Source organism: Pteronotus mesoamericanus, unplaced genomic scaffold (assembly GCF_021234165.1).
Source record: "Pteronotus mesoamericanus isolate MK-2021 breed Mesoamerican mustached bat unplaced genomic scaffold, CSHL_Meso_final contig_124, whole genome shotgun sequence".
In the NCBI taxonomy this organism is placed as follows: Eukaryota; Metazoa; Chordata; class Mammalia; order Chiroptera; family Mormoopidae; genus Pteronotus; species Pteronotus mesoamericanus.
In genome coordinates, this window is record NW_026555051.1 from 4,424,198 (window position 1) to 4,712,555 (window position 288,358).

At 35.8% G+C, this 288,358-nt stretch overlaps 3 protein-coding genes and 1 pseudogene across 4 annotated transcripts; 2 read left to right on the forward strand and 2 right to left on the reverse strand.

Annotated features, from left to right (window-relative positions):
* Positions 1–14,424: 14,424 nt before the first annotated feature.
* Positions 14,425–111,948, reverse strand: IFT74 (intraflagellar transport 74). 2 transcript variants are annotated; one of them, XM_054588118.1, is made up of 20 exons: positions 111,763–111,948; positions 107,651–107,792; positions 104,394–104,526; positions 102,573–102,621; positions 100,802–100,900; positions 100,579–100,639; positions 98,411–98,470; positions 97,230–97,291; positions 76,695–76,833; positions 75,385–75,447; positions 70,869–71,012; positions 69,520–69,560; positions 67,151–67,230; positions 43,324–43,377; positions 41,799–41,896; positions 40,620–40,746; positions 21,422–21,585; positions 20,824–20,949; positions 16,337–16,397; positions 14,425–14,704 (listed from the first exon to the last, which is right to left on the reverse strand). In XM_054588118.1, exons 2-20 carry the CDS (start codon positions 107,771–107,773, stop codon positions 14,586–14,588), a joined length of 1,803 nt encoding a protein of 600 aa, XP_054444093.1. In that variant the 5' UTR covers positions 107,774–107,792; positions 111,763–111,948; the 3' UTR covers positions 14,425–14,585. The 2 variants fall into 2 exon arrangements, with proteins under 2 accessions (XP_054444093.1, XP_054444099.1); XM_054588124.1 differs by having other exon boundaries at positions 111,749–111,948.
* A 2,145-nt stretch (positions 111,949–114,093) lies between these two features.
* Positions 114,094–149,222, forward strand: PLAA (phospholipase A2 activating protein). Its single transcript, XM_054588132.1, has 14 exons — positions 114,094–114,478; positions 121,685–121,878; positions 125,108–125,208; positions 125,293–125,413; positions 127,303–127,470; positions 127,876–128,011; positions 130,656–130,825; positions 133,805–133,962; positions 134,642–134,861; positions 136,610–136,681; positions 139,468–139,536; positions 145,097–145,198; positions 146,722–146,886; positions 148,195–149,222. Exons 1-14 carry the CDS (start codon positions 114,129–114,131, stop codon positions 148,758–148,760), a joined length of 2,592 nt encoding a protein of 863 aa, XP_054444107.1. The 5' UTR covers positions 114,094–114,128; the 3' UTR covers positions 148,761–149,222.
* Positions 149,223–156,216: 6,994 nt separating this feature from the next.
* CAAP1 (caspase activity and apoptosis inhibitor 1) lies at positions 156,217–209,417 on the forward strand. Its single transcript, XM_054588139.1, has 6 exons — positions 156,217–156,598; positions 161,180–161,380; positions 162,149–162,233; positions 162,725–162,800; positions 182,053–182,126; positions 207,900–209,417. The coding sequence occupies exons 1-6, from the start codon at positions 156,317–156,319 to the stop codon at positions 208,244–208,246; spliced, it is 1,065 nt and encodes a 354-aa protein (XP_054444114.1). The 5' UTR covers positions 156,217–156,316; the 3' UTR covers positions 208,247–209,417.
* Positions 209,418–252,682: 43,265 nt separating this feature from the next.
* Positions 252,683–270,906, reverse strand: LOC129082226 (exonuclease V-like; annotated as a pseudogene).
* Between the last annotated feature and the right edge of the window lie 17,452 nt (positions 270,907–288,358).

Below are 288,358 nucleotides of genomic sequence, written 5' to 3' on the forward strand. Positions count from 1 at the left end.
CTAAATGATAGCTTTGCTGAATAGAGTAATCTTGGATGTAGGCCCTTGTCTTTCATGACTTTGAATACTTCTTTCCAGCTTCTTCTTGCCTGCAAAGTTTCTTTGGAGAAATCCGCTGACAGTCTTATGGGAACTCCTTTGTAGGTAACTGTCTCCTTTTCTCTTGCTGCTTTTAAGATTCTCTCCTTATCTTTAATCTTGGGTAATGTAATGGATCAAGGTGATGTGCCTTGATGTGTGCTTTCTTGGGTCCAACTTCTTTGGGACTCTCTAAGCTTCCTGGATCTCCTGGAAGTCTATTTCCTTGGCCAGATTGGGGAAGTTTTCCTTCATTATTTGTTCAAATAAGTTTTCAATTTCTTGCTCTTCCTCTTCTCCTTCTGGAACCCCTATAATTCGGATGGTGGAACGTTTAAAGTTGTCCCAGAGGTTCCTAAGCCTCTCCTTATTTTTTTTTAATTCTTGTTTCTTCATTCTGTTCTGGTTGAATGTTTCTCTCTTCTGCTCCAAATTTTTTGAGTCCTTGGTTCCTTCCCTTCACTGTAGGTTCCCTGTACATTTTTCTTTATTTCACTTTGCATAGCCTTCACTTTTTCCTCCATTTTGCAACCATACTCAACCAATTCTGTGAGCATCCTGATCACCAGTGTTTTTGAACTCTGCATCTGATAGGTTGCCTGTCTGTTCATCATTTAATTCTACTTTTGGAGCTTTGATCTGTTCTTTCATTTGGGCCATATTTCTTTGTCTCAGCATGCATGCTATGTTAGAAGGGGCAGAACCTTAGGTATTCACCAGGGCAGGGCAACCCCAGGTCACTGCATTGTGATGCTGTATGTGGGGAAGGGGTGCAAGAGGGAACACTGCTGCTGGCTTGGCTCCCGCCAGCTTTCAGTCACTTTTCCCGCTACGCTCAAGCAAATTGGACTCTTCTAGTGCTGATTCCCAGGTGGGTGGGTTTGTGTACATTCTAGGACCTTTTAGGTCTGTCTCTCCAATGAACTCTCCTGTGAGGCTGGGAGTTTCTCCCGCCACTGCAAACCCCACAGGTTTTTACAGCCAGAGGTTTGAGGCTTTCTTTTCCTGTGCTGGAGCCCTGGGTTGTGAAGTCTGTCTCACTCCCCAGCTGTTCGTCCTGGTTTATCTGCACACAAATGTGGGACCACCTTGTCCGCCAGCCTCACCCACCTGGTCCTCCAGCCACCACCTTGCCACACATCCTCTCCACCCCTCCTGCCAGTCTGGATGAATGTTTCTTCTTTAACTCCTCGGTAGTTGGACTTCCACATAGTTCAATTTTCTGGCAGTCTGGTTATCTTTTTGTTTTTAAATGTGTTGTCTGTCTTTTGGTTGTGTGAGGAGGCAAAGTGCCTCCTCGTCCATCTTGGCTGGACGAAAATTTTAGACTTACATATTTGGCTCACATATTTCTACTAGACAGCACCATTCTAAATTATTAGAGCACGATTTCCTCCTAGAGGATCAGAGAACTTCACTCCTTAATACATTTTTTTAATGAATTATGGTATATTTATTTATTAAAATGTCTTTAATTCAAAATATTTGTAAAGCTTTGTCTATTTAATCACTAGCTCTCTGTGAAAGAGTTATGTCCTCCGTTTTCCAAATGCAGCTGCAGAGAGTATTAAATGACTGACAGTTCTGCAAGGCGTGCAGGTGATCTAAATCTGTACCCAGATTACATTATAATGCCCTCACTTTTATTTTTCTTTGTATACTTTCTATTTTATTTAAAAAATCATGCCTAGAAATAACAAAAATATTGACCCTATTAAAAAAAAGTCCCCTCATCCACAGTAAAAGACAAAACTAAATCAATTGCAACAATTGTCAAAAGCATTATAATAAAAAGTTATGAAAATTCTCCTCAATTCTAATACTCCACAAAAAGAACTCTTTCTAAATTACATTTACAGAAGAAAAGTTTTGTAGTTATTTTTGCCCAAGTACAATATAATCATCTCTTTATATATCAACCTAGCTATCATCTATCTATTGTCTATCTATTTATCTATATATCTTTCTATCTATACATCCCCAGAGGGGATAGAAACCTGGCCTATCTTTCAATAAGCTTCAAAAAGATCCCCAGTTTTATAATATTGGTGAGAGACAAGAAGAATGGTTTTAGGCATTTCTGCCTCTCAGCAGAATTAGAGAATGTTCACAAGGCTCTTGAGTAACTATCCCACAATTCCCATGTCTACACCTCTACTTTTTATTTATTTAAGTATATTTTATTGATTATGCTATTACAGTTGTCCCAATTTTTCCCCTTTGTCCCCCTCTTCCCAGTATTCTCCTTCCCTCCAGCAATCTCCCCTGCTTTAGTTCACATTCGTGGGTCATGCATATAAGTTCTTTGGCTTCTCTATTTCCTATACTATATTTAATATCCCCCTGTCTCTTTTGTACCTATCAATTATGCTTCTTAATCTCTGTACCTCTTCTCCCATTCTCCCCCTTCCTCCATCCCACTGATAACTCTCCATATGATCTCCATATCTATGATTCTTTTCCTCTTCTAGTTGTTTGCTTAGTTTGCTTTTGTTTTTGTTCTTGTTTTTTAGATTCAGTTGGTTGATAGTTGTGAGTTTGTCATTTTAGTGTTCATAGTTTTGAACTTCTTTTTATTGGATTAAGTTCCCTTAATTTTTCATATAAGGGCTTGGTGATGATGAACTCCTTTAGCTTTACCTTGTCTGGGAAGCACTCTATCTGCCCTGCTCTTGGTTGTAGGTCCTTGCTTTTCATCACTTTGAATACTTGCCAGTCTCTTACAGCCTGCAAAGTTTCTTTTGAGAAATCAGCTGACAGTCTTATGGGAACTTCTTTGTAGAAAACTCTCTGCTTTTCTCTTGCTGCTTTTAAGATTTTCTCTTTATCTTTAACCTTTGGCATTTTCATTATGATGTGTCTTAGTGTGGTCCTCTTTGAGTCCAACTTGTTTGGGACTCTCTATGCTTCCTGGACTTGAATGTCCATTTCCTTCACAAAATTAGGGGAAGTTTTCTTTCATTATTTTTTCAAATAAGTCTTCAATTTCTTGCTCTTCTTCTTCTCCTTCTGGCACCCCTATGATTTGGATGTTGGCACATTTGGAGATGTCCCAGAGTCTTCTTATTCTCTCCTCATTTTTTTGAATTCTTGTTTCTCCATTCTCTACTGGTTGACTGTTTATTTCTTCTTTGTGTTCCATGTTGTTGATTTGAATCCTGGCTTCCTTCCCTTCACTGTTGGTTCCTATGGATTTTTCTTTATTTCAATTAATGTAGCCTTCATTTCTTCCCTTGTGCTTTTGCCATACTGGATGAGTTCTCTAAGCATCCTTGTCACCAGCGTTTTGAACTCTGCATCTGATAGGTTGGCTTTCTCCATTTCGCTTAGTTCTTTTTCTGGAGTCTTTGATCTGTTTTTTCATTTGGGCAATATTTCTTTGTCTTTTCAATTTGTCAGCCTGCCTATGTTTCTTTCTGTATATTAGGTAGAGCTGCTTTGATTCCCTGACTTGGAGCACCTGTTACTGTTGGAAGGGGTGGAGCCTTAGGTTTTCACCAGGGCAGGGCTATCCACTGTGCTATTTTGTGGTGGTATATGTGGGCAAGGGGTTGAGAGGGAACTTTTCTGCTTGCTCAGCTCTCACCTCATTTACAGTTACTTCCCTTACTCCCTGATTGTGACTGGCGTCCTTCTAGCTGCTGCCCTGCTGCTGAATCGCAGAATGGGTGTGTTTGCTTATATTCTAGGACTCTGTGGGTCCTTTAAATTGACTTTCCCAAGAGACAGGCATTTTCTTCCGCTGCCCCAGCTGCCACTGGTTTTTATAGCCAGAGGTTAGAGGCTTTATTTTTCTGGCACTGGAATGCTGGGCTGCATGGTCTGTCCTGGAGCTGGGATCACTTTTTCCCTAGGTGTCCCTCCCAGCTTTTATCCACTACACATGAATATGGGACCACTGATTCTACCACTTGTTGCTGTCACTGCCTCATCACTATCACCTCGCTGTTCCCACACTGCGTTCTCTCCACCCTGGTTCCCCATCTCTTTCTCTCCTACCTGTCTGGATGAATATTTCTTCTTTAAATCCTTGGTTGTCAGACTTCCATACAGTTCATTTTCCTGGCAGTTCTTGTTGTTTTTAGTTTTGAGATTAGTTGTAATCTTTCTTATGGTGTGTGAGGAGGCAAAGTGTGTCTACCCATATCTCCATCTTGGCTGGAAGTCTTTAAATATTTTGGTCACCCAAACATAAACCCTCTACATTTAGTTATTACCTGCTCAACTCTCCTTTCCCATCCCTAGGCAACACTGATCAACTTTCTCTCTCTATAGATCTGTCCATTCTGTATACTCCAATAAATATAATAATATAATATATAGCCTTTTGCAACTTGTCTGTTATTCAGTTCAGCATGTTTTCAAGGTTCATCCATGTTGTAGCATATGTTAGTACTTCAATCCTTTTTATGGTTGAATAATGTTCCATTGTATACACAGGGTTGGGAAAAAGTAGGTTTACAGTTGTGAGGATGTAAAACAGGATTTATGTACAGTGGAACTTTGGTTCTTTAATTAATTCTGGAAGGCTGTTTGAGGGAGATTTGTTCAAAAACAGAATCAATTTTTTTGCATTAGAAATAATGTAAATTGAATTAATCTGTTTCAGAACACCAAGTGATACTCTGTTTCAACCTTTCTTATATACAGGGGTCTGATGTACTGTTTAATGTATAAATACTTTAAGAACAAAAAGGACATGAAATGTAAATGATTACTTAACAAGGAAATGAAATGTACAGTATAAAATGAAAATTTATGTACACACTTGAGAGGTATTGATGAATGAATATGCAGTAGAAGGATGGAGGGATGGAGGGATGTTATTGTTTGGAAGACGAAACCCCTTCTATAAAAATGTCAGGTGCTTGTTCTTCTGGGCTTCTTTATCTCTTGTCTCTTCACTAGAACTTGCTTCAGGCTCACTGAACATCTGTCTCAGTAAAAACCTATCCAGTGATGTTTGTTTTGCCTTCATTTTGATACTTGCCTGAAGTGAAACATTGCATTGTCAATAGACAAATTTATTGCATGGATTGCCTCTTCTTTGTCAGGGTGATGTTTCTCAATAAAATTTTGCACTTCTCCCCATTTATCAAGCATTTCCTTGACTGGTAAAGTAGGAATATCCTGCTTTCTCCCCCGCTCCTTCCTCTGAAGATAGCTCTCTTCAGCTGCTATCTTTTGCTGCCCCTCTGAAGATCTGCAGATGTTAATAATGCAAGGTTTAGCAGTAAACTGACTCATACTCACACAGCCTCTCCATTGTTTGTCATCTGAGAGATGTGTGACTGATCATACAGGTATCAGCATGAAAGGGTTGTTGGGTCAAGATCTGAAGTTTTAATCAACAACTGAGACATTTTTTTCCATGAACAACTTGGTTGAGAACCGAATTGTTTGAGATTGGAGATGTTTGATAAATGAGTTTTGACTGTATTGTTATTTATTAATTATTGTATTATTTTCCATGCAAACAAGTGTAAACCTGCTTTTGCCCATCCTTGTATATACCACCTGTTATTTATCCATCAATCAGTTGATGGGCATTTGGGTTGTTTCCACTTTTAGACTATCATGAATAATGTTGCTGTGAACATTTGTTTCCAAGTTTTTGCATGAATATGTTTTCAACTCCCTCAGGTACATACCTACAAGAGGAATTGTTAGGACATATGGTAACTCTGTGTTTAACTTTTTAAGAAATTTTCACACTACTTTGCAGAGGCTTCCATGCCTTTTCAGTTTGGTTTACTGTATTCCACCGAAACTAATTCAATTCATTAAGTATTCACTGTGAGCTTATGCGCCAAAGATCTGCTTGGCAGAGAGGACACAGATGACTAAAATATTGCCCCTGTCTGTAAGTAGCCCACAGCCTGGTGAAAGACCTCATAGCATAGTATAAAGAAATAAGTAAGTTCTTCCTACCACCTAGTACTTGTCTTAAAGAGGAAGGAAGAACATACTGTGGCCAAGTAGTACTGGGTGAGGATGAGATGCTCAAATGACCCTGGTACTTCACAATTACAAAACTAGCATTCAGGACACATTTAGTAATAGGGTTACATTGTTTTTATTGCTGCTACTTTGGCTTTTCATACCTTTAGATGAGGTTCGCACTAAACTCATGTTATTAGCACTTACTGAAAATTATCTACAACTAGTAACATTTCAGAAGCCTATGGGAAATAAGTAGTCTTGATCCAATTTTCATTATATTGAATATGTGGTTATTCCTGCCACAAAATCACTATCACAGTTTGAAATAGTCATAAGGAGGTCTTTAAGATGATTCCATTAGCCAAGGTGAATTTATTTAATTTGGCAGCTAAAATTCCCTATGCCTCTTGTAAAAACAGAAAAGAATAAATGCCCAGGGAAAATAAGAGTGGTCAAAAGGTAGAAAGATTAAGTGAAAGTGATGCCATAAAATGCAAAAGAAAAATATTCAAGGAGGGTGTGGTTAATAATGTTAAACCTCTTAAGGTTTCTTATAGATGCATCTTATGACCTAACTGGCTACCTTGTGTGTCATAGGAGAAGGAAACAAGGCAACTGAACTCTTACAGTTTCACCTGACCCCCTTCTCTGACTCTGATATTTCTGGCAGGGAGGGTCGAGGCCCTGAGAAGGGCAGGTCCAGCTGGCAATGTCCATTTTGCCTTCTGGTAACCACCACGAGCAAGGGACAAGAGTCTACATCACTTTATAAAGCAAGAGCTTCAGTACACTGCAAGAATGCAGGCCTCATCCATCCATCTACTATTTGGCACTTTTGTTATTTCCTCCCAAGGGATGCTTGCTTTTCTCTGTAGGCTACACGGGAAGTTAGAGAGCTGGAAAAGCAATTTTCTTTTCCTCTCCTTCTTAACTATTTCCCCTAATCCTGAGACAAGGTCCCTGCTTTGTCCTTGGCAGGGGGGATGGGGTGGGGCTGGTCAACATCTAAGGCGGCCTTCCCCTACTCCAGTAAACTAAGGGAAAGTTCATTTTATCAAGAAGCTAATTAAAGATTGAGAGAGGCTTTTAAAAGTGAACTAGAGTTTCCTTTGATAAAATTGAAGTGGAGCTTGTGGACTGTATTAAATATTTTCACCTTCATGTCAATCTGGACTTCCTCTACTAGGGTGAGTTTATCTGTTGAAAACAATAACACAGAAAATGAGATATTTCAGTTTGGTTAATAGCAGTTCTTTCTTGACCATATGCCAGATATAATTTTAACTAATTAGGTCTGCCATTCTTCCATGGTATTACTATGTTGTTATCATTGCATGAATACTGTTTTACATAAAGATTTTGCAATAACAAAGAAGCTAATTTTGAAAATGCCATTTTAGTTTTTATATTTCTCTTGTAAAAGGCTTACCTACTTTGTCTAAACCTCTCGTAACCAATAGAATTGTTCTTAGTCACGTGAATTCTTCTGACTCATGCTTTCTCCAAACTCTCGTATACACTGGACTTCCAGTGGGTATTAGTGTCCCTCCTGTGACAGTTTCCCTTTTTGTGTAATCCCTCTGACTTACAGAAATATAGGGAAAATGACCAAGCAGAACAGCCTTGATTATTGAGTAGGTTACTCCTATTCCCTTTAAGGTTATACAGTCAGGTTTGCAGAGTAGCCGTTCATATAGAATATTACAAGAAGATATTGAGGCAACAAGTATAATTGGGTATCTTCTAAAAATAAGTAGTAAGCATTAAGTTTGTTATTACAAAGTTACTGTGAATATTTTAAAAGTGGAATTTTAAAAAATTGGACTTTTAGTATGAAAACACATTCTATACACTCTTAATTAAAACACAATAAAGTTTCTGATTATAGCAATGGAGGAGATTTGGTTTATTTAAAAAAAACTAAACTAGCCCTGGCTTGTGTGGCTCTGTGGATTAAGTATCAGCCTGAAAACAAAAGGTTGCTGGTTTGATTTCCAATCAGGGCAAAAACCTGGGTTGTGGATTTGGTCCCTGGTCAGGTTGTGTCCAAGAGACAACCGATTGGTATTTCTCTCTTACATTGATGCATCTCTTCCTGTCTTTCTCCCTCCCTTCCTCTCTCTCTAAAAATAAATACATAAAATCTTTTAAAAAATTATGTGGGGTTTTTCAGAAAGTATTCCTGTAATAGAATAATATGCAGCAATTTAACATGTTGTACAAGAATATATAAACAGAGACCAATGTTTGAAAAATCATACATAGCCAAAGTAAGTTTAAGAATGTGATCTTAAATTTATTAAAAATACATAGGTATATATATCAAACAGATATATGTGACAAATATATAGACGTACATTTAAAGAGAGTGGTGAGATCACAAGTCAATTATTTTCTTCATTATGTTTATCTTTCTTAAATTTTCAACTTTTGTATTAAATGTCATTTCAAAGATGTTCAATCTCATATCTCATCCTATGAATCTGCAATTTAAAGACACAGCCTACTTTTATTTAAAAAGGAACATGAAATGGATGATGCAGAACTAATTTTAAAATAGATTGCTATAGGCTTCTGGTAAAGATAGCAAAGTAGGTAAATGCAGTATTCATATCCTCCCACAAACATATCAAAATTAAAATTAAAGTACAGAACCATCATTCAGAACTGCCTTAAACCTGGATGTACAGAAGTCCTAAAACTAAGGATACAAAGAAGAAGCCACTTCTAGACTGGTAGAAAGGGTGGAAACATGGAATGGGCTTGTCTCACACCCATGTATGGTGATTAAAAATCAGGAGGGATATCTGAAGAGGTATCCCATGAGGAGCAAGGGGTTCCAGCCCCACACCAGGCTCTTCCAGCTCAGAGTTCCAGTGCTGGAGAGAGAAGTCCCCATAACTTATGGCTGTGAAAAGCAGTGGGATTGTGGTTGAGTGAGACAAGTGCTTCTGGAGTCCCAGGTGTTCCTCTGAAAGGGCCCTAACATGGACTTACTTGGACTCGCCACCTGTGACTTCCAGTGCTGTGGCAGCAGCTCACAAGGTGCCAGGGAGATATGGAGAGTAATTGGATTGTCTGGCGAGATTTGGAGGGATAGATTTCTCCCGGACAGAAATGCTGTCAGAGGCCATGCTTTCTTTGCTGAGCCCTCCCCCAAACAGCGCCGGCAGGCAGGCCCCATACCTGAGTCTCTATCAACCTGGCTAACATGTTCACCCTGGTAATTCGAAGAGACCCTGACCCAACTTTTAGACCCATCCAAGCCATTCATTTTCAGTGACCTTTCTGTACAAACAGTCTGCCTTGGTTTATGCTGAAAACTTTCCTTAAAGCTCTTAAACAAGCAGCATCTAGTGCCTGAATGTCTGTAACTCTTTCTAAGTGGCCCTGTAGCTTGGCCTTACCTGGGCACATCCAAACCCAGCACAGGTAGCAGCCATCTTCAGATCGCTTTGTAACTCATGCCAGGTGGCCCTGGCCAGGACACAGGCAATGGCTGACCTTGGCCTCAACCTCCCAGGAGGCTCCAGGGTCAGTGCTCCCAGTAGACATCAGACCATGCTGAAACACCATTCAACCACTTCCATGAACAACATCCAAGATGTGGACTTGGCTGACAAGAGAGCCTTACTGAAGCAACTCCTGCTTTGTGGGGTTGGGCTCTGCACAGCACATCCTCCACAGTGGTCATGACGTGTCCTTGAAACCAATTGGCCTGGGGGTAAATCCCTCCCATTGAAGTGTCAAAGGCAATCAAGGCTCAACTACAACAGGAGGATGCACACAGACTCACACACAAGGGGGAGACTGGGGAGGCTGCGACACTGGGACCTACAGGACACCAGCTACCTAAGACCACACTTCCAAGATGGGGCAACACAGAAGCTCTATGTAATACATAGAAACAAACACAGGAAGGCAGTCAAAATGAGGAGACAAAGAAATATGTCCCAAATGGAAGAGCAGAACCATACTCCAGAAAATAAGTAAATAAGCAATTTACCAGATGCAGAGTTCAAAACATTAGTATCAGAATGCTCAATAAACTTAGTGGAAGAGTAAATGAACTTAGTGAGAATTTCAACAAAGGGATAGGAAATAGAAAAACAGATAGTAAACATAAAAAAGAATGAATCAGAAATGAAGAATATATTACAGGAAATCAACAGAAGAGTAGATGAAGCAAAGGATCAAATCAGCGATTTGGAAGATAAGGAAGCAGAAGGCACCAGATTAGAAAAGCAAAAAAGAAAAAAAAATACAAAAAATGGGGCTAGTTTAAGAAGCTCCGGGGTCAACTTCAAGTATTCCAACATTCGCATCATAGGGGAGCCAGAAGGATAAGAGGAAGTCAAGGAATTAAAACCTATCTGAAAAAAATATGACAAGAAACTTCTCTAACCTGATAAAAGAAAAGCATATTCAAGTCCAGAAAGCACAGACTCCCAAACAAGATGAACCCGAAAAGGCCCACACCAAGACACATCATAATTAAAATGTCAAGGTTAAAGACAAAGAGAAAATCTTAAGAACTGCAAGAGAAAGACAGTTACCTACAAGGTAGCTCCCATGGAATTGTCAGCTGATTTCTCAACAGAAACATTTCAGCCAGAAAGGATCAACATGAAATATTTAAAATAATGAAAAGCAAGGACCTATAACGATTATTATTCTTTCCAGTAAAGCTATCATTTAGAATCAAAGGACAGGCAAGATCTTCCCAGACAAGAAAAAGCTGAAGAAGTTCATCACTACCAAACCAGTATTATAAGAAATTTTAAAGGGTATTCTTTAAGAGAAAGAAGAAAAAAAGAAAAAAATGAATAATAAAATGGCAATAAACATATCTAGCAATAATTACTTTAAATGCAAATGGATTAAATGCTCCAATCAAAAGGCATATGGTGACTGAATGGATAATAAAACAATCCTTACATATGCTGTTTCCAAAACACTCACTTCAGTTTGGAAGACACACATAGACTGAAAATAAAGAAATGGAAAAAAGATATTTTATTTCATGAAAATGGAAATGAAAAAAAGAAAAACCTATGGTAGCAATATTTATACCAGAAAAAATGGACTTAAAAAAAGCTACATAGCAAGAGACAAAGGGCCCAGCAATTCCACTTCTAGATGAATCTGTTGAATCCCAAAATGTTAAATAAAAAAAGACATACACATCAGATGTTCATTGCAGCATTATTTACAACAGCCTAGATATGGAAGCAAACTAAGTGTCCATCATTAGATGAATGAATAAAGAAGATGTAGTGCATAAATGGAAAATGACTTAAGCCAAAAGAGCGAAATGCTGACATCTGCAACAACATGGATCTAGGGCCATGGATGGACCTAGAGGGTATTGTGCTGAGTGGAATAAGTCAGAAAGAGAAAGAGAAATGCCAGGTGATTTCACATATCTAGCATGTAAAAATAAAACAATGAACAGAAACAGACTCATAGATACAGAGAACATTTTCATGGGTGCCAGGCGGGAGGGGAGCTGGGAGATGTGTGATAAAAGTGAAGGGATTAAGAAGTACAGATCAGTAATTATAGAATAGTCATGAGGATGTCAAGTACAGCATAGGATTATAGTCAATAATATTGTGATGACTATGTATGGTGTTGATGGGTACTAGATTTATTGGGGTGATCAGTTTGTAAATTACATAAATGTCTAATCACTGGGTTGTACACACTTGAAACTAATATAATACTGTATGTCAGCTGTAACTGAAAAATAAAATTTAAAATAAAAAATAGATTACAGTTATTTAGTAATGCATCTTGATTTCTTCAAGTCTAAACAGTCTCATTTACAAAGGCTGTTTGTGCTGCAAACCTGTAGCGAAAGGAAAGGGCTACAGAGAAATTGGACAGGGGGACAGCCCCTGCTTCTGGAGCACCTACTGTTTCTTCTCTAGTGTGAATGACATTACTCCATGCTCTAATCCTGTAACCCTGCACTGAAATTTGCACTTTAACATGAGGCCAGAATATGGTTCAAATAAGAGATCCCCTGGTTAGTGAAAAAGAGTATCAAGAACTCATGCTTATTTATTGATAAAGGATAAGGATGGGAAAAACAAGACTTGCTAACCTTCCCTTGTTGATCTTTTAAAAAACTACTCAGAATGTTTGTTCAGTCTGCAGTTTCTTTTCATATGACTTACAAGGTGTTATTTTAACAGGAATGGAACTCACTGAGCAATGTGACTGACTGAGGAAGAACCGGTTCATGCAGATAGTAACTTCCAGCTCTATCCTAGCAGAGAGAATATTCTTGTTGTATTTGTTGAAAAGCTCCAAGAGGAAGGAAGAGACATTAGTGAGAATTTCCCTCAGATAACACATGTTTTAGTTTAAAGAAATCCTGCTCAATTATGTTCCCCAAATATCATATATGAGTAATTTAGAACGGAAGTTGGAAACCTTGCTTTTTTCAAGAAATTTTCATTTTTTCTCTGCCAAACTTCCCATTGTTATAATGCAAACACATACTGTTTATTTAACAAATAGATGATCTTTCTCCTTTTTATCTGAAGATTGGTTCAGTTGTAGCTCAAAGATTACACAGTTGTCTTATTATCATAGCTCCTTCCTATAAGTTAAAGTACTAACTTATTAGAATTTTTAATGCATTTCTAAGTATTATACGCACATCTTAGATAATTTTGAAAGTACCAGAAGTCCAAGGAACATTACCGACAACTTGGGAAAGAAATCCTTACTATTAATAGTATAATTAATAGTATATACTCTTATTTAAGTTATTGCATATTAAGGGCTCGGAGCAGCCAAGAATTTACCTTTGTTTTAAACATTGTTTCCCAAACTTCTTTGACCATGAATTCTTTGGTGGCATAATAACTATTAATAACCTGAGTAACAAAGGATCTGAGGAACATATTTTAGGAATGCCAACTTAATGGATATATTAAGTCCAGGATCTTCAGGTACATCAGTAACCCAGAATTCACCAAACTCAACGATGTTCGCCACTCCACTGAAACTCACACAGACTAAAGCTGAATAATTTACAATGATAACTTTACTTCAAGAAAGCAACATGAATAGATAATTTTATATTATGTAAATTGTATCTCAGTAAAGCCTTTTCTTTCAAACACACCAATTTGCTTGTGTTTTAGGAATACTGAGAAGCAGAGCAACCTGATGAACATGAGAAACAGGCGATTAGAGCCAAAAAAGGATAATTTGAAGGAGTATTTTATAAGGACCAAGGTGATTCATCCCTGCCCATGAGAGAAGATTCACCTTTAGTTACAAGACATCTCCCAGATTCATACTTCATAATGGTATCTCTTCTAACTTTTCCTTTCTAATGTTCTGGCAAATGTTTGCAAATTAATCTACTTAAGGCCTCTGACAGTACAAAAGAGTAAATGCATATACCAGGGTAGAAATAAACAGTAGCAACCATATTCCAAAACAGCCCACAGTAAGTATGGCATTTTTTAAAAAACTTCATGTCTTTTCTCACATGTGAGGAAAAGTTTTTAAAATGCAAAGGTTATAGGTTTTCAATTTCAAATTATTAAGTATAACTGAAAGATAAAGAATATGTGTTATACATTTACCTGTGATTTTATATGCCTTAAAACACATCAAATATACTCTATTTGAGTATAGCTCAAAGCTAAACACTTCTCATCTTACCATCTTTTTGTAGAAGCAAACATCAACAAGATTGATGTAAGCACTAAATCAGAATCACACTCTACGCATTCCTTCTACAGCTGACACATGAAAAGATCTCATTTGCTGCCATGGATCAGCAATTTTCATTCCATGTGCTGCAAGAGTTTTTAAAGCATGCAACACCTGACTATTTAGTTAGGGGCACTAACTTCTTTTCCCTTGGATTGTCAAATAAAAAAATGACAACAGCCAACACAATAGCCATATGGTGTCAATGCCTTGTCTTGAATCATAAATATACATATAGGTCATATAATAGAGTTGCTCTTATTGGTCACATCACATAATAAGGTTGCATCTGATTAGTTTACTGGTACCAGAAATCTCTATATACAAATATAAGGCATCTGATTTCTTAAAAAGTCATTTTGGAGCAAAAGGGTAGGTAATTACTATTTTTTTTGGTAAATCAATAAAAATTATACCTACTTTTTGTTGGATCAGCAAAATACATATATTTTTGGTGTGCTGCACAATTTTAGTAATTAGTTTATGTGTGCTGTGAGATGAAAAAGGTTGAAAATTGCTGCCATAGATGGATTATACAGCTAAATGACGCTCAATGAACACTTTTGGCTTGATTATCTCTTGGTGCTTTAGGACATTTTTATCACCCACAGAAAACAAAAATACAAAAGGAGATGATACTTTTAAAATGCAAACTATTTATTGGACTATTAAACTATTATATTTAAAACATTACTCTTGAAACAGGCCACAAAAATTAGAGCACTCAAAAATCTTAGGGAAGACTTTTTTTTTTTCCCCAGTCAGCTTGTATAAAGTTTAACAGCAACAGGGTACTTCTTTGGAAACTTGCAGCTGGTTCAGACTCAGTTTCTGCTCATGCTATGTAGAGCATCCATAATGGTTTTATTGTACTCCGCAATCTGCTTGGTCACATTCTTCATAATTGACTGGTAATCACTCTCTTGACTCTTGGTTGCTATGACTAATTACATGGGTTAAGGGGGAACACTTGATAAAAATATTCATCTAACTGTGTGTCAGAAAGGAAATAAATCATACTTTTTCTTATTGAAAACTGAAACTGGTACCAAAAGAAGCACAATTAGAATATTTTAAAAAAACAGTAAATTATTTTAACAAATTGAACATCAATTGAAACCTAAAAGGCCAAGCAAAACTTGTTTCAAAAAAGTTCACTTAAATATAAAGTTTTTTATGGTTAGTATCTTACGCATCTCAAGTGAATCCTGGTCTCAGAACAATCAAATGGTCAAAAGTATCATGTCCTCCAGAGTATCGCAAAGAATTTCAGGCAAGTGTCTAGAATCCACTATGTTTGAAAATCACCTACTTGAAGTTGCACAAAACTAGAGTGCTATACATTAGCATATTGTAAATGGGAGTCTTTTGCTTTTAAACTACGTTGCATGACCACTGGGAATAGAACTAATGCGCCTCCTCTGGAGGTAAGCTGTAGTCCCTGCCAGCCCTGAGCTGAAGTTTGGCAGTGTCCTAAAGCAGAACCTATGCTTCAGTGAGTCAAGATCTAATTCTCCAAGCAGAGATGTCCTTGAATGGGGTCAAGGAAGGGAATAGAACACTACTTTGGGGAAATGTTTTTTTACAACGCCATATAATATATGTCCTTAGCAGTTGCTTCCTCTATAATTACACAAAAAGATAAGCAAAAGGATGGGCCCTAGGTAGAAATAAGAGGAAAGTGAATAGGCTGAAACACAGATGAGCTTGAAGGTCAATTTTCTCATAATATTACTTAGTTTCTCTTCCTTTGCTGCACAGATATTCAAGTACAGCAATATAAACAATAATAAACAACCATACATACATACATATGGTTATATATAATCCTCCCAACAACTCTGTGAGAGGAAATATTAACTATATTTGAGATGATAAAACTGAGGGTTAAACAAATTAATTGTCCCAAGTCCATGCCTATAAGAAGTAGAGTCAACATTTAAAATTAGATGTACTGACTTCATATCCTGTGCACTTAGTCACTATGTCACACTATGGCTTTATTTATTTTTTATCCTCACCCAAGGACATGTTTTCATTACTTTTAGAGAGAGAGGAAGGGAGAGAGATATTGATGAGAGAGAGAAGAAATGGATTGGTTGCTTCCCATAGGCACCCAGATTGTACATGCTTGGACCAGAGATTGCACACACCCAGACCAGGGATTAACCCACAACCCAGGCATGTACCCTGACTGGCAATCGAACCCACAATTTTTCCGTTACAGTTTTGATTACTATAACGGAAACTCCGTTACAGGATGATGCTCCAATCAACTGAGCCACGCTGTCCAGGGCCACACTATGACTTTATATACTTTGCTTTCTATTAGTAACTTTGAGAGAGAGAGAGAGAAAGAGAGAGAGAGAGAGAGAGAGAGAGAGAGAGACACTCCCCTCCCAAATATTGTTCAGTGGAAATTAAGTCTTATTCTTTTATTCCCCACATAATTTAGCTCAGTATTGTACCTGTTATGTATTTGACATTTGATGAGTGTATTGAATAGTTTATTTCAGTCTGTAAAGAAATTCCTAGAAAAAAAAGTCAAGTTCATTTGCAGCTTTTTAAAGGATACATTCTTTCATCACAAAATTATTTTGTTCATGGTGTTGCCACTTCCTCTCCAAATTTGTAAGCTAAAAACACAAAAGAAAAATGTTAACCAGTACCCATAGTCACAAAAATTATTATACACCCTTTTAAGAGGATAAGGAAAAAAAAAAATCACTCCATTTTAAATCTTATCACCTCCTTGCACGAGATAAAATTATGGTAGACAAAAAAGAAATTCAGGAAATATTAAATAATAGTAAATTCACTAATAAATACAAGGTTGATTTTGACAACAGATTTACTCTATGTTTAGTTTAATAGAAAAAGTTAAAATATTTATTATACCAATGAACATACCACTGGAAGACAATTTATGGTATTTTTCTTTCTTAAAAGAACTTAAAAAAGAAGAATGGGACATGATAGGGATCTCTCCTTGAAATCTGGAAGTCTAATGCCACAAATGTAATATATATTCTAACGCTGTCAAAGGTTCAGCTATATAGAAGAAACTTCCTTATTTCCAGGGCTAAATTTCCTGTCTAATTCCACAAGCTGTGATAAGAGCAGAGCTGCAGTGTGAAGATTGTAAGAGGGCTGGTGAAAAGCTGGCACAGTTACAGTAATTTCTGCATCAACAGGAAGCTAATGTGAATATTATATTGATGGTTGCTTCCTCAGAAGACAATTTTACTGTTATAGAATTAAATTGTTTTTCTGATTTAATTAACCTTGTAACTGTGGGCTACAGTCTTTCTTTTTTAAGATGCACATAGTTTTTTTTTTCCTAAGCAAAGTATCATCTGAAAAATGAAACATGAAATGTTCCACCTGGAAATTTTCAAGAAGTAATGATTATTTAAAAAAATCTGATCACTGAAGTAGCTTTAGTTAATATTTCTTCATACTTCCATATTAAAATCATTTTTTGGGCATAAGTTCAGATTTAATGTAACATCCACCCTATTGTTTCCTCCAAAAAGATAAATCTAGAGATTAGGATAAATCATAACTAATAAATTATGTGAACTTTAGGTGCTGTGAGTTAACACTATTAAATCAGATCTAGCTCCCCCAGATAGGACCTTGAAGTGAAGGTGGACTTAAGGAAGCAGTCAGCACTTTTTGACAATAAATCTCTAATAACCTTTCAAAAAGTCAAGTACCAAACTTTTCCCTCTTTGTTTCACACAAAGAGGTGGCCTTCTTATAAAGCAGCAGACCTCTTAAGTGCTATATGAATAATACTGGAAAAGCAACACTAGGCCAGATAGTCAAATTCCTTCTATGTTATACATCTGTATTAGACACTTGCTTTTAAACCTCTGAGGCTACCATGAAGCACAAATCTGTTTATTTCTTACAACTTATTTAAAACATCTGTTAAAAGTTAATTGATATATTTTGGATCTTCACACCTTATCAGATACATGATTTGCAAATATTTTCTCCCATTCCCTAAGTTGCTTTTGCATTTTGGTAATTGTAAAAAGGAACAGATCCTTCTAGTTTGATGTAGGACCACTTATTCTGCCTTTGATGCTTATGCTTTTGTTGCCTATGCTTTTGTTGCCATACCAAAATATTGTTGCTAACACTAATGTATCCTATGTGTTCATCTATAAGGTTTACAGTTGTTCTAATATAAATATATTTAAATGATTTCAAATAACTAATAACTAGCCATTCATTAAAAAAAAAACAGTCTGTGATGTAAAATTATTTATGGATGTCAAAAACTAATTTTCCATAAAATAGTTGTGAAAGATAGGGAGATCAAAACTGGGTTTGATTATCTGGTATTCACAAAAGGCAACAAATAATACAGGGGAGAACTGTACACTGTGGCTTATGTTATGAATTCCTACTATCAGTATATGAGGTTAAGAATATGATTAGTACTTAATGAGGAAATAAAGTAGCTATAGACTGTCCCTAAGAAATTGTGTTTGTCAAGTGTTTTCCTTCTTACACCATCTACATAGTGGAAGAAAATGGCCAATATTCCATAAGAAATATCAATATTTTTCGCTTAGAACCATTTAAGATGATGACCCTAAATTTTTAGGTTTCTTCTCCAGCATCCATCCCCACTCTAAATATCTTAGGATAATTTTACCACTTACAGGTCTACATCAAAATTTGCATATTATAGAGACAGATAACTGATAAATTTGAATTATGTAAATTTGTGATTTCTAAGGTTTTAGCAGAGGTCGCAAACTTGGGTGAGCCTCTACCCCATTCAAGAACAATATAAGGTATTTTTTTTTAATAGTACACTCATACAATGAAATAGCTGTTGTCATAAAATATCAGTACAGAGTTTGAAAATACTTAAGAAAACAAATGCTTAAAAATTGTATGCATAGAATGATTTCATTTTTTTATGGAAAAACAATGTAATTAACACGGGTGTATAATTGCAAAGGTAAAAGTTTATAAAATGCTATAGCAAAATGTTAACGACAAATATCTATCATGACTATATTACTGTATAAGAAAAATTGTTAATGCATTTAGTATAATAATAATAGTTGCAAATTGCTAATACAGACTAATTAGCTGTAAGAATCACTAATCTTTATAAGACCATAATTACTGATTTTGTACATGAAACACATACTTCATTTAATGCTTCAACAAATACTAACTAAACACCTATTATGTGCCAACCACTACCACAGTGCTAGGGAGAAAATAAGTGGAACAAACATAATCTCTGTCCTCTCAGACTGAGGGTCTCAGGCTAGAAGACCTTGGACAATGCTCAGGTAATTATTAGTAGAATAAGTGATATGAAAAGGGAGCTTATTTGTGCATCCTGTGTAAATAATCATAGATGTAAATCAAGAAGTTCAAGAATAGGACTGTTCATTACAGCATTATTTGAGTGGTTTTAAAAATCGGAAATAACCTACATTCCCATTAATACAGAATTGGTTTAGTAAATTATGCTATATCCATGTAGTCAAATACTGTATTATAAAGAATATTTTTAAAATATCTACAGACAAGGATAAGTACTTGTAATGTATAGTTAATAATGAAAAACAAGTGTGAGGTGATAACTCATTGTAGTTTTGAATTGCATTTCCCTAAAAGTTACTGAAGTTGAGCATCTTTTCATATATCTGTGGGCAATTTGTATGTCTTCTTGGAAGAAGCGTCTATTCAGGTCCTCTGCCCTTTTTTTAATTGGACTGGTTGTTTTTTTGGTGTTGAGTTGTATAAGTTCTTTATATATTTTGGATATTAATCTCTTGTTGGAGCTGTTGTTGGCAAATATCTTCTCTCATTTGGTTGGTTGACTTTTTGATTTGCTGGTCATTTCTTTTGCTGTACATAAGCTTTTTAGTCTAAGATACCACCTCATACCTGTTGGGATGGTTATTATTAACAAGACAAGTAATAGTGCTGGAGAGGTTGTGGAGAAAAAGGAACCCTCATTCACTGCTGGTGGGAATGTATACTGGTACAGCCACTAAGGAAAACAGTTCGGATGTTCCTCAAAAAATTAAGAATAGAGTTACCATATGACCTAGCAACCCCTTTTCTGTGTCTACCCCAAATATTTTAAGACATTTATGTGCAAAGATACATGCATCACTATGTTCACTGCAGTGTTATCCACAGTGGCTAAGACATGGAAAAACTGAAGTATCGTTTGATAGATGGCTGGATAAAGATGACGTGGCACGTATATACAATGGAATACTACTCAGCCGTAAGAAAAGATGAAATACTCCCATTCAAGATAACATGGATGGATCTTGAAAATATTACGCAAAGTGAAATAAGTCACACACAAAAAGTTAAGAACCATATTATTTCACTCATATGTGGAATATAAAACTGAAAGCAATGCAGAGACACAGGCAACAAATAGCATGGTTGTTACCAGAAGGAAGGGGGGCCGTGGTAGCAAAGGTTAGAAGAGGTGAAATATGTGGTGGCAGAAGATTTAACTGTGGGTTGTGGGCACATAATGCAATCTACAGGTCATGTATCATAGAAATGTATACCTGAAACCTATGTTATTTTACTAACCAATGTCACCCCAATAAATTTAATTTAAAAAAATGAAAAAAGTATCTAAATAACAATGTATAAAATGAGAACACTTCTATAAATATATAAAAATAAAGGTGTACATATATATGTATAAAGTGTGTGTACATATAACATTAATAGAGATGAGAAGGACCCACACACAGATTTTACTTCTGCATTAAAAATGTTTTATTTTTGAAAAATTTCAAAGCTAATATCTGTGCCCAGAACAGCGCCTAGCATAAAGAAGGCCTTTAATATAGGTTTATAGAAGGCAGGAAAGCAGAATTTGTTCTGAGTGGAGATTACCTGGCTATCTATAAAACCAAAAAATCTGGAAGATAAATAAAACAGGTGAAAATATAAGAAAAGGGTAGTTTTGGGGTTCAAGGATCAAGAGAACATGACATATAACCTAAAGATAAAATTGAATTTTAGAGGTTTTTTTCTTTTTACCTGAGAATGCGTCTCATTTTCTTGCAACTGTGTTTTTAGTGTCTCATATTCTATGTTTAGCTTCTCCATTATTTTCTTAAAGGTATTTCTGCGGGTTGATAATACTGTTCTCTCCTGATGTAATTTCTAGAAACAGCCAAATAGAAGTAACAGGCTTTAGCAATATCTAGTAGGCCAGTATAAATTAAATTTGACAAATAGTTTCTGTGTTATTCTGATAAAATTCTACCAAGGTTATAATTACTCTAAAACCCTGTTTGTAAAAATATCCTTTGAATTATCATTTGCTAAATTAATATTAACTATGTTCATAACTCTCTTAAGGGTACCATATCTATTTCTGCCCCACCAAATTTATATTAATGTAAACGGTAATGAAAAGCCACTGACAAGTCTTAAGTAGGAACTTAAAAAGTTTGTTGAAATGTACTATCCCTTGCTTTTCAATTATTGCCTTTGGGTTAAAACTTAAATCACTCTAAACTCCTAATATATATATAAACAAACACCTTTATTTTCCCCTATAAACATGTATATAAAATTTGATACAGAAAAAACAACTTGAATTATAACTTTGTAATACTCTTATACCATTTACCTTTTTCTTTTCTTCACCCAATGATTTTAAAGCTGGCAAATCATTAAATGTCTCTAGATCAATCATCATTTGCTTAATTTTGCTTTTTAGAGAATGCTGTTCTTCAGTCATCTTACTTTCCAGAAGCTCCATTTTCTGTAGATCCAATTGTAGACGTTGACTGTCTGAAACACAGAAAAATTCAAGTCCATAATGAGTCAAAACTTTATCCCTTTCACAAAAGGAAATGCAATGCAACTATTAAAAATCACACTTTATAATATTATTGATACTAGAAATATATTCACTGCAACCAGTGAGACAATACAAAGATATAGCAAGAAAAAAATATTCATCCCTCAGGTAATCAATGTAACCTTATGTATAGCATATTAGCTATACTTGTCTCCATGTTCATATGAATATATGAAGGGGGACCCCATCTAAAATGGAATTATCTTCTGGAGGGCAGCCTCTTGTAGCATAGGCTTTCCCATCCAGGTGAGTATTCTAGGAACCCATCTGTATTAGTGTACCAGCTGGCATTGTTGTGAGAGGCTGCTTTTGGCTTCGATGAATTTTTTTTTTTAATACTCTTTCAATATGTGTGCCTATTTCATGATGGTTGCACCTGCCCATACTGCACTGAGTGTTCAACAACTTTTGATGAAAAACATCATGACCTCCATGCCCCACCATTCCCATTCACTCAATCTCATCCCAAGCAACTTTTTTTTTGTTTTCCCAATGAAAAAAGTCCTCAAAGGGAAACCTTTGCCATTGTGGAAGAGGTGAAACAAAAAAAACAGCAGAAGCACTAAAAGGCATCAAAATCGAAGAGTTCAAAAACTGTTTTGAGCAGTAGAAAAAATGTTGCTAGGTGCATTGCATCAAATGGAGAGTACTTTGAAGGTGACTGAAATTTAAACATGTAAGAATAAATACACATTTTTAAAAATAAATAAATTCCATTTTTTTGGTCCCCCTTTGTACAAGAAGACACAGGTCTCTTCTTAATAATATAACATATATTATGAGATAAAGAGCCATTGTTTTAAGTAGGAAGATGACCCCTATAGAGTTATGTAGGGGGAAAGTGAGTTATAAAACATTGTATATAGTTGAGCTTAATATTATAATTGCATATATAGTCAATTTTCATCATTTGTGGTAGTTATATTCCATAAAGTCACCATGAACACTGAGTTAGTCCATACTAAACTATTGCTCCTAGGCAAAATACAGGGTTAGGTTCCAGTAAGTCTCTGGTCACAATATTTTCAACTGATTAATATACAGCCTTGCTTTATGTGCTTCTGTTTAAACACACTGTACTTTATATATTTGTTGATTTGTTAACATTGAACTCATTGCCAGCTTATACTTGAAAAAAGCTTATCTCCATAAAGCACATCATATCACATCCTTCTTGTGCTCAAGAACACTAGCCAACACTTATGCACTATGCTTGGAAGTCATTTTAAATAGCAAAATCACCAGAGAAGGCATAAAACTATGGAAAAAAAATGGCACTAAATATACCACAAAAGGACTCATTTATAGTATGAGAACTAAAACAAGCTCTTCCCTTATTTCATCTCCACTTGAAATGCACACATCAGACAATTCAAATTCTTCACCAGCCTACACATGTGCATAAATGACTATGAAAGTGCTGCAAGTACTGATTTTGGGGTTACAAATTAATTTTAGTGAGTAGGTAAATTCACAAATACAGAATCCATGAATAATGAGGACTGACTGTGCATATGTTCATGTGTGTGTGTCTCAATTCTTCGTTTGAAAAGTATTGAGCATCTACTATGTAACAGCTGTTGAGGATATAAACGAAACCAACAGAGACACTACTGTGCTCACAGAGCTATATTCTAGAAGTTGAACCAGGTGGTTAAATAAGCATTTACAATAAATTGGATAACTACAATAGTCCACCCTTATTAGTGGGGAATATATACCAAGACCCCTAGTGGCTGCCTGAAACCATGGATAATACCAAATCCTATATATGCTATGTTTTTCCCTCCACACATGCATACATACCTATGATAAAGTTTCATTTTTAATTAATTTAGAAATTAATCTATAAATAATAATAATAATAAAATATAATGATTATAACAATAAAATAAGGGTTACTTGAACAAGAGCACTGAAATACCAAGACAGTTGATACGATAACAAATGATTAAGAGGCAGGTAGCATATACAGCGTGGCTATGCTGGACAAAGGAATGATTCACATCCTCAGACAAAGAAGAACGGGGCAATATTTCATCATGCTACTCAGAAATGCATGCAGTTTAAAACTTAGGAATTTGTACTGTCTGGTATGTCTCAGTGGGTTGGGCACTGGACTGCAAAGCAAAAGGTTGCTGGTTCAATTCCCAGTCAGGGAACATGCCTGAGTTGTGGGCCAGGTCCCCTGTAGGAAGCGCATGAGAGGCAACCACACATTGATGTTTCTCTCCTCTTTCTCTCTCTCTCTTCCCCTCTCTCTAAAAATACACAAATAAAATCTTTAAAAAAATAAAACTTAGGAATTTTTTATTTCTGCAATTTTGCATTTAATATTTTGGACCACAGATGGCCATGGTTAATTAAAACCACCGAAAGCAAAACTACAGATAAGGAAGGACTATTATAAACAGTAATATAGCCCTGGACAGGTGGCTCAGTTGGCTGAAGCACTTCCCTGTACACCAAGAGGTTGCAGGTTTGAGCCGTGGCTAGGGCACATACCTAGGTTACATGTTCAAGTCCTGGTCTAGGTGCATGCAGGCAACTGAACAATGTTTCTCTACTTCCCTTCCTCTCTAAACTGCATAAACATATCCTTGGGTGAAGAATAAAAAAAAAAAAAAGAAGAGTATACAGGGTGCAATAAGAGCATGGTCAAAAGGGCTGTCCAAAACTGTGCTTTTTAACTGAGGCCTTAAGGAATGGCACGCAAGGAAACAAAAGAGGAAGTAAAAGTGTTTCAGAGAAAACAATCAACATGTGAAAAGTCTAGAGGTCAGAAAGCATGGTACTTTTTGGCAAATAACAGAGGAGCAGTAAGACTAGAACTCGGAGTTCAAAGTGGGTGGTGGTAGGAGAAAAAACTGGAAAATTAGAAGGATTTCATTTCAGGAAGGGCTTTTAAAATCAAGATGGGACACTAGGACTTTATCCTAAGAGCTAGGGCAAGTCATCAATGAGTTTTAAATTAGAATGTGGCATAATTAAGTTTTAGAAAGTTCACTCTGCTTGCAATGCAGATGATTAATTGGAATAGTATAAGTACATGCAGGAGAAGCAGTTACAAGCTGATTCAGTGACATAGGCAAGACATCTTAGATTGCTTTAGTCAATCTAGGAATTTTTTAAGTTAAATAATATTAAATGCTTTCCCAAAACACCAATTCAAAAGAACTTATGCACCCCAACGTTCACAGCAGCACAATTTACAATAGCCAAGTGCTGGAAGCAATGTAAGTACCCATAAATACATGAGTGGATCAAAATACAATGGTACATTTACACAATGGAATACTACGCAGCAGAAAAAAAGAGCTACTGCCCTTCGTGGTATCATGGATGGAAGTGGAGAGCATTATGCTAAGCGAAATAAGCCAGGGGATGAAAGCAAATACCACATGATCTCACCTATAAGTGGAACCGAATCAATAAAACAAACAAGCAGGAAAAATATAACCAACAACACTGAAAGAAAAAACAAACCGACAGTAACAAGAGGGAAGGGGGGTAACAGGGAAGTGAAGAGGAAGGGTCAAACCAAGGAGCATGGATAATGGACCCATAGACAAAGCCAAAGTGGAGAAGGATTGAGGGTGGGAGGTAGGGGTAGGTGGGGCAGGAGAAAGTGGTGGTGGGAAAATGGGAGACAAATGTATTTGAACAATAAAAAATAAATAAATGCTTTCTATGTGCCAAAATTCTAAGCCTGGGGAATATAACAATGAATAAAGCATAGGATTATATTTATGAAATATACAGTTATGTCAGGTGGAAATAAATGAGAAAATAATATAGGAGAGATCCCGAGGGACTCAAGACAAATTAGAGATTTGGGATTGATGAAACGATTGATTGGACACAATGGTTGATCAAGGAATCAATACAGACTTCTATTCCAACTTGAGTAAATGTATGGATGGTGGGGTAGGCAGAGAGAGATGCAACTTTTGGTTTAGGGAAGGGAGTGACATGATGAGTTAAAGTCAACTTAAGATATGTTGAGTTTGGAATACCTCAGAAACATCCAAACAGAGATAACATGTCCATGTATGGGCCTGTGAAGTCTGAAGATACAGACTTTGAAATAATCAGCATAAAGATGACTTGAAGCTATGCAAATGGCTGAAATCATTGAGAGAAAAGGATTCATTACAGAACCTATGTGAATAAATTGACATGAAGGATCCTATAAAAGAGAGAATAAAAAATGACCAAAGAAATAAGAAGAAAATCAGAAGTCTCAGGGAAAAACATTTCAAGAATGAAGAAGTGGTTTGTAGTGCAGAATACTTCTTTTAAAAAGACTGCAAAATATGTGTTGGATTTACCAACCAGGAGGACTGTGATGTATCTGTTGAGAATTGATTTCTTAGGAAAAAAAAAAAGGCCAAAAGTCAGAGGAAGCTTTTAAAAAATCTGGCTGTGAAACTTTTGAAAGGGAATGATGACAGCTAGGGAGAGAATATTCAGGAAAGGCTTTTTCTTTTTTCCAAGATGGGATAAAATATAGAAAACAAATTGGAGATATAAATACCAAAATTCTAATAGTAATACACTCTTGAAAACAGGATTATATTTTTAACTTTCTTATTTATGCTTTTCTGTATTTCCCCAATCCTCTATAATAAATATGAATTACATTTATAATTGGAAAATATTTTAAAAAATAATCCATCTAATAAAATTATATGACACCTGCCTTCTATATTTCAAAAACTTCTTAACTTTGTGATTCTGACTTTAAAAGTCCTTTATTAAAGGGAAATAACGGTAAAAGAACTAGTGTTACTGAGTACCTAAAATGTGCCTGGCTTTAATTGCTATCTGATTATTTTTATAATAGCCCTAGCAGATAAACATTATTATATGAGAAAACTAAAGCTTAGACAGGTAGTTTGCCAAAGGCCACACAACCAGTCAGGTGTTGGTGCTCAGTGATATTATCATCTTATGAAATGTTAATTTTTAAGATAGCAAATATTACTTTATGACCAAAAAAGACGCTACTATGAGCAACAGTGAGCTATAGAAGAGAAAAAATAACACTTGGTCGATTTTGCTACTTCAGGCTTCATCAAGGCATGATTCTTTGGCTTTCCTTAGAGATACCAAAGTAAAATCTGATTAGATGTAACTCAAAAATGGATGCTAATATGGAACTGAAATACCTACCCTGCATATCCAATGAAGAAATCTGAGTTCAAATCTGCCTTGGCCAAATTCCTCTCTTGTGTTCTCAATTAAGGGTGCTAATAATCCTACACATCCAGTAGTCACTTATTGTAGACAAAGGCATATAGTAATACATTTTCATGTTAGAACATTTTGCCTTCACTATTTCTTTATTTTAAAGTAGAACCCTGGCCAGTGTGGCTTAGTTGGTTGGAGCATTGCCCTGTAAACCGAAAAGTTGCAGGTTCAATTCCTGGTCAAGGCAGGTACCTAGGTTGTGGGTTAGATCCCCAGTTCAGATGCAAACGGGAGTCAACCAATCAATATTTCTTCCTCACACTGATGTTTCTCTCTCTCCCTTCCTCTCTCTCTAAAAGCAGTGAAAAAAATGTCCTCACGTGAGGATAAAATATATATTTATATATGTAGGAATATGCCCTCAGAAAAATTATGGTGGTATTTCAAAGTGTCAGAACCAAACAAACATCTTCCTTTTATAAGGTGCAGATTTGGTAAAGATTTTTATATTAAAATAGCATATTTTAGAGTAAACTGTAAAATTAAAATTAATTTTTAATGATAAAATTTAACCTTCTAGTGAAATGTTTGTTTCCCATATTTATTTCTCAGTCTCCTTTCATTGTTTTCTCTTTATTGTTGCATTTCAGCAGTTTGACTATGATGTGCTTAGGTGAGGGATATTTATATTAATCCTGTTTGGGGTTCAACCAACTTCGAAGATCTATAAAGTTAAGTTTTTCATCAAATTTGGTAAATTTTTAGCCACTCTTTCCTCAACTATCTTTTCTCACTCATTCTTTGTCTTTGCTCTCTGCCTGGGACTCCTATTACATGTATGTTAGATTCCCTGAAATTGTCCCACAGGTCATTTAGGCTCTGTTCTCTTTTATTTTATTCTCAGATTGGATAATTTCTATTGATTTATCTTCAAATTCACCAATTCTTTTTTTCTGCTGTCTTTAATCTTCAATCAAGGTCATTCAATGATTTTTTTTTTTCACTTTGCTGAAATTTTCAATTTACAATTTTCACTTGGTTCTTTTTTTAATATCCATTTCTCTGGGATTCTCTATTTATTATTTTATTTTCCTTTAAGTCCTTAAATATATTTATAACCTTTTAAAGTCTTTGTCTTTTAATTTCAACATCTGAATTATCTCAGGTTCAATGCAAAGTGACTGCTTTTCCCTTGACTTACATTTTCTATTTTTTCACATGTTTAGTAAGTTTTTATAATATAATGGGCATTTTTTTATTTTTTCATTTTTTAATTGTTATTCTATTATAATTGTGCCAATTTTCCCCCTTTGCTCTCTTCTATCTAGCCCACCCCCACTCCCATAGCCAATCCCCACACTGTTGTCCATGTCTATGGGTCGTTACATGTTCTTTGACTAGTTCCTTCATCATTTTCCAACCATTATCCCACTCCTCCCTCCCCTCTGGTCACTGTCAGTCTGTTCCATATTTCCATGCCTCTGGTTCTGTTTTGCTCATTAGTTTATTTTATACATTAGATTCTTTTTATAGGTGAGATAATATGGTATTTGTCTTTCACTGACTGGCTTATTTCTCTTAGCATAATATTCTCCAGTTCCATCCATGCTGTCGTGAAAGTTAGGAGTTCCTTCTTTATTTCTGCTGCATAGTATTCTATTGAGTAAATATACCATAACTTTTTGATCCACTCATTTACTGATGGGCACCTTAGGCTGCTTCCAGCACTTGGCTATTGTAAATTGTGCTGCTATGAACATAGGGGTGCATACATCCTTTTGAATTGGTGATTCAGGATTCTTAGGATATAATCCCAGCAGAGGAATTGATGGGTCAAAAGGCAGTTCCATTTTTAGTTTTTTGAGGAAATTCCATACTGTTTTCCACAGCAGCTGCACCAGTTTGCACTCCCACCTATAGTAGGGTTCCCTTTTCTCCACATCCTTGCCACCACTTGTTTGTTGATTTATTAATGATGGCCTTTCTGACAGGTGTGAGGTGATACTTCATTGTGGTTTTAATTTGCATCTCCTTGATGGCTAGTGGTGTTGAGCATCTTTTCATGTGTCTATGGGCCATCTTTGTGTCCTCCTTGGAGAAGTGTCTATTCAGATCTTTTGCCCATTTTTCAATTGGATGTCTTCCTGGTGTTGAGTCATATGAGTTCTTTGTGTATTTTGTAGATCAAACCCTTGTCCGATGTATCATTGGCAGATATGTTCTTCCATACAGTTGGCTCCCTTTTCATTTTGATGACAGTTTCTTTAGCCAGGCAAAAGCTTTTTAATTTGATGTAGTCTCATTTGTTTATTTTCTCCTTTATTTCCCTTGCCCTAGGAGATATATAATGAGCATTTTAAATGTTATTCCCCCCCAGGGGTCCTCAACTTCTGGGCCACTGACCAGTACCATCAGGGCCTGTTAGGAACCAGGATGTACAGCAGGAGTTGAGCTTGACTATAATGCACTGGAATTATACCAAAACCATCCCATATGCTCAGTCTGTGGAAATATTGTCTTCTGTGACACCAGTCCCTGGTGCCAAAAAGGCTGGGAACCTCAGTTATAGAGACTCTGCTGCTCCTTTCAAGAATTATTTGTATTATAAATGAGCAACAAACTTCACTGAACTAAAACTCTAAACTTTTCTCCTTTGGAATGGACAGCATCTGAAATCACTGTACTCAGGCCTTTCAATTTCTGGCTACTATTTCTTTCTAGATCACCTAAAGTCTACCCAATGCAAATATTTTTCGGTAGTCAGATCAAAATTTGGGTAGAGTTTATACAAGCATACCTTAGAGATACCACAGGTTTGGTTCCAAACCACTGCAATAAAGCAAATATTACACTAAAGTGAGTTACAAACTTTTTGGTTTCCTAGGACATATAAAATTTATGTTTACATGACATGGTAGTTTAAGTGTGCAGCAGCATTATGTATTAAAAAATGTACATACCTTAATTATAAATATGTTATTGCCAAAAAAAAAAAAAAAGCTAACCATCATCTGTGCCTTCAGTTAGTCATAATCTTTGTGCTGGGTGGAGGATTTGCCTAGATGTTGATAAAAACAGTATCTGTGAAGTGCAGTAATGCAAAATGTAATAAAGCACGGTACGCTTGTACAGAAGATTTTGGCATTCAGATTCTTTCAATGTCTCCCTAATATGTGGGCTGGCAATGAGTAAGTTAGTTGGTTTCTTCATGTAAGATTTAGCAAAATTTACTTGCAATTAAGGTTTATTATCTGTACAGATTCTCAAATTGAAACATGAAATAATAAGCTGCTATAAAACCTTCCTCTTCTATCTAATGAACCAGAATGATTACTGATTAAAATATTCTGGGAAGGTGAATTATAATAAAAATCTCCTGTTCAAGGGTTGGGTGACTCTACTTACAAATATAGTAATTATTACACAGGGTATAAAATACCAAACAGTTTAAAAAAAAAAAAAAAGGCTTCACAAAGACATTGATTTAAGAAAGAAGGCCATTAGCAACCAAATCTGTTTTAAGTTTCTATAACTAAACTTGAACATTTTTTTGTCCCTTTGAGAGTCTTCATACTCAATCATATTGATGTATGTTATTAAAAAATGTATATGAACTTAAATGTTGACAGGGTTTTGTTTGGTTGGTTTCATATCTCTCAGGTTGAAAATAACAGGGGTGACATTGCTTAATAGGATCATATAGGTTTCAGGTTTACATTTCTATGATACAAGATCTGTATCAAAAAATTTAATACATTTTATAAAAAATTAAAGAAAGAGTCCTGGCTGGTATGGCTCAGTGGATTGAGCACCAGCCTGCTAACGGAAAGGTTGCTGGTTTGATTTCTGGTTGGGGATCATGCCTGGGTTGTGGGCCACGTCCCCGGCTGGGGAAGTGCAAGAGGCAACTGATCAATGTTTCTCTCACATTTTGATGTTTCTCTCCATCTCCTTCTCCCTCCCTTCTCCTCTCTCTAAAAATAAATAAACTCTTTAAAGTATTTTAAAAAAGAAAATAGTTAAGATGAGAATTAAAGTGCTAAAGAAGTCAACTTAGGCTTATGGTTTCAATGCTCTGGTAAGAAATGTACTTAGCTTGTATATTTTGACTGTTCAGTGAAAACAATTATATAAATCTCACTACAAGTTTAATTTGAAGATAGGTTAGGGAAATACATTTAGGAGCTATACAAACTGCTCTTATTAGTGAAAGGGAGAACATGGTTGACTGGTATAGGGTAAAGTTTATCTTCCTTTCACAGCAGGTCCTGATGAAAAGCTAAAATCTTCTCCCAGGGAAGAGACAGGAAGAGGATGCAGACCAGTTCCTTCTGATAGGCTCTGAAGCTGCAAAGTTTACTGAGCAGTGTGTACACAGTAGCAAAATCTCAGAAGGAACCACTTTGACCTGGGGAAATGTTTCTCAAATATTCTGCCATCAGTGCATTTGTTTATTCCCTGGAGTTTCCTTTCCAGAAATACAAATAAAAACTATTGCTGACAGATTCCTTGCCTCTTTACTCATGCAATATACTAGTATTTCCCGAACTTTTTAAAAAATTTTATTGAACTCATCAGAGTGACACTGGTTAATAAAGTTATATATTTCAAGTGTACAATTCTGTACTACATCATCTGTATATTGTATTGTGTGTTTATCATCCAAAGTCAAGTCTCTTTCTATCACCATTTATCCCCCCTATACCCTCTTCTATCTCCTCCCATCTCCCTTCCTTCTGGTAACCACCATACTGTTGTCTGTCCATGAGTTGTGTTTATTTTCCTTTGCCTAACTCCTTCACATTTTTCACCCAGCCCTCCAACCACCCTCCCCTCTGGCAGTTGTCAGTCTGTTGTCTGTATCTATAAGTCTGTTCCTATTTTGTTTGTTTATTTTATTCATTAAATTCTACATATAAGTGAAATCATACAGTATTTCTTTTTTTTCCAACTGGCTGATTTCACTTAGCATAATTCTCTCCGGGTCCATACGTGCTGTCACAAAAGGTAAAGACTTCCTTCTTTGTTATGGCTGAGTGGTATTCTATTGTGTAAATGTTCCACAGCATTTTATCCACTCATCTACTGATGGTAACTCCAAATCTTGGCTACTAATTGAACACAGGGGTGCATATATTCTTTCCAATCAGTGTTTCCGATTTCTTCAGATATATTCCCAGAAGTGGAATTGCTGGGTCATCAGGCGGTTTCATTTTTAATTTTTTGAGGAAAATCCACACTGTTTCCCACAGTGGCTACACCAATCTAAATTCCCATCAAGAGAGCACGAGGGCTCACTTTTCTCTGCATCCTCACTATCACATATTGTTTGATTTATTGATGACAGACATTTTTACAGGTGTGAGGTGATAGCTCATTGTGGTTTTAATTTGCATTTCTCTGATAATTATTGATGTTGTCCAACTTTTCAAGCGTCTATTGGTCACATGTATGTCTTCTCTGGAGAAGTATCTATTCAGTTCCTTTCCCCATTTTTTCACTGGATTATTTTTGTGGGTGTATTGAGTTTTATAAGTTCTTTATAAATTTTGTATATTAACCTATTATCACATGTATCATTGGCAGATATGTTCTTCCATCCAGTGGGCTGTCTTTTCATTTTGTTAATGGTTTCCTTTGCTGTGCAAAACTTTTTAGTTTGATGTAATCCCATTTGTTCATTTTTTTTCCTTTTGTTTCCCTTGCCTGAGGTGATATATTAGAAAAATACTCCTATAAAAAATGTCAAAGATTTTACTGCTTATGTTGTCTTCTAGGAATTTTATGGTTTTGAGTCTTACATTTAAGTTTTTAATCCATATTTGAGTTCATTCTTGTGCATGGTATAAGAAGGTGGTCCATCAAATATATCAAATCAGAAATGGAAGAGGAGAAGTAACAACTGACACCACATAAATACAAAGGACTGTAAGAAACTATTATGACCACCTATATGCCAACAAATTGCACAACTTGGAAGAAACGGATAAATTCCTGGAGACATACAATATTCCAAAACTGAATCATGAAGAATCAGAAAATTTGAATAGACCAATTAATGAAATCTAAGTAGTAATCAAAAAACTCCCAGTAAACAAAAGGCAGCCCTGATGGTATGTTAGAACACTGCCATGGAGGGGTCTAGACTCAGCCCTGATGCATGAGGTCCTTGTGACAATGGAACACAGAGGTAACAGAGGGAGGCCCAGGTGCTTTTGTTGGGGCCAGGCTACCACTCCGATCCCACCCAAGCAGCCCAATGTCCTGTCCCAATCTGTGTGTGGAAGGGGGTTTCATGTGGGGAGGGCCTGCCCTGAGCAGGAACAGGCTAATGAGGGGCCAGAAGACTGGTGGGCAGGTGATGTTCACACCTCAGGTCAAGGCTGGCTGGGTGGACGTGGAGTGTGGGCCACGCCCTGTGCTTGAAGTTTATCCCCAGCTCTGGAGGTGAACCTCATTTCCTCTGAATGGAGGTCTGTACAAATACAGGCCTGGGCCTGATCAGGGGAGTAGAAGGTCCAGTGGCAAAAGTAGCAGCAACTAGGGTGGGACAGGCCTTGAGATCTCCCAAATGGCTGCCGGTCACTGTTATTGCAGAATTCAAGCCTGTTCTAGATGTTTTCTATAAATGGAATCTTATAATAGGTGTCTTTTTTTTGTGTCTGCTCACATATTTTTGTTTTTACCTGAAACCGTACTTCCATTATTGGAAAGGGAAATCCCAGATGGATTAGAGACCAGATGTAAAAAGAGAAGCCCTTTTAGTAAATTTATGTATCATCCCAGGTACAGACAGCTATGCTAAGTGTGACCCCACGGCCAGAAGCCAGTCAGGCTGGCTATTCCTATGTCCCAAACAAAAACAAGAAAAATTCAGAAATCTGAAAAGACAAACCACAAGCTGGAAAGCATTGCTCACAACCCAAGACCTGAGAAAGGTTAACATCCCTGTGGTGCAGAAAACTCTCAAAAGGTGGTGTTTTCTAAAGCGACAAAGGGCAAACATATGTACTTTCAGTGAGAGGCAGTGCACACACCTCTACATGTCAGAGATGCCTGATCTCTTCAATGAGGACACACACACTACAAACACTGGGGACAGAGAACCATCACCATCAGACCCCAGGCTTCTGGTCTGGTTGTGACCAGCCCCGGGGACAAAGTGAGGAAGCAGAGGTCCCAGCAGATCCTCTGGAGAGAAAAAGGAAAAGGCCCCTCCTCTGGGAGAGCAGTGTGTAGGATTTGTCAGAGTCCCACAGGTGCACAGCTTCACCTGGCAGTGCTCAGGCTAGGAGGTTACCCCACAGAAGTTCTTGCATGAATTTTCAAAGACTTATTTTTGAGACTACCCATCAGAGCACTGATGAAATAGTCGGGAATTGGAAAAAACACTAATGTCCATGGAGAGGGGATGGGAACCACACATCCTGGTCCACGTGGACCAGGGAAGCTGAGCAGTCACTAACATGGGTGCAGGGTCTCTGCCTTATGACAGATAAAGACCTGAAGGGTCCTCTTACATGAGATATGTAGACCAACTGTGTGCATCTAGGGCCCTACCTGTTAGATCATATATCTGTGATTTCAATAGGCATATATGCATATTTGAGAATGAGTCTGCATGTGCAGAGGTATAAAAACAGAATAAGACAAGTAGAGCCTGAAAGATACCCACAGAGCCACTCATACTGGTCATCTCTGGGGTGGGATTTGCAAATCTCACCTTCTCCTTGAAGTGATGTCTCAATTTTTTTACAATGCATGCATGACTTTGATAGCTCTAAAAATATTAAAGTCTTTTAAATTTTAACAGTGAACTCAGTGAACTTTTAAAGTCTCCACTGCTTGGTATTTCCCATACACACAGAGGCACAGCAAAGGCAGCCACAAATTGTGGACAGCTTTGTAGCTCCAAACAGATTGCCCAGGGCCAGTCACAGGCAGCACCTGACATTGACCTCCACCAGCATTCCTCTCAAGAGGCCCCAGAACCAACACACCCAATGAACAGCTTCAGGCAGTGTCAGAACAGGATCTAATTAACTTCACAAGCGGCATATCCAAAGGGAAGTCTTGGGAGGCACCAGACCCTGCAGAGGCGAATTCTGCTTTTGTGGCCTGCCATACACAACAGCTCAAACACTGTGCTTGAGGCCAGTCCTCACGGTCAGCCAGCCTGAGGGTATAACCCACACACAAATCAGCCAATAGCAGTCAAGACTCAATACAAGATGAGGGCTCACATAACCCCCACAAGGGACATTGCTAGAGCACCCAATTCAGGTGGTCAAGGAGACTGCACCACTGGATACCAAAGGACACCTACCGACTTAAAGCCATCATACCGAGATTACGAGACATAGTATATCTAGCTACCTAATATATAGAAATAAGCACTAAGAGGCAGCCAAACTGGGGAGACAAAAAAATATGTCCCAAATAAAAAGAACAGGAGAAATCTCCAGAAACAGAACTAAATGAAACAGAGGCAAGCAATTAATCAGATATAGAATTTTAAAAAAATTTGTCATAAGGATCTTCAAGGAACTTAGTGAGAACTACAAGGAACTTAGTGAAAACTATAACAGCATGAAAAAGGACACAGAAACCATAAAAAATAACCATTCAGAAAAGAATAGAATGTATGAAATGAAGACTTTCTAGAAAAAAATTAACAGTAGGTTGGAAGAAGCAGAGGATTTAATCAGTGATTTGGAAGACAAAGTAGCAGGAAACATCCAATCAGAGCAGCAAAAAGAAAAAATACATATAAAAATGAGGATAGTTTAAGGGACCTTTGGCATGAAATGAAGCATAACAACATCCATAGTATAGGGGTACCAGAAAGAGAAAAGAAAGAGCAAGGGATTAAGAACCTATCTGCAGAAATAATGACTAAAAATTTCCCTAACCTGGTCAAGGAAAAAGACACACAAGTCTAGATAGCTAAGAGAATTCCAAACAAGATGAACCAAAAGAGGCCCATGCCAAGACTCATTATAATTAAAAGGGAATGGTTAAAGACAAAAAGAGAAACTTAAAAGCATCATGAGAAAGACAGTTACCTACAAGAGAGCTCCCATAAGACTGTCAGGTGATTTCTCAACAGAAACACTTATGCCAGAAGGGACTGGCACAAAATATTCAGAGTGATGAAAAGCAAGGACCTACAAATGAGACTACTCTACCTAGCAAGGCTATGTTTTAAAATGAAATGAGAAATAAAGAGCTTCCCAGAAAGAAAGAGTTAAAGGAGTTCATAACTACTCAAACAGTATTTAAGAAATGTTAAAGGTAATTCTTTAAAAACCAAAAAGAAAAAAAAAGACAAACATAAGGGATAAAATGGCAATAAATATGTACCTATCAAAAATCATATTATATATAAATGGTTAAATGCTCCAGTCAAAAGACACAGGGTGGCAGAGTAGATTAAAAAAAAAAGACCCATATGCATGTTGTTTACAAGAGACTCACCTCCAATCAAAAAATTCACTAAAGTAAAGGGATGAAAAAAGATATTTCATGTAGATGAAAATGAAAAATAAAAAGCTGGGGGAGAAATACCTATATCTGACAAAAATAGACTTTAAAACAAAGGCTATAATAAAAGACAAAGAAGGACACTATCGAGTAAGTCCAACAAGAAGACATAACCCTTGTAAACATTTATGCACCTAACAAAGGAGCACCTAAATCTGTAAAGCAAATCTTGATGACCATAAAGAAAGAGATCAACAGTAATGCAAACATACTGTGAAATTTTAACAACACATTGACATCCATGGAAAAATCTTCCAGACACAAATCAACAAGGAAACTGGTCTTAAATGACACACTAGATAAATCTAATTGATGACTTTATAGCATTTTACCCCAGAGCAGCAGAATATACACTCTTTTCAAGCGCAGTGGAATATTTTCTAGGATACCACGTTAGGACACAAAACAAGTCTCAATAAATTTAAGATTAAAATCATATCAGGCATCTCTTCTGACCATAGTGGTATGAAACTAGAAATCAATCACAAGAAAAAAACTGAAAACACATAAAGACATGGAGGCTAAATAACATGTTACTGAAAAATGAATGAGTTAACAATGAGATCAAGGAAGAAATCAGAAGATACCTTGAAATGAATGAAAATGAGAAAACAACAACCCAAAATCTGTGGGACACAGCAAAAGCAGTCCTAAGAGGGAAATTCATAGCATTACAGGACTACCTCAAGGAATAAGAAAAATTTCAAATAAACAAATTAATTGACACTTACGAGAGCTAGAAAAAGAACAACAAAGCGAACAGTGATAAGAAAGGGGGAAATAATAAAGATCAGAGCAGAAATAAGCAAAATAGAGTCTAAGAAAATACAAAAGATCAATGAAACCAAGAGCTGGTTCATTGAAAAGATAAATAAGATTGACAAACTTTTAACCAGACTCATCAAGGAAAAAAGATAGAGGACCCAAATAAGTACAATCAGAAACAAATGAGAAGTAACAACTGACACCAAAGAACACAAAGGATTGTAGAAAATACTGCGAACAACTATATGCCAACAAATTGGACAATTTGGAAGAATGGATAAATTCCTAGAAACATACAATCTTCCAAAACTGAATCAGGAGGAATCAGAGAATCTGGACAGGAAGAATACACCTAATGAAATTGAAGCAGTAATCATAAAACTCCCTACAAACAAAAGTCCTGGACTGGATGGCTTTACAGGAGAATTTTACCAAATATTCAAAGAACTAACACCTATCCTTCCCATAGTGCAACAAAAAAATTCAAGAGGAGGAAAGACTCCCAAACTTGTTTTACAATGCCAGAATTATCCTAATTCCAAAATCATATAAAGACAGGACCCAGAAAGAAAATTCTAAGTCAACCTTTGTTTTCAAGATTGTCCACCTAAGGAGACATTTTTAGAATATATATATCTTTACCCTATTGCCTCCCTCTCATAAAATTTTTAGATTAGAGATGTAATTTTTATCTGTTTATGTAAGTGACCCTTTGAAGGGCCATAAAGCATAATAATATGCAATATTTTTTTTTTACCCTTCCCCAAGAAGTAATTTGCCCCCTTGGTGGTCATATTGACCCATTAAGAAACATAGAGTATACTAGGAAAATAAGGTGAGTTCTGATTATAACCTCAAGGGCCAAAAAGGGAGGCAACTCACAAAAGATAAATGTAAAATTCAGTATCTCTGAAAAGTGAAAAAAATATAAACCTCCAACTGTGATTTTCAGATACAAGAAATTTCTTGTGAGTAATGGTGTTAAGGAAAGAGGAAAAATGATTTATATGTTTGGTTTAAATTAACATAAAAAAATAACTGAGTAAATGAAATTAATTGCAGGGGTAAGAAAATTCCAATCTTAATAAGGGAAATTTTCAGGAAAATTTTTATTATAGTAATCAGCTAAATTCTTATCTTCATTGAAACCTGTCCCAATTCTTTTTCAACTCTACATCTCTGGAGAAAATATAATGTATAGTTTTTAAAAGAAAATGTAAACACAAAGCATAAAATTATGAAAGGAATACGAAGTCCTGATATTTGAATTCATTCCTCGTACTGATATTTACTTTTTTAAAAATATATGTTTCTCAACAGTCATTTACATAGACGGCTTCAACAAGGCAAAAACTTGAATTAATATGAACCTTAGATAAATAAAAACTTAAAAAGTATGGTCTAAAACTCAATAAAAGATATTTCCTAGAGGAAGTAATGAAACATAAAATGCTTTAGCTTATAGAAAAAGACAAAAGAGGTAAAAATATTCAGTCCTATAAATCCGAAAGAATTGAAAATAGAATTTCAAAGAGATATTTGCACATCCATATTCAATGCAACATTATTCACAATAGCTGAAAGGGAATAATGTAAAGGTCACCAATAAATAAATGAATAAATAAAATGTAGTGTGTAAATACAACAGAATATCAGCCTTAAAAATGAAGGAAATCTTGTTACATGTTACAATATAGATGATTCTGAAGGACATTATGACAAGTAAATGAACCATTCACCAAAAAAAAAATTGCACAATTCCATTTATATAAGATATCTAAAGTTGTCAAACTCATAGAAACAGAAAATATGATGTGGTTGGGGGGGGTTGTTGTTTATTGGTATAAGTTTCAGGTTTGTAAGAATGAAAAAGTTCTAGAGATCTATTGCACAAAATGTGCATATAGTTAACAATGCTATACTGTATACTTAAAAAGGTTGAGATGGTAAATTTTATGTGTTTTAATCACAATTAAAAAACAACTGTCATCAAACCAATAGCAGGTAATAATCCAAATTAGAATTACCTCCTCTAGTTGTTTTGCATATAATTCAGATATACAAATAAAACTATGGTAAACAAACTCTAAACATATCAGGGCAGATAAAATAAATGTGTAGAATAATAACAAATGTTCACTTACATCAATTTAAATTCAACTGTATATTAATAGCATTCAGTGTATATTTATAGGTCCATAATCCCTTAAATCTCCTAGAGAGTTTGCATGTTAGAATACAGAATTCTTCTGATTTTAGAAAAGTAATACAGTACATGTACTGATTATTATGTAACTTCCACTGCAGAGTCTGAGGCAGCAACCTATCATCAAGTCCATGAACACTACTGCAGCAAAACATATGAACAGTCACACTAGGTAGGATACTTAAAGACTATAAATAGCTTCATGTCAGTCCAGGTCAGATTAGGTTTTGCTGCCAAGAGCTTTTTAGATTTTTGGATTCCAGATAAATGGACATTATGGATCCATTACTATAGTTCAAGATTCTGTCAACATTTTTAAGTGAGCAAATATTTAGTTTCATTCACCATGATTTCACTAATTGCCAAGTAATTCCAAGTAGACAAATAAAAGCATAACTAATTCAATGTTGCTACCTGTGTTAGTATAAAGAACACCCATAGTTAGAATCCAGTAGTTCAAAATTGAAAGGTTCCATACAAATTTTTACATGAATTTATCCTAGGCTCTTTTAGATCAATTTTGTGTATTTGTTTTTAATATCAGCCTATATTATCCAAATGACAGCTACTACCCACAAATGGCTTTTGAGCATTTGAATGTGTCTAGTCCAAAGTTAGATGTGCTATGATTTAAAAATGCCATTGACCATTTTTATGTTGATTACATGTTAAAATATTTTGAATACAGTGGGTTAAATATGTTATTAAAATTCATCTCTCCCTTTTTAATTTTTTAACATGGCTACTAGGAAATGTAACATTATATATGTGGCTGGCATTACATTTCTGTTAGACCGTGTTGCTCTGTTCTTGTGTTAGTCATCATGGTTGAAACTAATTATAATGAAAACATTGTCTCCTCTAGGATACCTCTCCAAATTACCCCGACTGAGGTGACTATGAGCCCACTGCATGTACTTTCATTGCTCCTATGCTTCTATCATAGCAATATTTCTTTATATTATAATTGTTTACTTGTTATTCCCCCAGGTTGAAAAGAGGCAGGATTTTTTTTTATGTGGAAATATCCAAGTTATAGCAGAATATAGAGGAAGACTATCCAATGAAATAGTATTAAGTTGATGTGAAAAATTAGACAAAATTCTGAGACCATAAATAACTGGAGCAATTGATATTCATAAATTATATCCTCAGTGTTTAAAAAAAAATCAAAGAGAATAACATTAGTAGATTTTAAAAGTTCCATTTTGTTAGAGAAAAAGAAAGAGATTTTTAAAATCTAGGTTGTTTTCTCACCTGAAGTCAAATTCCTAGCTGTACTTTGTGATTTCTGCATTTCAGTAGATTTAAAATTGAGATCATCCTGCATTATCTTCAGTTCTTGATTGGTGATAGAGGATATCTGTTTCATACGATTTATATTCTGTTTTTTCAGAGAAATAAAAATGAAAAAATTGTACCAATTTAACTCTCCAATAAACCTCTTAGGGAATACTGCTAAAGGACTGAATGCTTTGACTGGATATTTTTAAAAATACATCATTTATTATATATATTTTATAGAAGAATAAAGTGAGATTCAAATCAAGTTTTCTCAGTAAGAATAGGCTAAATTAAAATTTAAAATTTTTTTACATTTGCTTTATTTAGTTGCATAAAGAATTCAACAACACTATTTTAAGAACTGATCTGAGTCTTAAAACACTAAGAATATTGAAAGGAAGTAACGCATTTTTCCCCCCATGTTACCACACACTAGTGGCTGCTCGATAAACATGTTTTGCAGAATCAAGATACTCATTACAGTATCTTGTTCTCTTGTACATTCTTATAAGAACAGAATTCCTTCTATTTATAATACAAATTGCAGTGTAAAAAATATATTAACATATATATTAACATTTTCCAATATAACATACCCTGATTTTGCAGTTTATCTGTGCAAATGCTACCTCTGAAAGTTCACATAGATTAACAATGGAAGAGAATCTTAGTAATTGCTCTGAATTAGTTCTTCAGTTACTGTTGAGTATTGGTATCGTATACATATATATAATATTGACATACGCCATCTTTTCCCCCATCAACCAACTAATTAGCTAAATTTTGATAAAAAGATAAAAATTAATAGCTTAAGGAAATAAAATAACAAGAGAATTTAAAGGAAACACTATTTATTTATTATTTAAAAATTTTATGCATTTATTTATAGGGAGGGGAAAAGGGAGGGAGAAAGAGAGGGAAAGAAACATCAAGGTGAAAGAGAAACCTACAACCTGGGCCTGTGCCATGATCAGAAATCAAACCAATAACCTTTGACTTTGCAAGACTCTGCCCAACCAACTATGCCACACTGGTCAGAGTTAAAGGAAACAGTTTGAATGTAATAGTAAACTGCTGCATTTTTTAGTTTTATTGGAAAAGGTAGTTACAGTAAAGATAATGAGGACACAAGGACAGATACACAGTACTTACCCGACTACTGTGCTCCAAAAGCACAACAATATTGGCTTCTATCTGTGCCTTCCGTTCCAATTCCTGATTCTTAGTTTCCTCAAAAGTCTCAATAAAAGCTGCCAATTGAGAAATATGATGACGGGCTACTGTTCACATACTTAACATTATATAAACTCTGATTTGTAGGCCTTAAGAGTACATTTTAGAAAAGCAAATTTTAAACTATCAGTGTTTAAAATTTTATTAAACCAAAGTAATTACTCAATAAGAACATTTCTGCATACTTTCAAACTTTTACTGTTTTTTATTTTCTATTTTTTAAGGATTTTATTTGTTTCTTAGAGAGGGGGGGAAAAGAGGGAGAAAGAGAGGGGTAGAAATATTGATGTGTGAAACATTGATCAGTTGCCTCTTGCACACCCCCAACTGGGGCCCTGGCCTGCAACCCAGGCATGTGTCTTGACCAGGAACAGAACCAGTGACGTTTTGGTTCTCAGACCAGTGCTCAATACATTGAGCCACACCAGCCAGGGCTATAAACTTTCAAATGTTTAAAAGCTTAATTGTTATGACCTTTTATGATACAAGTAAACTAAAAACTTATATAGGTCCAGAAGTAAGAGCTGATAAAAAGGTGATCAGAAAAAAAAATTTCTGTGTTTACAGAGGATCTATTTGATACATCTACAATTATTAACATCTATAATTAGCTACTAACTTTACTTCTTCAAATAATATTAATAATTACCTATATTATCTGAAAATGTGTTTTACTTATAATGCTACATTAATCTCAACTAAGTTTAATAATTTATTCAGATTATAAATATTCTAAGAAATCATTCTTTTTCTTGTCTAATATAGAACCACTACACAATATGCTTATTTACATTCTTAAAGTATTTCTATGGATCTTCCAAAAAAAAAACTTACAGTTAAAAATAATTTTACTGTTAGCATAAAACAATGAATTTTGATATAATTTTTGGTACTTACTGAGATTTTACAGGAAAGATGGGATTTTGTTAAATCAGAGTTAGCAATTACTGTTCTATAGCATACGTCTATGAAGGTAACTATTGACATCAGACTTAGGGAAGGTACAATCAAAGGCTACTAAATTTCAGCTAGTTACAGAACCAAGTAACGATAAATAATTAAATAAATATTGTAAAAGCTACAAAAAAGGAGAAAGGTATTAAAGGTGAACATAATGAAGCAGGTGAAAGAGACTCTTCAATATTCAATCAGTAAGTGGTCTATAGGTTCATTATGCAGACTATAAATACTAGATTTCGAATCTATTCCTAACATACACTCATATAAACACATACCTTTTCCGAATTCTTTACCTTTTCCAAAGTCTTTTCTTATCCCCTAACTATGCTAGATATTTAGTAATCCTTCAAGGCCAATGCTTTGAATGTTCACACTTCTGCATTTATTAGCCATTGTATCCTCCCAAAATGAGATCTCTGATTTGGTATAAATGAAGAGCTACTTGAACATACATTATTTTCATATTTATAAGACTAACACTTACTGTCCATATTTTCCTCTCTTTTTTTTAGCTCCTTGTACTTCTGATTCATTTCACCTATAAGAGATACAAAATATAACATTAATTTCAAAAACTCCAGATACAATGCTCTAAATTAGAAATATCTCCAGGTGCTCCATATGCCATTAGTCATTGAATATTCAATATTTTCAATTAGGTGTAATTCTTGTACACTGACTTAAAGAATCTTTTAAAACAGCAATATTTGCATTTTTGACTACTTGAAAAAAAGGAATCTCCTGACTGGAAAGGACTTAAACACTTAAGTCCTTCTCTATATCAGTTCCAACTTGGAGCTATTCAACCTACACACGAACACTACAGGTGATGGGAAACATAAACTCCCAAGAAAGTTCATTCCATCTTTGAGTAGCTCATATAAACAAGCAAGACAGCAGGTGACTTCCCCCACAAAGTTTAAAGTGTAGGCATTTAACAAATAATTTAAATGAAAATGTACTAAGTGCTATCACGAAAAATAAAGGGTATTATATATAGAAGCCCAGGGCAAGGAAAACTAATTTAGTTGAGGGGTTCAGGGAAATTTTCTCTAAAGAAGTACTATTAAGACTTCATTATAAAGAATAAATGAATAAGAGTTACTTGGTCAAAATATAAAAGATTAATTTCAAAGTCAAAGCATTACAAGTACAGAAATTTGAAGGTGAGGATGGATATGATAGAACAAAAACTGAAAGAGTGGTATGACTGAGGCAGAGAATGTAAGTGAAGAAGTGGCACAAAGATGAGCTAGGTTATGAGAGATCTTAAAAACACACATTAGAAAAGTTTGGACTTCCTTCTATGGACAATGGTAAAATTACTGAAGAATTTTAAGCAGGAGAAAAAATGGTCAGTTTGCATTTCTGAAAAATATTTCTAGCCTGAAGAATCAAAGGGAAGTAAGACAGAGGTAATAAGCCTAGTTAGGAGACAGTCACAGTAATCTGGGTGAAAGGTGAAGGTTTCCTGGAGCAGAGTGGTAGCAGATGAGGATGTAAGGTTGTGAATATTTGTTTGAGACACTTAAGAGGCAGAGTGAATGGATTTTGGTGATGGTTAAACAGGGAGAAGTCAAATATGATTCCCAGGTTTCTACTTGAGTAACTGAGAACATGGTGGTATTATTAATTAAAAAGAGAAGTAAGTTGAAGAAGCTGCTGTTTACAGCCATTTTGGATGTTTCATTTAATATATGTAAAAGACATGTTTAAAAGGGCAAAAATCTGAGAGCCAGACAGATGGATGAAATCTGACACTGTAACTGCATAAAGGGACCATCAGCAAAGGTGGATCACAATTACTTTATGACAACCGGATATTCAGTGTAACCAAAATTGAGTTTTGGAAGCACATGGTATTTTTTTGGACTTGTGAGATAGTTGCAGCCATGTTCCACCTGGGCCCAGGTAGAGTAAGCTGAATAAATTTGTGTTTGCTCTATTCTGGAGAGGCTAAGGAAGCTTGTTAAGTTAATGTCCAGCAAGGGGAGAGGGAATAATAGGCTACAGATTCCTAAGGGGGTTTCTAATGAGGAACCAGCATATGGAAGAACTTTAGGAAGAAGAGTTCAAAGAAAATGGGGGAGCCAATGGTTAAGAGTCCAGAGGCTAAAACCCAATGGTTAGCCTGCGTTCCATATATCCCTCTATAAGGTATATCATTTTTCCAAGTACTGGCTATAGTAGCAATAAAGTTAGGGTAGAAAGGAAGATAATTGGGTAGAGCTCCTAATTATATGGAGGCATGGAGTTCTACTTGTATACAGACTTTCTTGGTAGGAAGAGAGACAGGACTACATAAAGGTGAAGGCAAAGTCAGAGGCCTTGGCCAGCAAATAGCCATTTTTCTTTCTGATCTGAAAATATTTTTCTGAAGCTCATTGAGGACAGCCCTGATACAAAGAAAATCTTGTCAAGGCCCCCTAAACCATACTATTAGTAAAAAGTGGAAAATAAAAGCCACTGTCTAAGGATAGTAGAATGATTACCCAGCGATCATGAATTCCTAGCCATGAAACATCCAGAACCAACAGAAAACATTGGGTTCACTCAGACTAAGGCTTTGAATGCATTAACAACTTTAATGGACTACTATTCAGTTCAAAAGAAGAGCAATGGTCTCAGAGCAAACTAAAGCATACTTATTTGTGAGGGGGTGGAAAGAGTAAATTTACAATAAATGACAAAGTTTGTAAATGACTGTTTTAAAAAAAAATAGATTATAGACAAATTAAGGTTGGTCCTATAATGTCACCATTCACTTACCTTATGGCAATGTATTTTGAGTTGGCAACAAAGAGAAAGAATTAGCGACTGTAGCACACATGATCTGGAATGCCCTCAGAGGAGGGTAATGTGCATGTAAATATTATATAACCTACAAGAAGCAGCAGAAAATTTAGTATCTGCTGAACCTGCCATGGCCTAGGTTTCTAAGAAAATCTTAGTTTCTTGTTGTGGCTGTCTAGGAAGTTGCACTCTTGAGAGATTAGTCAGGCATTGAGGGATTAGGAAGAGGCGTCCAACCTAGGCTTTACAGAAATTTAAGTCATCTTTCTTCTCTTTTAAAAATCTTTTAAGGATATGTTTATTGTGGGGGGAGCGGAGAGGAAGAGGGAGAAGGAAAAGGGGAAAGAGAGAGACATTTATCAGTTGTCTCCTGCACACCTCCCGAATGGGGGGTCAAACCCACAACCTAGGTACATGCCCTGACCCAGAATGGAACCCCGAGCCTTTAGGTGCATGCTGTAACCAACTGAGTCATGCCAGCCAGGAGTCCTCTTCTAAACTTAAGAGAATTTCCTACACATGTTGTTTCCAGTTCCTTATCTTGCTGTTAGACCAGCGGTCCCCCAATATTTTTGGTACCAGGGGACACTTTGGTGGAAGCCGATTTTTCCACAGGGGTGGGGGATAGTTTTGGCATGATTCAAGTGCTGTGAGGCCTGGTTCCTAACAGGCTGGACGGTTACCAGTACTGATCCACAGCCCAGAGGTTGGGGACCCCTATATTAGACCTCAAGACAGCACAATGAGGCTTTGCCTCCTGCCATTCCAACGAAGTTGTTCTCAATAAGATTATATGACTCCTTACTCAATTATCAAATTCAGGGGCAGTTTCCAACTCTTACCTTACTCTGCATTATCTGACACTATTGATATATCCTGCCTTCTTTCAACTTTTCTCCTTACATTTTCTGTTGAGGGCAGCTTTTCTAGGTTTTCTTATTTTCAGATAATTCCTTCTCTGCCTTCTCTTCATGGTTTTCTCTTTTTTCTTCATTTAAATTAATTGGTTCTGCTGTTTTCTTCTTTTAAATTAATTGGTTCTGCTGTTTGTAGCATTAGTTGACTTTTTAATGCTACATTATATCCAAGGAAATCCCACTTATTCTTGTGGTTTAAGAGCTCCTAAATTTGACCTTTTCACTAATTTTCAGATTGTTTTATCCAATTACTTACTAGATATATTGAATATTCATCTAGATATAGTTTAGGACATCCTAATACTAGCATATCCATAATTAGACTCATCAGTCTTCCTCCTCACACTCTGCAGCCCTCTGGATTCCATATTACATTTAGAAGTCCTTCACCATACACTTATCATCCAAGTCAGAAACCTGTGATCTTCCTCCCTTCTGCTCTCTCAAATCCATGTTCCTAGTTGCCATCAAATTGAGCTGAAGACATACCTGGTCAAAGTCTCCAGCTATAGAGCTGCCAGCTGGATTAGTTAGGACAGAGCTCCCATACCTCTTAACAGATTCCCAAGCTTTATAAAACCTCTTCCCATACACTGATGTTAAGGAGAAAAGAGGTCAGGGCACTAGTGAACTGTTCTATTTTGTGATTGCTTAGTTGGAGGATTAATATGTGAGGGACTCATTGTTGGGAAATGCCCTGTTTGGTTTCAGGAACTGTAACCTCACTGGCAGGCGGGAGGGCCCCAAGGCTGGAAATAATCAGAGAGGCCTTGGAGAAACAGGCCCCTGAGGAGACAAAACCTGTCCCCTCTGGCAGGGTCATAACCCCTGCCTCCCTCGCATCCCCCTGCTTGACCCTGTTATGGTCGGTGATCCATGGCAGGTAAGTTTTTTCTCATGCGGAGAAAAACGACCTAAGACAGACCTCGGCCGGTATGGGTAGCAGCCATAGGGATGGGGGACACGGAGAAAGGGCAAAAAGGCCCACACCCCTTAGCTCAGCTTGGACATGGCTGGATTTCTCATTCTATCTGAAAGAAGTCTCCTTGTCTCTTGGCAGTTCCCTGGCTTAGGCTCGAAACAATACCAGAGACAGTCCTAAACTGAACCTGGCAGTTCCCAGGGAAATCAGGCCTAAAAGTAAATTATGTAAAGTATGCTTTGTTTTTCCCTCAGAAGCTATAGCCAGCTCATACTGGCATGGAAATTTACATTATTCACAAACCTAACCCTATACCCTTGGGCACTCTTATGTTTACTACGCTCTCATGTTTAGTCCTCTCACTTGTGTACTAGTCTCCTCTCGGACCCAGGTAAATCAGTGTGTTCATGCCATTTGTTTTCTTTAAAACATCACCTATTCTCTGTAAACATTAACACACTGATGTAATGAGATAACCTGTGCATTTCTCTTACCTAGCCCCACTGATAACCCTTTCAATAAAAGCCTCTGAACAAAGGGACTTGGGGCCTTCCCGACTAGGGGGACATGCTACGTCCCCTCTCCTGGCAAACAGAGAAGTGTTTGCGACGACTTGTGCTTATTCCTCCAATCTGTGACACCCTCGGGACGGCTTTGCAGGATTCAGAGTCCCAGGTCCCATCTCAGCTGGCCCCGGATGGTAATCCTCAGATCCTGGAACACCATGCTCCCCGAGCTGCACTCTGTCCCCCACTGCAGTAGTTGCCTGGACTGGGTGCTACCCCGCGCACCACGCAGCAGCTTGTGGAGGGCAATATTCAGGTGTGGGGTATCCTAAGGATTTGCTAACTAAGGAAGGGAGTTAGCAAATCTGTCCTTAGATTTGCAATCACAAGAGAGGACAAGATCATAGATATGGAGAAGATGATCAGTATATACTACTGGAGGTGCAAAGAATCTACTGTAGTAAAATCAAGAATATGAAGACCAAAGGAGAGGAAAAGGACACGGGGTGATTTCAGAACTACCCTCAAGTTCTGAGCACTTGACCAAATTTACTGAGTACCTACCATGTGCCAGATACTCTAACAGTTGCTATGGATATCAACATGAACAAGATAAGCTACCAGTCTTTCCTAGAAGGGTTTACAATCTATTAGGTGTTTAAAAATAAAAAGTTACAATGCAACACAAATACTATAACTGGGGTATGCATGAAATACTATGGTAACTAGATGGGTGAAAAGGGTCCAAGGGGTTTTCATAAAGTATACATCAGCATGACACTTTAACAGGCAATGTAGAAATTACAGAGATGCATAATATATTTTTCCTTCAAGAAATGTATACTCTATTAAGTACTTCAAAATTTATACTATTAATTTAGGCCTTTCTTTAGAGGAAGAAAAGAAAACATGGGAATGGACTGTTACAAACCAATCAGGATATTTGCAGAAAAGATACTATTGCTTTTTGATACTCTGCTAGCCAGCCACTGGAGTAAGAGAAATATAATCTTTTTGTACAATCAAGGGGCTGAGCATCACTACAACCACCTTTGTCCTCACTGTCAGTATGTTCATCTGACTCTTACTTTCCTGTGACCAAATGATGTTCTTATAATTCAGGGATTACAGAGCTATCTATTTTTTTATCATATTTTTTCCATTACCTTTATCCTCCTTATTCCCCCCTGCCACCCCGCCAAATTAACCACACTGTTGTCTATGCCCAAGATTCCTTTTTCCTCCATCTCCTCACCCTGACCCCCAGAGCTGTCAGACTCTAGGACTCTTGCTTCTATTTTGCTTGTACAATCTCTTCATTCATTAGACTCCACATGTGAGTGAAATCGTATGGTATTTGTCTTTCTCTGACTGGCTTATTTCACTTAGCATAATGTTCTCCAGATCCATCCATACCGTCACAAAGGGTAAAATTTTTTCCTTTGTTATGGCTGAGTAGTATTCCATAGTTGTTATATCCATTTATCTATTGATGGACCCTTGGGTTGTTTCCATATCTTGGCAATTGTAAATAATGCTGCACATAGAGGTGCTTATGTTCTTTCAAATTAGTGTTTCAGGTTTCTTAGGATAAATTCCCAAAAATGGAATTGCTGGGTCATAAGGCAGTTCCGTTTTTAATTTTTGAGATTTCTCCATACTGCTTTCCATAGCAGCTGCACCATCTGCATTCCTACCAACAGTGCAAAAAGGTTCCCCTTTCTCCACATCCTCACCAGAACTTGTTGTTTGTTGATTTATAGATGACAGCCATTCTGACAGGTGTGATATCTCATTGTGGTTTTAATTTGCATTTCTCTGATTAGTGAAGCTGAGTATCTTTTCATATGTCTACTGGCCATCTGTATGTCCTCTACAGAGAAGTGCCCATGTTTAAATTAGAATGTTTCTTTTCTTGGTGTTGGGTTTTGTAAGTTCTTTATAAATTTTGGATATTAATCCCTATCAGAGGTATTGGTGAATATGTTCTCCCATTCAGTGGGTTGTCTATTTATTTTGTTAATGGTTACTTTTGCCATGCAAAACTTTTTAATTTGATGTAGTCCCATTTGTTTATTTTTTCTTTCGTTTGCCTTGCCTGAGGAGATAGATCAGAAAAAAATATTGCTATGAGAAATGTCCAAGATTTTACTGCCTAAACATGGGCAGTAAATTTATTCTAGAAATTTTATATTTTTGGTTCTAACATGTAATTCTTCAATCCACTTTGAATTTATTCTTGTGTGTGGGGTAAGAAGGTGGTCTAGTTTCATTTTGCATGTATCTGTCCAATTTAACCAACATCATTTATTGAATAAACTATCTTTAGCCCATCGTATGTACTTGCTTCTTCTGTCAAATATTGACTATAAGTGTGTGGGTTTATTTCTGGGCTCTCCATTCTGTTTCATTGATCTATGTGTCTGTTTTTATGCCAGTACCATACTGTTTTGATTACTATGGCTTTTATAGTATAGTTTGTTATTAGGACGCATGATTCTCCCAACTTTGTTCTTCTTTCTCAAGGTCTCTGTAGACTGTTCAGGGTCTTTTGTGGTTCCATATAAATCTTTGAAATGTTTGGTCTAGTTCTGTGAAATACATCTTTGTTATCTTGATAGGAATTGCACTGAATCATGTGGTTTTAGCTTTCATTTTGTTTATGTAGTGTATCATCACATTTATTGATAAATGAATATTTTACCAAACTTGCATTCCCAGAATAGAAGTATTTATTCTGGGACCATTATGGTCCATGGTGTATGATCTTTTTGATGTATTGCTGCATTCAGTTTCTGATATTTTGCTAAGGATTTTAGCATCTATGTTCATCAGGGATATTGGTCTACAATTTTCTTTTTTTTGTAGTGTTTTTATCTGGTTTTAGAATTAGGATAATGTTGGCCTTGTAAAATGAGCTTGGGTGTCTTCTTCTTGAATTTTTTGAAATAGTTTGAGAAGAAGAGCTGTTAGTTCTTCTTGGAATGTTCGGTAAAAGTCACATGTGAAGCCATCTGGTCTATGGCTCTTGTTTGTTGGGAGTTTTTTGAGTGCTGCTTCAATTTCACTAGTGGTAATCTGTCTATTCAGATTCTCTGATTTTTCCTGGTAGGTTTAGAAGGTAGTATGTTTCTAGGAATTTATCAGTTTTGTCCAGATCATCTAATTTATTGGCATATAGTTTTTTATATTTTCTTAAAATCTTTTGTATTTTTTTTCTTTGGTGTCAGTTGTTATTATACCTCTTCCATATCCGATTTTATTTATTTGGGTCCTCTGTCTTTTTTTTCTTGATAAGTCTGGTTAGTTGGTCAATCTTATTTATCTTTTCAAAGAACAAGGTCTTGGATTCATTGATCTTTTCTACTTTTTTCCAGGTCTATTTAATTTATTTCTGCTCTGATCTTTATTATTTCCTTCTTTCTGCTCACTTGGGGCTTTGTTTTTTGTTATCTTTCTAGTTCCTTTAAGTGTAAAGTTTGTTTATTTGAAAATTTTCTTTTTTCTTGAGATAGGCCCCTAAGGCTATGAATGTCCCTCTTAGGATTGTTTTCTCAGTGTCCCTCAGATTTTGGGTTGTTGTGTTCTCATTTTCATTTGTTTCAAGGTAACTTTTGATTTCTTTCTTGATCTCTTTCTTGATTCATTCATTGTTTAATTACATGTTACTCTGCTTCCATGTCTGTATATTTTTCAGTTTTCTTCTTGTGATTTATTTCTAGTTTCATAGCATGGTAGTCAGAGAATATGCTTGATATAATTTCAATCTTATTAAATTCATTGAGACTTGTTGTATGCCCTTACATGTGGTCATACCTAGAAAATGTTCCATGTGCACTTGAGAAGAATGTATATTCTGCTGCTCTGTGTTGAACGCTCTGTAGATATCAGTTAAATACATTTGATACAGTGTATCAATTACGGCCACTGTCTTGATTTTCTGACTGAAAGATCTAGCTATTGACGTCAATTGGGTACTGGAATCCTCTATTACTGTATTTCTGTCAATCTCTCCCTTTATGTCCATCAAAATTTTCTCTACGTATTTAGGAGCTCCTATGTTGGGTGCATAAATGTTTACTAGAGTTATATCCTCTTGTATATTCCCCTTCATCATTATGTAGAGTCCTTTTTTGTCTATTACTATATATAGACTTGGTTTTAAAGTCTATTTTGTTGGCTATAAGCATTGCTACCCAGCTTTTGCATTTCCTTTCAACATGCATGAAATATCTTCTTCCTTTCCTTTACTTTTAGTCTGTATCTTGCAGTCTAAGGTGGGACTCTTAGACATAGCACATACATGGGTCTATTTTCTTATCCATTCAGATAGCCTATGTCTTTTGGGTGGAGCATTTAAGCCATTTACATTTAAGGTGATTATTTATAGATAGGTATTTAGTGCCATTTTATTTTTTAGCTATTTTCCCCTTTTTCCCCCCTTTTCTTTTTCCTTCTTCTTCTTCTTCTCCTCAAAGCAAGTCCTTTAACATTTGTTGCAGTACTGGTTTGATATTAACAAACTCCATTAGTTTTTTTTTGTCTAGGAGACTCTTTATTTCTCCTTCAATTTTAAATGATAGCCTTGTGGGTAAAGTAGCCTTGGTTGTAGATCCTTGCTTTTCATCACTTTGAATATTTCATGTCAATCCCTTATGGCCTGAAATGTTTCTGTTGAGAAATCAGATGTCAGTAATGGAGTAACCTTGCAGGTAACTAGTTGTCTTTCTCTTGCAGTTTTTAAAGTTCTCCTCTTGTCTTTAAACTTTGCCATTTTAATCATGGTGCATCTTGGTGTGGGCCACTTTGTGTTCATTTTGTTTGGGACTCTGTGATTCTTTGACTTACATGCATGTTTCTTTCACCAGGTTAGGGGAGTTTTCAGCCAGTATTTCTTCAAATAGGTTTTTGATCTCTTGTTCATTCTCTTCTCCTTCTGGTATTCCCATGATACAGATTTTGTTACGCTTCATGTTGTCTCAAAAGTTTCTTAAACTCTCATTTTTAAAAATTCTTTTTTCTTTTTGCTGCTCTGCTTGGGTGTTTTTTCTACCATGTCTTCAAAACTACTGATTTGATCTTCTCCTTCATCTAACCTACTGTTTTTGTGCTTTTTTTCCTTCACTGTATTATTTATTCCATATATTGTATTCTTTATTTATGGCTGGTCCTTTTCTTTAATGGTTTTTATGTCTTTTTTTCATGCTGTTGCATATCCTTCTAATAATCACTCTAAACTTTACATTTGTTAAATTGTTTACCTCCATTTCATTTAGTTCTTCTTCTGGAGAATTCTCTTGTTCTTTCACTTGGGGCCTGTTTCTTTGTCTTCCCATTTTGGCTGCCTCTTTGTGTTTGTTTCTTTCTGTGTATTAGATAGACCTGCAGAGACTCTGGTATAGACCTAGTCAGATGCTGCCTATGATTGGCCCTGAGCAACCTGTTTGAAGCGATCATTGATCCACAGCTTGTGGCTCCCTCTGCTGGGTCTGGGTGTGTGTAGAAAGAACAAAGCTGTGCACCAAGGCTGGCTTTTAACTAGCACTGGTCTCGGGGAGGGTCAACTAAAGTCTCAGATCTCCCAGAGATCTGCCTTTGTCTACAGGCTTTCTGTTAGGCTTTATCATTGATATAACTGCCAACTGTACTCGACAGCAGCTCAGCTTAAGATCCACAGGAGAAGGCGAGAGGGATTCCTGTGGGTGGCATTATTGATTCTCCCCAAGATGATTCTGCACAGAGGGGATTGCTCTGCCCAGGAAAGATGGCTTCTGTAGTATGGGAGGTGACTCAGCATAGTGATCCTGGTGGCTGAACCCTCTGCTCTCTCCCCAGCCTCCAGTTGTACTCCTCAGCAGCCACCTTTAAGCTCCACAGGGCAGGGTGAGAGGTATTCCTGAGGGTGGGGCTATTGCTTCCCCTCAGGCTGATGCCACTTGGAAGGGAGTGCTCAGTCATGTGGTGAAGTGGTTTCTTCTGTAAGTCCTTGATTATAAGGTCTCTCTCTGGCTAGCATTCAGTTGGCTATTCAGGATGATTTTTCCATAATTTAGTTGTAATTCCAGTTTGCTCCTGGGAGGAGGTTAGTGTAGCTTCCACCTACTTCTCCACCATCTTGGAGCTCTCCTCAGAGCTATCTTTATTTTTATATTCTGAAAAGTAATTCTGACCCTAGAAAAGGTCTGATTGCCATTTTATAGAACAAGTAGTTACCCCAATCTGTCTTTTGATCAATATCCAACAAGGTTTGTGCTAGTGACTTTCCTAGCTTCAAAAGCCCCCAATTTGGCAGGCCTGCTGATTTCAGAGGTGAAAGGGTAGCAGAAAGTAAATAAAACTAGAGAGGTGGTGTAGAAATAAACCCCAAAGGACTTTTATATATCCAGGTTCTTTCCCTTCCAGGACTTATGGTCCTTCTGAGGCAAGTGAAGTCTCCCATTATCTTTGAGTGTTCTTTATGTAGCATGGTTTCACTCTCTTTATCATTCTGTTCAATCTATTTGGTGAGTTGCAGTTCTTCGTTATCCCTTTTAAATATGATGTCAAGAAACTTAGGATTCCATGGAGACTATCACTTCCCATAGTCTCTATATTCATCTTTTTGTTAATGTAGTCTAGGACATTTTCACATGTTTTAGTAAGCCAGGACACTTTCTCCTCTCCTACTCCTACTTCAATTTTAATTAGTTTGAGGTCCTATAAAATTCTCCTTTTACATTGTCTCTCTCTCCCACCTACTTCTCACGTATCTTTCATTATAGCAGTAAATAGTAAACTAGTTTACCAACTACTAATAGACTGGTATGTTAAAATGAGTACATATAAACTTAATGTTTTAAACTAACTTTTGTCTTTAGATTTAAGCCAATTACCAATGATGCATTCTCTCCCAAATGTTTTAAATTTTATCAGGGAAACTTCTTTACAGCTATGCAGACAAGATTTCTATTCCTACACACTGAAGGCATTTTAAAAATATAATAATTTCTAAATATGTAAGAATTAAATGATTGCTAAAAGCCTCATAATTTTAAAGAAAAGAAAAAGGACTATGTAGAAGTTGTGTCAATGGAGTAATGTCAATAATATCAGATGTTATAATGAGGAGTCCTTGGCATGTACTAAATAGAATACAAAGCCTTAGTTACTGCAAAGAGTAGTGATTATTAAACTTTAACATGCATTAGAATCACCAGGAGGATTTGCTGAAACAAATTGCTAAGCCCTATCCCCTACGTTTCATACTTAGTAGTTCTGGGGTAGTACCCAAGAATTTTTATTTCTAATAAGTTTCAGATGGTGCAGATATATGTGGTCTGGAGATAATACCACCATTATAAAGAAAGATATAAAATGTAGTTTATCCAATCTCAAAATTGGACAATAAGCAATGATCCATTCTTCTTCACTGAACGTATATTTAGAAACTAGAATAGCAATGAATATATGCCATTTGAAACTCAGATATCAGAAGTTAAACCAAACTAAAATTAAGTAGGTTATTTTTATGTTATGGGGAAAATGTTAGTGGGAAAATACTTTACAAAATATGTTTTGGGAAAAATCACCAGGAAAGTTATACACACACACACACACACACACACACACACCCCAATCTAATTTTCACAGCAACCCTAAGAGATATGTAGCTACTGTTACTACCTCCACTGTAAAGATGAAAAAACTAAGGTACATAAAGGTCAAATAGCAATTCCACGATCAGACAGTAAAATAGCACAACCCAGATCTGAATCCAGAATCTGTGCTCTAAAATAAAACTATTCTGTCTTTATAAATTCCATTTCATCTGAAATAACCGAAGAATAAAAACTTTCCAACCTAGGCCTTGGAACTCTGAGTATAAAGAAGTACCCTACAGACAACCAACAAAAAGAAAAGTGTTATGTTTCACATTTTTACTGCTCTTGAAAGAAACATATAAATCGTAGAATAAATTGCAATGAGATCATTCAGAGTTTACAACAGTAACTGAAAGATCCTGTAGCATTTTATGTATACTTCTATTATGATATTTATCACACTGTAGCAATAAGATATTTAGATACCTGTATATGTTATATTAATAATCACATGATAGTTTTATAATTTAATCAACCTGGGAAGATCTATTCTCTGAAAATGAAGGAATAATTTATAGTAAGTAATAATGCCCAAAATACTTCTTGGGGAGGTATGTGATTATATTTTTATTAACTATTCATCAAACTGTATCTGTGTATGTAGACATCCAGAAAACTAGCCCCACCTTGTGGATCATGATAGTACCACAAATTCAGGCTTTTGAGAACAGTGAGTTGTCAGGAAAGTGTATATTATCTTGACTGACAAAAACTAAGAAATTTATAACAACTAGCACTGGTGAGGAAGAATTTCATATACTGTTGTGGTTGTATAAAACAGTACAACTTTTCTGAAAATTTGCAAAAGCAATTAAAATAACTTTTGTACATACTGAACATAAGTAATATTTTCCTCAAAATTTCACTTCTAAAAATTTTTAAAAAGATTTTAATTCTCAATTGCAGTTGACATACAATATTATATTAGTTTCAGATGTCCTATATAGTGATTAGACATTTATATAATTTAATAAGTGAACACTCTGATAAATCTAGTACCCATCAGACACCATGCATAGTTATTACAATCATACTGACTATATTCCCTATGTTGGACTTGATATCCCTGTGACTGTATAGCTGGAAACTTGTACATCTTAATTACCTATTAGAAATATGCAAGTTAAAAAACATGCATGTAACAAATATACATGCAGCATTGTTCTTGGTAGTTGAGAAATTAGAAGCAACCCAAATGTCAATGTAGATAGAGCAAATACTATTTAACAACAATGACGGCAGCTAATAGTTGTTGCAAGTGCTTGATACGTACCAGGCACCATTCTTAGTCTGGCTTTAAAGCCACTATGCTATCCTTTTTAGAATGAAGTACACATCCTCATATGGAAGAATGTACATTACATGTGATTAAATGAAAAGACTCAACCTTAGAAGAACTATACAGTATTAGATATATTTTTAAAATATATGCTTGCAGATGTACAGAAAAAAGTCAAATAGGCTAAACATTAAATTGTAAACAGTGATTACCTCTGAAGATTAGATTGAGTGTGAGGAAAAAGGAGGTGATTTTTACTGTACTTTATAAACTTTTGTACTACTTAAATTTTTCAGATTAAATACATACCAGATTCATATATAAAAAGCAAACAATTGTAAAAAGTAAATTAATCAGAGTTTTTAAATATTAGTTAAAGAAAAGTTTTTAAAAAGCAAGAAGGGTTAACTTCTTACATGCTGAGGCTAATTTCTCAGTTAATGAAAGCACACAAAAAACTCATTGGAAGCTAAACACACGTGTGTGCACACACACACGCACGCGCACACACACACACACGCACACAATGAAGTACGTTCAAGGTTATTCAAAGAAAGTATGGGTAAGTGGAGTTGACAGCCAGTAATTTCCTGATAAAGATGGCAGATTGAACATGAACATCTAATTCGAATCCCACTCCCCTCTGCCAAACTGCTGAAACTACAGAGCATAGAATTTTTAAACGTTAAATTCCCAGCAACAAGGTAAATAAAAAAGACAAAAGTAATACATTTTTGGAAGCTAGAAGCAGATGTACAAGTGATAGAAAGCCTGTCTAACACTAAGCCAGAATTGGGTAAAGCTGAGAACCAACCCAATTTCAAAAGGTTCAGGAATTCTGCACGGAAGTCTGATCACTTATTTTGTCCTCCTATTCCAGGAAAGATTTTGCTATGTCTTAAAATAATAATACTATTCTTCATAGGATTTAATGTAAAATAGTGAAGAGTAAACTAAGGGCCTGATTTAAGTGGACTAAGAAACATTTACTTTGAAGGACCTTAACTTTCTTACTTAACAATCACCTTATCAAAAACAAAAATTACTCAGCTATATAAGTAAATGGTGAGGTAAAAGAATTTTTATTAAAAATTATATGTACTGAGTGAGAATATAAGCTATTATCTATTTTTTGTTATCTTTTTTGCCCAGAGCAACAATGGTTTTTCCATCACTTTACCTTTCTCACACAGATGCAACATTTTAAAAAGCAAGAATTAAGCAAATATTTAATGACTGACACTTCCTCTGAGAAAGGAAAAATCAGGATGGGTTTGGACTCTTCTAAAAAGTAGCATAGCACCTTCCCAAAATGCTGTGCTTTAATAATGAAGCAGTTTGTAGCTAAACCATATAACAACTTTCAACAGAGCCAAATTCTCATTGCTAGCTAAAAAGAGTAACCACAATTCCTTTGCCACTAACTTGCAGGGCAGTATACACATTTAAACCTAAATATATTTAAAACCATATAAGAAAATTACCTTATCCATCAATAAAGTAAAACTACTATATGGATGAAGTCTAGTGAACATGTAACATGACAGAATTAAATCCCCCAGCAACTTTAAAAGCAATGATCTCTTATTATGAGTATTTTCTGTCATGGGATTATTTTATTTTTTAAAATCACTTAGACTAAGTAAAGATTTGAGAGCAAAGAAACCCATCTAGAATCAGTCAAAAGTCTAACTGTATTATTATGATTTTTTTTCTGTTTTCTTCCAGATTGTGACAGGACTGATAACTCAGCATCAAGAAACAATAAAGATTTTCATAGAATAGTAAAAAACAAAAACAAAAACAAAAAAACTCTGTTAACTAACTGTAAGACATAATTACTTAATTACTCAATATAACTTTTGTAAATCATAACTTTAAAAACTTACTGAAATGAATATATAATGCACTTGAGGATGTTGTTGGACTGTAAGGCCACCATTAACACCTAGCAGAGAACATTACTGTACCTTACCCAATATCTAAGGATGCCTTTGAATTTAGAATGAATTATGTAAACTTTTCTAAAGTTTATTTAAAACTAAAAGGTTGAAGCAGCTACTATCAAAGTTAGGCATGTATAAACATCATTTATGGTTTCATGTTATTTTAACCACAACCCCTACAAGGTAAAGGTGGCCCAGCTGGGTTAAAAACAGGTACCATAAATGGAAGAAGCCAGGTGGTAGCTGAGAAATTAATAAAGAGGGCCAGAGGGAATAAAGCCAGAGGCAGAGATTAAGTATGGACCAGAAAGTCAAAAGAATTTGATTATCCTCTACATTGCAGGAAGTAGACTATCCAGAATTTTGAGTCAAGGACTACTGATAAAACAGATATAGATAAGTACCCACCAATTCACTGGAAATCATCAATCCAGGATAGAAATTCCCTAGAAAGTCATAAAATCTTTGCTAATTAATCAAACTTTGAGGAACTTAGAGGGTCAAAGAACTGACTAGAGACCAATTTTTACTTTAGTTCATTCTAGAATTCTTTCCCAGCTAACATAGAGGACTGTTTAGTTCATTCCACAAACACTGAATGTTTATTTTCCCAGAAAGACATAGTCCTTCTCCTTTAGAACTTTGAGCCTAAAGGGAAAGACAAACACCTGAGTAGACAGTGCTATTATAATGTGGTCAGTGTAGTGATACACTTGTGCACAACATGCTCCGATAACAGAGGCCACTCACTTAGTCCGGTCCAGAAGTAGGTTAGGGAGAGAAGTTAGGGTTATTATACTAAATGAAAGAATATCTGAGCTAGATCTTAAAAATAAGAAAATGGTAAGGCAAATTACAGGGGAAGAACATTTAAGACAAGGGAACAAATAGGAGGAGCAATGGACTGAGCAGGAAACAGGTGTATGGTAAAAGGGGTGAGGTATGGGCCACCACACGCAGGTTATATTAAAATGTAAGGATAGAGATGATGAGGGTTGGGAGAGGAGGCTGACAAAGTATAGAACAGATATCAAAGGCACTAGAATGCCATGAAAAAATTCTTAAACTTTATCTTGGAAGTCATGGGGACCCACTGTTAAGCAGAATGACACAATCACATTTTGCGTTAGTCGCTCTGTCAGTAATGTGGTGGATGAATTTAAGAAGGGCAAGATTGGAGGTATGGAGACCAGTTAGGAAGCTACTGCAGGCAAGAAATAATGAGGTTCTGAAGTAACAAGTAACTTCTAACAAAATCCTCTTTGTTGTTGTACCAATAATCCTGAATGATCACAGTGTAGCAAAAGAATAAAAAACTAATTCAACTATATATATATATATATATATATGGATGAATATATGCATAATATTTATATATATTTTCATATATTCTTATATGTAGATGCTATTACAGTTTACAGATTGTCTTTTTCTACATTAATCAAAAAGACAAAGAATGTTACAAAACAAAAGGAAAAATGGAAGCCAAAATTCAAAGTGGGACTTCCAGTCAAGAGGTAGTGTAGGCAAACACAACTCACCTCCCCACACAACCACATCAAAATTACAGCTAAAATATGGAAAAACCATCATCACTCAGAACCATCAGAAATCAAGTTGAAAGTATGTCTGACAACTACAGAATCAATTCAGACTGGTAGGAGGGGCGGAGATGTGGGATGGGCTAGACTCATATCCACGTGTGGTAGATAAAAATTTGGGAGAGATATCCTAGCAATCAGGAGCCCCAGCCCCACCCCAGGTCCCCAGCCCAGGGTTCCAGTGCCAGGAAGATAAGTCTCCATAACTTCCAGCTGCAAAAACCACTGGGGATTAAGTCAGTGGAAGAAACTTTTGGAGTCCCAAGCAGTGCCCCTTAAAGAACCACACACAGACTTACTCAGACTCACTCCTGCTGAGCTCCACAACCAGGGTAGCAGCTTGAAAGGCACCAGTGGCATACAGGAAGGAACAGAAGTGTCTGACATCAAGGCAGGACCTGGAGGACTGTTTCCTCTCAGGCAGAAAGGTGGGCAGAGACAACTACCCCTTTTCTGAGCCCTCCCAGCACAGAGCCACAAAGCTGACAGGCCAGTACCATATCTGAGACTCCATCAACCTGACAAACACTGTTTGCCCCACCAAGGAGATCCCCTGAGACTCTGTCCACCCAACTTACAAATTCAAGCAAACTGTGACTTTTCCATATGAAGACTGGTCTTGTCCCATGCTTCACAACTTCTTAAATCCTATTAAACAAGCAAGAGCTGGACTCAGTGAGCCCCCAGTCCCCATACCTCTTGCTAAGTGGCCCCAGGCCCAGCACTAACAGCAGCCAGCCAAGATTCACAGCTTGGATTCATTTGGGAACCTCTAAGCACAGCACAAGTAGCAGCCATTGCAGATTGCTTTATAGCTCAGGCAGGGTGGTCCTGGGCCAAACATAGGTGGGCGCTGACTTTGGCCTGTACCACCCGGGAAATCCCAGAGCCTATACACCCAGTGGACAACTACACCTACAGACATCAGAGCACCACCACCCTGCCGCTGCATAGCTGATACCCCAGAGGGCAGAGGCTGGTGGTCAGTGGTCACAGCCAGTCCTTGCAGCTGACTGGCCTGAGTAAATCCCTCCCATTGACCTGCCAACAGCAATCAAGACTCAACTACAAGAGGAAGGTATATTCAGACCACATGGATGGCATACTCTGAAAACCCAGCTTGGGTGACAGGGGAGGCTGTGCCACTAGACCCTACAAGACACCTACCTCATTAGGCACACTACCAAAACAGAGAGGCATAGAACCTCTATCTAATACATAAAAACAAACACAGCAAGGCTGCCAAAACAAGGAGACAAAGAAACATGGCCCAAATGAAATGACAGATCAAAATTCAGAAAAAGAGCTAAATGAAATGGTGACAAGCAATCTGTCAGATGCAGAGTTCAAAACACTGGTTATAAGGATGCTCAAGGAACTTAGTGAGGACATCAACAGCATAAAAAAGATCCACTCTGAAAATGAAGGATACAGTAAGTGAGATAAAGAACTATTTACAGAAAAAACAACAGTTGAGTGGATAAAGCTGAGAATGAAATCAATGATTTGGAACATAAAGAAGAAAAATATAACTAATCCAAAAAATAAGAAAAAAGAATCCAAAAAAATGAGGATAGCATAAGCAACCACTGGAACAACTTCAAAAGGTCCAACATTCATATCATGGGGTGCCAGAAGGGCAAGAAATTGGAACTCTATTTGAAAAAATAATGAAAGAAAACTTCCTTAATTTGGTGATGAAAATACACATGCAAGTCCAGGAAGCACGGAGGGTCCCAAACAAGATGAATGCAAAGAGGCCCACTCCAAGACACATTATAATTAGAATGCCAAAGGTTAAAGATAAAGAGAAAATCTTAAAAGCAGCAAGAAAAAAGCAGCTAATAAACTACTGGGGTGCCGCCATAACACTGTCAGCTGATTTATTAAAAGAAACTTTTTGTTCTAGAAGGGACTGGCAAGAAATATTTAAAGTCCTGAAAAGCAGGGACCTACAGCCAAGATGCTCTACTCAACAAAGCTATCATTTAGAATTGAAGGGAAGATAAATTGCTTTGGAGGCAAGAAAAAACTGAAGGAGTTCATCAACACCAAACCATTATTGTATGAAATGTTAAAGGGACTGATTTAAGAAAAAGAAGATCAAAACTATGAACAATAAAATGGCAATAAATACATATCTATCAACAACTGAATCTAAAAAACAAACTAAGCAAAAAAGAATACCAGAGACAGAATCATGGATACAGAGAATGTTTTGATGGTTGTCAGACTGCAGGGGCATGTCAGGAAAATGGGTGAAGAGGTTAAGGGATTAAGAAGTATCAATAGATAGTTATAATATAGCCTTGTAAAGTACAATATAGGAAATGGAATGACCAAAGAACGCATGACACATAGACATGAACAATGAATGGTGTGAAGACTGCCTGAAGGAGTCAGGGTGCTGGATGGAGGGAGCCAACGGGGAGAAATTGTGACAAATGTAACACCAATATTAATAAAAAAAATAATTTAAATAAATGAGTAAAAATAAAATTCAAAGCATTCTCTTTATCTTAGAACTAGCAATTTGTCATTGTTATCCCCCAAATGAGTTATTTTACTAAAAAAAGAAAATAAATGCAATGTTGCTAGAAATTTAAATTTGTAAAGAGGAAAATTACTTAAAATATATCCTATAAAGTACCTAAAATCAAGAACACCATTAACTTTCCCAGAAAAAAAAAGATATTAATGAAGAAAATCTAGAATACTAAATCTATATAACTTAAAAGTAAAAAGAAAAGAAAATAACATGATCCTAGCCTAATATTGTGAGCTTACCTTGACATGTATACCATTTAATATTCATAAACCTTAAGTGGGATGATTATATTCACTTTGCAGATAAGAAAATGAAATCTCAGGTAAGTTTACTTACCTAATAACTAGACTTTAAAGATGCTTGCTTTAAAGGCATTAGTAGCCATTTGTAAATAAAACTATGTAAGCATTTCATAAGAAACGAAGAGCTAACCCCTGTCCTTCTCAGACTATTCCAAAAAAATCCAAGAGGAGGGAAGACTCCCAGACTCTTTCTATGAGGCCAGCATCACCCTGATCCCAAAACCAGATAAAGACCCCACAAAGAAGGAAAACTACAGGCCAATTTCGCTGATGAACATAGATGCTAAAATCCTCAACAAAATATTGGCAAACCACATCCAGCAATACATTAAAAAGATTATCCACCACGATCAAGTGGGATTCATCCCAGGGATGCAGGGATGGTTCAATATACGCAAATCAGTAAACGTGATACATCACATAAATAAAAGACAAAAACCACATGATCATCTCAATAGACGCAGAAAAAGCATTTGATAAGGTACAGCAACCATTTATGATCAAAACACTCAGCAAAATGGGAATAAATGGGGCATTCCTCAATGTAATAAAGGCCATATATGAAAAACCTACAGCCAATATCATACTCAATGGGCAAAAACTAAACACTTTCCCACTAAGATCGGGAACACGACAAGGATGTCCGCTCTCACCGCTTCTTTTCAACATAGTATTGGAAGTCCTAGCCACAGCGGTCAGACAAGAGAAAGAGATAAAAGGTGTCCAAATAGGAAAGGAGGAAGTAAAGCTATCATTGTTTGCAGATGACATGATAGTGTACATAGAGAACCCTGTAGCCTCTACCAAAAAACTCCTCAACCTAATAAGTGAATTTGGCAAAACAGCAGGATACAAAGTCAACATTCAGAAATCAAAGGCATTTTTGTACACCAGCAATGCAACAGAAGAAGAAGAAATCAGAAAAAAAAAATACTGTTCGATATAGCAAGAAGAAATCTAAAGTATCTAGGCATAAATTTAACCAAAGACGTAAAAGACCTGTACGCAGAAAACTATACAACACTGAAAAAAGAAATTAAGGAAGACACAAATAAATGGAAGCATATACCATGCTCATGGATTGGAAGAATTAATATCATCAAAATGTCCATACTACCCAAAGCAATTTATAGATTCAACGCAATCCCTATTAAGATACCAATGACATATTTCACAGAAATAGAACGGACATTTCAAAAATTTATATGGAACCATAAACGACCCCGAATAGCCTCAGCAATTTTGAGAAAGAAAAACAAAGTAGGAGGGATCACAATACTGGACATCAAACTCTACTACAAAGCCACTATACGCAAAACAATCTGGTACTGGCACAAGAGCAGACCCATAGACCAGTGGAACAGAATGGAAAGCCCAGAAATAAGCCCAGGTCTCTATGGGCATCTAATATTTGACAAAGGGGGCAGAAGCATAAAATGGAGCCATAAGAGCCTCTTCAAAAAATGGTGTTGGGAGAGTTGGACGGCTACATGCAAAAAATGGAAATTGGATCATCAGCTGACACCATACACAAAAATAAACTCCAGATGGATAAAAGTCTTAAATATAAGTCACAACACCATCAAAGTCCTAGAGGAGAACATTGGCAGGAAACTCTCAGATATCCCACGCAGCAATTTTTTCACTGATATGTCTCCTAAAGCAAGGGACATAAAGGAAAGAATAAACAAGTGGGACCTCATCAAAATAAGAAGCTTCTGCACGGCGAAAGAAAACATCAGCAAAATGAAAAGGGAGCCAACCCTATGGGAAAATATATTCGCTAATGATACATCAGATAGAGGTTTGATCTCCAAGATATATAAAGAACTCACTCGACTCCACTCCAAGAAGGCGAATGATCCAGTCAAAAAATGGGCAAAGGACCTGGGCAGACGCTTTTCCAAGGAGGAGATACAGAGGGCCCAGAGGCATTTGAAAGGATGCTCTGCATCACTAGCCATCAGAGAAAGGCAGATCAAAACCACCATGAGGTACCACCTCACACTGGTCAGAATGGCCATCATAAACAGATCCACAAACAACAGGTGCTGGCGAGGCTGTGGAGAAAAGGGAACCCTAGTCCACTGTTGGTGGGAATGCAGACTGGTGCAGCCACTGTGGAAAGCAGTGTGGCATTTCCTCAAAAAGCTGAAAATGGAACTGCCTTTTGATCCAGCGATTCCCCTGCTGGGACTATACCCTGAGAACACCAAAACGCCAATACAAAAGAACCTATGCACCCCAATGTTCATAGCAGCACAATTGACAATAGCCAAGTGTTGGAAGCAACCTAAATGCCCATCAGTAGATGATTGGATCAAAAAATTATGGTACTTTTACACAATGGAATACTACGCAGCAGAAAGAAAAAAAGAACTACTAAACTTCACGACAGCATGGATGGAACTCGAGAGCATTATGCTAAGCGAAATAAGCCAGGGGGCGAAAGACAAATACCATATGATCTCACCTATAAGTGGAACCTAACCGACAATACAAAGATGCAAGGAAAATATGACCAGCAACACTGAAAGGAAAAGAAATCAACAGGGACAAGAGGGAAGGGCGGGGGCGGGGAAAAGGAAGGGAAGGGGAAAGTCAAGGAACATATAGCAAGGACTTATGGACAAAACCAAAGGGGAAGAGCTGAGGGAGGGGAGGAGGGAGGGGGCAAGGGAAAGTGGTGGGGGATAGGCAGAGACAAATGTATTTGAAAAAATAAATTAAAATAAAATTTAAAAAAAAAGAATATATTTGTTTCACAAATGCACCACTTCATATCAGAAAACCAAGATTACATTTGGGCAATAGAATTAAAACTTTTGGGTCAAAGTGAACTTGGTTTATATTTAGATTTACTCCTTACTAGCTGTGACAATTTGAATAACTTCTCTGAGCATCAAATGTATAAAGGAGGTTACAAGGCTTCAAAGGGTTTTGCAAATATCAGGTAAGTAATCAATCAATAGTAGCTACTCTGTTGCTCACAAATAAAGAAAACATAAATAATACACTGCATTTAAAACTGAAGAAAGAAAATATTGAAATGGAATAATCTTTTTCCCTACCAGGAATGTTTCTTTAGCCATAACAGATATACATATACTTGCACACTGTTTATGATACAACACCTAACTCATAAAAATATAGCCAATTCTTGATAATCCAAGGGCATACTAACTGATTTGTATTAATCTATGACTAAAGTGCTATAAGAAACCCACCCTTCCCTCCCTTACTAGAGAGAAGCTGGTTAAGAAACTGTAATACTTAACTTCTTTCACTGACTATACCTATACTATAGATCCCAAATCCTCATCACAGAATTTCTACTTGTTTAGATCCCAAGTTTCCCCAAGGGTTCTGGTTCCTGCTTTGGCTTTTCAAATCTCACTGCTAGAAAAAGCTGGAAGATTTTCAGGAAAATCAGTACATGCTACCTCATTACTGGTTTCCCTAGAAAATTATTTCTTTCTGGATTGTGACTTGACCTTTATTCCCCACTAACTCTACCAGTTAACCCAGTTAATTAATAATTGACTATATTGAGAAAGTATAACTAAGAAATCTCTAACAGTAAAATGAAACCATTTTACTTCATTTTTTAAAAGAAAATACATGTCATATCATTATATAATCATTTTAAGTTATTCCAAGTTTTTAACTGGTTTAAATGACAATATTAATTATAATATTTAGTATTATAGTTTAGTATTTTAGTAATTAATGTTAGTGATGTCATAAAGAATTAAATAATAAATCCTAGGTAAATAGTCACTGAGGCCCAAATTAGCACTCTATCAATACTGCTATGTAACTGTTAACATTCTTTATAAAAATACCAGAAAAATTACCTTGGTGTTCTTCTAAATCCATATCAAGTTGTCTAATTTCTTCATTAAATTGATTTATTTTTTCTTTTAAATCTGTTAACCTGTTGAAAATGTTATTTAATAAATTTATGACAAATAATGTTATTCAGTGAAAAAACTTAATGATAATATTAGAAAATCTTAAATCTTTCCTAAGTTTTCTAAACAATATCTAGAAATAATATGCCTTATTCTGTGGATAATACTACAAATTTAGAGAGAAAATTTTTTTCTAGATCTTTTGTTTCATGATTCACATTTAGACTGCAAGTATATTCTGAGAATATCAGGTTGTCTGACTTCAAGAATAGACTGTTCCCCACATTACTTGTAGCTTGATTTAAAACATTAAAGAAATGAAAAGTGTTTAGTAAGTTTCTTTTTATAGGTCTGTTTACACTGAACTAAGTTGGCAAATTAGTCTCAAAAATTAGAAAAAGAAAATTTACCATTAAGAGAAGATTACATGGGTTAAAATTCCAGCAAAAAGCAGTGGTATTTATTATGAAGCTACAGTAATCATAACAGTATGGTTCTAGAATAAGGGTGGGGGTGTGGGGGTGGGGGTGTGTGTGTGTGTGTGTGTGTGTATGTGTGTGTATGAATTTTGAGTCCAGAAATAAGGCCTTATGTCTATGTATACTTGATTTTTTTAATCCTTACCCAAGGATATTTTTTAAATTGATTTTAGAGGGGCGGGGGGGGGGGAGAGAGATCGATATGAGAGACAAACATCGATATGAGAGAGAAACACCAATCAGTTGGCTCCCACATGTGCACTGACTGAGGATCAAACTTATTACCTACATGTGCCCCTCCCCAGCAATGGAACCTGTAACCTTTTGGTGTGTGGGACAACACTCCAAGTAACTGAGCCCCCTGGCCAGGGCTATATTTGATTTTTGACAAAGGTGCAAGACAATTAAATGGGGAAAGAATAGTAATGTTTGTTAAAAGAATATTTAAATAAATGGTGCTGGGACAACTGGGTATGTACAAAGAATAAAATTGGACTTCTACCTTACAACATATGTTAAGTCAAGTCAAAGTGAAGTCAAAATGAATGATACATCAAAATGTAAGAGTTAAATTATAAAACTCTTAGAATAAAACATAAACATAAGTCCCTGTGACTTTGCATTAGGCACTGGTTTCTTTGGTATCATTTTGGATATGACACCAAAAGCACAAGCAACAAAAGAAAAATTAAATAAAATAGACATCATCAAAATTTAAAACTTTCGTGCTTCTCAAAGGATACCATTAAGAAAGTAAAAAAAAAGAAATCTACAGATAGGGACAAAAATTTTGCAAATCATTTATCTGTTAAAAGTTTTGTGTCTGGAATAAATGAAGAATCATTAAAACTTAATAATAAAGGTAAATCACCCAATTAAAAAATGGGCAAAGGATCTGAACAGACATTTCTCCAAAGAAGATATACATATGGACAATAAGTACAGGAAACGAAGCTCAACATCCTTAGTCATCAGGGAAATGCAAATCAAAACCATAATGAGATACTTCTTCACACCCACTAGGATGACTATAATCAAAAGAGAGAGAATAACAAGTGTTGGTGAGGACATGAAGAAATTGGAACCCTCACACATTGCTGGTAGAAATGTAAAATGGTGCAGCTGCACTGGAAAATAGTCTGGCAGTTCCTCAAAAAATTAAATATAGTTACTATATGAGCCATCAATTCCACACTTACATATATACCCAAAAGAAGTGAAAACATATGTCCACACAAAATCTTGTCCATGAATTTCTTATCAGCATGATAATAGCTAAAAATGGAAAAAATCCAAATGTCCATTTATGAATGAACAGAAAGATAAATATGGTATATCCACATAATGGAATATTTGGCAATAAAAAGAAATGAAATACTGATACATGCTACAACACAGATGAACCTTGAAAACATTACGTTAAGTGAAAGAATCCAGCCACACTGGACCATACATTATATGATTCCATTTATATAACATGTTCAGAATAGGTCAATCTACAGAAATATAAAAGAAGAGTGGTTCTCTAGGTGGAGGATGGGGGATGAGAGTGGTGATGATTAAAGGGTATGGTGTAAAATTGGGGTGACTGAACTGTTCTAAAATTGAGATGATACTTACATAATTCTGTGAACATACTAAAAACCTCTAAATTACATGCTTTAAATATGTGAATAGTATGAAATATAGTTAAAGCTGTAAATAAGATTGAAAGTTGTATCAATATTATCAATATGAACCACAAAAAATTACTGTAACAATATACACCTCTTATATATTTAGAATATAAAAGATGAAAAAGGGATGCAAATGTCCTAGTATAAATGTACTTACTGTCTCTCCATGCCAGCTATTTCCTGATTATCTTCTTTTACCTGAGAAGGCATAAAAAGAAAACACCACTAGTTTTTAAAGAATTACTCATTGTTAGGCTATCTTAAAGAGAATTTCCTACTAAGGTATGTTGTACTAAAATGTTAATCTTGTCTCTTTCTTGAAACTTCTTAAAATTCAACCTCTGAATTTAAAAGGAACATTATTAGGAACTATTCACACAATTTTATTTTTTCCTCAAAGGGACGGCAGTGACATATTTTTGTAGTAATCCTCATGGTACCACGAGGTTAACATGGCTTCAGGACAGGATCAATTTGCATAAACACCTAGGATATAAAACTCCAGCACACAAGGTGGCCTTCACAGATTTAGCAATCCCACTACATTTGAATTTCAGATACACTAAATAAATTTTAATACATATATATATCATGCAATATGAAAATACTTATTATCCATACATATTTATTCTAAGAGATTATTCTTTGCTATCTGAAATTCAAATTTATCGTATTTTACCTGGCAATCCTATCCCAAGACAATTCCTTCCCTGCCTCCAGTGATCTCTTTCCAAGGAACTTCTGGGATTCTAGGTTTTAATGCCTTTCTAGAATGATTCCAACTCTTAAATAGCTCCTGAATTGATCCCTAAGGTCCTCCAAACCCACTGGGTTCAATCTAAGATCATAAAAGAGTCCCATTTGTAGGCTCCTAACTGGAGTCATTCCCAAACACATATACAGTTCTCCTAAGGGCCCTTGTAGTTAGGGTATCTCAGGATAAATAATAGGCTAATTATAACTTAGTACTAAATTAAAGCCAATGTTGGTGTAGTAAGAAAGCTACTGAATATATGTGATATGACCTAATGACATTGTGATTTCATAGGAGAGTTTTAATTCCATTCACTTCATGGAGGCACTGATAGTAATAACCATAAAGTCATTAGCTGTGGGGCACTTCATTTTCTAAATACGAAGCCCAAAGCAAATAATGGAACAGATCTTCAGTAAGGTTATCTAATTATTTACTAACTAATAAAGAAGAGTTTTTAAGTTTTCCTTGTAAGAATCCAAAACATGAAAAAAAATGGCCAAGAAATACATGAACATCACATAAAATTAGAATTTAAGTCAAAAAACAGTTTATGTGAAGAATGTGTTTTACTAGGTTTTCTTGGTCAAGTAGTTCATAATAATTTAGTGAAGCTCACTTTTCACTGTCTTTTTTTTTTTTAGGACAATAAACTGACTGCCTTTCTGTTCAGTTCATATGCCTTAAATAAAATAAACCAACACATTTATCAAAACCTGACATATTAAAATAAGTATGTTTGTTTTTTCTACCTGCTTAAGTAATCTCTCTCTTTCTTCCATTGGAGATCCCATGCTTTTGTCTTCAGCAATCATGTGATCTCGGTGGGACTCTAACTCATAAAGTTTTTCATGCAGTAATACAGCCTCTTGTTTTACCTGAGAGTGGGCTATTTCCTGAAGGGAACAAAAAAAAGGAAAAATTTATTATTTTATCAAAAGCTATTTCAAATAGGTTTCAGTTTATAAGAACAGAGACAAATTTAAACCACCAGCATCTTTAAGTAGAGATATTAAGTATTTAGAGTCCTCAATAATGGGACAAGACACAGTTGTAAACTAGAAGAATAAAAAAATCCCTTCATATTTTCATAAGCTATTTTCAGTCTGAGATTCACAAGAAGAGGGTAAGACTTATTTTACTTTTTAAATATAGGTCCTGAACAGAGATAAGGATATCTCTACCAATGGGAAGATAATAAAGAAAATGTCACAACGCATGTATCCCTTTAACTACAATATCCAATTCAAAGAACAAAGAACTCATTTCTAGGGAAGCGATATTCAAGTTTTTCGTTGTATGGCACACATAAGCTAATTACTAAAATTCTGCAGCACATCAAAAATGTATTTTTTGCTGGTCTGATAAAAAATACATATAATTTTGGTTTTTTAAAATTTAGTCTTCTTTATGGTGGTATAATTTTGATTCATTCATACCAGATGGTTATTGTTGTTGACTGTTGTCATTTTTTGATTTAGCAACCTAAGGGAAAAAGGATCAGTGCCCCTGACTAAATAGTCAGGTACTGCATGTTTTAAAAATTCCTGCAGCACACTGGTTGAAAATCACTGCTCTAGAGGAAAGATATTTTCCCCTGAATAGGTTATATATATACTTTCCCACAATGCTTTTGGTAAATTGTATCCCCCCAAAAGATATATTTAAGTCCTAACCTCCAGTACCTGTAAATATGACCTAATTTGGAAATGGGGTTTTTGCAGGTTTAGTCAGGTTAAGATGAAGTTATTAGGGTGGATCTTAATTCAGCATGAGATTTATGTGTCCTTATAATAGATAAAAACAGACACACACAAGGAGAATACCATGTGAATGTGATGACACAGGCACAGATTGAAGTGATACAGCTACAAGTCAAGGAGAGAATGCCAAGGTCTGATAGCCACCACTAGAAGGTAGCAAGGAAGGATTCTATCCAGAGTATCAGAGGGAGCATGGCTCTGCTGACACCTTGGTATTTCACTGGGTTGGCCAAAAAGTTCATTTTTTCCCCCCGTAAGTTGGCTCTAGTAGAGTTTAGTTGTCTTTAACTTCATTCGAAACGATTTTGTTAGATTGTATTGTGACAGCTGTCATATCAATGTGCATTTAAAAAAAAATACCAAAATTGGTAAATTTTTTGTAGCCATTTTAATATTGAAGATGGAAGAAAATAAGCAACATTTTCAGCATATTATTCTTTATTATTTCAAGAAACGTAAATACAAAAACGAAATGCAAAAAAAGATTTGTGCACTGTATGGTGAAGGTGCTATGACTGATTGAACGTGTCAAAAGTGGTTTATGAAGTTTCATGCAGGAGATTTCTTGCTGGATTATACTCCACAGTTGCGTAGGCTAGTTGAAGTAGATAGAGATCAAATTGAGGTGTTAAATGAGAACAACTAACGTTATACCGTGGGAGATAGCCAATATAGTAAAAATATCCAAATCAGTAAGTTATTGGTGAAAATGAAAAAATGTGTCCTTTATTTTATGAAAAACAAAACAAAACAAAACTAAACAGACATTTTGGCCAACCCAATACTTCCAGCCTCCAGAAATGTTGAGAAAATTTGTTGTTTTAAGCCACCCAGCAGAACTAGGAAACTAATACACACAAGTAGAATAGTTATGGTGTATTTAGCACTGTTCTACTGTAACAAAGAGAAAGGGAATATGATGATTTTATTGGATGACCAAAATGGCTAGGGATATTGTTGTTGTTGTTGGTCTTGGTGGTGGTGGTTATGGTGTGGTGACAGTGATGGTAATGATGATGAAAATGAAAAAAAGTGACATTTGAAGCTGTTACTTATAGAGCACTGTTCTATAGCAGGGACTGTACTCCATATTCTTTATACACTATCTCTAATACTCTAAACAACTTTGTAAGATAGTACTATCATCTCTGTTTCACAAATGAGGAAACTGAGGATCTAAGGTATAAGTAATTTTTCTAAGTTAACAAAAATAAAAGTGAATGATGCTATCTGAAACCAGGCCCTGAATCATGAATGAGATCAAATTTTTAAGTGGGAGGACCTCCTTTTTGAAAGCAAAAGAATCAAGGCGGGGGGTGGGGGGCGGGGGGGGGTGTGTGTGTGTGTGTGTGTGTGTGTGTGTGTGTGTGTGTGTGTGTGTGTGTGTGTGTGTGTGTGTGAGATGGATCAGGTATCCTTTTATACAGTATCTTCCCCCTTCATTTCACTTAACCATCCTATAGATTTGTCCAAATTGCATCTCCATAAAATTGTTCCTGAAGACTCAAGCTCATGTTGATCCTTCACCTGATTTTTCACACAGTTGTGAACTGAATTAGTAATACTTAGCACAGTATTAGTAAGCCACAGTAGATACTCAAATACTAGTTGACTGGTATTTGATATAACGTTTTCTTGAAGAACGAGTTAAAAAATATAAGCAGTCTGGCAAAAGTTAACTAGAATTAGTGACCTACATTTTCTTGATTTGAGAATACTGTAAAAATTCATATTATTTTAGGCATATATGTACTGATGCCAAAAAAGAGTGGCATCAATACAAACACTAAATCTAAGGTTATAGCTTACACCTTTTCCTGTGGAAACTAAATTTGCCAGGAGAAATATAACTTGACTCTCTTCCACATGCCCTGAAAATACAGTAGGACATCCTGCAAGCCAGCTGTGTTAATACTAAATGCTGTCCTTGTTCTTTGAAGCACATTTCTATCACTATAGAGATCCAAGAAAGTAAAATTTGTGTGTATCCACACAGGGTAATCTGATACCAAAAAAAATCTTAATACTTTTAAGAAAACGATTTTTTAATAGCAAATTTCCAAAATAATGATTACAAAATACTCATATATATTTCTTTTGCAAGCTAAGTGACAAAAATCATGTCAATCTACAATTGTTACTAATCTTATCATCATTGTATCTACCTGACTCCATAGGAAATCAGGAAAGGCAGGCAGTTTGAAGTACAGAGTATACTGAAGTGCAACAGACATGAAAAGGTAGTTCACAGAAAAAGAAATACATTGATCAACAAATATAAAAAGAGATAACTCCATGTATAAATAAATGAAAATTAAGATATAACAGTAATTTTTTCCTATTAAACCAGCAAAAATGGAAAAGGTGGTTAATGTTTGCTGTCAGTGAGAGTAGGTGAAAATAGGCACTCTCATATTTTGGGTCTAGGAATAGAAAATACAACAACCTTTTTGGAAAGTAATTTGGCAATCTCACATTTTAGAAGTATATAATTTCTAACCCATTGCAAAAAATTTATCTTAAGATATACTCATATAACTTTGCATAAAATGTATGTTTTCATTGAAGCATTATTTATAATCCTCCCAAACTATAAACAACCTATTCATCACAAGGCTATATTATAATATAATGTAATATAATGCAGAAATTTAAACATAATGAAGGAGCTTTATAAGAGCTGATATGAACAGATTCAAGAGAGAATGTTAGGTGGAATAAAAATGCTGCAGATGGCTCTGGTTGAGTAGCTCAGTTGGTAGAGCGTCATCCTGATACACCAAAGTGGTGGGTTTGATCTCACATCAGGGTACATACAAAAAGCAACCAATGAATGCATAAATAAGTGGAACAACAAACTGATGTTTCCTTGTCTCTCTTAAATCAATTTTTTTAAAAAGCTGCAGACAGCATATTAAGCATGAATCCCACTTAAGGTTTTCCACAACAGTAAAAGCAAGTTAGGATTATAGGATTCTTGTGAAGGTTCAATGACAATGCTGGTGATATATGTCAAAAAATGAGAAAAGCACATAGGACACAATAAATATAAGGGTAGTTCTGTCTGGAAAAAAAGGCAAGAAAAAAAATCAGGCATTTTACTTTCATCTTATTCGAATTTTTTAAATTATAAACATGGTTTGTGAATTAAAATTGCTTTAAGTAAACAAATAAGAAAATGAATGCAAGTTTTTTTATCTGTAGTGATGAACTGACTTCTCTTGCTCTTTAATTGTTTTTAGTCCCTTGTTCATGTCTTTAAGTTACTAGTAGACTTTACGTGCCCCAGAAGACCAAATGGCTTGTTTTATATACAGTAGGTACTCAATAATTGAATCTAATTTCTTACTAAATTAGGAAATTTATGGTCCTGAATGGGAAAAATTATTACACTGCTGTAAACTGCTAAATAAATATGTACTTGAATGTGTTCCATTAATATATTTCATTGAATTATCTTTTTTATTTGAATAATATAAGAACTCTTATTTGATTTTATACTTACAGCTTCTAGGCTCTCTTTTTTCATGTTCAGTGAATCTAGTTGTTGTTGAAGTGTATCTATTTCCTAAAAAGAGGGGAAAAAAGCAAATACATATGCAGTTACATTAAGACTAAATTTGTTTTTCGACATTTCAAATATGTACGTGACCAAGTAAATTTTGTAAATATCAACACATATCTTGCAATTGGACTAAATTTTATTAACATTCATTTCTATTTTTGCCAATTTCTTTCATTATTTCTAAATACTGTCCAATGATCCACCTTTAAAAATACTTTACAGACTTGTCAGAGGTAGCCAGAACTTTTCACACTGAATCATCGTATCGCTGTAATCATCACAGTATTAGAGCCTTCAAATTTGTTTTCTTAGTTGCAATTTTTAATTTTGATTTTTAACCATGTTTTCATATCTTTTGCCTGATTCCTTTTTGAAAATTAATCAATTTATATTTAAAAATTTTATTTTAGTGTAGTAAGAAGACTTAACATGTCCCTAATTTCTTTTAGGGCCAAGACCTATAACAATTTATGTGACTCACTCCTTTAAGGGATAAGACCCTTAAACTAATTATTACTCGTTTGAAAACCCCCATGCAGGATCAACTATATTTTGGCATTTCTGTAATAGTCTTTCTTCATTGTTTCATTGTATGTTACAAATCCTATCTAAAGTAAAAGTTATATTAAACTGTCAATGAATGAATGTCTGAGAAACTAGAGTTACTTTCACTATTGGCATTTGTGGGGACTAATTCTCTGTCAACTGGTTAAAGGACACCTGGGCATGAAAGAACACTGTCTTCCAAATCTGAGTCACCACAAGATTGAATGCTGGGAAGATTCTCAATGACCCCTCAGCAGGCACCCAAATTGTTTATTTAAACATCATGATTGGGGGCAATTGCTGTTCAAATCAAGAACATAGCAGGTAAAAGATTTGCTGCTTATTAGACAGGAAGAAAAGGAAAGAAAGTAAAATAAATACTCACGTGACTCAGCTATATGCGGTCTTTTAATGTTGCCAATAAAAGTTCATTAAAAAAAGTGTTTTCACGTCTTTATGACGTTAAAAAATGAAGGATGCATAGAACTGAATAAATTATATAGTAAAAGCTAGGTCAACACACGCGTAAGAAAATAAGGTTTTCTAGATCAGTCTTTCTCAAATTTCAATGTCCATACCAATCATCTAGGGACCTTGTTAAAATGAAGACTCATCAGCAAGTGTAGTTGAGCTCTCAGGGGATGCTGATGCTGCCCACAGTAGCAAGACTGCTATATGCTTGGCTCAAAGTACTAATTTATTACCTGTAATAATTTCTCATTGGTGGTTTTCATTTCTACATACTTGACTTGTTTTTCAGGAGACATATTTTTGATAATGCCATCTGCTGCTTGTTTTTCTTGTTCAATTTCTTCTTCTACACTTTGAATTTGCTTCTCCTTCCTAAAATCAAAAGTATGCAATATTCCTTACTATACTGAGGGGGGAAAAATCAATTAATTTTACTCAGTTCCTGGTCTCAATTAAATAGGGTACTTAAATTCATTCAGTCATAGTTCATGATCTGAAAGTTCTTACAGATGTACAAAATAATTCTATTTGACCTGTACATAACGTGGCCCCCATCAGCACAGACTTATTTTACATCTTCCTCTTCTCAACCCTCAAATGCTTGTATTTCTTAATTCTCCATTTTACTTAGTCTTGTACGAAAACACAAATATAATCACATAAAATCATCAAAGTTTTCCACATATAAGGATGTATTTACATTTTTTGCTATTATACTCTCAAGAAAAGAGAGTTAAATTTTAGAATAGTTGCTTTCAAACATTTTTTAGCCACAGAATTCTTTGATTAAATGAAATCCTGTATGGAAGTTTACCATGTAAATCATATAAAGTAACACAGCTCTGTCTGAACTGGGAACAGGGAAACTTATATTGCAATTTGATCTTTAAAAAGTCATAACTTTAGATTAGTAAGTTTTGCTTAAATTCCCTGTCATCTGCTTTAATTAAAATTGGTATTCCACATATTATCAACCATATTTTAGGAAAATAATAGTTTTCCAAAAAACAAAATAATAATCTTTATTATATAACCACAAGAAATATCAGTGATGTGACTCTTATTACCCTATGCAAGGTCAATTATAAATAGGAGAGGGAAAAATTCTGAAAAGATAAAAAGGTAAGATGCTAGTTATCATGTAAATACTTCAACATTAACATATAAAAAGCTTTCTTGAAGATGAATTTTAGTCCTAATGTCATAAATTTCTATTTTAAGTTTCAAAATATGACTATTCTACTGTTTAAATCTATTTAATCTCTTTAACATGTAGATTCTAACTTCTACAGTTTTCACAATCACTAGCTAAGCCACATAGATCCACACATTGCCCCACAATCTTTACACACTCATGCCCCATTAAAGTAAGGTAAACTCAGAAATCTTCCTATAAACATACGATAATAATTGAATAATGAACACAATGAAACAGACTACCTAAAATTTTTATTTATTTTTGTCTCACTGCAGGACAAGGAGTGATGTCTTTACTTTGAACCTCAATTATTACAGTGTTTGAGGTTATAAGTATGTTTGCTGCTGCTACAATTTATATGGGTATAGGGGCCGAAAGAACTTTGAGGCAGAAAAAATTACTATTTCAATCTTTTTGTTTCATAGATTAAAGATACTGAGGCCAAGAGGAGCTAATCTTTTGAAATTAACTCATTCTGAACTCCATGATTACCCACCTCCAACAATGACTCTTAACCATGGTTTTGCCAGGTATGTCTCAGTATAGTTAGATGGGAACTAATGTTGTACGGTATTCTATCTTACAGAGGAAAGGTTAACAGCACAAGGAGAGTATAACTGATTTTTCTGAAGGCCATAGAATGGCTAAGGGTCAAATGTTTTGATGTTTTGAGTACTTTGCTCGTGTTACAAGTTGGCAGTAAATCACCAATGATGGTATCATAAAAATGAATAAATAACAAAGTTGAGACTTGGAAGAGTACTGAACTTGATGGTATCTTTTCAAATTGTATCTTTCTAAATGAAAAATAACTTTAGGCCTAAGACTTAAATCATTTTAGTTGTATGTCTTTAAAAGTATGCATTTTCAAAATTATATGCTTTAACTTGTAAAGTAAATTTGTTAATACTTAAATTTGTTAGGAGTCATTAAATGCAAAGGTTACACAAACCACCTTACTTATTACTCTAAAGAAGTCAGAGGACTTTAAGAAATTATTCTTCTAGTCAATCTTTTGCTAAGGAAGCCTAGTTTTTGTCGTTTTTTTTTTTTTTTTATCACCTGTTCACTGAATACAAAGGTTAAAACTAAGTGAAATGCAATCATATGACATACTATTCTTTTTAATGGTGCAGAAGAAATAGAATAGATTCCTTAGCACATCAGCCTCAGAGAGAAAAAAACGGTAAGATCTTAAGTAATTACAGGTTTGTTGAATTTTTTAAAAAATCATATTTGTTAAATCTGTACAAAAACTTTGCCTTTACTAAGTGATGTAAGAGCAGAAAATGTGCTTATATTTTCACACATTCTAGAAACAACCTTAGACTGGCCAAAAAAATTTTTCCAAATTAAGTTATAATGTAATAAAAAGTATTTTTCTTTTTCATTACAGTTTCAGCTAGCCAATCAAATTTATGAGATTTTTTATTTTGAAATATGTTAATCACAGAACATTTTGAAGTGGCATTAAATTAAAAACAAATTTGTGAGATGAAAACATACTGGCCACCAGTAAATAATTGTTGAAGTTAGATGATGACTATTCTCTTTACTTAGAGGTTTTTCCCTTAAAATTTTCCATTATGAAAGTTTTTAAATTGCAAAACAATGTATAAAATGGTTAATCACAAGAGTGAAGTTAATCATTAATTAACATCTTACTCCAAAATACATTGATTTTTGGCATAAATACCTAAAATATTTAATGACAAAACTATATATACATTTAACAAAACCAAAATAATTGCAGCATATTTTTATTTCATAGTATAAGTCATATAAAGCAAAAAACCAAAAACTCCTAAGAAATTTGAACTTAAAAACTGCACTAAGAACAGCACTGCTGCTTTTTCAGTATCTACCACTCCTCCTGTGTAAAGCTTTTTTTCTCTGTGTAGGTCATCAGCTATGTAAAAGGGCACTTTGTGAAATAATTAAAAAAAAACCCTGATATTCTATATGTTCTTTATTTTTTAATCACTAAATTTAAACACAAATTTCAAAATAAATTTCAAATTGAGGGAAAAAATCCTATGGGGGAAGAAAGTAGTAACAACTCTCATCTATTTAAATCAATTTTTGAAGTGGGGTAAATAGATTGAAACAATTTCTTCATAATCAACTGAGTAGCTATCCTGCCAATCTCATTTCTTCAAGATAGCCAATAATACTAGTAAATGTTTTTCCTGTCTAAAGATTTATCCATTCTGTATCATGATGGTCAAAATCCACCCTCTCTCAATCCCTCCTATCTCAAAAGACACACGAATATACGAAATGCCCCATTGAACTTGGGGCTCAATCAATTTCATACCTTTAGATCTAATGCTTTAGACTGTTGAATGCTTCTTGTACAAAACGAACTTAAGCTCTGAGTATATACTGCTTCTAACTTTCAAATTTATCAACAGAAAGAAAAATAATATTTCTTTTCTAATCCTGACAATTTTATTTCTTTTAACACCCTTGAGAAAATAATTATTAGTATAAAATAGGTGATACAGCTAATAAATACAAGAGGACCCTATACCTATTTCCACATAGGCTACAGTCCTGCCTGACCTCCATTACCTTCTTCAGCTAGTTCTATTCCATGTCAACTCTTCACTGAAGTTCAGTTAATTTTCTTTGTAACCTATTTGCTTCCTTTAATGATCTCTGTTTTACTTATTTCTGCAAAAGCAGTACTTCTCCCTTATCAATCACTACTTTACACACACCTGCACCCTACATGAAACATCAGTAAGATGTCTACACCATTGAGAAATACTGAAACATGCCAATGAAGAGGCTGCACACATTCTTGGAGATCACTAAACATGGTAAAATGTCTTTTATATATGATTTAGAGATCCCCTTTTGTGGGCAATGGTCTAGAATAAGTGATAACCTGAACTCATTTCTGACTCTAAAAGAGATTCTATTGTGATCTACAATCAAGTTGTAAAATCCTGGAGAAACAGTGCCTTTTTCCTAACATATCTGATTTAACTACAGAAAAGGAGAAAGTGGAAGGGGAATAAGCATAAACAGGTAAACAATTGAAGAGAAAGAATATATTAACTAGAATAGTTTGGAATCAAAATAAGTACCTCATTGCTAATGAGGTAACAGACTTCAGTAAAGTAAAATGAGTCTTACTCCTTCTGAATAGTTTTCTACTTCCTGCGCTGGTAGAATAAACTTTGCCTTAAAAATTGTAAGTAACGAATTGCAATATATGCTGTAAAAAGGCTGAAAAATAAGACTCAAATTTTAGAAAACCACGAAGGATGACACTAACAGCATACATTCATACCTTTCAAACAGATCATTTGATGCAGTGTAGTTTTTAGTGTTGACTTTAAAAACAGAGATAAAAACAAAAAACATTAACATCAGGTGTACAATCATTAAATGGAAAGTAATTGTTCAGAAAAAAAGAATTTACTTAAATAAACAGCAACTTCTAGTGAAAGATGGCATACTGAAAGTACCAGTTAACATTGACTTCTGCCCCAAACCTGACTAAGTTGTAAATAAAAGGTAGTAAGAAGTATAAATTCATAAGAACAAAGATTGAAAGATAGGGCAAAAGCAATAAAACCTAGAAACTCAAAGTTAATAGTTAAGTGGAAACTGATTGAGAAAGCAAAATTTTCCCAAGCCAGCAGTGTGGAAAGCTGAGGAGACACCAGATTTATTCTGGAAAATCACCTAAATTGCCCAGAAATTGGAAGCACCAGGTGTTCTGGAAGTAGAGAAAGAGGGGTTAACACATACATAGTTGAAAGTCTTCCTCCTTTCCTCTGCTCAGTCAGGTAAAGCCCCTCTCCTACATAAACAGAAGATTAAGGCTTTTTTCCTTTGCAGAGAATAAAACAAAGGGAATCTGGGCACTAAGCACAAGTGAGTGCAGGACCTTTATGCTCAGAACAGGAAAAATAAGTTAAATTTAAATACTAATTATTGAGATAAATCCATCACCACTCAGCTCTCAAAATGCTGGCCATCTGGCCTTATCTGTTCATACAGTAAATTAGAAAAGTCATCTTGGGGAATCCAAGTAGCCCAAGAGAAAAGATGTAAAGATAATGGCATTTAGGGATTCCCAAAGGAAACAATCCAGTAAGTTTACAGTAAGGTTTGAAGTTAAAAAGACCTACACAAATGCAGTTTTCAATTCGTTCTTTTGTGTTTGTCTGTTTCCCAGTCTTAGCTCTAAGTTCCAAACCAAACAGTAACAGATATATGAAGACAGAAAGTAATAAAGTATACTGGCCAAAAAAAAGTGGAAAAGCGTAACAGGAAGACATACAGGCTATTCGAGGAAAAATAAGACAAAAGATACAAGAAGACAATAAGAAAAGATAATTTGTGCCATAGGACACGATTAAAGAAAATTTTTGGACTAAAAAAAAAAGAGCTTAGAATTAAAATGATTGGAAACAGAAAATTTTGAGTTTAAAGATAAAATTGAAGATATCTTCCAGAAAGCAGAGTAAAAACACACAGACAGTTAAGACGAAAAATTAGAAACTTATGCCAGGAGATCCAATATCCAATTAAAGGAGATTTATGAAGAGAAGTGAGATTTAAAAAAGAAAAATGAGGAAGAAAATTATAAATATCATCAATGAAATAATTCAGAAAATTTCTCAGAACTGAGGGACATAGCTTCCAGATTGAAAGCACCCACCAAGGACCCAGTTTCATGAATGAAACAGAGTCTCACAAAGGATCATGAAATTTCAGAATAATGATTTTAAGCTTTGAGGGCTAAGAGGCAAGTTACATAAAAGGATAAAAAATTAGAAAGGCATAACATCATAGTTCTTAACAGTAACACTAGAAATCCAAAGATAATGGGGCAATGTCATCAACAATTTGAGGAAAAATTATTTCCTAGCCAAATTATTTTATTTCTAGCCAAATTATCTTTCAAGGTCTAAAAAAATTTCCCACCTATAGACCTTCTCAGGAAGCTATTGCAGGAAACTCCATTACAAAAAATAAAGTAATAATCCAAGACAGGGCATTCCGGAAAACAGGAATCCAGTAATAAAGACAAAAGGGAATCTCTATGAAGAGGGTAGAGGGAGAGTGGAAGTCAACAGCTATGTAGGGGGCCCAGACATTAGCTCATTTAGGTTACAGTATGGCAGAAGGCTCTGGGAGAGATTTTTTTTAAGCAGAGGAAACAGATTAAGTATCTAAAATGCACAAACTATTGAGTAATTTGTTAGGTAAGAGTTTGGGTATAAATTCATTTTAAAAACACTAAGCACATTAAAAGAACAGTACAAGTAATTTAGTGAAAAAATGTGAGCAGGAACAAAAATGTAATTTTGCCACATGGTTCAGTCATTGACAGTGTTTACACATTCGTGATATACTGAATACTAATCTAACCCAAATTACAAGTAACTATGTTTGAAGAATGAAGACACAGAAAGTTTACATTTGTTGTGTAAGAGATGAAGGTAGAGAGCGTTTGAGAGAGCTAAAGACTCTCATCTCCCACACTCTCATCCAGGTAAATGGATAATACCAATAAAGAACACCTAAAACGATCAAGTAGTAGCAATGTAAGAATATCCTTAAACACATATACATAAATACATATTTTTCTGGACTTTATTTTGTGTATATACATTACAATTTTAAAGTGTACAACCACTTCAATTGTTTTAAAGTTCTTTTCAGTAGATCTAGGAGCTTATAAGACAGTAAAAACTACTGATTTTCATCCCACAGGAGCTTTTTAGCTTGTTAAGATTAGAGTACTGGGAAGGTGAAGGGACATGTAGTGCTTTCACATTTTCTATACCTTAAGAAAAAAATAGTATTAAAAGAAAAAGGAAATCAAAATGTCCTCAGTAATCTCTAATGTTCTAGTCACCTATTGACATTCAAGTACTCTCTTCTCTATCAGGCCCGCGATATGAAAACCACATGCATCCCAATCTTATTTTGGCCCTTCTCCATGCCACTGTTCCTGGATGAAAGCAAGACTTCTAAAACAGTAAGTTTTTATAATCAAGATAGTGAAAATATTTTCAGAAGTACACTTTGAATATCCAAAAATCAGGAAAAGAAAGCAAAATAATAACAACTCTTTAGTTAGCTGTGTATATTTAAAATCTCTTCTCTGTGAACCAGATTCTAATTTGGGAAAAACAGTCTTCACTTTTTTAAACTGAGTCTGTTAAAAGTTATTAAAGAAGAAATCTGTATAATTGCAATGTAAAATCAAGGAATTTGTTTTAACACATAAAAACCACACTTACCATGTAAGAAAGTTTAAAACACATTTATGAGAAAAATTAATTGTTGTTGCCATTATTATTACTGGGAGGACATTTCAATAGCATAAACAGTCAAAACAACCATTTCTCTGAATCTATATCCGCATAAGGAAAGCACTTCTTCATGTTGTCTAGCACTTTAAATTCAATACATAGCCCAATCTGTTATATTTTCTTTTAAAACACCAAATTTTGAGCTATTAAGCCTCTAAAGTTATGTATTAAATATTATTTCTTAATGGCCTTGTGTAGTAATGGTAGCTCTACTGATTTTTTAAAATTACATATTTTAAACAATGTATGGTGTCAGATGGATACCAGATAGGATGATCACTCCTTACTTTAATTTCTAGTCATTATGCTGTACATCCAAAACTAATACACTTTTGTATATTAACTGTAATTGAAAATATTAAAAAATAGCAGATTTTTAAAAACTACATATTTTAAAAACAATTTCTTCATTATATATGTTAATACTGCACACTGAAATACTAAAAAAGTTAACTGAATTATTATTCACTATGTATTTCCACATATACAAATGCAAATATACCAATCTTTCTTTCTGTATTGACTATAATACTTAAAAGATAACTGTATGACAAACTAGAATCTCTGTGCTCAAATATATATATCAACATTTCCTTAATCTTCAGCATTTCATCCCAATAAAGGAAAAGCATTTGCTTTTCCCTTTTCAAACTATCATATTGAGAGATTAGACAGTAGTTTTCTAAATGATTTTCTTCCAATGTCCAAGAGCCATTGAAAATTCTGTTAATATTTTCTGATTAATACATTTCTATTTTTCTTTTTTAGGAAGTCAAATGTAATTTCACTGAAAAGAATTATTCTTTTATTCCAGTGGGTATCAATAAAAATGTTACTATACTTGATCTCAGCTATAACCAAATTACTCTGAATATTACGGACACAAGTGTTCTACAGATCTATTGTTTACTCACTGAGCTCTATTTGAGAACAATGTCATTATCTTATATAATAGTAGTTTTGGTAACCTCACCAACTTAAAAATTTTAAATATCTGGAGAAACTCCATCCACATAATTCAACAGGATGCATTTATAGGCTTAAATAAACTAAAACAGGTAACTGTTTTTCTTTGCAGTTTTTCAGATTCTTTGTATTTAACCTTTGGCATTTTATTTATGATGTGTCTTGGACTGGGCCTCTTTGGGTCCATCTTGTTTGTGACTCTCTGTGCTTCCTGGACTTGTATGTCTACTTTCCTGACCAAGTCAAGGAAGTTTTTCTTTCATTATTTTTTCAAATAGATTTCCAATTTCTTGGTCTTTCTCTTCTCCTTCCAGTACTCCTATGATGTGAATGTTGGTATGCTTGAAGTTGTACCAGAGGCTCCTTACAATATCCTCACTTTTTTAATTCTTTCTTGTTCTTGCTGTTCTGATTGGTTGTTTTTTGCTTCCTTATGCTCCAAATTGCTGATATCCTTGGCTTCATCCACTCTCCTTTGATTCCCTGTAAATTATTCTTTATTACACTTAGTGTATCCTTCGTTTCTGAGTGGGTCTTTTTTATGCTGTTGAGTCCTCACTAAGTTCCTTGAGCATCTTTAAAACCAGTGTCTTTAACTCTGCATCTGATTAGACCACTTTTCTCCATTTTGTTTAGTTCTTTTCCTGCAAGTTTTTTGTCCTTTCATTTGAGCCATGTTTCTTTGTCTCATTTTGGCAGCCTTTCTGTGTTTGTTTCTTTGTATTAGGTAGAGGTACTATGTCGCCTAGGCTTGATAAAGTAGCTTAATGTAGTAGGTGTCCTGCAGGGTTCAGTGGCACAGACTTCCCTATTATCCAAACTGGGTTCTCATGGTATGGCCACTGTGTGAGTTGTGTACACCTTCCTCTTGTACTTGAGCCTTGATTGCTGTTGGCACTTCCAAGGTCAGCCACCACCTGTTCTGACCAGGGTCCCACAGCATTAGCTATAAAGCAATCTGCAGATGGCCGCTACTTGTGCTGGGCTTAGAGGTGCCTGGGTGAGGCCATGTTGTGGACCAAGGCCAGCTGCTGCTTAGTTCCATGCCTGGGGCAACTTAGTGAGAGGTATGGGGCTTGCTGAAGCCAGATGCTGCTTGCTTGAGAGAATGTAGGAAAATCTGAAGCATTGGCCAAGACATGCCATTCATATAGAAAAGCCACCTCTGGAAACAGCTTGGCTGGGCCTAAAAGTTGGGTGGGGCACGGCCTCAGAGAATCACCAGCATGGGCAAACAGTGTGAGCCAGGTTGATGGGAGTCTCAGATATGGTACCTGCCTGCTGGCTCTGCAGATGGAAGGCTCAGAAAAAGAACAACGGCCTTGGCCTGGAAGCCACTTCTGTATGACAGAAAGCTGCTTCCCACCTCTTGCCTTGATTCCAGAGAATTCGGTTCCTCCCCATGTGTGTCTGATGCCTTTCAATGTGCTCCCTTAGCACTGGAGCTCAGAGGGAGTGAGTCTGAGTAAGTCTGTGCATGGGCCCTTTAAGAACAACTGTCTGGGATTCCAGCAGTTTCTGTCTTCCACAGTCTCAACTCTTGCTAGTTTTTACAGCCAGAAGTTATGCAGACTTACCTTCCTGGTACTGGAAACCTGGGCTGGGGACCCTTGTGTGGGGCTGAGACCCCCTGCTCCTTAGATATCCCTCCTGATTTTTATCTGCCACCATGGGTGGGGCATCAGCCTTGATGTGGTTTCTACTTTAATTTTGTAGTTGTAGGACTTCCATTCGGCTCAACTTCTGATGGTTCTGAGTGATGGCTGTTCTATAATTTAGTTATATATTTAATGTGGTTGTGCGAGGAGGTGAGCCATGTTTACCTATGCCGCCATCTTGACCAGAAGGGTCATTTCATTTTTAAAGAAAACTACTCCTGCTTAAGGGAACCAGGAAGAAACACTGAAAAGTAATTGCTGAATAGATGCTCTCCCTCTGCCTCTCCAGAAAAAAAAAAAAATAGAAAAAAAGAAATTGGTGTTCTACATATGTGAGATGATACTGTCCATTGGGTATTAAGTTTACATTTTCAATACTTGAAAATAAGTTTTTCAAGTACTTACATTTTTTAGGATATCTCGCCAGAGAGTAGGTGAAAACAGATGTCCTTTCTTAACTGCAAATGATGCTCTGTCTGAGACCCAGATTTTTCAACACACTCTTAATCATAACATCTTTACTAACACAAACTAAACAATAAACACTTTAAACAATAAATACTGCACATTAATCACATTTATAAAATAACTTTATAAACAGGAATGTGCATCTTTCCCTTGTGTTGCTAGGCAATATAAGAGTTACTTTCTTACAGTATCCAATAATCACGTATGTCAAAAAAATTCAGGATAAAAATAATTATAAAATGTTAACCACAATAATTTTATTCTCCATAATAAATCTTAATTTATTCCTTCTGATTTACTAGAAAATGAGAACATCACCATGTGCAGTTACCCAGATATCCTAAAGGGCTACAGTATCAAAACAGTACCTTATAATGCTGAATGCTACTCAAAATTTCCTTCATCTATAATGGAAGACCTTTATATTAATTTCCAGTCCATTAGTAATTCAACATTTAATAGCTCTTTGAAGAACTTAAGAAATTCAGGTAATGTACTGATTTTGAGTATTATTGTTGCTGAAGATAGCATATTAAATAAACTAAGGTAGTTTTAATTTTTTTTCTGCATTTTAAGTTACTAGAAACAATGTAAAAGTACAATTTCTCATATCAACAAGATTTAAAAAATACTGAGTTTCCAAACTAGGCTCTCCTAGTTACCAGCCAAATGATTTAATTTCTCAGCCTTAATTTTAACTAGTCAAGTCACAAATCTTTTTTTTATTTTTTAGAGTATATTTATTTTTAGAAAGAGGGAAAGTAAGGGGGAAAAAGAGGGAGTGAAACATCAATGTGTGGTTGCCTTTCATGCATCCCTAACTGGGGACCTGGCCCACAACCCAGGCATATGCCCTGACTGGGAATCGAACCAGAAACCCTTTGGTTTGCAGGCCAGCACTCAATCCACTGAGCCACACCAGCCAGGGCATACAGTCACAATTCTTAATAGGTATCAATACTGTTCCTAGGGGAATGGATAAATGATACCTGCAAATACAGAATTTGTTTAGAAAAAAGGTATCCTTTCACCACTCTATGAAATATCTTTATATTGTAGTTTTAGTAACTTTCACTTAAAGAAAATTATAAGGTACATTTATTTTTAATACCAATATTAGGGAGTTATGGGGATATGTAATTTTTTTTGGTCAATTTAACAAAATGTGTCCCCTTTCTCATTCTCCCTCTCTCTCCCATTTAAGGACATGAACCTCCTGGAAAAAGCTGGGCTTTTCTTGTTGGTGTTGTAGTAGCTGTACTGATGACTTCACTCCTCATTTTTATTGCTATCAAATGCCCAGTATGGTATAATTTTCTGCTTAGTTATAATCATCATCACCTGGAAGAGTATGAAGCTGAAACCTATGAAGATGATTTTACTGAAAATCCAAGTTCTCTTTCACAGATATCAGATCGGATCTCTGAAGATACTACAATAATATTTGAACAACTAAATTCATTCACAGTAGATGAGGATGGGTTTATTGAAGATAAATATATAGATATTCATGAGTTATGTGAAGAAAATTAACTTCTTTCAATGTTTGATTCTTTAAAAAATGTTACCAATTCACTCACAGTTTAGACAGAGATTTTTGCATGTAACATACCAAACTATATCTAATAGGCCTTCATATTAATTGCAACATACATAAATATCATAAAATTATGTTTTTCTAATTGTTATTGAAAAAGTCCAAATACAGTGACTGACACCCCTTGGTAACTAACAGTTACAATACTAGCATTGTTATTGTCAGCAATATTCAGGAAACCATACATACTAGTAAAAATAATGCCTCAAGTAAATTTTCATGAATTAAATGCTTCTCATATTACAAGATATTTGATATAATTCAATTAGAGTAAGGAATGGAGATAGCTTAAGCTGATAATACCCTTGGATTGATTTTTTTATGCCCAGAGAATGAATTCATAGAATGGAAAAAAACACTTTTTAAATGCTTCCTGAATTAGCACAATAAATTTCCTGAAAATTTAGTTGCAATTTAAAGCACAGCACAATGTCCAAGCACAATCCCTAATAAGTTATTACGATTTGAGTTATAAAGAAAGATTGTCACCATAATGCAGAATTGTCACAATTGAATAGTATGGTTGCTTCCTAAGTGGGTACCATAAATTATCTATAAATCTCATTTTTAAAAATACATATTTCTGCCTCTTTTGGGGGGATTTTTATTCAAATGAGTCTGTCTTGGGACTGAGAAATCTTCTGTTGGTCTGTGAATAGTTATTTGGGATCCTAGAGATGAAGAAATATTATCCAGATTGTTTTCCAGAACACTAATTTCCAGAGACATTCAGAAGTATTTATGGGGCGGGGTGAGGTGTGGGGGGAAGTTAGATGGTCAAATTACTACAGAATTACTATAGGAAATGCTAGGTTTAAACAAAGTGAAACAAGATTCTTTACTATAAGACTCATCTGAAACTTTACTAAGCTAAACTACTCTTTAAAAGCAAAGTATCAAGAATTTTCCAACCTTACTTCAGAACAAAATCCTTTTTTTCAAGGTATGTCTACGAAGAGCTCATGATACAATGAGGAGCCAAAGAACACAGTCTGGAAAACACTGGCCTTGAGACTGTTACAGAAGAGTCTAAAAGTGAATCATTTGCTAATTCCTTATAATCAATTGGCTATAATCATAATTTTATTAAATTAATGCAAACAGTGACATTAAAAACCTGTAACAACATTTATCATATGTGGGAAGGTTAAATGTATTTATCTATATCTTTTATAGGAAAATTTCTGTAAAACACTAAAATATATTAATGGGTTAAATGATAGTTTTTATTTTCTTCATAATACAGAAAAGGGAAATGACTAAACGTGCAGATGGAGCCGGGTTGGATATTTGAACTGATGGAGCTAGAACATGGGTACGTATATAGTACACTTTTATTTTTTTATGTTCAAATTTCTCTATAATACAGTTTTTAAAATGTGTTATCTACTTGGTACTTTCTTAGTAAAAAGAGACTAAAAATAATATAGGTATATGTTACATTCTGCAGAAGAGTTATTTTAAGGGTTATATCAATATTAAATTCAGTTCAAATGTGTACTGAGGAAAATAAAAACTGTTTAGGATGATACACCCTGTGAAATAGAAAAAGAAACTCACTTATTATGCATATTTGCTTGTGTTTATTGAAACAAGTTTTCAGTAAAGAATATAATAAGCGCTTTACATGTAGTATTTCCTAATAAATATTAACAATTACAGTTCATTGTTTTCTATCTCAATTATGAGATAACTGAAATATGAAGCATCTTTTCCTGAATAATCATTTTATCAAAATATCATTTCATAATTTAAGAGGCAAATATTAATATTTGAGAAACAGTAAAATGAAATATAATTATAAATCAGCAAAGACTATTAATCTTATGTTCAAGAGCCTCTTATAAATGAATATTGCGTATTTGATAAATACCTAACTAAACAAAATAAACAAATGGGTTTAAAATTATAATTACGTATGTTTTTAAAAGATATCTGATTTTGATTAATACCAAACTAGAAAAGTATAGACATCATAACTGGAAAGGAATCTTTAGTTCATGCAGCTATCTGAAACTGAATTAAAGCCAGGTGTCTAAGTATTTTAGTAATATATCAAGGCTATATATTATAACAAACTTATTATGAGTAGGTGTTCTATAATAAACTATGGTCAAACTATACTAAATGGTGGCTCTAAAATAGAAGAGTATTACACCAGAAGATTTTTTACACCTGCCTTCGTAGTATGGCACTTTCTGCTCCCTTTGAATGAGGAGTGTAAAGGTAAATGCTTGTGTTATTGAGATTTGGTTATCTCATTAACATAAAATAAATCTCTCTTCCTGCTGAATATAAAAGTAAACATCTTAAAAATAATTTTTGTTGTTAATTTAAATTTCTTCTTAAAAGGGTCATGGGAACATATTTCACTCAGCCCCAGATACTAAGTTTTGAACTTGCTGACATTTTCAGGACAAACTATCATATTTTAAGAACTTTTTCTTTAACCAAATGAGCCAAACAGACATAAAAACCTATGACATGTACCATATAATATTTATAAATCTGGCCTGGGTATTTTACAACTTTGTAGATAAATGATGAAATAAATCAGGACCTAAATGTTATAAATGCTATAAGGTCTTCAATGAGTCATAGCTTATTGTTTCTTATTCATTAGGTACTTAGGAGAGTATTTTATATACAATAAACAATAAGTTTTTATACTAAGTTGTTTAAAACCAGAACAACAACAAAAGCAAAGTTTTCCTGTATGAGTTTGGTCACCATGAATATGGAATTTCCTTTGTAAAAGGGAAGAAACTTCCAGTGTATGTTAAGGCAGCACTTTACAGCAGCATCAAGTAATAAATGAAGAGAGATTTGTTTTTAATTAACACAAGAACTATATTTATCTTTCAAATGTTTTATCATTACATTCTGACATCCTGTTCTTCATCAAACATATACTGTCCATGCAGAGATAACGTGACAGTATATGTAGTGTTACAGAATTTGGGTAATTTTGGTTAACTGTCATCCTTGCTCTCAAAGAGATTACTGTTGATAAATTTTTGGGACAAAATGTATGTAATATAGGTATGTACAAAATAGCTCATCTGCCCTGGCTGGTGTGCCCAGTGGACTGGGTGCTATTAATATTTCATATTATTGCTATTCCAAATACCACGTAACACCCTTCCCTGGTCTTACTCCGTTTTGCCGTCCTACTGACCTTTGTTATAAACTTTATCTTCTCCCATGCCACATTCCTATTCCTTACTCTATTTCTACACCATCTATCCTTGCAAAACTCTCATTCTTCCTTGTCAGTTCACACTCTTTCCCCCACCTCATACTAGTCTTATTTCCTTTCCACCTTTATTAATTGGGGCCAGTTGGGCAAGGATATTATTGTTATTGCTGTTCTTCTCCAACAGAACTCCTATTTGTTCACCATTTGTCTGTACTTTAAATCCTGTAGGATAATCTCCCCTGTCTTAATCCATTTTGCCTTTCCCCTGCCCTTGATCAGTTGTTAGGAATTAAATTTTTTTTCCGTTTTCTTGGGTTTTAACTCTGGACTTTACTCCTTACTTTTAGTAGTTTTCCTCCCCTATTCTCTCAGAATCATTTTCCTTTACTGTAGACATTTCATATTCACTTTTCTCTTTTGTACAATATTCTTATTCCCTTTCCATTCTAATTAGTTGTCATTGCTATTGACCCTGCTGTGGTTTTTCTGCAACTTTGTTCCCATTGGCTCGGTATCTTTTTAATTTCACTTTAAACCTCATAGTATACTTTTCCCTTTTCACACTCCATTTTTGCCATCATTCTTCCGTGTATTACTTACATTTTAAATTTTTTTTGTCCCTTTCTTTGCCTAATTTGTATTCCCACTCATTACTTCTCTTCCTCCTTCCCACTCAAAATCATTTTTCCCTTCTTTAGTCATCTCATAAACCCTTTTCCTATTTTATAATATTCTTAATCTCTTTCCACCTTATTAATCTTTGCTCAATTGCAGTTGATACTGAGGGTGTGAAAGGAGGCTTTTCTGCTGGCGTGGGTTTGGTTTTCTGGTGATGTTGCTTTCTTAACCAACACCTGTACAACAGCATACGAAATGCAATGAGAGTGCTGACTACCAATAAGCCAGCTGGAGAGAACACCAATGAATGAGCTACCAACAAGCAAGCCCAAGTACAAGAAAAGAGTGTACACAAACTGAAAAAAGGGTAACCTCAGAGCATCCAGATAAAGAAATCAAAGAGACTGTACCACTGAACCCCACAGAATTCCTACCACAAAAGTCCACCCTATGAAGACTGGAAGACAAAGCAGAGCATCCTGACAAATAGAAACAAAGAGTCACCTAAAATGGGGAGACAAAGAAAGAACCTCTAATTGAAAGGAATGGAGGAATCTCCAGAAAAATAGCTAAATGAAATTGTATTCTATCAGACATAGAATTTTTAAAAAAATGGTTATAAGGATGCTCAAGAAATTCAGTGAGAGGTATAAAGAACTGAGTGGGAATTATAACAGCATGAAAAGGGAAGTAGAAACCATAAACAAGAACAAGAAATGAGGAATACAATATCTGCAATCAAAAATATACTAGAAGGAATTATAAGCAGGACAGATGAAGCAGAGGACCAAATCAGCAAGCAGGAAGATAAGGTAGAAATACCCAGGTAGAGCAGCAAAATGAAAAAAAAGACTCAAAAAGTATGAGGATAGTTTAAAGGAACTTTAGGAAAACATGAAATATAACAACATTTGCATCACAGAAATGCCAGAAGAAGAAAAGGAGCAATGGATAGAACACCTGCTTGAAAAAATAATGCTTGAAAACTTCCCTAACTTGGTCATGCAAGTTCAGGAAGCACAAAGGGTCCCAATCAGGATGAATGCACAGAATCCTGTTCCCAGACACATCATAATAAAAATGACAAATGTTAAAGACAAAGAGAGAATCTTAAAGGCAACAAGGAAGATAGTAACATACAAGGGAGCCCCAATAAGGCTAGCAGCTGATTTCTCAAAAGAAACACTAAAGGCCAGAAGGGAATGGAAAGAAATATTCCAAGTAATGAAAAGCAAAGGCTTGCAACCAAGACTACTCTATCTAGCAAGGCTGTCATTTAAAATGGAGGGCAAGGTAAGAAATTTCCCAGACAAAAGAAGGCTAAAATGATACACCTCCACCAAACCAGCATTGCCAGACATGATGAAGGGACTGCTTTAAAAAGATGAAGGAAAAGAATGAGAAAGAGAGAGGAAGACAGCTACAAAGCAGAAAATGGCAATGATTAAGTACTTATCAATAATAAGCTTAAAAGTAAATGGATTAAATGCTCCCATCAAAAGACATAGGGTAGCTGAATGGATAAGAAAACATGACTCACACATCTGCTGCCTACAAGAGACCCACCTCAGAGCAAAAGACCTACACAGACTGAAAGCAATGGATTGGAAAGAAATATTCCAAGCAAATGGACAAGAAAAAAAAGGCAGGGTAGCAATATTTATATAAGACAAAATAGATTTCAAAACAAAGGCCAAAAAAGAGACCCAGAAGGGCACTTTACAATACTCAAGGGAAGAATCCATCAAGAAGACATAAACATTGTAGACATATATGCACCCAATATATGAGCACCCAAATATATAAGGAAAATCTTGGAGGACTTCAAGAAAGATATAGGCAGCAACACATTGATAGTAGGGGATTTTAATAGCCCACTGTCAACAATGGACAGATCTTCCAAACAAAATATCAGCAAGGAAATTGTGGAACTGAATGATGCATTAAATCAAATCAACTTAACTGATATATATAGAACCTTTCATCCCAAAGGAGCAAAATACACATTATTTTCAAATGCACATGGAACATTTTCAAAGAAAGATCACATGGTAAGATACAAAATAAGCCTCAACAAATTCAAGAAAATTGAAATCATATCAAGCATTTTCTCAGACACTGGGGCCTAAATCCAGAAACCCATCTCAAGGAAAAAAACTTAAAAACACTCAAATTTGTGGAAATTGCAGAACGCTATTAAACAATGAATGGGTTAATATAGAGATCAAGGAAGGAATCAAAATACAAATGACATATTTCACAGATCTGGAACAAATATTTCAAAAATTTATATGGACCCGTATATGTCCCCAAACAGCCTCAGCAATTCTGAGAAAGAAGAACAAAGTGGGAAGGATCACAATACCGGATACCAAATTATACTAAAAGGCCACTGCAATCAAAAGAGTTTGGTACTGGCACAAAAACAGACACATAGACCAATGGAACAGAATAGAGAGCCCAGAAATAATCCCATGTCTCTATGGTGAATTAATATTTGACAGAGGGGACAGGAGCATAAAATGGAGTAAAAATAGCTTCTTCAACAAATGGTGTTGGGAGATCTAGACTAGAACACGCAAAAAAAAAAAAAAAAAAAAAAAATGAAATTAGACCACCAACTTACACCACACACAAAAATAAACTCAAGATGGATAAAAGACTTAAATATACAATGTGACAGTATAAAAGTCCTAGAGGAGAACACAGGAAGTAAAATTTCAGATATCCCATGTTGCAATATTTTAACTAATACCTCCCCCAAAGCAAGGGATATAAAAGAAAGAATAAAGAAACAGGACTACATCAAATTAAAAAGCTTCTGCACAGCTAAAGAAAACATCAACAAAATGAAAAGGGAACCGACCATGTGGGAAAACATAATTGCTAATGATACCTTGGACAAGGGTCTCATCTTCAAAATACAAAAAGAACTCTCATGACTCCACATCAGCAAGACAAACAATCCAGTTAAAAACTGGGCAAATTGTTTTAGTGAACAGACACTTCTCCAAGGAGGATATGCAAAGGTCCCATGGTCACATGAAGGGATGTTCAGCATTACTAGCCATCAGAGAGATGCAAATTAAAACCACAATGAGATACCACTTCACACTGGTCAGGATGGCCATCATTAACAAATCAACAAACAAGTGCTGGCGAGGTTATAGAGAAAAGGGAACCTAGTACATTGTTGGTGGGAATGCAGACTGGTGTAGAAAACAGTATGGAATTTCTTCAAAAAACTAAAAATGGAACTGCCTTTTGATCCAGTGACTCCACTGCTGGGATTATACCCTTAGAATCCTGAAACACCAATTCAAAAGAACCTATGCAATCCAATGTTCATAGCAGCATTATTTACAATAGTCCAGAGCTGGAAACAGCCTAAATGAGCTGGAAATAGCCTAAGTGCCCATCAGTAAATGAGTGGATCAAAAAATTGTGGATCTTTTACACGATGGAATGTTATGCACCAGAAAGAAAAAAGAAACTCCTGCACTTCGTGAGAGCATGGATGAACTGGAAAGTATTATGCTAAGTGAAGTAAGTTCAGCGATGCTCTGGCTGGTGTGGCTCTGTGGACTGAGTGATGGCCTGTGAACCAAACGATCATGGGTTCAATTCCCAGTCATGGCACATGCCTGGTTTGGAGGCCAAGTCCCCAGTAGGGGGCGCATGAGAAGCAACCACACATTGATGTTTCTCTCCCTCTCTTTATCCCTCCTTTCTCCTCTCTTTAAAAATATGTAAATAAAATCTTTGCGGGGGCTGGGGAAGCCAGGTGGTTAAATATAAATACCATATGAGACCATAAGTGGAACCTAATCAAAAAGGCAAACAAATGAGCAAAAACAGAACCAGAGATATGGAAATAAAGAACAAACTGACAGTGGGAAGAGTGGAGGGAGACAATGGGGGAAAGTAGGGGAAGGGTAAAGTCAAGGAGCATGTATAGGGGCCCCATGGGCATGGACAATGGGGTGGGGATTGACTGTGGGAGTGAGGGGGCTGGGTTAAGCAGGGCAAGGGAAAGCAATGGGGAAAAATGTGAGACAACCGTAATTGAATAATTAAAAAATTTTTTAAAAAGAATTTTTCAATACACACACACACACACACACACACAGACACACACAGATACCCAGTCTATGATATTTTGTTACAGCAGTCTGAATGGACATCTACTTATTATTTTGAAGGCATTACTGCCACTGCCACTGTCACCCCGATATTTGATCTTTATATAAAGATGCACATATAATCTGTACCTATGATGTGGATTACTAATATAACAATTAATTATCAATTAATAATTGGATAATGTTTAAAGTAATGAAATACTATAAATAATTTGCCTTTCATTAGATCGGGGCTTAAATCTCATAAGTCAAATCAGTTAAAAAGCCCAGGTTAAAATTACAAGTGTTAGAGATGATGTTTTTATCCATCTTAAATTTTTAAACTCCGAGAAGCAGAAATTTTATTTAGCTAATCAATATAGTACTTTTATTTGTACAGAATTGGGTACTTAATGGTAAATAAAGATAATAGATAATAAAATTCATATTGCAATATTTCAACTTTTTAAAATAAAAAAATGTAACAGGGAAAAACAAGAAAACGTGTAAGGAAATAAATGACTCAGAAGTTTAAACTACTTCATACACAAACAGGCTGACTTATAAATCTGTTTTATTTCTGACTGGATTGTACTTACGCTTGTCTTTCAGTGAATATGATATCCATACTTTGTGTTTCTCGATCATTTTGAGCTTTAAGCTAAATAAAGAGTTAACACAGAAGTCAGGGATAAAAAATTTCCATGAAACCAAACTATTTCTTTAAAAATTATTCTGGTTATGAACTATGAGAGATTATTATAATAATCCTAATTCCACATGCAAAGTTTTTAAAAATAAGTGTTTATTTCAATTAACAAATCACCATAAAAGATAAAATCTTTTTCACAGGCATGGTAATCTCACATCAACAATATTCATTTTGTCAAACAATCAAATGTAAACTTAATTTATGTATGCAAAATTTCAAGCATTTACTGGTTGTTCAATAGTTGATTTATAATGTGTTAAATTTAGACCCGACACAAATTTTAATCTTTAGTAATTCAGGATTTTTATCTGAGTACTCTTAGTTGACTCTGCCTGTGCATATTCAGGCTAGAATATGGACCTATCCCAAACAAGTGACAAGACATATAAAGAAGTTTTTACTTTTTCTATGTGATATTGAAATAGTTTTCAAATTGGGAATTCTCCTATGTTCTAAAAGCCAAGGATAATTTCAGTAAATTAACATGCTTTTAGAATCCCAACTTAGAAAACAGTAATTTTATAAATTCTATGCTTTCATAGAACTTATGTGATTGTGTAAATAAATTATAAACTATGTAAGTTATAAGCTGTATGTTATTTTTATCCAAGTGTTTATAGTCAAAATAAACTAGCCACTAACATCTCATTTACCAATCAAAAGTAGTCATTTGTAACTATTTGCTTTTCTCCCTTTCTTGTAAAACTCTGTACAAGTGCCATAGTATGTCTATTGAGTACTCAGCTCCATTTGTGCAAATATTAAACCAGATTGCAAACTAATTTTTATGTAAGGAAATATAGATGAGACTTCCTAATGCCAAGTCTAGGAGCAGTTGAAACATAGCCTTTCAAAAGACAATAAAGTATTCACTTGAGAGAGTCAATGAACAGGAAAAAATTTTTAAAGCACAACTAAAGAACTTCAATTATAATAGTGGTATTTAGGATTAGAGTAATACCTTTCTCTAAGGTCCATAAAGTTTTATCAAACTATTTCTAGCTATAAATGCCTTGTTTTGGAGAATATTATCTTCTATATAGCTCTATTGTTTATACATCTTCTTACCATGTTGTAATCATTCGTTACTTCTTCCATTTCAGTATTGGTGTTAAGTTTATCTACCAACTAAAAACAAAAATACAAACAAAAATCACACATTCTATTAGTCTGTAAATTTTCCATAATCCATAATATAGGTATTTAATCTTAAAATAATGAAATCATTTAACTATTAATATTTAGAAGTATTTTATCTTCTAAGATAAAAACAAATATTGAGCTACCCAAGTAAGCATATACTGTGCATAAACTACAGTTTTGGGAAGGTTAAAAAGTGAGCAGTAATGAACTAGTACTGTTCCGGCAGATTGTACCTTGAAGAGGTTTGTCTGCTCTGAGGAGATGTCTGAGCTTATAAATAACGGTCCAGAGAAGACAAAAGTTTGGGGAAGATCTTTCTCTCTCTATCTCATCCTCCCTCCAATCCCCCACCCCCAGGGAAAATGGGTGTTAACTGATTTACAAATTTATTCCAGTAAAAATGTAAAATGATTTTTGTGGTCATCTGAAAAGTAAAAAATATCAACAGAATAAAGCGCAAACAGAACATTGGGTATGATGCCCTGGCTGGGTAGCTCAGCTGGTTAGAGCATGGTCCCAATACACTAAGGCTGTGAATTCGATCCCTGGTCAGGGCACATAAAAGAATCAACCAATGAATGCATAAATAAATGGAACAACAAATCAATGTTTCTCTCTCTTTCTCCCTTCCTCTCTCTCTCTCTCTAAAATCAATCAATCCATCAATATTTGTTTTTAAAAAGTTGGGCAATGATAGCAATAGCTAACATATTTTGTGCCAAAAACTGCTCCAAGCCTGTTATATGAATTACTTCACTTAATTTTCGCAATTACTCTATGAAGTAGATATTGTCCACATTTTGCAGATAAAGAAATTTACTAAGTTGTGGAGACAGAATTTGAACAAGAGGGCTACTAACACTGGCTACTAAAAGCAAACTACTTTGGTGTAATTGATTCTAAAAGACTAATAATCTTTATTAATGTAATATATGTCTATTAGTATATATCTCATTTTCACTTGTGATATAAATAATAAAACCTAACACTTATTAAGTGCTTACTATACATTAGGATCCTGGCTAAGTACTTTCTGTGTATCAGATGTTAACTCATTAAATCTATAAACAGCATATTTTACATATTATTAATATTTTTATACTAAGTAATTTGCCTAATGTATTTTAATAAATAGAAATACCTTTCATCTAATGTCATTTTACATTTTATAAAAAACAAATTTTCTCATATTTAGAACAGAACATCATTTACTAAAAAGAAGAAAAACTATACTGCATATTAAGCTACACAAAATGTATTTTATGGATTATATCATCCAACAAATGTAAGAATTGCAAAATTTTGTTTGTAAGGACAATATAACAATATCCAGTAAGTATATCATAATTTACCTAACCATTGAAAAAGAATGTTCTTATTCTGTGTAAAACTATTTTTTAATAGCAGAAGCGAGATAAACGTTTTTCTCTTTCATTAAGTCCAGATATCACTGCTGCCAAAATCATCTACAAGGCTGGAAAAAAGAAAATTCTAATACTAGAAATTTTCATGGGGCCAAGATCACCCCAGCAACTGGGGGAGTTATCAATACTTCCAAGAGAAATTTTTTTGAGAGTTCCCATTAGGAAGTATTCTTGGGGAAAGTATATTTATGTTACATACTTTAATTTTTGACAGAAGGCAAACATCATATTTTGAATGAAACATATGAATGGAGGTACTGCATACTGAAAAACTAAATTTTTAAAATTTCATGATGACAACACTACATAGAAAGATCACATGTTTTTAGCTGACATTTTAGTACTCAATAAATTTAAGCTACTTTTAAAATTATTACTTTAACATTGTTGGGGCAAAATAACATGTGTGTGTATTGGTAGTTGTAAATAGTTGTACTTTTTAAAAAAAGACTGGATGAATACTTATCAATCTGTTAAGCCAAATTATTTCTTGGCAGGGAAATAAGGGTGAAAGCAAAGGGATGGCTTAATCTCTATACAGTCTATAATTTCCATCTTTCACAATATGTATGTAATCATGTATTATTTGGTATTTAAAATAATATATTTTTAAAGTAGTAAAAAGCAATGAAAATATTCAAAGAAATTTCTCTATGAAAAATCAAATACCATGTTGTAATCTGCTAGTTGTCCTTGAAAGTCTTTGATTTCAACAGCTAAAGTCTCCGCTCTGCAAGCATAAAATAAATACATTCATAAATTGACACATAAGCAAATCAATATTATGAACATTACTGATAACTATAAATTCAATATTAAACTCCTGAAACATATAACATTAAATGTTACTAATAAAAAAGATACTGCATATTTTACCTGCAAAATTACTCACCTCTTTTCGTATGACAAATATACTGAATTCTCTTGATTGTACATTTCTATTTCTTTCTGAAGTTTATTAATTTCTGTTGTAAGTTCATTTATTTTACTTCTAAATGAAAACAAATAAGTCAGCAATACTTCTAATAAAGAAAAACATTCTAGTCAAACTTCATAAATGTGTAACAATAATATAAGTGGTTTTGTGAAATCTGTCTTAAAAATACTTTAAGTGGCTCATTTGATTAAGAATGAAGTATATCCCAACTGATAAGAAGCTGACATAGATTCTTGAATCATTAGAAAGATGACATTAAGACCAGAATGGAAATTTGGTCCAACTAGTACAATCTGTAGACCGAAGTAGGTGCCTAATTGTCATGCTCACAGCTCCTGCTACACTCTAGGACAGGGTATCTCAAGAGTGACATTACTAACATTTTAAGTTACTGAATAATACTTAATTGGGGGGTGAAAGGACTATCCTGTGCATTGTAGGATGTTTGACAGCATTTCTAGGCTGGAAATTAGTAGTATATCCTCTAAATCCCAGTCATGACAATTAACAATGTCTAAAAATTGCTAAATGTTCCCTGAGAAGCAATCACCACCAGGTGAGCATTGCTCTAGAGTTGAACAATTACACAAACAGCTAGAACTACTCTTTGATGCAGCATCAGAAATCCTGAAGGAGAGAGGCAATGCAATGATGACAAATGGCTCTATTTTGTTTCCTCCTTTTGATTAAAAAGTGGCTGGATATCAAATGATGCCATACAACGCTGGTCTTACTATCTTTCCTATTGGATGTTAACTTAAGGATAGATGGGGAAGACCTACACTTCTCTTTATTTATTTGTATAGGTTTGAGAATAAAACAAAGTCAAGTAACTGAGAAACAAAAGAATCAAGAAGGACTAAGAAAGAAAAATGAACTTTTAAGACACAATAAAAGGAAGGATTAAATGAAGTGGAAATAAGATAGAAAAAAGATATAGATGAAGAGCCAAGAAGAAAATAATGTAAAATGGGAAAATGCAGATAAGACAGTAGGATATCAGCGGAGAAAAAGGTAGGCAGAAAATAAGAAAAAAATTCTTCATGTAGAACTGCATAGTCCTGGCTGGTATGGCTCAGTGGACTGAGTGCAGGCAGGGCGCTCAATCCCCAGGCAGGGCACATGTCTGGGTTGCAGGCCACATCCCCAGTAGGGAGCGCACGAGAGACAAGCACACATTGATGTTTCCTTCCCTGGCTTTCTTCCTCCCCTCCCCTTCTCTCTAAAAATAAATAAATAAACTCTTTAACAAACAAAACAACAACAACAAAAAGAACTGCATAGAGGTAGATAATAAAGCTTACGGATTAATTAAAATGAGACCATATTTGTACTCAACTGACCAAATATTTACTTAGGTAAAATTCTGCATTAATATTCATAAATAAATATATACATATTCCCTTTCTTATTGATGTAACGGGTGATATTTCAATAGTATAAATATTTCAGAACAATCAGTGAAAAAACCATAAAAGGTTATATTTATCATGAAACATTTAAAAAGTGAACTTGAAATAGCTAACATACATGCAAATATATAAAATTTAAAATCTCAGCCTAATTTCATTATATGTCTATTGTGTAGTATAGCCAAATTAACTAAAAATTATGTTAGAATATAAAATAACTGTTAGAAATCAACATATATTTAATTATCTAAGTAAGTACCATAGTTAAAACTTTATAATCATGTATAGGAAAAAAACATGTTTATTTAACATACCGAAGAAGCCCAAGATAATAAGATTTGTCTAAAATTTGCCTCTGGGGACCTAAAAAAATTTTTTTAAGTATTAGTGTTTAAGTTAGAAATAGCAAATCAAAAGTACAAACAGAATTACACCATACAATTCTCTGACAGTCCTCATGTATGCCCCAATAAATCTGATAATCAAGAAGAATCATTGAAATGGAAAAGAGAACTCATAACTTAGCATCATGATATAATAGAAGCTTAAATTAAAACTGCAAAGATAGGACTAGAGATGTGGCTATTAAGATAGGCTCTACAGGTGAGGTTGACTAAATGGAAACTGAGTAAGGGAGTCCAGAATAGGGATATTCAAGACAACTTTCTGTAGCAATAAAAATATTCTACATCAGCACTGTCCAATAAACGAACTACATGGGATTATTGAGCACCTGAAATGTGCCTGGTGCTACTGGGAAATTAAAATTTTATTTTAATTAATATTAATTAACTTAAACTTAAATGGCTATTGGCTATCATAATGGACAATGCAGATGTAGACTATGAATTTCTTAGTGGAAGCAAGAGGTTATGATTTTTCGTAATGTCTTCGAGGCTTTTTTATAAACATGATCTTATATTTCAGTATGACTACGAAAGTACTCCTATGTTAAATGTCCCATATCTTGAAAGAGATGAAGTACATTGCAAGGTGTGAGAGGTAAGGCAGGTCTAAGTGGAGAAAAGGGAGAGGATGCCTTATTAAAATAGGAAATGGGGCACTAGAACAGGTAAGAACAGAAGTCATAGATAATGGTGCATAATGATAACAATAAGAACTCTCTTATGTAAGGTTTTGAAGTATATTGGTAGAAACTGACTAAGCTATGTTTTTTTTGTCTCCAAAATCTAAGTGATACTGGAGAAATTAATGCACTATAAATAGTTAGTAAATTCTTTATTGAATTACAGTATGTTTCTTCCCTTTATGTTTAATATGTAGTATTAAACACATAAACATTTCCATGAATAGAGATTTAAAGACTATAAACAATGATGTATTTTTGATAAATTTTTCTCATGGTATTCATAATTATTAACCAAGCTTTTCTAAATAACCTATAAGTTTGTAGTATTTAGTGAACTAAGTGTATTATAAGAAAATTTAAGTCTCCTGAAAGGCATGACATGCTATATTAAGAAGGTAGTATAACTTATAATTGATTTTGTACCAGTAAAATATCTTCATTCCTGATAGGCATTTGTCACAAATACAGAAAACAAAACACTCATAAAACAGTTCACCATGCTTTGATTCATATATATACAGCCAATTTTTTGAATCACAACATATAGTATATTGTTATGCCTTTCTAAATACATACAGAGAAGCATAATAAAAGATGTGGTATAAGTCTGTGTTAGCCTTATTTCCTTATGTAAATATTACATGCAGTGTTATTAGAAAAAGTAACACTTTTTGACTTTTCATAAATATACAAATATCTTAATAGTGTAATTTTGATATAGAAACAATCAAAAAGAATTTCAAAATATTTCCATATGGTGCTAGAAATCTAATTTTCATTCTTGAGCTTTTCTTCAAATTTCAAATTTCTTGGAGTTGTAGCAAATCTCCATGTTCAGAAAAATGAAGATCAAAATATATGTATATAATTCTCTAATTCACAATGTATTCTCACATTTATTCTCTTATTTAACCCTCAAAACAATTTTGTGAATCAAAGAACAAGAATTGAGTAAAACAGCCTCTTCACTCTGTAACTGTGATTTAGTAACACGGTACTATAGTACTTCATATACAAAATATAGTCATCTTCTTAAAACAGATACCTTTAATTCCAGTTTTCATTCCACTCAAACCTTGTTGTGTTACAGGACGATCTGCAACTCTAATCTGAGAAGACAGAACTCCTGTCCCCATGGAGCCACCACGAGAGCCTGGTCTTGCTGTTCCAGGTGGTATCTAAATAACAAACAAGATTTCAGTTTTAATAAACAAGAAAAACACTGTACCTCTACTATTATTAAGACTGCAAAGAGAATATTTTAAAAATTTAATTTGACATAATTTATAAAATATTCTTTTATTTTTAATGTTTGAAATATGAAGCATTATTAAATAAAGTTTTTTAAAATTAAAAATTATGCATGTAGACATTATTTATAATACTCCAAAAACTGGAAAGGAGTTAAATGTCCACATATTTTTCCTCAAATAACCATAGAAAATGGTTAAGTAAGTTGTAGTACATAACAAAATAGTTTATAACACAGTATCATTTCATTATGTAAAAATAAAAACTTGGATTATATAAAAAATAGTAACAATGTTTATCTCTACATGATATTATAGTTCATTCTTATTTTGCCATTTATATAATTTGGTGTTTTCAGTATTACTTATGGTAAATATAAATATAACCTTTAAAAATCAGGAAAATAAAACTTTATTTTGAAAAAATTACATATAATTCCATTACAAGATAGCCATGTAAGTATTAAGGGGCTTACATTATTCAGCAAGCATTCATTACTTCAGACCCTGAGGAAAGTACAAGACTCACCTTCTTGTCAGTTCATATACAATAGTATGTACAGGTATGGGAAGGTATAAAAGATAACTTGAAAATATTACAAGTGATCCTTCTCTTATCTTCCTTTTCCTCTTTAATTTTTTTCCCTGACTTCCACAGAGTAAAGTAGTACATTAAATTAAATTGTAGTAGAAATTTTATTCAGGGGTTGTATACAACCATTGTCATTCATTTTGATAGGGTTTTTTTGCTGGTAACCTCTAATCCTATCAGCTAACATAGTTATTTAGTGAATCTGAGAATTACTTGGCAATTATTTTGAGTACGGCAGACCCAGAAACAGTGACATTTTCCAGAGGAAATATGTTGGACACAGAAACACCATCAACCCCAAATTCAAATGAAGTGAGTTCAGGGTTATTCTGAATGATCCTTGTGAGAAAATCCTGTGTCTCCCACAGGGTAAACTTCCTAAATAATTTCCTCTTTAGCTCTATGCAAGCATAATCATGACAGCTACTCAAATAACTATATTACTTTATTTAAAAAATTATTTAGATAAAAGTACAGAGAAGAAAGCATAAGTTAAAAATGCCCATATTAAAAACAAATATGTATGTATTCACATGGAAATATATTTATATTACTGAAAGTAAAGGCCAAGAACATACATATTATCTTCATTCTGTAAAGTGCTAAAACCATACAATTATACATGTGTCAGTGTTTGAAAACAGACGGAAAAAAGTCTGAAAGAATACATGTCACACTGCTGACAATGATTATACCTGGGGTAGAAGGAGGGAATTCTGACATTTCTTTGTTTGTATGTTTTATAATTTTAGAAACAGCAAACGTTAAATAGGTAAAGCTCCACGCAAACAGTTGGTGGCCAATGTCCAACTTCTTTTATAAATACTTAAATAACAAGCATAAATTCTTACTAGAATAATAGAAGAAGATACCCCAGTTCAGTAGTATCTATGAATTTAGAAAAATCATTTCAGTATAAGTTGATGATGATATTGATAATGTTACCTGAAACTCTACAAAAATCTCAAAAATTTAAGAAAACTGACTTTAACAAAATTATTCCCTCCCCAAAATGCTGCTCTTATTATGAATTAAGCATAGGACCCAGCATTGTCTCTACTGTCTGAGCTTGAACACCTGATATGCACCTTATGAGGTAGTCAAAACCATTTGTTGCAAGCATCAGAGAAATGACTATGAATATTTTGGTTTATTCATTTCTTTCTATGTACATATAAATCTACATTTTATGTTAAATTGACACCACACTGGTTTTTTTGCACAGTGCTTTTTGCTTTTTTCTCCACTCAATACTATATTGTATGTATTATTTCCTCAAATATTCTTTAAGAGAATTTTTAATGGCTACCTAATAGTCTATGATAAGGATAGACACACAATTTTTTGATGACTCATCTGTTGAAAGGATATTTAGGTTGTATTCAAATTTCACTATTATAATGAAAATGTAATAATTACCTTTATAGCATATTATTTTGCTTAGAATTATCAGTTTATAAAGTTTATGCATTTTGTTTTAATATGGTATATTTCTCTTACTGATTCACTAATTTATGACACTCTATCTTACATATAACCTCTTAATATTTATCAGAGTGTGTTCTAGACTGTTGTTGCAATCAGAACATTGTTTTACCTATTACGTATATTTTATACTATTGTACTTCTTTGTTTTTTTATTGTTTTAGATAAATTTTAGTATAGTTTTATAATAACATCCACACCCCTGACACACACACACACACACACACACACTGTCCCCGCCCGAAATCTCATAAAATTTAGATTAGTTTGTACCCTTAACATAGAAAAAGCCCGTATAGACTCTGAACTCTATGTATGACATATACATTGTAAAACTTTTTTTTACCAGTTTGTCATTTTTCTTTTAACTTTTTTCTGGTACTTTCAATTTTGTAAATTAAAAATAAAAATAGCCTCTTTTTCAGTATTTGGTGTTTCCGTAATCTTACAAAGCCCTAGCCCACAACAAGTTTATATGAAACACTTGCCTATATTTTCTTCTAGTACATTTATGGTTCCTATTAAATATAAAGTTTCTTAAATATCTAAAATTCTATGTGAGGGAGGGATCAACTGTTTAAAAACAAATGGTTTTCAGTAACTTGAGTTCACTACTGAATACTTCATACTTTTCAAATAATTTGAAATGCCACCTTAATCATTAATTAAGTTCTTACATATTTCTGATTCTGTTCCTGGTCTATCCATTTCATTTGGTTTTGACACAAATACACTCTACCACTTGAATAATTCTAGTTTTAAAATACACTTGAATATCAGCATGAGCATACACCTTCTCTCTATGGCGTCTTTCAGACATTCTCCCGCATTTATACTCCACAATGTTTTCAAAACACAAACATATAGTATGCTCAAAGAATAAATAAATAACAAAGAATTTCTTATTATAAACAAGTTTTCCAACTTCTACCAACATATATGCACAAGATTTCAAGAGATTTGTTTTAAACTTACTCCCGTTGCCACTCGAATATTTCCTGATGGAGGTCTTATTATTCCAGAAGGCGGCCTTCCTGTCAATCCAATTCCACCTCGTGAAACAGGGCGAGCTGCTGAAGGTTTGTGATTGCTAGCCATTGTTTGTTCACTTTAATCACTGTTTGGAAACAAGAAATAGTTCAATTCTCCTTTGATATCTTCTATAACTAGACACTAGTGACCCACATACCATTCCTTCAAGCATTTAATCAACAATGGTTTTTCTTGTAAACTGTAATTCCAAGTACCACTAAAGGCTGAGCCTGATTTAATTTTGTTCAAATTTGACATTAATGTCTCATTTAGAACCATGAAATCATTTACTAAAACATGCCTTTCTCATTTCCTTATTATCTTATCAAAAAAACAGCCCCTCTAGTTATGCCTCCTGTGCTCTCATCTCGTACTCCAGAAAGTTTATTCAGCATCTTTATCTTCCAATCTTTTCTCTTTGATTTCTGGTCCATGATTAACTCCCTTATATTCTTAATTCTGTTATTAAATGCAGTGGTACCTTGATACTTGTCATTAGTTCATTCCAGAACTTGCGATGAGTACAAAACCGACGAGTACCGAACACAAGGAGATGAAGCATTTTATCCTGTGGGGCAGTGTCTTCACATATACAAGCTCTATCAAGTGTGAGGAGTCCCAAGTAGGCACCCATTGCTGAAACAGTTTTTCTCGTCAAAATGCTATGGCATTTGATGAGTTCTAAAGCTGACAAGTACCAAGGTATGACTGTACTTCCTTTTACTCTTCTAACAGAACACTGGTTTTCCCAAAAAACACTTTCAGTAACAAAGGCTGTTTTAGCTTCAAGAGCTACAATTCCAAAGCAAAGGGGTGTATGGTACCCTCCTTGCTCCCTGATGTCACTTTCAAAACATTCTGCCTCCAACACTTTAAAAAATAAACAGAATTCTCTTTCTCTGAGGATGAGGTTATACAACCATATTACCTTAGATCTCTTCTGGTTGCTTTTAACTAGGGACCTCTTAATCTCTCCCTCATTTTCACTAAGGTCTTTGTACCTCTAGTTTGGTCTCCCTATTCCAGTCAAACCAACATCCTGAATGACTTTCACATAGATACTAGATTCAATATCTAAATTCTAGCTTCAGTTCCCTAAACTAAATTACAGTAACCATAATCAAAAAACTAAATTTTGAACCATTGGGATCAAAATCCCAATTCAGAGAGCCAAGGCCAGATCTTGAGCTTGTCATCATCTGGAATTGCTTCATCTCAAATATTTTAAGTGGAATACTTTATTTTCTGTCTTTAATCTCCTCCCCTTCCTCACTTCTTTATTCTCACTACCCTCTTTTTAAACCATTTCCTTCATTCATTCATTCTCTCCCAGGTTATCAGCCTCTTCTTTTATGCATCACAATATTAACTTTTATTTATCACAATAAGGACTTCTGGCCAAGATGGAGCTGTAAGTAGATATACTTTGCCTCCTCGCACAACCAAAAGGACAACAAGAAATTTAAAAAACAAAACAACCAGAACTGCCAGAAAATCGAACTGTATGGAAGTCCAACAACCAAAGAGTTAAAGAAGAAACATTCATCCAGACCAGTAGGAGAGGCAGAGACAGGCAGCTGGGAGGCAAGGACGCCTGCAAGGCAGTGGCTGAAGGACTGAGTGGGCAAGACAGTGGCTGGTGGTCCCACATATGCATGGGAATAAACCAGGAGGAACAGGGGAGTGAGACAGACCACGCAACCCAGTGTTCCAGTGCAGGAAAAGAAAGCCTCAAAACCTCTGGCTGTAAAAATCTCTGGAGGTTGCAGCAGTGGGAGAGACTGCCAGCCTCACAGGAGAGAGTTCATTAGAAAGACCCACAAGATCCTAGAATGTACACAAACCTACCCACCCAGGAATCAGCACCAAAAGGGCCCAATTTGCTTTTGGGTTGCAGGGGAAATGACTGAAAGCAGGGTGAGAGCCGAGCAAGTGGTATTGTTCTCTCTCTGACCCCTCTCCCACATACAATGCCACACAGTGAAGTGGGTTGCCCAGCCCTGGAAAATACCTAAGGCTCTGCCCCTTACAATGTAACAGGTATGCCAAGTCAAAGAAATATGGCCTAAATGAAAGAACAAATCAAAAATTCAGAAAAAATACAACTAAGCGATGAAGAAATAGCCACCCTATCAGATGCACAGTTCTAAACACTGGTAATCAGGATGCTCAGAGAAATGGCTGAGTATGGTCACAAAATAGAGAAAAAAAGTGAAGACTATGAAAAGTGAAATAAAGAAAAATACACAGGGAACCAAAAGTGAAGGGAAGGAAACTGGGTCTCGAATCAACAATTTGGAGAAGGAAGAAATAAACATTCAACCAGAACAGAATGAAGAAACAAGAATTAAAAAAAAAATGAGAGTCTGAGGAACCTCTGTGACAACTTTAAACATTCCAACATCCAAATCACAGGGGTGCCAGAAGAAGAGGAAGAGCAAGAAATTGAAAACATATTTGAAAAAATGGAGAACTTTCCCAATCTAGCAAAGGAAATAGACTTTCAGGAGATCCAGGAAGCTTGGAGAGTCCCAAATAAGTGGGACCAAAGGAAGCAAACACCAAGGCACATCTTAATTACATTACCCAAGATTAAAGATAAGGAGAGAATCTTAAAAGCATCAAGAGAAAAAGAGACAATTACCTACAAAAGAGTTCCCATAAGACTATCAGCTGATTTCTCAAAAGAAACCTTGCAGGTGAGAAAGATGGAAAGAAGTATTGAAAGTCATGAAAGAAAAGGACCTACATTTCTTCCTTCTTCTTTCTAGAATTTCTTCCCACATGAGGGCATTGCCAACTACACAAATGTACTAAATTATTAAAAGCGAAATGAATCCTTTCTTCAACTAAAATGGTTTCCCATCTTCTATATTCCCTGCCCTGTGCTTGGAGTGCTTTCATTCTCTTTATAATCTTTCATCTTTTTTCTTATAACTCCAACTATGTTGGTGACTCATAAATCAATGTCTGCAGGTCTGTCCCTTAAACTGGGTATCGATTCTAAATTTTAAATTGTTTATTGGAAATTTCTACTCGGGTATCCCATTGTCACTTCATACTGAATATGTTCACACCAAAACTTAAAATTTTCTCATTCCAACTAGTTCCATGATTCCATTTCCTTGCCGTTTTGAACTCTGTGGACAAAGTAAGAAATTATTACTATTATTATTATCTCAAATGGAAAAGGAAATTTCATGAAATACCTTTTTGAAAGGCAGACAAGTTCATGGTTTCTCCCAAAGAAAACTAACAGAATAAACCTTTGTTTCCAGCAACATCGGTCAATGAGACTAGTTTTCCTGATAACTTTAAGAAAATGTACAATATATCAAATTTCCACTTCATTTCCTTTGCCACTGCTTTGCTATCATGGTAAAAGCACAGTATTAGATCAGTTCTAGGGGGTAATATAAAAGGGTGCAGTACTAGCAACAAAAATGCCGCCAACTCAAGGGTTATTCACATAACTCAGTGAAGCACCCTGGCCTTTGGTTCCAGAAAGATTAGGGATACAAACTTTAGCTCTGACAGTTACCAGCTCTATAATCCCTTTTGGAGGTGCTTCCTCATCTGTAAAACAGAAGTGTGATGATAGCCTATCTTGCAGAACTGTTGTGAAGATTACAGACAGCATATATAAAACACCTGGGTCTTAATTATTATTACTATCGTTATATTCCCTAAACCAGCCATTTTAACATATATAAAGAAGTGAAAAATTGCTAAGTCCCTTATGCTATAAACAATAGACAGAAAGCAATTGTTATTTCGAAAAAACCTCTCAGTCCCTAGTGATTTTTTTCTCCTGAAGCTTCTTGAATCCTTCCCTTTGGTCTTGCCTTGGCTGGTCTGCCCCGGGGACTGTTAAAGAGTTCTCAGCGCACGTTTTGCTGGGCTAAAGTTTTGACTTCCATGCCCTAACGAAAGGCCTGAGAAGAATAGCTAAGAACCGAGTTTGATTTGTTTTGTTTGGAGCGCATCGGCACCTCCAAGGTGAGAACTTAAGGGACAGAGGGAGGGAGGGAGAAATAGCACCTGGGATTTCTCACCTCCGTCAGCGCGGAAGGAGGGAGGTCACAGCACTCGGGGTCACACCACAGCGGAGCTCACCAGTCACCTTCACGTAACTGTTCGCTGACTCGCGACTCGCGACTCGCCACTCAACACTCCAGCAGCTTCTCTGAACCCTGGGGCCTAACCACTAGAGGCCACAAGCCTCCGTGTATCCCGGCAACTGGGGCGGGATAGAAAAGGCCCCTCCTCCTCATTGGCCAATCCTCGGCCTTAGCTCCTACTACTTACTCGCAAAGCGAGAGTAAAATGTTCTCGCGATACTTGAGTACTTAAAGGTTTTCCAGAAGGGAATGGAAAACGGCGAGTTGACCAGAAAAGAACACTTTATTTGAAAACCTGGTTTCTTTTTTAATCAGAACAACGCCTCTGATTGTGCCTGACCAGTACGCACTCCAGCGAGTTTTGTTATATCCCTATGTAATCTCCCATCTGCTGCGGTGTAGTACGTTGAGAGTTTTTATTAAGAATTGTTTGAAGTTATTCCGTAGTAAGGCAGCATTGTACATTTTACTTATAATTAGTAGTAGTTTACTTTCTGTTATGACTCCACATGTATACAGTACAGCATGAAGTATGGATGCAATTCTAGTGCCGTCTGTTCCTCCTCATTTTCATTGGAAGTTTCATATCTTTAAGCTTCCTTTCAGAATTGTTTTGATTCAAGTTTGTGAGAAAGGCTGAATTAGATGGAAAGTGGCTTTACAAGAATTATTTTAAAATTAGTGTTTAAAAAACAATATAAGAACTACTGCATCTCCAATTCCACCTCTCTAATAAAGTAACTTGCAGTTTGTTTTTTTTTCCAAGTCTTCCTACTTATAGACAGCACATAAATGTTACTGCAGTTACAATCATAACACGTACACATTGGACTTTGAATATTTTCACATTATTTCCAGCTTACATACATTATTTATATCCAAATTTAATCTCTCATGCGCCGTCCTGCAAGTAGTTTAAAATCAACGCAATACAAAATAGTGTTATGCGGCTGAATTCTCACTTAAGTTTGTAAAATATTTTCGTGAAATTATAGCGCTTGATCCCAACTTATTTGTAGTGCTCATTTTTCCTTTTGTCATTGTAGTGGCGAGTAGTAGAATCTGCAACCCCAGAATACGTCACTTTGGTATAAGGATTATTTTAAGATGAAGGCAATTGAAAAGAAGCAGATAAAAGAAAAGCTCTTTACGATTCCTCTATTTGCTTAAAAGAGTATGTAAATCTTTAAAGAATTCCCTACTTATCTCTCTACCAGGAAGGACAAAAGTGATCATTGAAGACAATTTTATACCCATCATTAGCCTGGAGACTGCACAGGAGGAACCTACATAACAAATTTTACTAAGTGGTCCTTATCTACCATTAGTTTCTCATATATTTGCCTTCCCATAATTTGATGTCTCTAAAGATTTAAGGTCCTTTTCTTTTTATGACTTCCGTAAAAATGTATTGTGCCTTTGTTTAGATGCTTTATAACCGGTTCTAGCCACCTTTGTGAGTGATTTATCCATGAGCGCTCTTGTACATATGATATACATATTAACAAACTTCTGTAAATTTTTCTCTCGTTAATCGTTTGTTACAGAGCCCCAGCAGAAAACCTGGACCAGTAGAAAAAAATTTTTCTTTCTTACAATCTTTAACTGTCCAAGTATTACATGTATTTTTTCTAAGAGGTTACTGATAAACAGACTTCCCCCCTCAATTCTTTTAGACATACGGGAAGGGGAACTAGGTTCTGTCATTTGTACACAGATGTGAGAGGAGAAACCATTTCAAGTCTTTCAAATGCTTAACACAAAATACATATTTTTTAAATTACCAGGAACCCAGTTTAATGTTCACAGAATTTAAAGTAAGCAATTGTTTCCAGTATGTCCCCAAACTCCCTCGTTTTAATAAAAACAGACTTGTAAAACTATCAGGAGGGTATGCAGAGATTTGAGGAAATCGGAGTAAAGCTGCTCTAACAGACCATTCTAAGCAATCTGAGTAAACCACAAAGCGGCTCATAGCCCGGCACAAAACGATTTAAAATATCCGGATTCTGCGCGCCTGGGGCTTACGTCCCACTGGCGCGTGGCATTGTGGGATTTGCAGTCCCATCCCGCATCCCGTATTATAGTCAACAGTTCATCCAGGGCTCGGAAAAAACTCGGGATTGAGAAGGACCGCGATTGGGGCGCCTAGGCAGAAAGGGCGGTGTCCTATCTCCTCCGCGATCGGCGAGCCTGAGCGCAGGAAGGAAGCGAGCCTCAGCTCCACGTCGACCTCAGCAGCCGAGACGCACACGCTCTGCGTCATGGCGGGCTGAGACCGATGATGAATTCCGGCGTGCATGTCCTGGTTGCTGTGTCACTCTGCCCGCTCGGCGCGCCCCTTCCCTGCAGCCCTTACGCACGGGCTCTCGGGATCTTCCGGTCTCTGGCCGCCTCTCACCTGCAGGCCCCTCTCCCGCCGCCTCCATTCGTACACCCAGCCTCCCCTGCGGACTGATTTCGCTTGGTGTCCGGCCCCGGGTGCGGGACCGACGAGGGCCATGGCGAGCGGCGCCGCCAGGTATCGGCTGAGCTGCTCGCTCCCGGGCCACGAGCTGGACGTGCGAGGCCTGGTGTGCTCCTTCTATCCGCCGGGGGCCTTTGTATCCGTGTCCCGGGACCGCACCACCCGTCTTTGGGTCCCGGACAGGTGAGCGCTGCGAGCCCGGCAGCCGCCTGGCTGTGTTGCAAGCTTCCTTCCGCGTGTGGGAAGAAAGTGACCCTTCCCTGTTCTGTCCTGCTCTCTCCCTTTCTTCGCGGCCTTGATTCAGGTCTTCCTTGCCTCCCCATTCTAAGAGCTCTGACACTCTGGACTCGCAGTGTCCGAAACCAGTACGATTTGGTCGGAAGAGCACCCGATTGGAACAAACAGATCTACGTTTCTGTCCTAACTTGACCACTAGCGAGTGGGTGACCTTGGCCGAACTTTATCTTTGGGGGCTTCAGTTTTTGGATAGTGATTTCCGATGTTTCTTTTAGATTGAAAATTTATTAATGCCTGGTGCACCCTCCTACTAAATGAGGCAGTGTGAAGGCATCCGCCATGTAATTGAACTAAGAACCTCCCTCCTACCCCCAGTATTTGCTTCCTTCAAGTTCGAGAACCTTAGTTCTCAAAAATTGCATTCCAGAAAGTTGCTTTACCTTCTCTCGTCCAATTCAGTGTTTCTTAATCCGGGGTCTGTGGTGGGCTTTAGATGGAGGGGATGAATGTTTTATGAATGTGTGGGGGATGTGGTGTTTTCTTGAGGAGAGAAAGCCCATTCATTGACTTCTAACCCCCCTTCAAAAAAAAAAAAAAAAAGATTAAGAAACAAGATTAAGCTCCAGTCAAAATCTAGTTCAATAGCCCAGGCCTGATTTGGCTGATTGCAACACGAAACTTAGGACCTGGAGGACATATCTCAGTTCAGAAAGAGAAAAATTAAGATGAGTTACTTTGTTAGCCATCCATCAAAGGTTTCACTCAGAGTTTGGGTGATCATCCGTCAATTCAGATAGCTAGAGTGCCTCCTATTTATTTGGGATCCTGAAGAAGAATAAGAGGACAGAAAAGTTTTCTATGTTTATAGAACTTGATTACAGTGTGAGAGGGAAGATGGATCAAAAAACAATAAAAATACATATTTGGCACGAGTACTGTGAATAAAACAAATACTGATATAGAGTTGAGTGGAGAAAGATGTGAAGGAAGCGGCTCTGAGGAGTTGTTTGTTTGTTTGTTTGTTTTCTTTTTTTAAGTTTAACACTGGGATGGAGCTTGTCATGGGAGCAAGAAATGAGGAAGGTTGAATTGGGAGAATCCTGTAGGCCATAGGAACAAACATATCGCGTTCCCCCCCGCCCCCATTGAGGAAGAAGAAAGCCCTTATATGCAGAAGGGAATGAGCTGTCAGGTGGGGCAAGTCTCTGAGGGCTAAAGAAGAGAGTTAGTAGTTAGAATCCTTTAAAGGGTTTCCAGCAAGGAGCAGTATGATTTGATTTACCTGTTGAGAATTTTCTGCTAGCTGCTGGTGAAAATTTGGTTGCCAACGGGTTAAAGTGGAAATAGATCTGTTTGGCAGCTTTTGAGTAGTGTAGCCAAGACATGATAGACTAGACTAGGGATTTTGTATGTACAGCAAACTCCTATATTGAATTGGATGAGAGAACTTCTAAAGGTCTCTTCTAATCTGTAATATTACAAACCACTTAGTAACAGTAATACATAACTTTTTGTGTATTATATGCCCAGTGGGCAATAAACATTGCAGTAAGGAATAGCTAAAGGGGATGCCCAGTTGTCCTAGTGGAATCCTGTCAGTAAACTTTCACATGTGTGTGAGTATTCTAGGTTGACAAGAACTTTAATCACTGGAATGGTTGCATTTACCAGGAACTTGAGGAACTTTGAGCTGCAACAATCATCTACCTGAAAACTGGTCCTTTTCATTGAACTCATGTTGTCTTTTTGATTTTCTTTTTCAAAATTGATTTATTTATTCACCTAACTGATTGAAAGCCTGCATTGTGCCAAGTGCAGGGCTAGGTGATGGATGGTTAGAGAGACAAGATAGATAGCATTACCTCCCATTTCCAGTTGCTTAGGGTAGAGCACCTCATAGTCAGTGGATGATGAACCTCTGAGGCATTTCGAACTGGAGTGACTTGACCATACTTTTAGTGTTATAAAAGTGTCCTCAAGACTGATACCCTTTGTATGTTAATGCAGTTAATGAAGTGCTGTAAATGTTTGGAGCTAAGTAGTAAATGAAAATTGCTTTCTGTAGGCTTCTGGGTCAGGGTAGTTAGTGTAGGGATGGCCGGGAAATGATGGGTGATTTAGTTTTAGGGAGGCAAAATAATTCTAGGATAGACTAAACTAGATACCTCATCTTTCACAAAAGCCATTGAGAACCCAAGAAGTCTCTGGGACTTCTGAAGGTCCTTCAGAAGACATCTTCTTCCTTTTTTGTTGTTGTTGTTGTTGTTGTACATTAAATTGAACCAGTCAGCATGCCACTTTTTGAGACTGCTTCAGACCTGTATAAGTCTGCTTCAGTTAAATTGGATTTCTCAAGTCTCTCACCAATTACTGCGCAGCCTTTGGAAACTACCCACATTTGAAAGACGCAACCTCAGATTTCTACATTGTGCATTAAATCTTCTCTGACCATGCCAAGATCTTCTAAACACTCAGCACTTTGGGCCTGTAGTCATATAGTTCTATGGGGTTTGTTAAGAAATCTGCCAGTCCCTTCCCACTCCCTATTTCTCTTTCTTGGAGGCAAAATTTTCTTCTCTTCACTGCCTATTTTTTATTTGACTTCCCTATCTATGTATATAAAATGCTGTACAATCTTGTGCTGCTTAACTAGGTTGGTACATTCTGAGGAATGTGTCAGTAGGTGGTTTTGTTGTTGCGTGAACCTCAAAGTTCACTTATGCTAACTTAAATGATACAGCCCACTATACTTGTAGGCTGTATAATGCAACCTGTTGCTCCTAGGATACAAGCCTGTACAACATGTTAATGTACAAAACAACATCAGAGTAAATCAAGCACAAGGGAAAATGGTACACTTCAGAGGAGCAGTCAGCAGGCGTTACAGAAAGCTCCTGCAGTGTAATACAGCATTACTGTTTTACAGCAGACTTATGTTAATAAGTAGAAAGAGTACAGTCTGACATAACCATAAAAAGCATAGTATAGTAAATACATAAATCAGTTACATGGTCTTTTATTATGATGGTTGAGTACATAGTTATATGTGCTGTACTTTTATACAACTGGCAGCATAGTAGGTTTGTTTACACCAGTATCACCACAAATATGTAATGCTATGACATCACTAACAAATTTTTCAGCTCTATTGTATGCTTATGGGACCACCATCATATATGTGGTCCATTGTTGACAAACACTATGCAGCTCATGACTGTATTGCTATTTTTTTTAAATATTTTATTTTAGGTATTTTATATCGTTCTTATTGTGGAATATGAGAATTTAGCTCTCTACCTTCTACCAAGCCCTATCACATATGCACTCTTTCTAAGCCCTTAAATTAATTTAAACTGAATCAGTATTTTGTAGTTCTCCAGAGTCTGTACATAAGCTGTGAAATTTTGATAACTTTTCCTCAACAATTTTATGATCTCCCTGTAGCTACTAATTGCCTTGTTTTTTTTCATTTGCTTTTCTTCGTTATATTTGCTTAATTTTCTGTGTATTTACCACTAACTTAACTTTAAATTCATTGCTAATTGTCTCACTCAAGACCTTTAGACGTATTGGATATTTTACAGTTTCATTTTTATTTTAGTGAAAACTGACCTGGTCTGTCTGCCTGAGGTACACAACTAATCCAGAGGATCTCCCTTTATTGTCACCTCCTCGATTTCCTTTTGGACCTCTTGTGTTGGATTTCTGTTATTAATTTCCTTTTACCTTCTCTTCCTTGGTTTTCCTCTTTGATTGAGCACAGTCAGGAGCCTTACTGGAGCCCAGCCTCCAGGACCTTTTTGAAGTACAGTGCATTGATAATAATGTATCAAGACCTTGCAAGTCTGAAAAAGATTTTCTAATGCCTTGCTGCTTGAATAATTTAAATGTTTGTAGCATTCCAATTTCCAAATAATGTTCCTCCACAATTTCAAAGCCGTTGCCCCATTGTATTTTAACCTCCAGTGTTACAGTTGAGAATACTGAAGCCATTCCTATTCTAGACCTTTTATTTTATTTTATTTTTTCTGTACAAAAAGCAGTCAATATTCGTCCATTGTTCAGGACCATTAGTGGATCCTTTTAATATGAAAAATCATACCCCATAAGTTCTGGAGCATTTTCTTATATTAATTCTTTGGTTTCACCCTCTTCATTTTCTCTTGGCTTCTTTTCTGGAACTTCTTATTCAGATATTGAACTTGTTTCTAAATTTCTTTTTTATTTGCCTCACGGTTTTGTTTTTTGGATTTTTTTTCCTACCTTGTCTCAGAAATTGCCTTGACTTTTTGTGAAATTATGTTCTTGTTTCATGGCTGAAATGTGATTGTCTATTTTTAAGTTACTTTCTCGTTCGTGGTGTGTTTCCTCCAAATTGGTTTTTTACCCCCTCCCTATTTGTTTTGGTCCCTGAATTTCCTGCTGGAGGAGGCTTTCCCCTTGTGTCTGATAATCCTTACTCTGTGCTCCCTGTTAAGGGTGGAGAGCTAAAGAGCTCCTGGGAAGCACTCTGCTCAAGGGTGGGGCTTCCCAGTTGTGAGCTTCCCTGTAGGATTATCTGGATTATCTAGCTGGACCTTTTCATTGGGTTGATCTGCCTAGAGGATGACTGCCTGGTCTCCAGGGTTTTGTTTTTAGTAGCCTTAGCCTCCATTATAAATGTGCATGTTCCTCATACCCAAGGGCTCACCTTTGCTTTGTGTCCCCACAAAGACTTTAACCTTTCTGATGAAAAAGTTCTAGAATTTTGCTGGGTGCAAGAGGGACATTTGTCTGGTGGAGGTGTCTGGCTGCTTTTTTTTTTTTCCCTTAATACTTTAAATACTTCTGATTGATTCAAGAAATACATAATCCTTTCCATATAGAATAGTGTGCTGGGAACTTGAGAAGATAAAAAGAAGATGCATGTCTGGATTCTGCCAATAAGAACTTAACAGACCAGTAGGAAAGATGCACACAAACATCTATATTGGGAAGTGTTAAGGGATACACATAGGTAGATTTAGTGGTTTACATAATATGGACTTTTTCAATCATGTGCTATCTTTTAAATTTCTTTGGGCTTATTGATAAAATGGTTTCTAAAAAAACATTTTATAAAACCCACCAAAATGAAGTGGACAAGTTAAAAATAGCTACTACCAAATACCTTCTTTTGAGGATTTTTTTTTTTTCATATGATTCACTTCTGACTGATTCTGAAGACTTGCAACTAGTTTTCCTTATTGGTTTTACTTCCTGCCTTTTTTTGTCCCCGTTTTTAGAGGTACATATGTAGTGCTGCTAATTCTTGAGATTTTTGCAATTCATTGGTAGGTTAGGTCTTTATTTTCCCTGCTGCCTACATAGTTACATACATACATACGCATATATCTATATGTGTATATAGATATTTTTAAGGAAGACATAAACCCACAGGCTAAGAAGAATGAGAAAAAAAGAACAAGATTGTAACTTTCAGTGCTGAAGCTCATAGAAAAGTAGTAAAGGTCTTGGGAGACATGAGAAAAATGAGTTCTAAGCAGGTAGCAGGAAAAGTAGAGAACCAATTTACCAATGAATCTTCAAAGGGCTCAAGAATTAGCAGCACTACTTGCCTCCAGGAATGTGTCTGTACACACATGCAAACATACAGACATACCAGGTCTGTTAAAAAGCCCAGCCATTGTTAACCAGTATGGTTTCCTTGGCATCAGTGTAACCTGGCAGTTAAGGAGAGTAGACTGGAATATGCATGCATGAACAATGACGACTTCACAGGATGGGTCAGTGGGCGCAGTAGGTGCCATTGAGTGAGCACGTATACTGTGACCATCGCATTCAAAGTGACTGAGGGAGAAAAGCAATGAATCTGCATCAAATGTTGCATTAAGCTTGAACATTCCTCCCTGGAAACTATTCGGGTGTTTCAGAAGGCCGCATCTCTGGGCAACTGGTCATTGGCAGCTTCATCACGACAACACACCCGCTCACGCATAACGTCTCATGCAGAGTTTTTTTGGTGAAACAAAATCACCCAGGTGACTCAGCCCTGCTACAGCCCAGAATTGGCACCCTGCAACTTCTGGCTTTTCCCCAAACTAAAATCACCTTTGATTTTAGTGAAAGTGAAGTGATTTCAGACTGTTGATGAGATTCAGGAAAATATGGCAAGGAAGGTATTGGGGATTGGGGGAGCTGTTTGAGGTCCCAAGGTGCCTACTTTGAAGGGAACTGAGGTGTCATTGTCCTATGTACAACGTTTCTTGTAGCTATTTCAGTGTCTCTATTTTTTGTATTATATGGCTGGATACCTTTCTGGACAGACCTTGTATATTGTTTTAGTGGTGTTGAGGAGTGAAAATAGATGAGTATGTTCAGTTTTTACACAGGAGTCTTAATGTCTTTATATGTACTTGTCTTATCTATTTCAACTAGACTGGAAACTCTGATTTGCTTCAGAGGGATATAAATTTTTATATCCCTCTCATCAACTAACTGCCTTCCATGTAGTAAATCATAATCTGTTGTTTGACCTGCTATGGAAGGCAACAATGCTAAGTGACTGACATATATAACAAATTGGTAATCATTCTAATCCATAGGAAGTTGATGTGCTGTGTCCCTGGAGCAGTCATTTATACATTGCTGTACTAGTTCCTTTAGTTTGCATATTGAGAATGATTGATGTTCTATGTACATACACACACTATACTAATGAGTACTAGCTTAATGTTGCATACTGTGAAAATATACTCACTATCTATGGTTAAGGCTTATTGATAGAGGATTCTGTTACCCTAATCACATGAATGTTTCACTTCACCTGGGATTTCTTTGGGTCACAGTTACTGAGAAGTAGAAGTGAAGATAAAGGATGAGGAAAGAGCTTAAGATATGTTTCCCTCCCTTTTCTTCCTTGTTCTTCCTGTTAATTAACATACTATTATCGATGGAAACCTAATTAAACTTTTCCTAATTTGATGTAAACCTTTGTAGTAGCTGATATAAATTAGGTATTAAATATTTTATTTAAAACAATAGATACTTGACATAGGGTGTACTTTCTATAATAAAGTTCAACCTAGACACTAAATGAAAATGAGTACTTTGGTACTATGTCCCAGGCTAAGTTAAGGAAGAGACTGTGCCTTATTTGTTATGTCTTTCCAGTCCTAACAGGGGCTTTACAGAAATGCACTGTATGAGTGGCCACTCCAATTTTGTGTCTTGTGTATGCATCATACCTTCAAGTGACGTATACCCCCATGGACTAATCGCCACTGGAGGAAATGACAACAATATTTGCATTTTCTCACTGGAGAGCCCAGCACCACTTTATATACTAAAAGGTCACAAAAATACTGGTGAGTATAGCACTTTAGTGTTTTTTTATTTGAAAAAAATTCATCCTTTTGAAAGTAAAATTTACATATCCATTTTCTCTGGTTTCTATTATGTTTGTTTACCTATAGCTAATTGGCTTGATAGTAAAAATCTTTTTGGATCAACATTGTTCTACAAATTCTGTTACAGCTTTCTGTAATGCTCAGCAGTTTTTCATGCTTATACAGGATTGGGCAAAAGTAGGTTTATGGTTATAATAAAAACAGTACAATTGATTAATAATAATGCCTAAATAAACTCTGTTCCTGTACTCACAACCGTAAACCTAATTTTGCATACCCCTGTATATTTAAAAAGTAAAGCATTCAGTTATAAAAGAAAGAGGCTGTATAACTTTGATACACTTGGTGATTTTGGTTTTTTAGCTATTTTGTGAAAGGAACCTACTCAGGAAAACAGAGTGTTTCTGTATCTTCTGACTATTTTATCTGTATTTATACAGCAAATTGAATGCGTTTAGAGCCCTGGTATTATTTTTAAAGAGGAATGCTTTTGAATATTCTTTTTTTGTGATTTATGTATACTATTTCTGACTCTCCTGATATTCCCAGATTTGTGAATGGCTTAGCAGCTCTTTGTTATAAAATGTTACGCTTAATCAGTGCAGTATGTGTCCTTATTTTGTAATGTCTCTGGAATACTTGAGGACATATGTAAGCAAATAGTATGGCCCATAAACATTTTAAATTGAATTTCTTTGAGGAGTTTATGAAATCCTTTGTGTGTATGTATGTGAAATCTTCAATACAGAGTGATACAGATTTTTTAACTTTATCATATAACTCTTCAATATATACAGAAGTAGAGACAGTAATTTATATTGAGTTATATATACACCCATATCTAGTAGGGAATAATGATCTCTTCCCACGTATTTTACATTGCTTCAAGGGTTATCCACATAAGCTCTATCTTGTTTCATCTTTCCTCTCTTCCACAACATTATTTTAAAGGAAAATTTCAATATGCTGTTTCATTTGTAAATACTTCAGTATGCAGCTATAAAATAGGATTTGGGAAACTTTTTCTGAAAAGAGCCAGATAGTCAATGTTTTAGGCTTTACAGGTCATATGGTTGCTTTCACAACTACTCAGTTCTGCCATTGTGTTCAAAAACAACCATTGACAAATAAATGAATGAGCCTTTCTGTGTTTCAATAAATCTTTATTTATGACACTGAAATTTGGAAGTTATATAATTTTCACATCAGGAAGTATATTTTGATTATTTTTTCCTAACCACTTACAAATGTAAAAACCATTCTTAGTTTGTGCACTATACAGAACAAGTGGCTCACAGGCCATAGTTTGCTGGCCACTCTAAATGATAAGGATTCTCTCTCTCTCTCTCTCTGTCTCTCTCTCCCTTTTTAAAGAAAAACAATATCATTATCATAGCTGAAAAAAAACAAAACCTCACTTTTTATTATCACATATCCAGTGAATGTTCACATTTACCCAGTTATCTCATAAATGTATTTTTATAGTTTAGTGACCAAAGGAAAGGTCCACATGTCTGTCTTTCAATCTTTCAGTTTCTTTTTCCGCCCTTTCCATTTAAAACCAGCTTATTTTACCTGTAGAATTTCCCACAATCTGAACTTTGCTAAATAGAGCCTTTTTTGTTCCCTTTAACATGTTCCTTAGTACTCTGTATGTCTTGTAAGCTATTAGCTAGATCTAGAAGTTTGACCAGATTCAGATTCAAGTTTTTAACATGAATACTTTATAGGTAGTATTGTGTACTTTTGTGTTGCACATTAAGAGTCACATGATACCTCTTTTTTGTGATGTTCAGATTGATCAGTGGGTTCAAATGTTGTGCACCCATTCATTATAAAATTTCCATCAGTCTTTTATATGCTGATTTTTAACATCTGTTGATGGTCATTGCATAGATCCAATATTTCATTAATATTTTCAAAATGATTATACTCTAATTCTACTGTTATTTCTGCATTTAATAGCTAGTGTTTTTCTATATAGAACTTTCCCACATCAACTCTTTGGTTATCATGTGAGTGTTTCCTTGCCCCCTCTCCCACATCTCTTACTGAGTTTAAAAATGAGTTGGTTCCCCAACATCTATTTTCTTTTCTTTTTGATTCTCATACTGTCTTGTATCTGGCCATTGGAATCCTCTTAAATTGGCTCCACTGACCAGAGAGTAAATCTCCATTTTCTGCAGTGGGTGAGGATGCACTTTCCTGATACTGTAGGCTGAGAGGAGAGATCTAGTGTTCCACTCTTTGTTATGTAGACTTTGACTCATTTTAATTTTTTAAGGCCTCTGCTTAGCTCCATCCTTCATGAAACTGGATGGCTCCATCGACACTGAGTCTCATAGTTGTGGGCCCAGTCACTGTGCTTCTGAATTTGTCTCTGTGGGTGATTAAATTATAACCTTCCTCCATTTTGCTAAGTCAGTTATTTTATTTTCAGTTGTCTTCGTCCTTGTAGACTAATACGATTTATAACATTACTGTGAACAATCTGCCATTTTTAATGAGAATTCTGGGGTTTTTTTGTTTCCATATTTTTAGATAATTTTTCATTTATAATTTTTAGCCTGTATAATTTTACACCAATAAAACATTTAACTAACCATTCCATTATTGAACTAGTGCTTGGCTCTGTTTTTCTGTCATTTTAACTGAAGTGAAAAATATCTATATTAATAGCATTTCAAAATCATTTAGCCCTGGTTATGTAGCTGAGTTGGTTAGAGCATTGTCCTGATATGCCAAGATTGCAGGTTTGAGCCCCCAGGTCAGGGCACACACAAGAAACAACCAATGAATGCATAAATAAGTGGAACAATAAATCAAAATCTGTCCATCTCTCCCTCCTCTCTAAAATCAATTTTTAAAAATTTATTAAATCACTTAACATTGTCTTCCTATGTAGTTTCTTAGGACTAGAAGGGGTTGTACAACCCACTTCATCCTGTTCCCTCTTTCTGCAGCTGAGGAATCTAAGGTTAAGTAATGTCCTCGTGGTCAGACCACTCGTAAGTGGCATCCCTAGTACTTGCATCCAGGCAGTCTGACAGCAGAGTCATAAACACTGTACACACTTCTGCATCTCCATTGAGTTAAGTGTTTTTAAAATTGCAATGCTTTAATAACTAACAAGGTTGAACATTTTTCTATATGAAAATGTGTTCACTAATGCCTTTTTTTCCTTTAGTTTGTAGTCTTTCATCTGGAAAATTTGGGACATTACTTAGTGGCTCATGGGACACCACTGCTAAAGTGTGGCTGAATGACAAATGCATGATGACTTTACAGGTACGGTAGTTCTGTGTGACTACTTTAGATAATTAAATATGATGACTCTGTGTCAACTTAAATTAATACCCATTTTACTCACAGGGTCATACAGCTGCAGTGTGGGCAGTAAAGATCTTACCTGAGCAGGGCTTAATGTTAACTGGATCTGCGGACAAGACTATTAAACTGTGGAAAGCTGGAAGATGTGAGAGGACTTTTTTAGGTAACATCAGAATATATATCTCTTACTATCTCATTGCTTCATATTTACTAAAATGGTCTTTTCCTCAAAGGTTTAGAAGCTTGAAAGTAGTATTTGAAAAATGTCACCCATGTATCTTTTTAAAAGATATATTGAAACCTCTCATTAAAAATCAGATTGCACTAATAAATAGGTACCTCATAGTCTATAATATGTGTATGTGCTTCTGTGAATTATATATATTGTAACTTGTGGTGTGCAGTTATGTTTTTGCCTGTTCTTTGGACGCATTCAGTCTGAAACTTGATGCATCAGTAGTGTTATCTTCATATATCAAGGAAAATATAAGTGCTGTTAATAATATTGAAGTATGTTGTTTAATAATACATTTCAGGCTCTATTTATTTAGTGGTTTAGGTGGGTAGTCTTTTTAAACCACAGCTATTAAATAACTCCTACACTGGTGTGGATTTTTTTGTTGGGTTTTTTCCTTTTATTTACTTTTTTAAAGTTGATTACTGCCTTGGAGGAAAACACTGAGATGTCACTATGTGAAGATAAAACTATCAATAGGTGGAAAATAGACAATGAGTTCTAATAGCGTCTTTCTGCTTTTGCTTCCATGCATACATATATGCATTAAGTTATTGATTTGATAGATAATTAAATTAGCAAATATTGACCATTGGAAAGGTTTTGACTTCTGATTTTCTTTATTAGATCACAAGCTTCAGAGAATGTTTTGTCCTTAAAAAAAAAATTGTAGTGACAATTTCTACAAGGCTTCAAGTGATATTGAAAGAAATTGAATTTTGTCAAGTATATCTCCAGTTACATAATTAAGAACATTATGTAAGAAATTTATTCCAGAAATTCTTGCCATTTAAAAAAATCAGTAACCATTAGTTTTTATTTTATCTTTTAATGCTTGTATTTATATAAGTTATGAAATGTTCCCAATGATAAATCAGCGATGTTTGACTTTATATTTGCATTTTGGCTGAATCAAAAGAGGGAGGATAATGAGTCATGAAACTTGAATTTTTGTTTTAGCGTTGCCACTAATTGGGTAGTTGTAGAAAAATTAATCTCTCAACCTAGTCTTGCATATTTTAATAAAGTTTACTTTTCTGTGATGTCTTTAATATTTCAAACTTAAATAATTGCAGTCTTTTGTAATCTTAGTTTTTCTTAATTTTCTCTGGTGTTTTATAAGTATTAATTTTAGTATCGTGTGGTAAAAAACTTAAGGGATATTTATTCCTTGTTATTATCTCAGTTATATTTGAATATTGTGGATGTTATGAATTATTCTTGTTATTAGGGAAGAAAAATTAAATTGTTGAGTAAAAAAGAATTGTGGAGATCAAAGTTATGTTTCTGGAAGGTTTTAAGGAAGAAATTAGGGAAGATAATATAAAATACTGTATTGTACCATGTATAATACACACCCATGTTTTTGGCCCAGACTTTCAGAAAAAAAACTTCTGTTTTAATTTTTTAATTCAATTTCTTATTTAGAAACAAAACTATCTTATTCCAGGGTATTATTTTGCTACGGATATCATTATTGCTTTCTAGAGTTATATGTTTAATGCATAAATATAAATAAAGGAATTTGTTTATATAGATACACAATTAGTACTACCCATGTATAATGCGCATCCTTATTTTTCCTCAAAAATTTGGGCAAAAAGGTATACATTATACATGGCAAAATATGGTAACTTCTCAAGACTGGTGATAAAGAAGATATTGCCAAACCCAATTTTGGTTACCAGGCTTTTCTACAGGAAAAAAAATGAATTTCTCAAACTTGCTCACTGATGTGTTTTACAATGTTGGTGAAATACATAGAACCATCAACCAGATGATCTACTTTATTGATTTACTGTATTTTTTTAATACAGGGCATGAAGACTGTGTAAGAGGTTTGGCAATTTTGAGTGAAACAGAATTTCTTTCCTGTGCAAATGATGCCAGTATTAGAAGGTGGCAGATCACTGGAGAGTGTCTTGAAGTATATTATGGACATACAAATTATATTTATAGCATATCTGTCTTTCCAAATTCTAAAGGTAAGATTATTTTATACCGTATTTTAGTCCTGGCTGGTGTGGCTCAGTGGATTGAGCCACAGGCCTCTGAACCAAAAAGTCACCAGTTTAATTTCCAGATAGGGCACATGCCTAGGCTGACCAGGTCCCCAACTGGGGGCATGTGAGAGGCAACTGATCGATGTATCTCTCATATATATCGATGTTTCTCTCCCTCTCTTTCTTTCTACCTTCCCATCTCTCTAAAAATACATGAATAAATGATTTTTAAAGTTGTTATAGAAGTAACAAAAACATAACACTTAAAACTATAATTTTAAAATACTTTAGGATTAAAAAAGATCAACCTATTCAGGAAGATGGTATGTCACAATGTACTTAATTTTATTTACTCAAAATAATTTTTCTTGAATTTATTAATTTTAGATTTTGTAACAACAGCAGAAGACAGATCTTTGAGAATCTGGAAACATGGGGAATGTGCTCAAACAATCCGACTTCCAGCTCAGTCTATATGGTGCTGCTGTGTGCTAGACAATGGTGACATTGTGGTTGGTGCAAGGTATTTACGTTCTAATCAATTAATAAACAATGTGTCTAGGATTTGGGTAGACTTTAGAGTGCACCAAGATAAGCCATAAGGAATTTCATGTGAATTGGAGAGACCATATGCACAATTCTATTACTGAACAAAATAGTAATAGGTATAACAACTTTTACACTAATAAAGCAGGATATATTATGCCGGTATTGTTCTGCAAGTTGTGCAGTTGAAACATTGAATGCGAAAGTAGTTGGGGAAGGTAAAGATTGGTGGGGGAGACTTTCTGGAGGAGAAATTTAGATTGGATTTTGAAAGATAATGAGTAAGAAGGGAAATGAGAATTTTTATCAAAAGGAAGTATAAGTAAAGATGTGGCATGGAAATGAAAGTGATGTTTTAGGAAAAGATGGAAAATAATGGAGGACTAATGCTGGGGAACAGTGGATAATGGGTAAGATGAGGCTTAATTATGGAGAACCTTCAATGCCAGGCATTACTTGGTTTCAATGGTTGGGGTTAAAGGGTTGTAGTTCTTGAACAAGAAATGATATGATTAAAGCAGAACTTTTGAATTATTAAATATGTAGGTTTTATTTAATTGGTGGTGACAATGGGAATGAAATCCAATTAGAAAGCAATTGCAGTAGTAAAGGTGTGAAATTATGAAATATTGGCCTCACAGTGCTACTGGATAAGAGACCAAAAATGAGATAATACCAAGGAAAATGATCAGAAATTGGATGAAAGAAAAGGGTAAAGCTTCAAACTTTTGGTGACTGTAAGTCTGCACTAATAAAAATGGAGATGTGGGAAAATTAGTTGGGTGCAGAAGGTGCCGACTTTGGATTTAGATGTTGTGAATCCAAGTGATCAGCCATGCTCATGCCCTTGCATCACAGGCAGTTGGACTGGAGCCTAACAACTGACACTGAAGATAAGGATTTTCACAAAGCTGCCGAAGTCAAGTGGCGGACCACCTTTCTCTGAGGAAGGCGTGGTGGGGGATGAACAGAAGACTAAACACAGAACTTTGTGACATGGTGTGGGGGGAGAGAGAGAGAAGCTAGTAGCTTAAGCAGAAAAAGAAATCCAGATGTTGAAATTCAGAGATGATAAAGGAGAGATTTGGGCAGAAGTTGTGATGAGTATCAACAAGTACATGAGGAATTAAGGAAGGAAAGTTGGAAAAGCTTTTGGATTTGGTTTAAAAGATGTTATTAGTGACTTTTGCATCAGATTTTCTTAGAAAATGATAGAAGATAACTAAGAGGCAACAATGGATGAAGGATTGTAGACTACTACTCTGGCATTGAAGGCAAGAAAAAAAAGCAATAAGGGATAGAACAGTGGTCCCCAACCTTTTTTCACCAGAAACTGGTTTCATGGAAGACAATCTTTCCACAGACTGGGATGGGGGATGTTTATAGCCTGCCACTAGATGGCAGATTAATTGTTACCTGCCACTCACTGATACAGTTGTGATATAAGTCTGCGAACAATTGATTTATTATTGTCTCTGTGCCGTCCGACCTCTCTGCTAATGATAATCTGTATTTGCAGCCCCAGTGCTAGCATCACAGCCTCAGCTCCACCTCAGATCATCAGGCATTAGATTCTCACAAGGAGCTCACAACCTAGAATCCTCGCATGTGCAGGCCACAGAAGCTCAGAAGCTCTGAGATTCTAGGGTCTCTGCGGCTGATCTGACAGGAGGGGGAGCTCAGACAGTGATGGGAACAATGGGGAGCGGCTGTAAATACAGATGAAGCTTTGCTCACCTCCTGCTGTGCAGCCCAGTTCCTAACAGGCCACAGACCAGACAGTGGCCCTGGAGGTGGGGACCCCTGGGTTGGAGATCTAATAAAGTGGAGCTGTTTTGCTTTCTGGCCTGGTCAGTTGATTTATTGGCTTATTCTGTCCCCCCCCTCCCCGCCCCCAGCCCCTGGCCCCTGCACTTAGCATATTTAAAGTTGAAAAATAAATAAATAGAAAGGGTGAAATTGCTGTTAGTGGAAGGTTATGTAAGAAACAAAGTTTTCTGTAGAGTTGAAAGTTGTGAACTTGCCTCCCACCCCAAAATTTAGAATTGAGAACTCATGGAAATGAAGTCATTTTTCTCAGAATAGAGGTTGGGACTGTCATGTAGTCCGAAGGAGAAGCTGTTTTTTCCCCAACTAGGGTTACATTGCTAGTTCATGGCATATTAAAGCCAGATTCCATGGTTCCCTAAGAAACAGATACTGAGCCTCTGCTCTTTTATGTCTTACGTTGCGTATTTGAGCCCTAACAAATTAAACCAGACCACTACCCTTCTTTATATCAAAACACTTAATGTAATATTGACTTTTAAAATGTACACTTTATCACTAGGTTATTATGGTAAATATTTAACTTGGAATTGAAAATTGTGTTAAATATATATTTCTCTGTCCTTTGCTAGTAACTTTTCCCTAGTTTTTTTTTTTTTCACCCTATACATTGCTTTAGAAAATAACAGAGGACAGTGTGTGCTTAAGTCCACATGGTGCTATATTCAATGATAGGTATATAGCAATGTTTCTCATATTCACAAATAAAGATTATTTTTGCTTTGAATCGTTCAGGTGTGATAATGTTAATAGATGATGGCCAAGACTTAAAATCTGTTTGTTTTTCCTTGTAGTGATGGTATTATTAGAGTGTTTACAGAATCGGTGGATCGGACAGCGAGTGCTGAGGAAATCAAGGCTTTTGAAAAAGAACTGTCTCAGGCAACCATAGATTCCAAAACTGGTGATTTAGGAGACATTAATGCAGAGCAGCTTCCTGGGAGGGAACATCTGAATGAACCTGGTAAATATTTGAGTGTATCCAATAGTAAAAATTGTTATCAATTTTTCCAAAATTTTGGAATAATTAAAACAAAAAAATTTTGATTTGCTAATTACTTAGTGTAACAGTCAAATAACACTGTAGTAATGATTGCACTTGTGCTACAAAAGCTATGGTGGGTAAAACTGCTGGCTCCCTAGTACCCAAGTCAGGGCAGTGGCGTAAAGACTGTCCAGTAGTCCTGAATTCTTTACTGATACACAGTCATAGTTTAAAAAAAAGAAAAAGAAAAGCCATATGCCCTCAAAACTGTGCTTAATGAAGCATGGAAATTTGATTTTATTACATCTACACCTCTTCAGTACATTTAAAAAAAATATTCTGGATGGCAATGTAAATTACACGTATGGTATACCCAAGCACTCTGGTGTCTGAATGATATGTGCAGTCACTTAGTTTGCAGGCTGAACAAGTCTCTTTTTCATGGAATGCCATTTTTATTTTGCAGAATGACTAACTGGTTATTCAGGCCTGGGTATATGGCAGACAATCTTTAAAAATGAACATAGTGAGCTTGTCACTTTAAGGAAAACAACTGATGATATTTGTTGCCAAAGATATAATTCAAACTTTCAAGTGCAAATTGAAATTTTAGAAAATCTGTATCTGCCTCTAGGAGTTTGATAGTTTCCCAGTACTTACAAGACTGTTCTAATGATATCAGTAGCACTATTAGCAAGTGTGAATTTTTTTTTGTTATTGAATAATAAAATGTGTAAACATGTGGAAGACCTTCATAGCTCATTTAATCAGTATTTTCCAAATGCTAGTTCATGGTGCTATAAACTGTTCAAAGTATAAGATAGACCAATGAATTTTAGTTTGATAGTGCACAACAAATTAATAGACATGGTTTTAGATTCTAAATTATAAGGACTTACTACTTATATAATCACATTTTTTTGAAAAGGGTATTAAATTAGTCTTCTCTTTTTCAACCTTTTCTTTAAAATATACTTCAAGCAAAACAACAGATTGCAGCAGATTGAATGCACAGGCAGGTATGGTAAATCCAGCTGTCCTTTATTAAGAGAGACACTACAGTGATTTATAGAAACAACAATGCCAGTCTTTTCATTAAATTTCTAAAAATAAAACTTTTTTCATTAAAATATTTATTAAAAATGTAATGGACCTATTATTGTTTTCCATGAAGTAAATATATTCTCATTTTTAATTTCAAATCTAATAAATTGATATAACCCACATTATAAAAAGCTCTTTGGGCTTCTGAGTAACTCTTACAACTACAAAGAGGTCTTGAAAACAAAATTTTGAGAACCATTGCACTAATATCATGTTTTAATATGTTTACAATTCTTTACAAAATATAATCTTTTTGCCACTGTGTATATACATACAATAAATATTTTTACTAAGGGCTTTATGTGTGCCAGGTATTGTTCTAAGCTCTGGGGAGTACAGCAGATAACAAAAGAGACAAAAATCTGTTCTCACACATTTATGTTCATGAGGAGACAGATAATTAAAAAATAAATAATATTTAACTATGGCAGATAAAGATAAATACTAAAGGAAAAATAAAACCAGGGTTGTGACTGTTTTATCTTTGTACATACAGTGGCTAGGGAACGTGTAAAATAGGATAGCAGTAGCTGCTGTAACACATAAAAACAGATCGATCCAAAAATCTCAGTGGCTTAACATAAGAAAAGTTTACTTATTGCACATTTAAAGTTCAGTTGATGACAGGGTATGCTGAAGCACGTATGTAGAGTAATTTTGCTTCTCAGGGCCGTTCAGGAACCCAGGCTGATGGAAACCACTGTTCTCAACATATAACTTCAAAGGTTCCTTGGGTGTAGACTTTCATCTGCCGAACAGGGTAATGGGGAGGACAGAGGATGATAGAGTAGGCCTTGAAATGGCCTATATCACGCCCACCCAGATGCTACTGAATGTATACTCAGTATGTAACATCCAGGGACTTCAAGGTACAAGACAACTAAATAATGTAATCTCCGACTAGACAGCCACAGCTCTACTGTATGGAATAGGAAGGAACATGAATCTCTGGAGGACAGATGGTGTCTTTGCCGTTGAAGGCTTTGCTGAGAATGTGACATTCAAGTAAAGTCCTCAAGGAGGCAAGGGAGCAAACCTTGCCAGCACCTGTGTGAAGAGTATCAGAGGCAGAATAAATAGCTAGTCCAAAGTCTCCATGGCTGAAGTAGGATGATAGGATGAGGGAAGGAGAAGATGAAGAGCAGGTAAGAGAGGATGGTACAGGCAGATTCTGTTTGGCCTTGTACACCACTCCAATGAACAGGCTTTAATTGATGGTTAGTTTGGAAGTCATTGAAGGGTCTCCAGCTGGATGTGTCAGGAGCTCCTTAAACTTTTGAAATAATTTCTGTGATTGCTGGGTTGAATGTAGACTGCAGGGCCCAGGGTAGGAGCAGGAGGCCATCAATCATTCCGACTGAGAAATGATGGTAGTTTGTACCAACATGTAGTGATGGAGATGGTAAAAAGAGGTAGTTCTAGATATATTTTAAATACAGAGCTGATAGAATTTTCTAAAGGATTGTTTGTGGGATTTCAAGAAAGAAGAATCAGACTCTTCCATATATTTTGGCCTGAGCATCTAGAAGATTGGAGAATCATTTACTGAAATGAAAGTGCTGTCAGAAGATACTCAGTAATAAAACCTGTTTTAATTTTGATGGGCTAGCTACTTTCTAGAATCGCATTTTTTAACCTTCCTTTATTTAATAAAGTTTCTTTTTAATCCCTATTTTTTACACCACTATCCTGTAGAATTATATTTTAAAATCTTTTGTTTGATAAAATTTTCTACTAAACCAAAATACATACTCTCTTTTATATATAAATTTTAATGTTAACAACTTTCTCTGTAAATGTTTTTGAATTTTACTCTGCCTTTCAATCTTTGATTCTCAAAATTTTTACTTTAAGGTACTAGAGAAGGACAGACTCGTCTAATCAGAGATGGGGAGAAAGTCGAAGCCTATCAATGGAGTATTAATGAAGGGAGGTGGATAAAAATTGGTGATGTTGTTGGCTCATCTGGTGCTAATCAGCAAACATCTGGAAAAGTTTTATATGAAGGGAAAGTATGTTGACTTCTGCTTTCTAATTACCTTAATCTTAAAGCATTCGACAAATTAAATGTTTTCTCCATGCTAATAAAATTTTCTTTGGTGTTTGATATTTAAAAATACATTTCTATGGGGGAAATTCTCTCTTTTTCCCTGTCTTGATTTAGATTTTTTTAACAATCTTTCCATGTAGGGAAAGCTGCATTTCATAGAAAGATTAGGCATTATTTGTCTTTTAGTAGTTAACATAATCTCTTCCTTTCCATTTTGGATTAGGAGTTTCTGTACCACCTTTCATTTAATGCTTCATGCCTATATTTCACTTGACAAGACATGAGGGACCCTAAGGGGAATGCTTATAATGCCAGAATATTGGTGAGCGGGGCATGGTAACAGCTAATATATTGACCTTGAGATCAAACAATTGGAAATTCTCCTTTGGCCTTAGAATTAAAATGTAGTGTTAATTCGTCCCCCACTTCCACCTCCCAGTGAAATACTAATCTTGTAGCACATGCAAGTGGTTGCCATTAATTATTATATGCCAAATGGAAGATTTTAACATTGTACCTTGGAGAAAGTTTAAGTACTATAATTATTAAAATAAACTATAACACCTGACTATATATGTCATTAATACATATGAACAGATAACTTAGTAATTATTTATCTCCTTTTTATATTCCTATCAAAGGAATTTGATTATGTTTTCTCAATTGATGTCAATGAAGGTGGACCATCATATAAATTGCCATATAACATCAGCGATGATCCCTGGTTAACTGCATACAACTTTTTACAGAAGAATGATTTGAATCCCATGTTTTTGGATCAAGTGGCAAAATTTATTATTGATAACACAAAAGGTCAAATGTTGGGACTTGGGAACACCAGTTTTTCAGATCCATTCACAGGTAAGTTAGGGTTGGTATTAGGTCTTAATGTGCTTTCATCAATTTTGGTTGATTTTCATTGTTTGATATGTCTAAATGCCCATTATGATTATCTGTTTAAATAAAAACCAAGATCTACAATAGGTTTTTACTTCACATTCATATTTGCAAGCCTCAAATTACATAGTAAATCTGTATTTATAAAAATGATTATAAATTATTCTGTTACAAAAATGTAGTCACACTGTAAACTAAATAAAATTGAGATTTTAATTTAGTCATTTGAAATAAAAAGAAACTTCTGTTTTCCTTTATATAGTACTTCTTTTTAAAAATATATTTTTTTGTGAAATTCTGTTTTCACATGAGGCTAAATTGGTTAGTTGTGTATCACATCTAGGACTGAACTGTGGGTAGTTTCATTTTAAGTTATTTATATTCCACATGTTCATTTTAAGTCAGCTGTTTGTAACATACAGTGTCTAAATTTTTATAAATGGGATTAGATTCTCATGCCAGTCCATAAATTACAATCCTAGTAGTATTAGGCTGAGTCCTAGCTCATAGGAAATAGATTATAATTCTAGCAGTATAAGCCTGAGTTCTGGGCCCCAGGAACCAACGCCATGGTACAGGAGGAAATAAAATGCTTCCTCTTAGGTACAGGGCAAGCTCTAAACAAAATTTTCAAATTGGTACTTTATTATTAATGTTTTACTGTTGTCAGTTTTGACTCTATGGCCTTAGATTTTTTTTTTCTTCCCTGACTCATACTTCATGCTCCCAAATTATCTCCTCTTTCCAAATTTCCATTGCCAGTTCACATAATAAAGCTAATATCATGCGCATGTTGACTTAAAAAGAATTATCAGGCTGACTCACTACTGAACTCTAAATGATGCAACCTTCCCAAAAGTTGCACTTTACAAAAAAACGAGGGCCAGGAATGTTTTAATTATCTGGACATTTCTGTTGGTAGACTTCCAGTCTGCAGTTCAAAAGAGTGAACACACGATCGTAGTATTGTGTAAGTTATTTTATAGGACCGAGGACAGATATTAAAGCAGCTGGTTCCATCTGGAAGTATAACTATTTGGCTTTTTTGCTCTTCTAAAGCTTTAACTTCATAAGCATCCTTACATACATCTTCATAGATGTCTGCAATTATTTCACTAGAGGTACTAACAAAACATACATGCACATACACCACACATTTGTAAAGGTATAAACATAAGTCAGTTTCCTTTGTAGCACTCATCCCCTTTGTGATTCTCTTCTTTAGTAGGTTGTAAGCTTCAATGGATACAAGCAATCATGTTCTCTGCTGGATCCTTAGCACTGAATGCACTGTTTGACACATGAATTAATGAACTCAGTGGTTCTCTAAAAGATTAACATTTGATGCCTGTGGTTTTTATAGCAAAAGCATCAGCAGGAATTCTGGTGAATTTGTATAGGAATAGGAATTGATTGTATGTATACTATTTAGGTCGGAGACCACCCACAATTTCTCTTTATACATTTCAATTCCTAGTTATTTTAATATTTAAATGCAAGGGCTAAGATATAATAAAGTGTTAAAGTTAAGAAAACAGAGCTTGGAGAATCACTGAAATTTTAGTTTCTTAATAGTCTTTTTTGACTGTAAGTTCTGTTATCTTGCTCTTCTGTTTTCCTCCAAGCTTAGAGTCTTCTAATGTAAGTGTTGTGTTATTTGTGAAATTCAAAATTGTGGCATACTTCAGTCTTCCCTTTGTTTGCATGCACAGGTGGTGGTCGGTATGTTCCAGGCTCTTCATCAGGATCTTCTAACCTACTGCCTGCAGCAGATCCTTTTACAGGTGGGATGCAATTTTGATTAATGTATCTCCACTAAATGTATATTACATTATACGGCTTTTCATTTTGGAGATACCATTCAGTAACTGATACTTCCCTTATCTATATGTCCAATATTGATAGATCTCCTTTTCTTTAACTTCTAATTTTTGCTTTTTCTTAGAGTACCTTTGTGATTTTCCTCATGACTTTTAAATAGCATGTTATTATAACTTACCATTTTCTCCAGTGGTCCTTCCTGCCAGGAGAGTCATTAAGAGCATAGGTTTTAGAGCCAGACAGACCTTGGTTCAAAATTTGGCTCTCCCACTTACCTGCTATGACAAGTTGGCAAGTCACTTAACCTGTCTGAGCCTATTTTTTTTATCTGTGAAATTAGATAATAGGGGAGCCCACCAACCAAGACACAGCATGAATGCTGTCACTGTCGAGATGCTACCGATCATGAGCAGAGAAGGAGCCATGTGAGTCCCTGATATTGGATGGAGCAGTACAGTCAAGAAGTCTGCTCAGGCGTATTTGCCTTAGTGTGGAAGGAGACAGTTCACCAGCTGCCCAGGATTAGTCTTCCTAATCTAAGTTATTAGTTGCCTTCCTGAAGCCCTGAAAGTGTTCATGTGTCTCTTCAAAGTGACTATTTACCAAGGTATGCATGCCTCAGCATCAACAATACTGGAAAAAATGGCCAGACTTGGACTTTAATGCTGCCGAAGAAGTCTCTGTTTTCAGAATAGTTTTTGATATATTTTATGATGCTGTTGTTGGATCTTCAACCAGAGTTCCTGGAAAATATATCAAATTTGGGAAGACATTTATAGTGTTTATGGTATCCATTGGCCTTGCCAACATACAGTCCTCTGTAAATCATAGATTGGACCAACACACAACCTTGGGTCAGTGTCATGAGGTTATGAATTGCTCTCATGAACTTTCTCCTGTGAATGAATTGGTGGACCAGATGCAAGTAGCTGTACCCCATGCATCGATAACTAGTATACTGCAATAACCAACTATCAAGCTAAATCTTGTGATGGCACAGTGGCTGTTAAGGAAGTATCTGATGACAAATGCAATTTGAGAAGGTAGTAAGGATCCGAAGAGTAGATAAGATGATGACTTTATCAGCACATTTAGGCACATTAATGCGCTGAAACTTAGAACACCAGAGTTACCGAATCTCATTGGTAGATCTTTTTTGGAACAGAAAGAACATACCAACCTTCAAACAATAACAAAACCAAGAGAACTCCATAGTAACTGGAGCCTGTCTCACTGTTGCACAATGTCAATAACTCAGAAGATGCAGTGATTATGGAGATATGTAAGATAGCATACTAAATGTCCAAGAGAATTACAGAATTAAAAGGACAACTGAACCAACTATTATAAAAAAATGGACAAGAGCACCTACCAAATTGAGATATTATGCAAATTAAATTGTATAATACATGTAAAGTATTCTAGGAGGAATATACTTAAGCCCTCAATAATATGTTAGCTGTTATTGTTGATGTCGTTCCCCCGGTTTTACCAATATCACTGGGACCAAAAGGTTTGCCTATCTGTCTTACAACATAAGGTCCATCTTTTCCTTATTTATGTGGTTGCCAAACTTCCACTGATCATTAGAATCATCTGGGATGCTTGTTTAAATTACTTACTACATGGTCCTTCCCACAGATTTAGACACATTAGGTTTGTGAGACAGTTAAAAATACCATTGCCCTGATCCCTCAACCATGAATTCTGATTAAATTAAATAGTCTAGGGTGTGGTTTGCTGTTAGGTTGTTGTAAAAGCTTACTATAGGTTTGTAACATGAAGCCAATTTGGTAAACCACTAGGGTAAGATGCATAAGTGCTGGGAATCTGCATATTGATCAGGTGACTCTAAATGTCAGAGAACCATATTTAGAAAAGTGGAACTACACTCTGCCTCATAATGCTTTGAGCAAGTTATTTAGCATTCCTGTAATAGGTATTGTGAGTAATAGTGGTATCTAATTTTTAAATGAGTACATGACTATAAGATGGCTAGCATGCTAGCTGACATATAGTAAAAACTCAAATCCTTTTATTTTGTGTTCTTTATTATTTTAATTCTATTGATATTTACATCTGAGTGATTTTTTTGTATTTTAGTTTTGCTTGCTTTTTCTTCATCTTTATTCTGGTTACACCAACTCCTAGGTGTTAAATTCGGAGACTAAAACGATAGTTCATCTTTCTTCTTCCCATAAAGGCTGCTCTAGAACTCCAAACTTCTCCAAATTCTGCTTATTCTCTCTCTGCACTTGTTTCTCATATTCCTTTCTTTCCATTATCAATGAGACTGCCACACATATAACTTAAAATGTGAGACTGAACTATTGTTCTAGCATCCCTAACTCTTACCGAGCCTCTTTTCTCTGTGTTGTATGTGTTAGATAATCCTATTTCTCAATTTCAGTAGAATGTTTTACACATTTCATTATGGAAACTTTATTTCTTTCACCAATCCCCGAATGCTTTTGTAATTCATGTAACTTCTATAACTATAATGCATAAGGTATCCAATGTTTCTTTTATAACTTTAGGAGTACTTTCCTCGTTAACACTGGGCACTAACTGCATGACAGGCACTGTTCTAAGCATTTTTCTGTACTGAATTTACAGCTCATTTTTTACCTATAAAGATACTATTTCAAAATGTGACTAATAATGAAAATAAACTATTTTAAGTAAAGAGGGGCAGTTCGAACTTTACAATTTGTGATTACCTTTGCTTACTCGGACTATTGCATTTTAGGTGGAGGTCGTTATGTACCAGGGTCTGCAGGTGTGGGAGCTTCCATAGCTGGAGTTGATCCATTTACAGGTATATACTTTTCATTCCTTTCTTTTTTTTTTTTTTTAAAGGTTTTTAAACTTTATTGAAAGTTTTATCTTAAAAAAGATTAAGAAAATCGGTGTTGTTTTAATTGCTGGAGAACTTTTTATGTAGTAAATCAAGACCAAACTTCTTCACTTGGCTTTTACAGTGTTTTCAGCATTGTTATTACTGCACATGAAAATCATCTGAGGAGCTTTAAAGAAAGTACTTGAACCTTATCCAGAGAGATGCTCACTTGGTCTAATACTGCTCTGGGTTGGTGTCCTGGCAAGGGCAGTCTTGTAATTTTCCAGTGTGAGTCTAATGGTGCAGTCAAGATTGAAAACTGCTGTTATATTTCTCTTTTGCTCCCCCTGGTTTCCTCAGTACCCTTACCAAATGAGGGTTTATTTCAGTCTCTCCTTCATTCATTCTTAATATGTTGAAAATGTTACTCACTGTGGTGTTCTCTCCCGGGGATGCTGAAAGGAATTTGCTTTTCTAATTTAGGCCTGCATATTGGGACTTCTCCTTAGCAAATAATTTTTTTTTTATCCCTAGTATCTATCTTAGAGTCTGCCACATCTTACTTCATCACCTTTGAATATATGCAGGCCTTCCTTCCACCATATTGGATAGCAGTAAAATACAGAGCTAAGTTTGCAGTTTATGTCTTGCAAGGTTAACAGATACCTTAGCATATATTTTCCCCTATTTATTTATTTATTCAAATACATTTGTCTCCAGTTTCCTGTTACCACTTTTCCCTGCCCCACTCACCCCTACCTCCCACCCTCAATCCTTCCCCACTCTGGCTTTCTCCATGGGTCCTTTATATATGTTCCTTGATTTGACCCTTCCCCTTCCCTTCCCAGTTACCACCCCCCCCCTTCTCTTGTTATTGTTGGTTTGTTTTTCCTTTCAATGTTGCTGATTTTATTTTTCTTGTTTGTTTGGTTCATTACAGGTGAGGTTATACGGTATTTATCTTTCACCCCCTGACTTATTTCGCTTAGCATAATGCTCTCCAGTTTCATCCATGCTGTCACAAAGAGTAGGAGTTCCCGCTTTCTGCTGCGTAGTATTCCATTGTGTAAATGTACCATAGTTTTTTGATCCCCTCATTTATTGATGGGCACTTAGGTTGCTTCCAGCACTTGGCTATTGGAATTGTGCTGCTATGAACCTTGGGGTGCATAGGTTCTTTTGAATTGGTGTTTTGGGATTCTTAGGGTATAATCCCAGCAGTGGAATCACTGGGTCAAAAGGCAGTTCCATTTTTATCATTTTGGGGAAACTCCAAACTGTTTTCCACAGTGTCTGCCCCAGTCTGCATTCCCACTGACAGTGGACTAAGGTTCCCTTTTCTCCACAACCTGGTCAGCACTTGTTATTTCTTTATGATGGCCATTCCGATCGGTGTGAAGTGGTATCTCATTGTGGTTTCAATTTGCATTTCTCTGATGGCTAGTGATGCTGAGCATCTTTTTATGTATTTCTGAACCCTGTGTATGTCCTTGGAGAAGTGTCTGTTCAGGTCCTTTGCGCATTTTTCCCTTGGATTGTTTCTCTTCCTGAAGTGGAGTTGTGTGGCTACTTTGTATACTTCGGAGATCAAATACTTGTTTGAGGTATCATTGGCAAATATCTTTTCCCATATGGTTAGTTCCCTTTTCATTTTGCTGACATTTTCTCTAGCCGTGGAGAAGCTTCTTATTTTGATGTAGTCCCATTGTTTTATTCTTTCCTTTATGTCTCTTGCTCTAGAGGACATATCAGTGAAAAAATTGCTGCATGGAATATCTTGAGAGTTTCCTGCCAATGTTCTCCTCTAGGACTTTAATGGTGTCACGATTTATATTTAAGTCTTTTCATCCATTTTGAGTTTATTTTTGTGTATAGTATAAATTCGTCTAATTTCTTTTTTTTTTTTTTTTGCATGTAGCTGTCTAGATCTCTCAGCACCATTTATTGAAGAGGCTGTTTTTACTCCATTTTAAGCATCTGTCCTTTTTGTTGAATATTAATTGACCATGTAGACATAGGTTTATTTCTGGACTCTGTTCTGTTCCATAGTAATATAGTAATATTACTAGTAATATAGTTTGATGTCAGGTAATGTGATCCCACCTACGTTATTCATCTTTCTCAAAATTGCTGTACTTATTCGGGGTCATTTATGGTTCCATATAAATTTTTGAAATGTTTGTTCTATATCTGTGAAAAATGGCATTGGTTTTTTAATAAGGATTGCATTGAATCTATAAATTGCTTTGGGTAGTATGGACATTTCAATGATGTTAATTCTTTTGATCCATGAACATGGTATGTGCTTCCATTTGTTTGTGTCTGCCTTAATTTCTTTCAGTGTTGTATAGTTTTCTGAGTACAGGTCTTTTACCTCCATGGTTAAGTTTATTCCTAGGTACTTTTTTTCTTGTCGCTATAGCAATGGGAATTTTTCCCTGATTTGTGATTCTGATATTTCATTGCTGGTGTACAAAAATGCCTGCAATTTCTGGATATTGACTTTGTATCCCGCTGTTTTGCCAAGTACACTTTCTAGGTTAAGTAGCGTTTTGGTGGAGTCTATAGGGTTTTCTATGTACACTCTTATGTCATCTTCAAACAATGACAGTTTTACTTCCTTCTTTCCTTTTATTTCTTTTTCTTTTCTGATTGCTGTGGCTAGGACTTCCAGAACTATGTTGAATTGAAGTGTTAAAGTAGAAAACCTTGTCTTGTTCCCGATCTTAGTGGGAAAGCTTATAGTTTTTTCCTGTTGAGTATGATGTTAGCTGTAGGTTTTTCATATATGGCTTTTATTATATTGAGGTATGCTTCCTTTATTCCCACTTTACTGAATGTTTTTATCATAAATTGATGCTGTAACTTATCAAATAATTTTTCTGCATCTAATGATGTGATCATGTAGTTTTTGTCTTTCCTTTTGTTTATGTGATGTATTACCTTTATTGATTTGTGAATATTGAATCATCCTTGCATCCCTGGAATGAATCCCAGTTGATCATGGTGTATGATCTTTTTAATGTATTACTAGGTGTAGTTTGCCAGTATTTTGTCGAGGATTTTAGTGTCTATGTTCATTAGTGATATTGGCCTGTAATTTTCTTTGTTTGTTGTGTCTTTATCTGGCTTGGGGATTAGGATGATGTTGGCCTCATAAAAAGAGTTTGGGAGTCTTCCCTGTTGTTGGATTTTTTGGAATAATATGAGAAGAACAGAGGTTAGCTCTTCCTTGAATGTTTTGTAAAATTCTCTTGTGAAACCGTCCAGTCCAGGGCTTTTGTCGGCCGGGAGTTTTTTGATTACTGCTTCAATTTTACCCACTGTTAACGGTCTATTCAGGCTTTCTGCTCCTTCTTTGTTCAGTGTTGGAAGATTATATTTTTCTAGAAATTTGTCCATTTCACCTAGGGTTTCAGCTCTCTTGGCATATAATTGTTCCTAGTAATTTCTTTCAATCCTATGTATTTGTGTTATCATTTATTATTTCTCCTCTTCCATTTCAGATACTATTTATTTGAGTCCTCTCCCTTTTTTTCTTGATGAGTCTGCTTAAAGTCTTGTTGATTTTGTTTATCTTTTCAAAAAAACAGCTCCTGGATTGGTTGATCCTTCCACTTGTTCTTTTAATCTCTATGTCATTCTATTCTGCACTGATCTTGATTATTCCTTCCTTCTGCTCACTCTGGCCTTTCTTTGTCCAATTCTTGTAGATGTAGGGTGAGGTTCTTTACTTGAAATGTTTTTATCTTTTTTAGGTAGGCCTGTATTACTATGAACTTCCCTCTCAGGACCGCCTTTGCTGTGTCCCATAGGTTCAAGACTGTTGTGTGTTCATTTTAGTTGTTTCCAGAAACTTACTGAGTTCTTCTTTGATCTCATTATTAACCCATTCATTGTTGAATACCATGCTATTTAGTTTACATTAATTTGCATGTTTTTGAGTCTTTTCCTTGAGGTTGGGTTCTAGTTTCAAGCCCCAGAGGTCCGAGAAAATGCTCGTTATGATTTCAATTTTCCTGAATTCATTGAGGCTTGTTTTGTGTCCCGTCATGTGGTTTTTCTTTGAAAATGTTCCATGTGCATTTGAAAAGAATGTGTATTTTGTTTCTGTGGGATGAAAGGTCCTATATATATATATATATATATATATATCAGTTAAGTCCATTTGATGTAATCTATTACTCAGTTCCACAATATCCTTGTTGATGCTTTGTTTCAAAGATCTATCCATTGTTGACAGTGGGGAGTTAAAATACCCCCGATCAGTGTGTGGCTGTCTATATCTTTCTTGAAGTTCTCTAAGAAAGTCCTGATATATTTGTGTGCTCCTATGAGGGGTGCACATATATTTACAATATTTATATCTTCTTGATGGATTCTTTCCTTGAGTGTTATGAAGCGACCTTCGATGTCTCTTTTTATGCCCTTTGTTTTGAAATCTATTTTGTCTGATATAAGTATTGCTACCCCGGTTTTTTTTTCCTCTCCATTCTCAAGGGGATCCAACTGGCCATTTAAACATCCCTCTGGCGCTTCCACCCACGGGCGCCCTGCCCTTCTTCTCGAGTTCCTACCACACTCTCTACCCGTCAGGTTGTGCTAAAGTCGATTCTTCTTTCTGTCAGACATTATAAGGCACTTCTCTTGCTGTTTAGTTGCTTTTTCCAGGTGATTTCTCCACAGTTTTGTTGTAATTCCAGATTGGTCCTGCAAGGAGGTCAAAGTGACCTCCATTCATTCCTCTGCCATCTTGGCCTCTCCTCCCCCTACTTTTTATTTTATATAAGAGAATATATATGGCATATGTTACTGAGCCTAATAAAATAAATACCAGTAACCTCTACTTAGGAGCTAATTTGGTGTGTGTTTCTGTAAGGTGTTTTTTCATTGTGAAAGTACCATTGGCTGGCAGTATTGAACATAGTAATTAAGATTAAGGACTCTGGGGTGAGGAATGCTTAGATTCAAGTCTGAGTTCCATTACTTTTTATTCTGTTTGACCTTGAGAAAGTTACTCTATTTCTGCATCTGTTTTCTCATTTATAAACTTAAGATACCTGTCTTAGAGTTGGTAAGATCTTAAAATTATAAAGTACATATAAATCACTTTATACAGAATAAGTGTTTAGTAATTGTTAGCTGTATCTGTTATATTTTCAAAAGAGTCTGAAGGTAACAGTGCTTCCTCCCATTTACAGAAATCTTTAATAATCTTTTTACTGTTTGGTATTTATTACTGGAACCATATTTACTTTAGTCCAAGCTACTGTCATCTCACACTAACACCAATGATAATAGTCTCCAAATTGGTCTCTTCCCGGTTCATACTGCAGTTAACAATCTTTTTATAGTCTAACTTGTTAATGCCCATTCCTTCATTAAAGGATTTTTCCTCTTTTTTTGTTTTTGAGGTTGCTTGTTATTGCATGCACTGAGTAGTTACATATCTTAATTGTGAAAACAAAGTCATATAATTAGAAAAATCTCATTTTTGACCACGGCTTATGATCTTCAACATCTTCTGCTTTGTACATAGGGAATAGTGCCTACCAATCAGCTGCATCTAAAACAGTGAATATTTATTTCCCTAAAAAAGAGGCTGTCACTTTTGACCAAGCAAATCCTACACAAATAATAGGTAAGTATATTTTAACTAAAAGTTTTGTCATGTATCCAGACTCGTTACCATGCACTCAACACCATTTCTCCTCCTAACATGAGCTAGGAACTGGGTAAGTTTCCATGATAGAGACTTCTGTTGTGGTAGTTCACAAATGTATAGACTGTGAATGCACAATCTGATAATGGGCCCTTAATACTTTGAAAGAAGCCTTATGCAGATATAAAGTAAATGCTGTATGATGACTTTAATGAGAAGACTACTAAAGGTAGGAAAATGTAAATCCCATCCCCTAAGCTCTTAAGATTTTTTTTAAGAATGAATAAAGCAGTTACAAAAATAAAAATCTTAGCTTTAAAAAATTAATAGTTCTTAGAAGTAATAATAAAAGGCTGTTTAAATTTCCCATTAAAAATGGAACTTCTCAGTTGACTTTGAGTGCTTTTTCTGCTAATTTGTTTTTCTCAAAACAAAAGCACAGGTTTTGGGGGGAACTTTTATGGACCAAGAGTACTATCAGCTCTGTTGGCAAAAGATTATGAGAGAATTATTTCAGATAACATACATAACTGAATGTAAGACAGGGATTTTTTTATTTTGTTTTGTGTCAAAATTATCCTTCATACTACCTTTATAAAAATCGTGTTTTCTTAATTGCTTTATTTTGAACAGTAAAGAGTATGTGTACATTTATGAACAACTGGAAATTTTTCAGCTCACATACAATACATACAAGAGGTCTCTTTTTGCATTTCTTAAATAAACTTTGTTTTCTATATTCTGATAGTGTTAAAATTTTCAACACCAAAAATAGTGAAACAGATCTAAGTGTCTAGTTATGATGGATAAAAATTTGTAAATTTGGACAATTTTTTGTTCCTAATATTTTTGTATTGGGAATTTGGGCTTTTTTATAGAGATAAAAATTTTTGAGGAAACAATGTTTGGTGACTCAAGGTAGCATTAATGATAACGAGGATGCTTATATTGAAGATGCCTGTGACAAGTTTAAAAGAAATTGTTTCATGAAATATGATGGCAAAAGACAATTATTTCCATTAAAATGTTTAAAATAATGCAATGACAAAGGTACATATGGAACTAAGTCAATAAATTATTATAAATAAGCATTTAAGTTTCACATGTTTTGTTTACCGTCATAGAAATTAATATACTAGATAAGTTAGTTAAAAGTTACAAATTTTCTCCTTGAGAAAATTGGGGGTTGACTTATAAATGGCTATATATGACGTCATGCTGCTTTGAAAACCATTCAGAATCATTACAGATATGATATACTTTAAAACGTATTCAAAGCAGAAAGCTTCAGAAGATGTTAGAAAATAAAAATCATCACAATAACCTTTCAGTTTAAAAATACTCACAGGCCTCATCCTTGTTATGGTCTTGAGTAATTGTCATGAAAAGTCTTAACTTGTCCATAGTGTATGCTAGAGTACTAATTTGTAAGATTTGCATTTATATATTTTATCTGACTGATTACAGTTAGAGAATTTTGAAGGTTTGGTTTTGGGTTCTAGGTAAACTGAAGGAACTCAATGGAACTGCACCTGAAGAGAAGAAGTTAACTGAAGATGACCTTATACTTCTCGAGAAAATACTTTCTCTAATATGTAATAGTTCTTCAGAAAAACCCACAGCCCAGCAACTTCAGATTTTGTGGAAAGCCATTAAGTGGCCTGAAGGTAGAGAAACACTCTTTAAAATATAACTAGAAAGTAAGAAGTGTGTCTTTTCATGTCTGTCAATATTATTGGTGTTTCTAGGTTAAGTAAAAATTAGCCTCAATAGTTGTAATTCACATTATAAAAAACTTTACAAAAAGGATGCAGTATATCACTATAATTCATAGTCTTGTTTTGCTCACATGTGTTGTGAGAATCTGAAGGAAATGTAATGACCCCAATACAGATACCATTTTGTATTCCATTTCAGAGCATTTGAGGATCCCCTGCAAGCCACCTAAGAAACTCTTTATGACCTATTAACCCTAGACTACAAACATACGCTATAAGGATTTTTACTTTAATTTTTTTTCTTTTTTTAGTAAATTCATTTAATTATTTTTGAAATTTTAAAATTTTATTTTTTATTGAGGTAATATTGGTTGTTATAACATTATGTGAGGTTCAGATGTACAACATCACAGTTCAGTATCTCTGACACTATAGTGTGCTCACGACCAAACAGCTAGTTTCCATTCATTACTTTACATTTAATTTTTAAGACTAAAAATGTCGTCTTCCCTATTTTTTTGTGCTGTTGAGATATTGGAGGAAAAAATCATTAATCCTACAAAATATCCCATATTGTGGATTTGGCTGATCACTTAATTTAATTGAATGTGTTGCTCTATTTCTGCGGTTTCTGCTATACGTAATTAGATTCTGGTTCAGGGGGTTTTTTTGTTTGTTTGTTAACGTGAATACTCTTTATAAATGCTACTGCAAACTACCTTTGTATCACAAGGCACATAATTTCTAGTTTCCTTACTTTTAGTGATTCTTAAGATTGTTTAAGGAGTGCATTTCTTCAGATGGTGTCTACCCAGTCCCTTGAATATAAAGCTCTCCATCAATTTGTAAGCATCCTTTTAGCATTTGTCAACTGGAATTCTTCTATAAAGAACATTCCCTCTCCAACTCTTTGGTCTTATTATGCAATGTTTAAAAGCAAGGTCCGAATCCCATTCATTCCGCAAGGATTTATTGAAAACTCACTGTGTGTCAGCTGATTGATAACCCAAGAGAGTTACATTATTATTAGAGCATATATGATATTGTAGCAATAAGTCCAATCTTTATAAATATGAAAAATCAATTAACACAGTTTTAGAAATATATGCATTTTAAAGCAGGCACATGATTTTTAACAATTTCTGAAATAAGCATGTGTCAATTTTGTAACAGGAAATAAAATCCTTAAAAATTGAGTAACAGTCGTAGGAATTTTCTGGATTTCCATAATTATTGATGAATTTTTCTTCTTAACAGATATCGTCTTTCCTGCACTTGACATTCTTCGGTTGTCAATTAAGCATCCCAGTGTGAACGAGACCTTCTGCAATGAAAAGGAAGGAGCTCAGTTCAGCAGTCATCTTATCAGTCTTCTGAACCCTAAAGGAAAGCCAGCAAACCAGCTGCTTGCTCTGAGGACCTTTTGCAATTGTTTTGTTGGCCAGGCAGGACAAAAGCTCATGATGTCCCAAAGGGAATCATTAATGTCCCATGCAATAGAACTGAAAGCAGGGAGCAATAAGAACATCCATATTGCTCTGGCTACCTTGACCCTGAACTATTCTGTTTGTTTTCATAAAGACCATAACATTGAAGGGAAAGCTCAATGCTTGTCAGTAATTAGTACAGTCTTCGAAGTTGTACAAGACCTGGAAGCCATTTTTAGACTTCTTGTAGCTCTTGGAACACTGATCAGTGATGATTCAAATGCTCTACAATTAGCCAAGTCTTTAGGCGTTGATTCTCAAATTAAAAAGTATGCCTCAGTATCAGAACCAGCTAAAGTAAGTGAATGCTGTAGACTTATCCTAAATTTGCTGTAACAATGGAGCAGGGGCTGATATTTTAAATTGGCTAGTGTTTTTCTTTTTTCCTCACATTTTACATGACTGATAACAGAACATTTTTTAAAAATGCTGTAGATTAAGTAAAATTTCAGATCTTGTAATGTGGGTGGGGGGGACAAAGGAGAAATAAAATTTTTACACTGATGAACTGTGAAATTTTCCTGTATAACATGGATAGGTTTTCAAGATTTAGAAACAAATTAAGAATGAGCTGTAGTCAACAACTATGGTGGCATAATTTCTGTACTTTAGCCACAGAAGAGAAGACAAGTGCTTTTATTTATGTATTGTTTTTACTACTGATATACCCCTGATTATTAATTGTTGATAGTTTTCTTTTATTCAGTTTCTACTCTACTCATTTTTCATTGCTAGGTTTTTTTAATAGCACTGATAAAAAGTCTTGTTTTAGGGTAACTACTTCAGAATTTTTTAAAAATGAAGTTCATTGTAAATGATTCCATATATTGAAAAGATATAAAACAACTTATTCATTTAAGTTATTTGTAAATGGAAAGTGAATTTGTTTGATGGCTCATTTTTAGATAAAGTAAAAGCAAAATACTAAGCGATGTTAGGTTGTCAATCAGTTCAGACTGATGAGGCCCCAAGGTAACTCAAGACTTACGATACAGTTTCTTTTGCCCTTCACTATTTGAGATAACTTCATTATTCATTCCAGTTTTAAAATTTGATTGTTTATTTTTGGTCATTTCCATGATCTTAAAGGGAATTTGGGATGCACTGAATTTTAGGCAATTGTGCAAGCAAGAGTATACCAATCTATGTTATTTGTAAGTCCAGAGCCAAGTTTGAGCCCCAGACATGGTCCAGGCATTGTGCTAACCACATTGATACCTATTTCCCAAACCCTTTAAATGAACTATGGTGCTATCTCTTTATTTTCAGAGGTAAAGATGATGGGATGAAGCATGATAGAGAAAAAGAAAAGTGCATACATACTCTACTTCCTAGAGAGGGAGTCAAAAATTTGTGAACATCCTAGGAATACAAAAAAGGAATCCTATTACATGATATATTGTGTCTAAGAGAACTTCAATTAAGATAAGTGTAACTGCCTAGTTTAAAAAGTAGGAAAGATGTTTTCATAAAAAGGACTTTGCTTAAAATAGCATTACTCTAATTTGTGTTGTATAAAACCATGAATTTCCTGGCTGTCATGCCAAATCATAGTCAGAGAAGAAGAGTTCCCCAATAGAGGAGGGAAACATTCTGATTTGTCTAGATTAATCCAAGGAAAAACTTGGAATGTCAAAAAAAGAACGGATAAACTATAAACAGAGGGGACATGTTTTTTGTTAAGTATTAAGTTGCAGCTTTCTGGTGTATACCAAGACTTGATTCTGTTTGCTGGTTCCATTATGAACCTGTGCTGCACTATGGTTGAGTTGAAATTTAGGGGTTTAAATCAAAGTTAAATTCCAAAGTTAAGAGTTTAGCCCTGGTCAGCCTGGTTCCACTACATTACAATGCTTTCTTAGCATGTTAAAAACAATTTATCTACAATATTTTGAAATACTAGTTACCTATGAACATACAGTCTTGGTTAAGAATATGCATTTACTTTTCACAATGTAAGGTGACATATTGTAAAGACTGTTTTCTTCCCATTAGTATATAAATCTTTATAAGAACTTTTTATTATACGAGTATTTAATGTTTATTGAAAAGATACAGAGTACAGTTTAGCAAAAAAAAAAAAAAAATCCCACTTGAAAAATGAGTGTTAAATGGTGGTTTAGTAATATTTTAAATATTTTTTTTAATGTTTTTCTCTGAATATAAAAGTACATATGTGTTGAATATGACACACACCAATAAAAACTGCCTGTAATCACACTACCCAGAGAGAACCATTCTTAATACCTTATCAATAGGTATGTAAACGTGGTTTTTTTAAAGGAATGATATACACTGTTAAATAACCTGATTTTTAAACTTGACATATATTAGTATATTTACTTCTATCTTAATAAATATACAAGGGTACCCATTTCCTATTACCTGGCATTGTTTTCCAGTGTTTTTGCCAAAATAATTATCAGGTTTTGTTTAATGTTTAGGGTGATTTTTTTCTGGGGGTACCAAGAAAGGTAGGATCTTGACCTTGAAGGCAACAAGTAAACCATTTTGGTGCCTTTTCTGGAGGAAAATAGTCTTCAGAATACAGTGAGTAATTCAGACTTTAAAGAGAAGAAAGTTGACAAACACCATTCTGCAGAATAAGTATGCTCATATTGGTCCTAGGCCAAAGGTGAAGTTTTGGGACTTAAAACTTGACCTTGGAGTTCCTGGACACATTGTAATAAATCAGAAAAATAAAATGTCCAATGGCAATGATATTTTTATCAAATTTAAAGTCATAAGTTATAGCAGTGTTTATTCAATGTTTTGGAACTGGATTTAAAGAAAATCAGTTAAGTATCATGGTGAAGAACAGACAAGTTTAAATAAATAGATTGCATGCATTAAACTATTACTTTATACTCTTAAGTTTATCCTCATTATCCCTATGCTATAAGTAGTTAGTAAATCTTTTCTTAATTTTTAGTCATGTTTATTCTATTAGAGTTGTCTCAGTTTTTCCCAGTTTTTCCCCTGTTGCACTCCCCCCCGCCACCCGCTAGCTCCCACAGTCAATTCCCACTCTGTTGTCCATGTCCATGGGTCAATCCTGCATGTTCTTTCTCTTGTCCCTTCCCCTTATTTCCACCATTGTCCTTTTTCCCCATCCCCTCTGGTCACTTTCAGTCTGCTCCATGTTTCCTTGCCTGTGGCTTATTTTGTTTGTTAGTTTATTTTGTTGAATAGAGTCCACTTATAGGTAAGATCATACGGTATTTGTCTTTTCACCAACTTGCTTATTTCACTTAGCATAATCTCCAGTTCCATCCATGTTGTCACAAAAGGTAGGAGTTCATTCTTTCTTTTTTAAATACAGATTGATTTTATTTAGTTTTTTAAATGTCAGTCAATTACAAAATATTAAAAAATTGAAAACCATTCTAAAGTCTCTAATTAAAATGACATTACAGAAATAATCGAGTAGATCAATGAAATATAATGAGCATTCTAGAAACAAACATATATATCTAACAATGTAATACAGGATTAAATTGATATTTCAAATGAATAGAGAAATTAACGCTTATTCAACAAATAAGGTGCATGGACCACTATTACTTGAAATGAAACAAGTATAGAGCCCTATTTCACACATTATACAAGAAAATTCAGGTGAGTTAAAATTCAATATGTAGAATCTAAGGAGTTTTAGGAGAAAATACAAACTAATATTTTTGTTACCCTGAAGTAAAATATTCAAACCCGGAAGCTATAAAGTAAAATATTGAAAATAAGATTTTATTAAACATTTAAGACTATATAGTAATATATGTGTGTGTGTGTGTGTGTGTGTGTGTGTGTGTGTGTGTGTGTGAAAGGACAAGTAATAGAATGGAAAAATATTTGCCACACATCTGAAAAGGGGTTAATAGTTGTTTGTTTTTTAGGGAAAAAAATTCTACAAACCTTTAATCGATAAATGGATAAACAATACCAAACAGTCATTTAAAGCTTTTTAAAAATAATTGAAATAAGCAAGAAATATACAAAAACAGGTTTTGTTTCAACAAATAATAAAGGAATAATTAACATCATTGTCACAATCAGATTAATATGTATTAAAAATATTGGTAATATCAAGTATTGGCGATTGTGAAAAGAATGGGTATTCATAGACACTTTTTCTACATCTTAAAGCAGCCCCTTTAGGATATTTTGAAGTGCTGTTTTCGTGGAGATGTATTCTTTTAGTCTTTTGTCTGGGAAACTCCTTGTTTCACCTTCCATTTTAATTGAGAGCCTTGCTGGGTAGAGCAGTCTTGGTTGCAGGGTTTTGCTTTTCAAGACTTGGAATATTTCTTCCCATTCCCTTCTGGCTTGCAGTGTTTCTTTTGAGAAGTCAGCTGCTAGCCATATTGGGGCTCCCTTTTATGTTACTACCTGTTTCTCCCTTACTGCCTTTAGGATTCCCTGTTTCTCTTTGATATTTGCCATTTTAATGATGTGTCTTGGAGTGTGCCTCATTGGGTTCCCCTTGAATGGGACCCTCTGTTCTTCCTGGACTTGTGTGACTTTTTCTCTCTTCCAATTAGGAAAGTTTTCCATCCTTGCTATTTGAAACAGGTTCTCTATCCTTTACTCCCCTTCTCCTTCTGATATCCTTATTATACATATGTTATTACATTTCATGTTGTTCTGCATTTCCCTCAATGCTTCTTCATTCTTTTTCAGTCTTTTTTCATGTTCTTGCTCTTTCCGGGAGTTTTTTTCTGCCTTGTCCTCCAGCTTGCTGATTCAGTCCTCAGCTTCATCTAGCCTGCTTTTGATTCCTTCTACTGTGTTCTTCAATTCAGAAATTGTATTCTTCATATCATCTTGCCTCTTGTTTACAGTTTCTATATCCTTTTCCATGCTGATATAATTTACAGTGAGTTCCTCGTAGTTTCCCTGTAGTTTTTGGTAATTCTCTCTGAGCTCATTGAGCTGCCTTAGAACCATTGTTTTGAATTTAGTCTCTGCTAGTTTACTTGCCTCTATTTCATTTAGTTCTCTTTGTGGGGATTCCTCCTTGCCCTTCGAGTGGGGAGTGTTTCTTTGTCTTCCCTTTTTCTGTGAGACTCTTCTTTTTTGCTTCTGCTTCTTAAATTGATCTCTCTTGATTTCCTGACTTTGTGGTGTGAACCTCTAAGGTGGGAGACCACTGTTTTTACTTTCTGGATCTGCCTCTGATGATGTCAGATGTTGACCCTGTCTGACCTTAGATTGTCTGTTGGAGACTTCCAGGAATCCACTATCTGTGGCTGTCCCCTTCTGCTTTTAATCTAATCACTCTGCACTCTGTAGGTCAGCTTAGGCAGCTCAGGGCGGGGTGGAGTCCCTACTGAGGCAAGGTTTTGGGTCCTCTCATGCTACTGCCACTCAGGGAAGTGGTCTCTGCCTGAGCCAGAAGGCTGCTGCCATTCAGCAGTGGGATCCCACTGGCTACTCTCTCTGTTCTCTCCCCAAAGCCTCCTTCCCCAGTCTCCTCAAGTGTCTCCAGACCTCTCTGCACCTGCTTTAGCCAGGGATCTATTATCTCTTGCTGCCACTCTGCACTCAGCCGGCGGCTTATAAAGGGCAGGGCAGAATCCCTTCTGGGGGTGGGGTTATTGGGTCCTCTGATGCTGCTGCTGCTCAGTGGAGTGGTCTATGCCTGAGCAAGATGGCTGCTGCCGCATGGGGCATGAATCAAGACTGAGATCCCGCCGGCTACTCTCTCAGTTCTCCAAAGCCTCCTTCCCTAATCTCTCCTCCCCTAGTCTCTCCTCAGGCGTCTCTAGCCTGCTCTGCCCCCACCTTTTCCGGATACCAGGGTAAGTGGCTGCAAATAAAAATTTAAGAGTTGGCTCTTTAAACCTCCCTTTGTGTCTCCAGCTGCCTGTCTCTGGCAGAGAGCAACCCTGCCGCTTTTCCCCGATGGCTGTTATCTTTGTACTTTTTGGGCTCTGGTGCTGTAGGCTGGAGATTCCCACTTTTGGTTTAGACCCCAATCTTCTCAGGGGGCTACAACTGGTCCTTTCAATATCCTGGTGCTGCCGCCATGGGCGCCCCACCAGCCTTCTTGAGTCTACTGCACTCCTTACCAGCTAGATTGTGCTGAAGCTGATTCTTCTGTCTGTCGGAGGTTATAAGGCTCATCTCACGCTATTCTTCAGTTGTTTGTTCCAGGTGATTTTTCTACTAGTTAGTTGTAATTCCAGATTGATCCTGGGAAGAGGTCAGTGTGACTTCCATTCACTCCTCCGCCATCTTATTTCCTCCTCAGTAAATATTAATTTTACGGGTGAAAAAACTGAAATAGGTCAGGTAAGTAACAAATCAGTGGTAACAAAACAATGGAGAAGAGAATGATATCTGATAAATGATGTTGCTAAAATTAGAAATCAGTATGGAGAAAAATAACAATTTGTGGTAGTCACGTCACTTGAACTACTAGTAGAGACATGTAAGCTGTATACATAGAACAGACGGTGGCTTTAAGCAATCTTCCAAAGCACATTTTTTAAATCATTCTTTTGTCCTCAAAGGAACTAATAATTCAAGAAATGTTTACTAATTTTTACATCAGTTAAAATTTCAATACTGAAAGCCACCAGAGATGCAGTATAATATAGTTAAAGAGTACTGGCTTTGATGTCAAAAGGCATACCATACCCTTCAATGACATCTCCACCACTTGCTAATGAATTAAGTCAAGTTCCTTTACTCAACCCCGTTTAATCAGGTACATTGGAACTTCAAAAAAAAAAAAAAATAGAACAAAATAAGATATTTATATAATATCCTAGCAAAAAGTGTGCCACATAAAGCATTTCAAACAACACAAGTCTACCATCTTCATTAACAAAGTGCTGTATACAAAAAAAAACATTCAAAAGGTAAAAATGATAGGAAGACTGATGCCAACTATTTTATCCCTGCTCCCTTCCTCATATCACCAACATAATTACTGTATATTTATATAGAAACACATTTCAGTAAATTGTTAAACTTAATACCAGATGATTTGATGATGAATAAAACAGTGTTTTAGCCAGTGGGGAAGCATTCAAGATTGCAAATCAAAAATTGAAGTTAAAAGTTTATATTTTCATATATTACAACAAACCTCTATCACAAGATTTCTGTGTATGGGTGTCATTTTAATTTTGTTCAGACTTTCTAGGAATCAAATAAATAGAACAAGAAAAATATGTTGATATACTTCTATCAATTTCTTTTGGGAGGGTACAAGATATAAGGAAATTCAAATTTTTTTCTTATTCTGCTTATACCTTCATTTTCTGAAATATGACAGGTCAACGACCTAAACACCAGAATTTGAAAATTACTAAATTGAGAAAAGAATGAAATACTAGCGCCAAGTGCCTTTAGAAATGAAAAGGAAATCATGCTTAGAAATTAGTGTTAATAGGAAAAACAACGAAACACAATTCGTGTACAACTCCCTAAAATATATTTTGTAAAACTGTGTGTGGGTGATGATATTTTCCTTAAACTCTGTTATAGTGTTAATTTGCGTCAAAAATTGGAAGAGAAATGAAGTTGGAAAATCAAACGTACACCTTTACCTGAGCATTTGTATACTGTCAAAGATTACAAAGCAGTATCAGTAAGCAAAGAGGTGTTGTAAAGGCCACCTTCCAGCCTTTGTACAGGTGAAAAAAATGAACAACAAAAAACTGACTACACACCTAACCAACCCTGCTGCAAACAGACCCACCTCCGCGACTTGTGGAGGCGGTGCGTTAGGACCGGTACTGCCTGCAGAAATGACTCGCGAAGTCTGCGACGAGATCGGAAGTGACGTAAAACTGCGGCGCAAGTCCCTGCTGCGGCCACTCTGCCACCGGAGGGATCGCTTTTGAGAGGGTGGGCTTCCTCCTGATGGTTATAGCAAAAGAATCATGACGGGGAAGAAATCTTCCCGGGAGAAGCGGCGTAAAAGAAGTGGTCAGGAGGCGGCCATGACCCTCGCGGCGCCTGACCTGGGACCCACGCTCGCCAGCAGTGGCAGTGCGAGCATCGGCGGTTGCGGGAGCGTCGGCGGCTGCGGGAGCATTACTTGCTGTGGGAACACCAGCTTCAGTGGAACCGTCGCCGGCGTTGGGAGCGGAGGGGAGCGCAGCGAGCGCCGGAAGCGAAGGAGCACTGAGTCATCTTCCAATGTCTCAGGCTCTGTGCAACAGGTGCGTGGGCGCCCTTCTTGCTCATCTCCCAGCTGCTGCATTTTCGGAGGAATATGGGTGACAATCGGCAAGGGCTCCGGCTGTAGTTCACTTTTAGCGTTGCCAAACCACGATTGCACCCGTGCTTGAGGTTCATGTTCCTAAGTCCCGGTGAACGTCACACTCCCATGTTTTGAACTTCCAAGTTCCTGCATTTGCTGGTAGCTAATTCATTTTGCTTTTGGCCCCCTCCACTCCTGTGGTCTTCTCAGTCTCCCTAAAAAAGTATGAGTAGGGGCCAGCCTTTAATGCACTTGCAAACCACGCTTTATTCTCTTTAACAGGTTATGGTTAACTCCACATTACAAGGTGAGAAAACTGAGGCTCTAAGAGTTTATGGAAGTTTACCCACAGTCACGGTTTATTACAACGCATAGATTTGTATCCTATATTTGGCTATATAAAAGACATGTTCTTTATGTCCCATCACCTGCCAGATACCGCTGTTTAAAAAAAAAAAAGTTTGCTGTAAAGTATTATAAAACATGAATAAATACACACTTAAGGTGTTATAACACAGAAATAAAGGGAAAAGGGTGGCAGTCTCTTTTTAAGCCTCTCTCCCCATTAATTGATATGTAGTCTCTTCCTTAATTCTTATCAGATATGTGTATTTAAGTTTGTACACATAAGCCTTCTTGTGACAATGCCCCCATTCAGTTGGATAATCTGGCTGCATTGTTGGGATGAGGTTTTTTTATACATGCAATGCTTTATTTTATAATGACTGCACAATATTTCATTGTATCTTTATTGATGAATATTTAGGAGTCCAGTTTTCTTTCTGTTGCAGATGATACAAAAGTGAACACCTTTGTACATGTCTTGTGCAAGAATTACTTTTACTTTAGGTTGGAGTCTCAGAAATGAAATTAGTGGGTCAATGTTTATGTATTTAAAAAAATAAAATTGACCGGTACTACCAAATGGTTCCCAAAAAGGTGTAACTGATTTATAAACCAGAAAATATATAAGAATATGTATCTCTGCAAATTTTCACCACCTCCGGTTTTTAAAATTTTGTTACCTTAGTGGGTGAAATCCCACTAATGTTGCATTTGTTTTAATTTATTATATTTTTCTGATTAATCATAAGTTTAGCATTTTGATATTTTTACTTGTCCATTTATTTGTCAATAAATTGGATATACCTACCCTTAGAGATTTTTGGTTTTTTTTGTTTTCAACCTTTTACTGATAGGTTACGAATCTTTCTACATAAGGACTTGGTTCTAATGCTTTGTGTAAGGTATATTGCAAATGTTCCTAAAATTTTGGCCACAGTGTACTGAAGATTTTGATTTTGTTGTGGTCAAGACTCATTATCCTATGATTTTTGGATTGTGTGTTTTTTAGAAAAGTCTTTTCTAATCCAAAATTATAAAACTATTCTGTATATTTTAGCATTATATTTTTAAATTGGGAGTTGTGGAAGCATAGAAGGCCATTTATTTTTATGTATTTTCTTGTATATAGCCACACTATTAGTTTAAAGTTGACTCATAGAAGAAATTCTTCTAACGGTGACAATTTTGTCTCTTTTTCAGCACTGTACAGGGGCGACAAAAGTAGGTTTACATTTGTAATACAAGTAATACAATAATTAGTAATACAAGAATAAGCTATGTTTCACAGACTCACAACTTTAAAACTACTTTTGCCCACCTCTGTATTTCTCATTTCTTGTTTTTTGGCATTGTGTAGTGTTCAACAAAAGCAGTGATAGCAGACATTCTTTACCCAATCTTTTTTTTCAATTGGAACATTTGTAATGTTCTACCAGAGTTTATTTGCCGGAAGTTTTGAAAGATACCTTTGATAAGGTTAAGGAAATTTTTTTCAATTCCCAGTTTGATGAGGAGTTTTATCAGATGCTTTTATGGCACTCGGTTGAGATGATCACATTGTTTTTCTCCAGTAATAAGGTAATGTAATTTTATTGATACATGAACTAATATTGAACTGCTTTTGCAGTCTTGAGATAGACCATATTTGGTTTATTGGTATGGTTGTAGCTAGGCTGGAAATCAGTATTTTTACTTTTAATTCAATCTCTGTTCCTAGTAAAGCAGCCTTTGGCTTTTATTGTTGTAGTTATCTTCTCTAGTTTTGGTGTCTGGATTCTGCCAGCCTTGTGGATTGAGTTAGGTACCTTTGCTTTTGTGTGTATGTATTTGTGTATTCTACAAAGGTTTATATCTTTTTCCCCAAGATTTGTCTGAACTTGACTATTGAACCATATAGCATACAACTGTCTGGGTCTGGTAGTTTGTTTCTTTGTTTCTCATAACTCCGTTTTTCCTAGTTCTTTCATAGTTATAGATCTGTTGAGCTTCCTGCCCTGTCTAGATTCAATTTTGGATATCACCATTCTTATTTTAAATAGTCTCTGTATCTTTAGTACTCAGTATTATGAGGCTTAGATCAGGAATGCTAAGTTATAAACATTTGCATACAGAACTACACCCTATTTTCTTTTTTTTCCCCTCACCAAAGGACATGCTAATTGATTTTAGAAAAGAGGAAGGGAGGGAGGGAGAGAGAAAAAGAAACACTACCGAGGCGTGTGCCTGACCAGGAATCAAACCCACTTACCTACTCTGTTTACAGGACGATACTCCAACCAGCCTAGCCACCCTGACCAGTGCCTAAATCCTATTTTTAATGAAAAGTAAATGTATTTGTGAAGAAGAGAATAGAAATTACATGCTAGGCTTATAGATAACATCTCAGAACCCCAAGAGTTCCATTATATTTGTTGTATGTTGAGTTCCTATCTATCTATTTATTTATAACAGCATTATAGAAATATTTACATCCCATACAATTCACCCATTCCAAGTATACAGTTCATTTGTTTTGAGTGTATTCAGAGTTGTCCAGCCATCACTATAGTCAATTTGAAAATGTTTGTATCATTCCCCCCACCAAAAAAAAAAAAAATTCCCTATGTGTACTTTTTAACTATCACTCCTAACACACACCCTCATCTTGTTCCCTCCCTAGGCAACCACTAATCTACTTCCTGTCTCTACAGATTTATTGATTCCCCTATTCAGGACATTTTATATGATAGATTCATATGGTATATGGTCTTTTGTGACTGGCTTCTTTCATTTAACATGTTTGTTCAAAGTTTATCCATGTCGTAACACATATCAGTACCTCCTTTTTATGGCTGAATAATAATACCACATTTGGTTTTCCATTTGTCACTTGATGGGACATTTGGACTACTTCCACTTTTTGGCTTTTATGAATAATGGTGCCATGAACATTTGTGTACAAGTTTTTATGCAGGTGTTAGGTTACATTTAACTTCGGTATATATCGAGGAATGGATTGCTAGGTCTTGCAGTAACTTCGCAAAAAACTGCCAAACTGTTTTCCAAAGTGGCTACACCATTTCATATTCCTGCTAGCAGTGTATGAGATTTCTAGTTTCTCTACATTGTTACTGTTTGAATTACTTCGCCACCCATTAGAATAAGGATTGACCTCCTTATTCAGTCTAATGATAGTTTCCTTTAAAATTGTTTTTTTAAAAAAACTGCTTTTTTAAAAATTTCATTTGAAAATATAAGAAGGGTATCCACCTAAACTATATAGTTAATATTTTTTAGAGAAAATGACTTTGAATTAATATCTGAATTTGTTAGTCTTTGGAGAATAGTGTGTGTGGTATGGGAAATAGATGGGGGGACTGTTTTAGGCAGAAGAACAGTATGTACAAAAGTCCTGCCTATGTGAGGCGAAGGGAGAACGGGTTATATTGAATATTTGAGTAACTCAAAGAGGATCGTTGTATTCGAAATACACAGAATGAGCATGAAGGGCCAGGTAGACCATATTTCCCTAAAAGGAAATCATTCAAAGGTTATAAATAGGAAAGATGAGTATTATGTACATTTTATAAAGTCCATTCTGATAACAGTATACAAAGCAGATTGGAGAAACTTCAGATTAGATTCAGGAAGTACAGACAAGTAGCTATTAAGGTAAAGTAGGCAAAAAAGGTAATGGTACCTTGGACTAGGATTATGGCAATAGATTTGGAGAGACTGGATAGATTTGGGAGATAGGCGGTAAAGTTGACATAAATGTCTTAAATTACTTGGCTGCTTTGACTATGATAAAATAACAGTTTTAAAAGTGATAATAACTCCAGGTAAGAAGTGATACATTAATGTATAATATTTGTGATTTGTAATATTTTTGCTACTATCCCAGTTTTTCTATGAACTTAAGAATAATGGCAATATATACACAAAACTTCAGTAATGATTTTATTTTCATTTGTATGTCCTGAGAGATCTCTTCACTTTATGTAAATTTAATGAGCTAATTGTAGTGTGGAGAGTAAATTCAAAGAATACTGAACAATTAAATATTCTTTCCTATAGTTTTAGATAATCTGTGTAAACGAAGAATTTGTAAATATTTAATGAAGAATTTATTAAATTAAAATGTATGACATTATGTACATATTCCATATGCTTTAAGTAGTATTATTTAATGGTTCTTTCTCTCCTTTAATTTTAGGAAACCAAATATCTTTTACCAGCTTTGGAGAAAGAATTATTCTTGGCAGAGAACAGTGACCTTGAAGAAGGTGGAATGGACCTGACTGTGTCATTAAAACCAGTTAGTTTCTATATATCCGACAAAAAAGAAATGCTTCAGCAGTGTTTCTGTATCATAGGAGAGAAGAAGTTACAGAAAATGCTTCCAGATGTGTTAAAGGTACTTCATTACATATATTACCAGATTATACACATATATAGAAATACACAAAAACCTTTTTTGTAGCAAATTTGCTTAATGCAAATTATAATTGGATGTTTTTAACTAAAACAACCTAAGGGATTTTGGAGAACCATAAATGGCTTTGTATACATAGAAAATTGCCAAGAAAAAAATGGAAATTTACTGTGCTTAGGTAGGGAATTTATGGACTTTCTAGAAATTATTCTGTTAAATGCAGGCAGTGTTAATAATTAAATTAGAGGTATAATGATTCTTTCTGCTGTTTTGAGAAATAATATACTGCTGTGTAACAATATACAATGATGTTTGGTAGTAGATTATATGTCATTAAATTTACAAATGTTTTCATATATTTCTGAAAATTACTCGGGGAAATACTAATATTAGACAAATTAGGCCCAAAATCATAGATCTAAGATCTATAGAACCAGAACTCAAGTATTTAAACCTTTAGAGGAATTACCTAATATAAATAGGATGCTATTAAGAATATCTGGGATGCTGACATACTCTTATATAAGTTTGTTTCATGATAAACATGACTATAAATTCTCATCAAGTCTTATGATGTTCACATGCTAGCTGGCAATTTATTAGATCTCATCCCATCAAAGGATCTATGTGGCTTTTAATTTGTTTTATTGTAAGATTTTGCTAACTGGACTTTTTCTGTGATTTCTTTTTTCCAGTTTACATTAACATTGTATTTCATAAATGTACTTTTTAAAATGTCATTTTCTTTAGAATTGTTCAATAGAAGAAATTAAAAAACTATGCCAAGAACAGTTAGAGCTCCTGTCTGAAAAAAAAATCTTGAAGATTCTTGAGGGTAAGTGTATATAGTTCTACATTCTGAAAACCTTTTAGTTAATATTATATTCAGAATAAATTTTGAGGTTTTTTTCCTTACTTGAATATTACACTAATTTCATTATTGAGTAATCATTGAAAAGTATTTTTGCCTCTATTTCTACAGAGAAGTACAGTTTAGATATCAGAATAGCATTTTAAGAATGGACTTTTTGATGTATTTATGGTTTTTCTATCTCAAGGGTATATGTAAGAGCATGTTTGTATACAATAATAAAATGAAATTAAAAAAATGTTTAACCAAATACTATAAAGTTAATTTTTGAGAAAGCAAAGACTTCTCCTAAATAATTTTTTATATTCTGCCTTATAGTCTCATTGTTCTTAGTTACCTATAAAGTTCTTTAATCTGCATCATCTTTAAAGATGACACTTTTTGTGTAATGATTAAAATTAAATCACTCTTGACATTTTATAAGCATGCTTTCAATAGTTTATTTCGTTTATAAGGTGACAGTGCTGTGGACTCGGATATGGAAGAGGAGGCAGACAATGGCTCTAAGGTGGCATCTGATTTAGTCAGTCAGTAAGTTAAAACTTTTTCATTCTCATTTCAAAAATTTTTTCCTATTCATTTGGTGATTTGTTACCTCAAGAATATGATTGTTTTTCTGTGTATTTATATAAAATAATTCAACAGTGGATAAGAATTGGTTCTGTTACTTGTACTGATGGGTTTGTTCGGTATATGTAAGGGTGAAGTTTATTGCTCTCAGGATTAAGTGATTTTCTTAAATTGTAACTCATGTAGGACAACAGCAGTGCCAACTTGAAGCAGAATCACATTTCTTATTTGAAATTTGAATATAATACTAGTGATACCCACTATTTATGAAGTTCTTACTCTATCAATCATTATGTTAGAAGCTTAGAACACTTTATTTCACCGAATTCTTTTATATACCTATTAATGTTACGTGATAGTAGCCTCACTTAAACGGTATGATAATAAGGTGGTTTATTTTATATAGGTACATATAATTTGACAGTTGTGAGGTACAGTCCCTAAAGTTTTGGAATGTTTACTAATCAAGGAGCAACATGTTAATTTTTTTTTCTAGATTCTTCTGCTCTGCTAGTTCTGATTTAACATCTGTTGATGGTTTTTGACTAAAATGATTCTTTTTCGGTAGTTGTCAAAGACTGACTTGTATGTCTCTTGGCAAAGGTAGTAGCACAAATAAAAAGAGACTACCAGCAGTAGTAGCATAAATAAGTAGTGCATAGGTAACCTGAAATCTTGAGGGGTGTGTTTTTAATCTCTAATAGAATGCTATAAGGCAAGTATCACCAAAAAAGGGAAATTTCATTTCATGTTGTAACTTCTCACCTCCAGATCTGTGAGAAATAGTTTCTGTTGTTTAGGTCAGTCTGTGGCAACCCTCGCAAACTAATTATATGTATAAATATAAACAAACACACACATAAATTTCCTGGTAAAATTTCCCACCCAAACTTTTTGTTTTGGGAAAACTTCCAACTTACATGAAAGTTGAAAGGATGATATAATGAACATCCATTTATCCTCCACCTAGATTCAGCAACATTAACATTTTCCATTTTTGCTTTCTCTTTTTATATTTATCCTTCTTCCCCTTAGAGCCATTTATATTAATTTGATAGGACTGCCATAGCAAAATACCATGTTTAAACCAACTGGCTTAAACAACGGAAATTTACTTTCTCACAGTTGTGGAGGTGGGAAATTCAAGATCAAGGTACTGGCAGAGATGCTCTCTACTGAGGCCTCTCTTCTTGACTTGCAGTTCGTCATTTCTTACTGCCTCTTCACATGGTTGACCCTCTGTGTTTGTGCATCCCTGGTATCTCTTCTCATGCCCCAGTCTCTTAAAAGGATACCAGTCATGTTGAATTAGGGCCCACCAGAATGACCTCATTTTAATTACCTCTGCAAAGCCTATGTCTTCAAAACAGTCACACTGAGCTTCAAGATACGAATTTTGCAGTGGAGAGAAACAGTTCAGCCTATAAAACATTTAAAAATAAGTTGTAATGTCATAACATTTCATGCCCAAACAATTCAATATGCACTTTCTACAAATAAGGGCAGTCCCCTATGTAGCCACAATACCATCATCACTCATATGAAAATAAACAATAATTCAAATAATGTAACCTAATATGTTGCCATATAAAATTTCCCCAATTAAAAAAAATATATAGTATATTTATTTTAATTAACTGGTTGATTCTGATCCAGGATCCATTTAGAGTTCATGTGTCCCATTTTACTGGTAATACCACAAAGCTGAGTTTAAAGGAAAGATTTAGGTATAAATGGTAAAAATTTTGTGACTAGTCCAGGAACTTAGTTCACATCTTAAAGGAATTAGAAAAATAACAAACCAAAAGAAAGTTGGAAAAATGAAATGCAAAGGTAAACATTAAACTAAGGAAATAGAAAACAAAACCAAAAAGGACAAATAAATCCATAAACTTGGTCTTTGTAAAGATCGGAACATAGATGAACTCCTCTTATATCTAGTTTAAGGCAGTGACTAACAACCACTGTGCCGCATGAATTTTAAAAACATACAACGCCTGACTATTCAGTCAAAGGCACAGGTCTCTTTTTCCTTACATTGTCAAATAAAAAAAAGGCAACAGCCAACACAACAGTAGTCATCTGGTATGAATAAATAAAAATTACACCTATTTTTGTTTTTTGTCAGACTGACAAAAAATAAAATATATTTTTTGGTGTGCTGCAGACTTTTAGTAATTAGTTTATGTGTGCCATGAGATGAAAAAGGCTGAAAATTGCTTAGTTAAGGAAACACATGTAGAGCAATTTAATTGAGATCAGGAAGGAAGAAGGAGACGTTTGAGTTTAAAAGCATAATGAGAATCCACATGCACCATTGTATAAACAAACTTGAAACCAGCACGTGAAAGGTTTTCTATCAAAATACAAAATTTATTCTTTCCCTAAAATGGACAACTTGAAGAGATTAACAAAAAATTAATGAGAAAGTTAGGTAAAGATCTGTTGAAAAAGCACCATGACAAGACGGATTCACAACTGAATTATTACATACATGAGTCAATATATATAATGTGTTCACAGGTAATAAAACCCTCAATAAACACCACTTGTTACTGTTTTCAAACATGATACCTGTGTTATTTAAATTGTCAACTTAAGAAACATTCAAACTTGTAGAGAATTTTTGGTGAGTTTATTTGAGCCAAACTGATAACAATGCCAGGAAGCAGTACCTCAAGGGATTGAGAAATGCTCCAGAAAATGGTGGCTTAGCCCCTTGTTTTATATATTAGAATCAACAGAGGAGCCCTGCAGGAGTTGACAAGAAGTCCATTGGCGACAGATTGGGAGGACAGGAGAAAGCAGAGGGGAAGCTCTGGGATTAGATGATTAGATAAAAGATAAAATGATAGACACTTCATTTACTTCGGTGGGAAAAAGCTAGTGAACAGTCAACAATTAACAATAGCAATGAGGGGATTTGTGGTCTCATGTCCAAAGTGTTTAGGTAAAGGAGAAGTTACCTTGACATTCCAAAGGTATGTTGTCATAGATGCAAAAAGACAATACACAGGTAAAGATTGACCTTTGTTAGGGAAAATTACTGGCCTAGGACATGACTACCCACCATGAGCTGTTTATAGTTAATAAGTTTTGATTTCAGACCATCCTTTGTGGTTGCTTTAGGTCTTAAAGAGTTTGTAAGGCTGCCTCACAGGCCTCCCTTGATATGACCTCTTTTCTTCCACAAAATTAGTCTAGGCCCTCGGAAAAGATAAAAACAACTTCAGTTTACTTTATAATTTCTGCATAGTTTTAATACCCAAAAATCTCATAGATAGTGCCAAAAAGGTGTATGAGGGATCATAGGACACCTCACCTATGAATATAGATATAAGAATTGAGGATAGTGCTCTCATAAAAAGAGATCCCACGGACCTCAGAGCCCTTTCCACCATGTGAGGATACAAGGAAAAGTCTTACAACCTGGAAGAGCCCTCCCCAGACCATACTGATGCTCTGCTTTCAGACTTCCAGCCTCCAGAACTAAGAAGTAAGTGTTGTATAAGCTACCCAGTCCTGTTCCCCAATGGACTAAAACAATATGTTCTCTGCAAATAGAGAAAGTGTTATTCTTTTCCTTAAAAAGAAAACCGCAGCCCCAATTTGGCATCACTGTGGTAAAGCCCACGATATGGAACCTACATTTAGTACCCGACCTTACCGCAGTTTTAAATCTTTACCAGAAGTGTAAATCAGTCAGTCTGGAGGTTTCTGGTCGAGCACTGGTAAGGTGACCTGTCATGTGGGCCTAGTCCGTTATCATCACCACCCGTCCCTTCCCCGCCCCCCGCCCCCCACTGAACCAAGCAAACTGGAGCCAGCAATTAATGCAGAGGGAAACAGGTTTTTTGTTGGGGGTTTTCTTTTTCTTTTCTTTTCTTTTCTTTTTTTTTTTAAGATTTTTATTTATTTATTTTTAGAGAGGAAGAGAAACATTGATCAGTTGCCTCTCACGCGCCCCAAACTGAGGCCCTGGTCTCCAACCCAGGCAGTTCCCTGACTGGGAAATTGAACTGGCAACCTTTGTTTTTCAGGCTGGCACTCAGTCCAGCACCCAGTCCATTGAGACACAACAGCCAGGGTAGGAAACAGGTTTTTATTTACGGGTTCCAACCTCTGTGGGGACTGAGAGCACTCCTGCTTGGAGCCCTTTTTCTCCCACGAGACCCAGCACTTCCATTGCTCCTCCCCACCAGGCTATAAGCCAAAAGCATGCCCAGAAGTTTCCCATATCCTTATCTGTTTTTAAGCTGGCTACACAAACAGTTCTCTGTCCTCTCTGGAAAGTACACTTGTGGGGTTGGAGTCACCATCCTTTCGCAGCTGTCTCCATCACGATCTGCAGTATGCTGTCCTCAGCCTCCTTGTAGTTATCCACTTGCCATTGTTATGAAAAGTATCCTAACCTCCATATCAACCCCACCCCCTGCAACCATGGCTGTGGGGAATATTTTCAGGGGCCCCCCCACCCCACTCTGCACCCTGTTTGACCACCACCACCAAAGGAAGAAGAGGCAAACTGCACAATAAAACCCTTGCCATTTTCTCCCACCCCAAAGGTGTCCTGGCCTAAAAATAATCCTCTCTTTTCTTTTGCTAATAACTCTCTTGCTTCACCTTCCTATAAAAACCTTCCTTTTGTCCTGGCTGGTGTGGCTCAGGGGGGTGGGCACCAGCCTGTGAACTGAAAGGTTGCAGGTGTGATTCCCAGTCAGGGCACATGCCTGGGTTGTGGACCAGGTCCCCAGTTAGGGGCATGCAAGAAGCAACCAATCAATGTTTTGCTCCCTCTTTCTCCCTCCCTTCTCCTCTCTCTAAAAAATAAATAAAATCTTTAAAAAAAAAACCAAAACTTTCCTTTTTTGTACTTCCCTTGAAGCCCCCTTCTACTTGCCTGATTCATGAGCCATTTAATAAAGCCAATTAGATCTGCAAATTTATTTGGCTGAATTTTGGTTTTTGACACTCTCTAACCCGTATGCCTTTAATTTTTTTTTTTATTACCTTATTGATCTGTGAGGACTTCGGTACATTGTGGAATAGGAGTAGTGAGAGTGAATATTCTTGTTTATTCCTATCTTAGAAAGAAAGGTTTCAGCCTTTATTCCTATCTTGGAAATAAAGGTTTCAGCCTTTCAGCCTATATGCTTTTGTTTTTTAAAGCATACTCTTTTTTTTTTTAACTTCTTGAATTGGATAATTTTTTTAATTGTGGATTAGTAATATATATTTGATGCTAAAGTTTTCCTCTCAGTACTACTTTAGCTTTATCCCAGAAAACTAGTTATTTATTGTTAGTTTTTAGTTTATAATTCCTTTTTAACCTAAAAGCTGTTGTGTTTAAAATATGTAAGTAGCGAGGTTATCTAGTCTCTATTTGTTATTTTTTGGGTTCTTTTGAGGTGAGGATATAACCAATGGCCATTGTTGCCAATTAAATACCAACAGGAATCCCCAATTTGGAGTATGTTGCAACAGGGCACTTTGTTCAGTGCCTAACAGCTCAGTTGTGACACAGCACACTGGGGAGGTGGTGATGGGTCCAGGCAACCATGGGACCAGGGGGTCCTGGGACCAGGCCCCTCTCCAGCTAGGCAGCTCTGCTCTGCTCTTCACTGCTCTGGTCTGCTCATTTCTGTACCAGTCCGCTCTGGCCTGCGCTGGTGTGCTCCATTAAGCTCCAGTGGGACATTTTTGGTGTTTCAGCTCAACCAGAGACACACAGTCTTTAGTCTTTAGTAGAAAGGGAAAGTGCGCTCGTTGTTCATTTTAGTTTACTGCTCCAAAATCAGGATGACCCCTGAACTTTTTCATTGAGGATTTCATTGATGTTTTTTTAGACTAAACTTACCATATTATGTGAATATTCCACAGAAGTTATGATCTGTGTTTTCAGAATATGGTTTATATCAAGTAAGTCATTTAGGTCCTCAATGTCCTTTGAAATCAGGTTCCTACTATTCATGCCCTAGTCCCATTCAGAACTCCAGCCTCCTGACCTGTTTACATCCAAAAGGCCTGCTTGCTAATGCCATCACTTTTGAGGGGTAGGATTTTAATATATGAATTTTGTGGAAAGGTGCATTCAGACCATGGCACATAATCATCTATGTAAAAAGATCTCAGGAATCTACAAAAAGAACCCTTCTAGAACACATGTATGCTAGACAGGTGTCTGTGTCCTAATCTCCAGAACCTAAGAATCTGTTAACTTGCCCTGGCAGGTGTGGCTCAGTTGGTTGGATGTCCTCCTGCAAAGCCAACGGTTGCTGGTTTGATAACTCATGGGGCACACGCTTGGGTTGAGGGTTCAGTCCACTGATGAGGTGCATAGGAGAAGCAACTGATCAGTGTGTCTATTTCGCATCAGTGTTTCCCTCTCTCTTCCTCCCATGTCCCCTTTCTAAAAATAAATAAAATATCTGTAAAAAGAGTATGTTAAGTGGAAATAGGGACTTTGCTGATGCGATTAAATCAAGGATCTTGAGATAGGAAGATTATCTTGGATTATCCTGGTGATACCGGTATAATCACAAGAATCCTTATAAAAGGGTGGTAAGAAGGACAAAGGCAGAAAGAGATGGGATGCTGGAAGCAGAGGTTAAAATGATGTGCTTTGAAGATGGAGAAAGGAATTACAAGCTGAGAAATGCAGGTGGCCTCTTAGAAGCTGGAAAAGATGAGGATATGTATCTTCTCCCAGAGCCTCCAGAAGGAATTCAACACTACCTGCATCTTAATTCTGGTGCCCTAACACTTATTTTGGACTTCTGCCCTCCATAACGTTAAAAGGATAAATTCATGTTGTTTTAAGTCATTAAATGTGTGGTAATTCATTACACAGGCAACAGAAAACTAATACAAGGTACTTGATTAAAACTGAGAAATAAGCCAAAGTTACAGATAGGTTGCTTAGAGCCATCAGGGTGTTTTGTTTGATCTAAACATTTAAATTTTTTTCAAATGATTTCCAACATTTAAAAACCAAGGGACTGGACATCAAAATCTGGACTTCAGAATTGATTGAAAAATCAGATTAGGCAACTTTTCCTAGGAGAGCAAAAAAGTAGTTGGAAGTGAGTATAGCTACTCTCATTTTGTATGGCATGTATATTTCAGTGTGCTGCGTAGTGCTTCATTTTTCTGAGTGGTTAATGTAAAAGAGGTCTATACACTGAGACACTGAAGGGAAAATACAAAAAGGCCAGAGGTTGGCCTTGGAACCAGTTTTATTAGTGTCAGTGTTTTATTTACCAAAACATATACCTTTACCTTTTTATCCCAACTTTGACAAACAAAGTAGTTTCAAATAGGTCTAGATAAATGAATCAGTGCTATTAAAAATAAATGAAAATGTTGGCATAGTCTTTTAATCACCAACCTATGCTCTTTTATTATAGTTTTTATCAGAAGGACATCAATAATAACATTAATAGAATTGTCTAAGATACTATGAAATGACAACTTTCAGTGTGAGGTATATGTGTGTATGTGTGTGTATATATGGTATTTAATAGGGTTATCTAAATTTTCTTATAAACCATTAAAGGTTTGGGGGTTTTTTTGTTTTGTTTTTTTAAGATTATTTTTTTTTTTTTTTAGAGAGAGGGGAAAGGAGGGAGAAAGGAAAGAAACATCAATATGTGGTTGTCACTTGCAACCCCCACTAGGGGCCTGGCCCACAACCCAGGAATCTACTCTGGGAATCAAACCGGCGACCCTTTGCCTTGTAGTCTGGCGCTCAGTCCACTGAGCCACACCAGCCAGGGTTATACCGTTAAAGGTTTTAAGATAAAAAAGTACACAAAAATGTTTATGCCTAAGTAAAAAAAAAAAAAAAAAAATGTAATTACTTTTAGAGTTTTACATTATGTCCTCACATTGCCAGCTTTATATGTTTGTTACACAATATTTATCCTGTCAGCTTTCAAATGTGCATGTTTCCTTCCCAGACTCTTGATCTCTACTGCTAATAAAATATTTACTTAACGGTTATTTTACCTTGTAATAGCTGTTGTTTACTATTTACAATAACAAAGTGGTAGTTATAAGAAATTCTTGACAGTACAGTGCTGTGAAACTTGAAATTAATGAGTATTAACATAACAGTTTTTATAGGAATGAGAATTAGGAACTTTTGAAGATATAACATCCATAGTTTCTAAATACTTCCATTTTTAAAAGGGTGAGGGATGGAAACGTCATTTTTTAGTTCACCTTAAGTAACCAAATGAGCAAGCTTGTGAGTCTATAGATATTCAAAAATATTTAATTAAATCAAAAATCTTTAATTTTGTAGTGTTTTAAAACTGCTAGGTATTGTAATGAGATTGGAAAATGTTACAGGTTAAGACAGTTGCTGCTTAACAAAAATAACAATTTTAAGTAAATAAGATCATATGGAGGCTTGGGATTAACGTGCTGTCTCGTTTGTAGATGTGCTAGAAAAGAAGGTTTCTTACAGCTAAAATAGCACTAAAAATGAGAACAAGTATTAGCTTGGCTTATAATGTGAGGTGATTATGCTCTAAGGAATATGTTTATAATGAAATTTAAGTCCTGAATAGTGCTGTAAAAGAATCAGGATTGAGGCTTTATGTATAAAGAATAAAAATATAAACACTGTAGGGAAATCTTAGCAATATTTTAGAATTACTCTAATAACTTTTTATGAATTTTAAATTAATACACTTTTAGTAAGTGATATTGAGGGAGATGTCAGTAGACATGAAGCTGTATTTCCCAATAGATAATAAGCACTATTGAGATAATACCACAGTTCTAGAAGATAAAGAAATTTAAAAATCCAAGTTCTTAAAACAAGGTACATTGCAAAGCAGGTCCTGTGTTAGTATCCTGGAGCTATATTTTCTAGTCACTTCTACTTTCTTAGCAGAGGATGGATATGTTCTAAAATAGTTATTATTCAATTCCAATTTTGGAAGATTAACTTTAAAAAAAATAAAATATTTCTAAATATGTCTTAGAGATTTTAAGTAACATAAATTGAACTGTTTTATGTTTACTAGAATATTTAAATACCAAATATAATTCACAGGGAATTGTTTTGTAAAGTGAGTAATTTTTGGTAGGATTTTTTTTAATCTCCATTTAATTATTTGTTTTATAAATCTGAAATGTCAACAGTTTTGTTTAAAATGGAATACATGACTATTCTTAGGATACAAGTGGTTGGAAAGAACAAGTTGGTGTCATTTAGAACATGTTACTTCTTACAATGTACTCATTATGAATTACAATATACTAGATTCTAATATATTGTAATAGTTATATTTCTTAAATGGTCTACAAGTTATTTCACCCTTTAAAATGAATAGCTTCTCTTTTCTGCAGTTTATAGTCAGCTTAGGCACTTTAGAGATATTAGAATGAAAGAAGAGCGTGCATAGTATGTAAATATAGAGGGATAAGCAACTTTTTTGCATTAAGATGTTTATTCTGGGAAATAATGAGCTATTCCTCCGGTTTGATCAGTTGTCTCATTGAGATCAACAGTTGTAATTGTGTGCATGACCACTACTCTGTTGCTGAACCCTGGTAGTGATATGTGGTAGAGCTCCATTGCTGTTCATTAAAAAGCCAGTGATTAACAGCTACATTAGTTTTTCTAGTGAGCTATAATGACACAGCTGCTTACCACCTTTTGTTTAATAAGGGTAAAACATCCATGTCCTTTTGGATGGATCAGAGCTGTCCTGTGGATTCAGTTCAGCTGTCATTAAAAATGTGCTCTGTTTCCATTAGTAACATATTACTTGAATATATAAGTATAAGTAACTTTTGGCTGGGTAATGGCATTCAGCCAAATGCTAAACTTTCAGTAAGTGTCAATAAAAGTGAATTTTGGAATAAAAGAGTCCTCCCCAAACTGCTCTTTTTAAATTTCAGTGGAATAAAGTATTTGAATAAAATTTATCGTGCTCTGGAAAATTGGATTAATGGGTAACATAATTCAATAGTACATGATTAAGTAAGCATTTTTATCAATAGATAAAAAAAATAGGCCCCAGGTAGACCCAAGCCCTGGGCTTGGTGGGAATGATACACTTCGGAATTTGGTCTGTGATTTACCCAACTCACATAACCCACTCTGGAATTTATGTTGTTGTTTTGTACCAGTTACTTATTTGTTTGTTTAACTCTTATTATGGAATTTTCAATGTACATTGCATACCTTTCACCCATTATGTCCCTTCCCATGCCCCATCCTTCCAGCCTCTTCCAATTTGATAATCTTCGAAGCAAATTTTGACCTACTTACTTTAAACGTTAGGCAGATAAACACCTCTCCAGAATCCCGAGAACATTCCTTAGAATACAAGGGAGTGATCGTCTCAGGTTTGAGATGGGATCTTCATTTGAACTGCAGCTGTATTTCCCATGGGGAACTTTGAGGGACTTGGGAAACATTTTGTAACTGTCCCTGTACACACATGTACACACACACACACACACACACACATAACTGTCCCTGTACACACACACACACACACACACACACACTCTGAGGGACTTGGGAAACATTTTGTAACTGTCCCCATACACACACACACAGTTTGTATTCTTTCTCTTACAGAAGCCTACCAGTAATTTTGAAACTACTGTCATTTTCCTGTCAGTTTCCTGCTTCACCCTGCTGCTTAAGCACCAGGTTAGATGTTAGCTGGTATTTTTTCCTTTTTTTTCCTGCTATTCCCTCATCACTGTTTTAACTACTTAACATAATTCATTGTATTAATTGCCTTTTCTATTTCATTAGAAAAATAAATTCACTAATGTTCACAGTGTGCTAAACTTCAGAATAACCATTCTCTACTCCTGCATACCTCTCCCACCATTTAGACTGTTTGCTTACCAAGAGTGACCCACGTTTGTTTCCAATTCAGTTACCTTAGTTACATCATTTAGTTAAATTGTATAAACAGATGAAATATCAATATGAAAATAGTAGTTGAATTAAGTCCACTGCTTTGGAAAAATCTCAAAGAGGAGTTGCCAAAATGTTGTCAATTTGATATGGAATAACAACAATAAAATCTGGGGGGACATTGTATAAATATCAAGGTTTACTTTCTTTAACTCATGTTTCTGCAGTGTATGTAAGCCAGAAGTAGCAATGGTTTATGTGAGTAGGTTAAGACTGAACTCTTTTCCATGGATGCATATTAATGGTAAGGCTGTGGCCTTATATTAGAAGATTGAAAAATGAAGGTACATTTCTGTTCTATGTTAACCTAAAATGCTTAAACTATACATGAAACTTTTAAAGATGTTTCTCTGCATTAATAAAAATTTTTCAGGTAAGTGACACTATCTAGCTGAGATAAAAGGGATTTCAGTGTATTTTTTTTTCTTTTTTATTATGAGACATGTCAAGCATAGAGAAAAGTAGAAGAGTATAATGAAATCCCTGTATATACCTATTGCCTAGATCTAACAGTTATTACAATTTTTCATATCTTTTTCTACTTTCTTGAAATACTGGAAAGTGAATTATAGATGTCTTGATTCTAAATATTTATTTTAGAGTTTCCAGAAAATAAGGACATTTTCCCATGTAGGCATTTATCTAGTCTGTGTTATTAAGAGCTAATTTATTGAATGATAAATGCATACACATTAGTACAAAATTTTTAAAAGTGTATAGTAAAAATAAGTCTCTCTTCCTATTCCTCATTCTCCTTTATAAGCAGCCATAGTAAACCAGTATCTTGTATATCCTTCCAGAAATACTCCATACATTTACAAATATATGTGTGTGTATAGTTTTTCTTTTCCACAAATTGTAGTGTACTGTGCACACTGTTCTGTAGCTTTTTCCATTAATTTTTTCCCATATAATACTATATCTTTTTCTTGGATTTCGTTCTACCTAATACATATAAGGCTTCCTATGTATACCTCTATGCTAACTATCCCGTTGTTGGATATAGCAAAATGTAAACAGTCTATCAACAGACATTTAAGTTGTTTACTATCTTTTGTTACTGCAAATCCTATAAATATCTTGTCCTTCTGTGTTTATATGTAGCATAAATACCTAGAAGTTAATTGCTGGGTTAGATGTGTGGGTCAGATACTACCATAATTCACTTGCATAGAGGTTAAACTAATTTATACCCCTCCCCCCCCAAATGTGGAGTACATGCTTTCATATTTTTTTAGCCAGTCTAGTATTACCTGACATGTTGATTTTTGTTCGTCTGATGGGTTAAAAAAATATATCTCATTGGAGTTTTAATTTGTATTCTATTATGAGTGAATTTGACCATCTTTCCATTTAACACAGAGCTATTGAATTTTCTGTGAACTCTTCGTCATTTATTTACTCTGTGTATGTATGTAGAGAACCTTGGTCTTTTTAATTTATTGTTTGTGATATGAGTTGCATGTATTTTTTTGCTTGTTTTTTTTACTTTGTTTATGGCTTTTGTTGTTTGTTTTTACCTGTGTAAATATTCCATATTTGCATAGTATAATTTTATCAATATATTATGGTTTCTGGGTTTTATGTTTGGAAAAGGCCTTTTCTATTCTGAAATTATGAAAAGTATTTTTCATATTTTCTTAATACTATATGGTTTTTTTAAATGGTTAAATTTTTGTTCATTTGGATTTTTTTACTGTAACTTTTAAGGTAGGGACTCTAAGTTCCTATTTTAATTTTTATTTTGCCATATTTCCCTTTTCACCTACCAAAGATTCACACAGAATATTATTTTTATAGTTCTGATTAGAATTTAAATATTCAGTAAACTTGTTCTGTGTATTTATCTTCTGTCAGCTACTTTTACCTTTTATTTCATCTTTTTTCTCATACAGACTTATGTGAGTCTGTTTTTCTATTAACTATTTTTAATAAGTAGGCAAATACATGAGCATGGTTAAAAAAATTGAAACAGTACAAAATTATACAAAAAGATACACAGTTAGAAATGTTGCTTTTCAATCTTTTCACTCCCAACTTTCTCAGGCCATTTTTTGAGGATTATTCATCTTTTGTTGTTGATTTCTTTTTATTGAAATTTTCAACTTCTAAAATAACATTTCTGTCTTGATAATTTAATAGCATATCTTAGCTTCCCCAATAAGAAAGAAGTATTTTCCTCTGGGGCTCAGATTCTGAGTGAAAGCTCACTTTACACTTTGATATAGATATATACACACACACTTATATTATATTATATTATTTATATTATACTATACTATATTATTTTTTATATATAGCCATATGTATCTGTATATAGATACATATAATTTTTAGATATTACTACTTGAAGAACTATTTCTGTAAGTAATAGAAAGTCTACGTAAATGTAAAGAGCAAAGTTTCTAGGGTAAAACTGCATTCCATTTTTAGCAGCAGAACTCCATAGCTTACTATCTCTGTAAACTTGCAAATTACCTAACCTTCCTGTGCCTCAATTTTCTCATCTGGAGAATGGGGGTAATATCGATACCTATCCCATAGGATTGTAATGATGAGAGACTATTGTAAGGTACTTGGAATAGTACCTATCATATGGTTAACAATGAAAAATGTTGTATTTGCTTTGTAATTTTTATTCTGAATCTATTAACAATAACTATTACTAAAATTCTGCTTTACAATGATGAGTATTGGGAATTTTCTCCTTATTCCTTTTATGAAAGTCTAAAGAAAGTGAAATAATCTACTGTGATTTTTAATTATTATTGTTACTGCTTTTTAAAAACAATTTATTGCTTATAGGTGTCTAATTTTTTCATTTATTATAATGTTTAAATCAAGAGAATTAAGTACATATATTTTAAAGCATAAAAGGGTTTTTCTCACAATTGTGATTAATTTGTTGTATTGATGTTACTCTGTAAGCTAAATTGTCCTAGACATAGGTGTATTATAGAGAGCTTTAGTCTGGTAAAGGATAAAAACTTGGTTATCTACTCCACCTATGTTCTCATGTCCTTTTTAAGTTGCTATTAGGCTATAATACTTAGGTAGAGTATTCTACACAATAGGTTAAGTTTATCAGAAATAACTGGATAAGTTTTTACTAGTATTTTATTTGCCATCTGTATGTCTCCTTTTGGTTCACCAGCCGGCACTCAGTCCACTGAGCCACACCAGCCAGGGCTGTATGTCTCCTTTGGTTAAGTGACTGTTAATTTTTTTAACAAATTTTGAAAATTGGGTTCTTTGTTTTCTTACACTGCTTTGAGAGTTCTTTATATATTCTGGATACATTCTTTATCAGATATGTGACTTGCACATATTTTATATCCCAGTCTGTGGTTTATCTTTTATTCTCTCAATATCTCTTTAGAAGAGCAAATGTTCTTAATTTTGGTGAAATATAACTTAACAGTTATTTTTAATTATAGATCATGCTTTTGGTAGAATCTTTGCTTAGCCCAAGGTTACAAAGTTTTTTTTTTCCTCTATCCTCTAGAGTTTCCTTTATCCTCTAGAAGTTTTCTATGTTTACCTATTTTTAGGTCTGGGTTTTTTTTTTAATTTTTATTTAATTTTTATTTATTTTTTTAATCATCACCCAAGGATTTGTCCATTGATTTTTAGAGAGAGAGAGAAGGGGAGAGAGAGAGAGGCATTGATGTGAGAGAGAAACATAAGTTGGTTGCCTCCTGTATGCAGTCTGACTGTGTATCAAAACTGCAAACTAGGTATGTGCCGTGACTGGGAACCATAACCTTTAGGTGTACCAGACAACGCTCCAACCAACTGAATTACACTGCCAAAGCTGTGATTATTTTGAATTAATATTTGCATATGGTGCAAGGCTGATTGAAAATTATATTCATAGAGATATCCAATTATAACAGCATCATTAGTTCAATTCCATTGAATTGCCTTTGCAACTTTGTTCAAAAACTGTTGCCTATATATGTGTGTGTTTATTTCTGGACCTAATTCTATTCCATTAATTTATATGTTTATTCTGTCTTCAATATTACAGTCATTTTATAGTCTTGAAATTTATTAATGTGCATCCTTCAACTTTGTTGTTCTTTTACAGAATTGTTTTGGCTACTCTAGTTTCTTTGCCTGTTTCTTAATTTTTAATAGTAGAAAGTTCATAGGATAATGGGCTGGCTTCATTCAGCCTCAATTTTTACTCCCAGAAGAGTGAAGATAGTGAATTTATATCTTTTATTATGCCCCAGTTAGCTGGTTCTTTCCACTGACTAGCTACTGTAAAATGGGAAGAATTTGGCTGGTTTGGTCCTCTTTCTTTATCTTTCTGTTGAGGTATCCTCCCAGTATTCTTCAATTAGACAAGAAATTGACTTTCTTTTTCTGTTTAGAAATACATTTTAAGCCTTTAGTAATTCATATAGTTCTTAAGATCTGCAGTTCTCCCCAGTGTATTACTCTGATTAAATAAACAAAATGAAACAAATACATTGAGTTGTAGAAAGGATTGAGAGTGGAACTGTATTTGTGGTAAAGAAAAAAGAAATTTGGACTGATACTGGTTTGAGCACTTAAATCCCAGAGTCAAGGCCAAGATTGTAAATTAAGCTGCTTTAAAAAGGAGCATTGCAGATGGGAGAAGGGAATTAGAAAGATAAAAAATGAACTTTTTTTCTTAATGGAAAGAAGTACAAAAATCATTGCAAGATTCTTAATCTAAACCAGATTTAGCCGTGCTCTCTCCTCCTTCCCCCCATTTTTTTCTCTCTCTTCTCTCTTCCCAGTTGTTAAAAAATTCTTATGGAGTTTAAAAACAGTTTAATAGAAATCTTTACATATCATTTAAATATAAACTTTTTTAGTTTTCCTAACACTGACACCTACTTTGTTTTATTATCTGGAGCTATTTTTTCTAATTTTCATAAAACCAGAAATAAAAAGACTTCATATGTACATCTAGTCTTCTGATACTTTAAGATATTTCCTTTCATATAACGAGAACAGTTTGTGCAACACCCATGTAACCAGGCAGCCAAGAATAAAGGTCTGGAATGTCCATGTGTGAACAATGATGGCTTCACTACTAGTCCATGGGGGCGGTAGGCACCACTGAGTGAACGTATGTACTGTGTGGCCGGCACATTCAAAATGACTGAGTAGAGCAATGAATCTGCATCAGATTTTACATTAAGCTTGAACATTACTCCATGGAAAGTATTTGAATGATTCAGAAGGCCACAGCTATGGGCAACTGGGGATTGGCAACTTCATCACAACAGTGTGCCCACTCATGCATCACATCTCATTGTAGAGTTCTTCAGCAAAACATCACATCACCCAGGTGACTCAGCAGCCCCCTTACAACTCAGATTTGGCGCCTTGTGACTTATGGCTTTTCCCAAAACTAAAATCACCCTTGAATGGGAAGGAATTTAAGCCCCTCAATGAGATTCAGGAAAATAGGACAGGGCAGCTGCTGGAGACTGGGAGAACTGTGTGAGGTCCCAAGATGCCTACTTTGAAGGGGGCTGAGGTATCATTGTCCTATATACAATGTTCTTTGTATCTTGTATCTTCAATAAATGTCTCTCTTTTCTATTAAATGGCTAAATTCCTTCTGGACAGACATATATATCTTGCCTTTCATGCTTTTGGGTGAAGATATTTGAACTGTATTAAAGAACTCTGTAGTATATGACAATTTAGTTTAAAAGTGTACATCTTGGAAAAATTAGCTCGGTTTTAAAATTTCAAACTATTTTCTGAAATCTTCATTTTCAGATAGTACTGATGTAAAATCATCTACTTTTTCACTTTTCAGACACAAGGTGGTGTACTAGGCCTACAGTCTGAAAGTTCTGTTGATGACTTTAACAGTCTGATAAAACCCAATTTAAGATAAAACAGAACATTATAAAAGTTTACTTTAGGCACTAAAATAAATTTTTTATGAAAGCAGATAGTTTTTATAGGAATCCAGTTTCATTTGAAGGGACTCCAAGGGTTTTTGACCGAGAAAATATAATGCATTTTATTGCATTATTAAAGATTTTTGTTTGGAAATAATGCAAGTCTTATTAAAATGTCACAAGAATAAGAGTAGTACAAGAAACTTCAATATACTCCTTACCTAGATTTACCTATCATTAATGTTTTACTCCATTTGCACACCTCTTTGTGTGTGTGTGTGTGTGTGTATGTGTGTGTGTTTCAAACATTTGAGGCTAAGTTACATATATCAAGACACTTTACCACTAAATATTACATTGTGCTTTTCCTAATCATAGGGATGTTCTATTTTCTATAACCACAGTACAGTGTAACTTCAGTAATTTAAGAATGATAGAGTACTTTTATCCAATTTCCCATTGGTATTTTGATTTGTCATTTGACTTAGTAAAGCCCTTCACACTGTTTTTCCCCTTCCAGTTCAGTAGTCTCAAGTCAAATATAACATTTAATATTCATGGCTCCTTTATCCTGGAATATTTCCACAGCCTCTCTTTGTCTTTTATAAGACATTCGACATTTAACTCCCCTCCTCCTTTTAATCGAACAAGTCCTCATTTCCATTCGGTGTTTGATGGTATAACCTTATGATATAGGGTATTCGTTCTCACTAGAATACTGTATGGGTGATGTTGTATCCTTAGGGTATTTCACATGCTCATGGCCCTATTTTAATAGTGATGTTACATTTTCGTTCAAATCACTTTTTGTAAATTCAGTTGTATATGTTTAAAAGAAGAACTCAGTTTCCATTGAAGATGTATAAGAGCAAACTTTCTCTTAAAGGAAGATACTTAGATTAGTGCTACCAATTAGGTTAAAATCTAATTTGACTGTAAGGTTTGAGGTAGCACGTTTTAACTTTATTCTTTGGAAAGCTTTTAATGTAGTATATTGACATTCCCTCTGCCCTGAATTGCCAAGGAGTATTGTTGATAACATCCTTGGGATCTGCTAGTCATTCTGGTAAAAGAAAAAAATCTGAGGAGGTTTTATATTAGATGGAAAGAAGTACACAATACAGAGCTATCTCAATTATAAATCTCTTAGATATTATAGTTAATACCAAATTCAAATTATTTTATTGTGTCTATTTGATTTCATGCTTGTATCAGTAGACATGTATTAGTAGAGTTTTAATATAAGACAAACATGTTAAGTTCCAGGTATACTGACTAGAAATAATATTGTAAACTTCTCAATAAAACGATTGTGTCTTCATCTTTTGGTTATTTAAGGAATTGTTATTAAATTGATAGAGATGATTTGGCAGTCCTGACCGGCGCGGCTCAGTATGTTGTGCATCATTCCACAAAGTGAAAGGTGGCAGTTTCGATACCTGCTCAATGCATATGTCTGGGTTTTGGGCCCAGTCCCTGGTTGGTTGTGGTGCATGAAAAAGGCAGCCCATTGATGTTTCTCTTGCACATTGATATTTCTCTCCTTCTCTTCCTCCCTCCCTTCCCTTTTCTCTAAAAATAAATAAATAAATATTGTTTAAAAAAGAAACAGTTTTACGAGTAGGAAAATTTCCTAAATACTTTGAGTATGTTAACTTTAGGGAATGTATGTATAAAAATTCTCAGAAGGTAATGGATATTTATTCTAAAGAAAATAACCATTTGGAATATTTGAAATTAATTAAGTTGACTTTTGCTGAAAACTGTTTGTAGTATCAATATTAAGATGGTATAATGCCCTGTAAGAAAGAACATTAGTTTAGTTGCTGCTCTGTTGCAGAGCGTGGTAAATCAAAAAGCTTTTAGGGCATGATCTTTCACTAAATCTATTTACTTTGATTCTATATGTATATCAGATATAAAATATGTGTTTTCCCATGTACTGTACACATCAAAGCATTTGAGATACAAAATTAGATGAATGCAAAATAGTTTGCAAAATGCCCATTAAATTTAACAGTTGAACTTGAAAAATTGTAGGATTTATCTGTGACTTCTCCCATTAGCTACTATGAAGGATATTGGAAGGGAGAAGAAATTACCTCCATATTTCTTTCAGATTTGCCCCTTGATTTTACAAAGAAGTGTGCTGCTTAAATTGGTAGTAGTTTATAACTGCTGTTCTGACACTTCTATGCATGGTTCTGAGTTTCCGGAGTACACTAAATGGTACACTAGGGGCTTAGAAGAATTCAGTATGTCTTCCCAAGTGTCTAACTTAATTCTTGAATATAGAGCTGTAAATGTTATTTGATTGAATATAGTTTTAAAAATTATTTTTATTTTTATTTTTGTTCCTCAGACAAGATACCTGTATAGACTCTACCTCATCCCTGAGAGAGAACAAGCAATCTGAAGGTTTGGAATTAAAACAAGGTATGAATCTAGTACTTAATTTTATATAACATTTACCTGAAGATTATAAGCATTTACCAGTAATAAATTTTCACAGTGTTTCAGCTTAGCCTCATTTTACAGATGGGAGAAAGAAAAATTTATTTGATCCAAGATCAAAAGAGTAAAGGATACATCCTTCATTTCATGAGTCCTTTAGTCACTGGAGTAGTTCTGCCTTAGTGATATATGGTTATAGGTGCCACCAGAAAGTTGTCATCTTAAACAGTTTTAATTTGGAATCTTTATTATATATCCTTAGCGGTAAGATATTAGAGATTTGTTAACTGGGTAGCTTTGGAGTATATGTGGAAAAAACTAAGTCTCATGGGATAACGTTTTTTTCTTTTGAAAGATGTTTTGTCCTTGTTTACTTTCTGATTCATTGTTTTCTATAAATCAGTAGTTTTTATCATTACCAGTTACCAGAAGTGTCAGTTTGTGGCTTATTCAAGCCTAGTAAATCAGTTGGCCTAATTTTTTAGATGTGTTTTTTGCTTGTTGCTTCTCACCCTAGTTGGGGAAATTGAAAGTAAAATAAATTCTTATTAGTTACTCAACAAAAACATTTTTCCTTTTTCCTGCTAAAATTACTACAGAGCAGTGAAAACGTGTTGCAGCCAAGAGGATTGTTATTTATTACATAAGCAACTAATCTTTGATAACTTAGAAGTTTCTCTAAAACTTGAGTTGTAGAAACTTACGTGGTAGAGAATAGTAGGTTATCAGTTTATTTAGGCAGAATTTTTTTTAAACTATGGTCTGTGTTACTAATGCTTAATTAACAAAGTGAAAAAAGTTAAATAATTAATTTTGTGCTTCATCCAATTTATATAGAGAGAGAAAGTATAGATATTCTGTATTTCTAACTTATGTACTATTGGGTTTATAAATATTTCTGATGGTCTTGAGAATTCCAGTTATTTCAGAAGTCCTGTTTTGTTAGCCTCCTAAATAGCCAGACAGAATTACATCTTTGTATTTTTGCTACTTCAGAACACCCTCCACAGACATAAACTCAGATTCATAGTTTTCATTTACATTTATTTGTCATATATAAATAATACTAAGTACACATCATTTTTATAAAATGTAGTCATAGTCTTACAGCTCTTGTATCGTGTATGTATAACTGGACAGCATTGCTGCTGCTTCTGCCTTTGTTTCCACTCTGCGTGAAATGAGCAGGCAGTGTGGAGGCTATACTGCTAGACCGTATGTGGAGAGAAGAATATTAGGGAAAGGACAGGAGAAAAGTTAGAATGGCAGGCTGATTCCAGTTCCCAGGGAGAAAGAAATGGAGACCTCACTGTACAAAGTAGCCAGTGCTGCCCTGTAAGGGAAGGTTTTTTTTCTGCTCCCATGTTCAGGCACCTGGAGCTCTTTAGAACTCCCATCCCAGTGTCAACAGTCTGTGTTGCTTTAATTTTTCTTATGGTAACTTAAGTCGTTTGAAAACCAGCCATAGAGGCAAAGAGGGAGAGAAAAAGGACTCAAGAGTAGCCAGATAACACAAAGTTTTCATACATAGGAGGCTTTATACACCACTCTTAGGTTCTCACTTAGGCATCAGAACCATCCAGAACATACTGTCATCAATAAGTGACAGTAAGAAGAGGTGAGAAAATATAAGATCAAAGCACAGCAGTAGCATTGTGCAGTTCAGTTCTTGTTGTGACTAAATCTGTAGAAAATGGGTAAAGTGAGTTTCAGCTCTTTTCAAAGAAAACAGGGAGATAAGCAAAGTCTTCTAGAAAAATGTCTATAGAAATGGTTAAAATATAAAATGTTTTATTGCATAATGGTAACATGAATTACCTAGATGATTCAATTATGTAGAGCATGTTCCAGGTAAGTATTTGTATTGCTGAAATTTGAACCAGCAAGCAAGTAACTCACTTGGAAATAGGAATTCTGGTAGGCTCAATAAAAATTATTATCTTTTTCTCTGGCTGGTGTTGCTCAGTGGAGTGAGTGCCAGCCTGTGAACCTAAAGGTTGCTGATTCAATTCCTAGTGAGGACACATGCTTGGCTCGTGGGCCAGGTCTCCATTTTGGGGTGTGATATAGGTAACACATCAATGTTTCACTCCCTCACCTCCTCCTTCCCTTCCTCTCTCTAAAAAAAAAAGACTATTACCTTTTTTCTAGATAAATTAACATGGCCTATTTTTAATATGCAAAACTTTCAGAATTGATTTAATATTTTCTCTCTCTCTCTCTTTTTTTTTTTTTTGCATAGCAAGCTATTCTTGCTCACAGTGAGCTCAAAAACAGAATATAATGCTTCTTGTAAATGCATTGTCATTTTATTTAATGGCTTAGTCATTTAAGAAAATTCATTGAAGCTTACTTGGTAAAGTAACCCTTTGTTCAGTAGACCAAAATATAAGCCAGCATTAAATTTTATCTTTGCTCTTTCAGAATAAAATAAATCTTACTATATGACCTATTAATGGTGTATGATGCTGACAGGTTATTTAAATTACAATTTCAGTTATTTTAGCTTCTGAAATACTCAAATGTTGATAAAAACTATGAATTAGTTAAATTGAAATTGGCATTTCTTTGTTTAGTACTGGTTTCATTCATCTTGTTGATAGGAAATAACATTTATGAAACTGGTTGTGCTGAAGATGAATATCAGATTGTACACTAACTTCTATCTCACTTTAATAATAGACTAATACCTAAAGATTTACCTCATTGTGAAAACACTATTTAAATGTAAATATAATCTACTGGTTCATTGATTGATTAGTAAAATAGAAATTCTTCTTTTGGGGTTATTTTCTGAGTCGTTCATTTTCAGCAAGAGATCAGATGTAGAAGAAACACCAGGTATAGTTTTGCTCTACATCCTAGCACAGCCATATTTGTGTACACATGCACATGTGCAAGTCTCAGATCTTATGTTGATTTCTAGATGATCCGAAGGTTTGTATTATTGAAAAGATTTAGCTCAACTTCTATTTATTTTATTTTTTTTAATTATATTTTTTCCATTACCATTTATTCCCCTTATACACTCCTCCCCTCCATATTGTCCATGACCATGAGTCCTTTTTCCTTTTAGCTCCATCCCTCCACCTGCCCACCTCACCATAAATGTCAACCTGTTCTTCATCTATGAGTGTCTCTGTTTTTCTTGTTAGTGCAGTTTGTGCACTAGATTCCACATGTAAGTGAAATCATATGGTATTTTTCTTTCTCTGACTGGCTTATTTCGCTTAGCATAATGTTCTCCAGGTCTATCCATGCTGTCGCAAAGGGTTAAATTTCTTTCTTTTTTTAAATAGCCAAGTAGTTTTCCATTGTGTAAATGTCCCATAGTTAACTTCATCCATTCATCCACTGATGAACAGTTGGGCTGCTTCCATATCTTGACTATTGTAAATAACACTGCAGTGAACATAGGGGTACTTATGTTCTTTTGAATTAGTGTTTTGGGTTTCTTTGGACATATTCCCAAAAGTGGGATTACTGGGTCAAAAGACAGATTCATTTTTAATTTTTTGAGGTATCTCCATACTGCCTTCCACAGTGGTTGCACCAATCTGCATTCCCACCAACAATGCAAAAGCGTTCCCCTTTCTCCACATCCCACCAGCACTTGTTTGTTGATTTATTGGTGATAGCCATTCATGTAAAATAATGGTTTTTATAATTTTTCTAAAGTAGTTATTTGTGCTGAAGTTTACCAAATGAAAACTATTTGTCAAAGCTATTAAATTTATAGAAAATATTTTTAAAATATCAAATCTCTGCTAATACTAATGAGTTTTTCTATACATTTGTCTATAAATAAATTAGCTTCACTCAGTAGTATTTAAAATAATGATCTGTATTTAAATTGTTGCTTTAAAGTTTACAGCTCAGAGATATGTGTAATTTTGAAAATTATTCTCCTTTATAACTTCAAGAATTAAGCTCTTGTGTTTGCATTTCTTCTTGGAAGTTGTTAGGAGAAAATTTTTTTAACTATAAATGAGAAATAACCTAAGTTAAATGTGGGTATTTAGGTTAAAGATAAAAGTTGAGGTCTCAAAAATATTTGAAGATCTGACAAGCAGAGGAGTCATTAGGTTTGTTTTGTATTGCCTACGAGAATAAAAATATGGCGAGGAGATAAAGTTATCATTTGACTCTTTATTTCAAGTAATCACAAGTAACAGAAAATGCAGTGGACTGCCTTCTGAAATATGTTCCTATTGCTCAAGGTGATTGAACACGTTACATAAACGGCCACTTGGTGGCACTGTTGTAGAGCTGATTCATGCAACGTTTGGCTGTTTGGCCTTGATCTTGACGTTCCCTTCTAGCTGTTAGGTTTTGTAAATACCAGTGCCTAGTGCAGTGTCTTCATTTGAGAAGAGTGCTTAATAGCCGTTTTCTTAGATTGTTTAATGGAAGCAGAATCAAATATACAATATTTTCTATCACTACATTTTTTAAGTTCTATTAGAGAAGATCCTTGATTTAGTCTTTAAGCCCTATGACATTCCTTGAAAGGAGTACATTTGAATATTATCATAAAAACAAGTGTGTAAACCATATGGTATATTAAATGATCAAAATCAATAACATATTTACTACATTTTACTCTGAATCTTTCACATTAGCTTCCTCAGGCAGAGTTTTGCTGTTGTTAGGCTCAAATTTTGCCACTTTTTTCTTTTCTATTGAGATAACATTGGTTTGTAACAGCAATTTTCAACCTTTTTCATCTCACAACACTCATGAACTAATTACTAAAATTCTGCGGCACACCAGATGTAACAAAAAATTAGGTATAACTTTGATTTATTCACTCTGGATGGATATTGTGTTAGCTATTGTCATTTTTTCATTTGACATTCTAAGGGCAAAGAGATTAGTGCCTCTGACTAAATAGTCTGGTATTACATGTTTTAAAAATTCTTGTGACACGGGTTGAAAATTGCTGGTTTATAACATTATATAAGTTTCAGACGTACACATTATATATAATTTGTCAGCTTTTTAAAAAAAATAATATAGTTGTATCATGTGATTTTAGTTTGGCTTTTCAATTCATGAGTTATTGCATTACCTTAACAAGTGTGTCAAGAAATTGAAAAGTAGAATTTAAGAGGGGAAAGATATTTTCAATGGCTAAACTATGTGATGAAAGTTTTGAATAGATATTTTCTTGGGCTTCTTTTAGCCTGTCAGAGCACTAGTCACCAAAGTATGATTATACACACTCCCAGAGAATGTAGAAAGAAAACGCCAGGACTTATGCAGTAAATAAATATATGTAAACTTATGTATTTAAATCTTTTTCTTTTAAAATTTCTGATTACATATATATAATTGTAATAGTACATATCACTTTATAAGTAAATAAGAATATAGTGTGGCAGGTACTTAAAAATGTTTTCACCGTTAGGTTTACTTAGATAGTGAAGTTGAGACCACCATCTTAAGCTGTCATAAAGAATTGATAATGTCCATAGTTAGTCATTTATTAATTCTAAAAAATTAAATGTGATATGAGATTTTTGCCATTGTTTAGTAAAGGTATTAAATGTAAACCTGTATGAAACCATTTGAATCTTAAGGTGAGGGATAAGTGGAAAAACCCAATTAATTCTAGTGCTTGTTGCTGGTACTGTTTTAAGGTAGGACTGCCACTAGGGGAGGCAAGGCTAAGAAAGTGGAGGGACTAGAATAAAAAGAAATGAATTTGCAGTTAAAAAGATGTTGAGTTTTGCTGAAAAGAACTTCACAACCATACCTGAAAGAATAAATACAGTTATAAAAAATTAAAAAGATAATGCGAAAAATGCCATCAGGGACTTACTGCTTTGCAAAGGGAAGAGTGAATAGAGATCATCAGTTAATTAAGCAGCATTTACAGGCCAAGAGTTTTCCATGCCTACCATGTATGTATTGCCGAAGAAATCTGTGGATTAGAAAAGGAACTGTGTGCTACTTCTTCCTCTGTACATCTAAACGCAGGCAGGAGTGCTAGAACTAGAAAGCTGTGGGAGACTGAAAAGAAAAGTACAAGGCTGTCTGGAGTTGGAAGCAGAGAAGCACATGTACCACTGATAAACTATGAGTCTAATTCCTTTCTTCCTAACCCTTGTTTACCTTCTTGCCTGGCAGTAACAAATAAGCATTCACAGAATGCAGCTTCTCAAAATGAGTTAACTTCTCTAAAGGATTTTTAAAAACTTGTTTAGAGAAATGCTGTCCAATTCAGCAATTGGTAAAGTAAAAAGAGGTGTAACCATCAGTGCTACGTAAGAATGTATGTTTCTTTTCTCATTCCTTTGGACTTTTCAAAAGTTATTACCAACAATGACACCAAATGGGATCCTCCCTGCTTTTTAATTTGTTTCTTTCTATGAGTAGTAGTTAAATGAAAGGGTGTAAATTACATTTTGTATAGCAAATTAGCCTGTACTGTTTCTGTATCTTTTGAAGGCCCCTCTGTTGCATTGAAATGTGAGGTTTTTTTAGATTTTCTTTTTTTAAGTAAATTGGGGAGGCTTAATGCCCTGCATGTTTTATCAAGAATGAAAATTACAAAGAATTTGATTCAGTATTTTGAGAGACATATCTATTTCCATTTTTTAAAAAATTATACCCATTTTAAACATTTTACCTTGTGATGTATTTCAAGGCTGCTAGATGTACCTTAGGGCAACTACCTTGAAGGTTACATGCTCCAAACCATCATCAGTTGTTTAGATTCCCTTTGGATCCTCTGTGCTTCCCAGTCATTATGTTTTTGTCTAGTTCATTGAGAAAAGTACTTCTTGTATAAAAGTGCACCTACCAAAGGAATAGTAAACATTACACTTGAAATTAGATTTTGTTCTCAGTCCTTGACCTTTTTATATATCCCACATTGTAGTCTGTGATTTAATTAGCAGTTTTGTTTGTCGCATCATATAGTTGATACAAGTTGAGCTTACAGATAACAGATTTTAATTTTTAAAAACATTAACATTCCTTAATGTTTTGAAAAAGTGTTAAGAGTGCAGAAAAATTGAGCGGAAAGTGCAGAGTTCCTGTATACTGACTTACCACCTCTTCTCCCAGTTTTCCTTGCTTTATTATGAAAAATTTGGTTTAATTGATGAGTCAGTATTGATATATTGTTATTAACTAAAGTCCATTGTTTACATTAGGGGTCATTCATTGTGTTTTATATTTTTTCGGTTTTGATAACTGTATAATAACATGGACCCACCATTACAGTATCATGCAGTATATTTCCACCCATTCATCTCTTCCACTCACCCTCCTCTAGACTCCCGGCAAACACTTATCTTTTTACTGTCTAGTTTTGTCTTTTTCTGGATATTATACAGCTTGAGTCCTACAGTACATAGTCTTTTTAGATTGGTTTCTTTAACTTTTTAATGTGCATTTGAGGTTCCTCCATGTCTTTTTGTGGCTTGATAGCGCATTTCTTTTGTTGCTGAATAATCTTCAATTGTCTGGATGTAATATAGTTTGCTTATCCACTCACCTATTGAAGGACATCTTGTTTGCTTCTAAGTTTTGACAATCATAAATAAAGCTGCTATAATCATTTGTATGCAGGTTTTTGTGTAGACATAAATTCAACTCTGGAGAAATACCAAGTGTAGTTTTGTGGGAAACTGTGAAACTGTCTTTCAGAGTGCTACCAGTTTACATTCCCACTATTTTACATTCCCACCAGCGATGAATGAGAGTTCATGCTCCAAATTCTTGCTAGCATTTGGTGCTCTCATTGTTTTGGATTTTGGCCATTCTAATAGGTGTGTAATGGTATCTAGTTTTATTTTGCAATACTCTAATGCCATATAATGTTGATTTTCTTTTCATATGTTTCTTTGCCATCTATCAATCTCATCTGGTGACTTGTCTCTTTAGATCTTTTGCCCAGTTATAAATTGGGTTGTTTGTTTTCTAATTGTTGAGTTTTTTAAATTATATTTTGTTGATTATGCTATTACAGTTGTTCCAACTTTTTCCTCTTTGCCCCTCTGCACCCAGCGCCCACCACCACTATTCCTTCAGGCACTCCCCACACCATTGTTCATGTCCTTGGGTCATATGTATAAGTTCTTTGGCTACTCCATTTCCGTTACTGTATTTTATATCCCCATGGCTATTCTGTAACTACCTATTTGTATTTTTTAATGCCCTCTTCTCTACATTCCCCCACACCGTTGTCCCACCTGACAACTGTGAAAATGCTCTCCATTTCCATGATTCTATCTCTGTTGTTCTTGTTTGCTTAGTTTGTTTTTTTAGATTCAATTGTAGATAAATAATATATTTATTGCCATTTTACTGTTCATAGTTTTGACCTTCTTTTTCTTAAATAAGCCCCTTTAACATTTCACATAATAATGGCTTGGTGATGATAACTCCTGTAGTTTTTTATTGTCTGAGAAGCTCTTTATCTGCCCTTCTATTCTAAATGATAGCCTTGCTGGGTGGAGTAACCTTGGTGGCTGTAGGTCACTTTTCATGACTTTATATTCTGGTCAATCCCTTTTAGCCTGCAAAGTATCTTTTGAGAAATCAGCTGACAGTCTTGTGGGAACTCTCCTGTAGGTAACTAACTGCTTTTCTCTTGCTGCTTTTAAGATTCTCTCTTTATCTTTAACTTTTGACATTTTAATTATGATGTGTCTTGGCGTGGGCCTCTTTGTATTCATCTTGTTTGGGACTCTGTACTTTCTGGACTTGCATGTCTATGTCCTTCACCAAATTAGAGAAATTTGCTTTCATTTTTTTTTTTCAGATAGATTTCCAATTTCTTGCTCTTTCTCTTCTCCTTCTGGCACCCCTATGATGGGAATTTTGGATTCTGGGATGGGAAGTCCCAGAGACTGCTGATGCTGTACTCATTTTAGGGGGCATTCCTTTTTTTCCTGTTGTTCTGATACATTGTTTTTTTTTTTTTTTTGCTTTCTTATGTTCCAAACCACTGATTTGATTTTCTGTTTCATCCACTTTACTGTTGTTTCCCTGTAAATTGTTTTTCATTTCAATTAGTATATCCTTCATTTCTGACTGGGTCTTTTATGCTGTTGAGGTCCTCAGGAAGTTCCTTGAACATCACTATAACAAGTGATTTGAACTCTTATCTGATAGGTTGCTTATCTCCATTTTGTTTAGTTATTTTTCTGGAAGTTTGATCTGTTCTTTCATTTGGGCCATGTTTCTTTGTCTCCTCATTTTGGCACCTTCCCTGTGTTGCTGTCTATGTATTAGGTAGAGATATGAGTCCCTGTCTTGATAGTGTGGCCTAATGTGATAGGTGTCCTGTAGGGTCCAGTGGCACAGCCTCCACTATCACCCAAGTTGGGTACTTGAGGTGCACCCTTTGTGTGGGTTAAGTGTACCCTCCTCTTATAGTTGAACCTTGATTGCTGTTGGCAGATCAATGGGGGGGATATTTACCTAGTCAGCTGCAAGGACTGACTGTGACCACTGACCACCAACCTCTGTCCTCCGTGGAGGGTCAGCTGTGCAGTGGCAGGCTGGTGGTGCTCTAATATGGTCTGTAGCTGTTACTGGGTACACCGGCTTTGGGGTTTCCTGTGTGGTGCAGGCCGAGGTCAGCTCCTTCTTGTGTCCTCCCCACGGCCACCCTGCCTGAGCTATAAAGCAGTCTGAGATAGCTGCTACTTGTGCTGGACTTAGAGGTTCCCAGAGGAAGCCAAGCTGTGAAACTAGACTGGCTGCTGCTAGTGCTGGGCCTGGGCCACTTAGCAAGAGGTATGGGGGCCTGAGGGCTCACTGAGGCTGGCTGTTGCTTTTTTGAGAGGAGATAGAAAGTTGTGAAGCATGAGCCAAGACCAGCTAGTCATGTGGAAAAATCACGGTAAACAGTTTGGGCATTTTGGGTGAGCGTGTAAGTTGGATGGGAAGAAGTCCAGGGGGATCCCCAGGGTGGGGCAAACAGTGCTAGTCAGATTGACCGAGTCTGAGATATGACACTAGCCTGTCAGCTTTGTGGCTCTTTGGGGAAGGGTTTAGAAAAGGGAAAATGGCCTCTGCCATTTTCTGTCCGAGAGAAAGAAAACAATCCTCCAGCTCCTGCCTTGATGCCAGACACTTCAGTTCTTCCCTCTCTGCCACTGGACTTTCAAGCTGCCACCCTGGTGCTGGAGCTCAGAGGGAATGAGTCTAAGTTCATCTGTGGATTCTTTAAGGGGAACTGCTTGGGACTCCAGGAGTTTCTTCCACTGACTCAATTGCTGCTGTTTTTTGCAGCCAGAAGTTATGTGGACCTGTTTTCCAGGCATTGGAACCGTGGGCTGGGGGCCCTGGTGTGGGACCGGGACTGCTCACTCCTAAATTATCCCTCCTGGAGTTTTATAAACCACACATCGATGTGGGACCACCACATTGCATGTCTATGCCCTTCCTACCAGTCTGGATGGATGTGGTTTCTTTAATTCAGTAGTTGTCAGACTTCCATTCAACTCGAATTTTGACAGTTCTGAATGATGGTGGTTCTACATTTTAGTTGTAATTTTGATGTGGTTGTGGGAGACCGTGAGCCGTGTTTACCTATGCCGTCGTCTTGACCAGAAGTCCCCTAATTGTTGAGTTTTAACAGCTCTTATGTAGTTTGGATAGGACTCCTTTATCAGGTATGTTTTGCCAATATTGTCTTAGTGGCTTGTATTTTCATTCTGTATTTATTCATATTTAACACAAACTTTCTAGGTCTATGACTCCTACATATTATACTTAGTCAGGTGGGTTTAAGGGACATATGAGAAGAAGATATATTCAGCCTGAACCAACATTCTAATCTGTGAAGCTTGTGGTCGTTTTGATTCTCTAAAGATCTGGGAGGCAGAACAGAATGTTTTAAATGCATAGATTTTCAAAATATGCTCAGATTTGACTTTTGGTTCTGCCATTTTAGTTTTGTGGACAAGGACAAGTTACTTAAACTCTCTGTCCCCCACTTTTCACATTTATAAAATGGGGATAATAAATATGAGTATCTATTATTATGTTGGCATAAAGATTAATAAAGTTAATACATCTAAAGTGCTTTAGAGAAGTACTAATAATAAATACTCAATAAATATCAGCTCTTGTTATAATTATTTCTACTGTCATTATTGCTGTAATTAACTTTTTCTGCTTCATCCCCTCGACATCATCCTGGCTATCTCTAATTGTTAAAATTGTCTCAGTATTGAAGTGTATATAGCCTGCCTTTGTAATTTCTACTCATTGTTCCTCTTGTGTCCTTTTGAATATAGAAAATGAATTTAATACCTCTTCTAAATAACGTACCTTTGAATTTTGAAGCTGATCCTTTCTTTTAGCGTACTAATTTTTGTTCTGTGCTAGGCACCAGGGATGGAAAGATAAATAAAATGTGGCCTGATTTGGAGAGAATTTGTCTAATAAAAGAAAACAGATAATGTAATTAATCTTTTATATACACCTGCATCTGAATGTACATTTCTCTTTCCTGTTAAAAAGGATGACATCTTTGAAGCTGACATTAGTCCCACTATTTGTACAGTTATCACATTTCTATTTGGTACTTGGAGTTGTTTCCTCTCTTTCCCTAATTAGTGCCCCCCTCCCTACCAAACTAATGCCAGCAGCCTTTTCTTGCCCATTGCTGAGTCCTCATCCTGACCTGCTAGCCACGTCTGACACCGTTGATTGTCCGCCTCCTTCCTGACATTCCTTTCTCAGTCCCCTTTGCATTATATTCTCCTGTACTCATCTTCCAGAGGGTGAGTGCTCCAGGATTCATTCTTTGGACTTTTTCTCTTTTCTGCATTTTCAGGTGGTGATTTTATGTAGTTCCAGGTCTGGCAACTGCAAAATTATATCTGCACGTCAGACCACTTTCCAACACTTACATAGCCACTTTATTTTTTAGATGCTGAATAAGCATCTTAAAAGCAAATATGTTCCAGTTTGGGGTGGTGAACACACAATATGCAGATGATGCATTATAGAATTGTACGCCTGAAACCTCTATAATTTTATTAACCAATGTCACCCCAGTAAATTGAGTAAAAAAGTAAAAAAAGTTAGTATGTCCCAAAATAAATTCTAGATCCTTTCCTGATGCCCTCAAAGCAATAAATAGTGATCCCTTTCTTCTCAGTGTCCAGGCCAAGAACTTTGGAATTATTCTTAAGTCCGTCCTTCTCTGTCAGATCTTACCAGCTCTACTTTCAGAATATTCAAATTCAACCACTCGCATCTCTTCTTAGCCATATTATTCTGGTGTTGATTTTTATGGCATCCTAGTCTCCCCATTTCTGTCTGTGCTTCTGTCTATAGTCTTTTTTCCCCACACTACAGTTAAAATGATTATTTTGTAAGAATGGACAGGTCACCATTCTTATCAAAGCCTTCCAATAGCTTCTCATTGTAATACAAAATCTGAAGTCTTTCCCCCCAATACCCAGCGATATAGCCTGTCACTCCCCTTGCTTGCTGTATTCCTTCCTCCTTGCTTTCCTCTGGCACTCCAAGCACTCTGTTGAGAGACCCTTGACTTTTGTTGTTCATTCTACCTGCATGTGCCTTCCCAAGATAACCATATGAGTCTTCCGCACATCATTTAGACCCCTGATCTATGTAAGCTAATTAGCACCACTTTTTTTTTTCCCCACAGTTTTTAAACCTCTTAATAAACTGAGAATTTTATTGGGAACTGATACCAGGTTTACTGTACTAGATAGTCTTATAGAAGTCACCGTCTTGTGAAAACCAGAACTATATTTATCAATGTGTCTAGGTCACAGCATATCTTAGAATATAAATAGAAATCTTTGAGTTGTACAAGTTTTAATATCTGTCACTATAGTTTATTTAAATCTGAGATTTAACTCATTCATGCAAGTGATGTACTCTTAATTAGGTCAAGCTACTTGTTCTTTAGGATCAAACATCTCCAAATTGGTGAGGCTTTCCCTAACCTGCTTCTGCTAACCTCACCTCTTCTCTCAGTGCTCTTTATAAAAATTGATTGTCACCTAGTTCATAGCACTATTGCTTGCTTATTTCTGTTATATCACAATTAATAATTGTTTTCAACTCAAGAAACTTTTGTGTCTACCTAAATAGTAATTTGACATGGTCTCTACCCCTAAATCGCTTTCCATTCTGTGGTATTGCTCTTTGTTTACATGTGACTATTGCCAATAGATGACTAAAAGAATCCCTTTGTTCTTTTCTGCCTTATCCAGTGTGTACATTATTCTTAATAGAGGGGATAGAAGCAAAATAGAGTATTAGTTACTTTCACCCATTATTTTTCTACCACCTACCTCAAACAGTGTACTACTGCAGATCTTGTTTTTCTTCCTGGTCTTAACAAAACAGACTCTTTTTGTTTGTTTTTCTTGTATAGATTCGTACCAGTCTTTTTATATTAATTATTCATTATCCGCCCTTTGTAAAATATGCGGTCATCATAGATTCCTCAGTAGCTTGTAATTCTTTGGATATTTCCTCATTTGGATAATGTTTGGATAGATTTTATTTTTGAGAATATTTCTACCCTTTAGAATTGCCCTTCCTCATGAGATTACACTTTTCTCCAACCATTTTGAAAATATACAGGACACTTTTTATTGCATTTTCCACTTTAACAATCATACTGCAAGGTGACATAGTTATTTTTTCCAAAGTCTCCCCATACTTCCATTTCACATATTTTCTTTTATGGGAAGAATTAGGGATTAAGCTGACAGTTTTTATTATTTTTCCTCCTCCTTTAATGAAAGTGTTTTTAATTTTAGGGTAGGATTTCTATGTTTGATAAATAATACTACAGCTTTTTTGATAACTGGCTGCTCACTACATGAGTATATGAGATACTTTTGTATTATCTAAAATTAGAATCAAGTCTGTATTATCTCTTTCTGAGCTTTTAGAATCAATGCCCCAGGAAACAGGACAGTTTATGAAGTAGACAGTTTGAGAAAGCCTTCCTTGGATGGGCAGATTGTGCAGTACTGAGATGTTACTAGGAGAAGATATTGAAGCATCATGCCCTTTTAAATGAATAAGTTCCAACAGGTTTTTAGGGGCGGGTGGAGTTGCCTCATTCTAAACTCTAGTGCTTATAAATATGGATACTGAAATAGGTATTTCATTTTCATTTTTTCTACTTTTCTACTTTTTATTTCTTCCTAGATTTTTGGTTTTTACTAGATCACTTGTCTAGTATAAAAGGATATGGTAAAAGATACTGACGCCTGTTCAGATGGAAGAGAGGTACATAGGGCAAGGTATGTGGGTGGGAGCTTGGGGCTTCCATGTGCTCTTTGAATGCAGCCCTCTCCCCAAACCTGCATATATTCACGAAAGCTGTCTACATCCTGTCCTTTTGGGATTTTTAGAAGGCTTCATTACATAGGTATGATTGACTAATTACTGGACATTAGTGATTGATTTATCCTCCAGCCCCGCTCCTCTCCCCAGAGGTTGGAGAATGGGACTGAAAGTCCCAGTCCTCTGTTCACATGGCTAGCTCCACTGGCACAGCCCCTATCCTTAGTGCTTTCCCTAACATCAGACTTTTATTCTAAGAGAAGCCTTTTTAATCAGATTGTAGGAAAATGATAAATGACATTTTTAAAGGTTTTCTTCCTGTTTACTTTCAAGTTACTAGAGAAAAGATTACAGTCAGGAATCTCTTATGTGTCAGCCTGTTATTGTGCTCCAGTGCAACCCCAGAATATTTACCTAACTAATCCATCATAAATGGCTGGCAGGAGGTCCCTTTTGTGCATTCTGTCCTAGAACGGTGGTCTTCAAAGGCAATAATTTTGGACGCTATCTTTTTATACTCATATGTACACTTTATTCTTGGTAGGCTCACTTAAATCTGTACTGAGCTTAGATCTAGTACTTTGCCTCTGTCCATTTTGTCCCTCACACTTGGCCGTATACCTATTAGATTCTAAGACCTACTTCCTATCACCTATCTGTAATGATCTCCTTCACTTTTCCCTATTGCTTTATACATTCTGAAATTCTTTTATACTTTATATTGTACAATTGAGCACTTTAAAGTATGATGTTCATTTTTTAAACAGACATAATAAACACCATGAAGGCAAAAAACTATGTCTTAATCCTGTCACATTACTTAGTCTACTCCACCTGTGGCACTTTATAAAGCCTACCTCTTCAGCAGCCCTTACCCACACCATTGTGGCATATGTAATAGATACTGAGTGAGTATTTGTTGATTCCTGCAGTAATTTCTTGATGTGTGATTCTTAAAAGTTAGGGTTACAGGCTTGTAGATACTCACATTATCTGGAAATCCAACGAGGGTTAGTATAGATAGGTTTTCTATATTAAATTGTTTGTATATTCTTTTTTTTCACAACCATTTGTGCCACAACCATTTCACAGCCATTAAGTTTTGAATACAGGGTCTGGCACAAATAGCACCCCTTTTTATTATAAAATCTATTATTACAAAATCATAAGCATGTAATTCTGAACATAACGATATCATACTCAAGCACACGATATGACATTTTAGGTAAAATGTTCAAGTTGAAATTATAAATTATTAACACCCATATTATTACCCTACCAATCATATTCAAACAGGCCTTACTTCCTGCCAGACCGTGTATGATGGTTAACATCATGCACTTAAATGTAAATCTATAGTTTAAAATACTACGTGAGAAAAAATAGTCAAGTTCTATTAGTTTTGCTTAGAGGAATATCGAAGACCTCTATGGAAAAGATTCTTAGACATTACAAGAAAAATTGTTTCCAGAAAATAAGTTCTGGTTTCTTGAAAAGATAAGAACTCAGTAAAACTGTTAAAGTTATCAAGCTGACTTTCTACAGTTAGAATACATTAAAAGTGTGTTCTTTATGACTTAAAATTTAATAAAACCAAAATTATCTGTTGTCTAAGAAAAGTCCATAGAGACATAGCATTGCTGTCCAGTATAGAGTATATCATAGACTTTGTTACCAGTGAGATTCAAACAGATCCATAATACTGAAGACCTTGGAAAGCTAATATCCAGGATCTAGAGCGAAAGATGGTAAAATATGTTCGTCTTCTTTTTTTTATTTTTCTCTGTTTTATTCATTTTTTCAAAAGAATTTTATTGTTCAAAAACATTTGTCTCCATTTTCCCACTACCACTTTCCCTTGCCCCACCCACCCCCGCCTCTCACCCTCAATCCTTCCCCACTTTGGCTTTATCCGTGGGTCCTTTATACATGTTCCTTGACTTGACCCTTCCTCTTTGTTCCCAATTACCCACCTCCCTTCTTCCCTCTCATTACTGTTGGTTTCTTTTTTCTTTCAGTGTTGCTGGTTATATTTATCTTGTTTGTTTGGTTGCTTAGGTTCTACTTATAGGTGAGATCATATGGTATTTGTCTTTCACCCCTTGGCTTATTTCACTTAGCATAATGCTCTCCAGTTCAATCCATGCTGTCATGAAGGGTAGAAGTTCCTTCTTTCCTTCTGCTGTGTAGTATTCCATTGTGTAAATGTACCATAGTTTTTTGATCCACTCGTTTATTGATCAGCACTTAGGTGGCTTCCAGCACTTGGCTATTGTAAATTGCACAGCTATGAACATTGGGGTGCATAGGTTCTTTTTTTTATTTTTAAATCATGTTTATTCTATTACAGTTGTATCAATTTTTCCCCCTTTGCCCTCCTCCACCCATCCCACCCCACCCCCCTCTCCCATAGTCAGTTCCCACTCTGTTATCCATGTCCATGGGTCATTCACACATATTCTTTGTTTAGTCCCTTCCCCTTCTTTCCACCTTTGTCTTCCTTCCCCATCCCCTCTGGTCACTTTCAGTCTGCTCCATGTTTCCTTGCCTGTGGTTTATTTTGTTCATTAGTTTATTTTGTTGAATAGATTCCACTTCTAGATGGTATTTGTCTTTCACCGACTGGCTTATTTCACTTAGCATAATATTCTCCACTTCCATCCATGATGTTGCAAAAGGTAAGAGTTCTTTCTTTCTTTCTTTTTCTTTAATGCAGATTGATTGATTGATTGATTGATTGATTTTATTTTTAAATGTCAAGATCCATTATAAAATATTAAAAAATTTAAATCCATTATTAAGTCTTAGTAATTAAAACATGACACCAGCACAAAAATAATCAAGTAGATCAATGAAATATAAAATGAGCATTCTAGAAACAAATGTATATATCTGTATAACAATGTAATATATGATTAAATTGATGTTTCAAATCAATGGGGGAAATAAAGCTTATTCAATAGATAAGGTGTATGGACCACTATTACTTGAAATAAAAAAAACATAGAGCTCTATTTCACACATTATACAGAAAATATTCAGGTGAGTTAAAATCAATATGTAAAATCTAAGGGGTTTTAGGAGAAAATTCAAAATAGTATTTTTCTTACCCTGAAGTGACATATTCAAACCCAGAAGCTATAAAGTAAAATATTGACAATATGACTATGTTAAACATTTAAGACTATACAGTAATATATTTAAAAAGTTAAAGGACAAGTAATAGAATAGGAAAGTATTTGCAATACATCTAAAAGAGGGTTAATAGGTTGATTTTATTTTTTTATTTATCTGTAGGGCAAAAATTCTACAGTCAAAACATGGGTAAAGAATCCAAAAAGTCATTTAAAGCTTTTAAAAAATAATTGAAATAGGCAAGAAATATACTAAAACAAGTTTGATTTCAACAAATAGTAAAGGAACAATGAAAATAACACATCATTGTCACAATCAGATTAATAAGTATTAAAAATATTGGTAATACCAAGTATTGGTGACTGAAAAGACCTGGGTATTCATAGACTCTTTTCCTTCATCTTCTTAAAGCAGTCCCTTTAGCATATTTTGAAGTGCTGGTTTGGTGGAGATGTATTCTTTTAGTCTTCTTTTGTCTTGGAAACCCCTTATTTCATCTTCCATTTTAATCGAGAGCCTTGCTGGGTAGAACAGTGTTGGTTGCAGACCTTTGTTTTTCATGACTTGGAATATTTCTTGCCATTTCCTTCTGGCTTGTAGTGTTTCTGTTGAGAAGTCAACTGCTAGCCATATCAGGACCCCCTTATATATTACTACCTCTTTCTCCCTTGCTTCCTTTAGGATTCTCTGTTTGTCTTTGATATTTGCCATTTAAATGATAATGTGTCTTGGAGTGGGCCTCATTGGGTTCCTCTTCAATGAGACCCTGTGTGCTTCCTGGACTTGTGTGACTTTTTCCCTCCTCCATTTAGCAAAGTTTTCCATCATTACTTTTTCGAACAGGTTCTCTATCCCTTCCTCCTCCTCTTCTCCTTTGAGTATCCCTATTATACAGATATTATTACATTTCAAGTTGTCCTGCATTTCCCTCAACACTTCTTCATTCTTTTTCAGTCCTTTTTCATGTTCTTGCTCATTCTGGGAGCTTTTTTCTACCTTGTCCTCCAACTCGCTGATTTGATTCTCTGCTTCATCTAGCCTGCTTTTGATTCCTTCTACTGTGTTCTTAATTCAGGAGTTGTATTCTTCATTTCCTCTTGTCTCTTATTGATAGTTTCTGTGTCCTTTTTCATGCTGATATAGTTTGCAGTAAGTTCCTCATAGTTTTCCTGTAGCTTTTGGTAGTTCTCTCTGAGCTCATTGAGCTTCCTTAGAACCGTTGTTTCAAACTCTCTCTGATAGTTTACTTGCCTCTATTTCATTTTGTTCTCTTTCTGGGGATTCCTCCTTTCCCTTCAACTGGGAGGTGTTTCTCTGTCTTCCCATTATTTGTGAGACTTGTCTTTTTTGCTTCTGCTTCTTAAATTTATCTGTCTTGATTTTCCTGACTTTGTGTTATGAACTTTTATGGTAGGAGACTGCTGTTTTTTTTTTTCTTTCTGGATCTGCCTCTGATGATGTCAGATGTTGACTCTGTCTGACCTTAGGCAGTCTGTTGAATATACTGTCTGTGGCTCTCTCCTTCAGCTGTTAATCTAGTCACTGTGCTCTCAGCAGGCACCTTAGACATCACAGGGCAGGGCAGAGTCCTTCATGGGGGTGGAGTTGTTGGGTCCTCTCACACTTCTGCCACTCAGGGGAATGGTCTGCCTGAGCCTGATGGCTGCTGCCATCTCGGGGATGAGTCATCACTGGGATCCCTGCTGGCTACTCTCTCAGTCCTCCCCCCAAAGCTTCCTTCTCCAGTCTCCCCTCAGGCGTGTCAAGTCCATTCTGCCCCCGCCTTTACCGGAGACCAAGGTAAGTGGCTGCAAATAAAAATTTATGTGTTGGCCCTTTAAGCGGCCCTTTGCATCTCCAGCCGCCTATCTCTGCAGAGAGCAGCCCTGCCACTTGTCACAGCTGGCTGTTTTCTGTGTGCTTCTTGGGCTCTGGTGCTGTAGGCTGGAGATCCCCACTTATGGCTTAGACCCTGCTCTTCTCAGGGGGATCCAACTGGCTGTTTTAATATCCATCTAGTGCTGCTGCCTGTGGGCACCCTGCCCGCCTGCACTCCTTACCAGTTAGGTTGTGCTAAAGCTGATTCTTCTGTGTGTCTGAGGTTACAAGGCTCCTCTCTCACTATTGTTCAGTTGTCCATTCCAGGTGATTTCTCCACAATTTAGTTGGTATTTGAGGTTGGTACTGGGAGCAGGTCAGTATGACTTCCACTCTTCTGCCATCCACTGAATGTGAATAACTTAAAATCAGGTATGAAAAACTAATTAAATGAGGATACAAATAATTTAACCCTTTCAGTAACCAGCACTATTACTGTCTGGTAGAAATACTGAGTTTCAATTTTTTTATGTTCTCCAGAATATATACATATTTTTTAACATTTCTAAAAATGTTGTTTAGGTCTCTAAATGGAAATTAACTTTTTTTAAAAACTTTATCTCAAAAATTTTCAAACAAAAATAGAAAAGAAAGCAGGAATGTTAACTCCCAATTATTATCCTATGGCAATCTTTTTTTCATTCATACCTCTAACTGCCATCACAACCCTAGAATATTTTACAGCAAATCTTGAATATCTTTTCCGTTCATCTGAAAATGTTGTAATATTTATGTATCTCTTAAAGATGAGATCTCATTTTAAACATAATCATACCTCCTAAAAAAGTAACATTTAATATCAGATATTCAGAGAAGTTCAGACCTAACCTAGATGTAGTCATTGGTGGTCTTATGACATGAAGGATTGATTGGCCCTGGCCAGTGTGACTCAGGTGTTTGGAAGCATATGGGAGGCAGCCAATAAATATGTCTCTCTTCGCATCGATGTCTCTTTCTCCCTTCTTCTTCTCTAAAATTAATAAACATTTTTTTAAAATGACTGATTGGTTCAGATGATGTCAGTATTACACCTAAGGGCTTTAGTAACTGTTTATTGTTGTCTAGATCCATTTTATCCTTGGGGGTTGCAGAGTTAAAATACACATTTTTAATCCTCAGATATCCAGTGTTCAGATTTCTGATTGTCCTGTATTTTAAACTATATGTGTATGAATCAGGATCTAGATAAGGTCCCTAAATTGCAATTGGTTGATAGTAAATCTATTTTTAATCTGTACTCTTGTCCTTCTTCCTTTCTCACCCTCCCTCTCTGCTCTTTATTTCTTGAAGAAACTGGGTATATGCTAGTTTCTCAGTCTGAATATTGGTGATTGCATTTCTTTTTTTTTAATATATAAACTTTATTATATTTTCCCATTACCATTTAGTCTCCGTATGCCCCCCTCCCCCCAGCAGTCACTACCCTGTTGTCCATGGTTGGTTGTATATCAGTGTTTCATTTAACGTTCCTGTATTTTCTGTAAATTGGTAGTCAGATATAGTGACTTGATCATCTTCATGCTCAGTTTTTGGACAAGAATATTTAGAAGCAATGTCGTGTTCTTCCATAAGGAGGCATTCATGACTTCTCTTTTGGTATTGTCATATTAATAGCCATTGAGATATTTTGTCCACAGTGGCTGATAATACTACTTGTGATTCTCGTGATTCCTTGAAACTAGCTTTAGTTGGTAATCTAGGTTTTTCCCCCACTCTGGGCACTATTAAGAATTAAAAAAAAAAAAAAGATTCAATATCAAGTTGTGATATTTTCCTGGATGCATCCTAGGTTTGATGCTGTGCCCTTTTGCAAGCCCTTTTTCTGTGTGAAGACCTTCTTCACCTTAGATCAATTTTCTTCTAGATTAGTTTTCTTATTTCTTTATTTTCCCTCTCCACTCTCTCTTTATTGCTTTCTGACTTGTCCTGTCACTTTATTCAAGCCTCTGCTCAAATGTTACCTTATCAGATCACAATAATCACCCCCGGTGAAGGCATTCTGCTACTACCATCTTCTTATCCTGCTTTAGTTTTTTCATAGCATCTGATGTTTATTTATTTATACTGTCTCTCCTATGACTTAGATATAAGGCAGGGACTTTTTTTTTATTCACTGCTATTTCCTTGATGTTTAAAAGTTTGTTTCATGTAAGTGGGTGCTCAGGAATATTTGTTGAATTAATATATTAGGTTGGATTTAGCATTTGTCCTCAACTTTCAACTTGTATTGCATACTTTATATATATTTTTTCTACATTTTGAAAGTTGTTTTTAACATTATCTTCCAGCAACCATTGAATACTTGCTTTTGATAACTTTTTAAATTCTGACATCTCTTAAATTTCTTGTTCTCTGGGGGTTTTTTGTTGCACGGTGTATGTTTCATGGCTGCTGTGTCTACTTCCACCTCTCTGAGGATACCCAATAAACTCTCCAGTCCCACCTCCCTCCCCCACCCCAGCCCAGTAGGTTATCTTTTGATCCCTAAATTTTCTTTATTTCTTTCTTTGTTCATCTGGGTCACCCATTCCTTGTAACTGAGTTTCTCTGGTAGGTGATTTGGGTTTATTTAGTAGTTGTTTGGATCTATTCCTCTAACAGATCTCTGTATTTTTAGAAAGTGGGGAAAGGAGTGAGAAAGGGACAGAAACATCAAAGTCCAAGAGAAACAATCGGTTGCCTCTCACATGCCCCCCAACTGGGGACCTGGCCTACAACCCAAGCATGTGCCCCAACCAGGGATTGAACCAGAGACCTTTCAGCTGGCAGGCTGGCACTCAATCCCCTGAGCCACACCAGCCAGGGCTCTTTCTTTAATATAATAAAAATAGCACTCCCATTAGAGTGTTTGGCATGTGGCAGGAAAAAGGAAGGAAACAAGGGAAGGTTCAAATGGCTCAACTATTCTGAATTTAGTTTTTAATTACATTGCTCTTTGTTCTACAGCTAACTCTTCTTTGCTTCCAAGATTTTCTAATCTGTGGTGTCTTTGTGGTTTTGCTTTGCTTTTACTTTTCTGTCAATTACATTCTGTCCATCTGTATTTTTTAAATATCCTGAAATTTTTCTTTTTAGATGACACTCTTTATTGTTATCCAATACTATGATTTTATTTTTTCTTTTTAAACTTTTTACAAGGTTATAATACTGGAAATGATTGAAGAAATATATAGTGTTCATAGAGTAAAATTGGAAATCTTACTTTCTCCTCTACTTTTACTCCCCTCCAAAGAAGTAACCACTATTAATTTGTTATTTTTAACATACATGATTATCATTCTTGATCTTCCTTTTTTGATTTAACAATACATTTTGAACATTTTTCCATCCTACCAATTTATTTTTTTCCAGATTGATAAAATTCCTGCTTTTTACTGAGTAAAGTGTAATATCTTACTTTAATTTGCATTTTCTTGATTAGAAATTTTAATTGTTGAGCGTTTTCTAATTTAAGAAGGAGCAGACAATTTTAAAATGTTAAATAGGACAACTAAGAATATATACAATGTTTAGATATGTTTAAAAAAATAACTAAAGACGTGGGCAAAAGGTTGAAACAGGTCAGCATTTCACATATGTAGTATAAATCCTCAGTTATCTTATAATTTTTATACTGTTATTTATAAATATATCTATCACTTCAGTGGGTTCTTGATAAGTAGGGGAATTAGATAAGTGTGCTTATTTAGCAGGAATTTAGACAAATATTTAATTATTCCATGTTCTAGGGTTTGTCTTGCTTAATTTAATAAGCTACTATCAAGAAATCACAAGCATTCAGTCACTCATAACATTACATATGTTTTCATTTTATGCATCAGAACTATGAGGGGCCCCCCACCCCCCAAAATGGGATTATCTTCCGGAAGGCATGCCCCTTGTAGTACAGGCTTTGTGTGGTTAGGTGAATGTTCTAGGAAGCCATCTGTATCAGTGTACCAGCTGGCGTTTTTGTAAGAGGCTGTATTTGGCTTCAGTGAATTGTTTTTGAAGATTCTTTCAACATGTTTGCCCATTTCTTGATGGGTGATTTACAAGCCCAGCTGACCATACCCTGCTGAGTGCAGTTTTTGACCAACAGTGGCATGACCCCCATACCCCACTCTCCCTATTCACCCCATCTTGCCCTGAATGACCTTTTTGTTTGTTTGTTTCCCCAGATTAAAAAAGTCCTCAAAAGGAAATGTTTTGCCAATGTGGAAGAAGTGAAACAAAAAACAGCAGAAACACTAAAAGGCATCAAAGCCCACAGACTCAAAAACTCTTTTGAACAGTGGGAAAAACATCTTGATAGGTGTATTTCGTCGAATGTAGAGTACTTATACGATGACTGAAGTTTAAACTTACAAGAATAAATACACAATTTTTTATAAATAAATTCGGGGGTTTTTTGGGGTCTCCCTCATATTTCTGATAGCCTGAATTACTGACAAGTAGAATATTACAGGACATGTCAAGGTTTATTTGGACTTTAGAGATGTCATAGAACAATTTGCCTTAATATTTACAGAATACAAACTCTGTAAGGTAAGGGATTTGCCCATAATCATATATGTAATAGCAGAGGTGGGTTTAGGACTTAGGTATCCCAGCTTTCTGACTCTCCCTCTATCCCATAATGCCTTCCCCAGTGTCCTTGTCCATGTGTCCTTGTATATGTTCCCCTTCTTTCCCATGTTATCCCCCTCGCCTTTTCCATCTGGTCACTGTCAATTTGTCCTTTATTTCCATGTCTCTCGTTCCTTTTTGCTCATTTGTTTGTTTTATTGATTAGGTTCCACTTATAGGTGAGATCATATTGTATTTGTCTTTCACTGCCTGGCTTATTTCACATAGCATAACACTCTCCAGTTCCATCCATGCTGTCGTGAAGGGTAGAAGCTCCCTTCTGCTGTGTAGTACTCCGTTGTGTAAATGTATCGTAGTTTTTTGATCCACTCATTTACTGATGGACATTTAGGCTGTTTCCAGCATTTGGCTATTGTAAATAACGCTGCTTTGAACATTGAGGTGCATAGGTTCTTTTGAATTGGTGTGTCAGGATTCTTAGGGTATAGTCCCCGCAGTGGAATTGCTGGGTCAAAGACAGTTCCATTTTTAGTTTTTTGAGGAAATTCCATACTGTTTTCCATAACAGCTGCCCGAGTCTGCATTCCCGCCAACAGTGCACCAGGATTCCTTTTTCTCCACAGCCTCACCAGCACTTTTTCTTAAATTCATTTTTATCTTAAATTAGAATACTTATATGGAACCTTATTTTTTTTTTTTACACAGAGGGCTATTTGGAAATAATGTGGCTGTTTGGGAATACATATTGCTTTGGAGGGATATGTAAAATATTCATTGGCACCAAATAATTAAAATTGCAACCTTTTTTTAAAAAAACAAGATCTGTTTGTGAACACATAATTTTTTTATTCATTTTTCACTTTAATTTTGGAATAGAGAGACGTTTTTGAATTGTTAAGATATAAAGGGATCAGTGAAGGTCAGTAAATCATTTATTATAAACCAATGGAGTAGAGTTGTTTATGTTCCTCCTATACATTCTATTATCAGAATTTTCCATTTGTCAACCTGTTTTGTAAATAAGTTTTCTCTCTTGTAAGGAAGGTAAGAAAGTTAATGTTTTGGGGATCATAATGTTTTGGGGATTATAACTTTTTTTTAACATATTAGAATTTAAAGGATAAATAGATTGGAAGTACAAGTGAGCACCCAGAGTTGTAAATACGACCTGGACTTGAGCGATGTCCAAGGCCATAGTGGTTGAGAGCGATAATCTGCATTTATATTCATTTTCTTATCAGTTATAAAAGTTTTATAACAAATGCATTTTTAAGAATTATGGTGTATTTATTAATTAAAATTATTTTGATGAAAAACTTTATCTTAGAAAATGGCCTTAGGCATTCTCCTTAATATATTGATTTAATACAAAGTGTTTGAAAAGGCATATATAAAGGTTTGGGATAATTGCATTGTATATGGTATCCAGCTTACCAATATTTTTGCTTTTTTTAGTTTATAAAGCAAAGTGTTTTAAACTCTTTCTAGAATGGAATTTTACTTCAGTAAAAAGCAGTACCCTATCCAAGGGGTTTCCAATGATAGTTTTCAATTTGTAATGTAGAAGCTTCACCATGGTGTAAAGTGGTATGACACTTTAGGAAAATAGATCATGGAACTCCATATGATGGTATAAATTTTGCAGTGCTTGCATGTCATAAATTGGAATGAAAAATACATTAAAATTTACATTAAATCAGACCTGTTATCAATGTTGAGTCAGTGGGATAGGGATTATGGAATGTGTTTGGGACTCCATGGTGGGAGGTAGGGTCAAAGCAGCCCTTGAATCAAACAGAAAGGAAATTTTGACCAGGGCAGTGATGTGACATGATCTTTCCCCCTTTATTTTTGTTGCAGGCAAAGGGGAAGATAGTGATGTACTCAGTATAAATGCAGATGCTTATGACAGCGACATTGAAGGCCCATGCAATGAAGAAACGGCAGCACCCGAGGTTCCAGAAAATACAGTCCAAAGTGAAGCTGCTCAGATAGATGACCTGGAGAAAGACATTGAAAAAAGCGTGAATGAGATTCTGGGGCTGGCAGAGTCTAACCCAGCGGAACCCAAAGCCGCCACCCTCACTGTTCCTCCACCAGAAGATGTTCAGCCTTCTGCACAGCAGCTGGAGCTGCTAGAACTTGAGATGAGGGCAAGAGCTATTAAAGCCCTCATGAAAGCTGGTGATATAAAAAAGCCAGCCTAGTTATTTAACTTGAACCTAAATTTTTGGTGTGTTTGAACAAAGCCACATGGTATAATTTTGTACCTGAAGTTTATTTTGGGTCTTATATGATATTTCTCATGTAACCCATATTAGGTAATATGAATTTTTTCATTGATGTTACTTTTATATTATAAATGTGTTGTTTTATGAGTTCATGGCAAATACCATTGGATAATTGGATACTTTGTTATATAAACTGCAGATTAACATCTGAAAAGCCATTAACAGAGTTGCAGTAATTTTTTTATTTTTAAATGTTTTGTCACCAAACCTAAAAGGTTAAGAAAAATTGACCAAGCATGTTGCTCTTAAGGCTACCTATATTTAGCAGTGAAATATTAAATTATTCCTCCTAGATTTGTTAACAGTTTAAGAAATTTAGTTATGCTAGTATGCACTTTGAAAATATGAATTGTCTTGAATATACATACCTTATATGGTTGTGGATTTACTGGTAAAAACCAAGTAAAATTTTTGTAAGGTTTAGAGATCCAAAATGGCTAAGATAAAACTTATTTTATAAAATAAAAAAGCCTTAATGTAAGGTAATTTTTAACAATGTAGAATAATTGCCCAAATTTAATTCCAGCAGATAAGCCATTCTATGAGGCATTTGATATTATTATTGGACACTTTGTTCAGTTGTTTTTCTTCACTAGAAAGGGAACACATTTTCATTTCCATTCCAAGCTATCAGGAAAAGGAGAATGTTTTATCATACAGGCTTTCATCTAGTGTTTTTGCTTGAAGATCTGCTGTGCTATAATTCCATGAATTAAAAATAATAAAGACTGTCAGTCTGGATTTGAAGACTTTTGGTACATTTCCAAAAGCAAAGTTAATTTCAGGAAGCTTTGTTAAGTTGATGTTATAATATGATTTTGTATAGTTTTTGTAAATAATTAACATCTTGCCACAATTATGGATGTTTTTTGCCCCATCACTAATTGTAGCTGTTTGATACCAAAATAAATTTAGGTAGAGATTCTTAAGTTAAAATAAATTGTTTTTTTTCCTAAAATATAAATCTGAAACTGTTGTTTTTATATTTGCTCACAATTATAGTATATTTTATTTATAAGCTGGGCTTTACTAATGCTGTATGAGGATTTTCCTTGAGCATAAAACTTGCTGAGATTGTGTTTTATTAGCTGGCTTAATTGTATATAAAAATTTTAGAAGATATATTAGGGAAATAGAGAGTATTTATAAAATATTAGAGTTGCAGTTAAAATTCTTTTTTTTGTTCCTGAACAAGACTTCAAATAACCTTGTCATTTTTTCTTTTCTCCCTATATCTTTCTGATGTATCATTTGAAAAGCTTCTCTTAGACTAGCAAACATGAATATGATTTAAATAGTGAGTTCTTGTACTTAATTGCTTCAAGGTAAAGCATTGATTATAGTAAAATAAATTTTCTATTTTAACTTAAAATAATACAGCAGTGCAGAATAAACTAATGCTGCTTAATAATTATAAAATGCAGTAGATGACATGTGTGTGTGATTAAACATAGAGGAATAGAAAAAGGTCTGAGTGTTTTGTAACTGATTAAAGTCACCACCTTCATGAAGCATTGTGCGTCTGCTGTATTCAGTGTGCAGAATGGTTTAGAGAATATTTGACTAGGGTTGGTATGTATGAGGTAGAATGCGCTGAACAAATTAGAGGCTACATAAGAGTCCTACTTGGAAAATCAACGTTTACTCAATTTTTTTTTCTTTTTTAATGTTGAAAGACAGGAGAGCTTTTTGAAAATGAATGGCTTTAAAGAATAAAGATAAGTTTGTATTGGACATGCCTAAGTAATGAGAAAATAACATATATTGATCTGATGCTGTTATTTAAACCATCAGCTCACAGGTATTTATTGATTACCTTTGTGGTGTTTAGTCTTGTTCAGAATCTTAAACTCAGGAATGTTACAGTATAGATTTTAGTGTAAAATAGACTGACTAAAAAGATATGGATGTTGCTTCCTTTTATGTCTAACTCTTCCTCTTTTTTGCCAAGATAAGGAAAATTTCTAGACAATGTTTAATTAAAATTAAAAGAGAAAAAAATTTGGCAGCCTAATTTTCCACTTAAAGCAATCCTGGTATTTGACTAGGAACTTGACCCAAATCTAGAATGATAGGTGGCAACTGATAATGGGTCCTCTTCATTAGACATTGGCCACTTTTCAGTGTTTCTACTAATTTACACACTTAGATAGATCTTTAAAAACCTATTACCATGTTACCTGTGTAACATACTAATTATGAAAAATCACCTAAACTCTCCAAATCCTTTTGTTGAACACTTTCAAGTCCTTAAAACTGTCAGGCAATGTATTGTTTTGAATATGTCTTGTTGCCAAAACCTACTTTAAACAAATCGTTATCATAGAGCATGATTAGCTATCTGAGTAGAGGTGTTCGGAGTCATTTGAACAGTAATATAAATTGCAGTTAAATAACAGAGCGGGGCAAAAGTTGGTTTAAATTTGTTCATATGGAAAATAATACAATAGTTAATAAATAATACAAGAATAAATTTTCGTGTGCTCTCCTGTAAACCTACTTTTGCCCCACCCTTTAAGTATTTTTTATTTTTATTTTTTATTTTTACTTTTTAAAGATTTTATTTATTTTTAGAGAGGGAGGAAGGGAGGAGGGAGCGAAACAGCCGAGTGCTAGGGAAACATTGATCGGTTGCCTCTCTGCCCTCAACTGGGGACCTGGCCTGCAACTCAGGCATGTGCCCTGACTGGGAATCAAACTGGCAACCTTTTGGTCCTGCAGGCCAGCACTCAGTCCACTGAACCACACCAGCCAGGGCTACATATCTTTTAAATGCCATTTTCAAGATAGATAAAATAGGAGTGAACCCATAATTCGGGCCAAATATAGCTGGCAGCCTAAAAGTTTTAAAAATTCTCAGTTCTGTTCCATCATAAAAAAAATAAGAAAAGAGTTCAGTTATAGATACTTTTCCTTTATTTTATCTGTTAAATTCTTAAAAAGACCAATATACTTTAACTTAAAACTCCTAGATATCTTCACATTTTCTTTATCTTCAAGTGGACTCCCTCTTTCAAACACAGAAGTGCTAATGAATAAACAGTAGGAACTCAGAAACGTTTCATTGGTATTTATTTAATCATTATTTTAAAAAGCATTGTGATGCAATGAAAAGAGTGAGAGTTAAGAGCGGAAGGTTCTCACCATGAGGTACCACCTCACACCGGTCAGAATGGCCATCATAAACAGATCAACAAACAACAGGTGCTGGCGAGGCTGTAGAGAAAAGGGAACCCTAGTACACTGCTGGTGGGAATGCAGACTGGTGCAGCCATTGTGGAAAGTAGTGTGGAATTTCCTCAAAAAGCTGAAAATGGAACTGCCATTTGATCCAGTGATTCCCCTGCTGGGACTATACCCTAAGAATCCCCAAACTCCAATTCAAAAGAACCTATGCACCCCAATGTTCATAGCACAATTTACAATAGCCAAGTGTTGAAAGCAACCTAAATGCCCATGAGTAGATGATTGGATCAAAAAACTATGGTACATTTACACAATGGAATACTACGTAGCAGAAAGAAAACTGCTAAACTTCGCGACAGCATGGATGGAACTGGAGAGCATTATGCTAAGCAAAATAAGCCAGGGGGCGAAAGACAAATACCATATGATCTCACCTATAAGTGGAACCTAACCAACAATACAAAGATGCAAGGAAAATAAGACGAGCAACACTGAAAAGAAAAGAAACCAGCAAAGACAAGAGGGAAGGAAGGGAAGGAGAAAGTCAAGGAACATATAGCAAGGACTCATGGGCAAAACCAAAGGGGAAGAGTTGAGGGAAGGAGGGAGGGGGCAAGGGAAAGTGGTGGGGGGTAGGCAGAGACAAATGTATTTGAAAAAATAATTTAAAAAAAAAAAGAGCAGAAGGTTCTGAGTCTGGCCAACTGTAACCTTGGACAAGTAACACTTAAATGAGGGAAGTAAGTTATTAACCAATATATAAGATTTCTTTCTGCTATAGTATTTTGTGATTCAAGTACCATAAAAATTTGGGAAATTTAGGGAACTCTTAAGTTCAAATATTTCTTGAATCTTCCCTACTTTCCCCCATTCAAAATGAACTAATCCATTTCATATCTCATTTTTTTTTCTTTACCAGGATCACTTGGTAAGTACACTGTCTAGAATTACTCACTTCGGCCCATAAACTTAGGTTATCTTTACGTTATTGTTTTATTTATTTCAAAATAATACATAAATAATGTTAAGTAAAAAAAAAAAAAGCCAAAAAACACTTTTCCCAAGGCTTATACTGAAAAATAGTACTTTGTTCTTCTACTCTTTTTGCACCAGCTTTTGCTGAGAAGTAATGACTTTCAAATCTTTTAGCTATTTTTTTCCATTTATGTCTATTTTTAAGTAATTATTTTTTGATATTGTTTTAGATTTTATCTGTTGATCTATTTTGGAATATGAAGGTTCAGCTCTGTTCTACCTCTTTCCTAGACACATACCTTCCTCCCTCATCCTTCCATACAGTGCAGTTACAGTGCACTTTTTGGTTAAGGTAGCATTTGATATTTATACTTTATAACTATGTAAACGCTATTCTTAACTGGGCTCCCCTGTAATTCCTCTTTTGGACCAATTTTTGTTATAAATTTTTTGGAATAACAACATTATTATTTCATTTGCTCAGTGTTTTCTAGTAATCATCAACTTACACTGTTTTTTTCCAGAAGTATAACTTTCTTCTCAGTACGATGAAGAACATCGATCGTACAGTCTTTTTTTTTTTTTTTTTTTTTTTCCTTCCTATAAGAGATTCCTCCTGGATCTCTCTTCCTCACTAATCTGGATTGTTGCTCTTCACCTCTCATGTTGGATATTCCATTCCTGAATCTTCTGTCTTCCTGTTTTAGTTTAGTCTCTCATTTTGGCAGCATACCTGTTTCAACACTCAGTTGAAACATTGTGAGTGTTGACATTGAAGCTGGAAATTAATGTCCTGAACTTTACAGCATTGCACCAGTGCCTTCCAACTTTCACCAAATCTGTTGAGAATTCATTTGTCATTTTGATTGTTTTTACTTATAGTGTCCTGTTTGTTTCTTTTTGGAAATTGTTAGGATTTTATCTTTATTCCCAGTATTCTGAAGTTAATTGATGATGTGTCAGGGTTTTTTGTTTGTTTGTTTTGTTTGTTGTTTTTTAAGATACTACTCCTGATACCCTTCTTTTCTGTCTCATACCCTGACCATGTGAAAACCCTGCCAGGCAAAGCTGGGAAAGTGTACACCAGAAGTGATCAATTCACCTTTTCTTCAGGCTCCATCCTAGTCCTCAAATCAGAAACTGTTGGGTGGATCTTTTTTCCTTCACTAAGTTGATCATTGATGGACTCTTTCAGGGGGTAAATTTATGTCATTCAGTTCTGGGAAGTTTTTAAATATTGCTTCTTGGGTAAGTTCCCTTCCCTCTACTTCTTTCTAATATCTGCTTCTGAAACTCCTTTTATTAAGATATTTAGGCCTAGTTTTTAAATTTCTTATTTTTATTTTATAAGAGTTTATTTGAGCCAAATTGATGACAATATTCAGGAAGCAAAATCTCAAATGCTTCTTACTGTCTGTTTCCATCATTATTTTCCACTTTCCTGTACATTTTTTTGATACTCTCTTCCAGTTCTTCCAATGATTTAAAAAAAAAATCCTTATCATATTCAAAAAATCGTTTTATATCTTATTCACTGAATATTCTCTTTTAAAAATAACATTATGTCCTTGTGTCTGTAGGGCAATGGCTCTGTCCTGGTGTACAGTGACCCTGCACATATCCCGTTAGGCCACACAGGCAGAGCGTGGCCCTCTGCCTAGCCTTGGTCTTGGTGCGACACCCTGTGATCCTCCCAGAGCATGACTACACAGGCAGTCTTGTGAGGACCCGTCACACACTTTCATTTTCTCATCTACCTTTTTGTTGTTTTTTTTAATCCTTACACTCACCCACACCCTGAATGGGGATTGAATTGGCAAACTAGCCATGTGCTCTAACTAGGAATCAAACCCTCGACCTTCTGGTTTACAGGATGACATTCCAACCAACTGAGCCGCACCAGGACTACCTTTTTGTCTTGAGTGAGGCTCCCTATCTTCCGTAGGATGTGTTGAAGCAGTTTTCCCATCTGCCTCTGGTTCCTTTGAGATATGAGACTTTCGTATGTTGTCACACTTAGGGCACAGCTGCAGGCTATGAAGTTGCTTAGCTGCATTAGCTCCTTAGCAACAGGGTGTCCCATCAATTCTCTTCCATCTTTTACTTTGTTGTTACCCTTTACAAGGGCCATGGGGATGTGGCACCTTTGACTACTCTTTTTTTTCATTGTCTATGCAAGTAATAAGCTGCCTGAATCTAAAAAGAGCTCATTGTTTTTCTTTACCAGTTACATCTGACAGGCCTTGCTTGGCCCTGGCTTTAGCCTTTGCTTGACAGTTTCATGGATGTAACATTTTACTTCTCTGAGGATGTTAATTTTAGTGCTTATTTTCAAGTTTTATTTTTTGCCTTCCATTTCCCTTGAGGTATTTTTTTTTTCTTGTTTTGCTCTCTCTGTGATGTTTCTCAAATTTCCTTAACTCTTTGGTGATGTTTGGCTGCTTTCATATATATATACAGTCATGCCTCGGTACTCATCGGCTTCAGAACGCCTCAAAGCCTGTACTCATCACATTTCGATGAGAAAAAAAAAAATATTTCAACACCGGAGCTTGCTCGGGACTCATCACATTTGCTAGAACTTGGAGTCACGACACCACCCTGCAAGAGAAAATGCTTCATCATTCAGGTACTCATCAGTTTTGACAGTCATCACAAGTTCTGGAATTAATGATGAGTACCGAGGTGTCAGAGAGAGACACAGAGAGAGAGAGAGAGAGAGAGAGAGAGAGGGAGGGAGGGAGGAGGGAGGAAGGGTGTGCGTGTGTATGTAAGATACTAAAAAGCTGAGTAGCAGCTCTCTATGGATGAGGCTCATTAACTGGTAGAATTCACTTTTCTCTGGGGCTGGCCGAGGATGTCCACAGTTCACTCTGAAGGCTTTTTACTAAATCCCCATGTTATAGATTAACCCTGCTCTAAACTCTGCTTGGGATGCCTGAGTTTAGAATCTCATGCTTCAACTTTGCTAGAGTCGTCTGTGGAATTGGTGAATGAAGACCAGCATTCATGTTTTACCCACTGTAGTCTGTCTAGAAGGAATGTGGAATCTTCATTACTGAGCATTACTTGGGCTTGTGTTTAGAATCAAGTTGCTTCCCAATTTCCTATAGACCTTTAGGTTTCAATCTTCATCTGCTGGGTCAATTCCATTAATTTATTTGTGCTTCATCTTCTAAATTTTCTCTTTTTTTAAATTAAAAAAAATTTGTATGTATTAGTTTTAGAGAGAAAGAGAAACATCAGTTGGTTGTTCCATTTATTTATGCATTCATTGGTTGATTCTTGTGTGTGCCCTGACTGAAGATCTAACCCAAGGCATTGGCATATCGAGATGACACTCTTACCAACTGAGCTAACTCTCCAGGGCTCCAAAATTTTCTTAACCAATCGGCCTTCTCTTTTCTGTCTGTCTTTCTTTTTTTTTTTTTTTAATTAATTTATTTACTTTTTAAATACATTTGTCTCTGCCTTCCCCCCACCTCTTTCCCTTGCCCCCTCCCACCTTCCCTCCCTCAGCTCTTCCCCTTTGGTTTTGTCCATGAGTCCTTGCTATATGTTCCTTGACTTTCCCCTTCCCTTCCCTTTCCCTGCCCCCCCCTTCCCTCTTGTCTCTGTTGATTTCTTTTCCTTTCAGTGTTGCTGGTCATATTTTCCTTGCTTCTTTGCATTGTTGGTTAGGTTCCGCTTATAGGTGAGATCATATGGTATTTGTCTTTCGCCCCCTGGCTTATTTCGCTTAGCATGATGCTCTCCAGTTCCATCCATGCTGTCGCAAAGTTTAGTACTTCTTTTTTTCTTTCTGCTGCGTAGTATTCCATTGTGTATATGTACCATAATTTTTTGATCCAGTCATCTACTGATGGGCATTTAGGTTCTTTTCTGTCTTTCTAAATGGGTTAGTTCTTTCAGTCTCTTTACTTGTCATTTTAGTAGACTTTTGTAGGGGAACAATGGCAAATACAGTATTTAGTATTCTTTGTTTAAGCAGACATGATTTGGTTTTTTCCCACCCGTTTTTCTTTATCAATCTTAAAGTATTTTTTTTTCTTTCTAACTCCAAGTTTAATGTAGAGTCTTGATCACAAGTGGAAATGCATGAGAGAAAGACAGACAAAAATGACAGCAGATTGGAATCAGTGATATCTGAGGAAGGCAATGACACTGTTGCTTCTATACGTGGCCATGTGTTGTTCATCCTTTCACTCCAGTAATTTTTGCTAGAATATGTGCTGGCATTATTCAGTGTTAATATCCTCAGATATGCATTATGTTCTTTCATTATGTAATTTTACATTCTCTTTTAATTTCAAGAACATTGACTTGAATTATTACTGTAGTATTTCTTCTTTTCCCTTGCTTTGGTTTTCTTCTAGATTTCTTTTTCTAAATTATATTTTATTGATTACACTATTACAGTTGTCCTGATTTTTCCCCTTTTGCCTTCCCCACTCCACCTGGCACTCCCCTCTCCCTCAGGCAATCTGCCCACCATTGCTCATGTCCATGAGTCATGCGTATAAGTTCTTTGGCTACTCCATTTCCTTACACTGTACTTTACATCCACATGGATATTCTGTAACTACCTATTGGTACTTCAAAACCCCCTCACCTCTTCACCCATTTCCCTGACACCCCTTTCCCATCTGGCAATCATCAAAAACCTCCCTGTATCTATGATTCTGTCTCTGTTCTTGTTGGCTTAGTTTATTTTTTTAGATTCAATTGCTGATTGATATGATTTATTGCCATTTTACTGTTCATAGTTTTGATCTTTCTCTTAAATAAGCCCCTTTAACATTTCATATAATAATGGATTAGTGACAAGTAATTCCTTAATTTTTTTCTTATCTGGGAAGCTTTTTATCTGCCCTTCAATTCTAAATGATAGCTTTGCTGGGTAGAGTAATCTTGGCTATAGGTTCCCGCTTTTCATGACTTTGAATATTTCTTGCCAACCCCTTCTAGCCTGCAAAGTATCTTTTGAGAAATCAGCTGACAGTCTTGTGGGAACTCCCCTGTAGGTAACTAACTGCTTTTCTCTTGCTGCTTTTAAGATTCTCTCTTTATCTTTTACTTTTGACATTTTAATTATGATGTGTCTTGGCACGGACCTCTTTGCATTCATCTTGTTCAGGTCTGTGCTTCCTGGACCTGAATGTCTATTTTCTTCACCAAATTAGGGAATTTTTCTTTCATTATTTTTTCAGATAGATTTCCAATTTCTTGCTCTTCTCCTTCTGGCTCCCCTATGATGGGAATTTTGGACATCTTGAGGTTGTCCGGGAGGATGCTTATACTATCCTTATTTTTTTGGATTCTTTTTTCCTCTTGTTCTAACAGGTTGTTTTTTGCTTGCTTATGTTCCAAATCATTGATTTGATTTTCTATTTCATCTACTCTACCATTGTTTCCCTGTAAATTGTTTTTTATTTAAATTAGTATATCCTTTGTTTCTGACTGGGTCTTTTTTATGCTGTTGAGATCCTCAATAAGTTCCTTGATCATCTCTATAACCAGTGTTTGAACTCTGTATCTGATAGGTTGCTTATTTCCAGTTTGTTCAGTTATTTTTTCTGGAATTTTGATCTGTTCTTTCATTTGGGCTATGTTTCTTTGTCTCCTCATTTTGGCATCTTCCCTATGTTGGTGTCTATGTATTAGGAAGAGCTGCTTTGACTCTGTGTTTTGGTAGGGTGGCCTAATGTGGTAGGTGTCCTGTAGGGTCCAGTGGCACAGCCTCCACTATCACCCAAGTTGGGTACTTGAGGTGCACCCTTTGTGTGGGCTGAGTACCCCTCTTGTTGATACTTGGCTGCTGTTGGCAGATCAATGGGAGGGATTGACCCAGGCCAGTCAGCTGCAAAGATTGGCTGTGACCACTTACCATCAACCTCCACCCTCTGTGAAGGATCAGCTGTGCAGGGGCAGGACTGTGGTGCTCCGACATGGTCTGTAGCTGTCCCCTGGAGGCACTGGCCCTGGGGTTTCCTGGGTGATGCAGGCCGAGGTCAGCCCTCACCTGTGTTTTGCCTGGGGCCACCCTCCCTGAGCTATTAAGCAATCTGAGATGGCTGCTACTTGTTCTGGGCTTGGAGATTCCCAGTCGAATCCAAGCTGTGAATTGAGGCTGGCTTGCTGCTAGCACTGGGTCTGAGGCTCACTGAGGCCAGCTATTGCTTATTTGAGAGGATTGAGGAACTTGTGAAGCGTGAGCCTAGACCAGCCATTCATATGGAAAAGCAGCTTCAGTGGACTGTAAGTCAAGTGGGGCAGAGTCTCTGGGGATCTCCAAGGCAGGTCAAACAGTGTTAGCCAGGCTGATGGAGTCTCAGATATGCCACCAGCTTGCCGGCTCTGTGTGAGGAGGGTTTAGAAAAGGAACAATGGCCTCCGCTCAACTTGATGCCAGACACTTCAGTTCCTCCATTTACAGCACTGGCGCCTTCTAAGCTGCTATCTCAGTGCAGGAGCTCAGAGGGAGTGAATCTGGTAGGTGACTCTACGTGTGGGTTCCTTAAGCGGAACAGCTTGGGGCTTCAGCAGTTTCCTCCACTGACTTAATCCCCGCTGGTTTTTTGCAGACAGAAGTTGTGTGGGGACTAAACTCCCTAGTGCAGGAACCCTGGGCTGGGGGTATCTGGTATGGGGCTGGGATTCCTTGCTCCTGAGACACCTGTCCTGAATTTTTATCCACCACACATGAGTGAGGAACCAGTCCATTTCACATCTACGCGCCTCCTACCAGTCTGGATGGATGTAGTTTCTTTAACGCCATAGTTGTCAGGCTTCTATTCAACTCGATTTCTGACAGTTCTTAGTGATGGCTGTTCTATATTTTAGTTGTAATTTTAATGTGGTTGTGCAAAGAGGCGAGTCATGTCTTCCTATGCTGCCATCATGCCGGCAGACTGGATTTCTTGTTATTTGCATTGAGTTCACCTATATTCAATATACATCACTTTCTTGTGAATCTTTTTTATTCTCATTTTGAGTTAAATTTTTCACTTTCATCTATTTCTCTTAAGGTATTACATGTTGTATTTATTCACCCCTATGTTCCTTTTAGTTTAGTTTCCATTTCTGAAAAGATTTTTTTCTTTCATTTAATTCTTCCCTAAATTATCCCATATCTAATTCTGGTTCATTTTTTTTTAAGAATTTGTACTATTTTCTTTTTTTTTTTAAAGATTTTATTTATTTTTACAGAGAGGGAAAAGGAGGGAAAAAGAGAGGAAGAGAAACATCGATGTATGGTTGCCTCTTATGTGCCCTCTTACTGGGGGCCTGGCCAGCAACCCAGACATGTGCCCTGACTGGGAATCAAATCGGCTATCCTTGATTCTCAGGCCAGCACTCAGACCACTGAGCCACACCAACCTGGGCGATTTAATTTGTGTTATTTTCTTAATGGCATTAATCTCATTTTAAAATACAAGGTAATTGTTTTATATATTCTGTGGGTCTGTCTTTCTCGTGTAGTTTTATTGACTGTTGAGATATCCTGTTCCTTATTCTCTCTTTCTCTTTTTTATTTATGACAATATTGCATAGAATTTGACCTTGATATCTTTGTTCCACATTTTTATGTGAAGTTCATTTTCCTGAACTTTTAGACGGAACCTGGTTCAGTTTTGTTTTTCTACCTTTATGCTCATTTGTCACTTTTGTTCTCTAATGTTCAAAATATGATGACTTTCTTTTTGAGATATCCTGACCCTTCCCCTTTCCCACTTTTACCTGGACTTCTTTTCCACCCTGTGGATTTTCTCTATCCTGTTCATTTTGATCTGATGACCAGTTGATTGTTCTCCGTGTAGGGACTCTGTTCTGGAAGGGAATCCTGGCTGGTCAGTTTCAGGAGTCTTTGGGGCTAGACTCTTCCAGCTCTTTTAAGACCCTCTTACACCTTGCATTTACCTGCTATTATTAGTGGCAGAACCCCTCCTGATTTCAGTTGTCACAAATTGGCTTGTCAACATTTCTACTTATTTTGGGTTTCTCCTGTTACCAGATCTATAAGATGCCCAGTAGGCTTCTTTTTGGTTTCTCCCACAGAAGAGCTGCAGTAATGAGGGTCTTATGACTTGGTGGTGGTTTCTTCTAACATGCTTATATTTGGGGGGTTTGAGGATGCCTGTAGTTTGTTTTATTTTAAATGTTATATTGTCCATGGGTTTTGTTTTATATTTCTGTTGCTCTGCTTGGATGTGGAAAGATTAAAAAAATTGTTTTTGCTACCACCACATACTTTTATTTTAAAATACATATTCAGTCTTTGTTACATACACATAGTGTATTTTATATCAGAGACAACTAAATTATATGTAAATATCTTACTGAATTATTTACAAAGTATTCTTAAAATTATTTTGTTAATTATGACACATCTTTCTTAAGTTTTTAAAAGTTGTTATTTTTATTTTAAAACCAAAGCTTGTTTATCATACTTGGTAGAAGCAGTTGTTACATTCAAGGTAAAACAAGTTAAGTCTGCTCCTTAATAGCAAAGGAATTTAGAATTATTAGGTGTATTCTTAAGATAATGTCAGTTTAGAGATTTTTTTTATATTTGTATTAAGATTAAAACTCATTTCTATAAAAGGATATAACATTATAGATTCAAAGGACCAATATTTTAAGTGTTGTTTTCAAACTTTTTGGAAGTTTGAAAAGATAGATCGTTTTTTTATCTGAACAATATATATTTATTACTCTTCTGTTTTAGTATGTCTTCTCTCTCTGGAATGTATTTTGTAGAAGTCCAAAAGAGAAGTCCAAAAGTTTTGGTAGGTAACAGATTTTTTCCTTCTAAATACATTTGAGGTAGGATTTTTAATGAGATTCTACCTTTAGTGTGATATTTAAAATCACTACATTAATGGAAATTTAAAGTTCTTTCCTGTCATGTTTGCCAGTCTATTATAACATGGCAACAAAAATAAACAAAGAAAAACACAAATAAAAAAACCTTCGCCTGAAACGAGCTTCAGAAAGTTATCAGTACATACTACCACATAAAGTTTTTCCCACACCGCTATAAAACAATTGTTTTTGTATTAAACACCTGTGTAATAACTTATTTGTGGGATTATTCTATTAGTAAACATAAAAGAGAATATAATATCAAAAACACTATGATATCAAATTAAAATCTGATTATGAAGTCCTTTGACTTATTCATGGTTATATGAACCTTTATTTCTATGACAAATCTGCAGTAAGAAATAAGTGTTTATTATGTTTACCTTATTTATAGCCAAATTTAAATGTTAAAATATTGCATTTGTTGGATCAAGTTTTATGTTTTATTATTCTTGCCATTCACATTAAAAATGTAAATATAATACTTATACCTCCTGAAGCCTGCAAAAAGGGTTTTTTGCTGCACTCTGGTTAATCACACTGTTGCTGAAGTCATGGGAGAAAGAACCAAGATTATAAATATGAAGGGGCACCCCAAAAAAGGAATTTATTTATGAAAAATTGTGTATTCTTACATGTTTGAAATTCATTCACCTTCAAAGTGCTCCCCATTTGATACAGTGCACCAACTGAGACTTTTTTCCCACTGCTCAAAAGTTTTTGAACTCATTGATTTTGATGCCTTTCGTGCTCTTGCCATTTTTTGTTTCACCTCTTTCACATTGGCAAACTGTTTCTGTTTGAGTACTTTTTTCATCTGGGGAAACAAAAAAAAAGTTGTTCAGGACAAGGTCAGGTGAATAGGGAGGGGAGGGCATGGGGGTCATAACGTTTTTGCTCAAAAACTGCTGAACACAGCACAGTGTAAGTAGGTGTGCTTATAAATCACCCATCATGAAATGAGCAAACGCATTGAGTCTTCAAAAGAAAAAAAAAATCATGGAAGCGGAATGTAGCCTCTCACAGAATGCCAGTTGGTACACTGATACAGATGGGTTCTTAGAACATTCACGTAGCTGGGGGAGGCTGTACAACAAGGGGTCTGCCATCTAAAAGATTATTCTGGGTGTTTTTGGGAGGTTCTCCCCTTCATACAGCAAGTATTTGAAACTGCAGAGTATAAGTAATCATCCCTGTTTGTTCTTTAAGTACATATTCGTACAATTGGCTATTCTCTTTTAAATACACCTTAAGATACTATCTTTTTTCACCTAATCTGTAGACTCTTTGTAAGAAGTTAATGTGAATTTTAACCTATGGCAAAAATATCTTAACTTATTGTTTTCCCTGTTGAGTGAATGAATCAATCCCTCCTGGTTATTGAACATGGTTATGTCTACAGATGACAACTGTACGAACTTTGTTTTCATATTTTCATTTATGCATTACTGTTAATTGATTTTTTTAAAAAGCATGCTAGCCTTCAGTGAAGAATAAGTATTTTGTTGATGGTTTTTGAATACTAAAATGAACATTTATTAGGTGTATTGATCTGGAATTCAGGAGCCTTTATAGGTCTTTCTCAGTATTTAAACATTGTGAGTCACCAATCTTTTTTAAAAATTAAATTTATTGGGGTAACATTGGTTAATAACATAAATTTAATTATACAGCTTTATAATACATGTGTACTCTCCATTGTGTACTCACCGTCCACAGTCTGGTCTTTTTTCATCGCCATGTATTTGACCCCCTTCCTCCTCTTCATCCTCCTCCTGCTTCCTCTTCCCTTTTGGTGACCACTATTCTGCTGTTTGTATCTATGAGTTTGTTTTGTATATTACAGGTTACAGGATGACGCTCCAACCAACTGAGCCACATGGCCAGGGCTGTGAAGAAACTATTTAGTTTGATGTAGTCCAATTGACTTACTTTTGCTTTTATTTTGTTTCCCTTTGGGGTCACGTTCACATAAACCTCTCTGAGAATAAGGTCCCTGAGTGTAATGCCTCTGTTTTCTTGAATATATTTCAGGTCCTAATATATATTCAAGTCTTTACTCCACTTTGAATTAATTTTTGTGTATGGTGTCAGATAGCTATCTAGTTTCATTCTTTTGCATATGGCTTTTTAGTTTTTCCCTCACCATTTGCTGAAAAGGCTTTCCTTTTTCCATTGTGTGTTTTTGGCTCCTTTGTTGTAAATCAGCTGTCCATATATGTGTGGGTTTATTTCTGGGTTCTCAATTCTATTTCTGTTTGTCTGGTTTTTTTCTGCTAATACCATACTGTTTTGATTATTGTAGCTTTGTAGTACAGTTTGAAGTCAGGGGATGTGATGCCTCTGGCTCTGTTTTTTGTTTGTTTATTTTCCCTCAGCATTGCTTTGGCTTTTCAGGATCTTTTGTAGTTCCATAAAAATTGGAGGATTTTTTTTGTTCTATTTCTTTGAAAAATACATTTGGGGATTTGATGGAGATTGCACAAAATCTCTATATTGCTTTAGGTGAAAAACCCTCTTTATCAATGATAATTCTTCCAATCCATGAACACATAATACCTTTCCATTTCTTTGTGTCTTCAATTTCTTTCAACAATGTCTTACAGTTTTCAGTGCATGATTCTTTCACACTTTCTTTGTTAAGTTTATTCTTAGATATTTTATCCTTTTTGTTGTAAATGGGGTTGGATTTTTTTCTGATATTTCATTGTTAGTATGTAGGAATGCAGTCAGTTGTGAATTGTAATAACATTTTATTGTAAGTTAGTTTGAAATTGTTTGCCTTTGTTAGATATTATCAAAAATAGAGTTTTGACTGGTAGATAAATGAGGTTTATATTTAGGTCTTATGGAACTACCAAACAGATAGAAAACTGAGGAGTGCAGCTCCCCACATTAGTTGGTTAATGTGTCTACTTTGAACTAGCCCTAGCTGTCTAACCTTTTTAGTAAATCTTTTTGGTCTTTTTTTGTTCAATTTTGTCTTCCACCTCACTATTAACTCTTTCCTTTGCTCTTCTACCATTTTCCTGTCCTGAACTTTCCTCCTTAACTGATCATTATTTGAGATAAAAGCTTTTTTGTAGTCTTCTGGTATGTACATTCTTTTTTAATCCTCGGTCGAGAATATATTTATTGATTTTAGAGAGAGAGGAAGGGAAAGAGAGAGAGAAACATTGATGTGAGAAAGAAACATCTATCAGCTGCCTCCCTTATACTCCCTGACCAGGGACAGAACCCACAACCTAGTTATTGGCCTGACTGGAAATTGAACCTACAGCTTTTTGGTGAACGGGATGACGCTTGAACCAGCTGAGACAGACACCCAGCCAGGGCTAAAAGTTTTTTATTCATTATTGTATTCTCAACCTGCACATTAAAAAAAAAAATTTATATGTCAACAAAACTTTATTTAAAAATCTGCTTTTCATTTTTCATGTAAATAATTGAGAATTTTACAATCACAGGGAACCAGAGAAACAGAATTTCTGATTGAGTGGGCTATTAAAAATATAGTTCAAAATACCAATAAGTTGAATATTTATTTATTGCATATGGCTTTCAAAAATTTTTAGTTTTGAATTAGTGTTTTTTTTTATTACAGGAGAAGTTTAAAGTTTCTGATCATGCTGCTTCCTTTCCTTATTCCCCATAACAATTTTATTGCATATATCTCTCAAATATGAATTCTTTTCCTCTTTCTCCCATAACTTCAGTTTAAATTATCAAAAGTACATGAACAGTAGATGATTTGGGGGACAGAGGTTTGTTTTTTTAAAGCTTTGTTTCCTAATTCCTAATTTTTAATTTCTCATTTGCATTATTACAGGTTTATTGCAAATAACTTTGGCAAAATAGAAAAGTATAGAGAAGAATTTCACTATCTAGATGTAGCCTATAGCTCTCTTCCCTCATTCTCTAATGCTTATTATTTGTTGACAAATTAACAGTACTCACACGTGCATGCACATGGGCACACACACACAGATGAGATACTCAATGGTGGCAAGAGTATAAGGAGTAGAAAGGTAAAAAGCAAATAATCTGGAGGAAAAGAATTTGCACAAATATAAAAACCATAGGTGGTATCTTTACATTATCAAGATCGAGTACATATAATCAGGAAATTACAAAGTGTCCATATCTTAGAATTGTATATTAATTCTATGGTTGCTGGCTCTTGAGGCTCAGAGAATGCTGGAGTTGGGGAGAGAGTGCTGTGGGGTGTGTGGAGGAAGCACCTCCAACAGGGAGAAATGGCAGCTCGCAGTTATAGAAGTGAAAGAGCCATAGCTGTGTGGTCCCTGGAGACTGTTCAGTGCGGAGGTCAATGGTATCACGTCAGGAGTTTTGCTTGATTGACGTATCACACTACAATAAAATAATTGATGTTTCTAATGATGAATCTGAGTCTGCAAGGAACAAGATTCATGTGCAATTATGTGCAAAGAAGTTTTGTTGTAAAATGTGTAAAAAAAGTTGTTTTGGTTTAAGAAAGATAGGCAGCTCCTTTTCTTGATTTACTAAATAAATGAGGCATCATCTTCAGGCAACTATTTGAAAATATCCATTATATCCACTTACACTTGATTTGAGTCCTAGTTGTAGTCAAACTTTTTGTTTGCTGGAGAATGTCTTTTCTGTTCACTGAAACACCAGCAAAAGAAAATGGACCTGTGTACTCTGTGGTAGATGGCCACTTACTGTTATGTGAAGCATAAGATATGTTTATCACTGAAAGCTGAAATTAGCCCCAGAACTAGTGGACTGTGTTTGATATTTTAAAGGTAAAACTCAATGAGAAACATAATTAAAGATAACAGTCTTTTATGCTTGATAGGGGTAGATGGTACATTTACTTAAATTAACACACATTGCTTAATATTACTCTCTTGACAGATTCTCCCAATATTTTTTTCATGGTAAGTAGCAATATGTCTGTACTTTATATGAACAAGTCCCCCCCACCCCCCAACAAAGGCTGAGTGCAGTTAAATGGTAAGAATCTTTTGGTATGGTCAAAGCAAAATATATACTTCATTTATAACAAGTATGAGTGTTATAACTTATCTGAAATAGTTCAATTACACTGAAGTCAAGAAATGGAATTTTTTGTTAGCCATGAGCTTGCTGTCTCCTGCTTCCTCACAGTTCAGTGCAGTGTTGCAATGAACACTTTTTTCCAAGTGCCTTGTTTTAAATTTTTGTGCTTGTATTATTCTGAAAGGATAGCTCCCAAAATATATTTCCACATCTAGGCTCTGTAAACATTTAAATTTGACTTATCAAAACAATGAATAATCTTTCCTTTGTGGCAGGATGCTTACTAAACAACACCTAAGTAACATAATAGAAAAATAATAAATTTAAAATGTTCTTTTAATGTTTTAAATTTGTGTCATTTATTTAATTTAAAATGGAGGTAAGAAAGAAAAGAGAACTTCAGATTTTTATATTTAATTGAACTAACAGCATGTGCTGACAAGTAATAAATAACAGCAGTCCGAAGTGACTAAATAAATTGGTTTCCACAAGCAATGATTCATCTTCTGTCTTTCATTGCCATCAGGCTAAGAGACAGCTTCTTTTTGTCAGCCTACAGGAAAAAGTTTGATCGTATAACACTCCTGCTTCTATTCCTGCAAAAGAAGCTCATTATCGTATACAGTAGTTCCATTTTAAAATATTTAAATACAATAATTAAGTCTCATTTTGTTGTTCATTTACCTACAATTTTGTAAAGCTCTGATTGCTTAGCCTTTGAGGTGTTTTGCCATATTCTGGTAGGATCATTCCCTCCTAATTTTCCTTTGACTCATGGGTCATTAAGAAATATATTACTTAGGTTTCTAATATTGGGGAATTTTTCTAAAGATCTTCCTGTTACCAATTTTTAAATTAATTCAATTGTCATCATGGGACATACGTTGTAAAATTCCTTTGAAATTTATTCAAAATATTGACTATAAATATATTTTATGTATTTATATATATTATAAAATATAGTCTCTTGGTAAGGAGTTCTTGAACACTTAAAAAGAATGCATATTCTGCTGTTGTGTGATGTTATATAAATGTCAATTAGATCAAGTTGTGTAATAGCATTGTTCAAATCTCCTATATTATTGATTTTTTGTCTATATTTCTTTAGTTATGGGGAAAGGGTATATAGTTTTCTATTGCTGTGTAACAAATTACCAAAAATTGAGCTTAGAGTAGTACACATTTATAATCTCACAGTTTCCATGAGTCAGGAATCTGAGGATGATTTATCTGGGTCCTTTGCTCAGGGTCTCAGATGAATGTGATCAAAGTGTCAGCTGGTCCTGTGGTCTCATCTGAGGCTCGGCAACCTCTTCCAAGTTCAGGTGGTTGTTGGAAAAATTCACTTCCTTCCATATGTAGAACTCATGGTGGCCTGTTTTTTCAAAGGCAATAGTACAAAGAGTCTGAGTTTTCATCTCTAGTCTCCAGACCTATCCTGATTAGGTCAGACCCACTCAGGATAATTCTCTTAATTAACTCAAAGTCAACTGATAAGTCATCTTATTTGCAGGTGCAAAATCTCTCACTTTTGCCATATTAACATAAACTAATCATAGGAATGAAATATATGTACAAGTCTCAGACAGGAATTATACAAGGCATGTGTAGCAAGGGCTGAGAATTTTGGGCGTGCTCTTTAAATTCTGCCTACCACAGAGGAGTATTAAAATCTCTAACAATAACAGTGAATTTGTTTATTTCTGCTTGTAATGCTTTCATTTTTGCTTCAAGTATTTTGAAACTTGTTATTAAGTGCATAGACATTTAGTTATATCCTTTTTAAAAATTGACTGCTTTATTACAATTAATTAACAATATTTTTCTTGGTAACGCTCTTTGCTCTGAAGTCTTTCTTTTTTTCTGTTAATAATATAACCACTTCTGCTTTTTTTGATTATTGGTAGTATGGTATATTTTTTCCAATATTTTAAGCTATTTAAATCTTTATATTTAAATTATGTTTCTTGTAGGCAGCATCTGGTCAGGTCTTCCTTTTCCATTCATTTTAACCCTCTTAGCCTCTTACTTATTTTTTAAAATTTTTTATAGTGTATTTTTTTATGCATAGTATTTTGTACATAGCATATCATTTGTAACACTATCACTTACCTTTTAGATACCTCCCACAATGTATTTCTATCATTTCTTTTATTTTGACAGCATTGTTGATATGTAATTCACAAATCCTCAAGTTCACTCTTTTAAAGTATACAGTACAGGCATCACTCCAAAAAGAAATTTCATACTCATTACCAACGACTCCTCATGCTCACCTTCTTCCAGCCCCTGGTAACCACTAATATATTTTCTGTCTATCAATTTGCCTATTCTGGACATTTCATGTAAATGGAATCATACATGAGGTAGATTTTTGTATCCGGCTTCTTTGTTTTCAGGGTTCATCCTTGTTGTAGCATATGTCAGTACTTATTCCTTTTTATGGCCAAATAATTTTCCATTGTGTGGATACATCACATTTTGTTTATCCACTTGTTGGTAGATGCTGGGCTATTTCCATTTTTTGGCTGTCGTGAATTATGCTGCTATGAACATTCACATTCCAGTTTTTGTGTGGATACACACTTGCATTGCTCTAGGAGTGGAATTGCTGGTCACATGTTTAACTTTTTGATGAATGTACAGACTTTCCCAAATTACTGTCCTATTTGGAATTTCTACCAGCAACATATCAGGGTTCCAATTTTCTTGCCGACACTTGTTATTATTTATCTTTTTTCTTTTATTATTATAAAGATGTTTCTTCACTGTGTTCTCATTCATTTCCAATAATAAATCTCCAGCCATCATTATTCTCTGTACATACATGTCTTTCTCTGATTGCTTTTATACTTTATTATTGGCTTTGAACAATTTGATTAAAATGTGACTTTTTGAAGTTTTCTTTATGTTTCTTGTGCTTCGGGGTTCATTGGTATTTTGCATTTATGTATCATTTTTATCAAATTTGGAAAATTTTCAGTATTCATTTCTTCAAATATTTATTATTGCCTCTTTTTTCCTTTAGGGACTCCAATTACACATGTACTGTATATTGTACTGTAAGCTTTGACCAAAACTCACTGATGCTCTTTTCATTTTTTAACTATTTTCTCAAAAGGAAGTAATTGATGCTGCTGGTATATATTTTTAAATCTCTTTTAAGACCTTCATTTACAATGAAATATGGTATTGTCAACTCTTTTTCTTAGTATTATAGGTAATGGATTTTTAAAAGAGTTGGAATCATGGTAATTTTAAGCCCTTATTAAAGTGGCAAAGAAGAATTATTGGGGAAGAAATGTACAATTCTATGAATAACTTAATAATATGTATATAATGTGTAATGCAAAGGCAAATACTCCTATATGCAATTCTAAGGGTAAAATAAGTTTGTTTTTAAAATTGCTTTTTTTTTTAATCCAATGGATGTGTTAGCAATTAATCTGTTGTTATTTTTCCACTGGGAACAAATTTAAAATGGCATATAAATATTTAAACACAATTGCTCAGTCATGGAACCTAGTTTCCTATTTTGCTTCTCATTGGTACCTCTGTTCTTCTTGGAAATGCTGAAATATTGAAATACTTCTTTTCTGTAGAGTGTGGCCCTACCTTTTAACCAAGAATAGATTTTGTGGTAAATCATTGAGCCAGCAGTTATTTTGACGTTAGGAGAAAGAGATAAAATTCTTAAGAATTTATTACACATGCATCTTGCCGCTGAGTGAGCAAGAAAATACCTACTTATCAGTGTTGACTGGTTGGTAATCTCTGAATCATGATGCTGCAGTCCTCATAAATAACAGAGTTACAGAATCATGGGGAATTTGACAGAGATCAATCTCTAGATGGATGAGTTAGTCTATGAGCAAATAGCTACTCAACTTCTTTTGATTTTTAAGAACGCTCTGTGTGTTTTCTAATCCAGACCCCTGGATTTCAGTGAGTACCTGGAGATCAAGAAATTTTTACAGACTAACAGGTGAGCATCTGAGAGCCGGTGTTTGGAGACACCGGTTCTAATCTCTCTTAATTTCAGTGGAGACACTCCTATTCCATTTCTAGAAACTCTACTCAACTTGCTATCATGTAAATATGCCTTGATTGTTTAGTGAGTTGCATTTGACCCTGATGTTGTGGGATGAGAAAGTATAGATTTCATCAATGATCTGCAATATAGTGTAGATCAAAACATTTGGGTGGCCTAGTTTTATTTTGTCAGATTTATGAGTCTGGGTTATGCAGTGTCTTTGTTATTTATATTTATATGCCTATACATGTAAGTAAAAATATCAACTTATTTATTTATTTACATGGTTGACTTGTGTGAAAGCATAACCTTGGTAGCCAAAGACATTTGCAGCCCTTGCCATGTTCCTTTAGTGTCTGTGCCACAGGGACTGTAGATTTGTAGCTGATGGACACGTATGTTGCCTAATAACCCCTGTCTCTCTGTTTGGAATCTGCCATCATTCCCTAACTCAGTACATGAATGTGATGATCTAAAAGCAAGTGAATATGATTTGAACTTTAAAGTGAGCTATGACCCAAACAACTCATTATCCATTTCTGCAGATGAGGAATGAGGTGGCAGAAATGCCTGGAATTGGTCTCTGAAGTGCCATCATCTCTCATTTCAGGTTTTTGGCAGATGTAAACAGGCCAGAATGGTTACAAGTTTGAAAACTGAGTTTAAAAAATTATATAACATTTTTAATAGTCTTTATACAGCTGTTTGCCTCATTGCACTGCTTCTTACAGCTTTTCTACATTTGAACAAACAGGTTTTTTTTTAAAGGACTTTTGTCAAGTGCATTGACTGAGTTTTGACAAACATATAGACACATATAACCTAGCGGGATGTGGTACAGATAGTCCTCTCATCCCCTTTCCCAGTGAATCCCTCCCCCAAACTCTAGAGGCAACCACTGTTCGGACTTTTTTCCACTGCAGATTAGTTTTGCATATTCTAGCATCATGTAAATGAAATCACATAATATACACTCTTTTGTGTAAGGCTTCCTTTACTCTGAATAATATTTGGGAGATTTATCCATGTTCCCTCATGTATCAGCAATTTGTTCTACGGTATTGCTAGTTGCAATATGACCATTTATTTACCTATTCTATTGATGGGCTCTGGGACTCTTAGTTTTGACTATGAATAAAGTAGCTATGACTATCACAAGTCTTTTGTGAACATATTTTCATTTATAATAGGTAAATATCTATGTGTGGGGCTGTTTGTTGGTCACTGGGTAAGTGTATCTTTCATTTTAAAAGAAACCACCCCACCTTTCCCAGCGCAGTTGTGTCATTTTACTCTGCCATCAACCATGCTGTCCCAGGGCCCTGCCACCCCATCCTTTGATTGGTGGTGTTAGTCTCTAACTATAAACATTCTGATCAGTGTGTAATAGCGTCTCCTTGTGGTTTTAATTTGCATTTCCTTGATGGCAATGACATTGAGCACTTTTTCATATGCTTATTGGCCATTTGTGTAAATATACTGACCCTTCAAATCTTTGCCCACTTTATATTGGGTTGCTTGTCTTTCTGTTGTTAAATTGTCACAGTTCTTTGTATATCCTGGATAACAGTCCTTTATCAGATATATATTTTGTCAATGTTTTCTCCAGTTCTATGACTTGACTATTCATTTTTTAATGGTGTCTTTAATGAGTAAAATTTTTTAATTTTAATGAAGCCTATTTTTTTTTCTTTTATGGTTATTGCTTTCTGTGACCTAACAAACAAATCTTGGCTACCCGTAAGTCATGAACATATTCTCCCATACTCTCTTTTGAAAGTCTTATAGTTTTACTTTTATGTTTGGTATATTTATTTTGCTTTTTCACTAATTCTAACCATTTTTCAAGAATAGATCTTCTAAACAATATAAAATACTCAGTTAAAGTATACTTTTATATATAAACAAGCAAATGACATTTAATCAGGTTATGAGACCTATTCCATCTTTCCTGAGAAAACGTGTGCAAACATAGAATCATTGAAAGGTTCAACCATTTTCTATATTAATGTTTTGTTTTCAAGCATCTGGTTTAAGAATAATAAAGGGTTCTTTGGTTAAAGAGCAACCTTGACTTAAAGAGGTATTTTAAACATGCATTTGTTCAGTTAAAAGAAAATTGACTTTTCTCTGCATCTACGTGCAATGGTGAACAGTGGGGAGAGGAGCAGCTCCTGCCTTGGGGTGCCCACACCCCAAGTGCTTGGGGTGGCATTTGGGAGGAGAGTGAGAGCAGAGACCACATCCTTCTTGATTACTCAGGAGAAAGGACCTCACTCCTCATGTTCCTCTTTGTCCTTATACTTGCTCTTTTCTGTCTCACACGTTCTGACCTGATAGTCAGAAGGTGACTCTAGCCACACTGCTTTGGGGAGGGAGGCTAACTTGTTCCTTTGCAAGGTCTGGCTCCCTGCTGTTCCATGGGCAGGGGAATCTGATACACTGTTAAATGAATAAGCCATCTGATAGTCTAGTCAACAGAAGTCAGAGGCTCATTTAAACTCTCACATAACATTTGCTTCGAAAATGGATTTTCTGAAACTTTTCACTTATGTAACTGTGGATTAAGTTCTAGTGGGGCCAACATAGTGGAAACTAAGCAGAACGTATAACCCCAGACTGTTTGGCAGCAACACATTGCCATGGTTCTGCTTTAATTCACTGCATATCACTTCCTTTGAAATTTGCAACCAGAGTCTAAACTATTCACCTTTTAACGTCTGGAAATGCTTAAAGCATTTGGTCATTTGTTCACCTTGTTTAAGCAGTATGCCCAGGTAAGATAAGAATATATTTGCCAAAGCAGTGTACTTCTTTAAGAGATTAGGCCTGTACTTTCAAAACGTTTTTCTAACTTAGACAAGCTGTAGAATGTTAGTGATCGTGTTTCTATGCAATTCTATTAGTGATAACATTTTGTGTTATGATGCCTCCTCCCAAAGTTATTTTTTATGGACTTAAAAAAGTTTCTAATACAAAGGTTATATTATCAACAAATGCTAGTTTGAAAGAACCAAATAGGATTTTGAAGATTACCCTTTAACAATGCCTTAAATTTTTATCTCCTTACTCATTCCTCATTGCTTTCTTTCTCAAGACATTATGGTTTATTGTGTCTCCACTAGGTACCTTGCATGTGATTTACACAGTGAATGGCCCTGCCTTCTGCGCAAGTTAATGATATAATATCCCCATTTATATTCAGAGCAGTCAACACTTTCTAGCTCTCAGAATAATAAAAGCACCTGCATTTAATATACATGGAAGAATGGAAAGGCAAATAGCAGATAAGGCACAATCAGGTAAGTGTAATCAGATAAAATATCACAATATTATAGTAGATCAGCATCTGGTAATGACTTGAATTTTGAAAGACTGACAAACAGCATGGCCTAAAGCAGCCAGGCATACCTCATTCAGAGCGACTCTTCCCAGAGTTGATTGCTCCTCTCCTGTGTTTTCTGGCAGATTAAAGAGGTAGGGTTTCTTATTTTAACTCTTATAGGACTGCATTGTGCCACTGGAAAAACACTGACAATGTTCCGTTTGAACCCAGACTGGAAACAAAAAGAAATGGTGTATCTAAAAGTAAAACCTTGCATCTCCCAGCAGTTATCTCAAATTGATCCAAACCAATTTTATTTAAAAAAAAAAATAAAGCTTACAGGGATAGGCAGAGCTTTCATTTTCATCTTTGTATTTGCCTGTATGGCGTTGACTTTTTTTTTTAAGCAGGAGAAAACATTCATTAGAAACTGATTTGTCTCTCAGAGCATCTCCGCTTTGACCATGGGCAGCTGGCAAACCTAGTTATGTACACATTAGTCTTGCAGGAGCCCTAACATAACAGAGCCTTATAGTGTCAGATGGAAATCTGGAGATTTGCAAAAGTCAGAACTGAGCAAACCTGGTGTGTATACTGGAATTTAGCATTTTTCCTTTCCTTTTAAGAGACTCTTTGTTGGAGGCCAGTGATACCTTCAGTTAACTCACTTCACTTTACTGGATGGAGACCTGGGGAATGTATGTGCAGGTATGAGAAGGGTCCAGGTACAGAAGGGCTGTCTAGCTGATTCCTGGCTGCCCAGCCCACAGTCTGCCCTAGCAGTGGCCTCCCCAGGGACAGGGCCCCAGCTCCTTCACACTGCGATCAGGAAGTGCCTTTGCTCTTGTCTGCTACAATTGAAGTAGGGTGTAGGGCGTCATGGGCAGAAAATAGAATTGGCTGCTCCATCTTCTGAGGAAGCCTCTATTCATTCTTGTTCCTCAGTTCTTCTGTTTTTGTTTGTTGTACTAAGGGTGGCAGCCCTGGAAACTGGCCATGAAGTGTCTATTTAAATGAAACTTCCATGGATATGAGTATGAAGCAAATGAAATAACTGTCCATTGCATTTAGAACAACTCTGTTTTTATGGAAGTGACTCTTCCTAAAATGTCTATGTCTCTCCACCTGGTTTAGTCAGCTCAGCGTGTGATAACAAAATATAATAGTCTGGCTAGCTTACACAACAGAAATTTATTTCTCAGAATTCTGGAGACTGAAAGTTTGAGATCAAGGTGCCAGAATGGTAGGATTCTAGGGAGAGCTCTCTTCCTGGCTTTTTGACAATGGGCACTTTGATGTATGCTCATGTGACCTCTTTGGAAAGAGAAAGAGCAAGCTCTCTGGTGTCCCTTATAATGACACTAATCCCATGGGCCCCCCAAGCATGACCTTATCTAAACCTATTTACTACCCAAAGGCCCTGTCTCCAAATACCATCACTTTGGGGATTAGGGCTTCACCATATGAATTTGGGAAGATACAATTCAGCCCATAGCATACCCAACTGTATTACTGTGGCAAAGTTAATGAGTAATTGTATTATATTGGCTGAGACAAAGAAAGGTACTGTCTGGACAAAAGGTAGATGTGAAGAGCATATTTTTAAAAAAATAGTTCAGTCCATGATGGAGCAAATGTCAACCAACTGGAACCTCAGTTGGAACCCTCAAGCCATATTCTTCATCTCTTCCTCTCACACACTCCCATGCCTACACTCACCCTCCCTTCCACATCCACTTTAGGCTTTTCAAAAAGGAGATCACAAGAGAAAGTGTTTGTGTCAGGAATTAAGTGGAAAATGGAAAGTAACTTTCAAGATGTTTATGGTGTCAGCATTCTCTTGTACTTTATATTACATGTTCACCCTTTCAGTAACATGGGCTGATCTCTGATTTCAGAACAATGAATTAACTGCTAAGGGAGCTTTATTCACCCAAAAAGTTTTTAGTTATATGAATACCAAGGATGCAATGAGAACTAATTTTCAGAAAATTTCTAATGACAGGAGTAGAAAGAAAGGAGGAGTTAGTGAAAGATCCTGGGTTAATTACAACACTGTTTCCCAAGCCTCCCATTAAATGTAATATTTTCTTTCATAGAATTTCATTGAATGCTTTTGGTAGGTGGCCTGAGGTTTACATATTACAAGTGAAAAACAATGAGCTTTTCCAAGGTCATGAGAAGAGAGCTGGATTATCCATTTAAACTTGCACTGTACAATATGGAAAATTGAGAACACCTCCCCCAAAAGAGTTTTTAAAATTTTTTTGGTTTAGTTGGTCGAGGTTTTTTCTATTTTGCTGCTGCTTCTTCTTCTTCTTCTTCTTCTTCTTCTTCTTCTTCTTCTTCTTCTTCTTCTTCTTTTTTCCATTTTACTTGTGGGCCAGGAGGAATAAACAAAGCAGGCTATTGTTATTTTTACTTGTCATTTTAGGCCATGTTAAAAAAAGAGATGCACCACCATTTTGTAATAGAGACAGCCTTAGATAAAGCACAAGTGAAGCTATTTCAGCCTCCAAATTGAAAATGCTTTTGCCTCTGCTTGAAGCCATAGTAAGAGGTATTTCATAAACAGTGCTGGTGATAATGCAACCAGTCAGTAAGCAGTAATACAGTCATCTTCAGTATGGTGTGAGCATGGATTCATCTTGAGTATTTAGAGAGAGACTGTGCTAGAGATAGAGATAATTGGATACAAAGCATAAGACTTTCTAAAACACTGTGACTTACATGTTTTACCATACCACCATCCCATTTTGCACAAAGTACTGATCTCTTAGAAATGGTAGTAAAAATAGATTGAAGAAAATAAAGAGACTGGGGAGACATGTGTGTAAGATGGCACTCACCTATTAAAAAGGATAAGAATCATTAGCTTAAGAGAGAATTTGTATTTTAGGTAACAACAAAAATAAATACTTATTAGTTACTTCTTCATTTATGTTTGAATTGTATACTCTAACCAAGAGTTTTCCTTTGTTAAATGCACATTTCAGATCTAAACTTGTACATTTCAAGCTTCTAGAATTAGAGAATTTTAGATTTTTATGCATGTTGGTTCTTTAATTTTTTGCTTCAGCTTTCTCATTTCAAAAGCAAGAACATATTCTTATGCCAGTTTTAATAATCTGCTCATTTCTCAGCTAAATTTTTAAATATTTGTCAGAATATTTTGTCATTATCTGATGAGGCACAATAATTGTTTAATAAATTGTTGCTATAAAGAAATTATAAAATACATGTATAAATAGAGATCTAAAGGACAAGTGTGCAGAGTTGCAGATGACAAATTGTTAAATATCAAAAATGATTAGTGAAGAAAGACCATCAGAAAAAATAGTAACTTAGCTGAGTAATGAGTGTTACAATGAACATATTCTACAAATCTATCAGTATTATGGCTCAGCATGTCCTTATTACTCTCTAAAATTAATAATGACAGATACCAAGACCCTATTAATATTTTAATAGTTTAAATAGGTGCTGGCAAGCATGCAGCAGAAAAGAATGTTAATCAGTGGTCAGGGTAGTTGTGCTGTCTTGAGAGAGTCTGCCAGTTGAGAGAGCTAAGTCCTCAGAAAGCTTTCAAACTTCTTCCTGGGTTCATTCTCATATCGGCATCCACTTTCAGAAAATGTACTGACTTTGAACAGAAGGTTGGTTGTGCTTATACAAAGCAAAACTCTCAGAGTATTTAGCATTCTTAATACCTACAAAATATTTCAAGAAAAATGTTAAGATACTCATGTCAGTGTATATCCTCAAATGCTCTGTCATTGGAAAAATGGTGGAACTTTTACAAAGAATATATGTCTGGGAGTTTGAAGGAATAGGTTTTCTCCGATTCTCGCACTGGCAGTCTCCTTGTTCTAATCATCTCCAAATTTACCCTTAGTAAAAATGATATAATGTATACACACTACTGTGAGAACTTGAAAGAATAAAGCTGAATTACATAAGGAAAGAAGGAAAGAAAAACATTAAATAAGGCATGTAAAGTACTTAGGGTGGTGCCCAGCACAAAGAGTGGTTTCCCTCTCTGCTTCTGAGTGGTGTCATTTCCACAGGAACCTTCACATGACCTTCCTGTCTTGCACACATGTATCTTCCAGCTCTAATAAAATTTTCCTCAGAGTTGACTTTGGAAGTGAGGGTATATTTATAATTCCTTTTAATATGTCCCTAATTTCATGCCCACAGGCCTTGTTCTTTAGAGGAGTGTCTGCTTCTTGAGGCCTGTCAATCAGTGCCTTGTTAGTTGGTGGTGTTGATGGATCATTTGTTGGAAGCCATGTAGGATCAGAGAGATCACACTACAGAGAACAAGTATTTTTCAGTTGGAATTTTTTTTCAAGTATATTTTATTGATTATGCTAGTACAGTTGTCCCACTTTTTCCCTTCTTTGCCTCCCTCAGCCTGGTACCCTCATCCTTCCAGCAGTCTTCCCGTTAGTTCATGTCCATGGATCATGCATGTAAGTTCTTTGGCTTCTCCGTTTCCTATACTATTCTTAACATCCCCTTGTCTATTTTGTACCTACCAATTATGCTTCTTTCTTTTCTTTTTTTGACAGATTGATTTTACTTATTTATTTTTTTAAATGTCAAGATCCACTATAAAATATTAAAAAATTTAAATCCATTATAAAGTCTCAGCAATTAAAACAACATGACACCAGCACAGAAATAATCAAGTAGATCAATGAAAGAAAAGGAGCATTCTATAAACAAATGTATATATCTAACAATGTAATATATGATTAAATTGATATTTCAAATCAATGGAGAAAATAAGGCTTATTCAACAAATAAGGTTCATGGACCACTGTTACTTGAAATAAAACAAATACAGAGCCCTACTTAACATGTTATACAAAAAATATTCAGATGAGTTAAAAAGCAATATGTAAAATCTAAGGAATGTTGGGAGAAAATACAAAATAATAGTTATTCTTACCCTGAAGTAACATATTCAAACCCAGAAGCTATAAAGTAAAATATTGACAATATGACTATATTAAACATTTAAGACTATATAGCAATATACATATAAAAAAAGTTAAAGGACAAATAATAGAATAGGAAAGTATTTGCAACATATCTGAAAAAGGGCTAATAGTTTGTTTCTTAGGGCAAATATTCTATAAACATTTAATCCAAAAATGAATAAAGAATACCAAAAAGTCATTTAAAGTTTTTTAAAAATAATATAAATGGGTAAGAGATATACAGAAACAGGTTTAGTTTCAACAGATAATTAAGTAACAAAATAACACATCATGTGACAATCTAATTAATAAGTATTAAAAATATTGCTAATATCAAGTATTGGTGACTGCAAAAGTACCTGGGTATTCATAGACTTTTTTTCTTCATCTTCTTAAAGCAGTCTCTTTAGCATATTTTGCAATGCTGGTTTGGTGGAGATGTATTCTTCTAGCCTTCTTTTGTCAGGGAAATTCCTTATTTTGCCTTCCATATTAACTGAGAGCCTTGCTAGGTAGAGACCTTGAATGCAGGCCTTTCTTTTTCAGTACTTGGACTATTTCTTGCCATTCCCTTCTGGCTTGCAGTGTTTCTGTTGAGAAGTCAGCTGCTGGCTGTATTGGGGTTCCCTTATATGTTACTACCTATTTCTCCCTTGATGCCTTTAGGATTCTCTGTATGTCTTTGAGATTTGCCATTTTAATGATGATGTGTCTTGGAGTGGACCTCATTGGGTTCCTCTTGAATGGGACCCTCTGTGCTTCCTGGACTTGTGTGATTTTTTCCCTCCTCAAATGAGGGAAGTTTTACACCCTTACTTTTTCAAACAGGTTCTTTGTCCCTTCCTCCTCTTCTTCTCCTTCTGGTATCCCTATTATACATATATCATTACATTTCAGGTTGTCCTGCATTTCCCTCAATGCCTCTTCATTCTTTTTCAGTCTTTTTTTTCATTTTCTTGCCCTTTCTGAGAGCTTTTTTCTGCCTTGTCCTCCAGCTTGCTGATTCAATTTTGATTCCTTCTACTGTGTTCTTCAATTCAGAAATGGTATTCTTCATTTCTTCTTGCCTCTTGTTGATAGATTCTATGTCCTTTTTCATGCTGATATAGTTTGTAGTAAGTTCCTCATAGTTTCCCTGTAGTTTTTGTAATTCTCTATGAGTTCACTGAGCCCATTGAGCTTCCTTATAACTGTTGTTTTGAACTCAGTATCTGATAATTTACTTGCCTCTATTTCACTTAGTTCTCTTTCTGGGGATTCCTCCTTTCCCTTCAACTGGGAGGTGTTTCTTTGTCTTCCCAGTATTTTTGAGGATCTTCTCTGTTGCTTCTACTTCTTAAATTGATCTATCTTGATTTCCTGACTTTGTGGTGTGAACTTCTATGATAGGAGACCATTGTTTTTTTCTTTCTAGATCTGCCTCTGATGATGTCAGATGTTGACCCCATCTGACCCTTAGGCAATCTGTTGTAGACTTCCAGGAATCTACTGTCTGTGGCTGTCTCTTTCAGCTGTTAATCTAGTCGCTCTGCACTCGGCAGGCTGGCTTAGAGACACCACAGGGCGGGGCAGAGTCATTCCTGAGGGCAGGGTTATTGGGTCCTCTCACACTGCTGCCACTCAAGGGAGTGATCTGCCTGAACCAGATGGCTGCTACCATCTAGGGGATGAGTCAGCACTGGGATCCCACTGGCTACTCTCTTAGTTCTCTCCTCAAATCATCCTTCCCTAGTCTCCCTTCAGGCGTCTCTAGCCCACTCTGCCTCCACCTTTGCCAAAGCCCAGGATAAGTGGCTGCAAATAAAAATGTATGCATTGACCCTTTAAACAATTCTTTGCATCTCCAGCCACCTGTCTCTGACAGAGAACAACCCTGCCACTTTTCACAGCTGGCTGTTTTCTGTGTTCTTTTTGGGCTTTGGCACTGTAGGCTGGAGATCCCCGTTTATGGTTTAGACTCTGCTCTTCTCAGGGGGATCCAACTGGTCATTTCAATATTCACCTGGTGCTGCCACCCATGGACACCCTGCCTGCCTTCTCAACTCTACCGCACTCCTTACCAGTTAGGTTGTGCTAAAGCTGATTCTTCTGTGTGTCTGAGGTTATAAAGCTCCTCTCTCACTATTGTTCAATTGTTTGTTCCAGGTGACTTCTCCACAATTTAGTTGTAATACCAGGTTGGTCCTGGGAGGAGATCAGTGTGACTTCCACTCACTCCTCTGCCAGGAAAGAGGAAGGAAGGAAGGAAGGAAGGAAGGAAGGAAGGAAGGAAGGAAGGAAGGAAGGAAGGAAGGAAGGACTGCTATCTTTTGCAACCTCATGGATGGACCTGGAGAATATTATGCTAAGTGAAATAAGTCAGTCGGTGAAAGACAAATAACATATAATCTCACCTATAAGTGGAATCTATTCAACAAAATAAACTAACGAACAAAGTAAACCACAGGCAATGAAACATGGAGCAGACTGAAAGTGACCAGAGGAGCTGGGGAAAGAGGACAATGGTGGAAAGGGGAAGAGACTAAACAAAGAACATGTGTGAATGACCTATGGACATGGACAACAGTGTAGGAATTGACTGTCGGGGAGAGGTGCAGGGGGTTGGATGGGTGGAGGGGGTAAAGAGGGAAAAATTGAGACAACTTTAATAGGATAAACATGATTTAAAAATAAAATTTAAAAAATAACAGAAAAATAATTTCATTTCTCTGATGATTTAGTGATGTTGAGCATCTTTTCACATGTTTGTTGATCATCTGTTTGTCCTCTTTGGAGAAATGTCTGTTCAAGACCTCTGACATTTTTTTATCAGATTGATTGTCTTATTTGTGTTAAGTTTTATGAGTTCCTTATTTGTTTTGGATATTAACCTCTTATCGTATGTATTACTGGTGAATATCTTCTCCCATTCAGTAGGTTGTCTTTTCATTTTACTGATGGTTCCTTTTGGTGTGCAAAAACTTTTTAAGTTGATGTAGTTCCATTTGTTTATTTTTTTCTTTTTGTTTCATTTTCACATGCCTGGGGCATAGTGTGTGCTGATGGAATATTTGTTCAGCAAATACATTCTCTTGTGTTATATGCAATGAAATAATTTGAAATTATCAGGAAGTTTTGTGAAAGGTATCAGTGAAAAGAATTAGTGCTTATGTTTTATTATATCCTGTAAGACATTGAGAGCTATACGTATTTGATAAATATGGGTGAAAATAATTGACTTGATGATGGTAATGGTACAAACCATCTTAAAGGATGGCCTAATGAGGTGTGACATGGCACTGGTTTTAGGATTCACTAGCCAGAGTTCCAGGCATAGCTTTGCCACAGAATTTTGTGACAGAACCTGCAGACCAGACTTCCCCTTTCTTGACCAAATTTTCTCATCTTCTGTGATGGAGAGACAGAATGAGATAATCTTACCTGAATCTGACATCATCATGCACTGAAACTCTGCCCTCTGTCATAACAATTTCATTTAGGGATTGTCTGTCACTGCCCAGAAGCCCCATGTCTCTAGGCCCATCTTAAAGCACTTGAACATTTCTTGTGGCCTATTCATATTTGAGGTCCTCTATGTTCTTTTTCTTAGTTTCTTCCTTTCATGACCTTTGCCCCCTCCATCTAGAATGGTAGGTTTTGCCTTGAAGCTTAAGGATAGTTGCAATATAGCAAGGGGTTATTTGGCTCTCCCATTCTTCCCATAGGGAGACCTTACTCACCGGTACACTGGCCGCCTTTGCCTCATTCAACAGCCTCTCATACAGCCTTTCCCCCCTCTCCAACTAGCCCTTACATCAAGCTGGCCCAGATAAGATTTTAAAGCCTTATTACATTTTGCCTTATCTTTATGTTTCGTGCAAAAACCATATTACCATTAAAGTTCGTGTCAACTTTATCATCAGTTCACCTCCCTTTTTCTTTTTTTTTTAAGAACTCTTCCATCTTTAATATGACAGTAGCAATATATATGCTTACTAAAAGTTTACTACATGCCAGGTATTGTGATAGGCACTTACTTACATCTCTCATCCTTACAGCACCCCTGAAGGGTAGATGAGGAAACTGATTCTCTGATTGTTTAAATAAATTGCCCATGTTGTATATCTCCAAAGGCAGTATTATTGGAGACAGTTCTACTGCATTATGCTACATTTCAGCATAGGCAAGTCCATATCAATTTGTTGCAGTTTTGTTCAGGTCAGCCTTTTATTTATTTCAGAATCAATACTATATCATCAATAAGAAAAAAGATTACACCATAATTTATGACACAGTAACCTGCTGTTTTAAAGAGTTATGGTTATAATGTGGATATAGTCTTTACTGTAAAAATAATAATTCCATAAGCATTTTCTTTGTTGCACTCTTCCATATTGTCATTTTAATGGCTGCATAATTTTCATCAGATCAGTTTATCATAGCTTTTAAAAAATTTCTACTGTAGAACATTTAGATTATTTCCATCCTGTTCTACAGTAAATTATAGTATAAGAATGATATTCACATATTTTTTTAGATTAGTGGTAATGCATTGGCTTTTAAAACTTATATTATTATAGAAATTTTTAAATATTCACAAGAGATTGGAAGGCACCTGCATCTAGCTTTCACTCAGCTTCCACAATAATCAACATTTTGCCCATTTTGTTTCATCTACTCCCCGACTTCTTTCCTGAGAACATTATAGAGAATTTCAAGTATATTTTCACTTCACTTGTAAATACTTAAGGATAGACTTGTAACTGATAAGGACTTTTTGCTAATGTCGCCTAATACTTAGTCTATGTTTAAATTTTCCTGATTATCATGAGTTACTTTTGACATTTGGTTTGTGCAAATTAGGATTCAAATATGGACCACACATTGTAACTGGTTGTTACATCATTAACACACGCACACATTTTTTAATTCCATCAACTTGTGGGAGAAACCACGAGAAGTCCTGTAGAATGTTTTACATTCTGACGTCAATGTTTCCTCAAGATTTATTTAACTTGTTTTTCTATTTATTATTTTTGTTTTTACTGGTTAGACGTTGAGAGCCTAATAATATTGTGGCTCAATTTTTTAAAAGAATGTTTTGAAGTAGGGTCTTTATCAGTTTGAGTTCAAACTTACATACTTCTTCCTCAGAGCATTTTGCTAGATCATAAGCTTCTTTTCTTTCTTGTCCTGCTAGAAAGCCTCTTGCACAGGTAGTTTATTCAAATAAAAACCCCTTCATCTCAGATGCATATGAGTGGATCTCTGCCAATCCCAGCCTCTTCTGCCCTCCTGTGTATGCAACCCTGTGTTAACATTAACCAATTTCCTTCTAACTCCTTCAACCTTGGTAGAAAACCAGGAATTGCTCAAAATACTTTTGAAAGCTGTTGGAGACCCACAAAACCTGGGGTTGAAAGAGGAATAATTGAGACTTGTAGAAGGATGCCTCAATCTTAGACATAGAATGTTATGGTTCACAGGTTAAATTCAAGTGGGTCAGGCATGACTATCAGATTGATGCCTTTACAGGTCAGAGAAGGGCTGAGACACCGACCCGTTTTTTGGCTTCTGTACTCTGTAGGGTAGTTTAAATTAGGTTTCACTTCTTTTGGGTGTTAGTGTGGAAAACCATCAGAAAGCAGTAAGTTCTAATGAGTCTGGTTTCATGATACTGAATCTCTGGGTATGGTGAAGGAGCCATGGCTCGAGTTGGCGAGTAGGGCACCATCCTGTCTCCCTATAACACACTCCTCCTTGTATTCTAGATGGGATGTTTGAGGCTTTTATTCAGGGCTACATTATACTCAGAGTCCTAGGAATTGGAAGAGGCAGCGCAATTCTCCTTTCTTTCTGGCCCCAGGAAATTGCAAGGCCTACTTGGTTTTCCCTTTAGATCATTAGGCAAAGTCAGATCTCCCACCTCCTGATTTGCCTAACTATTTCAACCTACTGTATCTTCACAACCCACTACGGCTTTATAGGTAAAGCTCTAGCATTACTGGACAAGAAGGCATAAGGTCCCACTGCAACCTTCTCTATCATCCCTGCAACTGGAAATGCTAGATCAAACTGCTATTACATTTTTCAAATGTAGGCCAGAGGCAGTTATGCTATTGTGTTAATGGGAACATGGGTGGAAAGGACTCCTGACAATAGCTTCAGAGAGAGGAGGGCTGTGAAGTTCTTTATTTAAAGGGATAGCTTTTCTTTGGGGACTAAATTCAAGTCTCTGAATTTCTCTCTTTTATCTTATTGGATAGGCTATGAAGTAGCAACTTTGAATTTTGACTTTGAGCTGTAGGAATACAGAGATTTTCCTCACGCTTTTAGTTTCTGGTTGCTCATTTGTTTTATTCATTACCATTGTGAGGTATAGGCAACCTCACTGGAAGGTCAGTCAGAGAAACTGCAAATCTAAAAATAGAAAAAAATCAGCATTAGGCTGTCTAATGCTATATATCCTTATTTAAAATTAGTTTTGGCAATTTGATTTTTTCCCAGTTTAAGCTTAAGTGGTAACCACTTTTCTTCTTTATTTTTCCTAAGAAATGGCTTTGCCATGTGTTAGGTATGATGAGAATCCTGTTATTTTTTTTTCCTAATTGTCCACAGGTAGCCTCTTTTGGAATCGTAAGCAATTCTTTTTCTTTCTTATTTAACCTTTAAAATACTAGAGGTTTTAAAGTTGATACTGATAAACTGCAGTGTTTGCACCATTTGTTCTTTGTATGGTTCTTACTACTCTTGATAGTTTATATAATGTGTGTATAGAGAGTATAGGTAATGTGTGTGCAAGGAATAGTGTTTAATGAGTAACGTTTGTGCAGTATAGTATTATACTACCATAAATGAGAGAACAGCACCCAGCAACTTCTGGTTTAGAACAAGTTATATAAGGAATAGAAGTGAAATTGAAAGGAGGATGTTGCTTCAGGCTTGAATTTGTGTGAATAATTTTAAAGACCCCTTTCAATGTTTTTGTTCAATGTTTCTTAGGAGTAGCAAGACCTAGGCTAGAAAAATATAGTGTGTTTTTCTTTTACACTAGCCACTAATTTGTCAGTTAAGCATACTTAAAAGTTGGAAATTAATATATAAGAATCTGTACTCCATGGAAGGCAACAGTATCATGGCTCTTAGAGTTAATCATAGAATTCCATGACTAAAAGAAGACCTAAGAAATTGTACTGTTTAATATTCTTACCTTGGATGTGATGGAACTGAAGCTCCTGAGTTTTTCTAGATCACTTGGCTACTTAGTTGCTGAGCCTCATTAAGATTTTCCCCCTAAATCTATGTTTTATTATGTTTAGTCAATGCTGAGTAGGAATGACCTTAGGTACTGCTAGTTCTATTTTGTATTTTTTAAACTTCCTATCATGGATTATTTCTCATTTCACAATGAATGTTACTTTGATGTTCAGCACTGCTACTTAATACTATTATTTGGCAAATACTGAAGATATCAACACATTAAGTTACTCCAAAATGATGTCAGACTATGAATTCTTTTGCTGACCATTCTGAAATTTTAAAGACAGTGACTCATTGCATTATGTTGTTTTGCTTGTGTTTTTATCAGCATCAAAATTATATATGTTCACCAATGCAGAGAGGACAGAAATTATTCAGGTAGTAAATGAAGAATGTTGGTAATTATTTCCTAGGTCAACAAATATTTTGCCCTTCAGGCTCTCAGATAGAAAATATAAACAACGAGTCACCTAAAATGGAAAATCAGTTTCTAACTTGAGACTTGGTATGAGCATAACTTCATTCCTCTTCTGCATGTTTATCTGGATTTTGTCTTTCAGTATTTTTCATTTATTTCATTGTTTTGTTTCTTTTTTAAAACCACTTAATATTGTGGTGTGATTGAAATGGACGTACACCTTTTTGTATAATTTTATTTAATGTATAAAGCTTGACGAGTTTGGAGGTAAGTATACAATAGTGAAACCAACACCGCAATTTATGCCTTAAACCTATCCATCCTTTCCAAAAGTTTCCTCTTGATGTCTTTATTTTTCATTTATTTAATTCTTATCTGCTCCCACCCTGTTTTTGAAAGGAACATTTCTGTAATCCATGGACACCATTTTCTCTTTGTTTTGCCATGTTAATTTGCTATATCCTAGTCATTCCCAGTGAATATATACAATTTGTGAGCTCAGTAATTGGTATGTGCTACCTAGTAATGTTCAATCCATATTCATTTCCTTCTATTGCATATGCTGTTCTGGTTTTTAAGCAAACAAAGGAGTAAATTTCTCTATATATGGATGAAACTAAAATAAAAAGGCTTGACTATCAGACATGAATCAAATGTGCTTTGCAGACTAATCCATTATTTGAGAATATCTGGGAGTGCATGAATTAATCTTGATCATGTTTATTTTTTTAAAGTATCAACAGTTAAAAATTGCATACATTATTCTTAAAAATGGTTTGGAGCTGAGATTTAATCTCCTAAAGGAAGGAATAAAAATAAGATGAGGATGCTCCAGCTAACCATTTTTCTTACTAAAAACTTGAAATACATGGAGTTGGGAATGTTAGATATCTTTAAATAAATCAGAGGTCTAATGACATTACTAATATTTTATTAAGAAAAGTTTGATTTGATCTATCTATTTAAAATAACTATCAAGGTATAGTCTAACTGCTGAAACATAAATTACAAACACAAAAGCTTGATTTATGTTAATGGTAGATAATACATGGGACATAAAAGTTATCACAAATTTTGTAATATTTCCTGAGTTAGGGAATGGAATTATTGAAAAATATTGAATAAAGCACTGCCTTAAGCTGCATTTCTTGATAAATAGATGGCGAATGTCTTTTAAGAAGTGATGTGAACTTTCACTTCTATTCCAGATACCTCTGGATTTTAGTGAAACCTGCTCAACAGTTGTGAGTATCTCTGAGTTTCCGATGGATCAAAAACATTCAAATTTCTACAGTGTTGGCACAGGAGTAAAGGAAAGAAATTCTGCTAAGGTAAAGTTAGGGTCTCTCTGATCTTTTGGAGATCATATTCCCTTCCTCTTAGACCCTCAGTGACACTGACTGCCAATTCCCAACTCTATGTCAATCCAAATATGTATCCTGTGTTCTTTACATGGGCTGCTGAACATTACTGGAGAGAGGTCATATGGTTGTGTAAATTGGTGCCAGTTCATGTTTTTATTTTCCAACTTCAAGAACTTTCATTTGCCCCCCTCTACTGTCTGTCTCCCTGTTGTTTGGATGACTGTTCTCTTCTGGCCTCAGAGACTCCTTTTCTGCTCTCCCTGTATAAGGAGGCTCTCCTTATCCAAGTCCTGTTCACTTATTTCAGGCCTTTTGCACTATTTGTAATACTTTATTTAATGTTTGCCTGACTTATTGTTTATCCCCAAACTTTTTTTTGTGCATAGGGACAGCATTTATCTTATTAATTATAGTAGTGAGTGCTTCCTGACACACAGCAGGCACTCAGACAGAATTTTTCTGTAAATATTAAATTGTGAGATTGCATTAGGAAAACAAAAACCACCTGACATTACCAAAAGTAGATCCAGAAAGAAAAAATAGTGAGAGCCAACATAAATGGCATAAGAGGCCTCCAAAGAACAGCAAGTTCAGGAGATCAAGGACACTGTTTCACTGAATATCAGACGTCTCCTACTGTAGAGTTTACACTACACAGTCAGGAAGTCAAGACATCAATTTAAGAAGCAGAAGCAGAAAAGAAGAGTCTCACAAATAATGGGAAGACAAAAAACACCCCCCCCAACTGAAGGTAAAGTAGGAATCCCCAGAAAGAAAAATAAGTGAAATAGAGGTAAGTAAACTATCAGATATTGAGTTCAAAACAATGGTTCTAAGGAAGCTCAATGAACTCAGTGAACTCAGAGAGAATTACAAAAAACTACAGGGAAACTACAAGGAACTTACTGCAAACTATATCAGCATGAAAAGGGACATAGAATCTATCAACAAGAGGCAAGAGGAAATGAAGAATACAATTTGAAGAATTGAAGAACAGAATAAAAGGAATCAAAAGCAGGCTAGAAGAAGCAGAGCCTTGAATAAGTGAGTTGGAGGACAAAGTAGAAAAAAGCTCCCAGAAAGGGCAAGAAAATAAAAAAAAATCAACTAAGAAAGCATGAAGAGGCATTGAGGGAAATGCAGGACAACCTGAAATGTAATGATATATGTATAATAGGGATATGGGAAGGAGAAGAAGAGGAGGAAGGGACAGAGAACCTGTTTGAAAAAGTAAGGATGGAAAACTTCCCTCATCTGAGGAGGGAAAAAGTCACACAAGTCCAGGAAACACAGAGGGTCCCATTCAAGAGGAACCCATGGAAGCCCAATCCAAGACACATCGTAATTAAAACGGCAAATATCAAAGAGAAAGAGAGGATTCTAAAGGCAACAAGGGAGAAACAGGTAGTAACATACAAGGGAGCTCCGATGGACATAACAGCTAACTTCTCAACAGAAACACTACAAGCCAGAAGGGAATGACAAGAAATGTTCCAAGTACTGAAAAGCAAAGGCCTGCAACCAAGACTGCTCTACCCAGCAAGGCTCTCAATTAAAATGGATGGCAAAATAAGGAGTTTCCCAAACAAAAGAAGGTTAAAAGAATACATCTCCACCAAACCAGCATTTTAAGATATGCTAAAGGGCCTTCTTTAAGAAGATGAAGAGTGAGAAAGAGAGGATGTATAAAGGGAAAAAATGAATAAGTTCCTATCAATAATAACTTTAAATGTAAATGGAATAATGTTCAAATCAGAAGACACAGGGTAGCTGAACGGATAAGATAACATGACCCACACATCCGCTGCCTACAAGAGACCCACCTCAGAACAAAGGACCTATACAGACTGAAAGTAAAGGGATGGAAAAAAATATTCCAAACAAATGGACAGGAAAAAAAAGAGCAGGGGTAGCAATACTTATATCAGAAAAAAATAGATTTCAGAACAAAGGCCATTAAAAGAGACCCAGGAGGACACCTCAAAATACACAAGGGAAGAATCCAACAAGAAGACATGAACATTGTAAACATATATGCACCCAACATAGGAGCACACAAATATATAAGGAAAATCTTGGACGACTTCAAGAAAAATGTAGACAGCAACACACTGAAAGGAGGGGGTTTTAACACCCCACTGTCAACAATGGATATATCGTCCATACAAAACATCAAAAAGGATATTATAGAATGGAATGATGTATTAGCTCAAATGGAGTTAACTGACATTTATAGAACCTTTCATCCCAAAGAAGCAAAGTACACATTCTTTTCAAATGAACATTTTCAAAGATAGACCACATGATGGGACACAAAACAAGCCTCAACAAATTCAAGAAAATTGAAATCATAACAAGCATTTTCTCAGACCACAAGGGCTTGAAACTGGAAACCAACCTCAAGGAAAAACTCAAAAACATTAAAACTCATGGGGACTGAATAGCAAGCTATTCAACAATGAATGGGTCAATAATGAGATCAAAGAAGAACTCAAAAAGTTTCTGGAAACAAATGAAAATGAACACACAACAGTTCAGAACCTGTGAGACACAGTGAAGGCAGTCCTGAGAGGGAAGTTCATAGCAACACAGGCCAACCTAAAAAACATATAAACATTTCAAATAAACAACCTAACACTACAACTTCAAGAACTGGAGAAACAACAACAAACAAGCCCAGAGTGGTCAGAAGGAAGGAAATAATCAAGATCAGAGCAGAAATGAATGACATAGAGACTAAAAGAACAAGTGAAATGATCAACTAATCAAGGAGCTGGTTCTTTGAAAAGATCAACAAAATTGACTAGTCTTTAAACAGACTCATCAAGAAAAAAAGGGAGAAGACTCAAATAAATAAAATCAGAAATGAAAGAGTAGAAATTACAACTGATACCACTGAAATACAAAGGATTGTAAGAAATTACTACGAACAACTATATGCCAAGAAATTTGAAAACCTAGGTGAAATGGACAAATTTATAGAAAAATATAATTTTCCAACACTGAGTGAAGAAGAAACAGAAAGCTTGAATAGACCAATAACAGCGAATGAAATTGAAGCAGTAATCAAAAAACTACCAGCACACAGAAGCCCTGGACTGGACGGTTTCACAGGAGAATTTTACAAAACATTTGAGGAAGATCTAACCCCTGTCCTTCTCAGGCTATTCCAAAAAATCCAAGAAGAGGGAAGACTCCCAAACTCTTTTTATGGGCCAGCATCATCCTAGCCCCATAAAGACACAGCCAAGAAAGAAAACTACAGACCAATATTGCTGATAAACATAGATGCTAAAATCCTCAACAAAATATGGACAAACTACATCCAGCAATACGTTAAAAAGATCATCCACCATGATCAACTGGGATTCATTCCAGGGATGCAAGGATGATTCAATATTCACAAATCAATAAACGTAGTACATCACATAAACAAAAAGAAAGACAAAAACCACATGATCATATCAATAGATGCGGAAAAAGCATTTGATAAGGTACAGCACCTATTTATAATAAAAACACTCAGCAAAGTGGGAGTAAAGGGGGCATACCTCAACAAAATAATGGCCATATATGAAAAACCTACAGCCAACATCATACTCAATGGGCAAAAAATAAAAAGCTTTCCCGCTAAGACTGGGAACAAGACAAGGATGTCTGCTTTCATGACTTCTATTCAATGTAGTGTTAGAAGTCCCAGCCACAGTGATCAGATAATAAAAAGAAATAAAGGCATCCAAACTGGAAAGGAGGGAGTAAAACTGTCATTGTTTGCAGATGATATGATAGTATACCTGTACATTTATATATATAATACATATATAAAATAATTTTAGTCAATGGCATGACCCATTTCCCTTCAAGGAGGGAAAAAATAATAGCTTGCCCTATTGAAAAGCACTGCTTTAAATGAATGTGGCTGTAATCTAAGTGATACCCTTACAGACGTCAGGTTGCGTATACTTTTAGTTTTCTTTTTCTTTTTTAACCTGACTCAGACAGTGTTTCCTTTTATTTAATTATATAAAATGTAGAAAGCCTTAAATACCAGTTCAAAAGAACCTATGCATCCCTATGTTCATAGCAGTGTTATTTACAATAGCTGAAAGTTGGAAACAGCCTAAGTGCTAATCAGTAAATGAGAGGATCAAAAAACTGTGGCACATTTACACAATGGAATACTACACAGCAGAAAGAAAGAAGGAAATCCTACCATTCGTGACAGCATGGATGGAACTGGGCAGTATTATGCTAAGTGAAATAAGCTATGCAGTGAAAGACAAATACCATATGATCTCACCTATTAGTGGAACCTAATCAGCAAAATAAACAAATGAGCAAAAAAGAACCAGAAACATGGAAATAAAGAACAAACTGACAGTGACCAGAGGGGAGGGAGGAGGGGGATAACAGGGGAAAAAAGGGAAAGGATCATGTCAAGGAATGTGTACAAAAGACCCATGGACAAGGACAGTTGGGTGGGGATTGTCCTTGGTAGCAGAGGTTGGATGGAGCAGAGGAGAGCAATGGGGGTGGGGGGGAACGGGAAAACTGTAACTGAACGATTGAATAAATAAATAAATAAATAAATAAATAAATAAATAAATAAAATGTAGAAAGCCTTGATTAAAAAAAATAAGGAAGAGACTTAACAGAAACTAAAGAGTCTTTTTAGGAAGGCAATGATTGCTTTGCTCCTGCTGTGGTAAGCATCTGTCTTCTTGGCAATCTATGGTGAAGCTTCAGATACAGTGTAATCCCAGGTCTCTCCCATTCACCCATGCCTTGGACCTAGATTTGAGTGGTTAGAGGTTGAGAAAATATGAAAAGGACCAATATAAGAACACTGTCGACAAAAGCCAAGCTTGGAGACTGATTCTCTTTAACTCTGTTGAGTACATCAGGAGCAGGAAGGATCAAAGTTTCTTAAGGCATACCTTCTGTTCATTTGGCTTTTTTGTTTGGGGCTCTGGCATGGATCTGTGTACCCCACTGCCCTTCCTCCATTGACAGATATCTTCATACCTGCATGTCCAGCATTTCCAAGCCTCCTCCATGTCAACCTCTTGAGGCTCTCTGTGTTCTACCCAGTAGGCCATATAGTGCTGTACTTTGTTTCCCAGCTCCTTCTTTTCAAAGGACACAATCTCTGAACCCAGCAAAGTGGCAGTGTCTTGATGGATATATTCAATCTTCAGAATATCAATGACTAGAAGGTCAGACAGTATTAGAGATAAGAAGACAAGCTCCATGAGGTCACCCAAGGATATCACAGAGAAGCCTCCCTGCTGGGTATGCTTCAGCACTGAAGACCCCAGTGGCTTTTCTGGGTGCAATTTTGTGTGGTAGTTTAGGCTAGCAGTGGTCATTTTCCCTTATACCATGGCATCAAAGATATGTTTGTATAAGCTGACTTGAAAACAGTCTTTTTTTTTTTTCCTGAGTTTCCAGAGGGAGCATAAGTCATCTGTGCATCTTGAATTAAACTAGTTCTAGTTCCTCCTTGGCTGTATAGTCCAGAGCTCATCAATCACTTCCCTCCCCTCCTCCAAGCACTGGAAACTCTCTGATGTGCCCTGACTACAGGGTAGGAATCATTGATAACTTATTCAGAAACTTAACTGCCCAAACATCTTCTTTACTGGTGATGTGGATAGTCACAAGATCATGAACTTCCAGTGCTCTCGCTAGGTAGATGCTGGCACCAGTGTCCAAAACAGCTGTCTTCTCAGGTGCCAAGAAACCAAGAAACTCCTTCCTATATATGATTTGCTGTTCACTCCAGCTCTGAGTAGACAAGTCAATCACTTACAAATATTTAAGGTAGAATCACTGCATGGGTTGATGAGATATGCAAACCTCTTTTTCACTTTGATAAGCTTATGAGCCTGCCATCCTTCCCATGGAGTTCAGAAGAAGGGCCAGGACTGCCAAGTGAAGCACTCAACTCTTGGGTATCTTCCAGATCCAGAAACTGTGAGTCACTCAAGACTGAAAATCCTTAGGCCCCAGCAGACACCATTTTGTCTTCCCAGTCCCTGCCATGGCACAGCTCTGGTCTAGGCCATGCCCTGAGACTTGGTTGATCTTCATCCTCACAGGGAAAGTCAGAGGCTGAAATGACAAAGCTGACCACTCCCTAACATTGTGGTGTTTCTTCCTTTCTGATCCATACTGCATAAACTGTAGCTCACCCCATGTCCTAGGTAATGCTTGCCTCTCCCCAGGGACAAATCCTCCATGACGTCTTCATTTTTGCCATACCCTGGATGCAGTTACTTGATCCATTCCCTGCTTTCTCAGATACTACTGCTAACCCCAGACTCTACTGTGCTCTGCCACGACCTTGGAACTGCTTCTGGACTCCACTCCTGACCAGCAAGAGCAGGTTACACAGCAGCCCTTTCCTTCTAGGCTTCTCACATACCTCCTGGGAGACCAAGCTGCATCTGCCTTTCAAATAAACTTCAGGTGTAATTATATAGTTAAAGATACCCTTGTGTTCTGAGTTCAGAACATGGAGCAGTAAGCCATTTGAACAATGATTCTCTACCCGCTGGTTATCTGTAGGTGGGTACAAGCAAAAGCTCTGTTGACATGTGCTGTGAACACACCCAGTGCTGCCTGTGGTTCGCAGAGCCCTGGCTGTTCCTACTCCACTTTCTTTCTCACTTGAGAAACCATTTTGGGATAGAAGTGAGTGAGTGTGCATGTAAGGCTATTAGAAGGACTACCTTGAATCTGTTCTAATTTATGCTGAAAAAAAAGAAGATAAAATATTATGATTTTTTTTTAAATAGTAAGGAATTACTTGCTACACACTTCATAATCCATCAAGACACATCAGTGTGCCATGACATGATTTTTTAATTGGTGTTTTGGAAATTAGTCCCAAATCACCTGGTAGAGCTTCATTGCTTATGCAACTTTTGGGGAAGAAGAAACCACATGAGTTGAGAGTACAAAATCACAAACCCTAGAGCAGAGGAACCCATGGAAATAATAATTGCAGTGAAGTATATACTGTTACATGTAAGACATTACTTCTGAAGCCCTCCCCCATTGATTAATATAAAATACTAATTATTTAAGGTAAATTTTATGAGTGCAAGTATTTGACCTCTTTGGCCTAAAAATGCAATTCCATATGCTTCAACCTAATTAATTTGTTAATAGGTTTCATCATTCATCTAAAATGCATTTGAAAACAAGCTATAAGCACTTGCAGAAAGAAGAGTAGCAACATAATAATGGATTTTTTTTACATTTCTTTTAGTGTCTTCTTTCTCAGGGCAAGTTAACCAATCAATGAACATTCAGTTTTGATTGTCATCCTTATCCCAGCACTGGGGATACCAGAGAAGCCCAGGACTACCCTGGTCCATAAGAAGTGACAATATAGAAGGAAGAACAAGATGCATCCAGAAAATAAAAGAGTTTATACATGCTAAATTATGCAGCCCTAACAACTAAAGCACAATGGCTTTCTGCCATTATGGTTTCTAATGCGGTTTGCCTTACATGTTTTTTTTTAAACTTTTTATCTTGAAAAATAGTTTTATGTTTATAGAAGAGTTGCAGTGTTAGTATAGAGTTCTCATAATAAATTCTCAGCTTCCCCTAATGTTAATGAGTTACATAATCCTGGTGCAATGATCAGACTAAGACAATACCATTCGTTCATTACTATTAACTATTCTATAGACTTTTTGCAGATTTTCCAGGTGTTTCCATTATTTATTCTATTCCAAGGTCCAACCTGGAATACCACATTGCATTTAGTCTACATGTATGTTAATAATGGATGAGACATAAAAGTAAGAGGGAAAACTTTTTTTCCTTATCCTCAGGTATCACTGCTATTACTATTTTGGTATATTCTCTCCTTAACACACTCAAATAAATACACACATTTTAGGTTCAAACTGCATACTTATTTTTGTACTTTATTTTCAGTACTACACAAATCATAAATAATACCCTGTTCTATTAATCAGTGTTTGAAATGTTTAAGTATACGTAATTTTTATCACATGGATATAGTTTAAGCTAACATTACCAGGTTATTGAATTCTTGTTTCCATTTTTATTCTTACAGGTGACACTGTGATGATTATAAGTACACATGAGCGCTGGGAAGTTTTCATATTTTTATAGGCTGATCACAAGGAAGAATATATAATGTGAAGATCTATGGGTTTTCACCCTTTTATTATAATTTCTAATTCAAGAGTAACACATTTAAACTATACTGAATTCTATAAAATCGAAAATGAAAATCTCCCCATGCTCTGGTAGACTTATTCCCTGAGGACAGGAAGGCAGTATGAGGTCTTTGGCTTTCACCTGAGCCAGTGTGGCTGAAATTACTAAGGGTATTTCCAGTAACTGTGTAAAAATTCAGCTTCAGTGTGAGTTTTTTTTACAAGTCTTCAAAGTTGCAGTGAGCTCTCAGGAAGAATATTCCAGCTCCAATACCTTTTTTAAAAAATATTTTATTTATTTATTTTTAGAGAGAAGGGGAGAGAGACGTTGATATAACTGATCCTGCAACCTAAGCATGTGCCCTGAGTGAGAATTGAACTGGCAACCCTTTGCTTTGTGGGGCAATGCCCAACAAACTGTACCATACTGGTCAGTGTGTCTAGCCCTGTTATCTTTGATTTGTGGCCAAAGGTGGCTTTGCTTGAGCATTTCCTGTGGTTTTATTGACTTTTTATTTTCATGATTTTGCTGCTCATTTGTCACTGAGGAATTGTTTTCATTACTAGGTAACAGACATCAACACAGAGGAGAAAGGACCCACTGGTTGTCTCTGCCTTCTAGAATAGATAATACATCTGTTCCCAGGACATCAAGTCCCTCAGCGCCAGGCCCTTGAGCTGCCACTGTTGTTGTCCCTCTTGGCTCCCCAAGCTTCATCCATGTTGTAGCATGTATCAGTACTTTGTTCCTTTTTATGGATGAGTAATATTTGATTGTATGGATATAACAGTTTGCTTATCCATTTGCTTGTTCATGAACATTTGGATTTTTTCTAGTTTGGGACTATTAACAACAAAGCTGCTATTAAAATTCATGCACAAGTCTTTGTTTTAAGAAAATATGCTCTTTTTTCTCTTGGGTAAAAACCTAGAAACAGAATGGCTGGATCATATTGTAGGTGTATATTTACCTTTTTCAGAAACTGCCAAGCAGTTTTCCAAAGTGATTGTACCATTTTACATGATTACCAGCAAAGCATGAGAGTCCCACTTGTTCCATATCCCCACTTGGTTTGTATCCACAATTTATTTTTTAAAAACTCTCAAAGCTTAATACTAAGAAGACCAACAAGCTAATTTTTGAAAATGGGTAAAGGATTTCAACAGATAATTTGCCAAAAAAGATACAGTCATTAGAGAAATAAATACTAAAACCACAATGACATGCTTATTCAAATGGCCAATATTAAAAGGGAGCTAATAATTTTATGTTTTTATGATTTCCATTTTACATATGATGATAAAAATTAATCTCAAGGATATAAGTAACCAGCTATTAGGTGGTAGAATTTAAATTTGAATCTAGGTCTGCTAATCCCTACTTAACCTTTATGATATTCCAGCAGCAGTCCTTTGAAGGAAACAAGGGAACTCACTCATTACTCAGGAATACAATTTCCATTTCCTCTTCTCAGGAGACAGCCCACCACTTATCACAGTGTATATTATGGAACTTCAAGTTTTGGCATCTATATTGCCTAAAGGGTAAAATTTATGTTTTTTCAACATCTAGCTTTGTCCAGATGCCTCTTGAAAAGAGTACTCAAAGTGCAGAATGCTCACCAAAGTTCAGTGCTCCAACAAATATCTAGGCCTGTTTAAACATGATGATTAAGAAAAAAGGTTTTCTTTTTTTTTCTTTTTCGTACAGACAGACTGAGTTTGAATCACAGATCTACTATTTCTTAACTGTGGGATCCTGGACAAGTTGCTAAACACTTCAAGATTTGATTTTTCTGTCTATAAAGTGGGAACAATACTGACCTTATAGTGTTTAAAGAGTTAAAGGGGCTAATGTATATATAGTATTTACCACAATATCCTGTACTTAATACATTCTCAAACACTGTTACCATGTCACAAACAATAATATATAACCACGCTAAGAATAAGTGTGTTAAGCTTCTCACTCACTACAAAGCCTAAACAAAATACTAAATCATTATTAGCTAATGTTTTGCATCTCTCTGAGGACTTGTTCCTTCATTGAGGAAATGCTAATTCACCAACAGATGATGGGACATTTAAATCTATAAGAATTATTTAGAAGTCAGTGAAATATTTATCCTTTAGTTGTAAACATTAGAAACATTCTTTGGAAAGAATATCTATGGTTGCTGTTGAGCAGTATCAGCTATGTATCTGCATGGAGTTTTAGAGTTCAATTATTAGATATTCATGGCATAAAGCTATCAAAGTAACTGTAATACAGAGCCCTAGGGAGCACCGTTCCTCACGCTAAGATGACTAAAGGCTGGCCATGGTTTTGTGTGGCTTATAAGCCCTAGCAGGCACTCACACTTGGTGCACTCCCTGAATGCTTTTACCTGCTCTAACTCTACCAGATCTTTTCCAAGGCCCCTGGAAGTGCTACTTTTGCCACCAATGATGCATTTTCCTCTGTCTTAATGGGTTTTTTTGTTTTTGTTTTTTAATGAAACACAATCAGTGTTTTCAGTGCATTCTTAGGGACCACAGTGAAGCTTCCTCCAAGGACTTGGATGTAAAATTATGAGAAGCGACAAGTCAGTTTCTCTATGGCATGCCTCCAGCATCTTCCTCTCAGGTAGTCCAGTAATGATCTGGCCCTGCAGAGAGAGCCAACGTTCTAGTGGTTGGTACAGTGTTGATATGCAACCTTCCAGAAGGGGAGCCCTGAGAGTAGACTGTTTCATCGCACAGGCAAGGCTGTACCTCGTTTTCAAAGCAACCAGGATCAGATATCCCTGTCTCCTCCCAGATGTAAACAGGAATGGCAGGGCACAAGAGGATCTCTCTCCTGAAGAAGCATAATTTTAATCGTCTCCAGCTGTGCCAGTGTAAGCAGGAAATGGTCAGCTTAAGTTATGAGATGGCTAGAGACTAGGGGTCTGCCTATACTCTGTTCCTTGAATCCAAATGTTAACAATTCATTGTGTGCCATTGTGGTGTTTAACCCTATCTCTTCTGCAACAGAAAAATGATACTTGTTCATTCATAATTTGCCTAAAACACAAGCACATAGCACTTTGGAGTGGAGATAACTAAAGTCAGCTCCAAGGTGTGTAAGATACACCTTTACTTCATCTGATCGATCCATTCATTCCTTTTTCAAAAATTGTGATAAAATACACATAAAATTCACCATTTTTGCCATTTTTAACTGTTCAGTTCAGCGGTATTAAGTATAGTCATATTGTTATGCATGTGTCACCACCATCGGTGTCTGGAATTCTTTTCATCTTGCAAAACAAAAATTCTGTATCCCTTAAATAATAACTCCCCATCCCCACTCCTCACAGCCCCTTGCAAGCATTCTACTTTCTATCTCTATAAGTTGACTACTCTAGATACTTAATGTAAGTGGAATCATACGGTATTTGTCATTCTGTCCTGTTCATTCTCAAGGTGTACTGATAGGATCAGAAGTTATCTGGTCACTTTCTAGGGCCCTTGGCAAGGAAATTCCGACAGAGAGCTGGGTGAATCCTGTTATTTATCTTGATGCCATTAAACGTATGTGTATCTGGGTTTCTTCTGATTCCATGTTCACAAAGCAGCCCTGTGATTGTGGTATAGTTTCTTACAGTAGATACAGCTCATGACCTCTCGAGTGTTCATCTCATCCTGCTAGTATTTTATATAGCATTGTAGTACCATTTGGGTGGTATTGCCATTCCTTAACTCTGGAGATTGGCATTAAACCAGTTTTCACAAACCCACACTCTTTGTCACAGAGATTGATTCAGGGAGGGATACTGACCTAGGCCTAAACCAATTTTCTGGCTTCTGTGATTAGTTCATGGACAGGTACTTATTTAATTTAGTTCAATCAAAGTGAAATTTAGGACCTTTATTTGATGATTGGGCAGAAAGAACCCTTCTGTCTTTTACTGAAGTTGAACAAAATAATACATGTCATTTTACTGTTGCCAACAACCATTTTGGAGCCATGAAAAAAAGTAGCCCTAGGAGGGTGCCAATATGATGGAAAATAGAGCCAATATACTGAAGGAAATTTAATTCGTGGTGACAACCTTCAACTGCTGGATTTAGCTTTGCCTGGAGTACTTCCTACCACAAACCTTTTGAATTATATAGGTCAATAAAGTCTCTTTATTGTTTAACCAAATATGAGCTGGATTTTCTATTTCTTGTTCTTGAGTGCATTCCAATGGGCTCTCCCTAAACATCTGTGCACAGGACCAGGAAGCAATGGTTTCATAGACTTTATGTTCCCTTTGATACTGATTTCTTACTGTGAAAACAATATTTTGACATTCTGGTTATACGCATTAGTTTCTTTAGCTTGTTTAATGTAAGTTGTGGATTCATTCTCAGGATCCTGACAAACTTTCGTTTCTGACTGTCCTACTGGGACCCATGGTATACTTTCAAGGTAATGAATAACATCCTGTGGTGACATCTTGGGAGACCTTAGTGATTATACATGGCTTGCCTTGAAGGCTGTCTTTGAACTTGAGCTCCTGTTTCATCCCTTTGAATTTCTGTAGCCACTGGAAATTTTTTTGAAGATTAGTGATTGTTCTAAAATAGCAAGCAGCACCAGTCACACTGTTCACCACCTGGTCTCTGACATTTGGTCTCACAATCCTAGGAGCCTCCTAACGTAGGTCCTATTGCATTCGCTGGTGAGCAAAAGGTAGCCAAGTCTTCCTGTGATTTCTGAAAGCTTTGCATGTGGCCATGATGGAAGCCATATGATCCAGCACAATGCCTAATATCAATATATAGGGCATTGACTGTGAAGCTAAGGGCCTCCTCTAGTTCTATGAATGGTAGCTCTGAGAATGTCAGAAGATACACAGTTCATGAAGGTTCAAACTTTTCCTGGTCTTATTTACCAACTTTTCCAACTTATCCAGAGGTCCTGAAACTTTTTTGTGGCATAATTGTGTGTTCTCAGAGGTTTTCCCCTTAAAGAAGTCTATGGTTCATTCCTCCTTCTGCTGGTCCTGAATAAAAACATATTACCCAGAATAGAAACAACACATTAGCTTTAGGGTTGTTTCTAAATGGTGTGCTCATGAAACATCCTTTTTATTAATCCTTTTTTACTTTTCAATTAAAGTTGACATATTATATTAGATTCAAGCGTACACCCCAGTGATTAGACATTTATATAACTTACTAAGTGATCATTCCAATAAATCTCATACCTTTCTGACACCATACAGTTATTCGGATATTATTGACTATCTTTCCATGCTATAATTTACATACCCATGACTATTCTGTAATTACCAATTTGTACTTCTTAATCCCCTTACCTTTCTTACCCATTCTTCTAACCACTTTCCATCTGGCAACCATCAAAATGTTTTCTGTATCTATGAATCTGTTTCTGTTCTGCTTGAGGGCTTATTTTTTTTTAATTTAATTGTTGATAGGTATGTATTTATTTCCACTTCATTGTTCATATTTTTATCTTCTTTTTTCTTTTTCTTCTTAAAGAAGACCTTTAATATTTCATGTAATACTGGTTTGGTGGTGATGAACTCCGTCAGGTTTTTTTTTCTTTTTTTTTTCTTTTTTTTTTTTTGTCTGGGAAGCTCTTTTTATGTCCTTCAATTCTAAATGATAGCTTTTCCTGGTAAAGTAATCTTGGTTTTAGGTTCTTGCTTTTCATCACTCTGAATATTTCCTGACAATCTTTTCTGGCCTACAAAATTTCTGTTGAGAAATCAGCTGACAGTCTAATGGAGCTCCCTTGTAAGTAACTAACTGCTTTTCTCTTGTTGCTTTCAAGAGTTTGTCTTTAACCTTTTGCATTTTAATTATGACATGTCTTGGTGTGGGCCCCTTGGAGTTCATTTTGTTTGGGATTTTCCACCCTTCCTGGACTTATATGTTTATTTTCTACACCAGGTTAGGGAAGTTTTCTGTCATTATGTTTTTAAATAAGTTTTCAATTTCTGAAGCATTTTTTTCTTAAGGGATTCAAAATGCAAAAAGAAGATGCTGACAAAAGATTAAAATTACCTAGTAAACCTGATCATTTATTGATTTTAATTTCACCCTCAAAGTTGAGGGCTCTCTGAATGCAGGGAGAGTTGTAAATGAAATTATATTCAGCCACCCTTTGAGAAGTGTCCACAGACACATGTTCCATCACTTGTAGCTACATGTAAAGGCATTTTCCCTGTCAGGGTCAAGACAAGATGTATTTGGGATTTACTGTCTATAAACATTTAAATCCAATCACTCTAAACCTATGTGGCCCTGTCTTCTATTTTCTCATTTCTAGTGATGGGATCATTTTTTAACAGAACATGCTGTGTAGACTGGCTAAATGAAGTGCCATGAAGGTCTTCAATAAATTATAGGTGGATTTATGGGTTCTTCTCAGGACCATGGTAGATTGACTAAGTTGCAATGAAGTGGAACATATTTATCCAGAAGGTCCAGTGGGTCCTAGGTATTAGTGAAAGGAGATTCATGAATGAGTGGAGGTTTTTTTCTTTTTTTTTTCTCACTTTTTAGGCTTCCTACTCTACATTGACAATTGTCTCTAGGATTCAATAGTCCACTGCATTAAAGTGACACATTGTCTCATTGTTTGCTTGGGAAAACTTCTTCCTAGTAACCCAATTTACCTTCTGCAAAATCACAGCAGTAAGCAAACTCTCAAAGTCAGCCCCACAGTTAAAACCAAAAACCAGTAAAACAACTGAAGGTAGATGGGCCTCATTTATATGTTTATCATCTCTAAGAACAGATACTTCATACTCTCTCTTGCAACTAGTGCTTCTCAGCATATATTACATTTTCCGCCTCCTCTGCTCTCATTAGAAAGAGGAGATGACTGTAGGGGAAATGTCAGCTTCTGCTGAACTTAGCCACTTCTATGGATGCCATTGGTTTCCTCAGTCCATTGTGACTTTCTCTACTCCTTTATAAATAAACTTCCTGTGAGCTGTGCTCATGAGAAATATGGAAGATAAGTAGGAGTTAGGTTCTAAATCAAAGAGCAGTATCTTAAATGGAGTCCAATGTGTTAGCAGATGCAGTGGCGTTTGGCCAAACTTTTGCTGAAATAAATGGAATTTTTAAAGGAAAGTTCAGAAACCCTGAAGGTTATATATATTGAATATGCATATTGAAAGGTAAAGAACTGTTCAATCTGAAGCCAAAGGCATTTACATAAACCTGATTTCTAACTAAAGAGATGACAACATGTATTGTGCCTCTTTGTCCCATGACAAGGAGCTACTCTTCAGCTCTCTTTTCAGTATGACTTGCAACTAACATGGATGTTTGCTATCTGTCTTCATTGATCTTGTGTGTTCACTTTATGCTGATCAAGCCAATGATATAACAAGTCACACCATTATGCCAGTGACTAATGTTTGTGAAGTAAAACAAGGAAAATTTTATTTTAAAAATTTCTTTTGTCTCTTGTTTTCCTTTTCCAGAGTTTGCTAAAATGGCTAGAAGGTCCATGTCATTTGTGCACTAGAAGAGCTCCCAGTAGATAGCGTGAAGGACAAGGAAGGAGTAAAGAAGGAAAGATAACAAGCAAACTCCTTTTTGTTGACAAAAATAATATTGATGTTTTGCTGCCCCCAAAAGTTATTATACCTGTTTCCACTTACCTAAAGACCTGTGTTCTGGTCAGTTTCTATGAATGTCCTACTTTGTGTGAAGTAAAGGACAACGATGTATCAAATTCCAATGCGTAGGATGGAATTGTCTCTCTTTCCTACAGAATCAGGTTATAGAATGAATCTGGACATTTGTCAGTGGTGTCTTAACACTGGAGCAGTTTCTTGCAAGTATGCAGTACTGTTTTAAAGGGACTCCTATGATTATATCATATAGAGAACTGTTTTCTTACAGAAGTGCTAGAAAAGTCACCTTCAAAGAGATGAGAGTACACACTACCCCCTCTGCCTGGAATATCCTTCCCTTACTTGGCCACCTGCAAAATCCTAAATATCTGACAAATAAAGTGCAAGTGTCTCTGACATCTCTTTGCCATATAGAATTGCCTTCCTTTGTTCCCCTAAAATATTTAGTTCCTAGTTCATTTAGTTCTTGCCTCCATCATAACACCTTTCAGAGTAGAACAAGTAGCTGTTGGCTTACCTTATGTCAGAAACTGGCTAAATGCTTCATAACCACCCTAGGAGTATCTCCATTTTACAGATGAGGAAATAAGGTAGTGTATGAAAAATAGTTTGTACCTAGCACAGCGTAAAAATGCAACCTAAATTATTAGAAGTCATTAATATTATGTGTTTACATATTGACCTAATGTTCCTTTGATATTAGGGCGAGTCTTACTATTCTTTGCAGTTCTAGCACCTCACAGAGTGCTTGGAATCTATTTAGGTGCTTAATAAATCTTGATTAAAGGTATGAGTGATTGACCAGTTGGTCTGAATCTTCTTTAAGTTTAGAGTTGAGCAAAAGTGATTTATGTTAGATAGAAAGCAGAACTTTTTATGTTTTATAATGTATTTTTTCTAATTATAAATATATGTTCATTGAAGAAAATTAGGACAATACAGAATGTATACTTTTCACAGTTTCTATCACCCAGAGACAGTAATTTTTCTTCTACTCTTTTCTCTACACATTTTTACTCTGATATCATGTATCATACTATATACATAGCTTTTTATGCTGCTTTTGTGCTATTCCAATATCATAAATATTTTCCATGCCATCAAGAACTTTTCGTAAACCTTACATCTAATTGGCATATATAAATGTGTTTATTATATTAATTTACTTATCCATTCTTTTATGTTTAATATTTAGAATGTTTGTAATTTTTCACTATGATAAATAATACTATAATGAGCACCTCTGTGCTTATATATAAGTCTGTATGCATCTTTGATAAGTACTGTTGGTATAGGACTTTCTGGAAATGGGATTAGTGGTCAAAGTGTATCAACATTTTTAGGCTTCGAATACATATTGCGTTTGCACCCAAGCAGTTTAAAACGCATACTAACTGTGTTCAAGCACACTTACCAACATTATTATTATCTTTTACATCTTTATTATTTTGATAGACTAAAAAAGACATTAAGCTAGACTTAGATGGCTATTTACTGTATAATTCCATTTATATTACATTCTGGAAAAGGAAAAACTATAGGGAAAAAAGTGGAATCAGGATCTGGGCATGAGGAAGGGATTGACAGGAAAGGGATCTCAGGGAACTCCTGGGGGCTGACAGAAATATTCTATTTCCTGATTTTGCTGCTACTGTCATGACTGTAAATATTTGTCAAACTCATTGAACTACACACTTGAAAAACAGCAAATTTTACTGTATGTAAATTATACTTCAATAAACCTTACTTTTTAAAAAGTGCCTTGTGGTTAGCCATTTATCATCCTTCTTTGGAGAATGGTCTTTTTATCGCATTGCAGAATTGTCTACTGAGTCTGAGAGTTTTTCTCATTAACTTGCATGATCTTTAAATATTGCCTGCCATATTTGCCAAAGATAACATATCTTTTAAAACTTTTTTGTGAATATTTTGTGTATTTACTTGATGTAGCCAAATTTGTTGGTATTTGTTTCAGCAGTTGATCTTTTTAGCAGAACTTTCTGATAGAAACTGTTGAAATACTGAAATGTTTCAGTACATTCTACTTCAATTTCTATAGTAAATTTACCAAGTGTGATCTGGGTAGACTTTTCCAATTAAAAGAAAACAGTCCTTCTATGCATTAAATGTAGTTTTTGACCTTTCTGAACAATGTGCTTTGGCCTCCTCCTGCCGTCCTTTTCCTCCTGGCGTCCCTGGGCTGAGTGACTGGGGCTTGCTTGTGGCCAAATGTCCCTTTCTTTCCCCACAGTGGCAGCAGCAACAACAGTTTAAGCACAGTGCCCTGCAAGGTAACTTACAGCAGTAGAAATTGAATAAAATCTCAACCCATGGAAAACTCCATTTAACATTTCCTTCCATTCTCTAGTTTTTGGAAGTTCTGTTTTGTCTTGATTTGCTCCATAATGGGATTGACAGGGAAAATATCATTACTTCAGTTGTACATTTCATTAAATATTTATTGAATGCTTACTAGGTGCCTGGCACTTTGCTAGGCGCTAGACATGCAATGTGAGCAAGATGGACTCAGCTCCTCTTCTCTTAGAACTTCTAGGCCAGCTGTGCAGACAGACAATGATATCAAACAATGACCTAAAACCATCAGAATTGATGATACGTGCTCTGAAACACGCAAAGACACCTCTGCTCCAACTGGAGACGTGAAGAGTGGCAGGGCACCCGTCTTCTCACGCTGCTTGGAAAAGTTTTGTTTGGCTTCAAGCTTCCAGTATATTTTCACTTCTAAGAAGACTTCAGCAGAAGAAATATGCTTGCAAAACCACTGCCTTATGGAATTATAAACAAATGTGAGAGGCTAAGTGAGTTTGGGCAAGGCCAAGTTTTCTCATCTATAAATTATAATATTATCTGTCCTAGGAGTTGCTGTGAGAATCAGCTAGAATAAATTTGTAAGAGACAGAAGAGATAGTGGCTGAAAACCGGAGACAGGCAGCCAGGGTTCAAATCTTAACTCCGCTTAATATCTGCTGCTCTCAAGTCAATTACTTATTCTTTCTGTGCCTCAGTTTCCTTAATTAGAAAATGGGGATAGTAATAGTGCCTACCTCACTGGGTTGATTTGATAATTAAATGAGAAAACAAAAAATACATACAGATGTGGCTTTTAAAATAGTGCTTGTCTCATGGTAAGTGTTCAGTCGAGGCGAGCGAGCTTCTGCCATTTTTGTCCTCATCATCACAGTACAGGTCCCAACATGAGCACAAAGGAAATTGTAACAGTGTAGTTAGATTACCCTGGAACAGCCAGGCCCTGGGACTATGAGAAATAGTCACATGGCACAAAGACAGAATGTGAGCAGCACAGTAGCAATAGACTCTCTGTGTAAACGGGGTCAGGGATCTCATCCCAGGGCCAGCACATTTCCTTTCCCTGCTTTACTGGGGAGAATGACCTTGACAGAGGGGGAAGTGCATCGGAATAGATAGAACAGCCTTGGCTGCAGCCTGTCTCCACCACCCAGCTCGGAGAGCCCTCTGATGTCTCTTGAATGATTTAGCTTTATTGCCTATTGTCTCTCTGTCCAAATTGCCTTCAGGATAAATGTCCCAGCTGGAACCCATAGAGAGGACACTAGCTTCCAAGCACCTCATGAGATGCTTATACTATCCCCTTATATGAAACATCCTTCAAACTGACCATTAATGGAGGCTGTATTTTGCACCTTATGAAGACAAAATTACACTGCGTTAGAAGTTCTGCACCCTGGCTTAGGCATTGAATTAGATGGAGGGATCCAGGCTGGGTGCTTTCCTGCTGGGCATAATACCCAATTTATTTTCATTTACATTAACTTCTCTACATCACTGACCGCATGAGGCATTAAACTGTTAAATGCCAGCAATTCCCAATTGCTTGACACAGATAGAAATGTTTAATGAATAATAATAAAAAAGGAGCCTATGGATGACATCAATATGCAAAATTGTGAGAGCATGTAAATCAACTCTTCTCATTGCAGAGAGCTCCAAAAACTCCTTCGCCCTCCTCCCCTCTCTCCCTCCTTCTCTTTCCTCCTAAGTTTGTTTTGAAAAGACAGAGCAAATACATTTAATTGGAAAAAAAGAGAGTAGTGTAGCATTGGTAACACAGCTAATGCACAGATGTGAAAGCATTTCTCTGAAGGATCCCAAGGCGCAAAAATTTTTTTAAAGTTTATTTTCTATAAGCTTCTGGGTGGAGGAGTTTGGCTGCTAGTAGGAAAGGGGTTTTAATTTATGAGTTTCCTCTCAGTATGAATTACATTGACCTTAGGTCTAAGGCCTCACTGGCTTGTTAGAAGGGGAGTCAGCTTAGGCAAAAGGAAGCTCAACACCTCATTTCCAAACCTGTGGGAACATTAGGGGTTACCTTAGGCAGCAGTGGAATCTTAAAGCCTTTGTCAACATTGACGGATCTTTCCTCCATAATTTTATACTCACCTCTTAACTTCATGGTGTGCAGTGTGTAAAAGAGTTTTGTTAAGAGCTATCTAGGTGGGAATCCAGACTCTGCCCCTCATGAGCTGTATAACTGGGCAAAATGGCTCTAACTTCTCTGATCCTCAAATTCCTTATCTACAGAATGGGCAAAAACTATTTGTCCTCCATGCTAATTTCTAACTCTGATAGCAGATGCTCAAGTCTGTAAAAATAAGCATAGGAAGGAGACTAGAAGGAAAGACTATAGAATGCCAACAATAGCCATTTATTTTTCCTCTTTCCTGGACACTTTAACTTTCTATATAAGTAAGCATTATCTTTCGATAGGAAAATTATGAGTTATAAGGGCACATATTTTGTTGTTCGAGCTCATAGGTTATAACTATTGAAATTCCTTTTCTTCTGCCCCATACAATCCACTTTTCTCTATTCCTCTTTTGAAAGGAAAACATATGGGGTATATTAGTTTCCAATTGCTTCTGTAACAAATTACCCGGCAAACTTAGTGGCTTGAAACAACACAAAGTTCTTCTCCTACAGTTCTGGAAATAGAAATCTGAAATGAGTCTTGCAAGGCTAAAATTGAGATGTGGGCAGGGCTGGCTCTTCTGGAGGCTGTGAAAGGAGAATCAGCTTCTTGGCCTTTTTTTGGCTTCCTATGGCCACCAGAGTTCCTTTCCTTGTGTGTCCTTCCTTCGTCTTCAAGCACATCACTCCAGCCTTTGCTTCTGTCATCCTATCACCCTCTCCTCTGCAAAGGCCCTCATAATAACATCAGACATACCTGGGTAATCCAGCATAATCTCCTCATCTCAAAATCCTTATTCACATCTGCAAAGTCCCTTTTGCCATATATGATAACATATGCACATCTTTTAGTGGAGGGTGGAGGTGGTGTGGGAGTGGGGTTGCATCACTCAATCGAACACATGGGACTTATGTAAGAGGTGAAAAAGTAAATAAAAACATCAACAAAGTCTCTGATAATGTGAAATAGCAAACTGAGTCCTTTATACAGAATGCTGTTCAATTCTTACACACTGTAACCATATCAGACCAAGTGCCCTGGCAGGAAATACAAGGCATTTGGGTCTGGTGTGAATGTAGAAGCTGATGTATCTTATTAAAGAAAAAACAGAATCACAACACACAACAATGAAAACTGTCAAGTCCTTCCTCCCCAAATCTCTAAAAGGCCAGAAATTCTGTCTAAAATTATTGTTATTATTATTTCTTTGAAATGTCAGTTCCCACTGTTAAAAGGCACCAGAGAGACCCATGTCAGGACTTCTTGTTTCAAAAGCAGCCTGTTTTCTCCAGGTTGATACTAAGATGTGCCAAGAATGATTTTTTTAAAAAGCAAAAAGATTTAAATTGTTATTTTTATGTTGAAAAAATGCCACAGGTTATTAAACTAACATCGGGAATGGATATAATCAGATCTCATCTATTATTAATGAGGTTCTGCCTTAATGTGATCATTATAGGTATGTGCCTTACACCTTGATGCTATCATCTAACATAATAACAACCTGAAATAATGAGTTGCCAGCATGATATTTTTCCTCTGTGAAGGGTTATACCTATAGGGTTGTTTTTTCCTTTTCTTATAACAACACCAATAAACTGTAACATTTTAGATAGAGACAGATGTAAGTTTTATTTGTAATATAACAGTTACTGCTTAACATCTTTATAGTTAAGATCTGCTACAGAGCCAACACAAAAATGTTTTGGAAACCATTATTATTACTACTTGTAATGATGATCCCAGAGCTAGAAAAATTCACATAACTTTCTGTAACTAACATCTACTCTATGTGTGTGTGTGTGTGTGTGTGTGTATGAAAGACACAGAGAGAGATCCAAGATATGGTTGTGCATGTAGGTTAATTTACTAAAATATTTAAAAATACTTTTCCTCTCATATACAAGCTTTTTCACTGCAATCCCTTTCCTTCTTTAAGGAATAGGCTCCAAAAAGATATAAATTGAGACTTTGTGAACAGAGGCAGAGACAGGCCACATCCTGAAGAGTTTCGCTTTCTTAGTAGCAGGCTATTGCAAATAGTTGTGCTAGGGCTTGCTCACAAAATCCTCTTTAATCTTTAATGCAGTTGAACTCTGTAGGTACAGTTATCTGGAGACCAGATTAGAACAATTTAACTCTCAGACATGAGTGAATGAGACCCAAGCATCTGAGCACAGGAAAACAGCAAAATAAATGGAGAAAAGCTCAAGGTTGGCCAATGATAACCTTTCTCTCTCACATTGATATTCTACTATTCCACCAGTCCCTCTCTTTACTACCTCACTCACAATCTACTCACCTCTAGCTCTGCAGCCTGACTTTTGCTCTTCTGGCCAGTGTCCAGGCAGCCTCCAGGATCTCTCCAAACCATTTGTCAAGCTTGATCTCTCTGGAACATTAATGCTGTTACCAGTCATGGTGTCTGGAGGCTCTTCTCTTTGGCTTCTTCATCTCTGGCTTTCCTGGGTTTTCCTCTCTGGTCTTCCCATGATGCTCCGCTGGCTCCTGTGCCTCCATCTACTCCTGAAATATTTCCATTCCCCAGGCCTTTTTGTGTCCAGCTTCCATGATTAGATCTATGCTGATAACTCCTAAGACTGTATCTCTCTCCCCATCCCTGCTAATGAGATTCAGACTTGAATTTTTACCCATTCACCAGATGGCTCCACAGGAATGTTCCAGCAGTGTCTCAAATTGACCAAGTCCAGTTTTGCTCATGAGCTTCTCTGTTCTTCATCTTCTATTCACCTACTCTGTCTTTACTGACCATCTTGGGTAAAGGCCTCATCTTCTGCCAACTCCTTCAGTCTGGAAACAGGTTTGTCTTCCTCCATTAGGGTCTTTAACTTTTACATTTTGCACTTTCTTTTTCTTTTTCCTTTTTCTTTCTTTCTTTCTTTTTTTTTTTTAACAAGGGGACGTGTGTCTTCTTATTTGCTTTCCTGCTATATTGGCTGGACTATTATAGTAACCTCTTCTCTGATCTCTCTACCTCAACCTAGCCTTTGTGTTCCTGCCAGAACTAACTTTTTCAAACTCAAGTGGATTCATGATAATGTTGGCAGTGCTACTTCACAGAGTAGTTGCTCAGCAAATACTTATCATTATTCTTTAGCTTCAGTGAATTTATATAGTGGATTGAAAGGTTGAGACAAGATACTTCTAAAATTCAGCCTCAGCATGATATTTTATATGTCCCTAAGAAATAAGGGATGGGATTTCCACTTGACTTTGCTTGAAAATCTTATCACTGGGCCCAAGTCTAAAGAGTGATTCCAACATTTGAGACTCCTTTTCACTCTGAAGTTCTTTCTTCTCCATGGCTTTAGCCAATTTCAGAATATCTCAAACCCTCAATCAGATGATGCTTAGAATATAAAATATACTCTGCTGAGAAAGAGGACAGTGGGCCATTTTCTATAAGGTGGGCTATCTGAAATAACTTCTTATCTATAAAATAAAGAGGATGAATTAGGGAATGCTAGGCCTATCCATTTGCCTTCCAAAAATATGGTTTCTCTTTGGAGCCTTATTGATATGCTGAATTTGGAGATTTAAAATTATTCATCTCATAGAATCACACACTTTCATATATATATTCTCTATGGTTTTCTTTGAGTGATGATCTCTGACAACAAGCAGGGTAATTGTTCAAGCTGCTGGCCTCCAAAATCCAACCTTACATTTTTATGAGACCATACTTCCCACATGAGAGCAGCTATATAAGGATGCATAGCACGCCCATCACAGGGAGATGCACATTCCATTGATGGGTGACTGACTCAAAAGCTCCTCGTCAGCCTTGGTGCACTTTTCTTAGAACTGCACTGCATTTCCAAGTGCTTCCACCCAGTCTTCCTTCCTTCTCTTTCTCTTTCACTTAGGGTCAGACCTGCATAGTGGTCTGACTGGTTACCTGACTCCTTCCCATTTTCTCAGACAAGCGTTTTCCCTACTAGAGTTCTTTCATGTCTTAGCTACTGCTTCTTGGTCAACCTGGACTCATATACAATCTATTCTTAGTATCATAAGAAATTCACCCTTATCCATGGAATAAAATGGAACAGTTGGTCTAGTTTCAGCACTGTACAACTGCAGCCAGTCCTGCAGATTCTTTTTTCCATAGTAATAGCATCTATCCACCTTTTCCTTAAAAAAAATTTTACCCTCAAATTACAAAGAAACACATAATATTTGTAAAACATATACATACATAAAAAGGAGATACAATTATCCATAATCTCTTCATTCCTAAGAAACCACTGCTTTTAGGTCTTTTTTGCAATACACAGAAAATTCTCATGTAATAGTATAAGTAGACATTGATACCTATCATGGTTTAGTGGAAGAGTTGGCAGACTTTTTCTGTAAAAGGCCAGTTTAGTGAACATTTTCAACTTTCTTGGCCATACAGGCTCTGCTGAAGCTTTTCAACTCTGCCCAGTAAGGTGAAAGTAGCCAGAGAAAATAAGTAAATGAGAGTGTGGCTGTATTCTTATAAAACTTTATATAAAAATCAAGTGGGACCTGGATTTGGCCTTGGAGCCATAGTTTGCTGACCTGTGACTTAAGGAAAAAATCTTGGAAGACCCAACTGTGGCTGAGTGAGGATTTTCAGGTTCTATTGAAAATGGCCCATTGGAACATGTAGAAATTAGCCCAGAACTTTTGCGAAGTGGCAGCTGGAAGACAGGACGAAGCTATTAGTGAGTCGGCAAGAGCGCACTGCTGTGGGTGTGGCTAGCTTACCTCTGTCAGGGGATCCAGGTGTGAGGGAGGAAAAGTTTCTCCTTCTTCCCTTCTAGGCTGGGGTTTCAAAAGGAAGAAGGGTAATTCACAGGACAATGAGAAGAACACATGATTGGTAATTAGAAGTTTGCCCTGCCTTACAGATAGATCTTTGAGATAAAAAGTTATCTCTGGTAATAACTCTTTTTTCTGGTATAGGTTCTCTATCTAAAGTCATTTAGGTAGTTAAGAGAGAGGTAGAAGTTTTTATTGCGTCAGCTGGTTATTGATTGTATTAGCTCAAAATAATGAACATGCCAAAGTGATATATTTTTAGGTGGCACCTCCTACTCCCCCTCCCCAGGCCATAGGAGGCAGCCCTTGGATGTGTGATAGATCTCCTGCTTGGATGGAACTTTCCCAGAAAGACTAGCCATGACTTAAAGTGAAAAGAACAACCAAGCTCACAGCTATGTTGTGGGCTTTTTCTGTTGTCAAGCATGAGTTAAATAGGTTTCAAACCCTTTCTAATGTGCTTTTCTCATTTAATTTTGTGGCTGCATAAACTTTCATTGCAAATAATGAGTTGTGGCTGCAGCCCAAATGTTATGGACTCTTTATGGATCTGGAGAGTTGCTGTGCATTCAAATGGCCTGCTTAACAGGGTGCTGGCTGGGCCCAGCAAGCTTGTTTTGGCTTGGAGAGGAATTCTGCAATACGTGAGGGGAGCCCACCAGAGAGCTCCTTGGTTTCACTGCCACCCTCTCCTCTCCACAGAATGTGTTCTTTCCAAAGACTTGACAGCTGATCCTCTTGGGCCTGAATGAATTTGTCCCTCAGCTAAAATTCTGATTGTGTCTGTTTTGATTTGAGTGTTGAAGGATAAATTCTTACCTAGGAGTCCTGTTTTCAACATCTACACTTGATACTCCTATTTGTCCATGGAAATCAACATTGACTACCTATTCTCCAGCCCATCTGCTGGGATGGCACTGTGCCTGGTTCCTGGCGGGGCAGGCGTGCTCTGTGAGGCTGGAGTTTCAGTGCTCTGTGTTTGCATGGATGACTGTGGGGGTGGGGAAGGAAGCAGGCTCAGACAGAGTAGAGTTAAAGGAGTCTGCTCTTTCATGCATTGCCCCCAGTTGCAGGTTTCTAGCTCCTTATGTCAGCAGAGCCTGCACTTTCAAATCAATTCTGATCATCTAGAAGTTAAGCCCTCCGGAAAATCTGGGCATTAGAATTCTTTGTTCGCATGAAGGATAATAAATGTTGGAATCTGATTTCAGTGCTCTTTCCAGAGTACCCATCACTGAAGATAAGAAAGGGTAGAGGGGGAAAAACAGATAACAAAATGGGAATGCATAGTGTTACCCAACTAATGTAAAAATGTGTGTGCGTCTGCATGCATTTGTGCACCTGTTAGTATTTCCAGAGGTGGAATTATAGGTGATTTTTATTTTTTACTTCTTTTTTGATTATCTGCTTTTATGTTTTCCTATAATAGATATATGGATGATAAAAAAGCAAAGCAAGACAAAAATGGCTGCAGAATGTTAGGTAGAAGAAAAGACTTTACTGGAAGACCTAACCCTTGGCTGAGAAAGAATTTCTAAGTTCTCTGTAAAATGCCAATCTATTAGTGCTGGTGAAATTCAAGCTGAGATTTCAGGACATGAGACAAACAACCTGAAAGCAGAGGAGATGGTGCAGAGGCTGGCACAGAGGGACCTGCAACGTTGATTTTGAAGGCACTGGGGTGGACGGGGACTAGGACCAGAGCCAGGCTTTTGCAGGACATTCACTGTCTGTGTTACTCTCTCAGAGGTGGCTTCAGTTGTTCCCCACCATGCCCATTCTCAGCCTTCCCTAGAAGGATTAATTGTTCCTTTTTCTGACTCCACAGAAACCTTTTGCAGGCTATTCTCTTGAAGTAGTGTTTCCATTGAGGGTTGGATTGATTGATACATTCCAGTCCCTCCCCCAGCAGGTGCATATGTCCTTTGATGGAAGGACTAACCTCCCCAGGGCTTAAAGAGAACCTGGTCATGATGGATGCTCAAATTAAATCTCTCCCTGCAAGGCCAGAAAATTTTATTCATTTTTATTTTATTGATTGAGTTTATTTTTATTATTTCTTTGTGACTATATATATAACTTACCATCTTAACCATTTTTTTAAGTATACAGTTTAATGTGACCAAGTGCATTCACATTGTGGTTCAACCATCACCAACCACCATGCATTTCCAGAACATTTTGTCTTCCCTAACTGAAACTCCATACCCATTAAACGATAATTCTCCATTCTTCCCTCCATCCTGCCTCTGGCAACTACCATTCTACTTTCTGTTTCTATAAGTCTGACTACTCTAGATAACACATTTAAATGGAATCATAAAAAACTTGTCCTTTTGTGACTGGTTATTTCACTTTGCATTATGTCCTCAAGGCTCGTCCATGTTGTAGAATATGTCAGCATTTCCTCCATTTTTTAAGGCTGAATAATATTCCAATGTATGAATAAACCACATTTTGTTTATCCATCTATCTGTCAATGGACGCCTGAGATACTTTCACCATTTGGCTATTGTGAATACTGCTGCTATGAACATGGGTGTACATATCTCCATTTGAGTGACTGCTTTCACATCTTTAGGGTATATCCCTAGAAGGAGAATCACTCAGAAAACTGTACTTAAACTATGGTTGTAGCCTGGCATGAGATGGAAGCAAGATGTAAAAGAGGTCATAGCCGTAGTGCTGAGAGTCTATGTGCAGTTGGGGAACTACCTATCCTAGATTTATCTACTGAATCAGAATCTTTCTGGGATCTGGGCTAGGCATCTGTATTTTTAATAAGAACTCCGAGTATTTTTGAAGACCAGTGAGGTTTGGGGATTGCAGAACTCCATGATTTTCAAGGTCTCTTCCCACTCTATTATTGGCAAAATAACTGTTACCTCATCTGCCTATGGGGCTTCTCTGAAATCCTTAGATATTTTCTTTGCAGATGCAGAATAGAATTTGAAGAGTAACTCATCATCTAATTCTCAAAAAAAGAGTCGGAATGGTAGACAAAATTGCAGATATTAATGGGTTATTTTTCTCCATGAGGGGAAACAGTAGTCCTAAAACTACAACTTAAGTGCTCTGCTATGTCACTATCTTCATCCTTTAACTTTGCTGTTGATTTTATCAGTATTACATGCAGAATTAAAGTAGTATTAGCTCCATTTTTGGTAGCAAAGAATGTTGCTGGCACTCTTTTGGAAATAATTGCATTTAATTTCCCCTACATTTTGCAAGGCAAGATCACCTTCCATTTTACAAAGGCAGACACTAAGGCATTAAGGCCTTAAGCACTTACCTGAAGTCACATGGTAATATGCACCTCTGTTTGTCTATATGCATGACATGTCAGAAATTTACTTCTAAAGGAAACCCAACCCAATACCCCCATTTTCCAGATTCCTGTAGAGTCTGGGAGGTGAAGTGTCTAACAGAGGACCCACAGTGGATAGCACTGGGGTCAGTAGCCATGTTCCTGACTCACACTCTACTGTGTTTGTAGACACCCACTCCCTTGAAATTCTTTCATGTTTCCTCCCAGATAGGCTGTGGCTTTCTTATAGGTACAACCTCATTGCAGACCTCTGTCCCATTGGGCCTAGGATGGCACTAGGCACATAATAGGGGGTGACTGAGTGAATGGGAGGGGTTGGACAGATGAGAGAAAGAAACATGACACACAGAATGACTCCCCTTAAACAGCATAATTTGTGTCTGTGAAGAGTTGTTCTTATAGGCTATCTGTGTAGTGGGAAAGGCACATGGGATTTAGAGCCAAAAAAGACTTGGGTTTTAATCTCATTTTACTGTTTTACTACTGAAGGGGATCAGATTTTGCCACCGCCCAAACAGACCTCTTTGGAATAAGAATTATTTTGAGATGAAGAGAACTGAGAATGGACAGATGCAGGAAGACATCTGGGCCTTCCCCTTAACCGTCTAAAACTAAAAGCAGGGCACAGATTCCCATTTGTAAAAGAATTGCTCTGCAACAGGAAGAGGAGAGCCCTCCCGTTACCACAGATGGAGAGTTGAAGAGGAGACAAATTTACATAAACGGACCTTGCTAACTATCCCTTTTCTTCCATTAGTTCTCCCATATATTTCCTAATCACTTCCCCATAATTTATTGTCCCTTGAAATCCCAGATCCCCTGTCCTTTGTTAAAATGATTTATAAGCCCCAGAGTCTGACTTCTTTGAGCTTTCTTTCCTTTCTGTGAACTCCTGTGCATGTACATGTTAATAAAAATTGTCTGCCTTTCTTTTCTGTTAATCTAGCTTTTGTTAGTTTAATTTGCAAGTCTCCATATACTCTGTGTAAGAGGATTGAGGAAATATTATTCCTCCCTGACACTATATTGAGATCTTGCACAAATGATTAAGCACACAGCCTTAGTTTCCCCATCTCTAAAATGAAAAGATTAACACCTGCTTGAAAGGATAATTAGAAATAGAAAGTAAGAGCACCCTTCACAGAGCCTAACCTCCAACCCTGCTCCTAGGAAGAAGCACACCAAACTCAAGGAGAAGGTTGGTTCACCAACTGCAGGGGGATGCACCACAGATGCAGATGTGCAACTGGAGGTTGAAGTTAGGGTCAAGCTTTTGGCCCAGAAATTGTCTCTGTATGAAATCAATAGAAGGGTCCAGTTATATATCCATGTTCATAACTGCACTGCCCATAGTAGCCAAAAGGTGGAACAACTAAGGTGTTCAACAGATGAATGGATAAACAAACGTGGTATATACAAATAATGGAATATTTATTCATCCTTAGAAAGGAAGGAAATTCTGACATATGCTACATCATGGATGAATCTTAAAGACGTTATACTAAGTGAAAAAAGACAAATACTGTCTGACCCCACTTATATGATATACCTGAATTAGTCAAATCCATAGAAGCAAGAAGTAGAATGATTTACCTACCAGAGGCTAGGGGAGGGGAAATGCAGCGATGTTGTTTAATGGGCACAGAGTTTCAGTTTTGCAAGGTGAATATATATCACACAACTGACTTATCACACTTAAAAATGGTTAAGATGGTAAATTTTATATCATATGTATTTACCACAATGAAAATTTTAAAAAGAAGAGTCCAAGAACAATGATTATTATTTTATTTCAGGTGCACATAAAACCACATCTTTTCTTTCTGAGACCAACCTAAGAGCCTGAATCCCTTTTGTTTGGAGGCAAAACTTCATCCCTGTTGCAACAGGTGATAAAGAGCTTCATAATTTTCAGATTAGCATCCTTTCTCTGTTAATGTCTCACTAATTATCATGTAGACTTAGCATTAAACCATAATTATTATCAGTTAATTAGACCTTGAAATGTATCTTTGATAATATCTCTGGCATTTAATTATATAACTAGTAACTTATGAATGTTATTCAGGGAATATATGACTATAGTAAAGTATAATTAGGTCTCATTTTTGTTTCTTGATATCATATTGATTATGATAATAGTTTTATAGTTTTTACAGGTTAAATGGAAATGGTCACATTAAATTGATGGTCTATAAAACAAAAGAACATTTTAGAACAATTTTAACATATTTTAAAAGTGTATTAAATGAGAGAGGCTGGAGGAAAAGAAAAAGTGTTTATTATTACTGATCCCATTTAACAAAAGTTCAAAATAGATAAATTGCTTGTTTCCAAGGTGAAAACAATTTTTTGCCTAAAAATAAATAACATTTAAAATTTATGTAATAAAAATTAATTTTGTTAATTCCTACTGTTGGCAAACAAAAAAACTACCAAATTTTTTCCTAGTATTGTGAAAGTAACTCTGTCTCCCCAAAAGTTGTATACACATCAACTCATATTTTAAATGTCTTACTACACTTAGGAAATGCATGGTAAATCTTTTTATAAAATCAAGAATTTTTTTTTAGAATAATGTGGTTAATTTTCTCTCTTTGTAGGAGAGTTAAAGGTCAGCTAGAAATCGGATGGTCTGGTTTCATTGGCTGGTAGATTCTAAGCTCTTAGTGAGCAATATTCTGTTCCTTTTACATATTTTTAAATTTTATTTTTCAATTACAGTTTACATTCAATATTATTTTGTATTAGTTTCAGGGGTACAGCATAGTGGTTATACAATCAAATACCTTAAAAAGTTGCCCCTGTTACATATTAATATCATTAATAATTCCTAACCTGATGATTCATGCACAGTAGGTACTTTTCAGCTTTACTGAGGTAAAATTGACACAAAATTGTAAGGTACTTGAAATATACATCATGATGATTTGGTATATATATGCATATACATATTGTGAAAGGATTCCTCTTACCTAGTTAACACATCCATCACCTCACATATTTACCTTTTTTATTTGTGTGTGGGAACATTTAAGTTCTATTCTCTTAGTAAGCTTTAATTATACCATACAATGCTATTAAATATAGTCATCATGTTATCCATAATATCCTCAAACCTTAGCAAGCTATTCCTATTTCCCCATCCTCCAAACTTAGGCAACCACTTTTCTGTCTATGGGTTTGATTTTTTATTTGGATTGCATATATAAGTTATACCATGCAGTATTTGTCTCTGTCTGGCTTATCTCACTTGACATAATATAATGCCCTTGAGGTCCATCTATGTTGTTCTTTCTTTCTCATGGAGAATAGTATTCCATTGTATGCGTACGGTATATCTACTTTATTAATCCATCTGTTGATGGACACATAGGTTGTTTCCGTATTTCAGCTGTTGTGTTGCAATGAACACAGGAGTGTAAATATCTTTTTGCTATCCTGTTTTCATGCCCTTTGGGTATGTACCCAAAAGTAGAATTGTTAAGTCATGTGGTATGAATATTGATTGCCTTTTGAATGAGAGAGCTTGGGGAAAATTAAAGAAACTCTGCTTTATGTACTTTCTTTCCAAAAAATGAACAATAAAACATGCCTTAGGAAAACAAGTAAAGATTCTGGAGTGGAAAGGATACTCAGGGCTTGGTGAACTGGTGAATATTTGGTCACAGAGGAGACTGGGATATACTCGGATAAGGAATAAAGGTATGAAAAAATAAGAGAACTCTGCCAGTAGGGTTAGGTATGAAATTGAGCTATGTAAAACATATTCAGAATTGAATTTGTACAATGAATGCAAGACAAATAGATGGATTGATTTACATAGTTTTAACCCCATGTCCTGATTTGTAATAAGAATGTTATAATCAGCTGAAATTTTGGGTACTATTTGAAGTGTAACATAAATGAAGAAGCTCATTGCTCAAAATCACAAAGAATGAAAGAAATCCTTGTTTGAAATCACACAAGTGTGATGCATCAGTCATTAGCTGAAAGTGCTTGTAAGCACACTTCTTACTTTTCAATTAGATTAAATGAAAAGATTTTAAAAACATATCTTGATAGCTTAGCTTTGCTGTTCAAAGAATAGCAACTGCCTGGGTGTCTTCCTGATCATAGACAATCTAAGGGGCAGAGAGAAGAAATACTAACCTTTTTCTTTTTTAAACATGAGCTTTCTTATCAAATCCAAACAGCTTTAATTTGAATGTTTGTGTAATCTAATTTACATTTTCTTTCCCTGAACTGCATGATCTTTCTTTAGAAGGAAAGGATGTAGAATTTAACATCCTTGCTCAAAGAGCTGTGTCATAGTCTGTAGGGCCTAGTGTGGAATACAGCCAGTCCAGTCAGGAGCAAGAGAGCACAGCCCTGTGGTCTTGGGCAATGGATTTAAAATTTCTGAGAACATATCCTTGCCTGTAGGATGGGGCAGTATGTTGTTAGGATAAGAGAAAATATTTGGAAAGCATGCCGCTTAATTGGTACTCATAAGTGGTAGTTAATTTTGCTCTTATAATTGTAAGGAGTGGAGAGGTAAACTGAACTGTGACTGAATAGGGAAAGCAATCAATTCACCAGTGGGGAACACAAAAATAAAGAAAAAAAAACCCCCAGAAAAACAAAACTGTTTAACTCACAGAGTTAGTAGATGCATTTTGGGGGAAAAAAATAATTATGTTTGTCCAAAGCAACTTAAGTGTATTTTGTTTGAGGAAGAATAGAGTGATATATCATCTAAAGGAGACTGGACAAACATGGGGCTAGTAATGGGACCCTCTGTTTCACCATCTTTCTGAAGTAATTAAGAATCATTGCAATGCATTCTCTAACCAACTTACCGTATTTATTAAGTAGATTAATCACGTTTCTGAGGCATTTTTCCCTTCACAATGCTTAGTATCTTGGTACCCTGCACAACAAAGAAATAAAGCTGCTTTAGATAGTATTTTAAGGGTTTCATTAAGGCAGAAGTAATGAAATAAAATCATATTACCATCATTACCCACTTGCAAAACTTGGTTGCTGCCCCCTGATGCTGGTGGCATGTAATTACATATCATGGAAGTTCGGCCCAACATTTGAATCCAATGTTGATAGAATTTAAACAAGAAATCCTCCAAATCACACATCCGTGCACATGATCTGGATAGGAAATGTGAAATTACAATCTAGACCAACTGAGCAAAGCAATGGGTAGCAGTATGACTTCATCTTTTAATAGAAAGAAATTCATTTCTGAGAAGTCATTGTGAGCAATTTAATACAATTGAACTTTGTTTTTAACCTTTTACTATAATTTATGTGATTAGGCCACTGGAGGAAGTGGTTTTCAACAGCATGATTAAAGCACTTTGAGGAAATAATTTCTGTCTTTAAGCACCTTGTGTACATTTTTGTTTTCAAGTGTTTGTCCTTTCTCATTAAAAAAAGATGCAGGAAATGGAGAAATATTGACCTTTAAACATTGTCTTGCACAGAAAAGAAAGATCCCAGAACAGTAGAGTCAAAGCCTAGGTGCTGGGCTTAGCAGACCTGTGCAGCAGCACAGCTCTGCGCCTGACGAAAGCCAGGACCACAGGCACCCTAACTCTGCATTCCCTGGATGGGAAAATTTCACCCTACATTTTCCCTACATTTAGGAGACCCACCAACTTTTAATTTTTACTAAGCAAAGACTTACTATAAAACAAACAACACATGACTAACATCTCCTAAGAACCAATTTTATAAAAGAAAGGACATCTTAATATTAAGAAATAAGAAGGGCATAATTTTTAACAATGGACAATTTTATTCAAGAAAATATGGTTGTTACTTTAGTCTTTGGTTTTCTCATTTTGCCAGAAGATGGACCTGGGTGATGGACCAGGTTTAGCATTTCCTGTTCAAATAAACTGCTCAAATCCAGTTCCGACTAATTTTGGGCCAAAAATATTTGATTCTGCTTCTGTATTTGCCACTGTGCCTCAAATTAGATTCACAGGTTCCCAGTCTTAAAAATCAATGAAATTTGTAGGCAATATATATGATTCCACAGTTTGGGGAGTAGGGAGGAGTGTTACAAGAATTTGACTAAGAATAGCGAGATTTGCAAATCCCAAGATTCTGAACTCTTCCTGTCCTTTGCCATTTTCTTTTGAGACACAGGATCTTGTATCACTGTCTCACAGTACTTTACATCTCAACAGAAAGGAAAAGAGGGTATGTTCTTTCTGGAAAGAGAATAGATTGTGGGTGACCTATATGAGTTCACCAGCTCACTGAACAGTGATTAACATTTAAAATGTATGCAAACTAGACTGCTAATTAAAGTTCAACAATGTAAGATTTTGAACCTATTCACTGCCTTTGGAAATAATCACAGATGCCCGCTGCTTATCACAAAAAAGTCATTATGGTAAATGACCAACTCCCCCACCTTCTCCTTTCGATCAACTGCAAAAGTGCTTCTCCATTGCAGGGATTTGCAAATGGTGCATGTTTCAGAGTCAAATGTCTCCCGGTAGCTGTAATTGTTATGCAAATTATTTTGATATAGGAAGAATAAAATTTGCAGAGCTCCTATCTGTGAATTTGCAAACATGTACCAAATTCGGAGAGGATGGAAACTTGTGTTTGTCTGAGGGGTCATTAAGAACTCTCGATGGCAATTTGACATCAAGGATGATTGATCCTGCCTCCCATTCCTTATTCACCCACACTTGCTTTACTGTCTCTATATGACAGAGTAAATATGAAATTCCCACAGGGAGGGAATCAGGCAAAAGTAATGAAATACAAAAGAGGTCAGATGACAGAAATTCAGGAAGCAGGTATTAGTTGCAGATTGAAGAATTAAAGTCAATTTGTTTGCTAAAGGAAGAAAATCTGGGTAAGAATCAAAGACAGCCTCAGAAAGGAAAATAAAGGAAAAGTGAGAACGAACATTCGTTGTGCACTTGCTATGTGTCAGATACTCCAGTAGGTATGTTACCCATTTTCTCATTTGACTTATATGATAGCCTACTGAACTAGGTTGTATTATTTTACAGATGAGGAATTAGGGGTTCAGAAAAGTTGGTGAACATAAGATTCTAATGGCTCCTAGGTAGTCTTCAACTCTAAATCTATCTGATTTGTAAATTCACAATCTTTGCCATCTCCAAGCTGCCTCTCAAAATTACTCAAAAAATACACCCTCAGAAATGAACTTCGGTAACACTATTTCAGAGGCTCAGTGTCACTCCCTCATTCACTTGGACTTCACGGACACGGAGACAATGCAGCTGCGATATCTCTTTATCGCAAAAGCAGTAAGTCCTGGACTTAAGCAATAAGTGCACCACGTCCTGGAACAGAACGCTATGGGACCCTTAGTTTCAAAGGGGCTCAGGGAGGCTCTTCTGTCAGCTCTCTCACCATACTCCGTGTGGCAGAGGGTGGTGGCTAATATAATGTTAATATTGAACTAGCAAATATTAAAATGAAGTCAGCAAATGAAATTATTTTCACCTTTCAGAAATCATTGATTCGATGGAGACATTTAAAGAATGGAAGTTATTTCTTTGGTGATTTATGATCAGAAAAAGTGACAATGAGCTATGAGAGAATAAATTTCCCCCCCTCTATTCTTGTCCCTCTCTACTCTGGCAGGAGATATTTATGAGGCTCAGGGCAAGAGTACAAATAGAGGCCTAGATACCATATGTCTAAATATTTAAACTTGTAAATTGAGCTAGCAAACTGTTAAATATGTTCTATCATCGTATTTTATAAAGATGCCTTCATAATGACATAGAAGTCCAGGTTCACATTTACTTCTTGTACCCCATGGAGTTGTACTCTAGAATGTGTGAGCACAGGAAGAAAGGCCCAGTTCCTGGGCAGCCCATCCCCTTCTCTCCCCAGCCTGCATACTCCTGCATAGTAAGCAGCCTCAAAAGCACCCATGGATGCGTTGAATACTTCCCAGCTAAATGCCCAAGCTCTATCCTCAAGATCTGCAAGTAGTCATCCTTTCTCTATTCACCCCTGGGGCCTAGAGTTGTGCATCCTGGTGGTGCAGTCTGTACTCTGCAAGACAGACCTGGGGAAGAAAACCATATTGGTCCTAGAAACAGTCTGATGGGAATTTATACTGCGGATTCTAAGGGTCTCTGGAACTCAGAGGTAGTCTAGTAAAGGGAAGGTATGGGTTTTGGGTGGGCAGGTCTTTTGACCATACAAACTTCTCACCCCTTGGGAAGAAGAGTGGCTGGAGAAGGACTCTGGCACGGTGCCTTCTAAGCCTGGGACCCAGGGCTGGCCCCTTTTCCTGGGTCTGAGAGCGGCACTCTTGTCGGAAGTATATGGAAGAGAAAGGGAGCTTACAAGTGGGAGATGGAAGCTGCAATTTGTTACAGGACAAATGTTCTTTAATACTAAAATTAACTTTCATATATTTTTATTGTACCAAGACTTCAATGTTAAAAATGTTTCAGTTTAGCAGTTTCTTACAAAACTGAGCTGGCTGGTATTACCCTAACCAATACAACTACAGAGTTCTTTGCACTCACATGAAGTAGAAAGCTGACCGACTGCTTATTTGTAGAAGAGCCTGTCAGGAAAAAAAAATTGTTGATGCATATACCTAACAACTTTAATCTTGATGTTATTAGAAGAAAATGAGCACAGAATACATAAAGGCCATTTTCAGAGAGCCCCTTTTCTGATTTCAGTTGCATTCTAATTAATAGCACAGAGTGTTAGCAAACTAAGTACGGAGCAATTATTAGCTATTGGATTCTGGGTTTGGGAGAGAAATGATTGTATATTGTGAATAATTTTTGCATCATTAAAAATTAAATCCCATAAGCATAACGACTCAAACATCGGGCCCAGACAGTATCTGCAGATGATAAACCATGGTATGTAAAAAACAGTTTACTAGGTAATGGTACAATGTTTTCTGTATTTATACAGACGTTCCCCCAAAAGAGGCAAATGATATTTTATATAAGATTACTTCTAAGCAAAAGTTAGCATAAGAATAAGGATAGTATTTTCTTTTACATATGACTCCATAGATGTACATGGATGTATAGGGTGGTCTGCTGTATAGAAAACTGGCAGTTTTCCTATTTTATAGAAGACAACTTAATGAGAAGAGCACAGATTTCATTGTCAAATAGACCCAAGTTTGAATCTAGGTCTATATAACCTCACTAACTGTGTGAACTGGAGCTGGTTTCCTAATCTCACACATCTTCAGTTTTAACACCTGTCAAAATGAGACGCTCACTTTACCTTGTAGAGTTTTCGTACCAATTAAATGAGATAACATATGTAAAGTACTTCACGTTGGGTCCAGTCCATAGTAGACACTTAATAAGTGCTAGTTCATTTCTTCCTTCTTTTTCCCATGTTGTTGAGCTCTTTCTCTGAGGAGAGTACCTTAAAATAGGAATCTGTTGCTTTGCAGAAAGTCAGTCTCCTGAGATGAATCATAGGATGGATCAAAATCTGTTGATTGAAATATCCCAGCTCTTGAAGACCCATCTGTGAAATGACTGAGCTCTAAGCCAGTGAAGGATGTACACACAGCCAGCATCTGTGGAGGCTGCTAAGACTTCCATGGGATGGGAAAATGACTGGCACTTGTGCCTCTTGGTTTGCTTTTCCCTGGGAAATTGCCATAGTGTCCTCAGTAATGGCTTTAAGGCTTTGAAGAAATAAGATGTAGCTGATGTCTGAGACCACTGAGTGTGTTAGGGCGTGTGCCAGTGAGAACAAAACCATGAATTTGGTCTCGTTCAGGTCCCAGAACCATACCCTGCCATCCTAATGTCTGACTGGTCATCTCACAAATGTGCACTCTGGGTCCAGTTTGGGACTAGAAGAGAAACTGTGGGTGGTGACCATTACCTGGTGATGAGGTGACTTCTGTTCCTGAATGCAGCTTGTGACTTCTGTGACCCTCAGCCTTTGCTACTATAATCCTTTGCTTTCTTCAGTTTTTCTCACTGTTAGCTAACTTTGTCTTAAATTATTTCTTGAAAACCCTTAAGCAGATCAAACTACCTGCACAATGTAGTGTCATTAATAATTTTGTGTCTGGTTCCATGCCTTTCATATACAGTGCAGTGCGTGGCAAGTACTTGTCCTTCCACTGTGTGGGGAGATAGTTTGGTATTGTGTACATTGTTAAGGCTTCAGAGCCAGGAACTTGGGTGTTTCTCAGGCATGTTCTCATCCCCATTCTGTCACTTAGTAGCTATGAGAACTTAGTTTACTTAACTTCTCTGGAATTCAACTTTCTTGTCTGAAAAGTAAGGATGATAATGCCAAAATTATAGTTATGTTGAGGATTAAATAAAATCATATAAAAATATTGTTCTTTCTTATTTCTTTTAGCTCCAAGCTTAAAAGTCAATAATTTAAAGAGGGGGTGTGCTCTGGCTTAGTCATGAGGTAATTAATAAAGTATTGTAATGGGGATACAGAATTTCTCTGTAGCTCTTAGATGCTTTATATATTTCAGGGATTCCCTACATTTTTTATGGCCTTTTGAAAGTTCCCTTTCTTGTTTTTAAGCATCCTTCATACACTCATACTGCATTTTATTTTAAAAGCATTTATTCTTTTGATCCATAAAGGGAAATGTGTTCAGTCTACCATCTGGAACCTGAAAGTCCCATGCTTGCAGACATTTTTTTAAATTTTATTTGTTTATTTCTTTATTATTTATTCATGTTTTGTTGTTCAAGTACAATTGTCTCCATTTCCCCATCACCACTCCCCCACGCTGGCCCCACCCGTCCCTACGTCCCACACTCTGGCCTACCCACCTTTGACTTTGTCGATATGTCATTTATATGTGTTCCTTGATGACCCTTCTTCTTTTCTCCCCCATTATTCCCTCTCCACTCCCCTCTGATTACAGTCAGTTTGCTCTTTATTTCAGTGTCTCTGGTTATATTTTGCTTGCTCGTTTGTTTTCTTGATTAGGTTCCACTTATGCAAACATTTTTAATATCTTAGTTTTCTCCTTCCACTTGAGTTGCCTGTCAGTCGTAAAGGCTGTGCACAGCAGCAGTGTTAGGGCGGTGTGGCGCTGACAAGAGTCATGAATATAGTCAAGGTTGATTGTATACATCATGAGGTGGAAAGGAAAACAGAAAATTGTACATCAAAGTGGAATGAAAAGAAATTAGAAATAACAAAACACTTTCCTCCAAATATTCAAGATTTGAAAGAAACCTCAAGACTTTCCAAAGAAGTAGTGTGATAAAAGTGAAGAACACGGCATTGACCTGAGATTGAGGGAATCTAAACTTCTTCCTGGTTCTGCCATGTGCACTTTGGAAACTGGCCAACTTGCAGCAGATCTTTGGGTCTCGGTTTCATCTTTTGTGAAATGGTCGTGAAGGAGGAACATCACACAGATGACTTGCATTGCCTCATTCAAATCTTGAAACAATTAAGGTCAACATCTACTTCTATGAGTGTCTGGGGAATTCATTGCTAGAGGTTTAAAAATGGTTTTGTGGGAAAAAAGCAAAGACAAACAAGTGATAAATCCATGACAAGAAGATTCTATTTGAAAAAGATGCACTAAAGGTAAAACTCTAGGAACCAAAGATGCCATAACATTTTCATAGGAATATTAATATAAAAATTTTAAACTGCGAATCTCTATGACCTAACCAGAGGAAAAGCAGTCAGTCACACTGAGTGATTAAAAAGAAAAAATCCACATGTAAAGAAAGTCCATTTGTAACAGTGTCTGCCTGCCTTACAATCTTGGTGGTATGTAATAAGGTAAATATAAATAAGTTGATTTTTTAAAAAAAATTAGTGCAACTCACCAAATATTTTATGTACACATACTCATGCACAAATCTACAGAAGCTATAATTGGATATCAATAACTTAATATGGCTTGTCCATGAGGAGACTGTGTGTCTTATCAAACAATACATCATACCAAAAAAATTGAAAGTAGAGTGTTTTTCTAGTGAAAGAGGATTAGACATAAGCACACTGCCTTAGATCTTTGAACACCTTACATCTCTGTGTCTTTGAAGTTTTGTTTTGTATTATAATACTAATGGAAAGAATATAACAGAAAAGGGAATGTGACCCAAGTTTATCCTTCCTTGTTCAGAGTAAGGAAATAGCAGCTTTCAAAAGCA

Coding starts and splice junctions, on each gene's coding strand:
- CAAP1 (XM_054588139.1), top strand. CDS start 156,317: ATGACGGGGAAGAAATCTTCCCGGGAGAAGCGGCGTAAAAGAAGTGGT. Junction 161,381..162,148: donor TGCTTCCAGATGTGTTAAAG/GTACTTCATTAC, acceptor CATTTTCTTTAG/AATTGTTCAATAGAAGAAAT. Junction 182,127..207,899: donor AGGTTTGGAATTAAAACAAG/GTATGAATCTAG, acceptor TTTTTGTTGCAG/GCAAAGGGGAAGATAGTGAT.
- IFT74 (XM_054588118.1), bottom strand. CDS start 107,773: ATGGCTAGCAATCACAAACCTTCAGCAGCTCGCCCTGTTTCACGAGGT. Junction 76,834..97,229: donor ATATTCACTGAAAGACAAGC/GTAAGTACAATC, acceptor TTTTGATTTTAG/GAAGGAGAAGCAAATTCAAA. Junction 21,586..40,619: donor AGCTAGGAATTTGACTTCAG/GTGAGAAAACAA, acceptor TCTGTGTTTCAG/ACAGTCAACGTCTACAATTG.
- PLAA (XM_054588132.1), top strand. CDS start 114,129: ATGTCCTGGTTGCTGTGTCACTCTGCCCGCTCGGCGCGCCCCTTCCCT. Junction 121,879..125,107: donor AAAAGGTCACAAAAATACTG/GTGAGTATAGCA, acceptor TTTTTCCTTTAG/TTTGTAGTCTTTCATCTGGA. Junction 125,414..127,302: donor ATGTGAGAGGACTTTTTTAG/GTAACATCAGAA, acceptor TTTTTAATACAG/GGCATGAAGACTGTGTAAGA.